Below are 266,859 nucleotides of genomic sequence, written 5' to 3' on the forward strand. Positions count from 1 at the left end.
ATGTCAGGTACCCATTAGAGCTGGATGGACTAAGAGGGGCCCTAAAGATCATGTGATAAAAAATCCTAGTATTCATTGGGGTTTGAACCTGGGACCCCCCCCCCCCAGTTTGGAAGCCAAGCGCTTAACTACTCAGCCACCGCCACTCCACTGGGCTGTTTTACAATAAAAAAAAAGAGTGTGATTTTCTACTTTAACAAGTACTAAAACTGATTGCTTGTTTATTTGCTACATACAGATTCGAATGTTTGCTTTAGAAATGAAGAGCATTACATCCCAGCCAAAAAATATTTATAGGATGGAAACGACCAGGCTGCCGTTGGAGAAGGACTGCTACCTCATAATAAATATAATAATAACAATAATAATAATAATGTTATTTGTTGCTTAAGGTTTTCAAGACAAACCAATGTAAACAAAGCAAACGTGGCTAAGAAAGAGCCTGTCTGCTATTATTTGGCTGGTTTTCTGGTCTTGATGTCCTGTGACATGCCTGATCTGCTCTGCCTCTGGACACGCCCCCAGCCACGCCCACTGACGTGGCTAGAGGATGAGTGCTCCTTCACAAGAGGAACAACTCATCGAGATGAGCGAGCGAACAGAAATACACACACACAGGGTGGAGAGGGGGGCAGTAGGCTACAGCAGCTAGAGATGTTAGTGGCGCCGAAAGAGAGAGAGAGGGTGTGAGGGAGGGAGAGATTCAGAGAGAGACGGAGATGAGAGAAGGAAAGAGAGAGGTGGAAAGAGAGAGCGAGAGAGGGAGAGGCAGAAAAAATAGAGAGAAAGACAGAGAGAAAGACAGAGAGAAAGAGAGAGACATAGAGGAAGACCGAGAAAGAGAGAGAAAGAGAGAGAAAGAGAGAGAGAGAAAGAGAGAGAGAGAGAGAGCGACAGTAAGAAAGTGAGGGAGGGAGGAGACAGCATTATGGAGTGAGAGGGTAGAGACAGAGTAGAGAGACGGAGACAGCATTATGGAGTGGGAGGGTTGAGACAGAGAAGAGAGACGGAGACAGCATTATGGAGTGAGAGGGTAGAGACAGAGAAGAGAGACGGAGACAGCATTATGGAGTGGGAGGGTAGAGACAGAGAAGAGAGACGGAGACAGCATTATGAAGTGGGAGGGTAGAGACAGAGAAGAGAGACGGAGACAGCATTATGAAGTGAGAGGGTAGAGACAGAGAAGAGAGGCGGAGACAGCATTATGGAATGGGAGGGTAGAGACAGAGAAGAGAGACGGAGACAGCATTATGGAGTGGAAGGGTAGAGACAGAGAAGAGAGATGAAGGCAGCATTATGGAGTGAGAGAGTAGAGACAGAGAGATGAATAGTAAGAATGTTTACAACGCTAGAAAATTATAAACATTATTGAATAGATTGTCTCCCCTGCGTGGACGGTATACGTTATTCCCTCTACTTACATCTCCAACCTATGACCTTTAAGCAACACACTGAACACAACCATACATAAGCATGCTTACACATACACACAACACTTACACACATATATATATGTTACACTCCCACATAAACAGCCTATGTTCGCCATCCAACGTGCTGCTTTATTGAACTATGGAAGTGTTACGGATTGAACAAGAAGGAGAAAGCCCCGAAGCTAAACCAGCTGATCTCTGAAGGAAACTTAAACGTGGTCTTTTGTGGCTAAATTTAGCTCACGGCCTTTTTATGAAATGTTTAAAGAAAAACGCAATAGAAAAAAAGAATACTTTTAAAAAACAAAGCTTATCTAAGGGAAGAAACCGCTAAGTACTAGATCTACCATTTATCTGAAAATTACGGGTTTTATCTCCCTTTCCGCTACATAAAACAAATCTAATTAACTATTACTGAATGATTAAATAATGGGTTAAATTTTTAATTGATTCGTCTATTGTTATCGACTATGAATAATTAATGCCAAATTTCAACTTGCTCTGAGAATGGGAAGTGGGAGTAAAACATGATGAAGCTTTTTACCAGACAGACAGACAGACAGACAGAGTGAGTTGATATAAGCTTTCTAACAGTACCTCTAATCGCACAGATATTTTATTGTTAGTCTAGATATATTATAAACTAATTGATAAAATTATAAACTTAAAAAAAAAAGAATGAGAAGTGGGAGAAAAAACGTAATAATAAACATAATAATAAACATAATAATAAACATATTTAAAAACATAATAATAAACATAATAATAAACATAATAAAAAACATAATAATAAACATAATAACAAACATAATAATAAACGTAATAATATATTTAATATAATTATTACTTTTATATAGCGCTACTTTCATGCTTATAGCATGCTCAGAGCGCTATGGTCCAATCTCACATGTGGCCCAGTGGGGGGAGGGGGTATCTGGGAGGTTTCCCTTGCTGCCTTTAGGCGATCAGTAAACACCAATCTGCTCGAGTCGGGTTTCGAACCTCGATCCCCCTTCATAGGTAGCCAAGCCAGGATTAAATAGTGAAAATCTGACATCATAATATTTTAGACCATTCAAAGTTCTGATTCAATGGCTACTTTTTCTTTTCTGAAAGCGAAAAATCTATTTTTATAAATCACTTATGCAAGCAGTTTTTTCATAAAAATACACCACTTTTACAGCTATTCACTACTGATAGTAATAAACACAGAAGGCTCTTTAGAATAGGGCACCTAGGAATATATGATGTCTGTAACACATTTATACAAATGGTTAATTTTTTTTTTAATTTGTATTGCTTAATTTAGTAAGTTTTGTCATATTAACTAATACATTTACACAAAAAATGTATTTTTTTAAAACATAAAAATCTATTTAGCATGCATATAAGTTGAACATAATTCAAAACAACAATTAATAAGTAGTTTTTCATATTATCGCGTGAACTGCACTGGTGCACATAGGTATACCGGTATAGCACTTAACAAAAAGGAAAAGTTTTAAAATTATTTTTTTTAACGGAAATGTTTATTTCTTGAGGATTTGAGTAATAGATTGAACCTATACAAAACAATAAGATGAATTAGATATTCATTATAAGACATCAGTTAGGCCAGGTTCACATCTAACTTCACATTCACTTTCACCTATCCTTTGGTCTGCTGGACCACTGAAGCACCACACAAGATCTGTCAATCTTGTTTCTCCATTCTTCACTGTCATTTCATTCTGATATTCTTTCTGAAAATAGTGAAACCTGCCATTTTACCTGCCTGGGTGGACCACTTCGGGGGGCCGATTTTGAGTTTGTGTTTCCACACAAACTGTCTTTGTAACCTTGTTTATTTTTAGTCTAGTTCTATTATTAATTTCAATACATGTCTGATCAAAACTAATTGATTAAATTACATTTAATATTTATTACTCTGACGATAGTGTGAACTAATTGGAGTAATTGAATTCTGGTATTAAAAGTAAGTTACTCTAAGATCTACTCCATGAAAGCGATCGCTAAATTCACGGTTATCTTTCTTATCTCGGATTTTTAGGACAATTCTAACTACTAGATCTACATGAAGCTCAACTTGTGAAAAAGAAAATTATATGATTTGCTTAGATGACAGCCAGTAGATGTCTTTGAAAGACCATAACCAAGTGATTATCTAGGTCTTTCTCTCCTAATTAAAGGTATTATCTTATCTTATATAATACAGACGTTACTTCAAAAAAAGAAGATGATTACGTCCTACGCGTCATGCATTCAATCATGCATATTAACCAATGACTTAAATTCTGCCAAGTCACAGGTTTTCCTGGCTAGCTCAGGCAAGCCATTCCATGCTCTAATAGCACTAGGGAAGAAGGAGTATTTGTCCAAATTTGTCCTAGCGTATGGGATGAGGAATGTGCCTTTATTTTTGTGTCTTTCTGAGTATTTTATTAAATTTTATTAATTATCGTTGATTTGACCCCATTAAATTAATTTTTGGTTTTATAAACGTGTATTTGTGTTATATAAAAAGGGCATGCATTCTCTTAATCTTATATACCAAAAGTAACGTTTTCTGATTACAAACAAAAATCTTAGTGAAACTTAATCATAACAGGGTAGAATGGACAAATGTGAAAAATGAACAATTGCCTAAGAACGTGGAAAATAATTACGGAGAAAAAGTTAGAGTGGGATAGAGATACAGAACAAGCTCATTAAAGATTACTAGTTGACCCCCGGCGTAGCATACGCCGCTATTTTGCAGGGCCGGCCTTAGGGCACTACAACCTATGCGACCGCAGTGGGCCCGGCACTTCCATAGGCCTTACGCCAATCCTAGGTGTAAATTATTAAATTAAACCATTTTAAAACTTATAACAGATTTTCCGAGGCCTCCTGATTTGCCAGAAGCTCCTGAAAAACTATTGAAATTACAAAATATACCAAAAGGTTCTGGAAATTATTAAAATCTTTTGAAAACTCATAAAAATCTCCTAAAATATAGACAAAATTGTCATTTTCCGGTGAAATTCAATTTGGAAAACGCCAATCCTATGCGCGATAAAAGAAACGGTTTTATGCAATACTTGTAATAGTGAAATTTAGTGAAAGAAGCTTCTCGCGCCTCAAACTAATGAAGAATTACTTGAGGTCAACAATTCTCGAAGATAGATTGAAACATTTGGTAATTCTTGTTACTGAGCGTGATCTATGTAGGAAACAGAATTTTTATGATATACTGTATGACTTCACCATTCGCAAGGCTCGTAAAGTAACTCTGTACGTAGTAAACAATGAATAAACTGCAAAGACGAATTTATTTTCTAATACAATCTTTTAATTTTCACTTATTATCCGTATCTCTACCAAAACTGAGCCCCGAAAAATCTGTTTCGCATAGGGCCTCACAATGGTTAAGTCCGGCCCTGCTATTTAGTGACGAGTGGATACTACTTGTTCTCCCCCCCCCCCCCACCCTTTTTTTTTCGGCCGCTAAAGTTACAAAGAATAACTCTAGTCCGACTTGCAGAAATAAAAGAGTGATCTTTCCATGACTTCTTGGTGGTGTCAGGAATATTTGAGCTAAGAAGAGAATTATATAGATAGATTACGTTTGAATTCGGGACCATCGTGACTCCAGTCTAAAGCGCAGACGACTCGGCCAGGCAGACCCCCCCTCCTGTGTAGGATCTCAGTGGCGTAGCTATGGTGGGGGATGGGGGCGAATTTTTTTTCTTTTACATTAAATATTAAATATTACGCCATTATTTCATGTCATGACGTCAAATGTCAAAATGCGGGGACCACTAAATAGGTCAAGCTTACCGGGCACCAAATTATGACAAATCCCTGACTACGCCACTGTAGGACCTACTTAAAATAATGTAGATATACAAAGTAAAGTTCCCCTTTCATACCATGCAGATGAAGAAATTGGTCTGCTGTTTCTGTAGCCCAAGGTTAACGAGAATGTCATATGGCCAGCACAACGACCAACCGCCTTTACTTTTGCCCCAACTAATGACATATACCCATCAGAGCTGGATGGACTCAGAGGCACTCTAATGAAATAAAAAATTCCAGTCTTCACCAGAATTCTAACCCCGGACTCTCCGATTCGGAAGCCAAGCGCTTTACCACTCAGCCACCGAGCCTCCTAATGTAGATAGTAGATATATTATGTACATACTTCATACACATGCATACATAAAATGTGTACTGATACTGTATACTTGACAATACAATCAAGTATTACTTTTTAACTAGAAGTAAAAAAAAAAGTTAGCCAATCATTATCCTGAGGTGTGGGAAAGAAGGGAAGGAATCAGTACTTCCGCCCGATTACATTAATGACCGTTATCAACCGTTAGAGTGACTTCCCTTTGTCTCGTTGCGCGGGAAAATATCCAAATCCCATAATTGATTATAAAATCATCACTCTTAAAGGTCGTATTCTTATGTGAGGTTGTAAGAACGTATGGTGCCATCGGTGTACGTTGTTTGGCGAGATTTAGACTTTTTTGGTTTATTTAATATACGGTTTTACATTATTGTTTGGTTTCTCCAAACAGTGAACCAGCTTTCTTCTGTCACTCCGAGTGGGAATTCAGCCCCGTTTAGGTAATGCTATACCCAACAATTACCTGGAAAGTCACGGCCGATGTGGATTAAGATGACTGTCCCCGATACAGGAAAGACTTGCAGCTCTGGGACTCTTGGCAGAGACTCCTTTTCACCAGGCGTCACCAGAGCTAGTGCGGTTGTGTGTGTCTGTGAGTGTGAGTGTGTGTCCAAGTGTATATGATCGTATGTGGATGTGTATTTTCAAGTGTAGCTAGAAATAACGGGCGTACACCCCGCCCCCCTCTCTCTCCCTCCTTCTCTCCCCCCCCCCCCACTTACGCACGCACTCTTTGCAACATCGCAGAGATAAACATTATATTTTAAGCCGATTACAGGATTAAAAGTTTTGATCCCTGGCGGCACACAGGGGATCTTGAACGAAGAGCAGTCGCGACTGGAGCTTAAGGTTGTTTTTTTTTTTAACGGTTACAATAAAAAAAAAAAACGGTCAGGTCTGAATATGAATAATCTCCGATCGTGGGACAACGGACTGACAAGAACAGGCAATGCATGAATGTGAAGTGCGTGTGTGAGTGTGTGTGTGTGTATGTGTAGGGATATGTGAGTGTGTCTATGTGTCAGGGGATATTTTATTTTTCCCAATCTATACATGATAGCATTTCGACTAGGGCCAGGTCTTAAGGTATCAATGAGTCGACACACTAAGTCAATTGACAATGTCAACTCTCATGACAGTTTCTAAGTCATCTTTCAGAGTCAACTCTCAAGTCAACGTCTCTTAAAAAGCTCTGTTTTGGTAGCTTAATCTGTAACGCTGAACAACCGGCATCATCGATGTTTAATTTATTTAATTTATTAAACTCTTGAATCAATAATTTTGGAAATTCCCGAACCCGAAAAGTCTTTTTTCAAGAATGCCATAGTTCTTTCGAAACCATGTTGGCTCTAGATCTAAGTCTAGTTCTCAAGACAAATTTACATTTATTTATTTTTTACTTTGGAAAATTATAACGGTCTAACTAGAGTTTTCCCCATGTGGCCATCAAGCTAGTAATTCTTTTCTTCATATGAGTTACTGATAAATTTCTAGAAAAATCGTTTGAGTAGTTTTTGAGACCTGCGGTACACTCCCAGGTTCCTAGAGTTTCCATAAAGTTCTGACTTGAATAGGGGTATTGTAATTAATAAATGAATTTGGGTATAAAGGTGATTTAATCTTTTCATTTTTTTTCCACATCTAAAAAAAAAAAATCGTGGTTGCACAATTTCTCGTCTAGATGCCGGCGTTCTCTTCGACTCAGATATTCAGATCTAACTTTAATGTTTAGTTTCGCTCATCTCCCTTTCGTTTCCGACATGAGTTACGTCCCTTACGATTTCTTACATTGATATATTGACATAGACATAGGCCAAAAGTGCAGATCTTTAGACGATCATGATGTCATTCTCTCTCTCTCTCTCTCTCTCTCTCTGTGTCTCCCTCTTTCGATCTCAGACTCATGAAATTTCTCCCTCAGTCTATCCCATCCCAGCTAAATTGCAGCCCTGACTGACAGTGTGTGATCTCCCCTAGTTTCAAGTCTTCATCGTCAATCACTATGGTTGAAACCCCAGGCCGGATTCTCTCTTCGACCCAATCAATGACTTGCTTTTCGAGTCAGACATTATTTTTTTTTAACATAAACACATACACACACACTGATTTGCTTTATAGTTGTTTTTTTTTATGGTTTCTATGGTTACGGCTATAGTATTTGGTCTTGAATCGAGACCAATCGATACAGAAGGCATGAACACTGACCTGCAGCGTCACAACCTGTGGGCAGTTTAGACCAATAGGTCGTTACCACGTCACATGTCTGTACGACCTATAGCTTGTCTGGACCAGTTGGAAAGAGGGAAAAACGGGGTATCTGGATGATCGCTTTTTAAATGTATTATTTTTTTTAAAAGGGAACGACCTGAATTCGAAATTGTGGGCCAAAGCCTTCTCAGACTTCTCAAGCCAACTCTGCTAGCGAAGAGACTATGAACATGGAAAATTGTTTCCATTTCATGTTTGTGTTCACTAAGCCTGGGGCGGCAGCCTATTATAAAGGGGGCTGATTCAGCTCATACCACCACTTCAGTCAAGTACTATTTCTTTCCCTTGTTTGAGATACCCAACAAAGTACTTTATTACCAACAGTTAATTAACTACTTGGTTAATTTTTTTAAAATGTTACTTGGGTTGTCAAGTAACAGAAATAATTGTGCAATTTTTCAGATTGGGTGTCTGAGAAAAAGAGTGTACAAAATTTTGGCCAGACAGACAGACAGAGTGAGTCTATATAAGCTTTGTAATAAAAGTTATAATCAGTTTTGTTTTAAAAGAAGCCTCTTTATAATTATTTCACATTCTACAATAAGAATTGAATGCACCTACATCGGTTTAGTTGTACTGGCTATTTGAAGCTTCAAATTTAACGACCGAGTATCAACGCTATATCATCAACAACACTCACTCATGTTTGATTGGTTCTAACAACAGGGCATGCTTACTAGAGAGACGCGCTTTAAAACCATATTTTATCGTCGCGCTGGTCGCCTGTATTGCCAGATTTTTCGCGTTAGCGCGTGCAAGCTCTTGGAAGCTGATGCGCGACTTAATTAAATGTCTCGATACGAGGTATTGTCTTCAGGCAAGAGCCCGAGTGAGCAGTTCATCTGACGGCATACTATCTTGCGTGAGGGTCTCTGTGTGTGGGGGTTCTAGGGGGTCCTCACCTGTGCTGATATGACATTAATAGCCAGATTTGATTCTGGATTAGGGCATCCTGGCACGATACAACCCTTCCGATCGTTTGCCGGGTTTGTTTTTTTTTTTTTTTTTGTTAACTGTCTCATTTCAAGCTCACCTATTCCACCTTTTCGTCATAGGCGTTATCTTGTTGCTGAAGGCAGACGATTTTAGGGTTTAAGAGAGAAAGATACCTCCATAGTTGGTAGGATTCGCTTTAAGATCCATTTAAGTAGGCCAAGCTGAAATACTATCAATATAAATAGAATTAAGGGTGCCGCTGACAAATTAACCCCTCTCCACTCTCTGGTTACTCCCCTTTGTTACCAGCGCCCCTGTTAATTTTCTCCAAAAAATTACAGCTTCTGTGGCAAAATAATGGGCGCCACGCGCCGTCACGGCACCTGCTAAAATTTAATTTTCAAATTTCTGATCGCCCGGCTCCAGCGGTCCATTGTTTGCGGGCGCCGCGTCACACCCTCCCACCAAATCACCCTTTGTTTTAGGTCCGTATACTATGACTGTTAAATAGTCAAAGCCATCGAGGAAGGTGTGTATCCCGGCTTATACGGGATTAACTCTTTCTCTCCTAACTGACGATACCAACGTTGATTCCACCAGAATGTGGTAAATAATTACGGAGAGAAAGAGTTAATTCAGCTGTCTTTTGTTTTCTCTTTATATCTCGACGTGAAGTTTTCCCGAGTTTTTAATATCTCGTGCAGCAGCGTTCCGCACCAGAGACGAGGAAGTCATGGGAGTGAACGGAGGGGGGTTGTTTGGAATCGTATGGAAAAACAGAGGGAGTGAGGGGGAGAAAGAGTGTCTAGATATGGTTCAGTGATTCCATCTACCCGCTCCGGTTAACATAACACTTTAATACCTAAGCCTTTTGTTGGACTAATGTTGCATTTGTTTCTTAATCCGTGACAAAGAGCGGAGACTAGTTGAGATGAATGGGCCACAAATCACGTCAGCCGATTACGCAGTTGTATTTAAACTGCGATTTACGGTGCTATGAAATGGGTGAATGGGAATTTCCGAACACGCGAACCAAAAATAAAAAAAGTTTATTTTAAGTGCTTTCGTTTTTGTTATATATTGAATTTTATTTAAATTGAATATTAAAAGGAAAGAAAGAATATTAAAAGGACAAAAGTCACGTATGCGCAGTATAAAATTAGTCTTTCTCTTTCTCTCTCTCTCTCTCTCTTTCTATTCATCCAAGTAGCGCTACAGCTTATGAAAGAGAGAGAGAGAGAAATAGAGAGAGAGAGAGAGTTAGAAAGAGAGAGAGAGAGAGAAATAGAGAGAGAGAGAGAGAGTTAGAAAGAGAGAGAGAGCTAGTGAGAGAGAGCTAGAGAGAGGGAGAGAGAGAGAGAAACTAATTGAATACGGCCTATACATAAATTGATTTCTTTGATTTTAATATTCAATTTAAATAAATGTGGTTTCAGACCCGGATCCAATAGGTCCACGCTAATATGTATACTGGAAAAATGCTATGAATACAATATACCGACCCATCAACTCTATACACAATATAAAATGGCTTATGACAGTATCTAAAGGAAATATCTCTATTTCTATATGACGCAATACAGGATTTTGGGATACCTAACAAACTGACAAGACTTGTACATATGACATTAAACAGCTCAAAAAGGCAAAGTCATAACACAAGGAGTACACTCACAGGACTTTAGGGTTAAACGAGGATTAAGACAAGGAGACTCACTTTCGTGCATTTTCTTCCAGTGGCGTAGCTAGGGTGGGTAGAAGAGAGATAATTTGAAATTCCGTCCGGCACCCCACTTGATGGGGGGCCCTTAAATGAGTGTGTTTTACATTAAAAATGAAATATTACGCAAAAATGCATGGGCCCCCAAAGAGGTCGAGCCCCCCCCCCCCCCACCCCTGGGTCCCCAAAACAATGAAAGATTCCTAGCTACGCCCCTGTTCTCTTCTATTTGATACTGGAGAGAGTTAATAGATGTGTACACCTAAACACAACGGGAACCATTGCCAACTTTAGGAGAGAAACCAGAAAAAAGTCCGCAACCAACAGGGACGCTATACACCCAACCTCTACAATGCAAAGTGGCAATATGTACACTATAGACAGGACTTTATAAGAGACTAACTCTGTAATTACAGCATTTTAGTTTGGATACGTATTTTTTTTTATTTTTTTTTGTAGATATTTTTTGTTTGTTTTGATACATCAAAACAATTTAGGCCATGCCTAGCCCGTTTTGTGTATTGCAGTTACGAGTGCAGTTTCCCAATCTGTAGGTATTAATTCTTCTTACCGAATTCTTGATATTAGTCTGTGTATCTGGGAATGCAAGGTCTTCTCCTCCATAATTTATTAGTTCTGATGTAATTTGATCCTCCTCTGGTGCGTTGTTGTTCTTCCGTGGGTTTAATTCTTTCTGAAAGTTGGTCTCTATAACTCATATCTCTACATTAAATATTTAACTCTCTTTCTCTCTGTCTCTCTTTAGCCCTTATTCTCTGTCTACTCTCTCTGATGCCCCTCTCTTACTCTGTTAACTCTCTCTTACTTTTCAAACCTTTAAAAGTTTTTTTACAAGGGAAAATGGTCGTCGAGTCTTCTCTCTAAGCGTCTCTCTCTCTTCCTTCCTTCCTAGCGTCCCTTCACATGTCGTATTTCTTGTCTAGTTCTATCTACTCTTTTTGTCTCGAGATTAACTCTTTCTCTCCGTAATTATTTACCACGTTCTGGTGGAATCAACGCTGGTATCGTCAGTTAGGAGAGAAAGAGTTAATACACTAAATTACTCTATGATATGTATTTAGAGTAATTTTGTGTACTTTTTTCTGTATCCTTTACTCTCTCTCTCTCTCTCTCTCTCACTCTCTCCATCCCTTAATTTCTCTCGTTCTAAGGTAAGATAATAAAAGGTGAAGAAAACAATTAAAATAACACACGATGGGAGAATGTAAGAGACTGAAATGTAAGAGAAGGTTAATAAAAGTAAGATAGAGATGTTACTCTCTGGCAGACGTCACGTGACTGGTCACAAACTGTACATCGTTTGTTTGCCATTTCTTTCTCCTCTCTCTGCTTCTCCCTCTCTCTCATTTTCTCTGTTCTTCTTATTTCTTTCCTTTTCACTCTCTCCTGCTCTCTCGCCTCCTCTCCCTACTCTCTTTCCGCCTCTTTCTCTCTCCTTCTTTCTCTCTCCTTTTCTGCACTATGCTCTTTTCGTCTCTCTCTCTCTCTCTCCTTCTCTCTCTCTCTCTCCTTCTCTCCCCTACTCTCTTTCCGCCTCTCTCTCTCTCCTTCTCTCCCCTACTCTCTTTCCGCCTCTCTCTCTCCTTCTCTCTCTCTCTCTCCTTCTCTCCCCTACTCTCTTTCCGCCTCTCTCTCTCTACTTCTCTTCATTATATATTATATTTGTGTACGAGTTATTTTCATCAAAACTAATTAAGTTTGCGGAGTACCTGTTTTCCACAATTGCTAGTCAACTCAGAAACAATAGAATTGTGTTTTTTTTTCCCTTCATAATAATACTAACAAACAATGTACATACACACACACACACAACAGACCATACTACACAACGGGCAAAATGAAACGACACACTGATTAGAGTTAATTATCCCGTTAGTTTTTGGACAATTGATCAGAAACGCAAAGACTCGCACAAACTATTTCTCACAATAATTTGGCTCATTCCATCTGAACAGATGTACTGGTGGTTCTGGTTCTTTGGAGGCAAAACAAAAACAAGGACAGACAACTCGGCAGCAAGGTTGAATAATGGTCTAGGTGAAAGGGCAGGTAACTTGGTTGAAACTTGGCGTAAGGTTACGGGACTTTGGAGGAGCAGACTTTAAAAAAAAAAAAATTCATGTGGAAAGAGTGATGTCGAAATGTTTCGAGGAGTGTGGGTGCGTGTAGGAGAGAGAAAGAGAGAGAGAGAGAGAGGCAGAGAGAGAGAGAGAGAGAGAGAGAGGCAGGGGACGAAATCGACTGGTGTAAGTCATCGGGGATTTCTGTTTTTATGAGATTTAATTGCAGCCCTGAGATCATCACGTCCCCGAGCGTAATTACACGCTCTACAGTCTTCCCTTCTGTCTCACTCTGTCTATCTCTGTCTCACTCTGTCTATCCATGGATCACTTTTTCTAGCGTATACACTCTAAGACCGACCCCCCCCCCCCAACTCCAACATCGTCAACTTTCTAGGTTGTTGATTCCTTTTTTTTTTAAACCGCAACATATGTCAAAGGGTGGTAATCGCGAATCGTACTCTTTTACTATATAATGAAACAAATCGATTGTCTGCCCTTTCTTTTTGAAATTAGGTACTCGTGCTTCAAAAAGAAAAACGTACACAAGTCAAATATTTAAAGATAATATGTGCTAGAATCGAGTAGAGTTTAATTCTGTGTGCAGAGTCACAAAGTCAACCCTCTCTATTCATTAATACTGGCACTGGAAAATTATTCACATTTATTATCCCCATTTTTAAAACAAGCATTCAAACTATAATTATTTATTTATATTACAATCGCATAGGGACAATACATCCGAAATCAGGACTTTTCGATATCAACTTGCAATAGCAAGTCTAAGCGTACTAGAAAGCATTAATAACTTAGATTTTATCTAGACCTCTAAGGCATGATCGCAAGTTAACACCTGGAAACGGGTGTCAGTCCAATCAACATATGGAGGCCCCTCTATTAATTTATTCACAAAAGCGGTCATTGTAATAAAGTTACTTTGAACCTTTCAGCCTGTATACAATGGCGCAGTCACATGACTAATACACAACGCGATAATGACTGAGTGATGTACAGGAACAATCCTTGCGTTGATTATATTATCTTACCTTATATAATACAGACGTTACTTCAAAAAAGAAGATGATTACTTCCTACGCGTCATGCATTCAGTCATGCATGTTAACCAATGACCTAAATTCTGCCAAGTCACTGCCAAGTCACTGGTTTTCCAGGCTAGCTCAGGCAATCCATTCCATGCTCTAATAGCACTAGGGAAGAAGGAGTATTTGTACAAATTTGTCCTAGCATATGGTACGAGGAATGTGCCTTTATCTTTGTGACTTTCAGAGTATTTTATTAAATTTTGTTTTTGTATTTGAAGATTATGGTTCAGTGTTTTATGTATAATTGCTACTTTACTTTTAAGTCTTCTGTCATGGAGGCTTTCTAAATTTAGTGATTTTACTAAAGGTGTTACTCTAGTCAAATGTTAATATTCGATAGTTATGAATCTCACTGCTCTATTTTGTGTCTGTTCCAGTTTCTTAATGTTTTCATGAGTTGAGGGGTCCCAAACAGAGGATGCATATTCTATTATTGGCCTAACCAAGGTTAACTAACATTTTTGTTTTATGTTCTTATTTGATTTATAGAAATTTCTTTTAATAAACCCTAATGCTTTATTTGATTTTTTTATAGTTTCATCAATATGGGGTACCATGACAGTTTTTCATTTATTACAACACCTAGGTATTTTGCGTTTTTAGTCTGTGTTACTGGTTTACCATGAATAAGATGAGTGGAATTAATTAGTTTTAGTTTGTTTTTTTTACTCTTAATAACTGACATTTGATTTGGTAATAACTGACATTTGATTTGGTAATAACTGACATTTGATTTGGTAATAACTGTCATTTGATTTGATTTGGTAATAACTGACATTTGATTTGGTAATAACTGACATTTGATTTGGTAATTAACATTTTCTTAATTACCATTTTTTTATAAATGATTTTTTTTCTTCTATAAAATAGAATTTTAAATGTTTTAATCCTAGACTCCCTATAGCACTAAAAAGGCGAAAATAAAAGTTTAAGACTAAAAAGGCGAAAATAATACAAAGTAAACAAAATAGAAAAGATAAAGATAGGCTTACATTAAAATGCAATAAAAATGTGAAAACGATCTTGGCTAGATCTCACTACACATTAAGCTATAAATGTTCGTAGTGAAAACACTACAAATTCTGGGGCCAAATGTGTCTTTGTTTGTGTATTTTATTTACAAAGCTTATATCAACTTACTCTGTCTGTCTGTCAGTCTGGTAAAAAGTTTGAACATGTTTTTCTCCCATTTCCCATTCTCGGATCAAGTTGAAAATGTGTACAATTATTCATTGAACCTGACAAGACAAGAATCAATAAAGACAAATAAGCTATTTGTTAATTAATAGTTGGCTATTTATTTAGTAATTTAATATCAAATAAGGGGAATAAATGCTACTTAATGAGATATGTGGATGGATATATGGATTTAATCCCCTTATTACGTTCCGACACGTTAGCATTCCCATTCTCGGATCAAATAGAAATTTTGCATAATTATTCAAATGGTCAATGACAATACAAGAATCAATAAAAAAAATGATAATAACCATTAGAGTTAATCATTTAGTACATACAGGTATGTAATGCTTTTTATAGCGGAAATAGAGCTAATTTTCAGATAAATGGAAGTAGTTAGCGTTTTTTTTTCCTTAGACAAGCTTAATTTTAGAAAAGTATTATTTTTTCTATTGCTTGTTAACTGTTGTTTTTGTTTAGCGCAATCTCACTGTTTTTAGCCTTGTCACTGCGCTATTACTTGTCTGGACAAGTTGGGAAAGGGGGAGGGGGATGGAGAGTGAAGAGCTATCTGAGAGAAGGTTGCCGTGATCGCTTTTTAAATGCATTTTATAACAAAAAATGTGTACGACTTACATTCGAACTTGAGGCCCAAGTCTCTTCAAGCCAACACACTAACCACTGTGCCACTTTAGTGCTTATTTATCGTAGCTATCGATTGCTAGTTTCACATTTTTGGCGACGACGCAATTCTCTATACAAAGGTATATAAAGGAGACCAATTAAACTTACACCGCTACGCTTGTCGAGTAAAATTTCTTTCCCTTGCTCGATACTAAACAAAATAATTAATTACCAAATAAATAATAGACCGTTACGGGGGCACACACTAGAATATTTAATTTGAATGTGATTCATAACCTCCCACCACTTCTAGGTGTATTTAATTCGCTAAATAGAAAACTAAGTTTGTACCCAAGAAACATTCCTGACACGTTCTATCAAGATTGGTCAAGCGGTTTTGATTTCTATTCGTCACATACATACATACATACTTACGCCTTACTTTCTACTTTATATAATAGATAAATCAATCCATATATAGACTATACATCGATTAATTATAGACTATAGGTTTATTAATTATAGACCATAGGTTTATTAATTATAGACTATAGATCTATCAATGATAGACTACTAGCCGGATATTACCCGCGGCCTGCGGGCCTTAGTTTGTGTATAAGTAATCTAGTTGATTGGATTTAGATCTTTGTCAAACTTAGCTAATGTTCCTTTCAAGTCTTTCTCTTTCTCCACGAAAATAAAAGAAGTTTTGCGAAAATGGGATTACCCTGTTTAGCTGATATCATAAATATAAATTACTATGGCAACATAGACTAGAGATTTATCAATTATAGACTATAGATCTATCAACTACTATTAGAGAATAATTCAGCGTTATCCCAATTTATACCAGAAGAACATAAAAAAGGGATATAATGGTGAAATATATAGTAATGTAATGGTCGTTATTGCAGGGAATCGTTTCGTTTCTTTAGTTTAAAACTAGAATCAGTAAATTGAGCCGGAAGCACCCTTTTCCTTACATATCTTTTGCATTTTTGAGTTTTCATTTTACACTGAACTGACATTATTAAAGGGAAACTCCGATTGTTTTGACAATTTTTGATATAATATGTGTTTTGATTTACAGATAATGAATATATGATTCTTTTTTTTATTATTTGCAATAATAACTTAGTAATTGGTGTTTTTCTGACGTAATTTTCCTGCGCATCCAAAACAGTCAGACTTTCATCGGGTTTCTATGTGACGTCACACTAGCCTACTAATTTGATATATTGACTTTTGTATAACGGGAGACCATACAACAAAGTTAACATTCTAGCAAAAGAAATATATTCTTCGTCTATGCCAGCGGTTCTCAACCTTTATGCTCGTCGACCCCTTTTTACAATCCCCCACTTAGCCGCGACCTCCCCTCCCCCGCACACACACAGCAATAGAAGAATAGACAATAACAATCCATTTTTTCAATGGTCTTTGGCGACCCCTGGCAAGTTGTCAATCGACCCCCAAGGGGGTCGCGACCCACAGGTTGAGAACCCCTGGTCTATGCAGTTAGATCTAGGATCTTGTAAGCAAAGAAAAAATGCGTATTAAAAGTAGATTTACATGCTTGACTAGCCACGGCAGTCTGTATTTTCTCGCCAGACTACTCAACACACAACAAACACTATCGCTTGGTTGTCTTGTCATGACCGACTACACGTAGTCTCGACTAGCCTTACACTGACCAGTTTGTTCGAATCAGTCAGACACACGATCTATTTACTTCTTGGGAAAAGGAGAGGCTTAGATGAAAATGTTACTCTTTTTCTCGAGTTGGTTATCCTAATGCTTTTAGATCTACCTATACATGTATTTATAACTATACCATAGCTCTGGAATAGGCCGTCACTAAGCCCAAGAGCCTGTAAGAATGAAGCGATACGATTGGTTAAATCAAGTTTCCTTTTCAGTATTGTTGAGGGAAGTGACGTATGCCTAACCTAAAAACAAAATCTCGAAGCACCCCGTTTTTTTTTTGTTTTTTTTGAGATGTCAAGAATTTTCAGTCTAATTTATTAAATATAAATGTTTCTAAGCATTTAAATAAAAAATGGTAAAATGTTTACTATTACAACTTTTTACGCAGAATTCAAATATGTCAATAACTCAAATTTGAAAAACCATCGGAGTTTCCCTTTAAGCTGTGAATTTTAGTGTACCTGATAGAGAAAACAATTATGCACAAAAATACGAGTAGTTTGGATCAAACCTAATAGAGGCTATAAAAAGAAAAGACCTGAAACAAGCGTGTGAAACTACACATTTACAATAAAAATTATAGGTTTGTGGTTTTATCATAGACATAAATTAATATAGACTGGAAAAAGGAAGTAACTTCATGTAACTTGAAAACATGTACATCTATTGTATTCGGATTTCCGAATTATGAAAAATTGCATGATCTCCATGCTGAGAGATTTAAAAAAAAAAACACTAGTGAAAATATTGTAATACTTATATAGGTTATGGCTGAAATAGATATGAATACATTAACTTTTATACTGCTCATAAATGCTGTATAATAAAGTACACAAAATTCAAGTCACAAATTTTCGTTTCATAAAACTCTTTAATCTGCAGTCTATATTTATTTATGTCTATGGGTTTTATATTAAATAACTTCCTTAACTTCTATAATAGAGAAATTACTTTTTGTAATTTCTTTTACTAAAAATTTGAGCTATTCGCGTCTGACATATATATCATTTTTGCGTTCAGCAGCATGGCCCATTGAGTACTATTTGCCATCGCTTTCTTGACATTCTCAAAACGGAATGAAATTTTGACATTTATTCGGGTTCGAATCCTGGTGTAGACTGGGATTTTAAATTTCGGGATCTTTAGGGCGCCTCTGAGTCTACCCAACTTTAATGGGGTACCTGACACTAGTTGGGGAAAATTAAAGGCCTTTGGTCGTTGTGCTGGTCACATGACACTGTTGTTAATCGTGGACCTTCATCAGCAAAGGGCTACTTTACTTACTACATGTATAGAATATATAAGGCTTTAAAGAGATTCATTTTTATCTACACCTGTTATTATTATCTGAAACATGTAGATCTAAATGCTGTGTCATGTAGGGTACGAATGACATTACAAAACTCGAATCCAAGCTTTTTACCACACAATACCAAACATCAATTCATACGCGGAACAAAACACTGAGCCACAGACGTCTCGTGTTTAGCATCCCCACAGAGACGTCTTTACGAGCTTGGGGCCATCGTCGTCTAAGCTAGCCGGGGGCCCCATTGCAATACCTGTTACCCCATCCGTTAGTTATTATTCTACCCAAATGTTAAAACTTTTTTTCTTTCACACACCCCTCCCCCCTCCCCCCAGCTTCATTCAAACTTCTCAACTCTTCAGCGACCCTACGGGGAAAAAAAAACAACAGTTTTCAAGAGGTCTTTTAAGTTCTTACTGTGATCAGTGCCGGTCCTAACTCGTTCTGGTGCCTCGTAATTGCAGCCCCTCAACACTTGCTGCTTGGCGAGGACCCCAAAAAATTCTAATTATGTTTTTTTTTTCTCTTTTAATTCTATTATGATATTGTGTGTATGTGCGCGCGTGGGTATATGCGCCCTGTTTGTTGTTTTAATTGCCTTCTCAAGCACCCTTAAGCCCCGACTCGTGCAAATTGATTTGTTATTCTAACTTTTGTGTCATATGGGGAGGTATTCAGAATAGGTATTTAAGAGAAAATTGAAACAAGAATTTCGGGAAATGGAAAGAGGGTAAGGGGCGGGGAGAAGGCAAAAAAGGAGGTTCAGATTAGCGTGAAGTTTGACCTTTGACCTATCTTGTAGATAGGTTTTTAAAAAAGAAGCACAAAGAAGGCTTGTAAGTAGATATATAAGGAGGTGTGTTAGTCAGGAAATTTCTTTCTAAATAAACTTCTTCTCCGCCTCTCTTTTTCTCTCTCTGTCTATCTTTCTCCCTCTTTCTCTCTCTGTTTCTTTATTGTTGTCTGTTTCTCTCTCTCTCTCTTCCTTTCTCTCTCTGTCTCACTATATCTCTCTAAATCTCTATACGTCTCTCTGTTTCTTTCTATCTCTCTATCTCTATTTGTCTCTCTCTCTCTCTGTATGTCTCTCTCTTTATCTGTCTTACTCACCGTCTCTCTCTTCTCTTTCTCTCTCATTCTCTTTCCTGTCTCTCTGCATTTCTCTCTATTTCTATGTCTCTCTGTCTCTCTTTCTTTATTTCGCTCTGTAGTCTCTCTCTCTCTCTATCTATATCTGTCTTTATGTAATTCTTTTTTCTCTCTTTGTATATCTTTCATTCTATCTTTCTCTCTGTCTCTCTCAGTACTTCTCCCAGTCTCTCTGTTTCTCGAGCAATAAATCTTATCACTTACACTTAAAAACTACTACTAAGTAAAGTACGTGTACTAAATAAATGTGGCTTGTCCAGTGCACCAGCAGATTTTAGGTCACTACAGAACCAGCTTGTCCAGTGCAGCAGCAGACTTAGATCACTACAGAACCAGCTTTTCCAGTGCACCAGCAGATTTTAGGTCACTACAGAACCAGCTTGTCCAGTGTACCAGCAGATTTAAGGTCACTACAGAACCAGTTTGTCCAGTGCACCAGCAGATTTTAGGTCACTACAGAACCAGTTTGTCCAGTGCACCAGCAGATTTAAGGTCACTACAGAACCAGCTTTTCCAGTGCACCAGCAGATTTTAGGTCACTACAGAACCAGCTTGTCCAGTGCACCAGCAGATTTTAGGTCACTACAGAACCAGTTTGTCCAGTGCACCAGCAGATTTTAGGTCACTACAGAACCAGTTTGTCCAGTGCACCAGCAGATTTAAGGTCACTACAGAACCAGCTTTTCCAGTGCACCAGCAGATTTTAGGTCACTACAGAACCAGCTTGTCCAGTGCACCAGCAGATTTTAGGTCACTACAGAACCAGCTTGTCCAGTGCACCAGCAGATTTTAGGTCACTACAGAACCAGCTTGCCCAGTGCACCAGCAAACTTTAGGTCACCAGGATACTTGATCACTACAGAACCATCTTGCTCAGAGTTCCATCAGACCTGCGGTCACTACAAAACCAGCTTGCCCACTAAATGCCAAGTGCACCAGTAGAGTTGATGTCACTACAAAACCAGCTTGCCCACTAAATGCCAAGTTGTCAGTTGTCAAGTAGGCTTTCGTAGCAAAATATCTTTCAGGGCCTCAGAAGATAGCACACTGTAAAGTCTGTCTCTCATTATAAGGTCAATTATACCGTCTACTGTCATTGGGGTTTGTGATGTTTTAAGCCAGTTGTCAAATGTCCTTTTCAAATGGACATAAAAATCTTTCATGTCGTCCGTCTTTGGGGAAAGTTCATGCCACAGTGTTCGGCAGGCTTCTTCTGTGAGTTGGGCTTGTTTTAGGAGCTCCCCCTTAACAAAATCATAGTCAGTGTTATGTATCAGTTTTGTTTGTATCATAAACAATTTTAGTTTTTCATTTAACTTGTGAGTGAGGACAAGTGGCCATCTTGTCTTGGGTATGTCGTTAGCAGTAGCAGTCGTTTCAAACAGTTCTAAGTAGAATAACAAGTCCTCGTTGTCTGTCATGCATTTTAGGTTTTTGTCTAACTGTTTACTCTGTTGGGGGTTGTCGTTAACTGTCATGTCTTTCTTATCCATTTCATATTGTCTTGCTAGTTGTTTGTCCTCCATCTCTCTTATATGTCTTCTCTCCTCCGCTTCCCTTGTCAGTCTATCTATGTCAATTTTCTGTTGGGCCTCAATAAATTTCTTTAATGTTTTGCCCTTAAACCCCAACATCTGAGCCTGGGCTACTATCTCCTCAAATGGACGAGGTATAAACTCTGACATTTTCCTACAGCAGTGTCCTTTATTACAATATTACCTCACAAAATGATATACATACAAAAACAATTAAAGCTAAATTAAAATAATACTAATACCTCTGCTCCTACTTATGTTGTTCAACTGGTACTCCAACAGGTTAAAGACAATAGTCCAAGGTTATCCAATAATGTGATTTCTCTTAGTCTATTTCAGGTAGATAATCCAACAGGTAATCCCAACATGGCTTTATACCTACGCGCGGTACCGGTACTTGGAATGTATCACATAAGTTAAATTCATATAAGTATTATATCCAGCAGTAGCTTCTTCAGTATAATCCTAATAGAATGTACCACAAAAGTTAAATTCATATAAGTAGATAATCCAACAGGTAATCCCAACATGGCTTTACACCTACGCGCGGTACCGGTACTTGGAATGTATCACAAAAGTTAAATTCATATAAGTATTATATCCAGCAGTAGCTTCTTCAGTATAATCCAAATAGAATGTACCACAAAAGTTAAATTCATACAAGTATGAGATCCAGCAGCAGCTTCTTCAGTATAATCCAAGGAATGAGCGTATTGGTAATCCAATTATTAGGAACGAAATTGGCCATGCATATACACTTATGTTTAGACGTACGAGGGGGTGCTACTATTACTTGCTAATAGTGAACACATTCGGCATGTTAAATCATTATTATTAGATAGTAACAGCCTAAAATACAGACGACGAGTTTCCGCTCCTTATGGACTTGAACTCTTTCATTAGTACACACTTGGAGATATGCGTTGTCTGGGTGCAGCAGATACTTCAGGTTACTGTACTCAGAGATATATGCTGTCTGGATACAGCAGATACTTCAGGTTACTGTACTCAGAGATATGCGTTGCCTGGGTGCAGTAGATACTTCAGGTTGCAGTACTGAGAGATATATGCTGTCTGGATACAGCAGATACTTCACTGGAGATTGATGCAGCCATCGCATGTAGTTGTTTTGGACGGGCCCCCAAAATGTCAATGTCTTCTTCCACTATACATATGTATGTGTCATGCTAAATGTACCCAAGTCCTGGATAATACCATAATGACACGTACAATGACAAAATAAGATTCAGAATGCCACTTTACTGACATATAACATGTTTAATTACATTATTTTCACTATAATACAGAAAAATAGTTAGAGCATTGGCGGATCCAGGGGGGGGGCGGTAGGGGCGATCGCCCCCCCCACTCGGCCGACCCCCCCCCAGGGGGGGGCGGACGTACTTTGGTATAGGATTCACACAATTTGTATACGAATTTATTACTTATGTGAAAAATATATACTAATTATTTATATTTCAACCTATTTTTAGATTATTTCGCCCCCCCCCCTAGTATGTTGGCCGATTTGGTGGGGTCGGGAGGGGGCGATGGTATCAATTCCGCCCCCCCCCCTTAACTTTCGAGTGGGGGGGGCGGTCCAATTTATTGGTAGAAATCACAGCCTGCTAACAAAATCAATTAAATATCTATATCCTTGTAACTTTTTATTGATATTTTAACCGATCTTTATATTATGTCGTTCCCTGTTTGCCGATTGGTGGGGGGAGGGGACGAATACCTCTTCTGCCCTTCCCACCTAAACCCTTTGAGTGTGGGGGGGGCGGTCCGTTTTTATTGAGAAATCATAGTTTGTGAACAAAATTTGTTGAATTAATATATAAATTTTATATTATGTCGCTCCCTTTGTGGTATTTTGGCCGATTCGATGGGGTGAGGGGGGGGGCGATTGCATGTACTGCCCTCCCCACTCTAGCCCTCTGAGTGCTGGGGGGGGCGGTCCTATTTTTGTGGAGAATCATAGTTTGTGAATAAAATTAGTTGAATATCTATATAATATAAACTACGTATTGATATGTGACCCATTGTAAATATGTCGTACCACACTCTAATCTCAAATTGTATCATTAGTAAATTTAAATGAAAAAGGGTTGTACCAGGTGGGAGGGGCGATTCATGCAATCGCATTTCCCCCATCGGACAAATCAATACTTTTTCTTTTTGTAATATAGTTAAGAAATTACAAAATTAAAAAAATCTGTCACTAATATAATTTATATATACTATAAATTAAATTCTTATATCGAGTCGCCCCATACCTATTCTTTAATGCCAAATGCAATGTTTAGCAGAAATTATTAAAGGAGCGAGGATTAATCGTTTTCACTCTACCGCCATTCCCATTTCCAGACAGAGTTTTTGTAATTTCACAGGAAGTTATCATAAGTATTTTAAGAAAGACTTTGCATTGGAAAAGTTAGAATTCAAATGAAATTTTTCAGTATAAGAGTCATGATTGAGATGAGTTCTAAACTCAAATAACATTTTCATAGTCGCCTTTTCCCAACCTTTACTCAATCTGATTTTTTTCTAGCTAAATAAATTTGGGACTATAACTCACAATTTATGCTAGAGTTTTCTTGAATACTATTTTTCGAATAAGTTTTTTTTCGGCGGCGATCCTCAAAGCAAAAATCTAAATACGTGGGGTATCCTATCTTTTCAAGAAACAAATCGGTTTTATTTGCAATGTGTTATGGGTCTATAAATTCAAATTAGAACACAACATTATTCGAAAGGTCGTTTTTTAATAGTATGAATAATGAGCTTCAGGTCAGGAGAATGCGTTTCTGCAGTGAAGAATGCAAGAAAACGCTTTTGGCGTCGGGGCTTCGCCCCGAACTTCATTTATGGGTAATGAGTTGTAGATGTCAGGAGAATGCGTTTCTGCAATGAAGAATGCAAGAAAACGCTTTTGGCGTCGGGGCTTCGCCCCGAACTCCATTGATGAATAATGAGCTGTACTTGTCAGGAGAATGCGTTTCTGCAGTGAAAAAAGCAAGAAAACGCTTTTGGCGTCGGGGCTTCGCCCCGAACTACATTGTGAAGAATGAGCTGTACTTGTCAGGAGAATGCGTATCTGCAGTCAAAAAAGCAAGAAACCCTTATGGCGTCGGGGCTTCGCCCCGAACTCCATTGATTAATAATGAGCTGTACTTGTCAGGAGAATGCGTATCTGCAGTCAAAAAAGCAAGAAAACGCTTTTGGCGTCGGGGCTTCGCCCCGAACTACATTGTGAAGAATGAGCTGTACTTGTCAGGAGAATGCGTATCTGCAGTCAAAAAAGCAAGAAAACGCTTATGGCGTCGGGGCTTCGCCCCGAACTCCATTGATGAATAATGAGCTGTACTTGTTAGGAGAATGCGTTTCTGCAGTGAAAAAAGCAAGAAAACGCTTATGGCGTCGGGGCGTTCACCAGAGAACCTTATAGCGCTGCCCCAGTTGTTTTGTTTTTCGCCGAAGGTTGAGAAATGCTCCTTTTTTTATTCTCATATTTATATATATATACATATATATATGTGTGTGCGTGTGTGTGTGCGTGTGTGTGTATGTGTGTGCGCGCGCGCGCGATGTATGCACGTTTATGCGTAGGGTTAGGGTTTACTGGGCGTTAGGGTTAGGGTTTGGAAAAAAATCGCCCCCCCCACTCCAAAGTTCTGGATCCGCTAGTGAGTTAGAGTCTACACTTAGACTATATATATCCAAAAAGTCCAACTGTCCTGGACTAGGAACAAAAACACACTGCCTTATCATGAGTTACATTGTTCAACAAAACATCTCACCAAATAAAAACAACCCAAAACAATAACAGTTTTGAAATCAACCACCTGAATTGCCCCCCTTCTCCTCTACAGTAAACAAGAGACACAGGCTGACCAGAACTCAGTCCTGACACAAGTGCACCAGTAGAGTTGATGTCACTACAAAACCAGCTTGCCCACTAAATGCCAAGTGCACCAGTAGAGATGATGTCACTACAAAACCAGCTTGCCCACTAAATGCCAAGTGCACCAGTAGAGTTGATGTCACTACAAAACCAGCTTGCCCACTAAATGCCAAGTGCACCAGTAGAGAGGATGTCACTACAAAACCAGCTTGCCCACTAAATGCCAAGTGCACCAGTAGAGTTGATGTCACTACAAAACCAGCTTGCCCACTAAATGCCAAGTGCACCAGTAGAGATGATGTCACTACAAAACCAGCTTGCCCACTAAATGCCAAGTGCACCAGTAGAGATGATGTCACTACAGAAAGCTTGAAAAACTTCTTGAGTTCTAGAAAATTCCATTGACTCTGTTGCCGGTGTGGCCGTTATATGGAACAGGAAATCGAGGGATAAAGTGCTTGACTGTAGATCTGCTGGTTCGAGTCCTCATATTACACTCAGGAAATCAAATGTAAAAGTATCACAAACCATGTTTTTTTTAAATAATAATGCTACTTTCCTTAAGAAGAGAGAGAGAGAGAGAGATAGAGAGAGAGAGAGAAAGGGAGAGAAAAAGAGAGAGAGAGAGAGAGAGCAGTGAGAACATAATATCTCATAGATGTTCCTGTTGAACTGTCGGCAAAACACTGAACTGGGACTTGGAGTGTCTCGCCGCAGAGGCTGCCTTAGCTGTGTGCGGGGCCCAAGGCGAGTGTCATATCTGGGCTGAAGGTGACAAAAGATTTCTTTTATCTTGGGCCCCCTTAAGGCGTTGGCCTGCGGCGGCTGCCCCACTCACTCCCTAATTCCTGCAACCCTTAGACAAAGAGCCTTCACAACCACTCTCCGCAACACACATAAGGGCGGTTTGTGGCAAAAAGAAAGTGAGTGATCTAGAGAGAAAGACAGAAAAAGAGGGAGAGAAACAGAAAGACAAAAAAAAACGGAAAGAGAAAGAGAGAAAGAAAGAGAAAGAAAAGAGAGAATGAAATAAGCAAAGAGTGAGAGAAAGAAAAAGGGAGAAACAGAAAGATGAAATGAAGAAAGATAGAGAAAAAGAGAGAGAAAATAAAAATCAGAAAAACAGGCATAAAAAGAAACAGTGGGTTAGATATAAAGAGAGACAGAGAAACAGAAAGACAAAGAGAGTGTTAGAGAAACAGTCAGAGAAAGAGACAAAAAAACAGTGAAAGAGAAAAACGGGGGAAAGAAACATTGAGAAAGACGTGTAGAACGGGCCAGTTAAAAAAGTGACAAGAAAGTTGTTTACGGAACAAAAGAGTGAAAATGAAGCGAGGGAAATGGGCACGGATAAATGTGATGGAGTGCGGCGTGTCTAGGGCGCCCCGGGTCGCCCCAAGAGGAGCCCTAAGCTGTCACCAAATTGAAACGAATGGAGGATCGCGCGCGGGAACAAGGGGAAGACAACCGTCGATCGTCTGCTGAGAACAAGGGGAGGATAACTAGCCCGAGTTAGCTGCCCGAGTGAGCAAACATGCCGGCCGAACAAAACAAGGGCGCATGAGGGGTGGTGTTAGGAAGTAGTTTGCAGCGGCGGATACACAAATAGGGCTCTGAGGGGAAGTCCGGATAAAAAAAAAAAAAGACACGAGAGTATTGTAAATTAAATCGAATAGGGGACCGTCATGATAATTAAAAGACCTCAAAAAACATTATTAGCAGACGATGTTCTGATCAATATTAGGCTGACAATATGTTAATCCGAAAATTTGAATTTAAATTATAAATATCATGACTACTTGAGGTGCTAGGCGTGATTGGTAATTAATACTGTATATGTGTTATAGACATAATAAAATAGTAGAACAAATAAAAACAACATGTCCTTATCCTTATATAATGGTTATGATATGCTGAATGAATCAATACAAGCGAGACTATTCGATAGGAAAGGCATGAACCCTGACCTGCAACGTCACAACTTATGGGCAGTGTAGACCAATAGCTCGTTGCCACGTCGTACTGGCATGTGTTACATATGGTACTACTTTTTGTATTGCCTGTTTTTTTTAAATACCTTTAGTATTGCCTAAGGTATTATAACTTTTGTACTGCCTATGGTATTATAACCGTTGTTTTGCCTATGGTATTATAACTTGTGTATTAGCTATGGTATTATAACTTTTGACTTCGTTAAAGAGAAACAAAAATTCATTGTAGTCCCTTTATGAGCGTCCACTGATGAATATTCTGGCGATGAGGCAGCTCTGCAGCAATATCCGCCCTCTAACAGGCAACAAGAATATGCTTAGGAATGTTAAGGACCTTTAAGGTATATGTGATGTCAGTTGTCATATCCCCTCGGCTATTTATATCATTATTATTACTATTATTATTATGTTTTAGCTATGATATTATAACTTACCGATTATATATATATATATATATATATATATATATATATATATAATTTAGAAATTACGTTACCAATAATACCATATCGTATGTATATCCGCTCATGCCTTATATTTGTAAAGAATGTGTGGTTCAAGAAAAATAAATTGACATAAAATTGCTCAACAATGATTTGACTATTTGACTTTTCTAACTTGAAATAAATTTCTTTCAAAACCAAATTTTTCGTTATCCAAGCTACTTATGAAAGTTTGTTGGAAGAGCTAGGTACGTGCTAATATCTATGAGTTAGACACGAAGGACTGACTATGAATAGAGCTAGGTACGGTACTAATATCTATGAGTTAGACACGAAGGACTGACTATGAATAGAGCTAGGTACGGTACTAATATCTATGAGTTAGACACGAAGGACTGACTATGAATAGAGCTAGGTACGGTACTAATATCTATGAGTTAGACACGAAGGACTGACTATGAATCATCTCATTGAAAAGAGATGAATTCCTGGGCATTAGTAAATTTAAGTTTCCCTTTCAGACCTTACGTTCTATTAGGCAGATGATGTAAAAGTCATCTGTTTCTGTGGCCCACGGTTAACGAGGGTGTCGCGTGGCCAGCACAACGACCAACCTTTAATTTTCCCCAACTAATTCCAGGTACCCATTAGAGCTGGGTGGACTCAAGAATGCCCTTAACTCTTTCTCTCCGTAATTATTTACCACATTCTGGTGGAATCAACGTTGGTATCGTTAGCTAGGAGAGAAAGAGTTAATATAAGAGATCCCGAAATTTAAAATCCCAGTCTTCACCAGGATTCGAACCCGGTTCAAAAGCCAAGCGCTTTACCACTCAGCCACCGCAACTCATTCGCTTTGCTATTATCAATGAGCTTATACATCAATGAAGTTTGTTTTTAATCTGAGCACTTCGTGAGTCATTGTCTAACCACGTGATACAAAATCCGTACGCCTGTTTGTTTGAGAGAGTGCGCGCGTGCGTTCTATTGTTGATTCTTTAAAGACGTTCCTTGCAGTGGTAACAAAACAGAAAATGAGCCGAAAATAGGACACGCCTCGTATGCTAATCAGCTCTCGCGGTTCAACAACCAGAAAAGAGAGAGAGAGAGGGAGAGAAATGTCCTCCCAGACTACTAATCTAATACAATATTTTGTAATTAACGCTAGACTGTAGCTTAACTCTCCCTACCAACGCCTCATCAAAAGCGCGCCACCCAAAGAGCCCGGCGACCGTCAAGTGCGTACCCCTCGACTCCAGTGTGGCTAAAAGAAAATAAAAAAAAAAAGAACAAGTGTCTCTAATCATCGAGACGATGATCCCGGCGCGTGCACGCCACGCGACAGCGCCCAGTGTAAATATCCAGACGACGTACGCACCGAATATTGGCGTGCAGCCCTGAAGCACCATTAGCGCCTAGAAAATGGGCGCGTCTCTAAACGGCGATTGAACACATAGCGTTGGCAACGTCATTTCCTTCTTGGAAAGCTATTTTTACACACCACATGACTAACTATTCGTGCTTTTTTTTTCTTCATATATATGTCACTTTATTAAAGGGTTAAAAATAAAGAAATAGATAAACTTGATTACTGAAATGAAAATTTATTTTAAGCTAGTAAAAAAAAAGGGGGGGGGGGATAATAATTTGGACAATGAAACAAAGGGAAGCAACTATGATAACAAGTGACATAAAGAAATGAAGCACGAGTTTACTCCCCTATCGTACCAACATTATATAAAAATCCCTTATCAAATAGATTTTATTTTTTTCCTATCAATTACCAAACAACAAACTTATATATCGTTAATGTTTAGAGAAGGTATTTGACAGTAGCTTTGCTGCCCCTTACAGATCGAGATGGTCAATGTGTTCACGCTAGATACACATTAATAAGGTTTGAGTGTACCGGTTCCTCCAACGAGCGTCTAGTGTTCCTGCATTAGCTGCTTGGTATGACATCGTTTGAGTTTAAATAAATGCAGAGTTGGTCAGCAGACGCTGCGGCCAACGGCAACGCACTTCATGGGTAATACCTCAAGCGACTACGACAGAACATTTTCGCGAAGCTTGTAAGCCTTCCAGGCTTCACGGATTCCTAGGACCGTTTGTGCTGCATCGGTGAATCGTAAACATCTATGCTACGCTGAAGTGAGCTCAGGCATTGGAAGAACAACAACAGCATGATGATTAGAAAAGAAGGGGGGGATGTAATGACACTTTTCAATTTCTACTTTTAGCTTACAGTCTTGAAGTACCTTGTTTTTGCCTTGTTTAGAACCTCTCTCAATGGCAGGCCCGTCCATTCTTTAATGTTGGCAAGGCAAAAAAAAAAAAGGGGAGGAATGGAGAAAGACGGTCGGCAAGTCTTGCCTGGTGCCCCAACGATCCAGCAGACTAAGGAATAGGTGAAGGTAAAGGTAAAGCTTACCGTTTCTTCATGGGTGGAAGATGGACGCTAGAAGTTGGTCAAAGGACACAATTTAAAAAATGAAATAATTTAAGATTTCGATCATAGTAATCTGCATGGATAGATATGTTGGTAATGTGTAGCGCTAATGATGAGAATGTGAGGGGGTTCGATTCGAGCCTTTTTTTTTTTTGTTTCACTGACAAATAAAATATGAGTACTTCGTATACTGTATGTATTGTTTAAACATAAAGTAGCAACTGAGTTTTAAATACATAGATATATATAAAAGGGCCAATATGCATAACATCTATGCTCTTCTTACACAGAGAAGACTTCGCTGGCTTGGTCATGTCACTCGCATGCCAGATGGAAGAATCCCTAAAGACATCCTATACGCTGAGCTTGCAGAGAGAGCCAGACCCAAGGGCCGCCCAAGACTCACCCACAGAGGTGTCTGCAAGAGAGATCTGAGAACCACAACGAAAGTATGTGGGAGGAAATAGCCTGTGACCTAGTATTAGGATAGGTCAAAAGACCAGTGACCTGTACTGTACTGGCAAGTAAGTCCAGTGGTACTTTGTGGTCCCAATTATATTATCTAGGCTAATAACTATAGCCTCTAGATGTACAAAACTACTGAGACAGACAAGTAATACTTCTGAGCTTTCAGTTGCAACACAAAAAAAAGGAGCTTATTTACAAACAAAAGAAAAAGATCATGGAAAATATAAATGGCAATAAAGGCTCACCAAAGAAAATGACATAGAGAAACAAAGCAAAGTAGCAAGACAGTTTCCGGTCAATATAATTAAAGAACCACCATCATAGAGGCACAATGATGTCTTATGCCGAAAAACCAAAAAGATATCATACTTGCATTAACAATGATATGATGTCATTCATGAGACACACTACTGTCTCGTATCTAAACAAAAGATATCTTTAAAAAAACATACAGGAGAGGATAAGAGACTAAGTAGACCTATACCAGTTACATAAACCAACTTAGTACAAACAAATAAATAAAGTCTACTTAGCTCATTATCGAAATACTCTTCCCACAACAGTGGCACACTCCTCTTGAGTAACACAGCAATAGTACAACAACACATGTATTAGTTAAACATTATAGAGATTTAGTTCAAACTACACTGGTCAGTTGAAAGACTCAAGAGAGTGGCAATTGTAAACAGTTAACAGGGACTTATTAAATCAAGTAATAAAGGGGACTAACTCTAATAAAAAAATAAAGGTAGCCACCCTTATTGTCCCTCTTGTCACATAGCCCATGACCGAAAAGCATGGAGACACACTGTTCGTGCTGGTACGAACTTCGCCCAGTGCCAAAGAAACGAAGCTGCATCAGTCAAGAGAAAGAAGAAGAAAGCTGCCCTGTCAGCTAGCCCTAGTACGGATGCATATAAATGCATTATCTGTGTCGAACAGAATTGGCTTGATCAGTCACTCCAGATTCTGCCCCGTGTCAAGACAAAACCAAAGCCAGTGACTCACCTGGGTGCATCCATTGTCTTCCGAGACAGAAGGAGCCATCCGTTGTTTTCCGAGACAGAAGGAGCCATACAGTGTCTTCTGAGACAGAAGGAGCCATCCGTTGTCTTCTGAGACAGAAGGAGCCATACAGTGTCTTCCGAGACAGAAGGAGCCATACAGTGTCTTCCGAGACAGAAGGAGCCATCCAGTGTCTTCCGAGACAGAAGGAGCCATCCGTTGTCTTCTGAGACAGAAGGAGCCATACAGTGTCTTCTGAGACAGAAGGAGCCATACAGTGTCTTCCGAGACAGAAGGAGCCATACAGTGTCTTCCGAGACAGAAGGAGCCATCCAGTGTCTTCCGAGACAGAAGGAGCAATCCGTTGTCTTCCGAGACAGAAGGAGCCATCCGTTGTCTTCCGAAACAGAAGGAGCCATCCGTTGTTTTCCTAGACAGAAGGAGCCATCCAGTGTCTTCCGAGACAGAAGGAGCCATCCGTTGTCTTCTGAGACAGAAGGAGCCATACAGTGTCTTCTGAGACAGAAGGAGCCATCCGTTGTCTTCTGAGACAGAAAGAGCCATACAGTGTCTTCCGAGACAGAAGGAGCCATCCGTTGTCTTCCGAGACAGAAGGAGCCATCCAGTGTCTTCCGAGACAGAAGGAGCCATCCGTTGTCTTCTGAGACAGAAAGAGCCATACAGTGTCTTCCGAGACAGAAGGAGCCATCCGTTGTCTTCCGAGACAGAAGGAGCCATCCAGTGTCTTCCTAGACAGAAGGAGCCATATCAAACCCTGTGTAAGTAACGAATAATGCCCTCTGTTTAGAAAAGACTTAGTTTAGCTGACACACCAACACACCTACAGTCACAGAGACACACTGACACACCAACAATCTCAGACACACACACCCCGCACTTATACACACTCAGACACACACCCAGACAAAAGTACACATACACACTAACACATACACACACACACACACTCACAGATGCACACGTTTGCACAAGACACACTTATTTGCATACGACACACACATTTGCACACGACACACTTATTAGCACACGACACACATTTGCACACGACACATACACAGACACACGCTTTTTGAGGCTCTATGCACTGGCTCGTCACTCTTCTGTCTCCATCTTCACTTCTTCCCCCCCCCCCTCCTTTCCCCAATTCTATCTCTCTCACTTTCTAGTCATCTCTCTCTCAGACACGCACACAGACACCGTCACACTCGCGCCCCAACTACTTCTCCCCGCTCCTCGGCTCCCTGGATCTTTTCTTCTCCTTCTCTCGTTACCATTTGGCTTCGAACGCCACAGATTACCCGGGGAGGAAAAAAAAAGAAGGGGGGGGGGAGAGAGAGAGGCTCATTAGACGCTGAAAATTGAGGAAAATTACAGAAAATTACCTCGATCTCCCGTGGCACGGGCGGGAAAGCCAAAAGGATGTCCTTGCCAGCAATTATAATCAAGCTTTTATTTCGACCTGATTGCTCGGCTAAGCCCGCTCAGATGCTTCGTAATTTATAAGCGAGAAAAACTTGAGGCAGACCCGGGCACTGCATGCAAGACCGTCCTATTCGACATTAAATGGCTTTTTGATAATATTGTTGCTTCTCCATCCCCCCCCTTCTTTCTCCCCCTCCCCCCTCCCACTTTCCTTCTCTCTCTCTCTCTCTTTCCCTATTTTAAAATTTTGTCTAAAGTTCGTAGACTTTACACAAGTTATCGATTGGACCCTGACTGGGATAAATAAATTCATTAAAGGGGAGAAAAGAAAAAGTCGAAACTTGTTAGAGCCGACGTCACGTGATATATGTTAACCAACAGAAATCGATTGATTAAATTTAAGTTACACAAATACGCATTGTTAGATCGGCGATCTATAAGGTCTATATTTAATAACCGCTTAAAGGAAATATTTGAAATTTTGAATTGAAGGTTTAAACTAGTTTATAGCTAATTTCTTTTGTGGAGAATTTTTATGAATTATACATTTTCCTTGCTAGATCGAGTCGTAATTTTTGCGTTACTTAATTGCGACATTAGGTTATTGTAATTGTATGTATTGTATACCTTTGTGTATTTAAAACATTATGCTATCATTTCTAGCTTTTTGCTATCATTGTAACTGTATCCATCATTATAACTTTGTGTTTTATTTATAATATATGCATATTTGTAACTCTATGGTATTTGGTAACTTTAATGGCATTTTCGCAACTTTATGCTATTTTTTCTAACTTCCTGTTGTTATTGTAACGAAATGTTAGTTATTTTTACAGAGCTTATATCAACTCTTTCTGTCTGTCTGGTAAAAAGTTTGAACACGTTATTTCTCCAAAACACAATCTCAGATTAATCTGCAAATTTGTACAATTATTTCTTTTGACTGACAACACAATAATCAATAGTAAAAAATTAGACAACTAGTTTATTAACCATTGGTATTTAATTATTTTGATTGGTATCTTGAACAAGGGAAAGAAATCTTACTTGATGTGGTGGTATAATTTGAATTATTCCCTTTGCGAACATAAAGTGAACTTTTTTATGCCTTTAAAAAAAAAGATCGTGTAAAGTTATAAACATTCACCAAGATATCCCCTTCTTCCCTCCCCCTATCACAAGTGGTCCAGACAAGTGATAGGATCATAGCGCATTGAGAAATGCTAATAGCTAAACAAAAACAATTGGTAAAAATATTTCTAATCGCACAGATTTATTAAGTCTGGTCGATGGTACATATAATTACGACTGATCCAAACTAATTGATACAACTACACTTAATATAAGCTTTGTTTTTGTTTGTTTTTTAGTTTCCTATATTTTTAAAACTCATAATTATTACAGTTTCTGCTACTTTCACTATTATTATTATTATTATTATTATTATTATCGAATCTATCCATGTTTTTTTTTTAGTTTTATCTATATGTTTAAATTTTTAACGATGTTCTAGTTTTATCCATATGTTTTAGTTTGAATCCATATGTTTTAGTGTGAGTTTGAATCCATGTAATCTAGTTTTTATTCATATATGGTAGTAGTTAACCAATATCCCCAATATCCATTTCGGAACCTTCAATCATATTTGATAATCTAGGTTCTTGATTGTTCCATGGTTTAGTCGTCTGTAGCCTTGACCTTAAGCTGAAGTAAACTTAAACTTAATGCCAAGATAATGTACAGTAGCGGCTCATGGAGACGCGGTGGCTGAGTGTTAAAGCGCTTGTCTCCCAAACCGGAGGTCCAGGGTTCAAATCCTGGTGAAGACTTGGATTTTTAATTTAGGGATCTTTAGTCCACCCAGCTATAATGGGTACCTGACATTAGGTTGGCGGTTTGGTCGTTGTGCTGGCCACGTGACACACCCGTTAACCGTGGGCCATAGAAACAGGTGGCCTTTACATCATCTGCCCCATAGATCACAAGGTCTGAAAGTGGAACACAACACACAAGCGGCTCATGGTGGAGATAATGTTGATTTCTACTTCTAGCTTTGTTTGTTTGTATTTAACGTCAGTGTTATAAAACCAGCAAAAAAAAAAATCAGCACTATGAAGCCAATTACTTTCACTCCCATTGAGGCCAGGTAGCTATTTAAAACGATTTAACTCCAAACCTGAAACACGAAAAAAGTCCTAATCAACCATTAACCTACCTTTGAACCGCCTTAGGAAAACACGAAAGCTTTACCCACACGTTCTAAAGCAGTGATTCTCAAAGTGGTCTATATTGACCCCCAGGAGTCTACGAAGACTTCCAAGGGGTCTACGAGTAAAAAAAAGTTTGGGAACCACTGTTCTAAAGTGTTGTTTGTTTTGCAAAATGTTTGATATTTCGGATGATCCTTCACAGTTGAAGATAATCTACTTCCTATTCTAAACCTTCCTCTGGAAGACAGGGAATAGCAGCGGGCAGAGTATGAACCCGGGACCATCGAGATGACCGAACGACGGGTCAGCACGCATACCGCACGACCATCAGCCATCCTTGTTAGATGCTTCTTTGCAATGTCAGGAGTTAGGCGATGTCGAGGCGTGGTCGAGAGGCTAAGTACGCTTTAACTTGGCTTGGCTTGGCTATGAGGCTCGACACCCCACTCGAGCAGAGTTGTGATATTACTGATCGCCTAAAGGCAGCACGGAAAACCTTCTCCCAGATACCCCCCCTACCCCCCACTGGTCCACAAATGAGATTGGACCATAGCGCTCTGAGCATGCTATAAACATGAAAGAAGCACTATATAAAAAAAAAAGCTATAATGACAATCAAAAGTGTAAACATGCGTTCGATTGTCTCTCTTGAGTCTACTTGTCATATCATTATTTATAACGCTAAATATATCGTCGTCACTTCATCGCATACACACTTTCATATCCTGTATAATTATAATAGGCGCGTGCATGTCGCTTGCAGCCCGCGTGCCGCTTCTTCAGCTAACAACAAAAAATATCGCTATTTTCTTATACAATTTCAGGTTTCCCTGTCGAGTCAAGTGAAACAGTTTAATGTGCTCCTCTTTAGGGATACGCAGGAAGACGCCAAGTCACGCGCGGCGAGCTCATACCCTGGCATTGAGCACCTCCCCAAGGTTTAATTACCGACCACACCGCTGACGCCCTTCTAGCAAGGTGATCTTGTCACCTGGAAGTGACACGAGCAGACGTCATGGTTAGCAGACGACAATGTCTTACAAGCGCGGGGGTCCTATAATTGACTTTTAAAAAAAAAAGGGAGATTCTACCAAATCTGGCCATCCAATAACAAGTACAAAACAATTAAAAGAGCAATTACATTTCAGCAATTTTAGGCAAAAAAAAAATCGTTTTTGTGTAAATTTAAAGAATTTTTTTTTTTTAGATTTTTATTTATATTTTGGTGAATTTCTTTCAAGCGTCATAGAGTGCATGGGAAAAAAAAAAGAATAGTTATTATGCAAACTGTGCAAAATCTGTTTTATTTTAGTCTTTGATCAACTCTGTCTGGGTGAAATCTTGTACACGATATGTGAAATACATACCACTGTTGAATAAAGTTCAAACTTTACACAATTATTCTTTGTCGATGACAACACATGAATATAAAAAAATAATCAATTTATCAGACAATTAGTTGTAATTATTTAATATTGTTTAATATATAAACGTTAGGGCCTACTAAGCCTTTGTTAGAGAATTAGGTCGTTCGTTAAAATTTTTGAATTAGCAATAGACTGTAAGAGCTTTTGTTTTTATAAGTACTTGGATAGCTCAGTGGCTAACAAGTCGGCTCGAGCTCAAATTCAGACTCCATCAAATTTATTTTTGATTTTCAAAAGACAGACACCCCACCCCCACCCCACTACTCCACAAAAGGGATTTGACCATATGGTATTGAGCATGCTATAAGCATGAAAGTTGTTCTTAAAGAAAAACAGTGAATAAAAATATTTCCAGACGCACACACTTATTATTGTTAGCCTAGACCTAGATCTATTAGGCGTGAAAGTACACGTGTCTCAGCTCAGGAAGAAAAACGCACAATCCGAAAAACGGCCAGCTCCTCTACCGCCGAAGCAAAAGCCACCTTAACCTGCGCTATCTGTGGACGGGAGTGTCTCTCCAAAATAGGGCTCCACAGCCACATGAGGAAGTGTGCTCTGAGATGAACCATAGTCGTTCTACGACTGAAGGAGGCCAATGAGACCTATTAAAAATTAATTACGTAATTAATGCCATTTCATTCAATATAAGCGAGTTTTAAGAAAAAAAGGTATTTTATATTTTTTTTTCCCTTTTGCTTTAAACCTTTGTTCTACCGTGCTTTATATTTGGTTTGGTTTGTTTCAACAATGTTGTTTGTAGGTTCAGTACAAACCTAAATAAACAGTAGGACGTGGGTGTAACAGAAACATCGAACATTTGACCCAGTGGTTCTCAATTTTTTACTCGTGACGCTTCCCCTTCTCAGACGTAGAAAAATTGCGTTCGCCCGAGACCATTGGTTATAGAAGGTCTGAACACTGACCTGCAACGTCACATCCTGTAGGCAGGTTAGACCAATAGTTCGTTGCCACGTCGTACATACCTGTGATGTCCGTGTTTTTAGATCTGTATTTGTTATTTCCACATTTTTAGCGGCCCCCGAAAGGGGAAAAGACGCTATTAGTTTTGTTTGCAATGTCTGTCCGTCGGTCCCGTTTAGATCTCGTAAACTAGAAAAGATAGTGAAAATCCGACATCATATTTTAGACCATTCAACGTTCTACTTTTTTCTTTTCTGAAACCCAAAAACTAATTTTACAACTATTTACTATTAATAGTAACAAACACGGGAGGGTCTTTAGTAAAGAGAGATGACAATTTACCATATTATTAACACATTTATGCTAACGGTTTTCAATTTTTTTTCAAAAATTTTTTTTTTCAAACATTTTTTTTTACTTTTGTATTGCTAAGTTACATAAGTTCTGTTATACTAACTACTACATTTACGTTTAAAAAATTTACTTTTTTTTTTAAGAGAAAAAATCTATTTAGTATGCATATAAGTTGGACTTAATTTAAAACAACAATTAATAAGTAGTTTTTAATAATTATCTCGTCAATTGTAAATTATCAAATAAGACTATAGTACACTGAACTAAAGGAATTTTTTTTTTACGGAAATGTTGTTTTTTTTCTTGAGGAATAAGAGATTGTCCCTTTACAAAATAATTAGAGCAATTATACATTCATTATAAGACATTAGAAAGCCAGGTTCACATCTAACTTCACATTCACTTTCACCTATCCCTTGGTCTGTGGACCGCTGGGGCACCACACAAGATCCGTCAACTTTCTTTCTCCATTCTTTTCTGTCATTTGTCTTTGATAGAATTTCATTCTGATGTTCTTTCTGAAAATATTGAAACCTGCCTTTTTACCTGCCTGGGTGGACCACTTCGGGGGCCGATTTTGAGTTTGTGTCTCCACACAAACTGTCTTTGTAACCTTATTTACTTTATTCTATTGATACTTGACGATCGTTTCATAATTTGTTTGATAATTATGTAAAATGAGTAATCTCTATTTACATAACGATACCAATATAATTGTATATCGGCTATAATACAAATATGATTTTTATAACACAGTTAACGAGGGTTTCGTGTGGCCAGTCAAACTACCAATGAACGGAAATAAATCAAATTCTATGTAGCAATCATTAAGGAAATAATTGTGAATCTAGTGGTAAGACTAAGACTAAGACTGCTTTATTGACCCTTATGGAAATTTGTTGTGATTACAAGGACTCTTTTCTCATATAAGTTTATCTAAGAATAATCATACATTTTATGGTTATATAAGATATAACCATTTCTTCTTATCTTATAAAATATAGAAAATACAACATATCAGTTATCATCTAGGCACTGGCGGATCCAGGGGGGGGGGGGCGGTAGGGGCGATCGCCCCCCCCCCCACGCGGCCGACCGCCCCCCCCCCGAAGGGGGGGGGCGGACGAACTTTAGTATAGGATTCACACCATTTGTATACGAATTTATTACTTATGTTAAAAATATATACTAATTATTTATATTTCAACCTATTTTTAGATTATTTCCCCCCCCCCCTCTAGTATGTTGGCCGATTTGGTGGGGTCGGGAGGGGGCGATGGTATCAATCCCGCCCCCCCCCCACTACACTTTCGAGTGGGGGGGCGGTCCAATTTATTGGTAGAAATCACAGTCTGCTAACAAAATCAATTAAATATCTATATCCTTGTAACTTGTTATTGATATTTTAACCGATCTTTATATTATGTCGTTCCCTGTTTGCCGATTGGTGGGGGGGGGGGGGCGAATACCTCTTCTGCCCTTCCCACCTAAACCTTTTGAGTGGGGGGGGGCGGTCCGTTTTTATGGAGAAATCATAGTTTGTGAACAAAATTAGTTGAATTAATATATATATTTTATATAATGTCGCTCCCTTTTTGGTACTTTGGCCGATTCGGTGGGGTGAGGGGTGGCGATTGCATGTACTGCCCTCCCCACTCTAGCCCTCTGAGTGCTGGGGGGGGGCGGGCCTATTTTTGTGGAGAATCATAGTTTGTGAATAAAATTAGTTGAATATCTATATAATATAAACTACGTATTGATATGTGACCCATTGTAAATATGTCGTACCACACTCTAATCTCAAATTGTATCATTAGTAAATTTAAATGAAAAAGGGTTGTACCAGGTGGGAGGGGCGATACATGCAATCGCATTTCCCCCATCGGACAAATCAATACTTTTTCTTTTTGTATTATAGTTAAGAAATTACAAAATTTAAAAAATCTGTCACTAATATAATTTATATATACTATAAATTAAATTCTTATATCGAGTCGCCCCACCCCTATTCTTTAATGCTAAAGGCAATCTTTAGCAGAAATTAGTAAAGGAGCGAGGATTAATCGTTTTCACTCTACCGCCATTCCCATTTCCAGACAGAGTTTTTGTAATTTCACATGAAGTTATCATAAGTATTTTAAGAAAGACTTTGCATTGGAAAAGTTAGAATTCAAACGAAATTTTTCAGTATAAGAGTATGATTGAGATGAGTTCTAAACTCAAACAACGTTTTCATAGTCGCCTTTTCCCAACCTTTACTCAATCTGATATTTTTCTAGCTAAATAAATTTGGGACTATACTCACAATTTATACTAGAGTATTCTTGAATACTATTTATCGAATAAGTTTTTTTTCGGCGGCGATCCTCAAAGCAAAAATCTAAATACGTGGGGTATCCTATCTTTTCAAGGAACAAATCGGTTTTATTTGCAATGTATTATGGGCCTATAAATTCAAATTAGAATATTTTTCAAGTACAACATTATTCGAAAGGTCGTTTTTTAATAGTATGAATAATGAGATTCAGGTCAGGAGAATGCGTTTCTGCAGTGAAGAATGCAAGAAAACGCTTTTGGCGTCGGGGCTTCGCCCCGAACTCCATTTATGAGTAATGAGTTGTAAATGTCAGGAGAATGCGTTTCTGCAGAGAAGAATGCAAGAAAACGCTTTTGGCGTCGGGGCTTCGCCCCGAACTTCATTTATGGGTAATGAGTTGTAGATGTCAGGAGAATGCGTTTCTGCATTGAAAAAAGCAAGAAAACGCTTTTGGCGTCGGGGCTTCGCCCCGAACTTCATTTATGGGTAATGAGTTGTAGATGTCAGGAGAATGCGTTTCTGCATTGAAAAAAGCAAGAAAACGCTTTTGGCGTCGGGGCTTCGCCCCGAACTACATTGTGAATAATGAGCTGTACTTGTCAGGAGAATGCGTATCTGCTGTCAAAAAAAGCAAGAAAACGCTTTTGGCGTCGGGGCTTCGCCCCGAACTCCATTGATGAATAATGAGCTGTACTTGTCAGGAGAATGCGTTTCTGCATTGAAAAAAGCAAGAAAACGCTTTAGGCGTCGGGGCTTCGCCCCGAACTACATTGTGAAGAATGAACTGTACTTGTCAGGAGAATGCGTATCTGCTGTCAAAAAAGCAAGAAAACGCTTATGGCATCGGGGCTTCGCCCCGAACTCCATTGATGAATAATGAGCTGTACTTGTCAAGAGAATGCGTTTCTGCAGTGAAAAAAAGTAAGAAAACGCTTATGGCGTCGGGGCTTCGCCCCGAACTTCACCATAGAACTTTATAGCGCTGCCCCAGTTGTTTTGTTTTTCGCCGAAGGTTGAGAAATGCTGCTTTTTTTATTCTCATATATATATATATATATATATATATATATATATATACATATATATGTGTGTGTGTGTGTGCGTGCGTGTGTGTGTGTGTGCGTGCGCGCGCGCGCTGTATGCACGTTTATGCGTAGAGTTAGGGTTTACTGGGCGTTAGGGTTAGGGTTTGGAAAAAAATCGCCCCCCCCCCCTCCAAAGTTCTGGATCCGCTAGTGCATCTAGGAAATAATCATGAATCCAGCGCTATTTAGAATATAATCATGAATTTGGTAATTATTTATTAAATAATCATGTATCTAAAGTTTATTTTGGTTATTCAAAATGTAATCATAAATCTATGGGTTATTTTGAATGTAATCATGAATTTAGTGATTACTTAAGAAATAATCATGAATCTAGACCTAGAGGTTATTTGGTTATTTGAAATGTAATCATGAATGTAGTGGGAACGTACAGGGCCTAAGACTTGTCTAGGTACGAGCGCAGGTTTAGCCTGACAGCAGACAAACCCGTTCATTAAAAGAATCATGGATCGATCAGTCTTGGATCACTAAGGGCTGCAATTTGTTCACTCGCTTCCATGCTGGTAGGCCATTGTCTTCTGGGAGATCAAAGAAAAATTATGTTGGGATTGTCGTTCTTTGCTTTTCGAAGTGGGGGAAGAGAACTAGTCAAGGAGCGGAGCATATGGCTTCACGACTCTTAATTATGTACCCACCCGGAACCAGCAAGTGGGAGGGCGGGGACTTTGGATTCACTTTACCTTTAAGAAGAACATTTTCTTTTTTGTGTCCGCAACAATGTTTTGAGCGTAATTTACTAGGCTACACGTAGTGTGTACTAAGTAACCCCGTTAGTATAATTTTACTCCGTCAAATGAGTGCATCATCAAAGTGACATTGGACATGCCATATCCTTCGTACATATCTGTATTATTCTATATCTGTATACATGTAGGCAGAGGCGGCCTTAAGGGTGGCTAATAAGGCAATCGCCCCAGGTCCCGTGCGTGGTGTTTTTTTTTTTTTTTTGGGGGGGGGGGGGGGGAGGGGGGATAAAGAGGATCATTTGTCACCGTAAGGCTATCAAACCATTATTCATGGCTCTGATATGACACTTACCCAAGTCCCCGCGCACAGATAAGGCCGCCTCTAATATAAGTAAACATCGTAATCAAATTTTAAAACTTTAAAGCGGCGGCCTAAAAAGGGGACTAATTTAGCTTATGCTACCAATTCAGTCAAGTGCAATGTCTTTCCCTTGTTCGAGATAGCAAACAAAATAATTAAATACTAATAGTTAATTAACTAATTTTTTTTATTTGATTCTTGAGTTGTCAGGAAAAAGTTATAGTTGTGCGAAATTTCACCTTGATCCAAGACTGAGTGTTGGAGAAATAACATTTACAAACTTTTTACCAAATAGACTGAGTTAATGTAAGTTTTGAGAATACCCGATGAAAGCTTGTTCAAAATAGCCAAACTAAATTTTAAAATGATTATATTTTGAAAAATTATAACGATCAAACTAGAGTTTTCACTGTGTGGCCAATTAGCTATAGATAGATATATATAGGAGGCGCGATTACTTAGCGGTAAAGCGCTTGGCTTCGGAACCAGGGGTCCCGGGTTCGAATCCTGGTGAAGACTGGGATTTTTAATTTCGGGATCTTTGGGCGCCTCTGAGTGCATCCCGCTCTAATGGGTACCTGACATTAATTGGGGAAATGTAAAGGCGGTTGGTCGTTGTGCTTGCCATATGACACCCTCGTCAACTGTAGGCCTCTGAAATAGATGACCTTTACATCATCTGCTCTATAGACCCCAAGGTCTGAAAGGGGAACTTTACTTTTACTTTTAGATAGATATACACAAACTGTCAAATTTCTAGGAAAACCGATTAAGCTGTTTTTGAAATACACGTCCAGCGTCCAGGCTTCACCCTTGAAGAGTTTGCAAGCTAATACAAGGAAATGTAAACATTAATAAATTAATTTTTGCTGAATACACGAATTAAATATTATTGAATATTATTTCTAAAAAAAGGTTAAAGGATAAATATATAGCATAGTAAACATCTCTCGCTTGGTGTTATTAAATATGTACTTATAGGAACTTGATATAATACAATTGCGGTTTGGTATTTATAAGACATGCTACATCGTTGAACATGACCTTACATCTGAAGTAACAACTAGGTCAGTTTGAACAAATTACCTTTCTGTGGAAATATTGCTTTTGGTGTCAAAAATGTATTGCTCCTCTTCTGTAAATTTTCTAGGCGAATAAATTTAATTGTGTACATCTGTGTCATTTAAAATTTAAATTTAAGTATTGTTTTTATTAAAATAAAAAAAAAGTACCCCTTTCAGACCTTGAGATCTACAGGGCAGATGATGTCAAGGTCATCTGCTTCTATGACCCACAGTTGGCAAGGATGTCAGGAGGCCAGCACAACTACCAGCCATCTTTACTTTCCCCAGGTAATATCAGGTATCCATTAGAGTTGGGCAGAGACAGGGCGTCATAGAATTCCCGAAATTTGAAAACCCAGCCTTCACCGAGATTTGAACCCGAGACCTTACGGTTCGGAAGCTAAGTGCTTTACAACTTGTTAGTGTATTTATGAACAAATAGTTATTTTTTTTGGCCAGAATAGAGATTTGCAAAAGAGAAATAAAATTCACTGTAGTCTCCCCTTAACACTTTAAAGTACCGTCCTCAGATTGATAATAAGAACTAAATTATTATTATTTACTCCCCCGTTATGATTGGGCTTCAATAGCTTTGTTGTTTGTTATCACAAAATGTGTTTGGTATAGGATTAAAGGGAAATGCATGCTCTTTTTATATAGCACAAAGTCAAGTTTAAAAAAAATAAATTTTAATTTAATTTAATGAGGTCAAATCAACGATCGTATCGTCGATTAGGAGAGAAAGAGTTAAGGGTCATCTAGAAGACTACGGAGCTTATAAAGAAAAAAAAGGGACATAATCAAGATGAACCATTACCTGTACACGAGGCACTGAGTGAAGTACCCTAAAGAAAACCTTACCAATATGGACCCTTACATGAACACGCTGGCCCTGCTCAAGCCCCCCTCCCCCTCTCTCTCTCTCTCTCTCCTAACATCTGTCTCCTTACAACAGTTTCCTGTTTCCATGCTATGCATCCATCTCCCCACCAGTTGTTGTTTTTTTGTCCCCCCCCTCCCATTTTTGTTTTAACGTCTTGCTCACCTCGTGATGAAACTGTCGATACCGTGCAGGGGCTCAGGTGTGCTCTAGCATGGCAGATTGTACGGGGGGGGGGGGACACACTGGAATCTGGGGGGGGGGGGGGGATAACAGATCCGGTAGGAGGAGCCAGGGTGATTAACTTCACCAGAGAAATTACGGATAATTTCTGACTTCTCCAAGTTATTGGAGGATGAGTCGGAGCTGTTGGGGAGAGCAAGTCTATTCAGCGTTTTTGGAGCAACCTGCGAAGTTTTCAAGAAGTCCTTCCTCCGGGTTTCGCTGGTACTTTGAGCATTTTTTGTTGTTTGTAATTGGTCAAATTAATTGCAGCCCTTTGATTTTTTAATTAGGCTTAAAAATTATATTTTATTATTTATTTTTTTACATTGCTAATTAAAAGGAAAATTAAATTAAAAATAAAAATACACACACACACACACACACTGACGTCACTGTATTTAAATAGAAGTATATTTACTATTTTTCTAATAAAAAAAATAATATATTGTAATAACTTAAGGGAGACAACTTTGTTTCACATCACCCCGAATCCAAGAAAGTCCTCACAAACACATAATAATAATACTGTCTGCTTTGAGCACAGCGTCATCACAAACACATAATAATAATACTGTCTGCTTTGAGCACAGCGTCATCACAAACACATAATAATAATACTGTCTGCTTTGAGCACAGCGTCATCACAAACACATAACAATAATACTGTCTGCTTTGAGCACAGCGTCATCACAAACACATAATAAAAATACTGTATACTTTGAGCACAGCGTCATCACAAACACATAATAAAAATACTGTCTGCTTTGAGCACAGCGTCATCACAAACACATAGTAATAATACTGTCTGCTTTGAGCACAGCGTCTTCATAAGTTCTAGACCTGGGCGGCACTTCGTTCTCTTCTTCCTTATGTCAACATCCTCTCCCATCTAGTCCCTGACAGTGCGCCCCCTCTGCACTGGCTTGGATGGCGTTGTGCATGGCAAGGTTATAACAATATTTAAGTTTAACGAAATGAAACAATGAAAAGTGCTTATATATATATATATATATATATCATGCGCGTAGCCAGGGGGGAGGGGGTGGGGCTCACCCCCCCCCCCACACACTCCTGGGGGGGGGGGTCGGAATTTAGTAACTGATTTTTTGCTTTCATTTTATTTTAGGTGAGATTTTAATACTAAACCATCACTTGCCCCAGCGCAGTCAAGGGGGTTGCAAGTTTAAAGACCCCTACCAGGGGGGTTTTGCAGTTAAACCCTCCTCTTCTATAAAATAAAACAAAAAATAATGCAAACGATAATCCGCAAATTCTAAAAGCATAGCTAGTGAAGATGTAGATTTTAAAACCCCCTCCGAAATTTACGATACCCCCCCCCCTCTTCAATATAAAAAAAGCAAAGTACACACTCAAAATTGTATGAAAGTAGCCAAAGGGGTTTTGAGCTTAAACCCCTCTTCATCGGGGTTTGAAACTAAAAAATACCTCTTCAATATAAAAAAAAAAGCAAATTACGCACTCAAAATGCTTTTAGCGTAGCCAAAGAGGGGTCAGAATGTAATATTCATTCTTTCGGAAGACGTTTATTTATTGTGCCCTAGAATAGATTCTTCCTGGAGTTAGTGGAAAAATTGTAGACTCCCCGCCCTTGCCAGCAAGGGGGTTTGGGGGAGGGGGAGCTCCCCAGCGCGGGGCTTGTCTTCGAGTCCGAAGATTAATGAGATATGCAGTAATTCTCGTGGCTACGCAATCCCAGCACAAAGTGTATAGTGAATAGCAAATATTGCACATATGTGTATGCTGATTAGCGAATATTGCACATTGGTGTATAGTAAATAGCGAATATTGCACATTGGTGTATAGTAAATAGTGAATATTGCACATAGGTGTATAGTGAATAGCGAATATTGCACATAGGTGTATAGCGAACAGTGCATTTAATTTTAATAAACTTGTTCTACCTTTCTATTGTACTTTTATGGCAATGAAGCACAAGACATAGACAAGAATGGCTGCCACGATACACCCAAACATCACGGCTATAACAAATCGTAGGAACATCCTAGATTCATAGAGATAGCAATTTGTTACAGCCCTGGCCTGCAAGCTGTCCACTTCTCGGAAATGGTCAGAAGCACCTGCAGCGGCTATATGTTTTTGAAGCTCTAGAATATCGACATATGTTGTCCAGCGGTTCATTAACTGGCTGCAGCCAGCGCTCGAGTTATTCTCCATTGCCTTGACCTTGTCACTTAGCAGACGTAGGCGTTGTTCTAATTCAATGGCATTATTGGGAGGATAGGCATCGATTAATCCTTGCACGCTTTGCGGGTTTAATTTTATATCTATTTTACTGAGCTCTGTATTATTTGAATGTAAATCATTTTTATACTGGTCAATGGAATGTTGGTGATCGCTGAGCAGCCTTTGCTTTAACATTGGGTCTAGTTTTAAAAGACAATTTCCTCGCCCTTGTATCTCTTCAACTTTTGACCAGAAATTATTGAGTTGTTCCCCCTTGGTTGCAGGATCTTTGGTGACATTGTTAAACGGAATGCACCTTTCTCCACACTCATCATATAGATTTTTGAAGTCACCTGTTTGGTTCAAACACCACTCGGTGAAATTGCAGTCAAAAGAGTCTCCGTATGTGAATAGCAACAATCCCACCTCTTTTAAACAGCCCTGTCCAAATGTCCGCTTTATTTCTTCAATCGCTATTTTTTCCTGGCCGGTAAATCTTTGTCCATGTTTGAAGACAACAACTATAACTCCCCTGACGCCATCACGCTCATCTAGATGTGTACACTGCATAACGAACTTTAAAGTGTCAATCAGATTGATGGTTCCGAGATCCTTCCCCGTGTCCCCGATCCCACTGGCGTCAACGACCCGGAAGGGCTTACCGCTGACCTCCCCAAGTTGGCTTGTTGCCTTTTCCTGTGTGTTTCTGAGGAAGACTTCCTTGCCGAGAATGGTGTTTCCGCAGGAGCTTTTGCCGTTCCCAGTTCTACCAACAAGAATGACATTCAAAATGTCTGGCTCCGACATTTTAATTTTCTGAAAGTTAAATAAAACATGAAAAATATCTTTTTGTTAATAAAAAAATTATTGAAAACAAAGCTTATACTAAGCGAAGTTGTATCAATTAGTTTGAATCAGTCATGTAATTAAATTTGTAATTGATCTAGACTAAAAAAGCATTTATAAAAATGCATTTAAAAAAAAAAAAGGGAACGACATGAATTATGGGAAAGGACCAATGGCGAACGCTTTTGAGCCAGTTTTTAGTTTAGAATTTATAGCTCCGCAATGGTTAAACATATTAAAAAAATGAAAACATCTGCGGACTCCTCAGCTATTGGGCAATGAAACTAAATTTGACTCTTTTTTCCATATCAGCTATTAAATTTATAATTCAAGTCAACGTGCGGTAGGGGTCGGACCTAATCAGCGAACGCAATTTTCGCGGGAGTCATAATGAGCGAAAGGCCGTAAAAAATAGCGAAATAGCATGTTAAAATATAGGAAATTATGCTTCAATTAGTTCTATCATCTAACTTCTTCCATGAAGCATTATAACTATTGTCCTCCTTGTGGCATTAGGCCTAATTTTTTTTTTCACTTTCTCGTGCTCCATATCTCCTTTCTCTGCTTGGAACTGATGTCTATATATAGCCTACGAAACTTGCGATCATTTTTTTTCTTAAAAGAAAGAAAGAAACTACAAAATTCTATCTCGCCACCTTCCTATAGGCTAGTCCACGTCGTACTACTCTCTATTTCATAAACTCTCGTTACTGCAACTATTTTTTTTAAAGAACTTATGTTCAGTGCACTTAATCACCATCAACTCGATCTCCCCCCCACACACACACACGCTGATTGACCCAAAGGCAGATCCCAAAGGCGATGGATTGATGATGTATGGAGACAGATCTACAACAGCTTGAGTTTCGGGTATGGAGACGAAAGGCTCAGGAGAGATCTTGTAATTTTATTCATGTATATTATATGGTAACTCTTATATTTATTACTAAATATATAGTTCGCGTTTTTTCCGATCCTGAAATCGAATATTTTCTACTGGAAAACTCTTGGAAATCTCCTGAAATCCTAATCCCAGAATGGTGGGGGAACCCTGTGAAAATGAATTCTGCACTTCTTTTAAACATTTATACACATATTAATATCAATAATTAGTAACAAGAGGTTAACCAGCCAGTTAAAAAAAAGGAGGACGGCAAAACAGAGCCCCCCCCCCCCCGTATAGGCGCTATTAACATTAACTGAAGCGTCATTTCACCCTCACTGGCATAGAGGAAAGTAACTGCCAGCATATGACCTCTGAAAGACTGTTGGAGAGCTGCGAGTCAAACATTTTAGACGAAAAGAAAATGCGGGAAAATATGCTGGTCGCAACTGGGCGTAGTCATGTGAAACACGTACTGCAATCATCCTTAATCTTCGAAATCGAAGACATTGGGTTAATGTTAAAAATATGCCTATTATTTTAATATTTCAGTTTACAAACAATAACGATAGATAAGACAAAAAGAAGAACAGATTAAATCAGTAACTAAATTATTTTTAATGGCTTTTTAAGCTTATAATAGGGGTTTCGCTGAATAGGTTTTCAGTTAAAAAGGTCATTTTGAGCGAACACCCCATAATATTTTTTTTTCAACGGAATGAATAGCCTTAGCTATTCTAGCTAACTATTTCCTCATCTATTTTGAAGCATAATATGCAATTTTTTTTCGGCCGATGTGCATTGATGCTTTAAAATCGCCTTAAGTTCGGACCTATTCTCGTTTATCCGGAAACGTTTTGAGAAAGAAATTTCCATACATGTCAACTATGACCTTCATCTTTGCTTTATTTTATGAGGGAAAACGAAAGTGAATATGTGAGAAATGTAGAAAAATGGAGTCTTTGTAATATCATTTTATTAGTTCTGCAGTTACTTTTGAAATAAATAAGAATGGATAATAATTACGGGGAGGTGTTCGCTTTATATGCCATTTCGCTGATGGGCCTTTCCTATAGAACTTGGGGGTTAGAGCTTTCTCAGGATTCTTAAGCCATCAGGGGTAACCACTCTACTAGCTTAGATTCTTTGAACATGGAAGATAGTAGAGTTATCTATTGTTTCTATTTCATGCTTGTGTTCACTTAGCCTGAGACGGCAGCCTAATATAATGGGGACTAATTCAGCTTATACTATCCCTTCAGTCAAGTACTATTTCATTCCCTTGTTTGAGATACCAAACAAAGTAATTTATACCAATAGTTTAACTAATTAGTTAATTTTTTTTTTTTAGTGATTCTTGTGTTGTCAGGTAAAAGAAATAACAGTGCGAAAGTTCAGCTTAATTCGAGATTGGTGAGGGAGAAATAACGTGTACAAACTTTGTACCAGACAGACAAGCAGACAGAGAGACAGACAGATAGAGTGAGTTAATATAAGCTTTGTTGTAAAAGCTGGCAGAAGAAAAACGCCAGAGAAGAAAAGCAAGGCAAACGACACTAGCTCCAGCTGGAATAACCTGCCCAGTGTGCGGCCGAACATTCCGGGCTTACATAGGTCTCACCAGCCACACGAGGAGGCATAAAACCCCAGTGCAAAGCCCTCAGCCCCCTGGATGACAAAGTGGTCATCATCGAACCACGATGGACGAACTATATATATATATATATATGCTGTAAAAGTCAGGTTTACTTGTGTAAAAAAAAATGGCCACAGTCACCCAAGCTAGATTTTATCTAGTGACTTACGTGCGATCGGTCTATTGTAGTGTAAGGTCCTTTTTTTTTAATTTGTAAGCAATCGAAACACCAAATATTGACTAGTATCTAGCTACTTCATAGCGCGAGATAATGAGATGGTGATATGGTTTAGTGCTGCCCACTGACAGGATGTTATCTAGATAAACATGTCACGTGAGTGTCTCGAGATTTCTGGGAAAACGAAAAAACGAGTATCTTTAAGTACCCGGTATTATCAAGGTCAGGGCCACAGTGCCGGAGTTGCTTGTGCAGCTGCCTTTGGCCTCCTCCTTGATGAGGTGCGTTGTGTGTGTGTGTGTGGGGGGGGGGCTTCCACATGCTTAAACAAATTTAGATCTGCAAAATACAAACAAGATAGAAACTAAAAACTATATACAACCCGAAGCCATTGTACCAGTTAAACAAGCAAAGTACAAAAAAAAAATACTTTTGAAAAAAACAAAGCTTATATTAAGTATATCAATTAGTCTAGATCAGTAATGTCATTAAATTTGTAATAAGCCTCAAACAACAATCTATAAAGGAAACTAATTCAGCTTATACCACCACTACAGTCAAGTACTATTTCTTTCCCTTATTTGAGATACTAATCAAAATAATTAACTACCAATAGTTAATTAATAAATTGGTTTATTTTATTTATATTTTTTTATTCATAAATAAGTGTGCAAAATTTTAGCTTGATGTGAGATTGGGTGTCGGAGAAATAACGTGTACAAACTTTTGGCCAGACAGACACACAGACTGACAGACAGACAGAGTAAGTTGATATAAAATAATAATATAGTATAGTATAAAGCGTCTGGACCTGATGGTATTCCAGCTAGATTACTCAAAGAACTAAGCAATGAGCTAGCCCAGTGTTCAAAATAGGCCTACTCTTTCAGGCATCGCCCAGGGCAGAGTACCAAAGGACTGGAAAGAAGGTAATGTCACCCCCCTATTTAAAAAGGAGAAAAATCTGACCCAGGAAACTACAGACCAGTATCACTTACCAGCATCACATGTAAAATCCTAGAACACATAATATGTAGCAACATCATAAACCACTTAGACAAACATAATGTCCTCACCCCATACCAACATGGCTTTAGGAAATATAGATCGTGTGAAACAGAACTAATAGAATTAATTGATGATTTTTCAAAAGGTTTAGATAATAGTGAACAAATAGATGCTATCTTACTAGATTTTTCTAAGGCTTTTGACAAAGTTCACCACCATAGTTTGCTTAAAAAATTAAAATATTTCGGCATTAATGGTCCACTGCATCAGTGGATTAAAGATTTTCTGATAGGGAGAGAACAAACTGTAATAATAAATGGCTCTAAATCAACACCGATAACAGTAAACTCAAGTGTACCTCAAGGAACTGTCTAAGTTCCACCACTATTCTTAATTTACATAAATGATTTACCAAATTGCATTACCTCAGGAACAAAAGTCAGATTATTTGCAGACGATTGCATAATATATAGAACAATAAAAACAACACAAGACACAGATATTTTACAAAGAGAATTAGATGAATTACAGAAAAGGGAATCAAATTTGAGCATGTCTTTCCACCCAGAAAAAATGTCAGTTGTTAAGAGTAACAAAAAAACTAAAACAAATTAATTCCACTTATCTTATTCATAGCAAACCAGTAACACAGACTAAAAACGCAAATACCTAGGTGTTATAATAAATGAAAAACTGTCATGGAATCCACATATTGATGAAAGTATAAAAAAAATCAAACAAAGCATTAGGATTTATTAAAAGAAATTTCTATAAATCAAATAAGAACATAAAACTAAAATGTTATTTAACCTTGGTTAGGCCAATAATAGAATATGCATCCTCCGTTTGGACCCCTCAACTCAAGATAACATTAAGAAACTGGAACAGACACAAAATAGAGCAGTGAGATTCATAACAAACGAATATTCACACTTAACCAGAGCAACACCTTTAGTAAAATCACTAAATTTAGAAAGCCTTCAAGACAGAAGACTCAAAAGTAAAGTAGCAATTATACATAAAACACTGAACCATAATCTTCAAATACAAAAACAAAATTTAATAAAATACTCTGAAAGACACAAAGATAAAGGCACATTCCTCGTCCCATATGCTAGGACAAATTTGTACAAAAGGTCTTTCTTCCCTAGTGTAACAACACTTGTGCCAGATGTAACAACATGCACGATGTTACGATGTGTTGTTATGCCGGGGATTTTACTTGAATTCAATAGTTGAATAAATGACGATCTAGAATCACAATGAAAGCTTCTTTGATAAAACAAAACTCTGGAACTTTATTTAAATACAACGTAAGTACAGTTATGTACAAATTACAAATCAATGAGCATATTACAAAGGCTTTTCAAACAGAGCTCTTAGAAACGTGACTGACAACAAAGGCCTTATTTTTTCGACTGACTTTACTTTCTTCCTACCGCCAATTCTCTGGCGCTAACTCTTTTCAAAAATGTCTTTGTTTAAATTCAAATCAACCAATAGATTTCAAACATACTAATTACGTCCCTTGGGTAAATCCTGACTTGAACGTCAAGTGTCTAAATTTGAGGATTAAATCCCGAGACTCATGTCGAGGGCTTATATTACTTTCAAAAAGTGAAATGTACAAACAATTCTATAATGTAATCTGTGACACCTAGTGCTATTAGAGCATGGAATTGGTTGCCTGAGCTAGCCAGGAAAACCAGTGACTTGGCAGAATTTAAGTCATTGGTTAATATGCATGACTAAATGCATGACGCTTAGGACGTAATCATCTTCTTTTTTTGAAGTAACGTCTGTATTATATAAGATAAGAAGATAGTAATAAGGCTTGTCTTCGAGTCCGAAGATTAATGAGAAAAGCAGTTATACCCATGGCTTCGCAGCCCCAAATGTGACCTACATATTTTGCCACACCCAGCACAAGCATAACCATTGTCCGCTGGTATTCGATTAAGATTTTATTTTCGCCGTCTACGTCTGTCCTCGGCAGCGGATTTTCTTTTTGTCCCGCGGCCTTTGAGAGCTGTCTCGTTCTGACGCCGCCTGCAACCAGGCGCTCTCTTCTATGTCAGCCAAGGAAAGGTGACGCCTAAGCTGGTCTTTAAAGCATTTCCGTGGGGCACCTCTGTTGCGTCGATCACCTTTTAGCTCACCAAAAAAGACTGCCAAAATAATTGATCTCGGTGTAAATGACAAATCTTATTGGACCTGATTGTACTTTCAGTGAATTATGTGAATAATAATAATAATAATAAGGTTAGTCTTCGAGTCCGAAGATCAGTCAGTCCCAGCTGTGACCTACATATTTTGCCACATCCAGCGTGAAAATGTTAATAGTGAACATATTATGACCGGAAGTGAGATTAAATGAGAGATCGAGAGTTTTAGTCGAGCTAAGTCAGTTGAAGAAGTAATGCAAGTTTAGTTTATTGAAGTAGTCAATACTTGGTTGACAGTAAGTTAGTCGAGAGTTTTTAGATGAAGAAGTGAGTCGAGTGGAGTTAAGTAAGTAGAGTCAGTCAAGTCAGTCAGGATGCGCACTGGACTGTCGTTCAGATTTATCGATGGCCCAGGGCAGTTTAGACCAAAGGCTAGTTTCCAGTGTAGATGATGTTTAAAAGCCTTAAAGCTTCACTAAACCTGACGCTGTCCCTAGGATCTATAGATCTAGTCTATACACTTGCAGTGTAGATGATGTTTAAAAAGCCTTAAAGCTTCACTAAACCTGACGCTGCCGTTAGGATCTATACGTCTAGTCTATACACTTGTTTATTTGTTGTTGTTTTTTTTCATCCAATGCTTTCCGCCCTCGCAAAAACCGTAACATCCTTACTGTGTGCTCTTCCCCCCTCCCCCTGCCTCGAAATTCTGGGACCCCCCATTCCGATTTTTGATGATTGAAAATCCCCCGTCCCTATAATTAGTAGCCCGAGCCAAGAGCCATGGGGAAAGCATCTTTCTCGGACCACTCGTCCCCTCACCCCTTCTCCCAAACCGGGCCATCACAGGCCATTAAAGGCAATCGGAGCTGACGTCTGACCGGAGATGTCGTTTGATCAGGTCTGAATTATGTCCCCTTGTTTTTTTTTCTTCTTTCCAATTCTCTCTCTCCCCCCCCCCCTCCGCCCCCATCCCAGTCTTTCATTCTGAAGTCTCTATCGTGTGACTGTGATGTGCATACTCTGGGAACTAGAGGTGACTCGATTTTGAGGGGAGGGGGGGGGAATGAAGCACTCGTCAATGCAACAGATCGGTTAGGTCGGCGCTTTGCATGCCAGGAATGGATGCTCCACCGAGTCAGGGAGTGAAAATGTCATTATCTGACCGAAAGATCGAGAGGGATGGACTGGCGGTGGGGAGGGGGGGGGGTGTTTTGTTGCGTTTGATTGGGTTTAATCGGTCAGTTTTGATCGAGTTCCTGGTAAGCATAATAACACTCCAGCAGAGGTCTGAAAATAAATGGCTTTCCCGCCATTTCGCTCCCCCTCTCTACCCCCCAATTCTTTTCACAATGGCGCCTACACAAGCCTTCATTCTTTTTAGCACGTGCTAGAGAGATATTTTATTATTATTGTTAAATTATAATTAATTCAAGTGACCTATTAACCATTCTATGACACTGCCAGTGTGGAAATTCGTTAAAAGGAAACAAAATTCATTGTAATCTCCCTTGACAGTGTCTACGGAAAAGTTTTCTGATGATGAGACTGGAGAGCTGCAATACCACCCTCTCTGACCAGTAACGAGAATGAGGGACACGTCTGCCAGGTTAGTTATCACCCCACCCCCACGGTTACTATTATTAATATTATATTATTATTATTATGTTAGAAACGAACGAGTATTCATTCTCTGTCGCTGCCACGATCGAGTTTAGTTAAAGAGAAACAAAATTCATTGTAGTCCCTTTATCAGTTTCTGCCGGAGAATTTTCTGGTGATGTGGCAGGTCTGCAGCAGTACTGCCCTCTGACAGGCAACGAGAATGTTCCTTGGAATGTTAAGGGCCTTGAAGATCTCTGTGAGGTCAATTGTTATTATCCCATTGGTCGATATAACAATGAGGTATACTGTTATTTTGGATAACTTCCATAAACGCTTAAACTCCAAGCCTAGGTTCCCATATTTTCGTTGTTTTTCCAACTCAGTTTTTTTTAATTATAAGATAGTGGTACGGCGTTGTCAATAATGGTAGCGGCTTCTGTTTTTATTTTTATCAATGAGCAGCAGATCAAAATTAAAATCTACCGTTTTGTCGGTCAAAATAGACCTATCCCAGTACAGCAGATGGTCATTAGACTCGAGAACCTCTTGTGGTGAGTATTTGGAGGAGTATCCTTACCGATCAAATTATGTGTCAAAACCAAGTGCTGGTATATTAACTTTGCGACCTAGGTTGACAGATTCTGAAATGGCTGAACATCCTGCCATAATGTGTTCAATCGACTCACCCACATTTCCACATTTTCGGAAATTGTCAACAACATTGAATTTAAGGATATGTTTCTCTTATTTTTTTGTCCTAATAACTCTGTCCTGCATTGATGTAACAAAGCCTTCAGTTTCAGGGTAGAGATGGCCTGCTGTGAGCCATGTTAAGGAAGCAGCCTTGTCAATGTTTTCCCATTGGCGAATCTCATGCCCTACGTCGTCCAAACCGACATTAACATCAGCAACTAGGTTCAGGTCAGCAAGTAGGTTATTATTATTATTATTATTATTACTAAACTTAATTGAATCCTAAATGCTGCTGTTAAAATCATTGGCAAAAAACAAACCCCATTTGGGCAGTTGTTTGAGACAAACATCTATAAAAAAAAAAAGCTAACAAGAGCCTCGAAATAAAGAATCACCCTTTGTGTCAGGATTTTGTGATTTTACCATCACAAAAGAGATACAAGACGCCGATAGCAAAGACAAACAGACACAAACACTCTTTTGTTCCCCTGGCAATCAAATCATTAAACAAGAACAATCTGATATAAACTTTGTCACATGTAAATTATGAGTGAGTCTGGTGAGAATGTACATTTTGGTTTCTCATAGTTATAATGTTTTTTGTTTGGTGTAATGCACAAATTGTAAGACAAATTTCCATACGGACAATAAAGATTATTATTATTATTATTATTATTATTATTATTACTATTGTTATTATCAATTTTTATTCTTTGGCACTTCCAGGGTCGAGCTTCGTGGAATAGAAACAAAATTCATTATAGTTCCCTTTATAGTTCCCACTGAGAAATGTTCTGATGATGTGACTTTGATTTCTACTTTTATAAATATTGATGTTTGCGATGTCTTTATCAAGTTATTTACAGTTCTTTGTGTTTTACAAAGCTTGTATCCACTCAATCTGTTTTGTCTGTCCGGTTCAAATCTCGAACACGCTATTTCTCCCGTTTCTCATTCTCGGATCAAGTTGAAACTTTTGCACAGCCATTCATGGTCCCTAACAGCATATGACTCAATCAACCAAATACAAAAACAAAATTTAATGAAATTCTCTGAAAGACACAAAGATAAAGGCACATTCCTCGTCCCATATGCTAGGACAAATTTGTACAAATGGTCCTTCTTCCCTAGTGCTATTAGAGCATGGTATGGGTTGCCTGAGCTAGCCAGGAAAACCAGTGACTTGGCAGAGTTTAGGTCATTGGTTAATATGCATGACTAAATGCATGACGCGTAGGACGTAATCATCTTCTTTTTTTGAAGTAACGTCTGTAAGATAAGATAAGATAATAATAAACCGATTAAAAAGCTGTTGGTAATAAATTAATTTTATTTTATATAGAAAAGAGGAGGTAAATCTTGCAATATTGAAATATATGTTGCTCTTCTTCTCAATTTTTTTCGCACTACAGAATGTTGGTCAAGCTGTGGTCAAGCTGAGTTGACCATAAAAGGTTCTCAAAATAGGAAGATTATTTTAATTGCCTAAAAAAGCCACTCCTTCCCAGCTTATAAGCAGGATGGTTTAAATCACGCTAATCTCCCTTGTACAGTTCTGCCAAAGCTGTAGTGGCGATTTTCACAATAAACTAAACAATGTCAAGGACGCAATATGGAAATTCTCTGTTGCCAACTAAAAAAAAAAAAAACAAGAATTGAGCTTTACTCTAAACAATGCCGTTAAAAAAACATAGCTTGCCAACACTTCCTTAATTGTATGCCCCGGATACACCAAAAGGCTAGATAGTTAGAGTTTTTATTTCCGCCATGTATCAGTGGCGTAGCTAGGAATTCGCCATTAATTGGGCTACCCGGGGGACTTGACCTCTTTGGGGGCCCCTGCATTTTGCGTAATATTTTATGTTTAATGTAAAAAAAAAATAAACATTCAGAACTTCAGACGCTCCATCAGACATGAAGATTGTGACGTTCAAGTCCTAACCTGCAAAGGACGGCGGCGGTTGGGTTTCGACCTGAGACCATCGACACCACGGAGCATGGTGGCTGAGTGGGACAACGCTAGGCCTCCGAACAGAAGGGTCTCAGGTTGACATCGCAGTGAAGGCTGGGATTTTGAAAGCTGTTTTTTTTTTTTTCGGTCGCCTGTCAAGTCCACCCAGGTGTATTAGGCACCTCACATAAGTTGTGGAAAGTAAAGGCGAATGATCGTTGTGCTGGACACATGACACTCTCGTTAACGGTTGGCTTTTACATCATCTGCCCTTTAGATCGCGATGTCTGAAAGGTGTACGTTGCTACTTTTACCATCAAGACCTCAGTACATACAGCATACCACACTACCAGGCTGCCATCTCAATATTATTTTGAGATAACTTAGTGGGAAGCGTGGTCGAGAGGCTAAGTACGCTTGAACTTGGCTTGGCTACCTATGAAGGGAGCTCGAGGTTCGACACCCGATTCGGGCAGAGTTTACTGAGCGCCTGAGGGCAGCACGGAAAAACCTTCTCCTAGATACCCCCCAATGGTCCACAAATGAGATTGGACTAAAGCGCTCTGAGCATGCTATAAGCATGAAAGTAGCGCTATATAAATGCCATAATTTAATTTTTAATTTATCTTTGTATTGGCTTTAATTAAATCTATCAGCTACAAGAGTCGGTTAACAATATGTTATAGGCCTAAGTACTAAACGCGGGAAAACAAAATGCTTTTATCACATTTGTACCAAAAAATACGTTTAAACAGCATATGCAAATTAATCACCACCTTAAATTTAGTTATAATTTTTTTTTATTAAAAACTTCTGTTAGAGCATCTGGTATACTGGAATAGCACAGATCACACACTTTTGGACTCATTAATTTAAAATTCCAACTCACACACACACACACAAAGCAAACACAGCACAAAACGACATTAAATCGAGGGAGACTGTGGGGGCGGAAATTAAATGCACGCGACGGTAACAGGATTAGTCAGAGGTGGAATAAGATGATTACTGTTTTAATTTCTGCTTCGTGGATCATGATGGGTCGATTCTACAGAAATACGTAGAAACGTCCAAATGTCTGTTCTTGATTTCCATATATCACTCTTGACTCCGTCAGTAATATAACTGTTATTGAATATTTACGTAACTATCTTGGTTGATGATAATTTACATACTTTCGTAGACATTTGGCCACGCAAACCCAATTGCGAGATGTATATTTTCTCACATCTGATACAGATAAAGTTGTCATCTAAAACAGTAAGTGTTGTTAAAACTAAAGCATCTGCAAGAACTGTGGCTAACTTTGCTGCTGTATAACTGGCTTGTTTAATAATATCAGATTCTGACCGGACTCAAGAAGAAACTAAAACTAGTGATTCATCAAGGCACATGAGGCATGATGTGCATTCATTGTCTTTAGCGACAGAAGAAGCCATTTCACGGATGTCAATTTTGTTGTGGTTAAAAAATGTCCTCCTGTAACATGCTCTTAATATATAAATGCAGTTTCTGATCTACGTCAGTGGGTCATTCATTGTTTTACTTACTCACTTACTTAATCCTGTGCACTCCCAGGGGAGCATAGGGCCGCAACCACACCTCTCCACCGAGCTCGGTTCTGAGCAGCTTTCTTCATCTGCTCCCGTGTCATTCCAGCCTACCCTCAGCTTCACTGATGACTGACCTCTTCCAGGTTTGCTTGGGTCTGCCTACTTTCCTCTTTCCTTGTGGGTTCCAGTCAAGTGCCTGAGCAGATTCATTGTTTTACTCTCCACAAACTTCATATACAAACTATACATTTGTGGTACTAAAACTGCATTTTAAATAATTTTAACTTTTTAAAGTAGGAGAGTTAAATAAAATTTACGAATACTCTTTTTTTTTTCCTTCTAAAATATGGCTTGCAGTTAGATATCAGTAGGCCTATGATAATAAACAAGTGTCAAAAAGTAGATTTGTATTAAACCTTTCGAAAATGTGTAGGGGCCTCCATAAACATTCTGCCCAGGGCATCCACGTACTTTAGTCAGGCCCTGAATGAGAGCATTGATCTCATACACAATGGCGTAGCTAGGGGTGGGGGAGGAGGGGGAGAATTTGAAAATCCCCTAGGCCCCCACTTGAAAAAAAAAGGTGGGGGGCAAATTAGTTTTTTTTTATTTTAAATATTAAATATTACGCAAAATGCAGGAGCACAACCAAAAATGATCAAGCCCCCGGAGCCCCAAATGATGGCAAAGTCTTACAACTGATAAGCCATTGGGGCTTCTCAAAGAATATCTACTATCGTTTTCTTACCGTCTGCGGCTCTGTGGTGTTATGGGAAATAACCTTCTCAAAACGGAAGTTAATAAGAAACAATTACAGATTAAAAATGGGATAAATGGGACTTATGGTGCTTAGTCTGTTTATAAATCTAATATAATTTTAAATTTTAATACATATTGGTCTAATAACTTTTTATAGAATTCACTATATCTCTATGACGCATGAGTCTTAGAGTAGAATCAGAAAGTCATTTTACAGTTGTGCAATATCAAACATGTAATGAGCTAGATGTTATCCGATCGTTCGACTAAAACAACAAACCAAAGAAATTATTATCATGGTCTTTTTTTTTGTAGGGGTGGGGATTTGATGGAGGGGGGTGACACCGTGAGCTGACCGCACCGGGTGACGCAGACCCTACTGATGCCACTGAACGAACGAAATGTCTATTGCGCCAGATTGAAAAGAGGTTGAAAAAAGAAGGGATTATGGTACTGTTCAAAGGGAAACAACCGCTAATATTGACCACGGACTACAAAATCTTGTTAACGCTTGAAAATTAAAATCTTACATTTTTTTCCCCACTACAGTTCGTTTCATCAAACTAACTTTATAATACGCAAATTACGTAACGCTTGGACGAATAATTTAACATTTGACCAAGCATAATTATTTCGCTTGTGCGATGTTGGTGATTGTTGGTCAGAAGTCAGAATAGTGCGTGTTTGTCCAACTACACTTGAGCCTGAGGGTCTTAGTAGCTGCAAGAAGCTAAATTTATTTTAGTACTTAAATAATGATTATTTGGTAGAAACAATTTGCAGGGATCTACTATAAATATTTGAATCTAGGTCTAATTTTAAAAGGCCAGGAACAGAATCGTCGCTAAATTTAAAAAAAAAAAAAATAAAGAGAGAATTAGGTAAAATGCGAAGAAAATATGTAGCGGTTCCATTGGTACCGGAAGTAAACAAAGGAGCGAAATGTTGAATAGATTTTCAATAGATTGTAGATAGTAGATTTATATTTTCATCATTCATAGTCATATTCATTGACATAGATTCCCAGTCTAACAATACTCAATACTAATACTAGATCTAGATCTATATAATATATTCTATAGATCTAGAGTATCTAGACTTTATAGATATCGATCTAGTTTGGAATCCATTAATTTTCTAGATGTCTAGATCTAGAATCTAGTCTAGTTAGTAGTAAATAGTTTAAATACTAGGTATAGATCTAGTTACTCTTAAGTTACTAGTAGTGTCTAATTACTAGATCTACTCATCTAGATTCTAGTCTAAGTCTAGTTTAGTAGTAGTAGTAGATTAGATGATAGTGATAGACTAATGATAATGCAGCTGAGATAGATGATGATGATCTAGTTATTCTAGTTTTAAGTTTAGATGATGATCATGATGTCATTGATGATGATCTGATTCTGAATTGCCATTGGTAATATTTAAGTAATAATAATTTAAATTTATTATTATTTATTTTAATTTTTTTTTTTTTTTTTAGAGTTAGAGGCCTCTCTATCTATTCTAAATCTAATCTCTAAGACTAAGTACTATAATCTAATTGTAACTAGTACTTGAGCGCTTTCACCTAAGATGCTTGCACTTCATCATGGGAATACGGTGGCAAGACCACACTACAAACAGCGATGTCCTTGCAAACGTCAGTATGGATAGCATAGACTCAATTATAGAGGGTCTTCTTATGGTTGGACAGTTACGCTGGGCATGGCACATATCCTGTATGGGAGACGAACGAATGCCAAAGGCAGTCTTTTTTTTGTGAGCTAAAAGGTGGTCGACGTAACAAAGGTGCCCCAGGGAAACGCTTTAAAGACCAGCTTAGGTACCAACTTGCCTTAGCTGACATAGAAGAGATCACCTAGTTGCATGCAGCCTCAGAACAAGACAGCTGGATGTCACTCACAAAGGCGGCGGGATACACATTTGAGTCCAAAAAAAGCCATTGCCGAGGACAGGCGCAGACGGCAAAAAGAAAATCTAAGTCGACCACCTATGAACAATGGTTATGCTTGTCCTGGATGTGGCAAAATATGTAGGTCACAGCTTGGGCTGCATAACCACGGGAAATACTCCATTCCTCACTAATCTTCGGACTTAAAGACAAGCCTTATTATTGTTATAGATCTATATACTTATACTAGTATTACTATTATAACTTATACTGACTAGATCTATAGTCTATAGAATAGATCTAGTTACTTTTTAAGACTTTTTTTACTCAATTCTAGAGTCTAAGTTTACTATATCTAAGTTTAAGATTAATTAGATAAAAGTCACTTGACTAGATTTAGTATAAATTATTAGTATAATATACTTATACTAACTTAAATAACTTATTTTTAATAAGAGAAAGGAATGGGTTGCCTAAATCATGAATCAGTCAGGAAAACCAATGCCTTGGCAGAGTTTAAGTAATTGATTAACAATGCATGACTAGATTGACACATGAAATGTGTAGGACATAATTATCTTTTTTTTTTTAAAGTAAAGTCTGTAACATATGAGATATTATCTAGATCTAGACAATAAGACATAGATCTAGGTCATCTAAATTCTAGAAAAAGCCTAATTCTAGAGTCAATTATTGTTACTAAAATATTATTACACTAGAATCTAGACTACATCTATAAATATTAAACAATATAATTACTAGATCTAGATCTATATCATTAAATCAAATTTTTATTAGTTAGATAAATCTAGATCTAGAACTTAATAGTAAATGTTCGTTATTGTGATAATTATTAGTGTTGACTCTTGAAACTATACTACACTAGTTCCTAAGTCTATGGAAGCTTGCCTCCATCAAGCTGTCTGAACAAACAAGATCCAACCAGATGTAAATTATTGATCTAGATGTACATCTCTATTACTGATGGCTCATATGCCAAGGTGCTTGGATTAGAAGCGAGGCTATCGGCCAAGCACACCAGTAAACTCTCCCATGATGTATTCCATCTCTGTATCATATCATCCTTGCAGTAGTCCACCATAAAAATGGTCCTTGGAGGAACTATCTGTGGATAATGACATGTTTTTGGGGCTTTCTTCCATCCCCGCCAGTGCAATGGACTCAGTCCTTGAGCATCCCAACAGGGGCTCTTTCTTGCTTCCCTATTGGCCTAATTGTCTCCCCTGACATATATTTCCACCCAAAATTTAGTGTAAGAATATGCCATTAAATAGTGTAGACCATTAAATCCTATAATGTAGTTATCTAGATATACAAATTATCTGTTGTACTTTCAGTCTTGTCTCTAATCCAATGATAAATTCTAAATACAAATTTTAATAACAAAAATAGGGATTTGTTGTCATTATTTTTTTTTTTTTTTTGTTTCAGATAGCAACTACCAACCCATTTTGTAAAATGGGCACTGGTAGCTCATTCATGCGATCGCATGATGATGAAGATATTCTGGGGTCAGACCTTGAGGGAACTAATGGAGTGTTAAAGCGGATCCCAATAGAAATAAAACCTAGAGGAAAGCTGGGCCTCCGGAGTGTCGGGTCTCTTGGTCGTAGCAAGCCAAAAGGTGGAAGTTTAAGGTGATTTCACATTTTTAAGATATTCTATGCAGGCATGTAATAATCTTCCTGTTTTATGCCTCTAAATGAGTCCATCAGAAAGATGCTGTAGATTAAACTTGATTTGTACTTCAAATGATACATTTTTTTTTTACAAATTTGTTATGTTCTTACATAGTTCTTTATGATTAAAATCACTCCAGATAACTTGTAAACTTATTTTATAATTTATAAATTTTGTAAGAAACATTATCACTTGTACATAAAATTACACTTGTACACTTGCTTAAATTACATTTTTTAAACATGTTGCTTATATATAAACACACAGAAGAAACACAAGTTTCCTTGAGTGTAATATTTTCAAACTGAGTTCAACAAAATAAATATTCCCGCAATGAAAAAAGTAACATAATACATAACTCACTTGTCAGAATCATGAATACTAGAATAGTTCTATTGACAAATATTACTGTTAAATAAAGCAAATTGTATAATATACAATCAATAGACTAATGATCAATCATTACTGAACAACTTCTTAGTAACCAATAACTATATATTACTATATACAATAACCAATGACCCTGATATCTAGCCTTGTTTTGCATTTATAGTCTTCCAAAAAAAATGTTCTAGACATTTCTGGACCTTTTCTTCAAATCATTTACAAGTTTACATAATTTATTTTTCAAGGACTTCTGACTTCTGTCTAAAAACCCTAACACATATATCCGATCATAGCTCTACACTTAAACAATGTTCTAGACATTTCTGAACCTTTTCTTCAAATCATTTACAAGTTTACATAATTTATTTTTCAAGGACTTCTGACTTCTATCTAAAAAACCCTAACACATATTTCCGATCATATCTCTACACTTAAACAATGTGGCCTCTTAACATGGTCAGTTCCCACGTGCTTGGTTAGCTGCAATGTGCAGTCGAGGGTTACTAAAAAAAACTTTAAAAATAACTGGGTTTGACAAGGTAACTTTTAGCTTAAGCGTTCCTTGTAGATATGAAATGTTTTTTTTTGTTTCTTCTTGTAGATCTGCCCTGTCCATGGATTTGGAAAACCCAGAGGTTGAACGAATCAGGAAAGACTTTGAGATGTACAGGCTGAACAAAGACAATGAAATCGCCAACATGCAAAAGAAAGAGAAGAAACTTGAAACTGAGAACAAGAGACTCAGGGCAGAGCTCCTGGCTCTTCAGAAAACCTGCACACGCATGAGGGCAGAGAGGGATGCTGCCCTGGAGGCAGAGCAGGAGGCCTTGGCCAGGGCTTCTGTATTTGAATGTGATAGAGATAAAGTGCAGAGACAATTTAAGGTCATTGTTGTTTACCACAATAATTAGTCTGTTCTTTTGTAAATATTTAATTACACATTTTGACTCATTATCATAGAAAGCAACAGGAACAGTTGTAAAAAAAAAATTTTACATAAATGCATAATAAACCTTTCTTGTTACATATTCATATCTTACCTTTTAATATTGAGGATTTCTAAACTAAACAATGTCAAGGACACTAAAGTGAAATTCAAAGTTGCCAACTAAATAAAAGCTAGAAATGGAAGAACTTTGAAAATTTAATTACATAGTGCTAAAATGTTTATCCAAAATTATCATGTTTTATAACATGTTTTTTTAATGTAGCTTATAAACATTTCTTTATTCTGTACACTGGATATACCAAAGAGCTTGCTATATAAAGTTTTTCCACTACAGATGAAAATCTGTAATTTTTTATTGGCACATTGGAAAAAATTTCTAGTCATATAGTCAACACTTAGAGTCCAGATTTTGTTAAGTGATACATTCACACTTTAAAAAAAAAAAATTAAATCCGTAACTAACAATATCAAAATGATATCCTTCTCCCTCCCTCCCCCGATACCTCATAATTTGTAATATCATTAATCTATACTGTCATATGGCATCCTAGTTGGACTGCATTCATTGCCTGACCTATTGTTAGCAATTACTGTAGATCTACCATAATCCTTGGACATTAAATTGTACATTCTTTTGTTGTGAGCAGTTCGCAAATAATCATGTTTATATTTTAATCCGTGCATTGATTTAAAATGTTTAGCTTTACATTTTATCATTTTTACTTATCGGCTCCGCTCTGTTCCTTATATATTTGTCTTACATTGTTACGTTCACTCCAACATAGGTCCCAGACTTTTGCTCACATGACTGAGATGGTTTTAAAAAAAAACGCTATAAACACACTGTTTGGACTCTCTGTATTTAATTTTATCTTTTTTTTTTCCCCCCAGCTTTTTAGAGAAACCAAAGAAAGCGAGATTCAAAATATTCTACGAGCTAAACAAGAGTTGGAAAACAGGCTGTCCAAACTGGCATATGGGAGCATAGCCCAAGATGATACTGACTCTCAGACTAGGCCAGGCATAGTAGATTTAGGTCTGGTTTTATTTTGTTGGTTGGTTGGATGTATTGCTGTAAAAAACATGAATTTTTGAACTTCAATTTTAAAAATGTGTTTTTGCAAATAGTAAAACAATTATTTAACTCAGTCTAATTTTTTAAAGTTTGAACTGCTCACCCCAATTCATCTGTTAGAAAGGAATTCCTATTGTGCTTAAGCAAAGGGACATAAGGGGGCACAGTGGCTGAACAGTTAAGTGTTTTGCTTCTGAGCCAGGGGTCCTGGGTCCGAATCCTGGTGAAGACTGGGATTTTTAATTTCAGGAACTTAAGGCACCTCTGAGTCAACCCGTTAGTTGGGAATAGTAAAGGCTGTAGGTCATCGTGCTGACCACATGACACCTATGGTTATCCTTTACATCATCTGCTCTATAGACCGCAAGTTCTGAAAGGGAATTTACTTTTTTAAGGGACATAACCATTAAAGGCTCATAATCAATGTAAAAATTTTTAATTCTTGCTTTTACAAAACTGTCTGCGCCAAATTTTGAACAATTGTTTTCTCTCACACCCATTCACAAACCACAAGGTTTGTTTGAAAAGTGCCTCTCTAAATCTAGAAGTTACAATCATCAAGTCTTCTTGTTTTGTTAAGCTAATTTTTTTTTTTTCTGCGCCTTTTTAATTATTGTGTTTTACGACATCTGAAACAATGTTATGTAAATAATAATTATTTTTTTTTATCTTTTTTTTTTTCATATTGGTCATAATGTTTTTTCATATTTGTTGACCTGTGTCCAGGCAATTCTCACCCTGGAGACTGGTGGACTGCCCTTGAGAGTGAACCTTCCCTTGGCTCCACTGTCCAGCTTCACCAGGCATCATATCTGAGAGGGCCAGAGTTTGCCTCCACGACACTGGAGATGGACGGACCCTTCCTGAATGTAAACAAAGGTAGTTGATTTAATCTTGGAGAGTTTTTGGTACAATCAACATTTAACATGAGCTCAAATTCATTATAAAACATGCGTTATTCAAAATAAGATCTGTCAATAATGTTGCTAGATTAAACTAGTATATTTGTTCTGCATGTTTCGGATGTTCCTTTAGTATTAAAGATTATTCCATCCTAGCTCATACCTCCCACAGAATGGCGGTGGGAGTGTTTGAACCTGGGGCCATCAAGATGACAGTCCAGGGCACAAACCACATGGCAGCCATCCACTTACACTATTAAACTTAAAATCTCTTAAATAGAGGCTTTGGTCTTGTACACAAATAAAAGGTTTTTTTTATTGCTACCTCAAATGACTTGTAGCTTTTATGATCATTACAGCACATTACATATCTTAAGGCACGTTGAGTTCTTGCCCATTCCCCATTACATAATAGCACTTTATTGTAGACTTTATGTGTATGCTATTTTCAGAGGATTGGAACCTAACTGGGATGAATGGAAACAGAGTATTTCCTGCCGTCCCCAGCCACCTGATGTTTCAGACATTGAGAGTATATGTGTCAGTGTCTCCAGATATGGTGTCAGAGTATGTCAGGTTTACAGAGGTCAGTTAACTGAGTGATGTGTCAGAGTATGTCAGGTTTACAGGGGTCAGTTAACTGAGTGATGTGTCAGAGTATGTCAGGTTTATAGAGGTCAGTTAACCGAGTGACATATCAATGCCTTTTTTTTTTTTTCCTTTATTTTATCAGCTCCATCATTTCAGTCTTGTTATAGTAAGTAACTTGTATTTAAGCTAACAACTGATTTAATTTTCTACTTCCTTTACTACTACACTAGTTGAGAGATGTCTGGCCTTTTATTTGTTTAGACAGTGTTTTAATTTAAAAAGGGGTGTAGTTATAAGATAAGATAGTTTTTATTGGTCCAATCAAATGGAAATTCAGTTTGACTGCAATTGACAACCTCAGCGTAACTACTGTAGCAATAACATTATAGATGCAAATACGAAGAACATTTACACACGAAACACATACACACTCATAACCATCGCTCTATGAGTTAGACTTCTATGAACTTCTCGATGATGACAGACGATCTTGTAACACTCTGACCGACAGTGGAATGAAGGAGTTTTTAAATCTTTCTGTTTTAGTTCTAATGGAAAGGAGATGACCCCTTCGTTCAGATCTTATTTAATTGTGGTTTAATGGGTGAAGGTTATCTTAAAATATTTTATCATTCTGATGCGTAGACTTTTGAACTTGTTATATTATTATTATTGTTCTATCATTCAGGACTACCAGCCCAAGCTGTGTGAACTGTGTGAGAAAGAATCTAAAGTTCTGACTATAGTCTATCTGGCAGTTGAGAGAAACTTGCCAGACTCAACAATATTTGTGAGTTGAAATATTTAAAACTTTACACTTAATTTTTGTGTTGTTTTGGTTTCCTTTTAAAAAAAAATATTAAGGATTATTCTAATATTGTGTAGCATGAGGAATGTTTGTTTTTGTTGTAGTTTCCTTTTAAAAAAAAATTTATTAAGGTTTACTCTAAGATTGTGTGGCTTTGATGAAGGCCTTTTAGTAATATTTAACTCTTTCTTTCCTAACTGACGATACCAACGTTGATTTGACCCCATTAAATTAAACTAATTTTTGGTTTTATAAACTTTAATTTATGTTTTATAAAAATAGCATGCATTCTTCTATAATTATATACTTAATAGAACATTTTCTGATGACATACAAAAAAGTTATTGAAGTTTAATCATAACACAAATAATAAATAATTCCATCAGAACGTGCAAAATAATTATGGAGAGAAAGAGTTAAGAGTACCCCTTTTTACGGGGGGGGGGGGGGGGGGGATGATGTAAAGATCACCTGTTTCTGTGGGCGATGGTTAAGAGGATGTTACATACTAACCGCATTGCACAACTGCCTTACTTTCAATATGTATATCAGTTATCAGGCGTCCTAAAAATCTTATTCTTCTTCCAAACTGCTTTTTGCTGCTGAGCTGTAGGTAGGCTCTTTTGCAGGGAAAAATGGTGTGCTGTTTTTTTCAGTTGTTCTGCTCTGCCATACACAGTGTTTGTGATGTTGGGCTGTAGTGTTAGTAAGGTCTGCCTATGGTGGATTAAGATGGTGCATTAAAAGAGGAATCATAAAGCTCAGAATCACAGTGTTGACTGGGATTGGAACTCCAAACCCCTCGTTTTAGCAGCCAAGATCCTTACCACTCAACCACCATGCCCCTCTCATTAAATAATAACATCAACTTATTTATCCTATTGTTGTTTTAATTCTTTAAAGATCTGTACCATTTACATGTATAATCATTGGAAACAACAGCATAACTTGAATGTAAGACATTAGACGCCCACATTAATATTTTTTTTCTAAACTTATTTCTATTTATCCTTTGCTATTCTCAGGAAGTCTACATCTGATAACCATGTCTAATCCTTCAATATCCATTTTTCCTCTTTTGTTATCCTTTTTTTTATGCCTGGCACTTTGCCTTGTAGGATAGTTTTTGCACAACTGATAGTCTAGTCCAGGCCAGAGCCCTCCATGGGCTGTAGCGCCACTGGGATGGATAGTCTAGTCAGGTGACCAATCTTAGATTGAAGACTTCATCATCTAATCTGAATGCTTGCATACAATAGCAAGGATGTTAAACACTTAATTTTTTATTATTTTTTTGACACAGAGCCCAGAGCAAGAGCTGAGAGTACGCAGACAACAGATTGACCAAGCTGAGATATTTATAGCATTTTTGGGGAGTTCCCTTCACAAGTGAGTAAAGAAACAATACTGTTTATATTATCTCATTGAAGCCAGATTGGGCAGTTGTTCAATTTGCTTGACATTCCAAGGTTGGGGAAGTAACTTGGAGAGCGAATGATGGTGAACTGTTTTTTTTTTTTGTGTGAGATAAAAAGAGAAACTAGTAGCTGTGACTTATCCGGGTTAAGGTTGTAACAGAAACTCACTTATGTGTTATTCAGAACAACAACGTATAATGGGATAACATTGAGAATGCTCATAGATGTAAGGATGCTTATTGGCTGTGTATTTTCATTGTTAGTCTTTGAAAAATGTGTATAAACTATTCTGAAAATCACTATTCATTTAATCAAAAGTTATAAAAGTTGAGCCTACAAATTTATTATGACCTTCATCCATCTGCCTGTTTAATTCAGGATCATCAGATTAATATTTGGTGTTACAAGTAAACTGAGCTTTGTAGTTGTGGTGATAAAGTTGATGGAATAGGACAGAAAAAATTTACACGTCAAGCACATTGACACTCTAAGTTCTATTAAAAGTGACGCATTGCATCCCAAATTATTCCAAACTATCACACAATTAAAGGAGGTGTCTTGGGCTCAATTAAAGGAGGTGTCTTGGGCTCAATTAAAGGAGGTGTCTTGGGCTCAATTAAAGGAGGTGTCTTGGGCTCCATTAAAGGAGATGTCTTGGGCTCAATTAAAGGAGGTGTCTTGGGCTCAAATCCTGGTGAAGATGGGAATTTTTCATTTTGGGATCTTTAAGGCGCCTCTGAGTCCACCCAGCTCTAATGGGTTGGGAGAAGTAAAGGCTGTTGGGCTGTTGGTTGTCGTTCTGGTCACATGACATCCTCGCTGACCGTAAGCCACAGAAACAGATGAACTCTACATCATCTGCTCTAAAGATTGCAATGTCTGAAAGGGAACTTTACTTTTTATACAATTAAATTAATTTTTCTAATTTCTTTCTAATGTTTATTATTCCCAGAGTTGTCTGACTTATCTCCTTATTTAACTAAACCAACAATTTGGAGCTAGAAAAATTAAACAAGTTTTAATTGATTTTTTTCCCACATAGTTCAGTGTTTTCTTTTGATCTGGGTACTGTCATATATAACTATTCATCCAGGCTTTATTCATATTTAACAATCAAAAGTTTTCATTTCCTTCTCCAGGTATTCTCACTTTGAGATTAAACAAGCCCACCTTGATAACCCTGGAAGCAAGACTGCTATTTTTCTCATGTCAGAAACCGCTGACAGCAAAAGGTTGTACTATGGGGTGGTGCCATATGTAAAAATAACATTTGACATTTTAAAAATTTAAACAGAAAAAAAAATTTAGATATTGCTCATCAAAGCTGATTTTAAAATTTAGAATTGCTTTTTGTATAGCACATTGTTATTGCTGTAGAATGCTCAGTGCATTATAGTCCAATCTCTTTTGGTGTGGGAAATTTCGGAGGTTTAGTGCTGCCAGCACAGCTCAAGTTGGATCTTGATCTTGAGCCCTCTAGATAGACAAACAGTTCATATCCCACGCAAATTTAGCCTCAATGCCACATAGCTCCCTAATTATCCAAAAGAGCAATGAGCGGCTTAGAAAATGTGAGCAAAAGATATAATACACAACAAACAAATAATTAGTTCAAAGCAGATTGGATCTGAATCTGATTGGATACAATCAGATAGTCCTTGAAAAATCGAACCCATTACATTCACTCCATCAATTTTGCTGCCTGTTTGTGTCCAGTGTTATATGTTTGTGTCCAGTGTTACATGTTTCTCTCCCATGTCTCCAGTTCTAGACCTAGTCAAGAAATGAGAGAATTGAAAAGAAAAATCAGGGAGTCCTCCACCTCACATGTCTATGTGGTGCACACCTCCCCTGCACCAGGCAACACAGCTCAGGCTGCCTACAGAGATCTAGAGCGGGTCATCAAACAGGTAAGTCCCCCGAGCCAAACTCTTTTGAGCATAAGTATATCTGTGTAAGTGGCTTTTCGCAAGAAAACTCTATCCACTATCTTGTTTCACTTGGTACCACAGAGTTTAAGTTTTCTGGATCTTTTTAAGTTCCACCAATTAACTGTTTTTTGGCTATGCGTGACTCTGATGTAAGACTAGTGTCCTATTTGTAGTACCCTTGACAGCATAAGTGATATAAAGTTCCTCTTTCAGACTTTGCAATCTATGAGACAGATGATGTAAATGTCATCAGTTTCTGTAGCCCATGGATTATGAGGGTGTCATGTGGCCCGCACAATGACCAACTGACTTTTCCCTAACTATTGTCAGGTACCCATTAGAGCTGGGTGGTCTCAGAGGTGCCCAAAGATCCCAGAGCTTAAAAATTCCAGTTTTCACTGAGATTCGGACCGTGACCCCTCAGTTCATAAGCCAAGCACTTTACCACTCAAACCAAAACTTCACTAAATGCTCTCATAGTGACTAGGGTAGACCAAATGATTTAATTACCAGGTCTTTATTGAAATGTCATGATTGAATCCAATCCAGCTTTTTTTTTAAGTTGAGATTTTGTCTATCAGGAAGTAGGGAATGACAAAGACAATCAAGACATGCTGTTGTCAGGTGACAGTCTTGGAGGAATATGTGTTGATGTCCAGTCTGATTCTGAACAAACAGATTCCCTCAACACAGCTGTGCTGTCGACATGTGAGATGGGTTTTGAGAAGGTAAGTTTCTTCTTGCACAAGCCTTAATATCATAGAACTGTTAAAACAATGCCTCACCTTTGCTCTTTGTAGCTAGCTTTGATGCCAGTAAAATGATTCTAAGATAAACTATGCATGGACATAAACTTTCATGGTAATTGTGTGTTAATTGCAGTATGTCACCCTTGACTGCACACCATGGCTATGAGCTGATCAAAAAAAGGGGTCATTTTTTTAAGTCAATTGAAACATCACAAATAGATCATTTGTCAGACCAGGCGAGACCATTCGTTATAGAAGGCCTCACCATGATGTCGCAACCTGTGGGCTGTGGAAACCAATAGCTCATTGTCATGTTGTACAGGCCTGTGACGTGGCAAAAAACTATTGGTCTAAACTGCCAACAGGTTTGCAGATCAGTGTTCAGGCCTTCTATAAGAAATCTTGGACCAGGTCAGTTGGTAAGATCAAAAACATCTGGAAAGACAGTGAAGTCATACTTTTGTAAACACCAAAGTGGGTTACAGAAAATGTAATTCCTTAGAAAAGTTGAAAACAGCTTAATTGTTTAGAAATGTCTTTTGGGAAGATTATAAAAGGAAAATTTAGGTCAGTCAAGGTGTTGTAGAACCTATTTGATTTATACAAGAAATTTGTGTTTGATGTAAATGTTGTTCATTGCTGGAGTATTTATTTCATTGGACTGAGTTTGAAGATATTAAACTCTATACAAATTTGTATTCAGCACTGCCTTTCTTCAATGTGTTATTAGAAGAGGCTATACTATGATCTTACTTTGTTATCTTACTTTGAAGACTGAAAAACTTAATTGACAGTGTGAACAACACAGCGCTAAATAAAAATTTGTGACACAAATGAGGTTTGATGGGAAGATAGAAAAATATCATTAAAAATGTCTCCTAAGAAGAAAATATATGAAAAACGACTTCTTAGTAAAAAGAAAATACATAGTACTTATGAAGCTATCTGCATACAAACTACTAGAAAAGAAAAACAAAAAATACTTAGACCACTATACCAATGTGCAAATTTGAATTCATCTTTCATATATTGACGTAAGCAGTCCATTTATTACAACAAAAACCAAATCATCCTCTTCTCTTCACTTCTGTTATTGACTTTTGTTGAATAATAACTCCACTATCTTCACTATTTTTTATACCCATCTGTTGGGTACCTTGAAAATGGTTTTAAGTCATGTTGGCTGTGTAGTTTTTATTTTAATAAGATCACATTTGAGAGTTATTTAGTGTTTTAAGTTTTAACTTTATTTTAGACATGAGTCTTACTTCAACTAAAACTGTTGTTTTTTGTTGTTTTTTTTGCACTCTCCCAACAGTATTATGAGCATCTCAACACTCAAGTCTCTGCTGCTGGTCCATTACCTCCCTTGCTTGTGGTTGGAACTCCAGGATCTGGCAAATCACTGCTGATGGCGAAGTGGTGATTATCTTATCCTAGTTTTAAATGGCTTAGTAACAATAGATATAATGAGCAATCATTTTTTTTTTATGGGGTAATTATTAATTTAGATAACCAACTTAAAAACAAATTATTATTGCAACGTTTGATTTAACGGAGGCTGTTTGAAATCAATTCTTGCATTTGATATTTGATTCACATGAGCGTATTTGATTAAGTAATTACATAAAAAAAGGAAAGTACCCCTATCAGACTTTGTGATCTACAAGTAAGATGTTTTAAAAGTCATCTGTTTCTGTGGGTCTTGGTTATCAAGGGTGTCCTGTGGGCAGCACAATATTCAACCGCCTTTTACTTTTTCCCATTTGAGTTAGGTGGACTCTAAAAAAGATTCAAAATCCCAGTCTTCACAGAGTTTCGAACTTGAGACCTACCAGTTCGAAAGCCAAGTGATTTACCACTCAGCTGCCATTTCCCATACACGATATCTGCATGTGATGTCATAATTATGTTATTTGCTGGCTTAATATACAAAATATAATAATATACAGAAAACATTTCAACCCTAATGAGTAGGCCTATATGATGAGGAATAGCATTTTATTTTGGACATTTATAAAGTTATGCACTTTCTTCAGAATCCATTAAAATATCATACATTACAGAATTTATTTTATGGATAATCACATATTGTGAAAGGATTAGCAATACATTGTTTTTCATTTACCATAGAACTTAATGTAAAATTTGAATTAATACCTTTTAAGTGTATAATATTTTTAAAGGTCAATAGCTTGTTTTAGATATAGACCCAAGCTGGCAAATGGAATTTACTAAAGCTTATTCTAGTTTTGGGAAATGAAAATTGATATTTGTGTCTTGTGATTTTTTCATTGTAATTTATAATATAATTACTCATTTAGTTTTCTAAATTGATTCTGGATTAAAAAACTCTTCTTAAAAAAACTTCATGCAGGTTTCTTTTCCGGAATAGTTATAAGAGTTGTTTCCTTTTTTTTTTCTTGTAAATCTAATCGTAAGTTTGCCCTAACACAAGTATTATTTTCTCTATTGCGCTACATTATGTTAAGTATCTTGATACTATCTCATGCATTGTAATCTGTTTCAGGCTCCAGTTACAGGAAGAGAAAAACTCCAGCAGTCTGTTACTTTATCACTTTGTTGGCACTCCATCTTCCATCAGTGCTGATCCGATAGTCATGATCAGAAGACACACAGCACAGGTGAGAGCAGCTTTTGGTACTGTCTACTTTTCAAAGTTGTGTCCTAACTTGCACCATTTGAGAACCTAAACACTTTGAGATTATTGTTTTATCTCCATCCGAGAAAAATTATATCTACTAGTGACCCTCTTTTATCTTTATTCCTTCTTTCCTAGTACCTTTAGAGAATGGAATGGGTTGACTGAATCAGCCAGGAAAACCAACGACTCAGAGTTTAAGTCACTGATGATTAACTTTCATGTCTAGATTGACACATGAAATGTGTCTGTAATCTATAAGATAAATTCCAGTTCTCCATATTAATAGACATGTGAAAACAAATACAACTCTAGTTGCAAGTTGTACAAGTTGTTTCCATACAGGACATGAGCAATAACTTTCTCCACTTTTGTGTCATTGATATTTTCAAATCATTTCTCTCCAACAGTGTTGAGAAATCAAATGAAATATAACAGCGTTATAGAAAAGCTGATGTATTACGTTTTTTTTTTTCTTTAGTTTGGTTTTCAGTAAACTTAATTTTTATTATATGGTCTGATTTTTTACATAATGTATTGAGATATCATAGAGTACAGTAAAGCTTTTTTTTTTATTTTAGAAAATAAAACAAAATGGTTTTAATAACTTTTTTACTTTTACAATTTGTTTTCATCATAACTTGAAAGTACAGGTCCTTAAGTGATATACATATATAAATTTTGTTAAGTTTATTTTTTGTTTTATTATTTGTTTTTGTTTTTCAATGTAGCTAATGCAGCACATGTCTACACCTCCTGCCTTGACCTGTGACCCTGTAAGACTCGTTGAAGAGTTCCCTAGATGGCTGGAGAAAGTATCAGCCAAGAGTCCAGGGGGAGTAATCCTGGTGCTGGACTCTGTGGACAGATTTAAGGTAAGATACACATTTTTATTTAGCACTTGCATGGTGTTTATTTGACAAGGGGGGTAATCACCTCTTTTACCCTGGCATTATTTCCCCTACATTATTTTGAATACCTGTAGTTCACTTCAAGTAGTCCTTGCTAACTAAAAGTTTGTTGATCTCAAATAGTGTTGTACTTTGAAAATTGAGCAATATCTATAACTGATGAAATATTTCCTCCATTTTTAACTCTTTTTCTCCATAATTATTTAACACATTCTGGTGGAATCAACGTTGGTATCGTTAGTTAGGAGAGAAAGAGTTAATATTTGTGAATATTTATTATTTAAATTGTTAAGTGTTTACTGAGCAAGCTACTTCATCTGATAGCTTATATGTTTTATATTGACTCTATATAGTTATGGCCTAGTTAATATAGTTAGCGTTGGCTATCCAAGCCTTCCTAGTAAGATAAGATATATTTACTTTGTATCCAATAGCAAGCTGATGTCCATTTGAAGTGGCTGCTAGACCCTTTGCCTGTGGATGCCAGAGTTATAGTCTCTGTGAATGAGGAGACCTGTCCACAAGCTTGGAGGTTGGATCTCTATGTTCATTTTATTTGTAATCTACTTTTAGATAAAGGGGAGAGGTGAGAGGGATGTTTACACTGGTGGTGTCATCCAGTGGCGTAGCAGCTCAGGTTCTTTTTTGTTAGTTTTGTAGCTGATGAAGGCCTTGTGGCCCAAACGTCCTTAGTTTTTCTTGGTCCGGCAGGGTCACATATATGCATGTTTATTGTATTTTCTATACAGTCATTCACAGCAGTAAATCTTTGTTTTTTATTTCTTAAAAAAGTTCTACATAACAATAGGCCATTCCTCATCATCCATAACTAACTTTCAGTGCAACTGTTGGTAACTAAATCTCCTGTTAGGGAAATGCATCTGCACTTGAAACAGTCTAAATAGAGGTATTAAGAAGACCAATGGGATATACAAGAAAAATGTGAAATGGGTACATTTATTATTATTATTAAAGCTTTTATATAGCGCTACTTTCATGCTTATAGCACGCTTAGAGCGCTTTTGGTCCAATCTCATTTATGGACCAGTGGGGGGGAGGGGGTATCTAGGAGTTGGTGTTCCGTGCTGCCTTTAGGCACTCAGTAAACACAACTCTGCCCAAGTCGGGTGTCGAACCTCGAGCCCCCTTCTAGGTAGCCAAGCCAAGTTCAAGCGCACTTGGCCTCTCGACATTGCTCGATAATCTAGACATTGTGCAGAAGATCAGAAAGTAGGGGACAACCTCTTACTCAAGATCGGAAGAGAAAGATACAAAAAGTCATTGTTTGGCAAATCTGACAAGTTTTCACTTATGTGAATCTGTTGTGTTTAATGTTTTTATGTTCTTTCTATAATTAGAAAAGATGACGTAATCAATGAAATCAATTTTTATAAGTGATCATTTCAGTTCCTCTATTTGTAATTGTTTGGCTATAGCCACTGGGCATGGTTTTTAGGCCAGATAGCATTACTTTGCAATAAATTATGCTTTGCATGATTCTGGCAGTGAATATTTATCTTATCCAACTTAGGATTTAGTTATGACATGGTATAATAGTATCCATCAAGAAATAGTGTATTAGTCAACATCCAACTGTCTTTTAATAATATTTTTGTAATTGCTTTGTGTCAAAGGTCATGGCCGACACTTCATATAGAGCCCTGCACCAGCAAGCATGTAAAAGAGCTACTTCTGGCAGAGTTGTCTTCTCTTAATGCCTCTGTTGACCCCGAAATTGAGAGAAAGATAATTAGTCAGTGCAGGACGCCGTCCATGTGTTGTCCACTTTTTGTGTCTCTGTTGGCCAGACACATTGCCAGGTTGGTCAGGATTGTCATTTTGTTTCTGTTGTTATGTATAGACTTTGAAAAAAAGCTGGAAGTATTGCGTCTTAAGTTTGTCTATATGTTCACAGTAGTCATGGCAATAAGTCTTGTAAAACATGACCCTTAAACTTTGTCTTTTTAACAAAAATTTGTCTTTTAACAAAAATAAAAAGACAGCTAATAGTAGAGGGGGGGGAAAAAGTACAGGTAAAATTATAGATAAGGGGGGGGGGGGCTCATCAGTCTTGGTAGGGCACACACAAGGAGAAGAAAAATTGTAAAAAAATAAAATAAATTATAGCTTTTATATAGCGCAACTTTCATGCTTATAGCATGCTCAGAGCGCTATGGTCCAATCTCATTTGAGGACCAGTGGGGGGAGGGGATATCTGAAGAAGGTTTTCCGTGCTGCCTTTTAGGCACTCAGTAAACAATTCTGTTCGAGTCAGGTGTTGAACCTCGAGCCCCCTTTATAGGTAGCCAAGCCAAGCTCAAGTGTACTTAGCCTCTCGATCATCCCAAACTTTCAATGCTTTTCAGCTAAACCGATACATTGGAAGGTTTTAGGAATCAATCCTAATTAGAAAAAAAAAAAACATGAGCCATTTTCCATTAGGCAGTTTATAGTGCTCAGGACTACATTCTGACAGATCCTGTGATGCTGTGTATTCCAAACTGTATCTTTGACCAGGAGGGGATGATCAGCTTTGGTAAGCACTAGGGTAGCAACAGAGCCGGACACAAGTATGGGGAGGATTTTTTGTGCAGGCCCCTACAATTTTTCATTAACTTTAATAAAGATCCACTCATATCCACTTATATTCAAAAGCATGTTATATATTAGAAAAATGAAATAGAGCTCTTGTAAAATATTTAAAATGCATATTTTAGTTTATACTTTTGAGTTTGTGGAGGGTAAGGCCCTTGGTAGACGGACTGTCGTAAATCCGATGCGTTGACTTATTTTGGGCAGTGACAGCCGTAAAGTATTTGATCATTGTGATGTCCTCAAGCACCTCATATCAAGACTGCACAATCCTATTGATTCTTTGTATTCCTTGTGTCTCTAACAAAAGTTTGTTTTGTTTACAGTTTAGGTACAGCTGATGTTGATGTGGTTGATAAGCATGTCATGACTCTGCTGACCTGTGTCAACAGTTTTGAACTGTACTGCACTCTGCTTGAACTGTGCAGTGAGCATATGACAAGTGAAACTAAGAGATTGTTGTGTCAGGTCAGTGCCAGACAAATAGAGATTGTTGTGTTAGGTCAGTGCCAGACAAATAATTCTGTCAGAGTTTTTTTTTTAAACTCTACATAGCTACCTTAATCTTAGTAAAGTGAAGATAATTAAATTCTGAGTTATTTTAGTGTATAGAATATCTGCAATATTTTGTTGGGAGAGTGACTGAGAATCATATTGGCCTGTTTTGAAAGTTTTCATTTACTGCAACCATCAACTGATGAAGCTGTTAAGATGTGGCCATCACTCTGTCTGCTTTATTCTTCCTAACATTTGTGAATTATCCATAAAATTGTGACTATAAATCATGAATCGCAGGGATTCAAACTCAAATTCTCACAGCCTTAATTTTATCATCTAAAGCACTCAGCGGATAAGCACTCAAGCCTCATGATAAAATAATTAATAACATAAATATTAACTACCGTAACTTTCACCGCACCTAATATCTGGTCACTACTGCCATGTCTTGTCCTTCATTCCGAGACTTGTGCAGGTAATTAAGTTGATTATATAGACTAAGTGCATGCATACCTTGTTGAGTGTATTATGACTGCGAGTTCGGGACATGAACATCACGTTACAAGATTGAACAGGTACTAAACAGGTACACAGACTCAATGACCAGGTTGACTCAAGGTGAACTTCAAACAAACGTTTATTACAGAATGGGCCACAGTCTAGTCTGTCACTATAAAATGATGTTATCCCCTCAAGAGTCTAGCGGTAACTGATTTTCTACAAGTCAATCTTAACCTCTAACCCCAAAGTCTATGTCGTCATTCTAAAATATCCGTTCACTGTCAGTACATTAAAGTGCGCAACCCAACTAACTAAACTAGCTATCTAACACATTTCATTGGTCTTACTCTCTTCTCTTGTTCAAGTAAACTGCACTAGGCTTAGGCTGTAGTAGCTCATCGTTAGTGGCTGTCATGCAAGAGTAGCAGACCATTCATTATTATTAAAGCTTATTATTAAAGCTTTTATAGAGCGCTACTTTCATGCTTATAGCATGCTCAGAGCGCTTTGGTCCAATCTCATTTGTGGACCAGTGGGGTGGATGGGGTATCTAGGAGTTGGTTTTCCGTGCTGCCTTTAGGCGCTCAGTAAACACAACTCTGCCCGAGTTGGGTGTCAAACCTCGAGCCCCCTTCTAGGTAGCCAAGACAAGCCAAGTTCAAACACACTTAGCCTCTCAACCACGCTTCCCATTTACCAAATTGACTTAAGATTTCCAGTTTGAATATAAGGATGTTTCAAAAGTGAGTGTCAAAGTGGGAAGAGGTCAACCAGTCTCACTTTTAGCAAAGCATTTGGAATTTAATGATGAAAGTTAAATGTTTTTTTTCATGATGAACTAAACAATGTCAAGGATGCGAAATTGAACTTCACTGTTGCCAACTAAATAAAAAAAAGAATTGAGTTATAATTTTAAACACTATCTCAAGATGCAGCAGCTCTTTGTATGATGTCTTCCGTGTTTCTGCTAGCTAGAAGCCCATTTGTTTTGAAATAAGTTTGAAGTCTTAGAGTGAAAGTCTTATAAGATTAAACTCCCCTGTAGGACCTTGCGATCTATAGGGATCTAGGCAGATGATGTTAAGGTCATCGGTATCTTTGGCCAGTGGTTAATGAGCAGGATATCATGTGGCCAGCACAACGACCAACCTCTTTTACCTTCCCCAACTTAAGTCAGGTACCCTTTAGAGTTGGCTGGACTCTGGGTCGCCCTAAAAATCCCGAAATTCAAAATCACAGGTCTTCGCCAAGATTCGAATCCAGGACCCAAGGTTCAGAATCCAAGTGCTTAACCACTCAGCCACCATACCAATGGAAAGGGTAATGCTTCCTCAATATTAAAATTAATCACATCAACATCAGCTGTACCTAGAGCTTTGAAAATCTGATTCTGTAGTGCACATAAAAAATTATCTTATATCTTTTAAAAAAAGCCTAGCTTATCAACCCTGCCTTTATTCTGTACACCAGATACACCAAAAAGCTAGCTATTTATAGTTTTTCTGCCATCAATGAAAATCTAATTAGCAAGTAATAGGCCAAAAAAATCTTTTTGAATGGCATTCAGTGGATCCACAGAAAATGTGTATTTCCTCCTATGTGTAAAGAAGACTGTTTTCTACAACACTTAAGCCCCTATGGAAAATATTTCTAGTGTTTAATTAATATTTTAATTTATTACACAGGTACTCCAGTATATCTATGCCAGCAGATGTGGAATGTTGGAAACAGAGTTACTGGCCCTTGTCCCACTTTTGACTTGGCATGACCTAGCCTCACTGTATGAATTTCTGCACTCTCATTTATTTATTAAAAACCAACTTGGACTGCTGACCTTTGGTCATCAGCAGGTAAATGACCAGTGTATCCAAATTACAACCTATTTTGATCCAAATTATAACCTACTTTTATCCAAACTACAACCTACTTATATCCAAACTACAACCTACTTATATCCAAACTACAACCTACTTTAATCCAAACTATAACCTTCTTTTATCCAAACTACAACCTACTTTTATCCAAACTACAACCTACTTTTATCCAAACTACAATGTTATTTTATCCAAACCACAAACTTCTTTTATCCAAACTACAACCTACTTTTATCCAAACTACAACCTACTTTTATCCAAACTACAACCTACTTATATCCAAACTACAATGTTATTTTATCCAAACCACAAACTTCTTTTATCCAAACTACAAACCTACTTATATATAAACTACATCCAACTTATATCAAAACTACAACCTACTTATATACAAAATACAACCTACTTTTATACAAAATACAACCTACTTTTATCCAAACTACAACCTACTTATATCAAAACTACATCCAACCAATAACAAAACTACAACCTACTTATATCCTACAACCAACATATATCCAATGGACAACAATGTAGCCCAAACTACATCCAACATATATCCAACTAACATCCAAGTTCTATGTAACATATGATTGAACTAAAATTTAACTTTCTGCTATTGAAGCAGTGATCAATAAATTAAAACTTGTCTGAAAGATCTCTTTAGCTTGTCTAAAAATTGTAATCAACTAATATTCACAGTTTAAAAAATAAGGAGATTTTAATTAGGTCTTAACAATCTTGATTTTTTTTTGTTTTTTTTTTAAATTTGGTTTGGGGAGGGGGTAAGAGCTAGATTGTATTTCTTGGACTCCTTGATTAGAATTCATTTGAGTGGTACAACTGAATTATAAAAAATGTAACTTTTTATATATATATATATATAATTTTGTGATTATTATAATTTTAGATAAATATTTTCAATCTTTATCTCCATAATTATTTCCAGGTTCTTACTGAATTGTTCATTTTTAACATTCTACCCTGTTATGATTAAACTTAGATAACATTTTTGTTACTTTTGGTATAGAATTATAGGAGAATGCATGCTCTGTTTATATAGCACAAATGAAAGTTTATAAAACCAAACATTAATCTAATTTAATGGTGGGGTCAAATCAATAATGGTATCGTTAATTAGGAGAGAAAGAGTTAAATCTCAAAACATTAAAACTTCTTTGAAAACATTACTGAAAAAAAAAACAACAACAATAAACAAAATTTATGCAGAAAAATGGAACAGAAACTATTTTTGATGACATGGGGTTTGATTTTATTTCCAAATTTACTCCATTTCTCCTTGCAGGCCCAGGATGCTGTGTTTGAATGTTATTTCAAAGATGGCAAGCAGACCCTGTCAGAAGTGAGACTCAAGTTGATACACTACTTTCAACAAACCATTAGGTGCGTTTTTATGCTGTATATTATGTCATTTGTTGATATACAGGGGGGGGGGGGACTTTGTGGTTAGACCAATAAAAACAACAATGTCTAGTGGGGTTTCAGATGTCTGGAATACAACGTCTCTATAATATTACCAGTCTAATAAAATGAAAGGATTTTATTGTTAGTTTAATACACGAAATTCAAAATACAGGATTAGATATACTTAGATAACAGTGGTTCTTTATGCTGTATATTGTGTTTCTAATTTTCATTTAATATTCAGTATTTTTCTGAGACAGGTCATGTGGAAGTGGTTCAGTTTTTTAGCATGTTTTCTATATACTGTCCATGTTAATGAGACATAGAGCAATGTAAGGAGGATGACAGTTCAATAGACCCCTAGCTTTGTGTTTGTAGAGATACCTTGTCTAGTCCAAACATTTTTAGACAGTCTGCCATAGGATGCGCTAGCCTTGGAGCACTGAAAACACAACTCGGTCAAATTACTTTCAAAATTCCTGGTCTACATAAGCATTCAGTCTCAAGCCCCCTTGTTATGTAGCCAAGGCATTTATACCACTAAGCCACATAGTACATTACATTGAGGCTGTTCTCATACTTGGGACATACCTGTGCTTCCATTATAACTGTTGCTGCTGAAAAGCATTTATGTTGCAGAGGCCAAATCAAAATTTTTTTTTCTCTGTGTATTTCTTGGCCCATTGATTAAAAACTTGATTTGAGGCCACTTATGAATGAAACAAAAATCAAAATTGTCAAAGATGTTTACAATAAATAACATCTGTAAATGTATTTGTTCTAAAGGCCTAGCAAAGTCAGCAGTAGAGCTGTAGATGAATTACCTTGGCTTATCAGCCAAACTGGCAGTCATGAGGAATTAGAGAAATGTATTTTAGATCTTGGAGTCTTTCAGCAGATGTGTGCCAGGTAAGAAAAGTTTTTTTTTAATTTGAAGAATCAGAGTTTGACTTAATATTATTTTGGACTTCAGAAGTGTTAACTCTTTAAGTAACATGAAAAGAGAGGGAAGTAGGTGATGTTTAAATCTCCCTATTTTCTCCTCTCTCTTATATATCTCAACAGCTTTTCATTATGTGTTGCTGTCACGTATCATTTGTAAAACATTTTATTTTATTTAATAATAATAATAACTTAGTTCAAAGGTCGTGTTAAGCCTGGAAATCCCTATGACGTAGTGACACGTGTCAATCAAGTCAAGAGAAGCGTTGTCATGTGATAGTAGAATTTAATTTGATTGGAAGCAGGACAGGAAGTAGGAGGGCAGATGCTATGTGCCGTACAAAGGGAGCAAGAGATAATTAATTAATTCCTCAGTCTCGGTTTGATATTCAGAAAGTGTAGTCGCTTAGAATCCAGTCGTAATATTTTGAATGTTTCATTTTAAAAAAAGTAAAGTTCCCCTTTCAGACCTTGTGGTCTATAGGGCAGATGATGTAAAGGTCATCTGTTTCTGTGGCCTAAGGTTAACAAGGGTGTCATGTGGCCAGCACAACGACCAACTGCCTTTACTTTTCCCTAACTAATGTAAGGTACCCATTAGAGCTGGGTGGACTCAGAGGCGCCCGAAGATCCCGAAATTAAAAATCCCAGTCTTCACCAGGATTCGAACCCTGGTCCCCGGTTTGGAAGCCAAGCGCTTTACCGCTCAGCCATCGCGCCTCTCTGTTTCATTTGAGATACAGTCTATTTTTGTAAAATACTGTACATATTGTGTCCCCAAGTTTTAAATTAAAAGTTTCTTTATTTGAATTGAAAGGATCTTATTCATTGAATCTAATAGTCTATAGTTAAATAGATTCATCATATAGAATCCCCGGCAAAGTCACAGAAGTTCATCTAATCAGCTGACGTCTTCAAGAAAGATTTAATATATTGGCACCTCTCAGCAACTTAGATGAATTAGCACTACTTAGCACCTTCAATTTCAATAGGAGCCGAAGCACAATCAAAGCAAAACACTGTGCTATATATTCAACATCAATCTACTTCACATAACGCTGTGACAGTTGCTATGAATGTTATCTGTTTTTCTTACATTTGTCAAAAAAAATCTTCTTTTTCCAATCTCGTGTATTTCAAATTGTGTTTCATTTTGATGTTTCTATGACTGGCAGAGGCAGAAGTTCTGAGCTGCTGGTCTACTGGCAGGCTGTTGACTGGGACAAAGAAAAAATAGCTGAAGCTTACTTCTCAGTGACCAAGAATTTTGAAAACGGTAAGACAATAATTGGCGGGAAAGTTTCAAATTTAAGTCAAACGATGACAAAAGATTTCTTTTAATTCCTATTTGAGACCTCACACTAATGTGTTTGTGTTTATATGATGTTAGATAGCTAGTTTAGTTAGTTGAGTGGCACACTTTAATGTACTGACAGTGAACGGATATTTTAGAATGACGACATAGACTATGGGGTTAGAGGTTAAGATTGACGTTTAGGAATCAGTTACCGCTAGATTCTCAAGGGGATAACATCGTTCTATAGCGACAGACAAGACTGTGGCCTATTCTGTAATAAACGTTTGTTTGAAGTTCACCTTGAGTCAAGTTGGTCATTGAGTCTGTTATACCTGTTATTGTTGTTGCGGATGTTATGTACCGAACTTGCAACCATAATACACTCAACAAGGTATGCATGCATCTAGGATAAATAATCATCTTTAGAAATACTTCAACTACATCTGACTTACACATGCATTCGATACAATGAATAACAATGAAAGAATCTTATAACGGTGGCATTGTGATTAATATTTATACTTGCCAATGAATATTACTTTGAAACATGGCATTATGAAATAATGACATTTTTATGTTTGAGTTTTTGTTCTTATCCTTAAACAAAATATAGGACTATAAGTGACACCGCTGATAGGTCAACCTGCTAATAATAAATTAAGATTTTTTTATCTTCAGTAGGCAGAGTAATGTTGCTAATTATTTGTATTCATATTTTAGATTTTTTTCTGATAATTGAAATCTAATTGGCTTATTGTAAGTTAAATTTGGTTTCTGTTTTATGTGCTTGCATTCTGTATTCCTCAGAGGCATGTCATAAAAATATAAGTCTGTTAAGAGTGGCTGAAACATATGAAACTCTGGGCAGATTTTTCAGGGATTTAGGCCTTTTATCTCAGGTAGGCTATTGTTTAAGTTTAGCTAGCTACAAAAAAAATAATTTTAATTTTTTTTTAGTAATTTTATTTCAAGCTACTTTAAATGAATACTAAATCAATGTCTAAGATGGTGTCATGTGACCAGCTAAAGAACCAATTCCTTTTATTTTCCATATCTAATGTCTGGTACCAATTAGAGTTGAATGGATTGAACACCCTAGGTACCCATTAGTTGGATGGATTGAACACCCTAGGTACCCGTTAGAGTTGGATTTAAAATCCTAATCTTCAATGTGATTCAAATTTGTCCCTCTTGGTTTCAAGGCCAAGTGCTTTACCATTCAACCACCACCTTCCATTTTAAAACAAATGCTAAACTTTTTTGTAGTACTATTTTCTATAATTTTTAATGTAGTTTTTTTAATTGTCTCAAAAAAACAACAATTTATCTTTCAATGAATGCTTTATTCAGCAATTTATCAGATTAAGTGAAACTGTCTAGTTAAACTATTTCAAGACTTTAATTGACTCCTTCTTTGACTACACCTAAACAGGCTCTTCCTGCTCTGCAGCGAGCTTTGGAGATCAGAGAGACTGAACTTGACCCCGACGACCCTTTGGTGGCCAGGTCACTTCATCAGCTGGCTGTGTTGCATGCCCAGTGGGGCAAGTATAGCACAGCTGAGACACTGTATCGGCATGCCTTGGAGATCTGCCAGAACACACTCGGTGCTGACCACCCCATGGTTGCCAAAGAGCTGGATGCGCTGGCTATGTTGTACCAGAAGCAGGATAAGTATGTTCTAGATAGAAATAGAAATGTACATTTAAATTTTATGGGATCATCTGAATTAGAAATCAGAAATAGTGCTCATTCATTATATTTTTACACATACACACACAAAAAGCCCATCCTCTGCAATACTACAGGATTTTGTTGTGATTTTAAATACTTCAAAATAAGCTATATTTACAAAGCAATTTTTATTTGTCATGGTTATTTGTAATGTAGTCTTGCCAGCAGATGCCATGCTTTGCTGGAGATTGGTGTGGACAGTATAGAAGGACTTCATACCATTCGACGGCTTTGCTAAGTCGGTCACCAATCTCAATGGGGTAGACCCCATGCCTAAGGCAATTTTTATTGGCAAGCTGGAAGTGTAATAGAGGTGTCACACACCCCCCACACACACACATACACATACCAAAAGCGCTATTAAGATCAAATCAGATGCCATTTTACTCTCACTGGCATAGAGGAAAGCAGATGGCATCTGAAAGAGACAAGTGTAGAACTCTCACTTAAGTCACTGGACACACATATGAGCCCCCAAGGAAAAGCCCTTACCAAAGACAGGCACAGAAGATGAAAAAGATGTGTAGTCATGGTAAAACTGCACTCATCCTTAATATTCGGAATAAAAGACATTGTCATATACATATGCAAAGGAAAACTGTTCCCTTATTTTACTTTCCATTGCTTCTTGAGAGTAAAATCAACTGCGTATACTTTGTCATGTTAAACTCCTTCATCTTTGGAATCAAAGACATTGCCATATCAATCTGTCGTGAAGGACAGCTTAACTGTCCCCACTTATTGTACTTTAAATGCTTCTTGGGAGTAAAATCATGAGTTCTGCCATTAAGTAAATCTTAATCTATTCCCTCATTTTAATCACTGAACCCTCTATTTAGACATGACCTGGCACATCCCTTAAGAAAAAGAGCTTTTGCCATCAAGAAGAATATAAGAAAATCAAGAGGTCAAATGGTAAGTTTAAAAGCGTGTAAAAAGATGAAAAAAAACAATGTATTGTCTTTGAAGTGGCTATTGCGTTGTTGTATTATTAGTAGTAGTATTACCAGTAGTATTATTTTGAAGTAAAGTGACTTTTGTTTGGATCTGCGCTGTCCAGAAAAAAATTCTTGTCTTAAAGTTTTGACTGTTAATGAAACACAATGATCATTCAGATCAGATAAACAGGGTCAGTCATAACACTTGATAGTAGCAACAAGAATGTATCACATCAGCTGCATGTTTAGATAGGATTTAAATACAAACTCCTCAAATTATTCGTCAATTAGAAATGTATCACATCAGCTACATGTTTAGATAGGATTTTATATGTTAACAGTTAAAGATAAAATACTTACACGAATTACATGCTCACTTAAAATTTCAAAGAAGTGTAATTTTATATTAAACTTTGTTCTAAACTGATTATTCGGAATCAATTAAAAGTGTATGAATTTCATTTAATGGTCATTTAAAATGGTCTTTGTCATACTGAAGTTTTTCTTTTTCATAAAACTTATGGTGTGTATTTTTTCTTTTCTAATTCATGCATTGCAGGGGGATCCTGGGATGGACAATCTCCAAAGGAGAGCTCTTCAACTTGAAGAGTTAGTTTTAGGGCCAGACTCTGTAGACTTGGCTCGCTCCCTAAATGAACTTGGAGTCTTGTACTACTTACAGAATAATACAGAGTAAGTGTCAGGAAATGTCTTCAAAATTTTTATATAAGAATTAGGTTGTTTTTTTTTACAGATTTGCAAATGATTAGTTTTTTTCCATGGCTATATATACATTATTCTATCATACATCTGATTTATATGTTAATAGTAAAGCACCTGGCTTCTCAACTGTGGGATCTTGAATTTAAATCCAATTGAAGACTGAAATTTTGAACTTAAGAAATTAAGGAATTAGTTAATTTACTATTGGTAATTAATTGTTTTGTTTGGTAATTTAGATAACTCCTCCTTCGTTTTCGAAGATGAGCACATTTCTCATGTCTTATGAATTCGAAGATGACTGTAAAGTCCAATCTTTGTTTTAAAAAGCTGGCGCATTTGTGGTATAGTTAGGTTTGGTCAGTTGCAGACAGGCTTGCATCTTCTCTAAGCTTTTTAGTGGCTCGGCGCTCTTTCAGGCTGGCCACTCTTCTTGCTTCATATCTAAAGATTCTCACAGCTTCACACCATGGTATCAAACAAGTGAAAGAAATTATACTTGATGGATGTGGCAGTATACGTTGAATTTAGTCTCCTTTATACTTGGTGACTTAAGAGTTTGAGACTAACAATAGATAGCTATGAAACCTTATATTTCCATTAGCACTTCCCTGGACTGTAATTTTGTTTATTGGAATTCAGGAGGCTTGAGCCCAGAAGTTCAAATTGAAGACATACAACTTTTAAAAAATAAATTAAAAAGCTATCACACATACTCCTTCTTACTCCAAGCTGAAACAATATAACTATAAGCTTTGTCTTTAAAAAAAAGTATTTTTAAAAATAATTTCTTGTTTTATTTTGCAGTTCTGCCGAGTCGTTTTTTAAGAGGTCCCTAGAGATGAGAGAATCCCTGCTTGGTCCTGATCACCTGGATGTGGCCTCCTCTCTCAACAACTTGGCAGCTCTCTATAACGACAGCAAGATGTATGACAAGGCAGAGCCTCTCTATGACAGAGCCTTGATGATAAGGAAGAAGGTAGATTTTTTTGCTTGTCTTTTTATTAGATCTGGGTCTCAGGTTCAAGTCCATGTGAAAACAGGGTTTTTTAGTTAATTTATTTTTAGGATGCCCATGAGTCCACCCAACTTTAATAGGTACCTGACATTAGCTGGGTTAAAGTAAAGCTGGTTCAATGTTTTACTGCCCACATGACACTCTAGTTAACTGTGGACCACAGAAACAGATGACCTTTACATCATCTGCCCCACAGATTGCAAGGTCTGAAAGGGGAACTTTACTTATACTTGAATTCGATTCATATATATCAGTGACACTGAAGTGCAGTTGTAATGCCCTGAAGTTATATACAACTCCAAACTTTTTGAAATGATTTGTTGGTCACTAGGTATTCCATTTGTTTGATATACTTCTATTTTGTGTTCATTAGCTTCTCAGTGTTCAGTTCGTTGTCTTGAAAAAAGAAATTTGAATAACAATGTTTGCTGTAAATTTTGGAAACACTTTTGTTTTAAATTGCTTTGATATAGCACATCCCTACATGCTATATTATAATTAAGAAATAATTGTAATAGTTATCATAGATATAATAATAACAAGGTTGACAGTTTGTGTGAAAACACAAATTCAAAATTGGCCCCAGAAGTGTTCCACCTAGGCTGATAAAAAGGTTGGTTTCAATATTTTCAGAAAGAATAGCAGAATGAAATGATATCAAAGGCAAATGACAGAGAAGAATTGAGAAGGAAGGTTGACAGATCTTGTGTGGGGCCCCAAAGGTCCAACAGACCAAGGGATAGGTGAAAGTGAATGTGAAGTTAGATGTGAACCTGGCCTAACTGATGTCTTATAATGATTATCTCATTGGTCTAATTGTTTTGTAAAGGGTCAATCTCTTATTCAAAGTCTCAAGGGAGAAGAAAACATTTCCGTAAAAAAGAAATCCTTTAGTTAAGAGTTCCATTGCTGCTGAAATGCTTAGCAGTTCACGCGATAATATGAAAAACTACTTATTAATTGTTGTTTTACATTATGTTCCACTTATAAACATACTAAATAGATTTTTTCTCTTTAAAAATAAAAGTAAACTTTTTTTTGTAAATGTAGTAGTTAGTATGACAGAAAAATCTAAAACCGTTTGCATAAATGTGTTAAAAATAGGGTAAATAGTTATCTCCCTTACTAAATAGCCTCCAATGTTTGTTACTTTTAATAGTGAATAGTTGTAAAAATGGTGTATTATTATGGAAAAACTGCTCGCATACTTGATTTTAAAGATTTTTCGCTTTCAGAAAAAAAAAAATAGCCGTTGCATCAGAACTTTGAAAGGTCTAAAATATTATGATGTTGGATTTTCAATATCTTTTCTAGTTTATGAGATCTAAACGGGATGGATGGATGGACAGACATTCCACACAAAACTAATAGCGTCTTTTCCCCTTTCGGGGGTCACTAATAAAATAAATCATACATTATTATCAAAAGCAAATATAGGTCCTAGAATTCAACTGACTATGACTATGATAACATCCAATGCTGATAGAGTTACATTACACAAAAATAACATCCTGCTTATTCTTTGATATTCTTACTGAGAGTGTTTTAATAAAAAAAATACAAGCTACTACTGTAGTTTTTTTATTCCTATATGTGACAGTGGACTGCTAAATCTGTACATATATTTAATTTTTTTTTAGAGATAAAAAAAATGTTTTTACCTCCATTGTTACTAAGCTAGCTCCCTTTAAATGTCAATTTTTTTTTAAGAAATAGTACAGAACATTGTCTGCTGTCTAAGTTATTTAGAAAGTATGGGAGAACTCATGATTTTACTCTAAACTTCTGCTACTTTCAGTGATTCATTGTATACCAAGATCTTAGGGGTAATAAAAACTTATCCATCAACACAAACCAAGTTTAAAAAATAAATTTAACTAAGCTGAACTGACTATTATTGAGTGTATTTGCTGAGCATCTTGTATTAGGATTTTTATAAAATAAGTATTATATTTTAGTGTTCAGGTTACAAATGTCTGTGAAATATCTGGCTATATATTAACTTACGTTCACAGCTTAATTGCTCATACCCAATGAAGCTTCTATATGTAATGTATTTATGTTGTCCCCTTGTCATTATGAGAGATACACAATTAGAGAGAGCCATTGTTTGTCTAATACATGCCTAACGGCTGTCTGTGTTGGCTCTATTGAAGTTGTTGGTGAACGAATGCTGCGAGGTGAGTGGAGGGGCTTATTTTCGTAGCATTTTAATTCACTACTTTTCTCTTAAAAACTTGGTCCCTGGTGCTGCTATTCATTTATGTTTAATGTATGTATGTATATATTAACTTACATGGTAAATTTTTTGTTTATCAGCACCAGAGTCCTGACAGTCCAGGGGTGGCCAGTATCATCAACCACTTGGCCAGATTGTACAAGCTACAGGTAAATGTAGATATTTGTTTTATTAATTCATGTTTTTGTTGAATGGCTAAAGTTGCAATTAGTTTCCAATACTTTATTTTTGGCAAAGATCAAGCTCTATCACTTGTATGTATAGTTTATAGTTGATATGCCTGGCCTTTGTTTCAAGGCATCAAAAGCAGAAGTCTTTGGTAGCTTACTATGTTAGTTTAATGTGTTCTGGTTTCTATCTCCTTGAAATCCAAACATTGTACTTGCAATGTAAGGCAATACTTTTATTAGACTTTAAATTTTTGGTCGTAAATATCAAGCATTTTTATTACAATATTTTATGATCTTATGATTGCTGCTAGTTTACCTTGTAGGCTATCCCCTTATGTATTTACTATTTGTAGCGCAGAAAGATCCATCCATCAAAGTTATACTACTGCCCATGGATGTCCCTGGCCTGCTCTATCACATCTTTCCATTCTGATCTATCCTGGGCTTTATGTCTCGATGCCCAGACTCTTAGCTGTCGTAGATCTGACTCTAAATCATCAAGCCACCGTACTTTTAGTCTGCCTTTTGGGACACATCTTTCTGCAGTGCAGACAGAAGTTTTAAAATATTTGAAGCTGTAGGTGCCTGATTAAAACAAACTTGAACTTGTACATAATTCTATTTGGGCAAAATAGTGTAGGAATTTTTTTTTTGAGAATATTTCTTTTTAAAATGTTTTTTAACTTCATAATTTACCATAACTTATTTTTATTACAAAGTTTATACAACTCTGTCTGTCTGGTACAAAGTTTGTACACATTTGTCTCCCACACCCAGTCTCGGATCAAGCTGAAATTTTGGACAATGATTTCTTTTACCTGACAACACAAGAATCAATTTAAAAATTAACCAATTATTTAATTAACTATTGTTAATTAATTATTTTGTTTGGTACCTCGAACAAGGGAAAGAATTTTTACTTGAATAAAGTGTTGATATAAGCTGAATTAGTCCCCTTTATAGGTCGTCATCTGAGGCTTAATGAACACAAACATGAAATAGAAACAATATATAACTATACAATCTTCCATGTTCATACGCTCTTTGCTAGCAGAGTGGTTACTGAGTTGGCTTGAGACGGCTTCAGCCCACGAGTTCGAATTGCGCTAAACAAAAACAATTTCTTAACTCACAGATTTATTATTATTAGTCTAGATCTATTACAAATTTAATTCCGTGACTAATTGATACACTTAATAGAAGCTTTGTTGTTTTTTTTTAAAGTATTTTTTTGTATTTTGCTTGTTTTGAAAGGGTAAATTTGATAAAGCTGAACCCTTATACAGACAAGCCATAGAAATACGTGAGAAAGCTTTTGGACCTAATCACCCATCTGTGGCCACTGCTCAAGTTAATTTAGCTGTCTTGATCTCACAGCAGGTTAGTCTATGTAGCACCATTGTGTCATTTTCAAAATTTTTGTCAGATAGTAAATCCAGCCTTTTATTAAAAAACAAAACTTAATTACATACATGGCTTCAAAATCACATGTGTTCTTTTTTCTTGTCATCCGTTATCTCGTCTATAACCTATTTCCATTCTAACTTTTTAATGTACTAAGGATATACCCAATTAAACCCAACTTCGACATGTCTTACTAGTCATTACATTGCCAAATGGTTGAAAAGGGCAGCTATATTCTTTGCTAGTTTCTGCCTCAATGGTTCAAGGAAAGAGAGATGGGTCTGTTAGGTTGTTAGCCCCTTCAAAAGACTTCCCTATTGGTAAAAGGTCACTGGCCTTTAGTTCTGAAATAAGGTCCAAACCAGATCTTTAAAGTTCCTGACATAATTGTGAGAATGCCAGCTATGGAATCAGTGAATCCTATTGCAAGTTGACCCTTTAGAACTAATAAGAAAAGCTGTCATTTTTGTTTCCTTTTAATGGCTTTTAGCTTTAGTCTCAAAGTCAACACTTATATTTAATTGCTTAATATTTTCTTGGTAAAGTAAAGTTCCTCTTTCAGATTTTGGGATTGAATGGGGAGATGATGTAAAGGGCATCCATTTCTTAGGCCAATGGTTAACAAAGCACAATGACCAACCGCCTTTTCTTTCCCGAACTGAAGTCAGGTACCCATTAGAGTTGGGTGGACTCAGGGGTGTCCTAAAAATCCCAGGTTTGGAAGCCAAGCGTTTAATCCCTTATGGGTTAGGGCCAAGCGTTTAACCACTCAGCCACTGTGCCCCCACCTCCCAACATTTTTGTTAAGTCAATTACAATACCAAAAAATTGTAAAAGAGTTTAGTTTAAATTTTTTAATTCAATTTTTTTTTTTGACTTTAGTTTCAAAATATCTTAACATTTCTTGTTTCTTTTATTTCCCAGAACCGTTATATAGAAGCTGGTCCTTTATATGAGCAGGCTCTGAAAATTTATGAAGAGACTCTAGGTCCTAACCATCCTCGAGTTGCAGAGACGTTGAGGAACTTAGCAGTCATGAAATATGAAATGGTGAGTGCATGAATGGTGCTAAAATTAAAAGACATCAACTGTTTAAAGCTAGTGGTGTAGCTTGGAACCTGTGGGCCAGTTTCTGGCAAGTTATAATTGCTGCAAGTGGTAGTGACAATAAGCTCTAAGCTCTCAATTGCCTTTACAATGCTTTCAATGGCATGCATCTCACATAGCCTGTGACAACCAGTTCATACTCATGGCCTTCACATGCGCTCAGAGATTGGGCCCAGGGGAACTGTTATCACTGGCAAAAGGGGGCAACGGTGAGTGACTGGCACTTAAACTGTGCTTGCAGATCCCAAACTGTAAATGTAATTTGCCATTCCTTTGAACCCAGCAGCTTCATGGATAGAGGAAAAACTGCTGTGTTCACGACAACATTTCCACCACAGCTAATGCCCAGGCTTTCATCTAATGACTGGAAGATAAATCGTACTAATATGATTGAAAGGGACCAATAAAAGTGGGATACATTGTATGACATATAAAATATGTATTATAATTGGATGTTCATGTTATACAAATCCTAAATTCTATTTTTTTTTGGTAACCTACATATTAAACATAAATAAACAGCAGCAACAGGGTCCAAGTTTTTAAATGAGAGAAGGTAGTTCACTTAGTGTGTTATCGCTAGGCGGTGTTGTCATTGTCATGGTCACTGGTTCGAGCCTTGGTCGGCGCAGTCCCTTATTTTCGCCACATTTATGTTTAATTTGTATGTATCATCATTTGTTTCAGCAGTTTATTATGTATGTATCATCATTTGTTTCAGCAGTTTATTATGTATGTATCATCATTTGTTTCAACAGTTTAATATGTATGTATCATCATTTGTTTCAGCAGTTTAATTTGTATGTATTATCATTTGTTTCTGCAGTTTAATATGTATGTATCATCATTTGTTTCAGCAGTTTAATATATATGTATCATCATTTGTTTCAGCACCTAGCTTCACGTCTATATTTTTTTTGTAACAGGAAGACTTCCAGACAGCTGCTCACTACTACAAGAGAGCCACAGAGATACGAGACCATGGTTTGGCTTATAATGAAAAGACAATGTCAAGGCCAAGCTCTAGTGTTGATACAACATCGACTGTTAAAAATATATAGAACTCTATATAAGAAATTGAGCATTTCTTACATTAACAATATGAATGGACAATTTAAAGTTGTCTATATATTAAATTTAAACATATTTATGTTACTGTATGGTGTCAAGCTCACTTAATAAGAATGATTATCATTGATGAAAGTATTGCATAATTTTCATGTGAGACTCTCCTAGAGTTTCAGAGTATTAGTGCATTAATGAGCTTTAAGTCCAGGGATTCGATGTATAAAGTAGAATATGTCTTAGGCCAGCAGTTAACTATGGTGACATGTGGTCAATTCTCTGTCTGAGCACTTTTATTTTCCTGAATATATAATACCAAGTATAGTTGTGTGAACTTAAGAACATTCTCATCTCCACAAGGATTTAAACTCATGATCCTTCAGTTTAGAAGCTAAGCCTTCCTTTGCTACTCTGCCTGCTAGAAAATATAAGGCTATACAAATTGATACAAGCTAACAGAAAAAGGTAAAATGTAAACAAAATTTAGGAATAAAAAAGTTTTAAAACAATTTCAAAACTCTTCCCCGACATCAGCTCAGAAAATAGAGGCATCCATTTTAGATGTTTTAGAATCATGAAATTATCATCCCCTTGCTTTAAAATGGCACACTCTTATTAAGTGCACATTTGCAGAATGACAATCTCAAAGTGCACACTTCAAGTTTGTATCTATCCATTTAACTCACCCCAAAACATACTTATGTTTTCTGGAAGTTTTCATTGCATTGTAAATAAGATTATTTTTTTGTTTTGTTTCTATGATCTATCTATTCTAGTCAAACTAACCCAATGGTCTTTCATAATTACTGCTGACTTGTTATCTAAGTTTATAAATACCTGTGATCTTTGCCTGTCATCGAGATTGGTTTGCTTTTTTTTTTTTTTCTTTTTTGTTTCCAAAGCCAGGTTTGAATGGTCATTTGAAAGTGACCATTTTGTTAGTCGATTGTTTTTATGTTTTTTTTTTATTTGTAGTAGCTGGCTGTACTTAGCTAAATATTGAAATGGATTTATTTTTAGAATCTCAGGATAAATATTACAATCATCTCGTCATGTTACCCAGAATTCTAAGTTAATCTGTCAGTATTACAAAATGTATGATCTAATATTAGATCAGTATTACAAAATGTTTGTGATGTAATATTAAATAAATTATGGCTTTTATAGAGCACTACTTTCATGCTTATGCTCAGAGCGCTTTGGTCCAATCTCATTTGTGGACCATTGGGGGGGGGGGGGGTGGAGGGGGTATCTAGGAGAAGATTTTCCTGGTTGCCTTTAGGCCCTCAGTAAACACAACTCTGCTAGAGTCGGGTGTCAAACCTCAAGCCCCCTTCATAGGTAGCCAATCCAAGTTCAAGCATACTTGGCCTCTCGACCACGCTTCCCATTAGAAGGAATGTGTTGATAATGTTAATGTGTATTTACTTCAATCAGTATTGTGTTCATCCTTTGTTTAACCTGCGGTGGACAGAAGTGTGAAGAAAAAAAGGTTATTTTACACTTTTGTTTGTTTAATCAATGAAAAACTGTCTTGGAATCCCCATATTGATGAAACTATCAAAAAATCAAACAAAGCATTAGGGTTTATTAAAAGAAATTTCTATAAATCAAATAAGAACATAAAACTAAAATGTTATTTAACTTTGGTTAAGCCAATAATAGAATATGCATCCTCTGTTTGGGACCCCTCTACTCAAGAAAACAATAAGCAGCTGGAACAGACACAAAATAGAGCAGTAAGATTCATAACAAACAAATATCACATTTGACTAGAGTAACACCATTAGTAAAATCACTAATTTAGAAAGCCTTCAGGAAAGAAGACTTAATCTTCAAATACAAAATTTAATAAAATACTCAGAAAGACACAAGGATAAAGGCGCATTCCTCGTTCCATATGCTAGGACAAGTTTGTACAAATACTCCTTCTTCCCTAGTGCTATTAGAGCTAGCCAGGAAAACAAGTGACTTGTCAGAATTTAGGTCATTGGTTAATATGCATGACGCGTAGGACGTAATCATCTTTTTTGAAGTAACGTCTGTATCTTATAAGATAAGAAGATGAAATGTCTGTGAGTTTAAATACTACCATTGTAAAGCTGAATGATAGAAACAGTATAGACCTAGGTCAGTATTGTATTTATTTACTCAAAAGAAGTCTGGATGTACCAACCAAGACTACTTTGACTGAAAGGAAGGACAAAGGAAGCTAGAACTGTAAAGGTCATTGGGGACAAGAGGCTGGTCTCATGAGATAACAGTCAGAGGTGATGACCTTTAAACAAAATGAAATGGTGGTCATTTTGTGATGTCCTTTTTCATAAATGGCACTTCATGATGAACAAACTGATTTTGTTCAAGTTATGTTTACTGTGAATGTAATTTTTTAAATGAACACTTTTATTTGTATGTAGATAACTTTACATGTATGAGAATATTTGACTCATCTATATTTAAAGTGTCATTTTAAAAACAAAAGATTGACTTCTCCGTCCAATACAATAATGTTATTTCACAGTTTAATAAATATTATTTCATGCCTGTTCTGTGTATTTGTATTCTATTTGTATTGTAGAGGTATTGTAATGTCCACATGTTCTTCTCTCTAGTTTATACATCTCAAAAGCTAACCAAAAAGTGAATGAACTTTTGATGTAGGTACTGTGCTAATCATTTTTTTTTTTGTTTTGTTTAACTTGCCCTTAATATCATATGCCTCATAGATCACAAGTTCTGAAAGGGGAAGTTTAACTTTAAAATTTGTTTTTCAACTGTTTTACCTTCATAGAGCTTTTTATAGAGCAAGATTTACATATCTTATACTTGTGAAATACCATTCATTCATCTACCAAGAGATCTCTGGTACCACTGAATGGATTTACATAAAATTGATAGATTTGCAGTCTGAAGGCAGCAAAATCACAAGCCATCTAAAAATTCTTTGTTTTAATTTTTGGTATTGCCACATAATGGTCGCAGTCGAAATATATAAAGCTAAAATACAAATGTTCAAATGCTTAAAATAGACTTCCATATTTTTTAAAGTATAGTTTATTTCTTTTTCCTTAAAATAGGAAATAGCTGATTAGCTGCACGAATGCCTGTTAGATAATTCTAAATCTAGAGATAAAAATCCACGGACAGTGAAAGTGAGAGCCTATTAAAAGTGTGAGCGTGTTTTGTTTAATACAATTCGTGGCTATGGGGCAATTTTATAAGATGCATCTCTAGATGTAAAGTCTTGATGTTTGACTAAAGAATTATTTTTTTTTAATGTCATGTGTAAAGAGTGGATTAAATTGTAAAATTTGGCCTCTTTCGAACCTTTTCACTGGAGGAGAAAGGCTTAAATGAAAGTTCAAGGCTTAAATGAAAGTTCAAGGGTCAAAAGTTTATGTGGGAAAGCGTTATGATGGGCAGGATGCAAAGGTTAGGCTGGCCACATATAGTACCCTGTACATTAAATATTTCTTTACTAAACTGAGACGCCTAAAGCTGTGACCTTTTCTTTAAGCGACGTAGGAAAAAGAATAGGCCTCAAAATAAACCACCAAAAATCTAAAGTACTTAAAGTAAACAATAAACAAATTGGAGACATAGTACTGGATTCTCAGACAATAGACCAAGTAGAAAATTATATATACCTTGGGAGTGTAATCAGTATATCAGGTGGAACAGATGAAGACATTAAATGCCATATAAATCAAGCACGTCAGACATTTACACAGCTAAAACCAACCTGAAAATCTCCTCACATCTCAAACAAGACTAAACTAAGAATCTTTAACTCTAATGTCAAGGCTGTCCTACTGTATGGTTCTGAAACATGGAGAACAACTGAAGCCACAACCAAAAAAATACAGACCTTCATCAACAGATGCCTGAGAAATATCCTAAAAATACACTGGTATGACAAAGTAAAAAACACCAAACTGTGGGAGATGAGTGGACAGAAAAATATAGAAGTGCAGATCTTAGAGAGGAAGTGGAGATGGATTGGTCACACCCTTAGAAAAGATACCAGCAACAGAGCTAGGCAGGCCTTAGAGTGGAACCCCCAGGGAACAAGACGCAGAGGAAGACCAAAAAGAACATGGCAACGCAGTGTACTTGAAGAAGCAGGGAAGAGCTGGGAAACCATCAAAAAGCTAGCAAGAGACCGTGGAGAGTGGCGTGTTTTTGTCGAGGCCCTATGTTCCATGAGGAACTCAAAGGAGTGATGATGATGAAACTGAGACGCCAAAGAAAAGCCAGAGATAGTATGTAAAACTACCTTTTAGTTGATTTTGGGGGGGGGGGGGGAGATAAGTGATACTTGGATTCACAGGCCAAAAATATGTGGGGGGTTGTAAAGTAGGTCATTCCATATGAAGTCAATGACTATGTGCAAAACAAAATTGGAGAGAGGTTCTAGCAAAAAGATATATATATAGCCTAAGAACAAATCAATGGGCATAGTGTGTAATGCTAGTACCAGATAAGTAAAATGTTACTGTTAGATGTTTGCATATTTATGCAAAAATCAAGAGGAGGCTAAATGTGGCTTAGCAGCAATGGCCAAGAACAATTTTAAGTCAGAGAGATCAGGTTACAGAGAAATCCTTTACCAAATAGGCACTTGACCACTTAGTGAGGCTTTGACCTAGAATGGTCAATAAATCGAATGCCCCAAGGATAGCAACAGCATGGAGGCTGAAATGAGGACATCATGGTATAACATGTTACCACACCTTCATGGAGGATCTCATGGTATAACATGTTACCACACCTTCATGGAGGATCTCATGGTATAACATGTTACCACACCTTCATGGTGGATCTCAGGCTATAGACACCAGCTGGGAAGAGGCTGCAAACATTGCTGGAGACCAATTTCTATGGACACCAGCTGGGAAGAGGCTGCAAACATTGCTGGAGACCAATTTCTATGGACACCAGCTGGGAAGAGGCTGCAAACATTGCTGGAGACCAATTTCTATGGACACCAGCTGGGAAGAGGCTGCAAATATTGCTGGAGACCAATTTCTATGGACACCAGCTGGGAAGAGGCTGCAAACATTGCTGGAGACCAATTTCTATGGAGACCACATGCTGCCTAATGCAGCAAATGGGAGAAGATTAAAGTTTTAAGTTGATTGATCACTTTATAAGAAAAAAGTAACTATCTTCTGTTAAACCTAAGTGATATTTTCATTGTTTTGATTTAAGTCAAAATAGTTTCAAAGACGCAATGCTAGTTATCATCTACCAAAAGGGTGTACTATTAAAAATAAAAATAATAATTATAAAGTTTCCATGTGTATGTGCTTACATATAAACATTTTAAAACAAGATTTAAAAGAAGTTCGTGTTGATCGCAAATGTACAACTTAGAGTTTGTGAAATAGTGTTTGATTTTATAAAAATGAATGTACAATTTAAAAAAAGACTTTATGATCTTCTACCCTCTGACCTTTCCAGTGTTTATCCCCTCCTAGACATCATCTCTGATCATGTAGCACTTCATTCAGGTGGTATTATTGTCCTTGACTACAGTATAGAATATTCAAAATACAGTAATACTTCTTAAAAATGGAACTCAACAAAAGATTTTGAAGAAGAGTTGTATCCTGCTCTGATTGAAAGTGATTTGAATAAGATGTTCTATGGGTAACAGGTAGCAGCAGGTCAAGAGATGAGAATAAACTCCACACAACTCCCCCTTTGCAGACACTGCGCCCAACCCTTTGAAACCGTAAACCATATCCTCTTTGAATGCCCCTCCCTAATCCACCTTAGGCAGACCCTACTTCCACTACAGCCCAACATAACCAACACCCTGTACGGAAGTGCTGAACAACTGAAGAAAACAGCACACTTTTTTTCCTTGGCACAGTCTGCAAAAGAGCTCGCAGCTCAGCAGCAATAAAGCTGGCTAGAAGAAGAAGAATAGATAAGAAAATACTAAAGTATAAACTTCTTTAAAATGAAAAACACAAGTCTGTCAGTAAAAACATATTAATTTTTTTATTTAAATATTATAATGATGCAAAACATTTTGCATTTCAAAATTTATATTGGCATTACCTAACAAACAGCAACCATTGTGACTAAAAAACAACATAAGCAACCGAATGTGTAAGAAAAAAAACTAGAGTGTAAACTTAGCCAAGGTAGATAAGTCATCCCAGTTGAACTCATAAGAGCTTGCCATGATAAGTGTTGCAAGTTTTAGTGAACAGTTTTGGCACTATACATCTTAAGTCTCACAACTCTGGTAACTAAGTCTACAACAGCTAAGAAAAAAGATCTTGAGGAAAAACGAATCATGCCATGACTAAGTCATGCCCAAGTGTTACACTCAGTACCTTCACTCTAGTTTTTTTTACACTCTTCGATAAAACTAAAGCTCTTAGGTGAGACGGTTATTGGTCCACTTGAATAATTGCAACAACAATTTATATTGAACAAAATGATGTTAACTCTTAATCAGTTATAAACTGAGTCACATACATTCATTTATTGTTTAGAAACTACCTTCATGCAAGCGAATCATTTCACTAATGCAGATTTATAACTAAATTTATGAAATAAAGAAAAACAAAAATCATTATAAGATTCTAAAAACCAAAATTCAGTCATAAAAAAAAAAAAAAGTGAACAAACTGTAATACTGTCTTGATGACCATGATGTGAAGCATCACCCAACTGCAGAGTCCAGAAGCTGACCAGACAGCTGGCCAGGCCTTCTCTGTTAAGTGAAGCAACAGGGATCAGTGCTGTACTGGGAAAACATCTAGGTTTCTATTGTGACAAAAAGAGAGAATTGATGCTGGTGGCGTGCAGGGTTGCGACTGACAGCACCAGACCTTTTTTTTAAAATATGCAAATGTCTTCTTTTCTACATGCTATAGTAGAGTGATCCCAAGGTGCAGGTAACTAGGTAAGCTTCCTATCAATGTTTTTAGATCATTAATAAACATTTCAGTTAATTGAACAGAACATCTCCCTGAATACAAAGGTCTAAACTCGGAGGCCCTTGCTGGTGTGATCAATAAAAATGCAGGCATTGGGTGCTCCCTTGTTTCGGTGCTGATGACATGAGCTTAAAGTGGATTAATGTATTGGATGCCTCCTGTTTCCATGCTGATGACATGAGCTTAAAGTGGATGAATGTATTGGATGCCTCCTGTTTCCGTGCTGATGACATGAGCTTAAAGTGGATGAATGTATTGGATGCCTCCTGTTTCCGTGCTGATGACATGAGCTTAAAGTGGATGAATGTATTGGATGCCTCCTGTTTCCGTGCTGATGACATGAGCTTAAAGTGGATGAATGTATTGGATGCCTCCTGTTTCCGTGCTGATGACATGAGCTTAAAGTGGATGAATGTATTGGAAGCCCCCAATGTTTGTGCAATAAAAACATGAAAAATATATAAAATACTCAAAGTTCTTTTGTTAGGATCTGAAGGTACTGCTCTAAGAAACAAATATTAAAACGGCTTCCCTGAAGCATACACATTGTATGTAATGCATGACAAATTTCCACTGGAAGAATATCCGATAGAAAAACCTTTCTTTAACTCCACATGTTAGATTTATCATTATTCTAAATTTGAATGATTTTGTTGATCCTGTTTTGCGTAGCCCCAAAGGTTCTAAACCGATTTTAATTCCTGAACATTAAGTGCCATTTAGGGGTCAGATTTTTTTCTTTATTGTTGCTTATAGTGTCTATATAGAGCATTAACAAACTTGGGCGTTAACATTCTTATTTAATTCAATTTCTAGAATGAAATGATTCCATGTTTTTAAAGTACTATTGATTGACCAATGCTGTTTATAATTACTGTAAGTTTCAGCAGTTAAAGATTTGAAGTCGTTCTATCTTTTTACTTATACATTCTGTATTTGTTTGGGATTCATGCAAAAGACACAAAAAATGACTTTTACTGTGTCCTTACAGCGAGTCTCCAGGTCATTTTGGGCTTCAACAAATTATAATTTAAAAATTTTAAGAAATACTAATTTAAAAAAAAAAAATCAAGAAAACTTAATTTTATATAATCAAGAAAACCAAAGATAAAAAAAAAAAAAAAAAAGTTTTAAAACTATTTTTGTTGTCAATGACAAGACATCAAGTAGATAGACTTTTGAGCAGCTGATAGTTCCATCAAGTAACATGAGAAATATTTGCACTACTATTCACGAGTAAAACAATGAATACAAGATCTAGGTGGAGGATTTCAGGAATTCTTGAACAGTTTTCAACTCCCGCTGCAACCACTTTGCATTGAGCTTGATGTTTTCAATACTTTGTTGAACAGTTCTCTCGGCTGCTGGCATGGGATGCTCCTTGAAGAAAGCCTGGGAAAAATCAATCATCAATCAATGACCATTCTTAAGGTTTGACTGGGTGAACAGTTTAAAAACAACATGGTGGAATCAATCTTAACAGCTTAACCCAATAGCTACTAATTCCATTTTTAAAAAGTTTCAACAAAAAAAAAATTAAAATAGCAACAAAAAAAATTTACAAAATATAACAATACTAGTCAGATATTACCTTTGGCCTGCGGGCCTTAGTTTGTGTATTATTAATCTAGTGGCTTGGATTTAGATCTATGTGTCAAACTTGGCTAATGTTCCTTTCAAATATGTGTAGATTGCAAAAATGGGTTTACTTGTTAAGCCAATACATTCATAGAAAAGATAAAATACTGTGCAAAAGGGTTTACCCAATTTTTTTGCATAAATTTATCTATTAAATGATTTAAATTAGGTACTTTTTGTCTGTTTTTAGGGCCTTGCGGTTGTAAGAACATTAAACATACACTACGGTTTCCGCCATGATATAAGGAACATTTATGCCAAGTTTTATCAAGATTGGTCAAATGGTTTCATGCCAGACATACATACATACAGACGCCTTACTTTCTGCTTTATATTATACACGTCTAATAATTTTAAAAAAAAATACTTTCAATTTTTTAGAATAGAAAAAGTTTTTGTTTTCACGGCAATATAAGAACTTTTGTTAAAAAATTTTGTACAAAAAAAAAGAAGATTCTATCTTCTTATAAATTACAGACATTTCCTCAAAAGAGAGGATAATTACATCCTATGAATGTGTACTTATATTTTTTTTTATACTTAGATAAGCTAACTTAATCTTCTCATTCTGATTCAAACACAAACAGCTCTTCTAACATCAAAGTTAAAAACTGCTGGTATTTTCCTAGACCACTAATTGAGCATCGTAAACATTGTATTGGGTTACAGAGCTATCCATATTTGAATTCTGTTTACCTCTATTTCCTGTGCTTTCTCTTCTGTTGCAAATGATTCAGTAGTTGACTGCAGAAAGATTGTTTTGGTTATTAATTAATTTCAACTATATTTAAGATTGAACAAATGATACATTAAAACAAAGTATACAATTAGCAAATGAAAATAAGTGGAAAAAGTTTATTATGATTGAGGGCATATGGAATTTCAGAATTTACATCTGTAAAGTATTAAAACAAGGGGAAGTTAATTGGGACTAAAATATACATCTCTTACCTGCACTAGCCTAGATAAAAGAAATCCACCTTCATAGCGTTCATTCAGTATAGAGAACTTGTTTTTCATAAACTCCCAAGCTAGTTCTCTGCCTACTACAGAACCTGTTGTGCTACCGATGACAAACACTGCATCCTGGGACCTTACTTTTTCCTGAAACATAAATTGTAGCTTTAATATAGCGCTACTGTCATGCTTATCCAACATTCGTTGGGGAAAAAGTAAAGGAGGTTAGTCATTCTGCTGGTCGCATGACACCCTTGTTAACCATAGGCTACAGAAACAGATGACCTTAACATCATCAGCACCATAGATTACAAGGCCTGTGAGGGGAACTTTTTTAAAATTCAAATCCAACTTGTAGAAAAATGTTAAGTTACAATGAAATACAAAATGTGAAGCTTTTGTTTTTTTGGCACAGGAAAATAATGGAACTTACTGACAAAGAGAACTCTAGAACTGTTTCAATGAGTTCCTTGTCCTGAACAGAGCCCATGGCACGGCTGAGTCTGACTTTCTCTTCCTGCATATCTGCTTCATCATACAGCTAGCAAAGACAAAGAAAAATTACCAAAACGTTTTCAACAAAATCTACACATAATTTATTTCTTGAAAAAAAAAAAATAAAGCTTGAATAGTTATAATAAATTGTTTGTTTGTAAGTGTTAGCTTTTAGTTGATTACTGATAAGTGACTTTATAATTTAAAAAAAAAATCCTTTTTGTATAAACATATTGGTTACATCAGTTTGACCAACAGTGTTGTAAATACTAAGCTGCTTTCAGATGTAGCTATGAAAGTGACTTATGAATGGGAAAGTCAAAACAAAACAATTAAGGCTCCTCTACATTAGGGCTAGAGAGAGAGAGAAAAACAACAACTATATTCTACTTTCAGTCAGGGTGTTAAAAGTCATTTATTGTCAACGGCTGGCTGTGTGAATGTGTCTTTTTTAATTTTCTTTAAATTGTATGTGTTGGTCTCGATATTGTTTTTGTTATGGTTATGGCAGTAATGCTGAGGAGGAAACATCTAGTCAAACTAAATTTCCATTAGTTTGGAACAATATAATAATCTTAAAGCAACTGTTTTAAACACATACTCATAACAACAATATGAACATATCAAATTGAAGATAATGAGACCAAGTTGTTATTTATTTATTTGGTTTACTTCTTCTGTGTTATAAATTATCCTAGTTTTAAAAAAAAAATTTGAAGAAGATTCCAACCTTCATAACTTGTTGAAATGTTTCAGCATCACCATTGTGTAGAACTGTAGTGTAAACCTGGAATTCAAAGAGAACATTCCCTTTACACAAGCTTCTTTAAGCTAAGTTTTTAAGGTGCAACAGAACAGGAATGCATAGAATTGTATTGCTTAATCATAGCTCCATGATTTATTCATAAGACAATCTATAATCAATGTGACAATCTATAATCAATGTGACAATCTATAATAAATTGCCAACTTTGCAAAACACAATGCAAGACTTACACATGATCTAAGATCAGCAGGTAGCTTGGCAGTGCCATTAACGTGAGCCTCAAACCTTCTCCTAGCCTCTGCCACAGTTGCTTCATCCCCACAACGCCCCATCCTGGACAAGACGACTTCTCTCAGCAAAGGAACAAGTGTATCTAGAATGAAGAGAGAACCCTTAGATTAGTAATTCAATGGAGGCAAGTACACAGCTTTAAATGATGCCTTCCGAACCTAGGGTCCTGGGTTCGAATCTCAGTGAAGACTGTGATTTTGAATTTCCGGATTTTTGAGGTGCCCTTGAGTCCACCCAATACTGATGGGTACCTGACTTAAGTTGGGGAAAGTAAAAAAGCAGTTAGTTGTGCTGGCCATATGACACCATGTTCGTTAACAGTTGGCCAAAGAAACAGATGACCTTAACATCACCTGACACAAGGTTTGAAAGGGGTACTTTACTTACTGCAAATGGATCCCTGAAAAGTATGAGTGCATTACTTTATTGGCTGGCTATTTAACACTATAGGTTATTTTTAGGATTAGGACACTCCTAACATCTCATTACTTGGAAACAACCTTAATGTCAGACACACATATGGTTTCATAGATTCTAACACTATACTGACCAAAACATTAGTTGGATACATATAGAGATCTTCAGTAAACTAAAAATAAATGTGTCAAAATTTTGATAGGCCAGAATATTTGTAAACATCAGGGGCAAGGTCAAGATAAGCTTGCAGGTTGATTCCTGTAAGTGTAGCTCTGTTTAGTGTGTCACCTTAAAGTAGCTCCACACTCAATTCTCTACATCTATTTGACTATTTGGAATCATTGTAATTGTAGAAACTAGTACTCTTTGTGGACGTATACATTGTGTTTAATTTAATGAAGTCAAACCCTGATTCCAGTCAGGCAATAAATAGTCCAATGCATCGACTCTCATTAATGTCACATTAAGCTTGACTAATGAGATCTAAACAGCATTCTTAATGGGGGAAAAAGGGCTAGAGTAGGTAATCTGTTGAATGCCCCATTGAAACCTGAAGGAAGCATCAGGACATGTATTTCTAATTTAACGATTTGGGCTTAAGTCCTTTAATCAACCAGCTCAAAATGAGTACCTCGCCTCTTTGGGGAAAAGTAAAAGAAGTTGGCAGAGGCAATGACCTAAGCAGTTACAATGTATTATTTTTATTATCTCCAGAAATATCTAGAAATTTATTCAGCAATACATAAAACTATTTTTTTTTTAATAAACACAAGTGGGTTGGAAATAATGTTTCATGCATTTATTTAAACCCTAGACTAGAAATTCTCAAATCAATATGCATAGTCTGTTAATAAGTCCTGAAATATTTTTCTTATAATGCTAAGCTTATGATGTGATGTCATGGTAACAATTGGTAAAAAGAAAAAAAAAGAGATTTCTTAAATTAAACATCATTTCCTACAACTAGGAAAATAACATTTATCAAATAAACTATAAGACTATAGAAAATTCAATATTTTATAGCAAAAGTAGAATATAGAAGACATTTTTCTGAACTGTTCGGGAGCAAAATCTTTATACATTGTACTGGATAGATACTAAACGTGGTAAGCGTGGTCGAGAGGCTAAGTGCGCTTGAACTTGGCTTGGCTACCTAGAAGGGGGCTCACGGTTCGACACCCGACTCTGGCAGAGTTGTGTTTACTGAGCGCCTAAAGGCAGCACGGAAAACCAACTCCTAGATATCCCCTCCCCCCCACTGGTCCACAAATGAGATTGGACCAAAGCGCTCTGAGCATGCTATAAGCATGAAAGTAGCGCTATATAAAAGCTATAAATATAAATATATATATAAACAAGAAAGTAATGTCTATTTCATTTTATTGTTAGCAAAATGATTGAAACAAACAAAAATGTCAATTTTATTTTCTAATTAGCCAAATGAATGAAACAAAAAAAAATGTGTTTACCTTCTCCTGGTTGAGCATCCCAGCCTACAGTTAATGCTATGTTGGTGAAAAGTTTTCTAACAAATTTCTTAAACAGTGGGTAGATGTCTTCAGCATACTAGAGGAAATGAAAAGAACATTAAAGCTACAATTTGCTTGAAAAAAGTTTATCTTTGGAGTTTTTAGGCACAATAATCATCATCATCATCATCATTTGAGAGAGGACCTGAGAGTCTCAATCTTCTCTAACAAATGCACATATTTTACCATACAGTTCCTAATTCGGATCAAGCTAGGTCTGCCTTTTCAACTCTTCAAACAATCTGGTGCTCTAAGGCACTATCTCTACATAACAAATTACGAATCTAAAATACAAACGTTAAGTCTGTCCTTCTATACGGTTCAGAAACTTGGAGAGTCACTGAAACAGATGTGGAAAGGCTCCAGACTTTTGTTAACAGATGCCTACGCCAGATATTGGGTGGCCAGAAAAGATAACTACTATCGATTTGTGGGAGAGAGCTAGACAAAAGCCCATAGCCCAAGACATCACAAAATAAAAATGGAGTTGGATAGGACACACCTTGCAAAAACCAGCTACCAATGTTGCGAGGCAGGCACTTGACTGGAACCCACAAGGAAAGAGGAAAGTGGGCAGACCCAAGCAAACCTGGAAGAGGTCAGTCGTCAGTGAAGCTGAGGGTATTGGAATGACAGATGAAGAAAGCTGCTCAGAACCGAGTTCGGTGGAGAGGTGTGGTTGCGGCCCTATGCTCCCCTGGGAGTACACAGTAAGTAAGTACCATACAGTTCAACAACTTGAGGATTCCCAGATATGTCAAGACAAAATTCAGCAAATCTGGGACAGTTGAAAATAATTTGACGCACGGTTTCCTGTTCCTCACTGCAGAGAGTCAAAGTCTGGCCTGAAGGATGCGAAATATGAATCAACGATCCATCCTACACTGAGCTATCATAGCTTGTTCAGACCTGGAAAACCATAAATATGTGCTTCCAGACTTTGCAGGTTTTTTAAGGATTTGTACCAGCACTCAAACCATTATTTTATTTCCAGCATTTGGATTGTTGCCAGATAAGATGGAAAATCACAGCTGCTTATTAGGTGACGGGTCAAGAAGTAAGGTGTTGCCAGTCACACCTTTTTGACTCGGTACCCACTGTATTGTTGCAGATTGCCAAAGTGTAGGCTTATATCATGTGAAGCCATGATGACAGTGTCAATATTGGAGGGGGGCACAGTCCAGAGCTTTTTAGTACTGTTTTAGTACTAGAGTGATTTAGGGATGTAAAAATTTAAGCATTTTGAAAAAAAACAAGCATTAATTTAATGCTAAAGATTTGTATGTAAAAAAAGGTTCAAAGCTTTATCCATGATATCTTGTAGCATTGACGTGAAACCTTTTCTTGAGTTCAAATAGTTAATAAAAGACGCTCATCTACATGTCAAAGAGTCTCGAGTTATACAAATTTAAATTGACTTTCCCCTTTTTATCAAAGATGCAGACCCAATTAAAGTCAATATAAAATCTGAGCCTAAGGCCGAAAAACAAAAAAACTAGAACATACAGAAAGATAAGGTGAACTAGAAACCTTAATGCCTCATTTCTATACTGGAGTAGGAACTCATTTCACTAAAGCAGTGCTTCCCAAACTTTTTCCTTAATGGAACACTTCACTCATTCTGAGTATTTAATGTAACACTTCGCACATTTTTAAGAGAGAATAATTCACGCTGTGGCCTACTAGTTAATTATTCCAGTAGTTCGAGAAGCACCTATTCAAGCCTCGCAGAGCACTAGGGTTCTGAGAACACGGCTTGGGAAACACTACACTAAAAATAGTTTTATCAGGATTACAGACCTGAAGGATGGTGCTGATGGAAGCGATGTTTGAGGACAAGTTGGACCATACTGTGTAGTCTTTCTCATTCTCAAAGGCTTCAATCACTTTCAGGACATCTACAGCTGAACTCAATCCTGCTCTAGACTGAACACACATTAAATACAAATTACAACATCATGTTTGGTTCTTTCTTCTACCAAGACAAAAACAAATTTTAACCTTTTTTTTTTTGGTACTATTTTCACTATTTTATTTTGTAATATGTAATCTGTTTAAAAAAAAAATTCTAGTCCAACACTTTAACATAAAAAAATTCAGTTAGAGATTTTTACTCAAAACAAGGAGAGAAAAGGTAAGATTATACTCTAAAACATTTCCCCTCGATTGGGTGATGAAAAGTTATCACCTCAGGATTTTTACATGGGACATTATCTGTTGCCTCATTTTCTGCCAGCCCAACGTTAAGTCTGAGCTGCATTAAAGAAGGGTTACAACACACGAAAAGGTACTTTTATCTGAGCAGGGTGTCCAAGCATAGGTTTCCATCAAGTCTTACTCTCTACTGGCCTGTAAAGTGGTCATGCCAGACTCTCCTAATAAAATACTTTGATGTGGGAAGCGTGGTTGAGAGGCCAAGTGCGCTTGAACTTGGCTTGGCTACCTAGAAGGGAGCTCGAGGTTCGACACCCGACTCGGGCAGAGTTGTGTTTACTGAGCGCCTAAAGGCAGCACGGAAAACCAACTCCTAGATACCCCCTCCCCCCCACTGGTCCACAAATGAGATTGGACCAAAGCGCTCTGAGCATGCTATAAGCATGAAAGTAGCGCTATATAAAAGCAATAATAATAATAATAATAACAATAATAAATATACAACCAGAAGCCCAACTTACCAGTGCAAACAGATCAGACTGGAGACCTAGCCTGTCCTTAGGGGGCAAAGACAAATCTTTCACTGCTGGTATTAGTGCTTCCAACATGTCAGAAGGGTACATGACTCTGTACACACCAATAGTACCAGCGTTCAGCTAATAAAAAAAATAATACAAGTTATGAAGTGTAACTAATGAATAATATAGACATACTACAGAAACAAGTTTTCATCCCATGATTACAAAGGCAGGCTCTAATTTGATTATTAAATAAAACTCTTAACAACAAGGAACAATTTGAATAAACAATGAAGCTGTATAGACATTAAAAGCTATACTGTAGATATAATGAATTTTAGCTTAATTAACCATACTCTATAGAAATAGTAAGTCAACACACCAGAGACCAAGTATACTCTTTAAAAATAGTTGCATACAGTAAGCGCCTCTTTTGTGGTCAAAAGTAAGCATAATAGTGGGAAGCGTGGTCGAGAGGCTAAGTACACTCAAACTTGGGCTTGGCCACCTATGAAAGGGGCTCAAGGTTTGACACCCAACTTGGGCAGAGTTGTGTTTACTCAGCACCTAAAGGCAGCACAGAAAACCTTCTACCAGATACTCCCTCCCACCCACTGGTCCACACATGACATTAGACTATAGCGCTCTGAGCATGCTATAAGCATGAAAGTAGCGCTATATAAAAGCTATAATTTAATAATCTAAGTCCTATTAACTTCAAAATGGTTGTGAAATTATCTTCACTTTGAAAAAAATAATGTCAAGGCATGCGCAGGCATTTTTAAGCTAGTCTTTTTTTTCTTTTCTATCGTTTCCTTTGCCTCATAGCCTAAAATACCTATACAAAAGAAAATCTTTTTAGCTTTTTATTCTTTCTGATAGGAAGAATGAAGATGAAACAAGTGGGTTAGGGAAAACATGTTGGTTTTCTATACAAATTGTAGTCAATGTGTAAATATAATAAGATAATATTATGATAGAATAATACAAGCAAGGACGAACCTTCACCCAGTCTCCTTCTGGTACATTGGGAATGACAAACTCCTGGGTTTTATCCTCCAGCAAAGCCAGTACCTGCGGCTTACGGGGTTCTGACTGAGTTGACGTCAGCAGAGGGACCAGCCACTGGTAACTATCATTTGCAGGCGACCCATCAGCCGTAAATTTAGATTGTGAGATGGTCAGTCTTCTGTCTGGACCATCTTGCACTTGACTGACCTAAATATTTAGAATTGAAAGAGATTTTGAGATTTTTATGGTTTTAAATAACTACTGATATTTGGAGAATAGTTTCTTTATAGCTGTGTTGATTTAGAAAAAGAAATATGCCCTACTAAAGAAAATATACTTTTTTTTTTTCCTATAAAATTTTTCAATAAGAAAAATAAATTGTTGGTGCAGAATTTTAAAGATTACATAAATTACTGAATACAGTAGACCATTGATAGTCAGACAGTTATGGGACAAGGGTGATGTTGGGTAATCTATAATGTCAAATTACCAAAGAATTTAGCTGTATAGGTCATGAAAATTGTATTCATGATAAACAATAATAAGAAATTCTCTTCAATAGTATAAATTTAACAATAGAAAAAAAAAATTATTGATCTAAAAATGCAAAAAGTTCCCCTTTCAAATCTTGTGATCTATAGGGCAGATGATGTAAAGGTCATCTGTTTCTCTAGCCAACAGTTAACAGGGGTGTCATGGGGCCAGCATGACGACCGACCGCCTTTACTTTTCCCAACTAATGTCAGGAACCCATTAGAGCTGGGTGGATCCTCAAAGGAGTTCACAAAATGTTCTATTTTCTCCTTATTGTTCATAATGTCATAAACAGTAACTCCCCAATGCATAAACAGTAAGCCCCAATGTCATAAACAGTAACTCCCCAATGCATAAACAGTAAGCCCCAATTTCATAAACAGTAACTCCCCAATGTCATAAACAGTTAGTCCCTAATGTCATAAATCAAAGAAATGGAAGTGGGAGTTTCACCATGGTTATAAATCTTAAAAGTTTCGCATTTTTCAAGAAGAGGAGACTTTTGCTTACTTTGCACACCATCATAGAAGATATTACAAAAACTTAACATAAAAAACATATGGTAGGTAAACTGTCTAACAGTAATCAAAGAAAGACAATCCAGAACATATAGCTACATAACACAGCAAGAAGAAAGAGAGGAGAGACTTGTGCATCAAAACAAGCATTTGTATGTGAAGCATACATTGCCACCAAGTTGATGCTGCGTCAGATTACTATCAGATAAAAGTGTCAGACTATCAAGGGTCAACAGTACTAAAAAATGTCATTTATTTGGACTAATTATGTATTGTTTTATGGGAGCTAGCATGAAGTTGAGCTGTAGTATTAATTATTACAGTCCAGGAATGACTGTATCACTGGTTCCCCTGGTTGTGTCATGCGCACTGAACTATCTTCTTGATGATCCCAGGTTTAGAACCCCAACCACTGCCATTTCACAAGAGGTTTGGGCTAGGATCTTCAAAAGGAAAGAACATCTGAAACATGTCAAACAAAACAAAAAAGAAAGCCGACTAAAAAAAATTAAAAAAAAAAAAGCATGTTGACTAATTACCTTCAAAACAGGAAAGCCCATTTGCTTGGTCCAAGTGGACATGATTTTCCCAACAGGTTTCCCGCTGGCCTCTCCCAACGCGTCCCACAGATCTTCAGTGAAAGTGTTCTTGTACTGATGTCTGGTCAAGTAGACATTCATGCCTTTACGGAAATCCTACAAAATAAAAACACATTTTTTTCGTGTGTTATTCTGAAAAAATATTACAGACTTTACTGCCCTTAAAGTATAAATCTGCATGAAAAAAAAAGGATTTTTTTTGTTTAATATAATTATATGTTTTTTTTTAAGTTTATTTTTACTAATATTAGAAGCTCCAACAATTTATAATAATTATGTTAATATAATAATTAAGTTATATTAAGTTTCAATTAAAGATTTAATTGGTTTGGAATCACAGATATTCTAAAAATGATCAAATTTCACTCTTTATTGTTCTAAGGCTGAAATGAATTAGATAACATCTAGGTACAGCCCAACAATAATACGGCATACATATCTCTTTAAGTGAAGAAGCACTTCAAACGTTCTAGACATCTTTAAGCAAAGAATCAACAGTAAAATAAGAATCAACATTTGTGTATAACAACACAAAACAAAACTAAATAATAATAGTAATGTTATAAATGAGCAAAAGAAAATTACAGGAGAGTGAAAATTGAGTGGATTCTATCTCACCTGGTCACCCAAATATTCATGCAACATTCTAATCACAGATGAGCCTTTGCTGTAGGAGATGGCATCAAAGATTTCATCCACTTCTGATGGATGCCCAACTTCAACCTAAAGAAAACAAACATACTGGATATCAACAAGTACATTTTGTAGAACACTCAGCATAGACCTCACCAAGCGTATCCCATGATCCATTACCATTTCAAGCATTGTTGGAGTGATCGTTAAATGAACTTGTGTGTTACCCGTGCTTGTAATCGTGCTAGTATTTGTAATCGTGTTCGCATTATCGTAGTCTGCAAATCGTGACCAGTCTGTACTGTGTTATTGTGTGTATCAGTCGTGTTTTATTGAAATAAAGCCTTGTTTCTAAGGTTATGAATTGACTTAGTATATTACAATTTATTTCAATAAAACCATTCTTAAATGGACAAGTTTTTGCGTCCCAATAGACTGGATGCTGATCCTAGTTCAACTAATGCTTCAGTTACATGGAAACATTTGATTTCTTGTTTTGACAGATTCGCAACAAAGGTAGGGGCTAGTGAAAGCAAACAGTTTGACCTGCTATGCAACTTTGTGTCTCCATCCTTATATCAGTATATTTCTACCTGTTCTAAATACTCAGAAGCAAAATCTATTCTTGAGAATTTATTTGTGAAGGCCCCTAATGAAACATTGGCCAGACATTTGCTTGCAACTTGCAAACAAGAAGTCGATCAAAGTCTTGATCAATTTGAACACAAGCTGAGAGTGATGGCCAGAGATTGTCAGTTCCGAGCTGTCAGTGCTGACAAAAATGAAGAGGACGCCATTCGCGATGCCTTTGTTAGCGGCATGCGTTCGAGTGTAATTAGACAGAGGCTACTTGAGAAAAGATCCCTTGACTTGAAAATGGCTTTAGATATTGCCAAGACACTCGACATGGCCCAAAAAGAATCCAGTTCGTTCAGTACTCCTTCTCAATTGGTAGAGTCAACTCTTTCGTCATCGGCAATCTCAACTGAAGAAATGGTGGACTCAGAAACAATCGCAACAGTGAGTACTAAATGTTTCTTTTGCGGAGGTAGTCGGCATCTCAGAGCGAAATGCCCTGCCAAAGACTGCATGTGTCATTCGTGCGGGAAAAATGGACATTTTTCGAAGGTTTGCAGGTCTCGCAACACTCCTATAACCAAAACAAAAGTCAAAACATCTCCTAGCCACGAGATTAAAAGACAATCTTGTAAAGATTGTAGCTGCATTAAGGACTCTACACATCTAACATCACTAATTGCTACTTCGTCTGTATCTGGTTTAACTAAATCAACAGTACACATCTCTGTAAATGGTCGTTGATTATAGCCAAACTATAAATAGATTTACTTACCTGGACGCTTACCCCATGCCTAGAGTGGATGAAATGGTGGAGAAAATTTCCAGGTATGAAATCTTTAGCACATTGGATCTGGAGAGTGCTTGTCACCAAATACCTATCCAACAGAGCGAAAAGAAATACACAGCCTTCGAAGCTTGTGGTAAACTCTACCAGTTTTGCAGAATACCCTTTGGGGTCACTAACGGTGTAGCTTGCTTCCAGAAAACCATAGACACTATTATAGAAAAAGAAAAATTGTCTGACACATTTGCCTATGTCGACAATGTAACAATATGTGGTACAGATGTAGACTCCCATAACAAAAATCTGTTGCATTTTCAGAAGGTAGCTCAGGAATACGGAATAACTTTCAACGAAAGTAAAAGTGTATTTGCTACTAAGAAGGTAAAGCTGCTTGGATATGAAATATCCAAAGGACATTTAAAGCCGGACCCTGATAGATTTCAAGCTCTGCGAGATTTGCCTGGCAACGCCAACACAGCAGCAGACACCTTGTCTAGAGGGCACTGTGCAACCATGACGAAACAAAGTAGCCTGAAGACTTACCATGACTACCTGTGTCATCCAGGTGTCACTAGACTTCTACATTATGTCAGGTCAAAGAACTTACCCTTCTCGGTTGAAGAGGTCAGACAGACCATTCAACAATGCAGAACCTGCAATAGAATTAAACCGCAATTCTATAAGGAATTTGCAGGTACGCTCATCAAGGCCACACAGCCGTTTGAAAGAATTAGTGTTGACTTTAAAGGTCCTTTGCCATCAACTACTCTCAACAAGTATTTGTTAACAATGATAGACGAATATTCGCGGTTTCCATTCGCTTTTCCCTGTCCTGATATGACATCTAAGACAGTGATAAAGTGCTTCGACCAGTTATTTTTCCTCTTTGGAACACCCAGTTACATCCACTCTGATCGTGGCACATCATTTATGTCCACAGAAACGACAGAATATCTACATTCTAAGGGCATAGCCACTAGCAGGACAACGCCCTACAATGCAAAAGGAAATGGACAAATAGAAAAGCTGAATAAAACATTGTGGCAGGCTATTTTATTAGCATTGGACTCAGGAAAGTTGGAACTATCACAGTGGGAATCTGTGTTGCCCCAGGCACTTCACTCAATTTGATCATTACTGTGTACTTCTACTAATGAAACTCCACACGAACGGATCTTCAAATTCAACAGAAGATCACCAACGGGAACATCCTTGCCTACTTGGCTACAGAACCCAGGCAAAGTATTACTAAAATCACCTGTAAGATCTTCAAAATTTGACCCATTGGTACAAGAGGTTGAACTTATTAGCTGCAACCCACAGTACGCCCATATACGATTTCCAAACGGCCGGGAGGAGACAGTGTCGCTTAGGCACCTGGCGCCAAAGGAAAGTTCCACGAACGACTATTTCGAACCAGAGAATGGTATTCTGCCTCAAGAGGTCGGTGACTCTTTGGATCTCTCACCAGGGAGTCGCTACGTGCCTGAAACTATCAGTAATTCACAGAGTCCCACCCCAATGATGTACAACCAGCCAGAAGTCATCAGTGACTCACAGGGGAGCCACCCAATGCCAGAGGCCAATATTGACTCGAGTCCCATACAGGACAGTTACGACTTGCAAGGAGAAAAGTCTACGCCAGAGATACCTCCGGATCCTTCCCTTCATACGCATGGTTATAACCTAAGACCCAGAAAGAAATAAAGGAGGGGTGAATGGAGTGATCGTTAAATGAACTTGTGTGTTACCCGTGCTTGTAATCGTGCTAGTATTTGTAATCGTGTTCGCATTATCGTAGTCTGCAAATCGTGACCAGTCTGTACTGTGTTATTGTGTGTATCAGTCGTGTTTTATTGAAATAAAGCCTTGTTTCTAAGGTTATGAATTGACTTAGTATATTACAATTGTAACGTAAGATTTCAGAACCTTTGTATTCTCAGTTTTGATGTTTCAAAGTAGAAACAAGGAAAGAAGAAAGAAAAGAAGACTTATAAGAGTTAAAATCAACACTACATTCAGCTGGTATCAAACCTTGCAAATCTGCTACATCTTCTCATAACCCTGAGCTAAAAGAAGAATAAAGTGATGGCAAAGTATGCAAACATAAGCAAGTTATTTACAAAATGAAAATAATACTTCATTATGAAAGGTTACAAGTCAGCTTTCACATCTAACAATTAAGCATGAAATATTCCTCCCACAATTGGCCAATTAGCTTCTATCTTTCTGACCCCAAGAGTATTAGAAACTTTACAGCTGTCTTCTATATTTACGTCCCTTAGGTTATAAAGCTGAAACTAATGTTAGGAGCAGATAAGTAGATCATTATAGACACAACAAACTAACTGAAGGAAGCCAAATGAGTTTCACCTCTATGGGATGGCTGTTATCCAGAGCATCCATCTCCAAAGCTTGTCCCAGGTCATTGTTGACAAATTGGGTCCATACATCATACTCAGGGAAGCAGTAATCTACACACAAATATTCAATCCAGGATGCAAAGCCTTCATTCAGCCAGAGGTGGGTCCACCATTCCTTTGAGAACAACAAGAAATGCTGCTTTTAGGTTAAATAGAAACACATGCAGTGAACATAGATGTAGAAACTTGTATTATTTTTATCTCATATGAGGTGAAGAACTTTCTGAATTCAGATATGTCAACTCATAATTATTCATTAATTAGAAATAATCTTAAGCCCTTAAAAAAAGAATGAGGTATCAAAATAAGCTAGAATTTTATTCTGTTAAACAATAGCAAAATTTACAAGTTTGTATTAGCTATTATTATAGTAATAACATTAAGAAATAAAACAAATTGATAAATATACCCCCCAAAAAAATACTAAAAAGCTTGATATTTAAAAATAGTATTAAAGCCACTCAAGGCCATTAATGTAGAGACATCCTATTTATCTTTTTGTGTCCTAACATTTTTTGAATATGTCAATTTTAATTCAAAATACTTTTCTACACATTAGAAATTTTGATGTAGATTACTCCATCATCTTTGATTTGCGAGCTGCTTTGTTCTAGCTTGTACACTGTAGTTAAGAAAATTGTAAAGATCTCTAGGCAAGTGAGCTGATGAAACATTGCAAAGTAGTTTTGTCATTCTGAGCTAACCTCAGTAAATAAAGGATGACATTGTAATAATAACAGTGTGGTATAAATTCCAGTGTAATTCTAATGTGCTCCAAAAGCCTGGTGTTCAGTGTTTACTAATCTTGGCTTTCAGAAAAACATAGACATAGACATTTTCTAGCTAGCTTTATGATGCTGAGCATTTTTTTCTCAGCTTTTCTGCACTGCCATACAGTGTCAGTTATGATGGGTGGTAGTAGTATTTAATAGGCTCTCTGAATCATATTGAGGCATTCAAAGATTGACAGTTTCATAAGGGTGGGCGCAGTGTCCAGAGGGTGGGTGTGTCGATATTTTATTTAGAAAATTTTAAGATGTGTGCCCTGTTTTTAGTTGAAAGAGTGCTCTTTGCAGGGGAGAAAATTACTGTCCAGTTGGTTTGGCATGGGCATTTCTTGACAAAAAGCTCAGCCTGTACTTTCTGATGCTCATTGGTTGGGTTACTCTTCTTTGTGGTTGCAGGCTAATATTGAATTGAGAGCTGACATATACAATTTGTTAAGAACCTAGTGATATCCAGAGTTGAAAATATAAGAATAACAAAAAGGCCTCACCATGGTAACCAAGTTGCCAAACCACTGATGGGCCAACTCATGTCCCACCACCAGAGCCACCCATTGCTTGATTCTAGCCGAGGAGTTCTCAGGATCTACCAACAGAGCTGTTTCTCTGTATGTAATTAAACCCCAGTTCTCCATGGCACCTAGAAATGATATTTAGAAGTTCTTAGATTTTTGTACTTATTAAGACTAGAAGTTTGAGCACTAAAATTAATGTGTCTTTGTTACTTGAAAGTGAAACTTTTTTTCTTTTTTCAAACAGAACATTTGTATGGAAAATGTACAGAAAGGCTAAAATGCTTAAATAATGATTAACAGAGCATTTCCAGAAAATGGAAACAAAAAATGGCCGATCCATTGCTCTCTATCTATGACTAGACCATGTTCCTTCTAATGCCTTGATACAGTTTTAAGATGGACGTCACAAAATATTATAAAGTAAAAAAAAAAAAAGGGCTAAAAGTAAAAGGTCTTGGCACATTGAAACTACAATACAGAATAATGTACACAAATGACACTTCTTTACATAGATGCTTAGTACTTACTGGGAACAACTAAGGGGAACAGTTTCTTTTCTTTCCATGAATCTTAAGTTACTTTTTAGGACTTTTAACATCAAAATAATTTATCAGTTAATAGTTGAAATGCAAATACATTAAAAATAGACACTGAAGCTATCTCACCTGCTGAGAAGTCAGCTATGGCTATCAGATCAACTTTGGGTAAAGGATAAGCAATGCCAAAATACTTTTTGTAAAATGGCAAAGTCTTAACAGCTACCTGTAATAATGAAAACATTTGGTTAGCTATGCATCAAATAAGTCCAACTGAGCCCATAATGTACAATTTGAAATGTGTTTAAATTTCAAAGGGGAGTAACAGGCTCACATCCAACGCAAATCTGCCTTGTTCCTGTTTTCCTTTTGGAGTGTAGACCCTGACTAACACATCATCTTCATCCACTGCCTCCAGGTAATCATAGTCCCCAACTACGAAGGCCACTAGGTAAGTGGACATGATGGGAGTAGTGGAGTACTTGTATTCAACCAGCTGATCACCTAGCTCTTGGCTTGAAATCACAGGCTAAAAATCAAAAGGAAATATTTTAATTAGACAATGGTTTCATTTAAACACACAAACTTTAATTTCACAATTTTCATTATTTACAAAATAAATATTATAATGACAATGTCTTCCATTCCATTGATTAAGGATGAGTGCAATGTTTCTAAACACAGACGTTACTTCAAAAAATAAGATGATTACGTCCTATGTGTCATGCATGATAACCAATGACTTAAATTCTGCCAAGTCATTGGTTTTCCTGGCTTGCTCAGGCAATCCATTCCATGCAGTAGGGAAGAAGGAGCATTTGTACAAATTTGTCCTAGCATATGGAACGAGGAATCTGCCTTTTATCTTTGTGTCTTTCTGAGTATTTTATTAGATTTTGTTTTTGTATTTGAAGATTATAGTTCAGTGTTTTATGTATAATTGCTACTTTACTATTGAGTCTTCCATCCTGACAGCTGTCTTAATTAAGTGATTTTACTAAAGGTGTTGCTCTAGTCAAATGTGAATATTCGTTTATGTTGTGGCTACATAAACCCAGTTGTGACCTGCATATTTTCCCGCATCTCATGCAGACAAATAAATGTATAAAATAAAGAAAACATGTCTTTGAAATATTTCTATTAATTTAAAGAGAGGAGTAGAAAAATGTCACATCAAAAAATGTGCGTTGTTGTTTTTTTGTAAATAAGGTACAAACAAACTTTGATTACCATATTCGACAGAGCCACTTTGCCTTCAGGTACTATTAAAGTTATGTCAAAAGTAGCTTTAATGGCTGGTTCATCCCAGCACGGGAAAGCCCTTCTAGCATCTGTTGCCTACAATGGAATGAGAAAAAAAAGTACATCACAGGGAAGACACTCAACAACACAATAAAATAATTGAATCCATGAAACTAAATCACTACAAGCCATTTTCTTAGCTTTGTAAGTCAAATCCTTTGATATTAAATGCAGTGCAATTAAGTAACATTTATTTTGAATAGATTCATGTATATTTGAGTGAAGTCAATGTAACAAGACTTGGCTGTATTTCAAAGTTTAAATTTTTAAGCCTCTGATGTTAATGAAAGAAGTCTAATAATGTAACAGCAAAAAGATGGCCTAGTAGCATACTGAAAGAAAAGTGACTGCTAAGGTTTGAAGACCCCAAGAATCTCACAAATTTGACACAAAATTTTTTTAATGTATCACGTTTAAAATATGAGCTGTAGGGATTTCAGCAAAAATCAAGCTTATAAAGCATTACAGCAAGTTCATACATCAACAAGATAAATCAAATGTGTATCAAAGTAGATGTCTTATTTTCAAACAAATATTAAAACTCTTGTTATAAAATTTATTAAGAAAAAAAATATTTTTTTGGTTGTAAAATACTGAGATATACTAAATACTAAGAAAAGAACAATTCTTGTTAATGCCTTACTTCAAATTGTGTCACAGCTGCATAGAGTTCTTCATTATTCAGCGTGTACTTGCTCCGGTAAAATCCTCTCATTTTATCATTCAGCTCACCAGAAAATTTGAGAGATAGTGTCCCTTTGCCAGCCTAGAGACAAAGTTACATTATTAGTATTATTGCTTTTCTATAGCCATTCTTTCATCAACCTAAAACATACTCAGAGTGCTCTGGTCTCATCTCTCTTTTAGACCATGTGGGGGGAAGGACTCTAGGCTCAGAAAAAATAGCAAGTTAAATCTCAAAATGTTGTCTACATTAGGAATTAAACTTGAGCTCCTTTGTTAAGTAGCCAAGCAATTTATACCCCTCAGCTTCCCTTTCATTAAAACTGTTTTACACTTGTTAGGTTCAATCAAAAGCCAACTCTCCAAAATATATATATATATATATATATATATATATATATATATATATATATATATATATATATATATATATATATATATATATATAAGAGATGGGTGCATAAAGCAGACTGCCTTCAAAATGGATGTCCTAATTTTTAAAAATCTGGACAAAATATTTTTTTTTTACACAGAACTTAGTTCTAATTGATTTATGATTCACTATGAAAAAAACCCAACAACTTTGCAACATCAATCATTGAATACTGTAAATATCCTCAAACTGGATACTGCACTAGACACATGTGTATATCAATATTCTTACAAAAATAAACCAAGAAATATAATGTTTTACTTCATGCCCTTTCATTTTGAATAAGTAAAGCTCAAGTTTCCATGATCAAAGTTTGATAGTACTATTTTACCATGTTGTCATAAAAGCTTACAAACCCCTTCAAAAATAATGAAGACTGTTGGGATTTAACCCAGGACCTCAGAGAGCAAGAGATCTATTTATTGGTCACAGCATACACATTTTCAGAGCTAATAATAAACTCACATGTAAAAAAAAATATTAAAAATTAGCTAACATTGTTTAGGCACATAATAAATTGACTTGTGATAAATACATTTTAACTCTTACTCTCCATGATTATTTTCTACATTCTGGTAGAATTATTTATTTTGCTTGTTTGTATTTCACTACTCTGTAAAGATTAAACTTCAATAACTTTTTTGTATGTAATCGAGAAATGTTATATAAGGTATATAATTATAGAAGAATGCATGCTCTTTCTAAAGAACACAAATTAAGTTTATAAAACAAAAAATTAATTTAAATTAATGGGTCAAATCAACGTTGGAATCGTCGGTTGGAGAGAAAGAGTTAAGTACATATTTACCTTTTATGAACTACCACGCCCTTTAGCAAGCATACTGGTATGGAATACTGAGCAAAATTCTAATACTGTCTTCTACAGAAGAAAACTGAGGTTTTAAGAGTTCTTGAAAAAGGTTGAGAATTACTGCATTGATACAAATGTAAAGCATATGTTTTATGTTCTAAAATGTTTTTTTATAAAGAAGCTAAGGCTTGATTTTTTCATTAAGAAGCTAAGGCTTGATTTTTTTATAAAGAAGCTAAGGCTTGATTTTTTTATAAAGAAGCTAAGGCTTGATTTTTTTATAAAGAAGCTAAGGCTTGATTTTTTTATTAAGAAGCTAAGGCTTGATTTTTTCATTAAGAAGCTAAGGCTTGATTTTTTCATTAAGAAGCTAAGGCTTGATTTTTTCATTAAGAAGCTAAGGCTTGATTTTTTTATAAAGAAGCTAAGGCTTGATTTTTTCATTAAGAAGCTAAGGCTTGATTTTTTTATAAAGAAGCTAAGGCTTGATTTTTTCATTAAGAAGCTAAGGCTTGATTTTTTCATTAAGAAGCTAAGGCTTGATTTTTTCATTAAGAAGCTAAGGCTTGATTTTTTCATTAAGAAGCTAAGGCTTGATTTTTTCATTAAGAAGCTAAGGCTTGATTTTTTCATTAAGAAGCTAAGGCTTGATTTTTTCATTAAGAAGCTAAGGCTTGATTTTTTCATTAAGAAGCTAAGGCTTGATTTTTTTATAAAGAAGCTAAGGCTTGATTTTTTCATTAAGAAGCTAAGGCTTGATTTTTTCATTAAGAAGCTAAGGCTTGATTTTTTCATTAAGAAGCTAAGGCTTGATTTTTTTATAAAGAAGCTAAGGCTTGATTTTTTCATTAAGAAGCTAAGGCTTGATTTTTTCATTAAGAAGCTAAGGCTTGATTTTTTCATTAAGAAGCTAAGGCTTGATTTTTTCATTAAGAAGCTAAGGCTTGATTTTTTCATTAAGAAGCTAAGGCTTGATTTTTTTTATAAAGAAGCTAAGGCTTGATTTTTTCATTAAGAAGCTAAGGCTTGATTTTTTTATTAAGAAGCTAAGGCTTGATTTTTTCATTAAGAAGCTAAGGCTTGATTTTTTCATTAAGAAGCTAAGGCTTGATTTTTTCATTAAGAAGCTAAGGCTTGATTTTTTTTATAAAGAAGCTAAGGCTTGATTTTTTCATTAAGAAGCTAAGGCTTGATTTTTTCATTAAGAAGCTAAGGCTTGATTTTTTCATTAAGAAGCTAAGGCTTGATTTTTTTTATAAAGAAGCTAAGGCTTGATTTTTTTATAAAGAAGCTAAGGCTTGATTTTTTTATAAAGAAGCTAAGGCTTGATTTTTTTATAAAGAAGCTAAGGCTTGATTTTTTCATTAAGAAGCTAAGGCTTGATTTTTTCATTAAGAAGCTAAGGCTTGATTTTTTTATAAAGAAGCTAAGGCTTGATTTTTTTATAAAGAAGCTAAGGCTTGATTTTTTCATTAAGAAGCTAAGGCTTGATTTTTTTATAAAGAAGCTAAGGCTTGATTTTTTCATTAAGAAGCTAAGGCTTGATTTTTTCATTAAGAAGCTAAGGCTTGATTTTTTCATTAAGAAGCTAAGGCTTGATTTTTTCATTAAGAAGCTAAGGCTTGATTTTTTCATTAAGAAGCTAAGGCTTGATTTTTTTTATAAAGAAGCTAAGGCTTGATTTTTTCATTAAGAAGCTAAGGCTTGATTTTTTTATTAAGAAGCTAAGGCTTGATTTTTTCATTAAGAAGCTAAGGCTTGATTTTTTCATTAAGAAGCTAAGGCTTGATTTTTTCATTAAGAAGCTAAGGCTTGATTTTTTTTATAAAGAAGCTAAGGCTTGATTTTTTCATTAAGAAGCTAAGGCTTGATTTTTTCATTAAGAAGCTAAGGCTTGATTTTTTCATTAAGAAGCTAAGGCTTGATTTTTTTTATAAAGAAGCTAAGGCTTGATTTTTTTATAAAGAAGCTAAGGCTTGATTTTTTTATAAAGAAGCTAAGGCTTGATTTTTTTATAAAGAAGCTAAGGCTTGATTTTTTCATTAAGAAGCTAAGGCTTGATTTTTTCATTAAGAAGCTAAGGCTTGATTTTTTTATAAAGAAGCTAAGGCTTGATTTTTTTATAAAGAAGCTAAGGCTTGATTTTTTCATTAAGAAGCTAAGGCTTGATTTTTTTATAAAGAAGCTAAGGCTTGATTTTTTCATTAAGAAGCTAAGGCTTGATTTTTTCATTAAGAAGCTAAGGCTTGATTTTTTCATTAAGAAGCTAAGGCTTGATTTTTTTATAAAGAAGCTAAGGCTTGATTTTTTCATTAAGAAGCTAAGGCTTGATTTTTTCATTAAGAAGCTAAGGCTTGATTTTTTTATAAAGAAGCTAAGGCTTGATTTTTTTATAAAGAAGCTAAGGCTTGATTTTTTCATTAAGAAGCTAAGGCTTGATTTTTTCATTAAGAAGCTAAGGCTTGATTTTTTCATTAAGAAGCTAAGGCTTGATTTTTTTATAAAGAAGCTAAGGCTTGATTTTTTCATTAAGAAGCTAAGGCTTGATTTTTTCATTAAGAAGCTAAGGCTTGATTTTTTTATAAAGAAGCTAAGGCTTGATTTTTTCATTAAGAAGCTAAGGCTTGATTTTTTCATTAAGAAGCTAAGGCTTGATTTTTTTATAAAGAAGCTAAGGCTTGATTTTTTTATTAAGAAGCTAAGGCTTGATTTTTTCATTAAGAAGCTAAGGCTTGATTTTTTCATTAAGAAGCTAAGGCTTGATTTTTTTATAAAGAAGCTAAGGCTTGATTTTTTTATAAAGAAGCTAAGGCTTGATTTTTTTATAAAGAAGCTAAGGCTTGATTTTTTCATTAAGAAGCTAAGGCTTGATTTTTTCATTAAGAAGCTAAGGCTTGATTTTTTTATAAAGAAGCTAAGGCTTGATTTTTTTATAAAGAAGCTAAGGCTTGATTTTTTCATTAAGAAGCTAAGGCTTGATTTTTTTATAAAGAAGCTAAGGCTTGATTTTTTCATTAAGAAGCTAAGGCTTGATTTTTTCATTAAGAAGCTAAGGCTTGATTTTTTCATTAAGAAGCTAAGGCTTGATTTTTTTATAAAGAAGCTAAGGCTTGATTTTTTCATTAAGAAGCTAAGGCTTGATTTTTTCATTAAGAAGCTAAGGCTTGATTTTTTTATAAAGAAGCTAAGGCTTGATTTTTTTATAAAGAAGCTAAGGCTTGATTTTTTCATTAAGAAGCTAAGGCTTGATTTTTTCATTAAGAAGCTAAGGCTTGATTTTTTCATTAAGAAGCTAAGGCTTGATTTTTTTATAAAGAAGCTAAGGCTTGATTTTTTCATTAAGAAGCTAAGGCTTGATTTTTTCATTAAGAAGCTAAGGCTTGATTTTTTTATAAAGAAGCTAAGGCTTGATTTTTTCATTAAGAAGCTAAGGCTTGATTTTTTCATTAAGAAGCTAAGGCTTGATTTTTTTATAAAGAAGCTAAGGCTTGATTTTTTTATAAAGAAGCTAAGGCTTGATTTTTTCATTAAGAAGCTAAGGCTTGATTTTTTCATTAAGAAGCTAAGGCTTGATTTTTTTATAAAGAAGCTAAGGCTTGATTTTTTTATAAAGAAGCTAAGGCTTGATTTTTTCATTAAGAAGCTAAGGCTTCTACTTCAGGGAAATTGACTTGTCCAGACTCAAATCATTCAACAGCAATGAACAAGGAGACTATTGTGTTATACTTTTTACAATTATTTCCCTTATAATCTAGATGAGCATTGGACATTTGTCTTCATCTTACAAAGAAATTCTCTTTTTAAACAAGACGAGGGAGAACAAAGAAAGGGTTGTCCAAAGAAAAGCTGGCTGGACAACATGAAAGAATGGACTGCTGAACGGCTGCAGACTGGAAACAGTGGAGGGATTTCATTATGCGAATTGTCACAGCACTCTTGAGATGAAAGTCAAGGGACAGATAATGCTTATTTACGAAAAGTGTAAGGTCTATTTTGGCAATTTTTCTAGAGACAAATTAGCAGTCAGTACCGTGATATCAGAGGAAAACTTTAGGCCAATCTCTTCATCATCTTTATAATATTCTGTAGTTGCGTTGAGCTTGGTTTCAGAAAAAGCATCTGAAAGAGTACAACGAATATAATTAAAAAGGACTTCTTAAATTAAATATTTAAAACAGTATTTTAATACATACAGCATAAATATTTCACTTCAGTCTTGACCATGAACTCTTAAATGTGTTTTAATGAAGTGTAATGAAGAGTTATAACCAAACTTTTACCTATTCTGATAAGGCAAAGAGAATGTTTAAATCTTGAAGAATACAAAACAATGGATGTAAAACAACACCAGGTATATAGGTATGATGAGTTCACTAGATTTTAAGACATTCTGTCTACTATGAGTATTCTGTGGCCAACAAAAAGACATGCCCTCTGTACTTTCCCCAGCAAATATTTACCCTTTAGGCAGATTTTGGATCTTTAGCAGTCTGCATCATTAAAAAATATCTCCTTTTTCATTGGTTTAACTGGATAGTAGTTTTAATAGGCTTTGTCTGAGGTAGGGATAATTTGTTATACATTAAATACAATATTTTTGACAGTTTCATAAGGGTAGGAACAGCAAGGTAAATGTGTATGGTCTGATCTATTTATAAGGAAATTTCAAATCTGTGTCATGTTCAGAGATGGAAAATTGTAGCTTGCTCTCTAAGGGGGAGGAAGTTGATAATATTGTGACAAAAATTTGCATGCTCATTTCTCTCACTATAACTCCGCCTCAGCATCTTATGGGTCAATGATTGAGCCACTTTTTCAAGTACTTTCAGAGTGCTTTATTGATGATTGAAACTGTGTCTGCTTCTTTCATTTCCGTGTATTTTTATGTGCCCCATGATTCATTGCAATGTGACTATATTAAAATAGGTCATCATATGATGGATTTAAGTTGGTGGATCTTTTCCACTAAGAAAAATGTTACACGTTAATGCAAATTAGAAAAGATTAGCGTTCTGTGAAGACCATTGTGTGTGTGCATTCTGCTGAAAAAAAAAAATCTTTCCTTTCTTCTGGTGAGTTCAAACATTACCTATCTTGGCTGTACTACTTGTAGTAACCTTATAGAAATCTATGAAAGTCTCGATCATAGGCTTTTTTACACAAGAATGACAAAACACTTCATAATAACACAGTACACACACACAAGCTGACCTAGACACCAAGCCAGTTTGACACACCAGTACAGATCAGTTCACAACACATGACAAGAAACATAAATATACAACACTACTATCATTAGTACTTCAACTTTGGCCTGAACATCTGAGCAGCGGCCTTCTTATGGAGCACTAATTTCCATATCATTATAAAGAAGGATCAGGAGGGCGGCAAGACCAGCATTTATAGTTGTCCTTAAAAGCTGATCTTTGGCTCAGTAAATACTTCAGTTCTCCTCACTCTCAATATTCAATACTTTTATTCTTTGTAATATAAAAAAAAATTCTATTCAATTTTTTTATCACAGAATTAAATGAGTACAAAATTTAAATCACCTCGGTAAAAAGCTTCATGGACCACAATCTCGCAAGCATGGAGTTTGACTGTACTCACGTTTGAAACAACCTGTCCAACAATTATTACAGAAGAAAATCAGGATAGAATGTGTTTATAAAATATATTTATTAATCAAATGTTTACAATTATTCAGTAAATATGCTTGAAGGGAACTAAACATTCCTACCGTTTCCTAGTTAATTTCTTTGAAAGATTTAAATTGTTGAGATTTTAAATGTTTGCACTCTTCCATTTTTTTTTATTTTTTTTTGTCAGTGTGATTTTATTTTGTTTTTTTTAAACTAACCTCAACTGCGATGTCAACAGAGCCTTCAAATGTAAAATTCTTCAAGTCTGGTTTTAAGGTCAGTTTATAATTGGAAGGAACAACAGTCTTTGGAAGACGCTCAAATTTCTTTTTGGTAAGAGGCATGTTGAAACGTCTGCAGCTACAACTACTTCTGCTAGCGAAATACAATGGGGTCAATGATGATCCTGAAAAGAACAGTAACATACAACATCAAATTATTAATCAATACAGCATGAGGTCATCTCAAAGGGAATGTGTATATTTAAGCAGGTTTCAAATTAGATTTAGAAAAAGGTGGATACAATACATCCGTCTGTCAAAACTATTCTTACAAATGTGTACCATATATGAAATGAATAGGCAATACTATAAGCATTTATTTAAAAAAAAAACTAACCTGTAGAGTACAATCTGGGTCTACCAAGGCAATGGGCAAACTGTGTAAAATTCCCAAAGAATTTAACACCACAAGTAACAAGCTCACCGGGTAGCCTAGATAATATGTGTTTTGAAAAAACTCTAGTGGGAACACTCCTACCTAACTTGCCAGTTAAAGACAATGGCTGAGCTTGTCCAAAAATTAATAGAAATTTGAGCTTAACCATTCAAAAATCTTAATATGTTGTTCCTGTTTGGTTGTAAAGTATAAAATTATTGGTACAAAAAAAAAAGGATTTGAAAGTTTAGGGTTTAGTATGATGTAGGTTATAGCTTGCTTAGAAATAAGTATAAAAAGGCCTCATTAGGGTTTACTGTGTAGTAAGTTACAGCTGCTTAGAAGTAAGTAGGGTTTACTGTATAGTAAGTTATAGCTTGCTTAGAAGTAAGTAGGGTTTACTGTGTTGTAAGTTGTGGGAAGCGTGGTCGAGATGCCAAGTGCGCTTGAATTTGGCTTGGCTACCTAGAAGGGGGCTCGAGGTTCGACACCCGACTCGGGCAGAGTTGTGTTTACTGAGCGCCTAAAGGCAGCACGGAAAACCAACTCCTAGATACCCCCTCCCCCCACTGGTCCACAAATGAGATTGGACCAAAAGCGCTCTGAGCATGCTATAAGCATGAAAGTAGCGCTATATAAAAGCTATAATAATAAAGATATAGCTTGCTTAGAAGTAAGTAGGGTTTACTGTGTAGTAAGTTATAGCTTGCTTAGAAGTAAGTAGCATTTACTTAAAATTTCATGTGTTGTAAGTTATAGCTTGCTTAGAAGTAAGTAGGGATTACTGTGTAGTAAATTATAGTTTGTTTAGAAGTACAATTATAAAGTATCTTTATAAATGCCTCAACTATAGAATAAAAAAGTTAATGTTTTGTTGTTTTTTATTAAATGTTTGAGCTATTCTTTCAAAATTTAAGATTATTACATCCTAGCGGCAGGTAGGGTTCAAACCTTATAATGTTGAGAAGTGAGCACATTTAGACCAAATACTGTCAATTAATTCACCATATTGTGAGATGTAAATTTTCCATGTTAACTTATAACTTTAATTAAACACTCAGATTAGATTTAAAACATCTAGTTTAGTATATTATGAAAATGAACAAAGCATTGATCAACATCTTATGATAGATTAGTATTCCAGCGATTTAGGTCACTTTTTGAATGAGGCTTGGTTTGATCTGTAAGTGCATACTCAACAGATCATCTTAAAACTGAAACAATGAAGAACAACCTCCTCTTCCCTCAACTAATGTTACATATCCATCAGAGTTGGGTGTACTCATGGATGTCCTAAGAATCATGAAAATCAAAATACAGTGTTCACAAAGATTTCAACCTGAGATCCCTACCACACCACCACCACCATGCACCCAAGGAACAATATTTAAAATCACATTTTGAATGCTATTTCTATTTTTAGTTCAGTTTCATTTAAATAAGTGAATATGAGACAAGATAATGAAGTTATGAGTTACTGTAAGTCAGTACTAAGCCAGGGCCATTGTAACACTCCATTTTTTAAAATCATTAAAATACTTAGATCTAGAAGACAGATGATCTATAATATACTAGTAGTACTAGATCTAGTAGCTTAACTAAATGATCATTGATCTAATCTAGATTTTAGTAACAAGACTCTACTAGACTATAGCTAGTTACTAGTAGTAGAATAAGTAGATCTACTAGTTGAGTAGTAGTAGTAGTACCCTAGTTAGTAGTACTAGTAGCTAAGTAGGCTACATAGTGTAACATAGATCTAGAATCTAGAATCTCAGTGAATCTGTTTTGCTCAACTTGCTGTCTCGACTCTAGACTGACTATTTTATCACTTATCATAAATCATTAGATCTGACATCTGTCATTAATTTGATTATGATCATTTAATTTATCATTGACTCATAAATGATCTGATAATCATAGACTCTACTGTCTGTCTGTACTGACTCAGTGACTGTCTTAGTCAAAGTCAAGTGTCTAGCTCTAGCCCTAGGGCCTAGCCAACTAGCTCATGTCTCAGCACTGTCTCAACTTTCTGGCATCGGTCTGACTCTGACCTGAGTCTGAGTGAGTCTCTGGACAGTCTGAGTCTCTTATTCTTAACTTAAGTCTGGATAAAGATAATTGAATTAAATTATAAAGATGTGATGTATAGAATCTAGAATAATCTAGATCTAGACTATCAATAGATCTATCATCTAGCTCATGTCTCAGCACTGTCTCAACTTTCTGGCATCGGTTCGGTCTGACTCTGAGTCTCAGTCTGAGTGAGTCTCTCAGCCAGTCTCTGGACAGTCTGCTGAGTCTCTTACTCTTAATAATACTCTTATTCTTAACTTAAGTCTGGATAAAGATAATTGAATTAAATTATAAAGATGTGACGTATAGAGTCTAGAATAATCTAGATCTAGACTATCAACAGATCTATCATCTACTGATCTAGATCTATATTTATTGTACCGAAATTTAGTCTTTACTTTAGTTTAGATCTTAGAACTGCAAGACAGTGACAAATGCAGCAGTGACACAGCGTTAACGGTGTCAATAGCGATACTTCCGGGTAAAACAAAAATTAGACCCGGTAAAGATTACTGAACATTAGATATTTAAAAAAAAAAAAAAATAGGTCTATGATTTAGTCATAGACATAGAATTCATATAAAATATGAGTCTAACTGCTCCAACTATCGAGGCATTACTCTTCTGTCAGTAGCAGGAATGATCCTTGCTCGAGTGTTGCTCGACCGACTAACCCTCTCTAGTGACCTTGTACTGATAGTGGACGAGGTCTTATCTGAAGGCCAATGTGGTTTCAAAGCCGGTAGAGGTACATCTGACATGTTATTTGTGCGTCAATTACAAGAAAAATGCAAAGAGCAGAACCTACAGAACCTAAACATATACGCTGCCTTTGTGGACCTCACCAAGGCTTTCGACACGGTCACTCAGTCGCGATAGTTTGTGGAAGATTTTGGCTAGGCTGGGATGTCCACCTAGCTACGTTCCTATCCATTCTCAAGCAGTTTCACGTGGGACAAAAAGACCAGATCAGACACAATGGTGACCTGTCTGATCACTTCCCAATAGAAAATGGCGTTAAGCAGGGCTGTGTACTTGCTCCTACTCTATTCGCTATCTTCTTTGGCGTAATGCTGGGTCAAATGAGGCAGCTATTGCACTAAGGCATCTACATCCGGTTTAGTTCAGACGGAAATGTGTTCAAACTTCGACATATACTATTCTATACAAAAAAACAAAGGAGATGCTCATAACGGAGCTTCTCTATGCCGATGATTGCGCCCTGCTAGCTCTCAATGAACATGATCTCCAGAACGCGGTAAACGAATTTGCACATGGGTAGTATAGTATCAAATGACGCACCACTTTCAAGGGAAGTTGATAACGGTCTGGCCAGGGCCAGTAGCTCTTTTGGACGCCTTCAGACGAGAGTTTGGCGGAGAGTTTAGCTTACAATGAACATGATCTCCAGAACGCGGTAAACGAATTTGCACATGGGTAGTATAGTATCAAAACTCCGCCATGTGACGGTCCCAAGCCCGGCTATGAAAGAGGATTTGGTGTAGGGCTAGCTACCCTGCCCTGTAGAAAAACCACTAGCTACAGAAACAGCAAATCAACAGAAGTCACGGACCTGGGAGAGGATGGACCTCCAGCTTGAAGGTTTATGACGCATGCAAGTGAAAGCCAGAGTATCTGGAAGCTGACAGGCCGAAGATCATCATCTCAACCAGGACCACCACCACCATTGGTACATGGAACGTCCGGACCATGTATGAGACTGGGAAGACAGCGCAAATGGCAGCTGAGATGAAAAGTTACAACCTCACCATCCCAGGAATCAGTGAATCAAGATGGACTGAAAGACTGCAAAAAACAGGAAGATTTCAAAGTCACCCTATTTAACAAGTTCCAGCTCCTAGAAGAGGAGACAGTAGAACAGACGTGGCTGAATGTGAAAGAAACAGTATCCTCCACATGCCAAGAAATCATGGGTCCCAAGTTTCAACACATCTTGAGAAGTGCACAGCTCTGTTTTTATACTTCTTGCACAAATGTTTCAACTTATCTTATATAGTGTACAACTCAGTGGCGTAGCAAGGAACCCGTGGGCTAGGATTCAAATATATCTCGGTGGGCTCCCCTCCCCACAATACGACAAATTGAGTATATGACATAAATCGTGCCTTTGTATTTTTGTAAGTAATAATGTCATTAGGTTTCGTTACGTGCGCAGCGTAGTGTGAATATGAAATGGTGCGAATGCGTGTTGAAAGGGTTAGAGAGAGAAGAGAATCCAAGATGGAATAATGTAAACCAAGTTATTATTGATATATTATTAATGGTCTCTCAAGTTCAAAGGATTCGTCATTTACTATAGGCCTATATATATATATATGAGTATGTTGGTACATAATTAAGAGTTTCGTCAGCACATAACAGGTTTGATTCAGTTATGACTCTATACAAATCTTAAAGAGTCAATGTTTGTACAACTTCTTAAAAGAATCAAGCGACCTTTTTAAAATCAGTTTTCTCACAGGTACAACTTTATTTTCACTTTGGTGTCATCCCAAGTGCCCATGTGGGCTCCAACTGGTCATTAGTCATGGACTCAAGCGCAATGAAGCCCTTTGTGCCATGAAGGTTACGCCACACGCTGTAGGCCCCTAATGGTCGTGGGCCTGGGTTCATTGAACCCTTTGCGCCATGGATGCTACGCCACTGGTACAGCTCTTGTAAGACAAATTTTGACAGTATTCAATTGCTAACATACAGTTGTCTTCCAATAGCGATGTTCGAAGGGACGTAACTGAAAGTATTTAATTGGTAAAGTAATGATAGAGTTATGGGGTTAACGACATATGTGTCGCTTATTAGTAGCAAAAAAAAATAAAAAATGAACAGTTAACAATTGAAATTTTGTAAGAAAACAACGTTCACTATGGTAAAGGGAGACCAGACTAAATTTTACAGTATAGACCAAATGATAATCTAATGTCACCTCCTGTGTTAAAGATATAATGTTGGCGGTTAATTTTTATCGACCGTGTTAGTAATGTATGGAACGGTAATGTCACATAAATAGGCAGGCGTGCAGACGAGCCAACAGGTGTTACCCAAAAGGCCAAGACAAGTGCAGCTTTGGGGTATGAAGATCAATCTAGAAAGAAGCAAACTCTGGCACGCGCAAGGCCCGATTTTTATGATGTAGTTTGCCAGATGGGTATTCCGTTTTGTTAGATTAGTTTATGGGTCCTTAGTGTCCATATGAACATTTATTTCTCTGACCAACGTTTAATGAGCAGACGGGTGTCATGTAACCAACACAAAGACTAGCCACATTTACTAGGGCCGGCCTTAGGCCACTGCAAACTATGCGGCCTCAGTGGGTCCCGCACTTTCATAGGCCCCGCGCTAATTCTACGTGTAAATTATTACATTAAACCATTATAACTTATAAATAAAACAGGGTTTCCGCGACCTCCTGATTTTCCACGCCTACTAGAAATCTCCTGAAATTGCAGGAATGTTTAGAATTTTTTTCAGTCGCATGGTGATGCTTAATTCTGTTTATAGTGGGAATCTGATTAGCGATTTAGGTCAATAGTTAGTGGTTTTGATCAATTCATTTGAGGCAAAAAAATAATTTATGAACTGCACTATACACACACACACACACATTACATTGTTTGCTAATGAACAAAACTGTATGTTAAGCCTGTACCTAACTAAAAACTAAACAAAAAAAAAAAATGAAAACATTAAGAAAGAAAGAAAAATGACATGGTTTCAGAAGACATAAAGAAGCTTCAGAATGTGGGAAAATCAAATTTTCGTATGCTCTTCTAGTTTTCAAGAACTAGATCTATGTATTATATACAAAACCGTACGATAGCCGCTTTACGGCAGGAGTTATCAACCTGTGATTCGCGATCCCTTTTGGGGATCAAATGACCATTTTCGAGGAGTCGCCTAAGCGGAAAATTGATTTTTTTTTTGGGAGGGGGGGGTACTTTTCATCGAAAGGCCTATATATTTTGTGTGTGTGTGTGTCTAACATGTTGTAACAAGTATATTTATACCTACTATAGTCAATATACATTTATATTTTAAATGCCGTCGGTTTGGAAAATCATATATATTATATTATTATTAAATAAATTATGAGAGGATCGTCATCGTCAAGTCTCAATAAAATAAAAAGTGGGAATAAAAAATATACATATAAAAACACGGACATATAGCCAGGGGATACGAATGACACTTTATGTGAATGTATCATCATTGAACGTATACATGCTTTTTATTGGTATTTTGTGTGTATGATTGTTATTCGAAAATATTTGTTGTGGACCACATCTTCCTTGTTGCAGAATACTTTTTCAACAACCGAAATTATTGTCCATCGAATGTGTCGTAGGCCTAACGCCATTTCTATGGAGAAGATCTAATCACGTTGTGAAGAACATTTAACACTAGCTAAATCACATTTATCTAAGCCAATGAACGAAAAAAAGTTTATGGTAGGGGGTTGCCGCCTCGATTGTGAAAAATTGTATTAGAGCTAAAAAGTTGAGAACCGCTGCTTTACGGAGCCTCTCAAATTCTAAATCAAAATCTAAATATATATATAGGCCAGACCAGTGGATCAGACCTAGATATTAACAAGCCGGTACAAAAATTAGTCGTAAATGGCATTATTGCGCATGTGCCATGAAACTAGATTTATATATAAAACTTCCTGTCTCACTTCCCTAATTCTGCACGTGGCTTATGCTAGGGTTATGGTGTAAACGTAACGTGCTCTGATATTAAAAATGCTCGTCTTGTTTGAATCAGCAGCAGGCTATGCTTTATTTAAGGTAAATTCTACTGCAACCTGTATTATTTACATTAAATATAGATCTAGACGTTTATCTAGATTTACCATTAAATAAAAATATCTTTTATTAATTTACTAATCTAGATCAGTAGATCTAAATTAAATTTTTAAATAAACTGTCCGTCACTGTCCAGTGTGAGTGTAGCTGAGTGTTGAGTCACGAGTGTAACTGTGTAAGCTTGTTTTCAAGTCAAGTCGACTCACGTTGTTCTTTAGAAGTGAGATCTAAGTCTCAGTTCTTGTTGTTGATGATTGTCAAAGACTAGAGATCTAGATAAGTACTAGTAGATTCTAGAATATTATTCTAGATCTAATCAGCGTGTAAAATATCTGCGAACTCACTGCAGTGTGTGACTGCAGCGAAGCTAGTGACCAACTAGAGACTAGGACTAGATCTAGTAGCAGTACTCAGTAGAGTGTCACTAGAGTCTAGAAGTAGAGTAGACTAGTCACTAGAGTCTAGAGTCTCTAGAGATAGTCACTTGACTAGTGACCCACTAGTACTAGTCTAACTAGTAGACTAGTGACTAGATTCTAGATCATACTAGATGTATAGTAGATTCTTATACCTGAACACCGACTTACGGGAACTAGGTCAAATTTTTATTTTATTTTTTTATTTGGTGAAGGTTTAACTTACAAAAAAACTGAAAGCAGATTCTTATTCTGCAACTAAAGGACTATAAAAATAGCTGTATTCCTTTGAATTGCCACTCATAGTCAAGATTTTATTTTAAAATAAAGTGGGTCACTTCATGCTCCTATATTGAACGCAGTTTTTGGGCGTTCTCCTCACTTGGACAGTGAGCACCGTCATTGTACACCACTATGTAATTGCTAATAAATTATATCTGGGTTACTTAATTTTTTTAAATTGTATTATAAGAAGTAGATTCACTTTTGCAATAGGCGGACCCTATTCCCAACCAGTTGTGAATAGGCTTCAACCCTATTCCCAACCGGATGGATGGGTCAAATAAGGTCAAAACCCTATTCACAGTCAACAGGGTCAAATTAGGTCAAAACCTTATTCCCAGTCGACTGTGTTTAGGTCAAATCCTATAGTTAAATGTTTGTTTTTTTTTAAGTGATTGATTTAAAAGAAGATAATAGAATAGGTTTGATATTGATAAATCTTTACAATTTATTAAACTTAGATTAATTTTTCCCTAATGTAATTAAAGGAACAATGTATACTTTTTAGGTTATTTTATTATATAATTGTTAGGTCATAGTGTTGTTAAATCTTTGAGCTGAATATTTGTAATAGCTATAAAATAAATAAAATATATTAATTCACTGTTTCTGTTTTCATTTCATTCCTGGTCACATTATCTATAATTATAATATATTTTTTGACTTGGCTTTGACTTTAAGCACTCAATTCAACATATTTTTTATAGGCCTATATACTGCTTCTTGATATGTTTGACATGTGTTTTCAATGTTTTCTCTCCCATCTTCATTATAAAGTTTAGTGCATTGAGGATGGCTATAATAAAAAAGAGGAGGTATCAAAACAAGGCAGAGAAAAAAATATAATTGGGGTGAGGGTGGGTTTAAAGTTTGTTGCAAAGCAATAACATGTGTAGCTGTGAGGAGAAATGTAACCATATGTGTAAACACATAGTAAAATGCTAGGTATATTGTAAAGCTGAGAGTTTTTTCATTTATGTTGATTCTATTCAATGTAGGGTGGGGATATCAAACTTTATTGTTCTCACTAAGGTGAAATAGGGGAGGCAGGTGGGTAGGATATACCTACACAGGATGTTATAATCTAAGGCCAAGTTGTGGCGGAAGTAGTGGATATCTTTGAGAGATAGTACCACAATAAGAATCAATGGATCATGTTCTATACCTATGATCATTGTCCAACCAATCTTAGCACCATTTCAATAAATAAATATTTCTCTCTCATTTGATGTCAGTAATATACTTGTATGATTTCTAGGTTTGAAATATTATAAAATAGAAAACATACACATTACTTTGTTAATTTACATTTTTCTATGTCATTTATGTTGTTTTTTTTATATCAATAAATTATAATGCTTAAAATTTTCTCTTACAGCCCCTCCACCCACCACAAAAAAAAAGACATGTTCAGTTATAGTAACCATCCCACAAGAAAAAAGGGTTGATATCATCATCTGTGGTTAAGCCTAATAATAGTAACATTCTGTAATGATGTAGAGAATTTAAGACACTTAAAAAGTGCATCCCTTAATTCTCCTACATGAATAGCACAACACAATCAACAAAGACTTTTTTTGTTTTTTTGGTCATATGTATGACATAATTTATTAAAGCAAGTAATAGAAGAAATTTTATGTTCGACTATCACTGCTAGAAATATATAACATATAATAATACATAACATTTTCAGTCAGTATATAAGTATACATGTAAACAATGTAATATGCATCAAAAAGAATTGATAAATAAAACTGGTAAAATAATAGAAAAAATATCTACAAAATTACATTTAATTGTTACAGCTAAAAATATATTACACATATACTCAGCTAAACAATATCAAAGTCAATATTTAATATATAAACTTGTGTAAGCAATTTAATATGTGTTTGATAAAAAAAGTGCATTATAACAAATATATGGTGAGTAAATAGCACATTATTGAATGGTAGTATTACTGATACAATAGTACATCTATATATTAAAGGTAGAATTATATTACACTTTTAATGCTCAAGATAGGTCTTATGAAGTGAAAGTTAAATTAACAAATAGACTTAAATGTTAATATGTATTAAAACACTTCTAACATTTTAATTGCAAAATTTACAAATAAATGAATCTACAGAAATATTACTTGATAAACAGAACTCATGAAACCACCTATCACACACCATACAACCAATCCAGTTCATCAACTTCCCATCTATACAATTCTCTTTTGAAACCTCTTCCAGTCCACATTCAGCACATTCATCACCATTACGTTTGTTTTCTAAACATTCAACATGCTTATCAACCAAAACATTCACATCATTTGCACTGGAACATTTAACATTACCTACCACTTCTTTTTCAGTACTGCTAACAATTTTAAGTTTTTTACTAACCGAGCTGTAAGGGAAACCTAGTCTTTTTTTCTTTGTGAAGTGTTGTTTATTATTAGGTCTTCCTTTAGTTTTTACTTTTTTCAACATTACATTACTAAATGTATCAGTTGTAACTTTAGATGAGTCAACAATATCACTACCAGACAGATTGTTTTCACTATTATGAACCACAAAGGGTTGAGCACGATTAATTGGAACAAACTCTTCACCAACACACTCACCATTCAAACTAACATTTGTTTCAGCCAAGGCCTGAGAAGTTGAGGCAATTGGAAGAAACTCTGCATCAACACACCCACCATTCAAACTAATATTTGTTTCAGCTAAGGCCTGAGAAGTTGAGGCAATTGGAAGAAACTCTGCATCAACACACCCACCATTCAAACTAATATTTGTTTCAGCTAAGGCCTCAGACACATTAGTAATAACAAATTCCTTATTGGCCCTGATATGATAAATAAATGTCTTTAACTGTTCAAGCTTTACTAAAAAATGTTGTTCCCCCATACTCCTTCACTGTCAGTGCAGGGGTCTTTCAGTTTTCTCCTGTAGTTTTCCACATCCTTTCCAAGAACACATTTGTTCTGTTTCTGCGAGATGATTTGTCGCAATTCTGACTGCGGTATTTTGGTGCCAACCATCAGATCCACGGTTTCATCAGGCTTTATTCTTCTATTTTCAGGATACACAAGTGCAGTCTGAAAATAATAAATTGTATATATATAGCTATTGGAAATTGATATTGACAGTTGAAAATTCATGAGAGATAATTGTTAGGAGTAAATGTGCTTTTTAATAACTTACCAAATGATCTGTGGGGTGATTCTCATGTGACAATATTGCCTTTGTGATGACAAACTGGTAGCCAGTAACATCTGAATGCCTTATCACAGCACGTATCACTGCACCACAATCATGTTTCCATGACCTACAAAAAAAAATATAATAACAATATTATACATATTTTTTTTTCATCACTCTACTTATTATTTTGATTTGAGAGATGGGAGAAAGGGGGGAGGGGTGTTTCAATAATACAATTGCACTGATATTATAAAACTGGCTACTGTATCTTTAGTATCAACTATTGCATTGTAAATAAAAGTAAATTACCCCTTTCAGACTTTGGGATCTAATAAGGCAGATGTTGTAAAGGGCATCTATTTCTATGGCCGATGGTTAACTAGGGTGGACAGCACTTCACTCAACACTTGGCCACTATACCCCAACTACACATCTTCTGTAATACCACAATATTTTTTCCATTGTTCAGAAATATTGAAATAAATACCTTTGATTCGGCCGGATGCCTTTACTCGATGTTGGTTTTGTGGCTCTCCCTTGTTTGCATACTAATTTTAGCCACTCATACTGTATGGATTCTTTTGCTGGATGTCCATTGATAAGCTAAAAAAATAATAAAATTTAGCACTTATAAATTGTGTGTAGGGAAAATTCATTCTCTTTTTTTAAGTGTAATTAAATTTAACAGCTGTAAACGGAAAAAAATATATAACATTCTAAACTTAACTTCTTTGTGTATAAAGAAATTAATAAAAGTTTCTTTTTAATAAATGGAGAAAGTTTAAAATAAATCTCTCTATATTTATTTCCAACTAGGACTACGTTATTTTCATTCAAAATTACAAGCTACTTTACATGTAATTATTATTTATTATTTTATCTATTATCTTATAATAATACAGAACAGACATTACTTTAAAAAAAGAAACAAAAACGTACTACACTAGTAACACTAACCAGCACAAAATAAAATAAATGAAAAGAAATAAAAAGCTAAGCTTAAATGAAATAAATAAGAATCTAACGATCTATTATAGTAGTATTACAGTCTATATTATACTATATTGAATTGTAAAAGTAAAATCAACAACATACCTTTTTAGAACCACTAGTAACAAACAAAACATGCTGTTCCTCTTCATGCTTCTTGATAAATTCCTTGAATTCAGTAAAATTTGTGAATGATTTTCCTTCCATGTTTTTTTTTAAATAAATGATAGTGAAAGTGACCAGAGGATAATTGATTACTATATAAAATGCCATGGTCACGTTTACGCTGGCCTTTTATATAGCAACACTTCCGGTCAACAGGGGGGATTGGCAGGAAGTCTATACTGGGGATAGACCGGAAGTCAACTGACTGTAAATAGGGTTTGACCTTATTTGACCCATCCATCCGGTTGGGAATAGGGTTGAAGCCTATTCCCAACTGGTTGGGGATAGGCACTTCGTTTGCAATATGTATTTATAGTCTATTTCCTCATATACTCTCTCTCTAACTCTATATATAGAATATATTACTATATATATATATATATCGTTTATTATTTATATACCTATGACCTATGTAATCAATGTGTAGAAACAGACAGAAATAAATCTATAGTCTATATAGATTATATATCTATAAATTAATTATTCTAATTTAATAAACATGATATTTTCAACTAGGCTACATTGGCTACATGAATTTCCTCTGTCTTTCTTTTAATTGCCATCCAAGGACCCTCTTCTTGTTTTCATAAGTTGGATGTTCGTTTTGTGACACATTAACACCCCCCTCCCTCCCATAGATGCTTATAATTCTTTTCATGACTCTCTCCCCCTTCCCTCCACTGCCTGTTGGATAGTTTGTGACACTACAAGCTGAGTGTATACTTCTCCTCACTGCCAGCTCATCTGGAGTGATCACCTGCAGTGGGCATGGTCTCTGGCTTCAAATTAGCAGCCCGCACTTTTTCTTTCATTCATAAATTATATATTATAGACATCTCGATCTAGGTCAAGCTTATTCATTGAAAAAATCATAGATTTATTAATCCCAATAATATTTCTTATTACGATTTTGCTGTGTCCAATGAAGGAGAATGAGCTGAATTCATTATTATTCGTTGTACACCCCCTTATTAAATTTTATTTAGCAGCTAACGGTATAAATGTGATTGACTTGTCTTTCTAAAGATGTTTGGAAGCTTATTTTGATATGCCCATCAGCCTACAATCAAACAGGCTCATAATATAGCCTTCATCCCTTATATGGGTATGAATTGCCGGGGGAGGTTAAAACAACAGCTTTACATACATGGTTACCGAGAATCTAAAAAACTGCCATCTGCTTTGGAAAAACGGAACAAAATTACCGCAACTTATCTAAAATTGGACATGCGCAGTCCTGAAACGTTGATTTTTGCTCCAAACATAAAAACAAATGAATTACAAACAAAAAAAGCGACCCGTTCATTGAAGGAGAATTTGATGGGGTGTCCAAAATATAAGAAGCTACTATAGATGAGATCTAGATTATTCTAGATCATACTAGATGAGATCTAGATTCAGTAGATCTAGTGTTTTTTTTTTACTATTATTCTAAAGATCTACTCACTACTCTAAACTCTAATCTACAACAAGATTTAGACTCTAGAATCTAGATTCTAGATCTACTAGTAGATCTAGTAAATCATTTACTATTACTATAATTTATAATTACTAATTAGTATATATAATCATAATCATATAGTCGTGTATAGTGCTATAGACATAGATCTAGAGTTGAGTATGATTGAGATCTAGAATCTAGCTAATTTAGATTTAGATGTCTTTACTTTTACTAATGAGCCCACCAAAATTTATTTGTTTTTGCCATTTTTGGAGCAGATTTATTTGATTCATCATAGGCTACGTTATTGGATTTCATACAAAATTAAACTGTAACAAAATTAAATAATTAAATAGGGTGTTTATAAACTTTATATTAAATTACAATTTCAAAATTTATTCTGAACAACCAGTTTTGGACATCGAGTCAATGAGACTCAATGTTATATGTTAATTAATGATCTTCTTATTTTGAAAAACATGTTGCTTTGGATTTATTTGTTTGTTTGTGGTTGTTTTTTTTTTTTATAGAGAATTAAATGAATAAATGAGCAAATGTTTAGAGTGAGCTTGATACATTGTCATTGAATGAAGTTAAATAATAAATGCTTAGTTCTAGACTAATCTAGACCTACTTTCTACTAGATAGATCTAGAATGAATCTAGATTATATTTATTGTATTTATAGTAAGAGGATTCAGCTATTTAGATCATCCTAGGCACCTATACTATACTACTAGAGATCATCTCATCATCTGTATTAATATTAGAAATTTATTGAATGAATGAAAAAAAATCTCAAAAATTTAATTAAATTTAATCATGCAAACATAAAAACAAGTCTTAAAGTCAGTGTAGAAGTCACAATCCTAGTGACCTAATTATGGTAGAATAAGTGTGTTCAAATTTTTATTTTTTTGGGTTCGTTTTTATCGAAAATTTATTCATAATTTGAAAACATCTATAGGATTTCTGTTGAATGATCTTTAAATTTAGTTAATAGTAATATAAAATTAAAATCTGAGTTTATTGATGCCAAAACATAGAGACTGTTTGGAATAAATTTTGTTGTTTGGAATCAAAGTGTGAAATAAATTGTTTGGATTAAATGAAGACACATGGCCTCTCTGACCTTAAATATAATAACAAATATAGGTTATGGCCAGTTAGGGGTACTAATATAAGTAGTCATCCTTATTCTCCTTAAACTAAAGAAGATTTTGACTAGCAAAATCTAATTATCTAGATATAATAGATTCCAGATATTATAGAGTTATTACGCCTAGTTACCCCTCCAATAGTAACTATAACTAACTAGAGTAATTTATGCTATCCAAACACCTAAAATTCAAAGTTTGACTTTGACTGCGCATTATTTGACAATGGTTTCACATAGAAAAGAAAATTCTCTCTTGTCAGCTCTTTTTAACATATATCTGTTCTGGAGAAAATCATGATGGAAACTGTAGAACGATTTAGACTTTAGACCTACTCCTAGCTTGACAATGATAGGGAGGCCTATATAACTTTCCTTCTTAGCACATTTATTGGGGATTCCATTGAATCTATCAATTTTGAAAAATAGTAGCTTGGTTAGTAAGTTTGTCTTTACAACACATTAATCATTCATCTTTTTGCTACTCAAATATTTCAGCTGCTGGATGAGTCTAAACTTGCAAATATTGATAACATTTATCAAGATTTTGAGACCCCCGGCAAAGCCTCTAAGATGTAAGATCAAAGAATAACTAAATTTTAAGTTTAACCTTCTTCTACATTTATGTTTAAGCACAATATAGCTATACAAGGTTCATGTTTTTTTTAATATTTTTAAAATTAATTACGTCTGTGCAATTGTAAAAATTTGGATTCATAGTAAATATTAAAACAACATTACTTTCTTCTAACTAGTTAAGTAAAAAGTACCTCTGCCTTTGATTAATTTCAGTTTAAAACTCAAGCATTTTGAGAAGTTTCAGAACATAAATGAGGCTGTAGCAGGTACTTGAACATTTAAAAATATTATTTCAATCAGCATAATTATATGCATTTTAATCTTACTTCCTTTTACTGTTAAGTCTGTTCTAGAAGTTAAAGGCTTCTAATAATATTTTTTACCTTCTTTTACATATAGCAAATCTAACAGTGGAGAATGAAAAAGTCAGCAAAAATTTGAAACACATTCTTAAGAAACATATTCTGAAAGATGCTGAGTCTGAACTTGCAGTTGCTGATGCAAAGCTTGGAAAGCTTCTGAAGGTTGCTAACCTATTTTTTTTTTTACAAGAAAAATATTGTAGGGTTAAAGTCATACAAGAAATATTTTGTAAGTGACTAATCTCTATGCTAATGCTGGAAACTTAAAGATAGCTACTGATGTTAAATGATAGTATCTTAACATTCGTCACTACCTCTGAAGCACACATTTATCTTTATCTGTAGCTAGAATAATAAGTGAATCTATTATCCTGTTTAAACAAAATATGTCCTTTACAGAAAAAATTTGACTTGAATTGTGTGACAAATTCAGCCATTCAAGAACTCATGAGAAACATTCGATCCCAACTTGATAGCTTCATTTCTCCAATAATGGAGTCAAGTCACTTGGCACAGATGTCTCTTGGTTTAGCACACAGGTATGGGGAAGGATGCATTTTTTATGCTCTACTTATTAATAATTTAATATTCTATGTTTGTTGAGATAAAAAATGATAAGGCTATAGTTGCTTTCAATTTTTTTTTATTACAGTTTAGGAAGATATCGTCTTAAGTTTAGCCCAGACAAAGTTGATACTATGATTGTTCAAGCAGTTTGTAAGTTATAGTTATGTATTAGTTTAAAATATTTGGTTGATTGTGAGAAATTATGTTATGCAGATAACTTTTTTTTTTGTCTTTGAAAAACTTGTTACTTATATTTTTTTATTTTTTTTTCTCGTCGTCAGCTCTACTTGATGATGTGGATAAAGAATTAAACAATTACATTATGAGACTCAGAGAGTGGTATGGATGGCATTTCCCTGAGTTAACTAAAATAATTACAGACAATTTGGTTTATGCTCGAGTTGTCAAAGAAATGGGTAAATAGTTTTTTGTTTTTTTTAATAAATATAACATTAAAGTTGGAGACTGTTAATCTAATAAAAAAAAAATATAAAAACTTGATTTAATACTATAATTTACAGGTGACCGCACACATGCATCCAAAATGGACTTTTCTGAGATACTTCCTGAAAATCTAGAAACAGAGTTAAAATGGGCGGCAGAAATATCCATGGGTACAGAAATCTCAGAAGAAGATATATTTAACATAAAAAGTCTGTGCGAACAGGTTTGTCTTTATAATAGGAAGAACAATTTAGATATTGTAAAATTTTTTAAAATGATATTGATTTGTAATGTAATATAATGGCTCTCAATGATTAATTTATTTAAAAGTAGTGGACCTATATTTGTTGCTGAGGACAACTTATTATATGAGAGATGCCTTGATTAGATATGAAAGCATTTTCTAAATGTATTTCTTGAAACTACCTCTTGAGGTTTCTTTTTGTCTCAGGTGATTGAAATGTCTAAAACAAGAGATGAACTCTACAGCTACTTGAAAGAAAGGATGTCTATGGTGGCCCCTAACTTGACTATTCTGGTTGGAGAGCTTGTTGGGGCTAGATTAATAGCTCATGCTGGTAATTACATTTTCATTGGTTTACTTTGTAATTTCACTAACTCGGGATTAATTTGTATTTATTTCTATACACTATTGGTGGGGATCTAGATTAGAAATCATCTGTTGATGATGGAAACATATTCTCTCACTGAGCTTTTAGCTTTGAAGATTAATTTATTCGTCACTACCTCTGAAACAGATGATTTAGGGAAGAAATGTTCATCTTTAGTTGTTTGGGTCAAATCTTTGTTTTGTCTTTTTTTTTTTTTCCTCATTGAAAACGTTTAAACAAATTTACTCACCTTTAAATAATGTATTGATAATTTATGATATAACATAAGTTGAATTGCTGTAAAGATAAATGTTATTTAAGAAGACATTGTAATATTGGCTGCAGTTGGTATCAACTTCATCTGTTTCTATGCCTGATTGTTAATGGCATTATGACCAGTAACATTATCTTAAGAATCCTCATGCTCAAAATCTCAAGTCTTCACCAGGATTTGTACTTGAGACTCCTGTATACAGAAGTCAATAGCTTTATTATGAACCATTCTATTGTAACAGTTAGAAATATTTTGTTCTCTTTCAAAGTTATGCATGAAGTTTTATTTTTGATAGTAAAATCCTAGATAATTTGCAATTATAAAATCAATAATGTATGTGGACATTCTATACATCTGCTAATGATGGAAATCTATTCATTTCACTGAACATTGTTATGAGGAATTCTCAATTCGTCACTACCTCTGAAGCAGATGTGCTTTGTCCATTTCTTTATTTTGTGTTTGGAATGTTTATATCTATTTATATGATGTGTACATTTAATTGACTTAATACTATCTTACAGGGTCTTTATTAAATTTGGCCAAACATCCAGCGTCCACTGTTCAAATTCTCGGAGCAGAAAAAGCTCTATTTCGAGCTTTAAAGACAAAGCATGACACTCCTAAGTACGGTCTTATTTACCATGCTTCCATTGTGGGAAGTGCACAGCCTAAAAATAAAGGAAAGGTAAGACAACCTTGTTTGAAATCCCCTAAAAAAATTTTCACATTAGATTTATCACTAATAACAAAAAACAAATGTTAAACTCAACATGTTTATTATTCATTCCTTGTAGTTGTCAAGAATGTTATCTGCCAAAGCCTCACTTGCTATTCGTGTTGATGCTCTGAGTGAAACTAGTGACAGTACCCTTGGTCTAGAACAGCGTGCCAAAATAGAAAGCAGAGTCAGGAGCTTAGATGAAAAAGCTGTAAGTTATTTAATGTCATTTAAAGTCAGCTTTTTCATTTTCATGTGTTTTCATGTGTTGTAAAATATTCTACTGTTGTTTTTCAGGCTCGTAGGATAAGTGGTACAGGGAAATTTCAAATTAAGCAAGAAAAATATACTAATGTTAGGTGAGTTGTGTGATTCTAAAAAAATATATTTAAGAGGCAGTTTAAGTGAATTAGTAATAGTGGCTTGACTTGTTGTCTCCCAGTGGAGCTAAGGCTGCAACAGTAGTTGGTCATCAGATTTGTTTTGGGTGATTCCTCTCGGTTGGGTCCATGTCCATCCTACAGTCTTTGTGTCTTGGTCTACTGGTCTCCTCTGTTTGCATCCAGTCTTTCAATTTTGCTGTGGGTTCCAGCAGACCTGCCTACCGTTACGCAAAATGCGTATTCGTTATGCAAAATCTCCCAAAAATGACCGCCAGTACGCAAATACGCATTTAACCCGTCGCGTTACGCATTTCGTATGCTTTTTTTTTCTCCTCTCTAGACTAGCTTACAAGCGGTCACGGAGGTCACGCTAAGCCCACGTGTGGGGAGAGGGGCGAAACAGAAAAGGTGGGGTGAACACAATGTGCCCAGATCTATACGTTGATTGGTACTTAATAGCAATTAGATGTCTAGAAACGAAGAACGTGTGAGTGAGGGAGTGGCGGGCTGGTACCAGGTTGGTACCGTCAGTTAGCTGATACACCAACGTGACTTTTTTTTTTTGTAAGTTCATGAGTAGAAATTAATTATGTTGGTGCATTCCTGATTCTCGTATTCATTTGTATAGAAAAAAAATCGAAGAGCTATCGATTCAAAACACATTGAGTGACATTGTAGATATCTAGTCTAGATCTGGATTCTAGATCTAGAATCTAGATAACTTGTTATACAGGAATAGATCTAGCTTGAGTCTAGCTAGTCATTACGTTATGATTCTCTACATTACCCTACAAACTAGTTATAGATCTAGATCTAGTATGATTTAGAATTTAGATTGACTAGATCTAGATCGATAACATCTACTACCATCTAGTCTAGATCTAGACTAGATTCTTAGTCTTAGTATAGAATAGATCAAGTATGAAGGTAGGCCTACGAAAGTTTGGATCTAGCGGATCCACGGCATCGGTAACACTTTTGAGCCCAGATCTAGAGTAGATTATATTCATTATATAGACATAGATCCAGATCTAGTCTAGATATCATCTCTATTGATCTAGATTTAGATTGTAGATATAATCATGAATCATGACATCTAATATTATATATTATAATATATATATATATATATATATATATGACAAAATAAAGGATCACGTAAGTGTTACGCATTCTGGTGCCAAAATACGCATTTTGACCGTAAGTGTTACGCATTTGGACTTTTTTTGGTAGGCAGGTCCAGACATGCCTACAGTCCCGCATTATGCGGAACCGTCCCGCAAAATCATAAAAAAAGCTCACATGTTCCGCCGTTCCGCATTCACGATTTTTTGTTCCGTCAAGTCTGAATTCCGACACAAAAAAAAAAAAATCGCCGTTTTTTCATTATTTATTAATAGTGCGAAATGAAAATACTGAATGCAAACTAAAATATATATAGGTCTGTGTTTATTGTTTACATTTTATCTCTCGGACCCGGCGAGTCCTAAATTTACGAAGATATGGTTGAGCTAGATCTACTGATCTAGTAGTCTAGGTCTAGAGAAGTCTAGATACTAGTCTAGATCTAATCTTAGAATCTAGTAAGTGCTAATAAGCCAAATTTTCCATTTAAATCCCTTTCTTTTCCCGACAATGGCTCTACTACTAGTACTAGATCTAGTCTAGTATACCGACTAGATGACTAGATCTATTTTTAGTCTATTCTAACTAGATATAGATTAGATATAGTATAGATCTAGATCTGAGTAACACAACTGAACTGGTTTCTAAGTAAAATCTAAGAAAAAGATTTTTAACAAAATACGTTATTAAAGATCTAGATCTAGACGGTAGATTCTAAATGTAATTAATTAACTTAGACATAGTATGGCTAAGGCCTAAATAAGGCTATAGACAGAGTGACTCAGTATAGAGGTCTAGATCTACTAATTAAAATAATTACATTTTTAATTTATTTACATAGTGACTTTTTTTAGAAGTAGGACTAGCACTTAGACTAGAATCTAGATAACTATATGTCAATACTAAATCTAGATCTATCTAGAAATAGACTTAGAAGGGGATAGATCTCCAGATTCTATATCATTTATATGTATCATTATTGCACATTATGTAATAAATTTAGTTCTCAATAAGTCTATAGATCTAGACATAAATATTTAGATCTATAACTATAATATAATTATTATAATCTGTGTTCTTAGACTTAGGACTTAGAGGACTTATTAGATGTAGATCTAGACAAGTAACCTAGTAGACTCTTAAATTACGTATATACATTTTAGATCTAGAACTAGAGACAGCATCTAGATTGACAAGAGTAGAGCCCTAGAAAAGGATAGATAATCAAGTAGATCTAGAATAATCTAGATCTAGTCATTAGATTTAGATCTAGTAGAAACAAATAAAAATAGATAGTAACATTTGAGTCTAGACTCTAGGTCATTAGAATACATTTACATCTAATTTATAAGAAGCAAACTAGTATTGTTATTAAAGTAATATAATTGAAGTTTTATTTATATTGCATACAGTATGGCTGACAAACGTAAACGCGCATATGTTCCACATTGGGGCCCAAAATTCCACATTTTCAACCTGAGTGTTCCACATTCTGGGTCTTGGGGGTAGGCATGTCTGCAGGTCTGGTTCCAGTCCAAATCAGTAATAGTATGGAATCTAAATCATCCTCAACTATGAATGCAATGTAAATTTGAGCCCCTGATGAGTTTGTGTAAAAGCACATACTCCTTTTTTATTTAGTTTGGTTTTTGTTGGGTAGGCATCTTGTTTGTTGGTTTGGGCAGTAGTATATTTTCTTCTATATTTTCATATAATTTATTCTGTAGAATCATCTAAATAATCTTGAGTTAACAAATTCAGCTGTGTGTCAAAGTCTCAGTATTTAAACTTGACTATCCAATGCATACTATTTGTAGATTTATTACAACCATGGTAGAAGTATTTTCTTTATAGATTAAAACATCACTGTATTTAATCCCACCATTTTCTCTTTCAGTGATGTGAAGGTTTTTAATCCCGCTGTAGATTCCACAATTCCAAGTGCTGCCAAGAGAAAAGCAGAGGATTTAGACACCAAATCTCCTGTCAGCAAAAAAATCAAATTAGAAGCTGTTGAAACTGAGGAAATAAAGCAAGAAGAAGAAGAAGAGTCACCCAAGAAAAAGAAGAAGAAGAAGAGGCATTCTGAAGCAGCAGAAAGTGAGGCACCAGAATCACAGGGTAAGACTTTTAGCCTTGGTGTTATTTATAATGATGCTTTTCAGAATGGTTATTACTGTCAATTATGACTCATTATTGTCACTCATTGATAGTATTTTTCTTATTTATTTCTGTTGTACTTAATGATATGCTATTTGGGTATTTGAAACTTAACTGTGCACAAATTCTTGTGTTTGATGTGTGGCCAGGAGATGATGGTGTCTTATTGTTGTCTCTTGGTTGCCTGCACTTGTTTCCAATACCTTACATGAACTCCAGAGCCATAGTGCTGAAATCAGCTCTCTTTGTTGATATTCAGTCTCCAGCTTATGGGACATTTATGTATAATTAACAGACCTGCCTACCGTTACGCAAAATGCATATTCATTACGCAAAATCTCCCAAAAATGACCGCCAGTACGCAAATACGACTTTAACCCGTCGCGTTACGCATTTCGCATCCTTTTTTTTTTCCCTCTTTAAGCTAGCTTACAAGCGGTCACTGAGGTCACGCTAAGCCGTCCTATTGGGGACAAAAATAATTAGTAAAGGTGGGGTGAAGCCATAGATCTATCTGGCAAAGAGAGCTCGCTGCGCTGCGTGTGACGTTTTGGTACCATAGGTCAACTATTGAATGGTTCTTGATAGCTTACTAGTGGTCTTGAAGGTCACTCTAAGCCGTCTAATTAGGAAAACAAAAAGAGGGGGTGAAAACACCATCTGGCGAAGAGAGCGCACTACGCTGTGCGTGACATTTTGGTACCATAAGTCAACTAATGATTGGTTCTTGATGGCCCATCCCAAACAATTAAAAGTCAATGAAGATTATAATAGCCTTCAATTGTTTTTCCGGTTCATTTGAATCGAGAATGTCTAAGCGCGCAGCTTTTGAAAACATTGCTCCTTCTAATACAAAAAGACGTATACAATTTTTCAGAAAGGAATATACTGTTGAGTTTCCTTTTATAAAAGCGGGACGAACATGTGAGTCAAATGCTTATTGTGAATTATGTAATTGTGAGTTTTCCATAAAGCATAGTGGGAAATTCGACGTAAATAGACACATTGCTACCCAAAGACATGTTGATTTGTCAAATTGTGCGAAAGAGTCAAAGTCTATAAGTAGTTTTTTTGCCAGTAAATCTGATTCCAAAATCGACAATGAGGTTATTAGATCTGAAGTAATGCTAGTAGATCTAGCAGTAGAAATGAACATACCATTGGCATGTCTCGACAAACTGACGAAAGCTTTTAAACTTATGTTTAAAGATAGCGACGTGGCACAGAAATTTCAATGCGGAAGATCTAAAGGAACTGCCATTGTAAAGGAGATAGCTGCAAAAAATACAACAAGTCTTGCAGCAAGAATGCGGATGTTTCCTTTTACAATTTCCACAGATGGAAGCAATGATTTTGGAAGCAATAAACTTTTTCCAATAGTTATTCGAGTGCTAAATCCAGAATCTTCTGTTATAGAGTCTGAACTTCTCTCAGTGCCAGCATGTGAGACATCTGCAACAGGTGAGACAATATTTACCCTTATCGACAATGAGTTTAAAACTCACTCAGTACCATGGAAACATTGTATTTCTCTTGGTGCAGACAATGCTCCAGTAATGTCTGGAAAAGAGAAAGGAGTATATGGATATATTTTGAAAAGAAATCCTAATACTTTTTTTTCTGGCTGTGTCTGTCATTTGATACACATTGCAGCAGAAAAGGGTGCATCAAGCTTTCCATTCAGTGTTGACCAACTTTTGATCAATGTTTTTTATTATTTTAAAAGAAGCTGTGTCAGACAAAGCAACTTTAAACAAATTCAGAATTTGCATGAAATTACAAACTCAAAGCTTTTGAAGCATGTCAGTACCAGGTGGCTGAGTATTAAGAGGTGTTTACCAAGACTTCTAGAAAATTGGGAGCCTTTACTAGATTTTTTAAAATGTCAAGAAAAACATGCAAAATCAGTTTGTGAAAAGCAAAAGGCAGATAGCTTAAGAAAAATTTTCTCTTCACCTACCAACCGGCTGATTTGTCATTTTCTGGTTGATGCTCTTCAACCATTTGATGTCATCAACACTGAATTGCAAAGTGCTTCTCCAATGGTTCATGTTCTAAGAAGAAGGCTTGAAAAACTGATCAAATCCTTGCTCATTCGTTTTGTCAAACCATCTGCCATGGTGAACAAAGATGTACTGGAGGTGAATATTGATGTAGCAACAAACATTAAAGACTCCTCAGAAATTCACTTAGGTCAGTCAGCAAGTGACTTTATCAAGAGAAAAGAAGAGGTTCACCTTAGACAGGAACGTCTGCAAGAATTTTTTGAAGCAGTGAAACAGTTTTATGTAACTTCTGTTAAATATCTCACAAATAAGCTTCCACTTCAACATGAGCTATTAAAACATGCTGAAATTGTAGATACATCCTTACATGATGTAGCTGATGGGAAAACTTCAGCCATTGATTACTTTGCAGAAAAATTTCCTTCCATAGTGCCAAATAATGCAACAGTAGCTGACATCAAACTGGAGTATGCAACCTACTTAATAACTGATATAACAAGCTGTGTAAGAGATAGACAAGATTCAGCATGGTCAGCAATAGCAGAATTAAAAGAACATAATGAGAAAATATTTAAACTTCTGCCACAAATGATGATGTCAGTTCTGACTATTCCTCATTCATCTGCTCACTGTGAACGCATTTTCTCAATTGTGAGAAAAAATAAGACTGATGCCAGAAGTAGCCTCAGTAATGACACTTTGGAAGCATTGCTTATAGCCAAATCAAGGCCAGAAAATGCATTGGATAGAAAATATACTGATGTTGAGTTGAGAGATTTGAAAACAGTCTATATGAAATCTCTCCAAAAAGATAATTAGAGACTAATCAAATATAATTGTAAATAATTAATATAGATCTGGATGTGAAAATTGTATATAAAGGTAAGCATTTTTTTTTTAAATATTAATTTTAATATCATTTCGGTTTATATTGTTTAAAGAAAAAAGTCGTTCGCGCGTGTGTTCCACATTGAGGTCCCAAAATCCACATTTTGAACCTCAGTGTTACACATTTTGACTTTTTTAGGTAGGCAGGTCTGAATTAAGTAGAATACTAGAAATGTATTTCCATTGTAATGTGCTCTGATATAATGTGTGAAATAAAATAGTTTCTAGACTTTGCATTTCCCCTTTCATTCTTTTGCTCATATAAGAGTTTCCCTATTATCTTGTTGATGTACCATTTGGACGATATGTTAAAAAAAGCATTAATGTATAAACTCATTTGAAAAGAACAAATTTGTATATTTATGGAATGAAATAAAATATGATTAAACTTTGGTTTTCTGTGTTAGAGACTTATGTAAATTATCCTAACTCAGAATCCCTAATATTAGTAAAATATTTAAAACTAGACATCCATCCAGCCCATGAAAGGCCCTGGCTTGCTTTAGCTTATCTCTCCATTCTGATCTATCCTGTGTCTCCATGCCCAGACTTTGAGTTGTTGTAGATCTGCTACTTACTACATCATCATTAAACCTAGCTCTTTTACTAATACATGATCGTTTACGCTTTTTTTTTTTTAAACAACAGAGCTTGATACAATTATGAATACAATCATCTTTGTAGCTATAGACAATCATTGTATTAGTGTTAAATATTTGCGATTACTGTCTAAATAGTGTGTTTTGGTGGCCAAAGGAAAAAGCTTGGCTCTTCAGCCATAGACCTTTAGTGGGAATCCAACAAATAGTTATTTATGACTATCCTGATTTTATTGGTGTGATAATGGTATTTGAAACTTAACTGTGCACAAAATGTTGTGTTTGATGTGTGGCCAGGAGATGATGGTGTCTTATTGTTGTCTCTTGGTTGCCTGCACTTGTTTCCAGTACCTGACAGGAACTCCAGAGCCATAGTGCTGAAATCAGCTCTCTTTGTTGATATTCAGTCTCCAGCTTATGGGACATTTATAGTTCATCTAATTAGAAACTAAAAACTAAAACTTTATGATGCATTTAGTCTTGATTACATCATAATGTTTTACCACAATAACATCGTTTTAAAATGTCATATTTTTAGTTTAAATTTTTTTTGTTTTTATGTATGATCAGTTCCATTATTATTATTAAATATGATTAAAGGGGCTAATACTAGTCTAATGGTTCTTTAAGACCTTTAAAGTGTGGAAACTTTACCTCCAACTTTTAGGGGAGTTTTCAATTCAAATAATTCATGAATGAATTATAAACCTTCATAATCTTCTAAAATTGTCTTTGTCTACACAAATGGGTCTATTTTAATATAATTGTAATTGTTACATTAATAGAAAATGTTAAAGAATATTTTTTTTTTTTCAAACTGTAGATGCTGATGAACCAACAGAACAAAAACAGAAGAAAAAAAAGAAAAAGAAGGTAAAAGAATCAGCTGAGGATGACTAACTTTTGAGTCTAACCATTCACACTGTGTTCATTAAAGCTAATTTAAAACAATAGCTTTTAACTTTTGTTTTAAAATAAACTAGCAGTCCTCTTCACTTCAGTTGTATTTGTTACTGCCAAGACAAATATATGGAAAAATATTTTCCTGATTATGTAATTATTTTCTTGTTTATGTAAATAACAAAATTGTTTTTCATTAGATCATGTTATCCTTTTTTTTTTTTGTAAGCAGAATTCATTCTTTATGATGTGGATATTGATCTAATAAAAATATGTACAATATTTCTCTTTAGATTTTGACTTATATTTCTTTAAAAACGTTCTGAGTGAAGTGCTTTCAAGCCATCTCCTCAAATAGTTTGTGAATAGTAATTTTTTTTACATGAATTTTTTTGTGTTCAACTCCTGGTATCACTAGAAAACTAGTGCTCTACTAGTGTAGATAGTCCAGTGCCATAGTGCTGAAATCAGCTCTCTTTGTTGATATTCAGTCTCCAGCTCATGGGACATTTATAGTTCATCTAATTAGAAACTAAAAACTAAACTTAAGTAAGGCAAATAAGATTCTGAAGAGATAAATCAATGTAGATTGTCTGCTTGGAGATTTGGACATTTCTAGGCTATGATCATGTCTACTGACAAAGATTGACTGTTAATGAAAATATTAAACAAACAATAGAGCTAATGAATAGCTATGAGAATAACTCAAAATGGTAGTCACAAAATTAATAATTACAATAGCTTAACAAGAGTGACATGCCTCAGATGTAACAATGTTTGAGAAGGCACACCACCATTTCAATTTCAAGCTTGATGGAACCACATCAATTGGATGACAAGCTTTTTCAGTACAAGTGAAGAAATGGCCCATTGTTGGAACCTGTATGGGACTTAAAGCAATGATTCCTCTAATTATGTCTAAAATATATATATAGTCTCTAATTTTAATAAATTAAAATATTGTATTGAATAAAGAAAAAAAAATCTATACCTTAACTGGAACAAAACATACAGAATTAAAGGAACAACTTGTTTAAAGCAAAATACTTTTATTACATTCAGAACAGGACCAAGAGTATTGTTTTAGAGTTGAGAGCATAAATACACATTCATAAGCACTATGACTAGTAATACAAAAATACAGGTTATCATCAGTTCATACAAAAATCTCAAGACAATTAGGATTGCCAAAATTAAAAAAAAATAATTCTTAATTCACTGTTACAAGCAAGACCAGAACTTGACAGGAAAATATTTTGAAAAAGAAAAACATGAAAATTTGTCCCATGAGTGTAAAGCGGGTTCTCAACCTGTGGGTTGCGACCCCTTTTGGGGGTCAATTGACGATTTGCCAGGGGTCGCCTAAGACAATCGAAAATATGGATTGTTTTTGTCTAATCTTCTTTTGCTGTGTGTTGGGGGAGGTGGAGGTCGCGGCAGAGTGGGGGATTTTAAAAAGGGGTCGCCGAGCTTAAAAGGTTGAGAACCGCTGGTGTAAAGGAATGTAAGAAATAAAACAGTAGAGTACTTCATGTCATGACAGCCAACTTGAGATAAACATGACACAAAAAACAAAGTTTCCGATCTAGTTTTCGCTTTTAAGGTTTTCAAATGAATGTTTTAATAATTTCTGGAGTTGACACTGGATATCATTACTTTACATTACTTGAAAAAAATCAAAACTAAAATGTTTCTGTATAATTCTTTTAATGTATTGTGTAAGTTAAAACTCAGCACATACAAGTGTGAAAGTAATTCTCTGTGCAAAAAGGAGTCCTTTTTTTTTTCTTTAATGTTACATCTTTTTTTTTATGCCTGCAGTTCAGAACTTGATATCGTAAAAAAGTATCAAATATCAAGAGAACAATACAAAAAAATATTGTATTGCTTTTAGTATGGAGACATTCTCGTTAGATTTATAAACCTGTACACACAAAAAAAAAAATGCCAATAATATCAAATCTAGAGGTCATAATAAATGTACAGCTCAAATTAGATGAATGCAATAGCATTTTACAATAAAAATAGAATCCAGTACAGAAATCAACAGCACTGTATAAACTTTTAACATTGTACCTTTAATATCAGGAAATAAAACCATTTATACTAGGCAATCATTGACTCATGATTATTACAAATCTTTTGAACCCCTTTAAAAAAAAATCCATCAACAATTGATAAAATGGCATTTTATTTTAGATTTGACAATTTAATTTTCATATGGCAAAAAAAAATCCATCAACAATTGATAAAATGGCATTTTATTTTAGATTTGACAATTTAATTTTCATATGGCAAGATAATTAGCGCAAGTTTGTGACTAGAATGAATAAAAATTAAAAAACTTCAAACTCTGGTGTACAGTAATGAAGCCAGGGGAAGCAGGCAAAAGATGTGTCCAATGCAAGTCCCATCGCTCATTTAATACCTATTTTCTACATTTCTAAAAATAGGTTCAATGCTTTTGATTGAATTAAAAGGGCTACAGTAAATAATTATATCTAATTAATAAAAAAAAAAAAAAAGAAATTCTTTTAAAAGAAGAAATCATAATGAAATACTACACAGAATCTCAATTAAACAAGGCCTAACATTACTTAAGATTGCATACACTTGTGGCATATTTTTTTTACAAACATTTCAAGGTCATTGAAATTGTTTCAGTCTCATACTTACTAATTTGACAAACATTCCACGGGCAAGATCAATATACACTTGAGTATAGTTTCAAAAAGAAAAAAAAACGATAATATTCTCCTAAAAAGCACAGACTTCAAAAAACAACTTTAATTACAAATCTCATTGACAGTAACAAAGATTATACAATCCAATACATTTTCAAAAACTTCTCAGGAAGATGCAAAAATTTTGTGTAAGTAGCTTTTTTATCTTCTGATTTTTTTAGGGAACAAAGTAATATTTTCTTTAATTTATTTTAGGTATTTAATTTTTTTTACCCGGGGGCAATCAAGAAATAGAAACATTAGAACATGTTTTATTTTGTTTTGTTTATTGAAATCTTGACAACATTTAATATAACTCTGTGACCTCTAACTTTAACTTTGTATAAACAGGCTTTACAAACAAATAGTTTTATATCTACAGTGACAAATATTGAATACAGAGATTATTGTAGTGTGAGTTAAGACTTAGTGATGGCAATTTTTTTTTTCAAACGTAACATCAACAATGAAACAAATGACAGACTAGGAAAGTAACGTTCCTTTTAACTCTTCAAGACCGTAATGACGCTGACAGCGACCAGTCTACCGGCCATGCTAACATAATGACGCTTCCAGCGTCCAATCACTATTTCCCTATTTACTTCTTTTTCTTTTCTATTCCACGTTTTTAATCCCTTAAATGATTTAAGGAAACGCTAGAGCGGCCATTTTGAAAGTTTTTTCCTTCTGATACTTTGTTGATCTAAGCTGTTTTTATTGTTCTAAATATTTTTTTTTTGTAAGTGACTAGTGAATTTTTCGTTTTTTTTTGCATCAGACATCATGGCTGACAGGCCTTCTTGCCGTTTTACTGCTGATCAGGCTCTAAATATCTTTTTAGATTTGAGATTCTAGAGCTAGAAAGTTATAATGAAAGCGATTTTCAGACTCAAATCGAGTCTGATAGTGAATTATTCATCCCTAGATCTAGTAAAATTAGTAAACAAAAGGGGGCGTCGCCCCAGCCAGGCCCTAGTAGATCTAGAAAGAAACCTCACTAAAAGTGTAAATATTGATCAAGTTTGACAAAGTTATGTTTTTTTTTAAATAGATAATTGGATAGAGTTTAATATTTCATACAATAATAATGATTGAGAACTGTTGGAATATTCTTTTTTTACTTGGGAAAGTCAGTTTTTAAAGATCAAATTAAAAAAAAATTTTTTTTTTCATCTCTGAAATTACCTAATTTTTTTTTTCCAGTGACTATCTATAACATTGAAAGATAAATTATCTTGTAGTACATTCAATTTCCAACAAAATTTTGTATAACATGTCTATGTTTTAACAAACAGAAAAAACAGTATGACGTTTACAAAAAGGCATCTGTGATAACAATTGTGGGGAAAAAAAATAATTCCGGTAGAATGAGAAAAAAATTACAGTTTTTAAGAGTTAAGACCTAGAACTGATCCTTTAATGAAGAGCTGACACATCTGGTCCCTGTTTCTGTGGATGACTTTGAGATTAAGAACTATGATCAATTATTTTCAATGAGCTCAATTTGATAAATGTCAGATACCTTCCACCTGGTTTAGGCAGTCATTCAAAGCCTTTGCTGGGGTGTGGCCACTGCACATGTTACAGTTACTGGGAGCCACAGGTGAGAGTTGGATGAGCCAAGTTATCCTCAGTGAAGGATATGACTGCCTGATCACTAGAGGTGCTACTCCTCCATGACACTCCAGACAAGCTGAACTATTTCCTTTTGACCTACCTCAGAAAAATTTTGAATGATAGAGTGGTAAGACAAAAAACCTGACCCAGAGGTCCTCAAAAAAGTGGGCCTCCATTCCATAGCATCTACACCAGGGGTTCTCAACCTGTGGGTCGCCTGAGACCATCGAAAATATGGACTGTTATTGTCTATTCTTATATGTGTGTGTGGGGTGTCGCGGAAGAGTTGGGGGGGGGGGTCGTAAAAAGGGGTCGCTGAGCATAAAAGGTTGAGAACAGCTGATCTACACAATATTGATGCAGTCACAATTGCGATGGGCAGGTCATAACTGCAGAATAGACAACTCTTGTATCCCTAAAAGGCTCCTTTCTGACTAGATGACGGATGGAAAGGAAGCCCCAAGTTGGTCAAAGAAAACACTTTTTGGACACCCAAAGCCTCCCTAAAAACCTTCAGCATGGACCCTCCCACCTGGGAGATTAAAGCATATGTCAGAGCATCATGGCATCGCAACTGTGAAAACTTGTGAAAAAATTGCTTAGGACAGAAAAAGAGCAGGAATGATCATGGAATAGTTTGCCTAGTGTGCAGATAATTATTTCGGGTCGACTTAAGTTTCACAAGCCACATGAGAATGCACAAAAATGCAGTGCAAAGCCTGGATGACAAAATTATCATCATATTACGATGGACAAACTATATATATATATATATATATAATGTACATATTAGAGTTAGGTAGACTGGAACATTTAACATTTAAAAATATGTAGTTTAAAAATAAAAATACAGTGTTCCATTTCTACTCCGAAATTGAAAAAAACAAGTTCAATGTTGATGTAAAATATGTTCCACTGTAATTTTGATGCATTTTTCGACTAGGTAATACTCTTCTTGCCATTCATCTCATTCATAATCATTCTAGCTGTAGGACGCATTTGCTCTAGTGAGAATCCATATCAAAATTTTCAAATCATGTCATTAGGTTTTTACAAAAATATTCAATGAACATGTAAATAATAGTATTTTAAAAGGAGCATGTACAGAATTTGAAAAGTTTTTAAGGAAATGGGAAAGGGTTATGTATACGATTATGGGCATATTGTAAAAATTATGGAACTAAGCCAAGCATCCCTTCTTCCTGAATTTCACTTAACAAGGGTGTGTCGAGTACCGAATACCTGTGATAAGTCGGGGAAAATCGCAGTACTATTATAATAATAGTTTTATGTACTAAAAATAAGTAGATAACATAAGATGTTGAAATTTATGATACTGAATTTTAAACAAAATTGACTTTTGTGTACAGCTGTTTTTACCATGACAAAAAAAAAAATGAATGAAGGTTAGAGAAAAGTTGGGGAATATTATGGACTAAATCTTGTCATTGGAGTGGATTTAATTAAGATAGACTTAAATTGACTTTATATGCGCTTTGAGCCATTTTAAGTCTTTAAAGTTCACTTACTATACCTTTTACAAAACTTTTTTTAAAACTATTTAGTTTTGTTCACGTTTGTAATATTACAATATATATATATATATATATATATATATATATATATATCCAGAAAACATCATCAATAAAAAAAAAGTTATAAACTAGAGTTTAAGGGTGATATTTTGATTACAGCATTAGTATGATCAATTAAATATGACCAATTAAATGCCAACAACAAGTCTCTTACACAAAAAAAGGTTTCAGTTAAATGCAATGACAGTATAAGACATGGAAGATCACAAACACCAATACAAATGCTGATAATGACTTTTAAAAAAAAAAAAAAAAAGGTGCTTAAAAAAAAAAATGGCACCATCAAAAGTCAATGGAATATATGCATAAAGAATTGTTCAAGTAATATCCATCAAATGTAAATATCAAATGCAAATATCTTTGTTCTTATATACATAAATCTAAAAGAAAAAAAAATTAGATGACTAATATATATAATCTTGTAGTGAGTAGTTGAAATCACAGTGGGCTGGAAGGTCTCATTCGCAGCTTAGGGGTAGTAATACTTTAAAAACCTGTGGAGATATGCATAAGGAAACAATGATGTACCAACAGCAAACTTTGAAACATTCTCATTCAGCAGGTCGATTTATATTAAATGATACAAACGTGTTATCATTATCCTATTTTGTACTCTGGAATTTCTTTACAAATATATTTCTAAAAATTTTGTGGCTTTATAGCAGAGATGAAATAAAATGGAAAAGATGTATGGAAAACATGATAAAATGTAAAGTTGACAAACCCCATTTAAATCTAACATTTGTTGTCTATGTCATTGGTGAATCTGGGGGAAATATCAGAGCCAGCAACAACAAAAAGAATGTTAATAGGAAAACTATTGAAAAATAGATATATGTTTTTTGCCTCATGGCTACCCAGAAGAAGATTGCAGACAATAGGTCCACAGACAGCTAGTTTACAGCTACTAGTCATTGAATTGTAAGACAACTTTTGTTAAAGTTAGTAATGTTAAATTGTTATATATAAAATAAAAGTGAATTTATCCAGAATAAGTTTCTCAGTCTATCAGAAATATTAATGCAGTGGTTCTCACAACCTTTTTGTAAGGCACCCGAAGCTCTGAGAATGCTTGCACTCCATAGTGGGAATACGCTGGCATATTGGACAGGTTGCACGGTGTAGGGGCACAACTTATTGGTCAACATCTATGATGGATGGGATCTTGTATAACAAAGGTGAGGAGGACGGTGTAACAGAAAAGTCACCCAGAACCATTATAAAGACCTTCTCAGACACCCCTTTGTCCTAACTGGCATTGAAGAAAACAGATGGCAGCAAATTGCCTATACATTAGACAGCTGGAGAACTCTTGAAAAGGCCACAAATCTTAAAAAAAGCCCTTGCTAAAGTGAGGCACAGAAGGCACAAAGAGAAGTGTTACTAGATCCCTAACATACATTGGCGTTGTCCACATCAGATGTGGCAAAATAAGCAGGTCACAAAAAGGCCTGCATAGTATTATGAAATACTGTAATCTACTGACCAAAACATAAAATGTAAGAATATTTGTTCACACATGATATGTTTATTTACATAACTTAAAAAAATGTTTTGCTATTTAAAAAGATTCTTTAATAATGCATAACTACTTAGACAAAAAAAAAGTTAACATTATTTTAATCAAATCAATTTTTCAATTGTCAGTTTCTTTAAAAAAAAAGACAAGAAAAAATAGGAGGAGTCCATTAATTTAATACAAAATAATACATAGTGGGCATAAAATGTTCAGCACCCCTTTTATGACATAAAAAATAAATTACCACCAAATGGAGACATCTTTAGAATGATCCTTCATATAGATATCCATGCTGTCTGGGGGCTTGCCAATGTCTACAACCACCTTGGTATACAGCGGTGCTTGGATCATGTCTACCACAGTGTAGTTCATTCCCAGCGGGTCATTCAAACCATCCTGGGGCCACCTGGTTCTCCAGCCCAAAAACATTTCATATCTGTCCATCAAAAGATTCAAAACATTTAAAACTACATCACAGTCCTGGCTCAAATTAAATGAAAATTAAATGTTATAATCACACACACAAAAATTGTAAGACTACATATGTTTTCTTTTGATATTACACATTTTCTTCGGTCTGCCAAAGCTGCATCAAAGGTCAAGGTCATCTCTGTTCACTACTACCTCTCTTACCAACTCTAATTTTCTCTCTCTATATACATTTTAACTAATTGATTATTTATTACTTAAAAAGGGTAGTATTGACATTGAACACAAATCACTGTATAAATCATATAATATTAACTTGACTGACAAAAATTAACAATGTAAGCAAAGCAAACCGATTGAATAAAAACAATTAATGGCCACGCTATCTTGACTCGTTTTCCCAGTTAGAGTCTTCCAAACATTTTCTAGATCAATACATCATTCTTGACCCTCAGTTAGAATTTTCTCTTTTTGTGACCTGCATGTTTATTTACATAAATCTCTCTTCAAGGACTTCCAAAAATTTTGGTCTGAACCAAATGCGAAAAAAAAAAAAATAAAAAAAAATGACCCCATATTTTGATTATGGCCCTACACGTACACAGCTTGACCTGTACTCTGGTCAGTTCCTACAAGCTCTGTCTCTGTAATCTGGTCAGTTCCTACAAGCTCTGTCTCTGTAATCTGGTCAGTTCCTACAAGCTCAGTCTCTGTAATCTGGTCAGTTCCTACAAGCTCTGTCTCTGTACTCTGGTCAGTTCCTACAAGCTCTGTCTCTGTAATCTGGTCAGTTCCTACAAGCTCTGTCTCTGTAATCTGGTCAGTTCCTATAAGCTCTGTCTCTGTAATCTGGTCAGTTCCTACAAACTCTGTCTCTGTAATCTGGTCAGTTCCTACAAACTCTGTCTCTGTAATCTGGTCAGTTCCCACAGCGCAAATGTTTTACTTTTAGGCATATTTTTTAATAACTTGAAAGAAAATACACAGGGAATAACATTAACCCTTTAAGTGCTGACCTGTTTTACAATGAGTGCATATAAAATGGAATTACAATTCTGATGTTTAGAGGCTAAACTTCCATACGCGTTTTAAGGGTTAAGTAATAATATTCAATGTTTAAGTCATTGGTTAATATGCATGACTAAATGCATGACACATAGGACGTAATCATCTTCTTTTTTGAAGTAACGTCTGTATTATATAAGATAAGATAAGATAATGTTACAAATATAAAACAATCATCTAGCATCTTTTGAAGTAACATTTAGTAGTCATTGATGCTTTTGTTTGTGTTACTTCTGTAAAAACATAATTCAATGATACTGTTACGATTCTCTATAAACCCTTGACAAAACAAATTGGCTAATTCAAGAACCTAACAACTTGGAGAGAACAATCAAATACTTTACAAATGGGCAGAAGTCAATGTCTGAATATAACAGCTATACACAACTTGTAAACAATGAATATCGTTCTTTCCTTAACGTTCTTATTCCTCTCTGAGTCTGACTGACTGGGCCAACCTTTTTAAAAAAACAACACATATTATCATAATCAGATAACCAAAACACCGTTGACCTACATGGAGAAAGTTTACATCAGTCCTTTTTTAAGTACACAGGCCTGTGTCGCATGTGTCGATTGATTACCCATATGGCTACACTGACAAGCCTCACAGTTCAGTTACAACAATACATTCACTAAAGTAGACTTAACATAAAGCTTAAAACTTAGGAACAGAATGAACTTTGATAAAAGTTTGTCTCCACTATTTATTGATTCCCAAACTCAGAAATCAAAAGTGCTTCAATTTTCTGGTGCTGGAAATCAATTTTATCTCTTTAGTTAATTTATTCTTCTTTTAAAAAACTGGAAGCCGTGTGACATAAATTAATGACAGTAGACAAACAGGCTATCACAATGAAAAAAAAGGGCAACTAAAAATTGAATTGAAATGTCTTACCCATGTTCAGATCTCATTTCTTTAGTATGACGTACCATCTTGAACCTGCCTATGTGAGGTGGAGGCCTAGTTAGTAATAATCCTGATTCTTGAATTCTGTAAGGCAAAACATTGCTTAAATGAGGAATTTGTATGCATCAAGAAATTATGTTTTTGAAGATAAAGCAATTAAAAAAAATGCACTTAAAGCTAAAGCTGCTGTTGTTTGTCTTGTTACTAATACAAAACACCTACTTTACAAACTGGTACTTTCTACTAACATATTTGTGGAATCATTGCAGTACTATACTAATAAAGCAAACATTAAATACAGACCTCCAACATTTGAGGTACACATTAACATTTGTAACAATTTTTCTTTTCAAAAACACAAGATTTATGATGTAGTTCCATTACTCAGATGTTAACAAGGAAGCCATGTGGCCCTGCACAAATGACCCACAACCTTTACCCTAAAGTGTAGATTTGTCATAACCTACAGCAGATCGAATCCCAAAACCTCAACCTGTGGGATGGGTGTTTGAGAGGCATGAAGCGCTTCGTAGCCTATCAAGGGGGGGGGGGGGAGGTTCAAGATCGAAAGGCAGCAAGGAAACTTTCTCCCTAATACCCATAACTCTAACAGCCACTGCATTTTTCTTTTGGTAATCCAACAAACAGAGTTACTGTTTCTTTATCTGCTTCCAAATAATAACTGCCAAGAACCTTTTTTTTAAATTAAAAAAAAATGTATTTATTATTATTTATTTAAGATGAGTTTAGTTTGTACTTTAAATTTTTCTGTGTGTTTTCTTTAGAAATAAAATAATGGAACTGGTAAGAAGAGTTTTGCGCATTGATTTAAGGAAAAGGGAGTTAGCCTGGCAATGGTGTACGGGGAAAACGGTGAAAAGAGCTCATTTGCAATAATGAAATAAGATTATTCCGTAGTTTTGACTCTGAGTGGCAATGCATTATTCCATCTGGTCACTTAGCCACTAGTTTGATAACTATTCATTTTCATTATACATTTCGGCACTCAATGTAAATCATTATTACTATTTCAAGTTAAGTTAATAAATCAATACTACAAACCTTGCCGAAAAGTCGTCATCTTCATTTCCCCAACCCCAGTAGGAGTTAGAGTAACCATTAATTTTTCTGAAGTTATGTTTGTTCATGGCTATTACTCCTCCGGCATAATTATAGTACATGACACTGAAAGAAGAAACAAACAAAAAATGTGGTAAAGAATATTATTTACATCTGGTTGTTTTGCATAACAACTTTCCTATGTCACAAATTATGTTTTACCGTAGGGTACTGACCTATTCCAAAACGGCCCACCCCCCAAAAGGTAAAGAAATCTTACTGGTATCTCATTTCATCAATAGCAGCAGCTAGATGTCTGGCATAATCATCACACAAGTAAAGGTTTCTGTCGTCCTCTGGTAGTAGATCTACATCTTGGAAAACCATGCAATCAAACTCTCCAAAACGCAAAGCCTCCCTGAAACCCACATTCATCAGTTTGCCTCTGTTGAATTTGTCCTTCCCATCCTAAAGTATAAAAAAAAATATTTAAAAAAATCAAGAAATATTCTCTCAAAAGCCAATAGGTCCTTACAGAATGTGTAAAGCGATTTACATGTTGGGCAAAGATTTGAACTCTTTTTGTCTTTTGGTATAGCAGTTACCCACATGTACCATCCAGTTATCGAAGAATTAAAAGAAGCCGAATCACAGTTTAAAGCAAAAATGTAAACAACTTTAGTTGACTTTATAAACCTACAAAATTCCCCCCCCCCTTTTTAGCTTCCAGAAATCTACTGAAAACCCAGCTTGCAGAAATCTACTGAAAACCCAGCTTGCAGAAATCTACTGAAAACCCAGCTTCCAGAAATCTTCAGTGAAATGTTTCAACACATTGAAATCCATTTTCACTCTCTGAAAGAACTCACCTCTCAAACTAACAAATAAAAAAAATAAAAAATTTATTGACATTTTGGAAAAATAATTAGTCCTAATAAACTGGTTCTTATTGCCCTAAATTAGCAATTAGCCGTGACCTTATTCTGAACATTTCTAGACAACGGAAAATCACACATTAATTATGTTATTAATAATACACCAATCAGATATTGAGGTCAAGTTAAATAAGTCGCTGCCGTTTTTATAATTTGTGTATGTGTTCAAAGGAATTTAAAAAAAATTAAAGTAATAAATTATACATTGAATTATATCTTAGTGTTTATTAACTCATCAATCCCAGCATATGTTAGTATTTGTGTCATCGAATAAGTATAAAAAAGTAAAATAAGAACTGTATAATAATTATATAGTGGTCACAAATAAATATTATATACTAGTAAACATTTAATTAATAATAAACACACACAAAAGCAGTTTTCTTCTGTTGATTGAGCATATGTTTTTACCCGTAATTAATATTTGATAAAAAATTACAATTTTTCGTAGAAATTGTTCATGTAGAACAAAAGACTTATGATAAAACCTATGAAAAGTACAGTTTTATAAACAGGCATAGCAGTTTCAGCTATGTAATTAAAGAGAGAGGTACCTGCTCTATGACAAATATTCTATAGTCAATCTTTTGAATTTGTAGCATTGGATGTAAACGATTCAGGAGCACGAGCAGGTGGTGGTAGCGATCTCGATATGGGATGATTATTGCTACCCGTTGCCACGAACGGCAGTCTGAAGGTTTCCATGCCCCACCTGATCTGACTTCAGGGTTGGCTGCCCTTATACTTTCCTCGGTGGGTTTGACGAAAATGTCAACGTTAGCATCACCTGAGAATAGATCAATGCCTTGTAATATCAATGGTGCTGCTAGAGTGGAAAAAAGATACTAAAGGATGCAAATAGTAAAGTAAAAAAAGAACTGTATAATAATTATATAGTGGTCACAAATAAATATTATATACTAGTAAACATTTAATTAATAATAAACACACACAAAAGCAGTTTGTCTGAGCTAGCCAGGAAAACCAGTGACTTGGCTGAATTTAAGTCATTGGTTAATATGCATGACTAAATGCATGACCCGTAGGACGTAATCATCTTCTTTTTTGAAGTAACATCTGTATTATATAAGATAAGATAAGAGATAAAAAAATTATTGGGAAAAAATATTCACTAGAGCTAGAAAAAGAAATTTCCTTAAAATCTTTTGTTGCGTGTTGTGTTCACCATGTCAGTTTATGAAATCAATAGTTTTAGGAGAAGCTTGTTGATCAATTCACATGTTTAGCTGCTCAACTCTCACTTGACCTGCAAACTAGTTGAGCAAGGTAACTCGAGCACAAAACTTGCGGACCCTTTTCCTTCAGTATCGGAGTTAATAACAGTTGTAGCAATAGTTGAACCCCCTGCTGTCATGTCTCCTCTCCTCAAGTCCTATGACTGCAAATGAATTTGATTATATAAATCAAGACACTAACCTGTCTAAAACCACACTTGGGGGCAGAGATTAAATACAGACCCAAACTTATGTGGGGACTGTTAGGTGCTTTCGCGCTGTGTCTTATGCAAATAAAGTCAAACGGCCGCAACACCCAAATAAAGAAAGGCCAACAATATAAGTTAGTCGACACTGATAGCGAATGCTGACTAGAAGTTTAATTTTAATTAATAACAGCAAAGGGAACCGTCAAATGTCATCAAGCTAAATCTCTACTTCAGTTACTAAAGCTGACCTTTACTCTATGGCTGCCAAAAGTCTTCTGTTTACTTCCTAACTCCTAGTCTTGTTTTTAATTCATTGCGTTATTGTCTGTAAGTAAAAAAAATTCCTTTTTAGGAAACAAATAACGTTTCGCGCCCAATTCCTAATCGTGCCATAACATGGTTTTAAATTCTGTTTTAAAACTTGTTCAGGTATTTCAATTTGAAAAGAACTACACACAATAATTAATACCAAGATTTTACATACAGCAAGTTCAACACCAAGGATTTGATCCAATATAAAATAACTACTAATAAATATATATACCAATACAAAATCTTACCCAATTTGTTGAAATCTAATGTGCAACGTCCTTCCACAGAATGGTCTAATTTGGACATTTCGATAAGTGTATTAGGCATTGTTTCTATGCAGTGACTTTTATAGTTGAAGATAGCGAAAATAACCAAAGAAAAGTATGTAAGAATGAAAACATGTTTGACATATCTGCGTAGCTTTGCTATGCCTGACTTAGAAATAAGTTTTAATCTCATTTTTTTAGTTTTAATTGTGTTGTGTAATGCATACTGAGAAAACCAGTCAAATTTGTGATGCAACCAAATTTTAAGTTGATCTGCTACATTTTCATTCTGAAACAAAACAAGAAAAGGATAAAAAATACTTTTTAGTAAAAAAAAAAACAACAAAATAGCTTATACATGAAGTGTAATTGTATCAATTAGTTTGGATCAGTCATGTAATTAAAATGGTTTTAGAATTAGACTAACAACAATATCTTATCATCTTATATAATACAGACGTTACTTCAAAAACAAAAAATAATTACGTCCTACACGTCATGCATCTAATCATGCATGTTAACCAATGACTTAAATCAGCCAAGCCACTGGTTTTCCTGACTGGCTCAGGCAACCCATTCCATGCTCTAATAGCACTAGGGAAGAAGGAGCATTTGTACAGAATTGTCCTAGCATATGGAACAAGGAATGTGCCTTTATCTTTGTATCTTTCTTGGTATTTTATTGGATTTTGTTTTTGTATTTGAAGATTATGGTTCAGTGTTTTATGTATAATTGCTACCTTACTTTTGAGTCTTCTCTCCAGAAGGCTTTCTAAATTTAGTGATTTTACTAAAGGTGTTACTCTGGTCAAATGTGAATATTCGTTAGTTATGAATCTCACTGCTCTACTTTGTGTCTGCTCCAGTTTCTTAAAATTTTCTTGAGTTGAGGAATCTTAAACAGTTTTATGTTCTTATTTGATTTATAGAAATTTCTTTTAATAAACCCTAATGCTTGTTTGATTTTTTGTTAGTTTTATGGGTCCATTACAGTTTTTCATTTATTATAACACCTAAGTATTTTGCATTTTTAGTGTGTTACTGGTTTACCATGAATTGGATATGTCGAATAAATTTGTTTTTTTTTTGTTACTTTTAATAACTGACATTTTTCTGGGTGGAAAGACATGCTCCAATTTTATTCCCATTTCTGTAATTCATCTAATTCTCTTTGTAAAATTTCTGTATCTTGTGTTGTTTTTATTGTTCTATATAGTATGCAATCATCTGCAAATAATATAACTTTTGTTCCTGAACTAATGCAATTTGGTAAATCATTATGTAAATTAAAAATAGTAGTGGACCTAAGACTACTTGAGGTACACCTGAGGTTACTGTTATTGGTGTTGATTTAGAGCCATTTATTATTACAGTTTGTTCTCTCCCTATCAGAAAATCTTTAATCCACTGATGCAATGGACCATCAATGCCAAAGTATTTCAATTTTTTTAAGCAAACTATGGTGGTGAACTTTGTCAAAAGCTTTGGAAAACTCTAGTAAGATATCATCAATTTGCTCACTGTAATCTAAACCTTTTGAAAAATCATCAATTAGTCCTATTAGTTGTGTTTCACATGATCTATATTTCCTAAAGCCATGTGGTAAGGAGAAAGGACATTATGTTTGTCTAAGTGGTTTATGTTGTTGCTACATATAATGTGTTCTAGGATTTTACATGTGATGCTGGTTAGTGATACTGGTCTGTAGTTTCCTGGGTCAGATTTTTCTCCTTTTTAAATTGGGGGTTGACGTTAGCTTCTTTCCAGTCCCTTAGATACTCTGCTCTGGTTAAAGAGATGCCTAAAAAAGTATTTTGGACACTGGTGCTCTAGCTCATTGCTTTGAGTAATCTAGCTGGAATACCATCAGGTCCAGATGCTATATTCGGTTTAATGTTCGCTAATAGTTTTTGGGTCTCCTTTTCTTGTACTTCTATATCTCCTATGTTGTCTACTTAGTTCAAATTAAGTAATATGTCTGTGTCTCCTGGGGCTGAGAATGCTGATGTAAAGTATTTATTTAGGATGTTAGCTTTAGTTTCATTATCATTATGTAATAGTAATACTAATAGGTAACTAAATGTGTCTGATGTGTAGACAAATAAAGCCCATGAGCATGCATAGTATTAGTACTTTAGGCATAAAATAAAATTGGTAGTGCAGGACCGGTCCTACAGGTTGCGGGGCTCTATGCGAAACGGATTGCACGGGGCCTAATTTGGGTTGTGATAAGGATAATAAGTGAAAATTCAGATTTTGTATTAGAAAAAAATTAACTTTATGAGCCATCTACAGTAGATGGTAGTTTTCCAACAAAAAGCTGATAAACATTCAGATCTGTCTTTTAGATTTACTATCAACTAGCAAAATATCACTTTTGTTTGTTTTTTTTCTAAGAGCTCGAGATAGATTTAGATTTGTATGACAGTGACTATTGAAGTAAATTAAGCATTTGAAATTATTTTTTTGGTTAAAATTTGGCTTATTATTACATTTTTATTAAATGAAAGCTGACAATGCCGGTTTTTTTTAATCGCGAGTAGGATTGGCGTTTTCCATACTGAATGACTTTTTTCTTATATGTTATAATTTCAGGAGAATTCCAGGAACCCATTAATATGTTAAAATGGTTTCATTTAATAATTTACACCTAGAATTCGCATCGCTTCGGGCCTATGAAAGTGCGAGCCCACTGCGGCCGAATTGGTTGCAGTGGCATAAGACCGGCCCTGTGGTAGTGGTATTAGTTGACATGACTAGATACCTGGAATCAACTTTCTATTTAATATTAAAAACATATATATATGAGTGTTTCTCCAGTACTGGTGACAAATACTGAAATAGGTGTATTTAAATTGGTTCACTAAAAAGTCTATAACTCAAAAACTTCTTATTTGAATGTCACAATTATCTTTTCATTGCACTTACTCACTTAGAAATGGTTTATGTATAAATAATAATAAAATATCACTAATTGTAAAGTAATTGAAGTTTTAAAGTGTCTGAAGTCACTGAAGTGTGACTCAGTGTCCACTCTGTACACAGTACAGGGAAGTGAACTTTGATGTAGTCGTAGAATACTAGTTACTTACTTACTAGAGACTAAGTAAGAGACGTAGTAACCGTAGTACTAGTCACTAGACTTAGACTGACTAGTAAGTAAGTAAGTAGTAGGATGTACGACGTATCGACGAAGATAAGATTTTAAAGTTTCTAGAATAATAAATAATATATAGAATAATATACTATCATATATAGATCTAATTCTAATAGATTATCATTATACTCAGTCTCAGTGACTCAGTCAGTATAAATTATAGATCTATCTTAGACTTAGATATAGAGTCTACTATCTAGATTTAAAATATTACACTAGATCTACTGATCTAGATTTCAAGAATAGCCGAATAGGTGAATAAGATCTAAATTTCGTTCTATCTTTATCTCTTACTTTACCTAACTCTCTGACATTGTTGATGATTGTTTAAAAATTGTTATGATTTTATCCTGAGTCCACTGTTACGGAGGTAAAAAAGTTTACATTTTGTCTATCCTCACTTATACTGAAATACATAATAGACCTATTCTTAGTAGTACACTTACTGTGAGGTTGTATTAATCTTCGATCTGCGCTTAGCCCTAGAAAAGCAATTATTATTAGATCTAGATTTAGTTATCTAGATCTAATGTCAAAATATCTAAGAAACTAATATTTTACTCACTTATTTATTTGATCTAGAATAATATAGATTTAAATATTATTATAAAATAGAACAGGTAGATTTAGAATTTAGATCAAACTGTTGGGTGCGACGTCGGGTTAGGGAAGATGCGCAAAGCCGATCAATTTATTTTTTAAGGGACAAAAAAGGATTTTCGTTGTAGATATAAATTAATGTGAAAATATTAACCTAATAAAAGTAGATCTATCAATGTTTCCAAAAATTAAAATATTTTAATTAAGAGAACGGTCGAATTTCTTGCGGTTTTTAGATTTTTCCTTCTTTATAACTTTATAATATATTATTTATTATATATAATTTGACATACCAGGTATGACAAAGTAGAAAACACCAAACTGTGGGAGATGAGTGGACAGAAAATATAGAAGTGCAGATCTTAGAGAGGAAGTGGAGATGGATTGGTCACACCCTTAGAAAAGATAACAGCAACAGAGCTAGGCAGGCCATAGAGTGGAACCCCCAGGGAACAAGACGCAGAGGAAGACCAAAAAGAACATGGCGACGCAGTGTACTTGAAGAAGCAGAGAAGACCGGGAAGAGCTGGGACACCATCAAAAAGCTAGCAAGAGACCGTGGAGAGTGGCGTGTTTATGTCGAGGCCCTATGTTCCATGAGGAACTCAAAGGAATGATGATGATATATAATTTGACACGTGTTTTGAGCCTTCACACACCCTTTTACTTTTAATTTGAGCTAGATCTATGAAAAAAGGGGGAGGTGGGAACCAAAATGTTTTTCACCCAAAGGAAATCAAAATAATTCTAAATGAATTTCATTTTGTACTTTGTTTCGATCGTGTCAGAATCTATCTAGATCTAGTTCAGTGTTGAAACTTTTAAAAACTCTATTGCAGAAGAACGCTTACAATAAATAAAATCAAAACTCAACTGTAGAAGAACGCTTACAAGTGCCTAGTTTGAAAGGTATGATTCGAAGTCTGTACGATTTTTGTTAGAATCTAAAGATAGATTAGATCTAGATTGTAAGATGTAATCTAGATATATGAAAGATCTAGGTAGTCTAGATCTAGTTTAGCTTAATTAGATATAGTAGTACAAGAAAATGGAATTCAAAAACTATTAGCCAACACCAAACCAAATTGTCCAAATAAAGTAAAGCGTCTGGACCTGAATTATAATAGTAATTTATTAATACTATCACTTACCAGCATCACATGTAAAATCCTAGAACACATATGTAGCAACATCATAAACCACTTAGACAAACATAATGTCCTCACACCATACCAACATGGCTTTAGGAAATATAGATCATGTGAAACACAACTAATTTTTCCAAAGCTTTTGACAAAGTTCACCACCATAGTTTGCTTAAAAAATTGAAATACTTTGGCATTGATGGTCCATTGCATCAGTGGATTAAAGATTTTCTGATAGGGAGAGAACAAACTGTAATAATAAATGGCTCTTAATCAACACCAATAACAGTAACCTCAGGTGTACCTCAAGGAACAGTCTTAGTCTTAGGTCCACTACTATTTTTACAAAGAGAATTAGATGAATTACAGAAATGGGAATAAAATTGTAGCATGTCTTTCCACCCAGAAAAATGTCTGTTATTAAAAGTAACAAGAAAACTAAAACAAATTAATTCCACTACTAATCTTATTCATGGTAAACCAGTAACACAGATTGATGGAATACCCATATTGATGAAACTATCAAAAGATCAAACAAAGCATTAGGGTTTTTTAAAAGAAATTTCTATAAATCAAATAAGAACATAAGACTAAAATGTTATTTAACCTTGGTTAGGCCAATAATAGAATATGCATCCTCTGTTTGGGACCCCTCAACTCAAGAAAACATTAAGAAACTAGAACAGACACAAAATAGAGCAGTAAGATTCATAACAAACGAATATTCACATTTGTCTAGAGTAACACCTTTAGTAAAATCACTAAATTTAGAAAGCCTTCAGGATAGAAGACTCAAAAGTAAAGTAGCAATTATACAAGAACACTGAACCATAATCTTCAAATACAAAAACAAAATCCAATAAAATACTCAGAAAGACACAAAGATAAAGGCACATTCCTTGTTCCATATGCTAGGACAAATCTGTACAAATGCTCCTTCTTCCCTAGTGCTATTAGAGCATGGAATGGGTTGTCTGAGCTAGCCAGGAAAACTAGTGACTTGGCAGAATTAAAGTCATTGGTTAATATGCATGACTGAATGCATGACGCGTAGGACGTAATTATCTTCTTTTTTTTGAAGTAACGTTTGTATTAGATAAGATAAGATAACACATGCTAGTCACACCCACTAAGACTATCAAATATGGATTTTATAAAATATAACCCACACATGACAAGATCAATAATAAGGTCAACAGTAACATCTAATAGAGGTGCCATGTATTGCAATAAAATGGACCAAGCACAACATCAGTATAATAGTTCTACTATACTAATTCTGCCTATATCCTTTGAAAAAAGACGCTTGGGTACTAACTAGGCTGTTATCTGTATGCTGATTTGCAATGGATTATAATATATATGCTTTACATCTAATTTAAATTTGTTTGTTTGTTTGTTTTTTGACAGATTAAAAACATCAAAGTTCAGTTGATTTTTGAATAGAGCTTGATAAAATTTCTGAAAAATGACAACGACAGCAGCCTTTGCAAATCCCACTCAGTTGTTACCTCTAGGTAAAGAGATAGTCAATGCTAGCTAACACTAAATCCAAGACTATATATTTTTTTTATGCCAGCTATAATATATATATTGTATTGGATTTTTAATTTGAGAGTAAAATCTATATCCCTAGATTTGGATATAGCCTATATAATTAATAACTTTTAATGTGTCCAAAGTTCTTTGTGTAGAAATTTAAACGGAAAAATATGTCAATTCTGTCATAATTCATGATTTAGATCTATATCTATACACTTTAGGTTATACTACAAACTAACCTTGTATTGGGAGCTAGGAATCATCCCCAGGGATTTAAAAGATGCAATCATTGTTACAATTTATAAAAACAAGGATGACCGCTCTGATTGTAACAGTTACAGAGGTATCTCACTGCTAAGCATTGTTGGAAATGTTGGTTTAAGCAAGAGTGCTATTACAACAGCTGCAGATCTTGTCAGAACAAGTTTATCCTAAGTTGTGGTCTGTGAATAGCAGATTTTTATATCTAGTCGTTTATCAATTTGACCAAGGCTTTTGATCTTGTCAGCAAAAATGGACTAGAGAAAATTGGCTGTCCAAGTAAGCTGCGGAAACTAATGTTAGCTTTCGTGACAACATACGGACATACAGTTTTACAAGTTTTAAAATATTTTACAAAACCTTTTTTTTTTTTTTCATTATTTTACTGCACTTTATCAGTATTTTTTGTTATTGGTTGCTGCCAATATTATTGTTGTTAAAACAAATCAGTTTCATTATTAAATAGGAAAAAAAGAAAAAGAAACTGTCACTGATAGATATTGAAAAAAATAGAATCGACTCAACACTCTGACTAATGAATATATAAATGCTTTATGTATTTTCTTTCTTTTCCATTCCAGAGCTTGTGGACAAATGTATTGGTTCCAGAATACATATCATTATGAAAAATGATAAAGAGATAGTTGGAATTTTATTAGGGTTTGATGACTTTGTCAGTATCCTTTGAAATAATGAAATTTATTCTTTATTAAATTGTGTCTGGGTTGAAAAACATTTTTAGAACTATCAATTTTATCTGCCAGTATATATTTAAATATTTATAATTAACCTTTTTTTCCTCATTAAGGTATAAAGCTTTTAAGACTTTGTGAATTAGCCTAAACCTGTTTTAAGTGCAAGCATATTGTAAAAATGACATTAATAATTCTAGTTTTATTTATGATGCCAACTTTGAGTTTGAGGGAATTCATTCCAAACCCCCAGTCTTGAGACAACAATTCTGAACTTATTATTTGTGTTCATTTAGTTTTGTGTATATAATTTGTAGTTTTCATTTTTTAAAATAAAGTACTATTTAAGGAATTGATATTTTCTCATTATAATTAGATGAATTTTTCTAACTTAATAAATAGACATGGTTCTAGAGGATGTCACAGAATTGTAAGTATTACAAAATTAGTCTGGTTATAAATAAGTAAATCTTTTAGGAATTATACATAAATACAGCATATATATTTATTCTAATGAAAATGGCATTGACTTTTTTTCTTCTAAATTTTAAATAAACTTTAATTTTTAAAAAGGAAAAAAAGCAACAATAAAAAAAAACAACCTGAAAAAGTCATTTGATTTAGTTAGATCTTTAAATTTTAACTGATTTTTAATATATATACAATCTTAGCTAGATAAGTTAAATTATCATTATCCAAAAAAAAAAAAGATCAGATTTTGCAATTTTACAAAAAATGTGAAAGAATTTGCATAATAAATTAAGTGTATTGATGAGAGAAAATGTGTAAACCTTTTACTTACACTTCAATAATTTAACTATAGCAATAATATGGATGCAAACACTGAGTAGCAAAAGAAAATTATTTGAAAAGTTCAGACAATCCAAATAGTTTCAATTTCTACTGAAAAATGAAACTTTTCAGCAATTGAGTCATGCTAACTTTATGTAACAAATTTCCTCTTTCATCAAATCAATACAGTGTATTGAAATTTAACTGTCTTTTTTTTTTTTTTTTTTGAAAGATGCAACCTTAAATCTTCATTCTATGGTTTGTTTACTAAACCTACTAGAATAAAATAGTGGGAGGATGATTCTTTGAAAAGAAATGGGTTTTAAAAATGTCTTCATTTTTCTGCCTGTCTCGTAATTATGATATATTTATCTACCAGTGAAAGCACACCAGAAGGAAGGCGAGTGACCAAGCTGGACAAGTTATTACTTAATGGAAACAATATCACAATGGTGAGATGAGTTATGTTTAATCTTAGTTATTCAAAAAAATTAAAAACGACTCTTATATGGCCAACTAAGCGAAGGAAATCGCTCGCGAGGTGGTCAAAGAAAGCGCTTCAGGGACACCCTCAAAGCTTCTCTGAAGGCGTTCAGCATAGACTCAGCCACCTGGGAGACAGAGGCACATCACAGTGCATCATGGCGTCGCGCTGTGAAACTGGTGCACAGGTTGCTAAGGAAAAGAGAACCACGCTGGCAGAAGAAAAACGCCAGAGAAGAAAAGCAAAGCCCATGACACTAGCCCCAGCTGGAATAACCTGCCCAGTGTGCAGCCGAACATCCCGGGGTCACATAGGTCTCACCAGCCACATGAGGAGGCATAAAACCCCAGTGCAAAGTGGTCATCATTGAACCACGATAGACAAACTATATAATCTTAGTTATTGAAAAAAATAATAGGCTTCTGTTCTGAGATGCTGACCAAAGCTTTATGAAAATCATTATTTTCTTTGGGCTCTGATGCTACTTAAGCATCATGGAGTTTTTTTTTTTTTATGTGATTTCTACTTCAAGTTGTATGTGAACTAATGTTTTGATGTAAATGCAGAAATGATTTCACCATAAAAGCAGAGTGATTAAATTTATATTTTTCAAGATCTATTTTTGTACTAAATTATTTCTTTGATTTTTTTATGTTCCTTTTTATACATGGAGTAGAAGTCAATTGTCTGCATTACTTGAAATTTGTAAAGCTGGAATGTCTGGCTTTGTAAGTCAATCAGTTCCAGTTGCAGATCTGTCGGAGCACTTGACACATCAGCAGCAAACGGATTTCATTTTTTAAATTCTGAAAATCCACAAATCTTTCACTGAAATTATCCATCAAGAGCCTCAGAAGTTGGATCATTCTTTCTTTAGGGAAAGACATATTTAGCTGCTTATCATTTTGTAGAGTGGTACAGGTTGGAAAGTGGACAAGATGCACCCTTTCCGCCTGTTGAATGAAGAGTTGCAATTTTGTTTGGAAAGCACATATGTCTGCATACACATGCGAAATCAATTTGTCATTCCCTTGTAGTTTGGTGTTAAGTTCATTTAGATGTGATGTGATGTCACATAAATTAGAGGGGTCGTTCAGTTGTGGCACTTGTTTTGATTTATGGGTCATAAATATTTCAATTTCGTGTCTCAAATCAAAAAAAACATTTTAATACCTTTCCTCGGCTTAACCAGCGCACTTCACTGAAATAGAACGTCTTCATATTCGGACTCTATTTCTGTCAGAAAATCTTTGAAAGTTCTGTGATTCAACGCCTGTGATTTGATGAAATTTACAGTGTTGAGCACAATCATCATCACATGGTCCAGATTCAAAACCTTTCCACAGAGATTTTGTTGGTGAATGATGCAGTGAAGCCGCAGGGGTTCAGTTCCATTTGACTCAACAACTTTTTAAATAACTCTTGCTGCCGCTCCGCTGTGACATCCAACCATATTTCTAGCGCCATCAGTAGTCACTCCAACTAATTTATTCCAAGGAAGAGCAAGGTCCTCTATGATGGTTGACACTTCTTTGAACAGGTCTTCTCCAGCTGTAGTCCCATGCATGCTTCTCATAGCTGCTAACTCCTCTGTTATATCGAAATTGCTGTTTGTACCACGAATAAATTGCAAGAGTTGCGCGGTATCAGTTATGTCAGTGGACTCGTCAGCAGCAATAGAAAACATTTCGAATTCTGATGCTCTGTCTTTTAATTGTGAATGGAGATTTACCCCCATATCTTCCACTCGCCTTGTAATTGTCATGCGAGAAAGGCTGAGAGCTTCTACTGCATTCTTCTTTTCAGGACATATTTCTTCCATCACTGCTAGCAAACACTTGTTTACATATTCGCCATCGGAAAAAGGCTTCTTTGCTCTACTTAAGATGTGAGCAACTCTGTAGCTGGCCCTTATCGACGACTCATTTTCTTGTCTCTTTTTGTTAAATATTCTTGTCAATCCCCCAATCTCTAGTCGTAACTTGACAATCTTGTCTTTGCGGCTCAAACCAAGAATGCCACCATATGTGTTTATGTGTTTGGCTTCATAATGCCTTTTAATGTTATGTTCTTTAAAAACAGCCACACTTTCTTTACAAATCAAACATGTTGGCTTACTATCATATTCCACAAAAAAGTAAAGTTCTGTCCACTTTTCTTGAAAGTTTCTACATTCAGAGTCCACTTTTCGTTTCTTAGGCTCTCCCATTTCATTAAATCACAAACGTTAAACAATACGACACCAATCACTTTGACATCAAAAGAACACGACCCAATGATGCTCTGTGTTGCACACACAAGGTGTCAAGGACACGGCTAGCTCCAGACAGTATCGGAATTTTCCAAAAATTAAAAATAGCTGTCCAGTTTTATCGCCATTGAAAAAAAAAAACAAACACTTGTGTTCTTACTATACAAAAAATATTTATAATGAATATTAGAATACCAAATCTAAAGATGGAATTCATCAAAGAATGAGTGAGAATCCTAACTGAAAGGGAATATCCTTTAAACATTCTAATTTTTTAATTAAAAAAAAAAGTTTTTAATTTTTTTTGTTAACATTTATTTAATTTTAATTTTTTTTTACATTTTGTTCCAATGCATTGGCGGGCCGGATAGAAGCACGTTGTGGGCCGGATCTGGCCCGTGGGCCGTAGTTTGGGCATTGCTGCCATAGTGTATAAGCCCCAATGTGGAAAATTATTATTTTTCAAGCTTTTTTTTTATTCTAAAGGTATTAAAGGTATATATTTTTGGGAACTAGACATATTGTTCTATTTTTTAAAGTTGTTTGTTTATTTATTAGTATTAGATCTTAAATTTGATTATTTTTTCAACATATTTATTTTTTAGGATTTTTTTAATTGGTTAACCTTCTTTGCTTAGGGCCTGGGTAAGGTTTTTTCTAACCGAAAATAGGAGTTGTTGAATTAATTTTTTAAAATTTGTATAAGGGAATTAACTTCTACAGTAAATTGAGATATAGTTGTAAGTGCAGAGCTCTTCCCCTTGAGTAAGCTGTGTTTTTTTTTTTAAAGGATTTTTATTAGCTTGCTTTAAATTTCTTTTTCATTGTAGGCCTTCACATGAATTGTTACACTACTTTCATGCAGGTAGATTGTTACAGATATTTTGTATTTTTTTTTCTTTCCAGCTTGTTCCTGGTGGTGAAGGCCCAGAAGTAAACTGATCTTTTCTTTGGTTGACAAGAAATGTTTTTGTTGAGAATGGATGGCTTCATTGTTTGGGAATATTTTGTGTGATTTTAAACTGTAAATATGTGTATTGTTTTGTATGATTGGTTACATTTGAATGGTCATTTTTTGGTTTACAATTTTTTTATATCAGAAAAATAAAACTTTCTCCATGCTGACAGATCTACTCTTTGTATTTTTTTTTTGTTGTTGTTTCCAAGGAATGAATTGCTACTTTCAAGTTTGATTGAGATGGGCTTGGTTAGGTTTAAGGAACTAACTACAGGAAGGTTTGAGTTGAGGCCACCATTTTATAAGATTAATCTGCCTAAGACGCTCTGTTTGTAAGAGGTAGGATAGGTTGAGATAGCAAGTTTGTAAAATTAACAACATACAAGGGGTGACATGCAGGCAGGTGATAGTAAATTTATTGTATGATCATTCGAACTAGGGCAGTGTAAACTAGCTTTAAGCTATCTGTGGAAGTTATTATTTTGCATCAAAAATTATCAGTCATTGCACTACAACAGTACCCCTAGTTATTGAGATTGACAAATGTACTCATATATTGAAACCATACGTCTTTAAACATTCTTAAGTGCGGATTTTTTTTCTTCTTTTTTACTGCTTTTTAAACATAAAAAAAATCTTCATTCATCACTTTTATGACAAGCCCGACTTTCCAAACCCCTCTAACTCAGCATTTCTTATTCCATACACTAGGATATATTCTTGCTAGTGCTCCTGTTTCCTAAGTACCATTAGAACATGGAATGGGCTGCCTGAATAAGACAGGAAAACTAATGATTGAAATGCATGACTAGTTTGACACATAGATACGGTAGGATGTATGTAATTCTGTTTTAAAGGAAACATCTGCAATATTTTATAAGACAAAACATCATTCTAGTATTCTGATTTATATAATATTAAACAGCAAACACTGAGAGGAATTGTCAAGAACAGAGTCGGATGGTGAAGTACTGATGTGGTTCTATGCTTCTTCACCAATTCATCAGTCTGTTGGACCTTTGGGGAACACACAAAAGTTGTCAACAGTTTTTCTCCATTCCTCTCTTGTCTTTCGCGTTGGATAGAACCTCTTTCAATTGCAGGCCTGTCCATTCTTTTATGTTGTCTTGCCTTATCTTTCTCTGTCTTTTTTTTCCTTGTACTGTTCCCTGTAGGAAGGTCTTTGCAAGTCCAAAATTCCTCACAATGTGGCCATAGAGTCAAAAAAGATTTTAAGTCAAGTTTATGAGGTTAAAACAGCTCAAGCTTATATGAATACAAATCATAGAAAAAAAACACATAAATTTAATAGCATTAATGATTTCATTTTATTTATATTATTCTTAAAGTAAGAATGTAGATCAATAATTTAAAATGTGTTTCACTATGTACAAAACAAAATATTTAAAACTGCAGCATCACTTATTGAGAATCTTTATAATAAAGACAATTAAAAATGGAAGTGGTGCATGTAAAGTGATCTAAAATCAAGTGACTAAAGTACATTTCAGATCTTTTTGAAACGCTGTAAAAATTGTACAAATGTATAGTATATTAAATTTAGCTGCTAATGTGAAAAATGCACGTTATGACCTAATCAACAATTTTTATTGACGTCATGGTTGGTGGCATTTGACCAGCTAAAGGTTTGAACATTGTCAATGGGTGAGACTTGGGGACTACCCCTGAACTATATACTCGCTGTGGTTTGTCCTCTTTTCCAGTCTTCTTTGGATATCGCACAGCAGTTGCTTTACCAATGGTTTGCTACAGAGAAATGCAAAAAAAAAAATAAAGTTATTATTAATAAGTTGAAAGAAGCAAAACCCTAGGCTGTTAAACTGAACATAAGTTCATCATTGGTCAATATAACAGGTGAACTTTATGCCATCTGGTGGGTGACCAATAGGTAATAAAACAATATTTACTACATAGCAAACACAAAGACTGATCATCTTTAATAATAGACTTGAAAGATGTCTCAGTTTTCTACAAGTATCATCATAACAAGTGCCCAGATACCAATTCTCAGCTCAAAATGGGACCTTTAAAAAAATACCTCATAACAATGCCTGTAAGACAGCCAGCCTTGAAAGTGCATGAAACCAGGTGTTCAGGAACCAGGGCAAAAGAAAAACAAAATGTTAAGAGAAAACTGCAGTGCTACTTCATCAGGCGTCGGACTTACTGGTAGAATGGAATTAGAGGGGAAAATTTTTTTTACCTATAAATAAGAAATTTGGTCAGAGAGACCATGATTTGAACTTGGGTGCTCCAGTTCAGGAACAAAGCATTTAACCACTCAGTCACTTGTATTTCTATTTATAATGTACAGTTCCCCTTTCAGAACTTGTGATTTATGGGGTAAGTGATGTAAAGGTCATCTGTTTGTGGCTGTTAACGAGGGTGTCGTGGCCAGCACAACGACAAACCGCCTTTACTTTCCCCAACTAGTGCCAGTACCAATTAGAAATGGGTGGACTCAGAGGTGTACTAAAGATCTGTCTACACCAGTATTCAAATACAAGACCCTTTGGTTTGAAAGCCAAGTGCTTTACCACTCAACCACCACGCCTCCATATTTATATTGTGAGCACTGCTAATGTCAATTTGAAGAAATTTATATTCAAGTAGTTTGGCAAAATGTTTTTTACCTTTGTGATGGGGTCATGTCGCTCCACTACCACTGATGCCATAGGCGGAGCTAGAGTTGCTCCCTGACTGGTTGGTCTAGGCATGGATGCTGCAGTTAATAACTTCACCTTTGGACCTGAAGTCTGTGCCTGAGGATATCCCATTAGATTTTAAAATTTAAGCATTATGTAAGTCTGAATTATACTCTCAGGATAAACTCTGTCAAAGAGAAGTTATCAGTCTGGTCACCGATTGGGCTTTGATCTCTTGATATTATCATTTTATTGATCCCAAATGATGAATCTATTATGCTGACTTGGAGGCCCAGTGGCTGAGCGGTAAAAGTGCTTTGCTTCTGAACCGGGGTCTGGGGTTCAAATCCTGGTGAAGACTGGATTTTTTAAATTCAGGATCTTCAGGCTCTTTAATGTGTACCTGACATTAGTTTGGGAAAAGTAAAGGCAGTTGGTCATTGTGCTGGCCACATGACACCCTCCCTAACCATGGGCCACAGAAACAGATGACCTTTACATCATCTGCCCTATAGATTGCAAGGTCTGAAAAGGGAAATTTTTTTTTATTATGCTGACTTAATATGGATCCCAATTTAATTTCATACCACATGCAAACATTTTTTTATTGCGAAAACAAAATGTTCACTTTTGTTTTAGAAGGTGAAGGTGAGAGCCCATTTAATTACACGTTTCAGTTGGCATCTTGCAGACAGACTGTATGCAGGAATTAGGAAGCCAACATGGGAATGAGCAGTAATCAAAAAGTGATCTAGTTGTCCAAAGGTCAAGTGAAAAATAAATTAATATATGCTTTAACTTTTCAATGTTCACAAAGAGGTTGTGTGGTCAGCACCCAAAGCTAGGAACAGATACAAATAAACATAGGGACTTGGATCTGCAATGCAGAATAAAATCTTAGCTTTGAATTAGGATTAAAACTCAATACTTTTGATATCTGCACCCACATGCTTTGCCAATCAGTCAAAACAAAGGGCTTATTTAAAAAAAAAAGCAAAGAAAAAGTATTGTCAGGTACCCATTACAGTTGGATAGCCTCAAGGGCACCCTAAAAATCTTGAAATTCAAAACCCAGTCTTCACCAGGATTTGAACTCAAGACACTCAGTTTGGAAGCCAAATGATTTACCACTTAGCCATCATGTCCTCAGGTTTATTCAAGACAAGGCTCAAACTTGAAAAAAAGTGAAATTTGAATGAGCATGAGATTCATTTTGCTTTGTCAGAGTTTACTAAATGGAAGATGCAGCAGAAATATTTAATCAATTTAAAGATATATATTTTTGAATGTATTAAACTAGTTCGGACTCAGTTAAATGTTTGAGAGAGAGAGAGAGAGTGAGAGAAAAAATCATGTTTGCTTAGAACTGATCAATCAAACCTTTTGTTCATAGCTTGATGCAAAAACTGGAAGAGACTGAGCTTGTCTACTAGCGAGATCTGGCCCATTACTCAGGTCAACAGGAAGAGATTTTAGGGAGCCATCATGCTTGTATGATTGCAGGAAGTCCTGGTTTTGATTGGCATTGGCATTTACGTTGTGAGACATGTTGATGTTTCCTACAGATGAAACAAACACAAGTCTAGAAAATAAAGTCTTAAAACATCATTTTGTATATTTATTATTATTAAAAAAGATTTATTATTAGCTCTTACTTGTCACTTTGTTTTGACATGGGGAACAGTGGAATGGGGAGGGAACCAAACTTTACTTGACCCAACTTCAAAGGAAGTTACAATAAGTTCAGAAACCAACTTTTTTTGTGAAATTTTTTTTTTAAACATTTCTGACTAAAACCACCATAAAATATATAAGGTCTCAAAAGATGAATCCAATTATCCTAAAAGCATTTTTTAAAAAAAGAAAAGGGGAACAACCTGAATTTGAATTCCCCAAGCTGACATTCTAACTCTGCTAGTGAGGTGTGTATGAAGATTGTATAGTTATCTATTATTTGTTTCAAACTTACTTCTAAAGCAATAACCAAGAAAGGGGACTTTTTAATTCAGCTTATACCACCACCTCAGTCCAGTACCATTTTTTTCCCATGTTTGAAATACCAAACAAAATAATTAATTACCAATAGTTAATTTACTAATTGGTTAATTTTTTTTGTACTGATCCTTGTGTTGTCAGGTAAAAGAAATAATTGTGCAAAATTTCAGTTGATCCAAGATTGGGTGTCTGAGAAATAACTTTTATATGAGACAAAGTAAGTTGATATAAGCTTGGTAAAAAAAAAGTCAGGATGAATGAACATTATCCACATTCTTTTATAAAAAAAAAATTCAAGGAAAATGGTTAAACTCTTGCTCGAATTCCAAGCATTGTAAGAGGATTTGCTCCATTATTGGCTGCATTCACAGCTAACACACTGAGAGAGGTGAAGTCTCTTTGTAAAACAAAGGTGAAAAGGGCAAGCATCCGGTAACAACAGTCTTAACAGTGGTTAGAACTATGACAAGTGTTTTGTTTTACTTGTGTTTTTAAATGGGAAAAATTATGCATTTCTATCTCCTAACAAATACCTTTGTCTAAGAAGACAGAGGTGGTATCCTGTAGTTTTGCAGTATTTCTGATAAGGTACTCTGCTGTCTCATGTTCCCAAACTCTGAATTTTAAATACACTTCAATAAACCTGCTTAGAATTTGACAAGCTCTTGAGTACATGGGTGATTTTAGTTTGTAAATGATTTATTAGTCTCTCATGTTCCTTCAAAAATAACTATTTTTACATTCTAGATGAAAGATTCTACAGAATAGCAGGAATGGACATGGGTGGGGTTTCTTCTTCTTCTTGCCAGCTTTTTGCTGCTGAGCTGTAAGCTCTTTTGCAGACTGTGCCAAGGAAAAATAGCATGCTGTTCTCATCAGTTATTCAGCAAGTGTGGAATTTAAACTCAAGACCATCCTGACGACAGTTCAAAGGGTATACAATAAGTCCAGGCAGTTTACTTTCACAATGCTTAGAAGCTTCAAAGAAAATTTTATAGCATTTCCTATGGGATTCTTTCATAGCCAAGGGCAAGGAGGCTATTGTCACAGTTTTATGCCTAGAAACAGATATTTAATTAACATGGTGTCATGTGGCCAGCACAATGACCTACATACTTTACTTTTCATTATATTAAGTCAGGTATCCATTAGAGTTGGGTGGACTCAGGGGCGCCCCATCCCAAAATTCAAAATCTTAGTCTTCACCGAGGTTCGAACACGGAAACCCAGGTTCAGAAGTCAAGCGGTTAATCACTCAGCCACTGCACTCCAAGGCAGAAGATGATGTGCTCAAAATGACCAGCCAGCCACAGATGTCTGACAACAGATGGATAATAATATTAACTGACTTTTTTTAAAGCTGAAGAACATTTGGTCTTTTCGTTTTAATTCTCAGAAGTTCTTGATTATTTCAAAAGTCTTTTGATTCTCAAACAGGTGAATCTTTGACCACAAAATGTGTAACATTTACTTCATTGCTTTCAGGTCCTGATGTATATACATCTATGTACTTATTTGTATACACATTTTACCTTTGGCGCAAGTGTCCTCTGTACCAAATGCAGACATAGCTTCCATGTTGAGTGCACAGACTCCACGCATAAAGGCCTTTTTCACCTGTTGGCTGTACTGCTCTTGTTCACATTGCAGTGTTTGTATTTTGTCTTCTAGACAGGAAATATGCTGATTCAGCTGGAATGAAAAAACAAAATACAACCTAAAAATAGTGGTGATGTAATCTGTTACTAACTCCACCAGCTCTTAATGACCTCTCTGCCTGTCTTAAGTCAGGATAAAGGAGAAGGGCCAGGCATAAGGCTAGCGAATTCACCCTGGAAACTAAATAGCTGCAGAAAGCCAGCAAAAGTATACTGAAAACTTTGTCCTGAGAGCAGAAGGCTCTTCCTCCTGAAGAATCATGAAGCAAAGTGGGGAAAGTCAAAAGGAAGCCACTAAGCTGGATATCCTTCTAGTGAACAGGAAACTAATACATATGACACATGGACACAACTTTTAATATTGATAGTTTTGTCAGTCAAACTACCTTAGTACCTTTATACCTTAGTAAATGTATACAAGTGATTTATGTTTGATGTAAATTTTTTACCTACATGATGGACAAAAGTTTGGGCAGATTCTAGTAGAATGCTAGAATCTAGTGTCACATTGGGAAGATTTCTATTGCCTTTGCTATGGGGTATATAAAGCAAAGAAGAAATTGATTTAATCAGTATTCAGTTATTTCAATAAATTACACTGAATCATTGTATTTGAAGAAGCTGTTATGCTTGTTTATATTATGTCCTAGTTAAATTCAGTTTTATATTGCCTAATTTCAAGTATCACCTTTTTTGAAAGTTATATTGCATTAAGAAAGGAATAAATAAGTCCTGCATTGTGACATCTTTATTAAATTTGAAAAGCTACATAGACAAATAAAATCAGGGCTGTGATCTACATAGGCCTGGCTTTGAACACTGCCTACTGCCCTCCCCTGCCATCCTGCAAGAAGTTTGGGCTAAGACATAATGATCTTCATTTCATCCAAAACTTACAAGTCAAGACAAGTGAGGACCACAATTTTGAATACGGTGAATAGGAAGTATTACAGCATATCACTTACACATTTAATTTTCTCTTCGTAGTCGCCAACTATTCCAGAGCAAATGTTTTGAGCTTTGGACTCACATATTTTCTCTGTTCTCTCCTTCCATCTCTGCTGTATGGTCCCAAACCAACATTTCAAAACTTTTCGAGTGAGTTGATTGTCATGAAAATTGGTTGCAATTTTTTCTGTAAAATGCTAAATAAGGAGAGAAAATAAGACAAAATCATAATTAAAAAACAAAAACATTTACAAGCATGCTTCCAAAAATCTGGGAGACTGACAAATATACAGTAAAAACATAATACAAATACATTTTTGTTTCTTTCTTGTTTTTCATCTCATCTCTGCGTGTGGACCCGTCTGGGGCATAGGTCACCAACCAGCTCTTTCCAGGTGCCTGGTTCTGGGCGAGTCTCTCCAACTGTCCCCACGTCATGCCCATCTGCTTCCTACTGCCATATATTCCTCTTTTTTTTTTACTTAACCAAATCTCAGTCGGCTGATGTTTCTATTAATTTGTCTAATTGTGAAATTGAACAAATACATTACACTGAAGTTGTTTAACCTTACTTTTATATCTAGTAGTGAGGTAATGCCAAATGAATGTAGTCAAAACTTTCAAAATGTCCTTTAAATCCTGTAGTGTATAAAACATTTACTTGTGTACTAAGTTTCAAGCATAAAGTTATCTCAAACCCCCTGCGGGTTGGTGGAGGCACAGTGGCTGAGTGGTAAAGCAATTGGCTTCCAAACTGAGGGATCCCAAGTTTGAAACCTGGTGAAGACTAAGATTTTTAATTTTTAGATCTCTAGGGCACCTCTGAGCCCACCCAGCTTTAATGGGTACCTTGGGTAAAAGTAAAGGCGGTTAGCCATTGTGATGGCCACATGAAACCCTCATTAACCATCAGCTACAGAAACAGATAACCTTTACATTATCTACCCTATTGTGGCTAAGAGTTTACCTGGATATCATACAGATTAAGCCTCCTACAAAATAAAGAAAGAAAGGTGCACATTAGGAAAGGAGTAAACTCAGAGGCTTTTCTAAAGAGCCAAATACTAATTTCAGTCTTTAATAAGATTCAGTATTAGACCTCTGTATATGGGAATAGTGGAACAATAAAAACATTTGTTTCTATAAATTAAGCCATTTTCATGAAACCATTTTGATCAAACTTCAGAAAAATCTGGCCAAAAGTAAATTCATCTAATTTCAGCATATTTACCTCCCTCTTTTTATCTAAAGCCTTTTCTTTGCATGAATAGAATGCTTTGGCTAGGTGCAGCTTCTCTTTCTCCTTGGCCAGAGCACCCGTGAGGTTCTCTATCACTGTATCTTTCCTGGCCAGGCTCTTCTCCATAGTGCACAGCATCTCTGAGATTCTGTTCACTTCCTTTTGAAGACGTTCTTTCTCTGAGCATAGGCTGAAGTGAAAATTACAGGAATTTTTTTTAGAAATTCAATTTGTCCATTATCTTATTAGAATTATGAAAGTTTTTTTTTTATAGAATGGTCATTGTAGTAATGGGGTGAATGGTGGCCTTAAGTGGTAAAAGTGCTTGCCTTTTATACCAAAAGGTTTTGAGTTTGAATCTAGGCGATTTTAGGAAGCCCCCAAATCCACCCAACCTTGTACCTGGCATACTTTTGGGAGGTGAAGGCAGTTTGTCATTGTGCTGGCCATGTGACAATCTCATTAACTAAATCCACCCAACCTGGTAACTGGCATACTTTGGGGAAGTGAAGGCAGTTGGTCATTGTGCAGACCATGTGACAATCTCATTAACCTTTGACCTTAGGAACAGGTGAACTTCACATCATCCTCCCTCTATAGATTGTAAGGTCTGAAAAGGGGGGGGGGATTTTTTTTTTGTTGTAATAATCACTACTAATTTTTATTTAGTAAAAAGGAAAAACTAATTAAAATGATTAGTTAGAATGGTCAAATTTTCATTCAAATATTATGGCAATTCAATCTTTAATTACACTGATCAAGGCACTAAGTGCAGTATAAATGATCAGAAATTATTATATAGCCAGGTATGAGATATCTATCAGTGGAGTTCATGGTGGCACATGTTGAGATATCAAAAGCACTTTAAGTGCAACAGAAAAATTTTACATATTCATACAAAAAAAAAATTCAGTTATTAATAATGATATAGGTCATTTCTTATGGTAGCTTAGCACATTTCCCACTGTTCCTCTTGTGGTAGCTTAGCACATTTCCCACTGTTCCCTATTTATTTCTTTAAAATTTTGATTTATTTTGATGCATTTTTAAAATTTCACCAGCAGCAATGTATGCAAGTGAGACCTGGACCCTGACTAAGACATCAGAAAATTTACTTAATACTAAAAATGAAAAATTCTTAGGAAAATCTATGGTGCCATACAGGATGAAAGAGGGTGGAGGACACACACTAACCATAAGATATATCACTTATATGAAGACTCAATAGTGACCAAAAAAAAAGAACAGACTACGTTGGGCAGGTTACCTTGAAAGAATGTCAGATAACAGAGGAGCGATACAAACAAAAACCAAAAGGCAGGCGACCCAAAGGCAGACCCCGAATGCGATGGATTGATGATGTAGAAGCAAATCTGCATCAGCTTAGGGTTAGGGCGGGGAGACAAAAGGCCCAGGAAAGATCTGAATGGAAGGATGTGTTGATGCAGGCCAGAGCCCTCCATGGGCTGTAGCGCCACTGGGATGGATGGATGGATTAAAATTTCACTAATAAATATTACTTTTCTTTTACTTAAAAAAAAAATTAATTATAAAAGTTAACAAAAAGTAGCATATTTACTCTTGTTTTTCTTTCTGATAGAGCATACAGGCTGAAGCGGACGCAGTATTGATAGAACAACAGAGTTCTTCCTGTTAGAGAAATAAAATAGTTGTCATTGAATAAATTCAACAATTTATGAGATGCAATAGCTGAATGAAAGGTTCTGTTTTTTTCACTTTCAAAATTCCCATTAGAAATATAAAAATCTCTAGAACTTTGTTTCCCAAAGGTTTTCCTTACAAGAACACTTCGCACATTCTGAGTATTTAGCAGAGCACTTTGCTTATTTTTTTGAGAGATTAGTTCATGTGGTGGGCTACTAGTTAATTATTCAATTAGTTCATGGAACCCCTGTTCAGGCCTCATGGAACAGTTTGGGAAACACTGCTCTAGGGAATGGGACTTTGTCCACTTCTTTAGCCTAATTGTTTAACAGGCCAGCAGAACAACTAGGTACACTTATTTACACATTGAACATAACAATTTAAGCAAAGCTATCAGGGCCGTTCTTTATTCAAATATGGTGCACCAACTTTAAAACAACAAACATATATATTTCACTCAACTACATGGAGAATGACTTTGCCGAGCAACATAATTGCTATATTCTGCATATGTTGAATTGTGAGCAGGACATTGGTTTGGGATGCCATTGGTGGCCAGCCACTGGACTGATAGGGTGGTGTTTCATGTTTCAGTTTCCTGTGTGACGTGCTGCTTGATGGAGATGTGAATTGTGAGATGACTGGGGGACATGGCTACCATGTCTGATATGGAACTAGGAATATAGAATAGATTCTTAACTCTTTCTCTCCGTAATTATTTATCACATTCTGGTGGAATCAACGTTGGTATCATCAGTTAGGAGAGAAAGAGTTAATTTTTTATAAGAGATGAGACTTGGAAAGCAGAGGGAAGACAACTCAATGGTTTGAGAAGGCAGAACAAATAAAATCCACTCATGGTTTCAGCTGAAACTGTACTTGACATTTACAGTCAGACTCTTCAACCTTATATGGAGGCTACAAGGGTTAACAATAACTTCTTACATAAAATGTCCCTGATTACAAGCAATGGATGTGCTACTGTTGACACTTAATTGTTTTACTTGTTTCTGGTGTTCCTTCAGAATTGAATATTATTATATCCTTGCCCTTATTTCCTGCAGGACTTTTCTGCAGAGCCTGCAAAATTTTCTAGCCATTAAAACTATTATTTTATTCTTCCTACCTCACAGCTTCTGTCTACCAAAGTAACGTTGAAGGAGAGGCAAAAGGCTTGTGCCATTTATCATATGTAGTAATGTAACATTCCCCTTTCAGACCTTGTGGTCTATAGGGCAGATGATGTAAAGGTCATCTGTTTCTGTGGCCTACGGTTTACGAGGCTGTAATGTGGCCAGCACAACGACCAACCGCCTTTACTTTTCCCCAACTAATTTCAGGTACCCATTTAGAGTGGGGGGACTCAGAGGCGCCCAAAGATCCCGAAATGAAAATCCCAGTCTTCACTGGGATTCAAACCTGGGACCTTCGGTTCGGGAGTCAAGTGCTTTACCGCTCAGTCACCGCTCCTCCATTTATCATATGAGTTTGAGTTTTTTGGCACACTTTAGGCCATGTCGTGCCCCTAATCCCTAAAAGGTCACTCTCCCATCATACCACAAGAGATAAATTTTATTTAGTTAAATTATTAAAAACAAGGTCTATTCACACTGTTATAAATATCATATGTTCACAATTTCACAAATCAAATCTTCGTAGACAACCCCTCCATTTATCATATAAGCAACATAGAGTCAGCAGGTTTGCATAGCCAAGTGAAACACTGAACTCATCCTTATTCTTCAGAATCAAAGACATTGCCAAAATTAATATAGAATCAGATTTTTATAATAATCCCATAATAAGAGGCGGTGGCTGGAACAATAAACAGCTTAACACTATTACAAAGAATTGTTCTTATTATATTTACCAATATGTCACACTTTAACTTTCCCAGCCAACCGTCTAACTTGCCAGACATTTGTTGCACAGCTGGGTCCGAGATTGTGCATTTAGTTGTAGTAGCTGTTTTAGCTTTCACTAAAGAAAATGAAACAAGAAAAAGAGTACAAGGTTTAGGTATTAAAATACATTAAAGATATTATTCACATGGTCCTTTAAGCAAATGTGATGTTGACCAACTAAAGACATTGCTAAATATGGGGAAAAAAAAGAGTTTAATAAAAAAAAAAGCTAAATAGCCTAAGTTCAAAATAAATAACATTATATGACTTTTTTTTTCTTTATATTCCGCATAAAGCAAAAGCTCATAGCCCAAGACATCACAAAACGAAAATGGAGCTGGATAGGACACACCCTGCAAAAACCAGCCACCAATGTTGCAAGGCAGGCACTTGACCGGAACCCACAAGGAAAGAGGAAAGTGGGCAGACCCAAGCAAACCTGGAAGAGGTCAGTCATCAGTGAAGCTGAGGGTACTGGAATGACATGAGAGCAGATGAAGAAAGCTGCTCAGGGCCGAGTTCGGTGTAGAGGTGCGGTTGCGGCCCTATGCTCCCCTGGGAGTACACAGGGTTAAGTCAAGTAAGTCAAGTCCTGCATAAAGATTATTATTATGTGCTTGCCAACCAACAGTTAAAGTTTCTGTACAGCTAGACCAATTACTCTTTATGAAACACTCAATAAAATGTTTATAAAAATATAGTAGAATATATGTAGTGACTTGCGGTAATATATTAATTATATAGTATTGGTTTTGCTTATTCATTGTGGTTTAACATATTTTTTTTTTTTAAATCTATACTATATTTTCATAATTTATAAATGTGTATAAAATGTAGAGAGTCAGTGAAACAGATGTAAGGGCTGGTAACCCAAAATTTAATAGGTCAAGTATTGATGTGTAACATAAGTAATAGTAATACTTATAACTAGGTTAATAATTAGAAGTTTAGAATTCATTGAAGCTGACGTTCAAGTATAATATAAATTCAATAAATAAACTTATCACCTTTTTTCCCTTTGTTGAAATTCATGTCATCGTCCTCACACTGTGAGCCTAGTTCCTCATCATTGGACAAGAGAGTGGGATAGACTGAGTTGGTATTCATATTGTTGGACTCTACACCTACAAATAAATACAACAACACTTATTTTGAAACGCAAATTAAAGAAAAAAACAAACTTTTGAAAGGTTTTACTGTCAAATCGATACTAATAAAGATTATGGTAGAGAGCTATCAATTGACTTTTCATCTGGACATAAAACTAATTAACATAACTCCAATTTAACAATTCAAGTAGATGTCACAAAATCTGTAGTTGTGTGTTGCGATGTGAAATACTGCACTCTTGCTTAATCTTCATCTCAAAGACAAGGCAAATTTCTAAAGTCTTATAATAAGTGCTCTTCCTTTCCTGGTGCCATTAGAGTATGGAGTGGGTTGCCTGAGTCAGCCATGAAAATCAATTTTCTTAGCAGAGTTTAAGTATCTAATTGTAGGATGTAATTAACACATGGATACATACAGGACATAATTATCTTCTTTTTCTATTAAGTATCAAATAAGGAAATCCCTTTTTTTTTAAAATAAAAAATTAGGAAGCATCCACAATAAAAAATAATTGGTTTAATTTAAGTCAGGATTTTAATTTTCTTATTCTGAAACTAACTTCATGTCATCAATTTTTCCTTTATTGTTATTATTGAATAAACAAAGAATATATACAGATTTTATTTGTATTTCAAACAGCAACTTAATTACCATCATTCCCATACAATGGTGTTTGTCTGGCACTGGAACTTTGCGATCGGCTAATGACTATGGGCTGAAAAACTTTAGTTTGTTCAGGCATGTCAAAGGCTCTTGATGCTAAGTCAGCGCCAGGAAGTCCCACAGCATACTTTAACAGCTCAGCATATTCATTCTTTATAAACAGGAAAGAAGATAAAAATTGTAAGCTTTATGATGAAATAGACAAAAAGTTCTCAGCATATGATCAGTGATTAAACATGTAAAACTTACAACCATTGGGACAGCATTAAAGTGTATGGCTATAAGGAAGAATAAGAGTAAAGTACAAAATTTTATGATGGCTTTAGATTTTATTATGGCACCCTTGTTGCAAACCACAGATAATTAATTTTAAAAAATGAATACCCTTAGAAACAACGACTTCTATAATATATATATATATATATATATATATATATATATATATATATATATATATTTATATATATATAGAGAGAGAGATGATAGATAAATAGATAGATATAGATATAAAGCCCATGAAAACAAAAAAAAAGCACAAAAAATCATAGATAAGAGGAGTAGGGAGTAAGTATGTGTATGAACTGTCACGATGATGGCCCTGAGTTTAAACTCTGTCCATATCCACTGCTGTAATGTAGGAGGTTTGGGTTAAGATGTAAAAATGTTTCATTTCTAAAATACTATCAGAAATATATAAAACATTCAAACAAAACATTGAGAGAAGAGATATGAAGCTTGCATAATAAAATAAAATCCAAACCATAGAGGCTCACACAAAGGGGAAAAAGAAGTACATAAAAAAAAATATGATTAAAAAAAAATTATGATATTCAAATAATATAGTAATTTAAACATTCATATTTTATTTTTCAGAATTTTGGATCATTAAAAAACTAGAAAAAAAAAGGCCAGTCTGGGTATCAAAATCACAACCCTGACATTATAAGCATGATCCTCTAATCAACTGAGCTAATTTGCCACACAACAAATGATGAGAACTAGATCTATAAATAACAACTAAATGATTTGAAAATTAAAATGGCTGATAAGTGTTTCTTTGAACACAATATTTAAAAATGTTTATTAATTCATTAATTAATGAAGTGATCTTTCTGAAATTCAAAAAAAATGTTTTATCATGCAACAAGAATTTATGAGGAAAACTACAGCTCAATAGGACAATGAAAAGTTTTCAAAATAATTATTAAAATTTTTCTTTTTGTTTTAGTTTTGATACGACAAAAATGTGAATTAATAGTAAAACTAATGTAAAGTTCCCAATTCAGATTTTGCAAACTAAAGGGCAGATGATGTAAGGTCATCAGTTTCTATGGTGGAGAGTTAATGAGGGTGTCATGTGGCCAACACAATGACCAACTGCATTTACTCAGGGACACCCTAATATTCCCAAAATACAAAACCCCATTCTTTAGTGAGATTTGAACCCAAGGCCCCTTAGTTTTGAAGCCAAGCACTTTATAACTAGGCCACCAAGCTCCATTTTTCAGGGTAGGAACTGAGCAAATGATTTCATTGAAAAACAAAACACACACAAAATGAATACCTGCAAGAATGATGACACTGAGCTGCCTGGTGACTCTGGAGGTAAATGGGGAGGACTATTTCTGCTGCTGTGATTTCCAGACTTGTTAAAATTCTCTTGACTCATTTTTCAAAAAAGACTCTGAAAAATATAAAACAGACACATAACATTATTCATTTCTGCTAGATCTTATCTTATCTTATATAATACAGACGTTACTTCAAAAAAGAAGATGATTACGTCCTATGTCCTATATTAAATCTTTTTTTTTTTCATACTTAATACTATAGGGCAGATGATATTAAGGTCATCTTTTACTTAAGCTAATATATTAATGAGCAGGGTGTCATGGCCAGCACAATGACCAACTGCCTTTACTTTCCCAACTAAAGTGACTTACCCATTAGAGTTGGGTGGACTTAGAGGGTGCCCTAAAATCACAAAATTCCAATCTTTACAGAGACCCCTGGTGCTTAACTACCCACCATGCCCCCCTTAATACTTTATACTTAAAAAAAAACAAAAAACATTTAGACATAACCATAGATTACAACCAGTAACATTTTAATAAAAATGTTATTCAATAAAAATAATTACAAATTAACTTCTTATAAGGCGACAAGAGATAACGAAACAAAAAAAAAAGAATCAAAGAAAATGTAAGTCTTGTGCATAAGTTCAGTCATCCATATTCCAGAGTTTGTTTTACATGTTTCAGATGTTCCTTCAGAACTGAAAATTATTACATCCTAGCCGAAACTCTCTTGCAAGATGGTGGAGGATGGTGGCAGGCTAGGTTTTAACCCAGGACCTTCAAGACAATTCATACAACCAGACAACAATATCTCACTTTCATACTATCCTGTTTATGTCATGAGAAATATTTGAATAATAGCAAAAGGTATGACAAATCTGTAAGAGTAAGTTAGAAAAAGATTCAATACAGCAGGAAAGAACATTTTACATCTCAAGAGATGACCTATTCAATTTGCAATGTCTCATGTGGCTAAAGAGGCTGAATCTTTGATACACATCCACTTGACATATAATATACCATATCTTGCACCAGCTGGGCAATGCCTCTCATCATCAACATGGCGCTTGAGGGGAAACAGTCATTATAGAAAATGATTAGGCCTATTGGGAAGCAAAACAGTATCCCCTTTGGTTTCTTACAGAGAAGAAATATAGGGACATTTTCCTAGTGTGCTATGAGTTTGGCCTTGCTTCTAATTGAGATAGGGTTAGGGAGATATGAACCATCAGTAATAGGGATGTAAAAAATAAATAATATAAATCAAGCAATGATGAAAAGCCAAAATGGATGCTAAACTACCACCTTCACAAAGTTGTTTTTTTTTCATAATACCCCAATATCCTTAAAGCTGATGTACATATCCATGATATAATTACATCCCCAGCTCACAAAATTACAAGATTTATTAGTGAATACAAAACTCCACACCAACAATATAAATGAACAAGGCACATATGAGCAATGTAACTGTCAGACCTGCAAACACATGCTTGTCACATCTTTCATTACTTGCCCTAATATGACCCACAAGATCAATGGCTATTTCAACTGTAACAGCAAGATAGATAGATATAGATAGATATATAAAGATATAGATAGATATATAAAGATACAGATAGATAGATATATCAGTTCATTTTAATAAAACTCAACATAGAGGGTACCAATGATCTAGCCTTATCACTGCTATACAACAATGCAATGAAAAAAAAAACCCACCTCATCTACAAATTGAGAACAAACTTATTTACATTATTTACCACAAATCTGCATGGGATCAACAACCAAAATTTTTTATTAAAATGAGATGGATATAAACATTCCAACCCCTTCCCCCATCATGTGGCTAAATAGTCCAAATCGTTGATTAATAAGCCCTTTACATATAATATACCATATCATACACCACCCAGGCAATGCTTCTCTGCATCAAGGTGGTGCTCTAGTGGAAACAGTCATTAAAAGAAATAATTAAAACAATAGGGAAACAAAACAGGTGCCCCCCCCCCCCAGCCAAAAATGATATCAGACAGATTATTTAAATAAAAGCTTATTTTGTGTTGATTGTTTGTATTGTTTGATTTTTTGCAGCTGATGAAGGCCTTGTGACCCAAGCATCTAATGTTTTTAATTTGGACCAGCAAGATTTCCTATATGAAGTTATATGAAGAAGCATGTAGCATTGCCAGTAAGCAAGGAGAGTTGTATGTAGGCAAGTGTAGTCTTTACTAAATGAGGAATGCTACTATGGTTTTTTTTGTTTTTTTTTTAAATCATTTTTGAATATATATGAGTACCCTGTAAATTTTTATAAAACTTCATATAATCTATATGATGGGTCTTCTTAGAAAAGTTATCTGTAAGTTTGATTTTTACTTTGCATATAGAATCTAGATCTACTTTCATATAGGTCTGGGCAGGTATATAATAGGTTATCAAAAGCATAAGCCTAAAATGGCCTAAATCTAATTAGGCTAATATTAAGTCCTGAAAATGTTTAAAAAGAAGCCTAAAATAGCTCTAGTATTCATAATACACAACTTAAAATATACTTGACAAAAAATGGATAAAAATAGAATTTTAGAAACAAATTATTAGTCTTATTATAAATTTTATTTTAAACTCTCTAAATCAGTAAACTTAATAATGAATTAATTAGATCTAGATTCTAGGTGATAAAATTAAAAATTAAATCTAATCAAATCTAAATCTAGACGTAATCTATATAAACTATATTAAATAGACTCTAGATTTGGATATAATTTTGATACTAAGCATATGTAGAACTATATCTAGATAGCAACTTGTTAGAACTTGTCAGTCAACAACTGATTTACCACAGTGGCCACAGTCACACTCAGGTATCGACTATTATCGTCAGTACCAGACCAGTCCGTTATTTAACTTATTATCATACATATTTATGCCAGTCGGTAGGCTACATCAAAATATCGACAACACTAAAATGCATTTTAAAAATAGTTCTTAATTGATAGCTGTTACGAATTTTAAAAAATATCAACGAAGAGATCTATAAATTTCGGCAAAGAAATAGATCTAGATCTAAAAGATACGTACGAAAACTAGACTGGTATCACCTCCTCCATTTGTAAACAAAAATATGCCAAGTCAAAGTTCTAATCTCTCATTTGATTGGTTATATTTTTGATTTCGCTATATATACCTACCTTTTTTTGCTGAAGATCTGCCTAAGGTCTCTGATCTACATACATAGAGAAACTTTTCTTCTCTTTCCAGGGTCTCAAATGAGTAAGTTCTCCTATTAAACGTCTTAACACTTTGCAATTTTGTTTACTAAATAATCATAAGGGTAAATTTATTGTCATTGTCTTATTTAAAAACAAAGCGAAACCAAACATGCACATTGAGTAAGGACCATTGATAATTTCTAAAGCTTGTTTATAGCCTACATTAATAAAAAAAAATTACTTGAAATAAATAATTTTATTATAATGTTTCAAATTACGTTGAAAAAAATCAATTGATCGCTTAATTTAAAACATGATATGCTTATAAATAGGCCTACATTGTAGTATTTTTTAAAACTCCTTAGATGATTGGAGGCCCTTGGCAAAGTGAATCTGGTGGCCTCATATGAAGTAGAAGAAAAAAAAAACAGCGAAAAATAAAAATTATGCAATTTATCAAAAATCTAGTGTACTCCTATAATAGCATTGAGGGCAAGTTTCACTATCACCTCGCAAAAAGCGATCTACATTTAACAAGGTCTTGTTAGAAAATAAAAGGATGTCTCCTACTTAAGATATTTTAATTTTTAAACATGTAATTTTACTTACATTCAGATAAATTACATTGAAAATAAAACTTTTTTTTTCGCCGCCCCCTCTCCTCTCATTGCCTTCATTTTTTTCGGGGGGTGGGGGTATTCCCCCCCCCCCCCCCGCGGAAAAAAAATGTGTGTGTGTGTGTACTTAATTAATCTTTATTACATTCTGACCCTTTCGGAAGACGTTTATTGTGCGCTAGAATAGGTTCTTCCTGGAATTAGTGGAAAACTTGTAGACTCCCCCGCCCTTGCTAGCAAGGGGGTCCGATCCCCCAGAGCGGGGGTATTGAAAGCCAACAAAATGCATATTCTGAGGTATCTACAGTGCATTATCTTGCTATTAAAAAGTTTTATTTCAAAATCCTAATGTGCTTTTCTTACTGACATAGACCTCACTCGCGCCGTTCGGCGCATTTTCCGGCAAGCTGTTTCCGCAACTCTTATTATGCGTAATCCATTTTTTTGGAGAACATGTCCCGCAAAATTTCATGTGACGCTCTGTCACAACCTTACTAAGGTTTCGACTTCCAGTTCGGCATATGATTTCTTTGATTTAGACCCGATCTCTATAACTGACTCCTAAAATCTGTCTTAGCCATCTTTGTTGAGCCACATTTAGTGTTTTTCAATTTCGGCAGATAACTATTCACACTTTATTAATTCTGGACTGTCGTTCGGATTTATCGACGGTCGAGGGTTCAAACCCTGCCCGCTGCCATCCCCCGTCGTCCTGCGGGAGGTTTGGACTAGGAAGTAAACTATCTTCAACTCTGAAGGAACATCCGAAACATGTAAAACATTTTACAAAAGCCCAGCCACTGGTAAAAATTTGTAACCTCTCTCGACTACGCTCTTGGAATTACATGCCTGTATTTCACTTTAGATTTTTATTTCTAAAAGGAAAGTTTTATCGTCAAAATCATCTGTTGAGGGGTTTTAAACTAAAAAATCTCAGAAGTTTTTTTTTTTTTAAATTCAAAACCCCATTTAGGGTCATAGAATGTGGTCATTGTAGTTTGCTTTAAAATAATATTGAAGAGAGAGGTTTTCAACTCAAAACGCTCTGTAGTGGAATTTTAAACTTAAATTAGGGGTTCTAAATAAAAAAAAAAAGCCATCTGGAGGAGGGGGATTTTAACTCAAAACCCCTATTAACTTAGCTACGCTCAAAGAATATTAGTGTGTATCCAGGCAAGCACAGTTACTCTCGTGACGATTGATATTTAAATATTAAAAAAAAAAAAACAACAACTCTGGGAGTAGTCTGCTCGCATGGCCTTGACCTTACATAAAACACGTCGAAGCAAAGTGAACCAGACGACACAGATATTTATTATTACTTTTCCTATACGACTATACAAAAAAAAAACAATGTAATCCCTCGTGTACAACGTGTATCTATATATTTCTACCAACCAAAATATAAATTACCTTTTGAAACAGCAACATCATAAAATGAAGAATGCCGAAACTGAACGCCTGAGACTGCCGGAAGTCGGAGAGTATAGCTTTGTACCTGCTGCTGTAGTCATCGGTAGATGCCTTGATCAACGCGTCGCACACGTCTTCTGGCAGAAGAGGCTCCGGCAGTCGGGCGAGATAGCTCTTCATGGCGTCGACAACGTCGTGGACGGACAGATTCTTCATGAGCGATACTTTGGAGATACCTAGCTGGGACTGTCAGGAGGAAGACGGTAGCAGTTTAATGCACTATCCAAAATGAGATCTATACCACCAGTACAGTTTTCTATGACGTTTGTGAACTATAGTTAACCAAGAGAATACAGACTTTGAAAATACTTTACTTTCTCCCAAACCTCATCTTTGTTAACCCTGTCTTATTATCTAACTCTGAATCAGACAAATCATTAAAAGACAGACCAAAGGCTGATATTGACTATACCTCGCATACGATAAACATTACAGTAAAAAAAATGCATGAAAAAGCCGGGGTCGGACTTAAGCCACTGCAATCTATGCGGCCGCAGTGGGCCCCGCACTTTCATAGGCCCCGCATTCATTCTGGGTGTAAATTATTATATTAAACTATTATAACTGGAAATCTCCTGAAATTACAAAATATACATTGGACTCTCGTTCGGACTTATCGATGGCCCAGAGTTCAAACCCTGCCCGCTCCCATCCGCAGCGTCCCGTGGGAGGTTTGAACTAGGAAGTAAATTATCAACTCTGAAGGAACATCCGAAACGTGGAAAACATTTTTTTTACTGAAATTATTAAAATCCCCAACAAAACTCATAAACAATCTCCTGAAAAATAGACAAAAGGGTCATTTTGGGGTGTCATTCAAATATCGAAAATTAAAAAAAAAAAGAAGGCTTTGTCAGCTTTCATTTAGCAAAAGTGTAATAATAAGGCGAATTTTAACTTAAGCCGGAAGTTAAAATACTTTCTTTACTTAAATAGTTTACTTAGTAAAGAAAAAAAAAAAAAGCAAAGACGATTTTATTTTCTAATACAAAATCTAAATTTTCTCTGATTATCATTATCCCTACCCAGACAATCCGTTTCGCATAGTGCCCCGCAATTGTAAGGGCTGGCTCAGTGAATAAGTGTTGTTGTTTTTTTCGAAGCAAATCTTGGATACTAATGATTTAATTAAAATAAAACAGAATAAAAATAACAAGATAATATGCAGAGTTTGTCTGACAGATGCTACTAACCCAGGGGTTCTCAACCTGTGGGTCGATTGGCGATTTGCCAGGGGTCGCCTAAGACCATCGAAAATAAGGATTGTTATTGTCTATTCTTCTATTGCTGTATGTGTGTGTGTGTGTGTGCGGGGGTCGCGGAAGAGTGGGGGATTATTAAAAGGGGTGGCCGAGCATAAAAGGTTGAGAACCGCTGTAATAACTAACCTATAATACATTAGAGATTATTAAGGCCTCTATACAAGGCTGTAAAAAATTGCACCAGCCGACTGATTAGAGTCGTCTGTGCGGGGTATTGGGAATAGTTTTCAACTAGCAATAACCACGTCTCGGTAAAACCTCATCGACTATGGTATCGCCACTGCGCAAAGCCAATAATAGTTCACGCCGGCGAGAACGTGGCCAAAAGAACCTTGGTTTTTCTTTATGGTTTTCAACGTAGTCAATACAAAATGATGGTTTATATTTTTATTAAATATGTTTTTTTCCTCGTATCTTAAGGTAAACCAAAATAGAGTGCGCAAGTAAAAGAAACCTCTTTTATTGTAGAAAAGAAAGTGTATTTTCTTAGTACACTTTTTATATATAAAAGATTTACCATATTTGTAAAAAGGTAAATATTATCTCAGGGGAGATCATTTTAGGGAAATGGTCAAGGGAGGTAATACTTTTAAAACCATAACCAATTTATCTACTGTGTAATTACTTCACCTGGGGGGGGGGGGGGAGGCGAGGGGAGAATGTATACTTTGTTTATCTTGGTATACTATAGCGAAAAAATCTGTTTATTATACATTTTTAAACAAATTTTTAGACGAAAAGCAATAGTAGTTTTTGTACATTATATATCTGTGGGTATTCGGTATTGTTTATATCTGCTAACAAAACTTATATTATGTGAACTGTAACAGTTTAAATGTGGCTTATCATTTACTGCATGTAAATGTGTGTTTGTGTTTCACATCAATTTCTTTAATACACATTTTGGCTTGTTTATGTCTGTTTATTAACATTCACACTTTTATTTTCAATTTTTTTTTTGAAGATATTACACTAATTTACAAACAAAAACAAAATGAAATAATGTCATGAGGAGTGCTAGAAACAGATTTTCGTCTTACCCGCGAGAGAGGGAAGGGGTGGAGGAAAGAGCATATACAAGGAGTGAAATTTGCCCACAAGAAAGGGGGTGGGATAGGTGTCATAGGTAATGACCAGTCCCAAGGAGATGATCGCCAGACGTATGACGCCAACGACCAGAGCTCGGTGTTGGGAGCTTAAAGGCACTACGCCTAACAGCAGAGTTTCTTGCCAAGCCTTGCTACCAAAGGGAGTTCATCTCAGGTTTTGTCTTCTTTAATTTGACTTTACCTGCGTCAAGAGAAGATGTGTCACCCGAATCACCCCTAACCCAATTTATCAATCTATATATTTAAAGAGTATCACAGCTTTTCGGATATTAAACTAATGTCAATTCTTTTTTTCAAAATGTCTTTTGGAAAGAAATCGAAGAATGTCATCCAATGCACTTAGCAGGACTCACATATAATTAAAGGGAAGGGGATAGCATCTCATTACCATTCAGGAATCTGACTTATTATATATTCATGAAATAAGAAAATACCTTATTAAAAAAAATTCACTGGACGGTGTTAGAATTCACACTATACATACAATATTATAGTAGAGTGGAATAAAAATTGTTATAAAAGCTACGTGCTTATTAAATTATCGTCAAATTATATCTCGCGCAAAAACGTCCCTTGCGCCAAAACGGCTCGCGCCAAAACGGCTGCGCCAAAACGTCAGGTACCGAACTGATTTTACTACGTAAAGAAGATAATTAAAAGTGTACTTTAAACTAGAACGCAAATGAACTCAATGTAGATCTACATCTACACTCTATAATCGGCCAAAAATATTATACTCTCAATTAACAGCCATTTAAAAAAAAAGTGACAATGTTTTAAAATTGACTTTCTAATTACTAGATCTAATTACAGGACTCGAAGCAAATATTACAAACAACCCGCGAAAATTCAAGACCAGGAAAGAGTCGGCGCCTATGGAAAAAACCAGTGGGAATCCCTCGCGAGCCGTTTTTTTTTTATCTTTCTTTCTAAAGTTTCCAAAATAACTTCTTATTATACGAATATCGTCCCCCCCCCCCCCATGCATGTTCAACCATGTTATATATACTATAGATTGAGTGATTGGAACATGTTTGCATTGTGCGATTGGAACATGTTGAGGTAACATTTTTTGGATTGAGTGGTGGAACATGTCTGAACAGTGAGGTTGGAATATGTTTGGGTTGTGTGCAAGGAACCATAGAAGGAACTTACAATAAATTACTAATAAAACAAAAACAGTACATATAAAAAATTATACAAACAATATTTATGTCAATAAATCATTTTTATTATCTGTTTTCTTTCTTTCCTTTTTTAAAAATCTTTTTAATTCACAAAATCTCAACATTACGTTCAGAAATAAATATTGTGGAATCAAACATGCCGTAAACGTCAAGCAGCACAATCACCAGTCACCATGGCAACGGACCACAACAAGAGCTGAATTAATACAACATAAAAAATGTGTAACATAGTTACAGTTCTATACTGGAAATACCACCACCAAGCGAAAGTGATAATACCAGTTTTCATAAAATGTATTCGTAGCTCATAAAAAGAGCTATAAACGGAACAAATAATAAACTCAGTACTATAAATACAACATGACTATATGTTTAGTCGTAGACATGTATTTGCATATCCAACAACCAAATTAGGTAAACCCATCCCATGTTAGCAACAGAATAAGCTAAATCTGACCAGGTTAGCGACTAAAATCGGTTCAATACATACAAAGTTGGCTTAATACAAGTTAAACCATGTTCAAATAAGAGACAGACATTTTTACACTATTTCTAAAATCCTAAGGTAACAGCAAAATATATTAAAACCTTTGCCACAGGAAGAACGATAAGTTATAGATCTGGTTTAAACGTACCGAATAACGCTTTATTATTTAAATTAACCGAAACCAAAAAATCGTCGCCAACTATGAAATTTTTATCAAATGATTGAGTAAAAATTAAATTGAAAGCCGAGGAAGTCTGGTAAAACAAGAAAGAGCCCTAGTTCTGTATCTAATAACGTTCATTCAAGACTATGGCTGTTTTGTGTTACATGTTTCGGATGTTCCTTTAGATTTTTAAATTTATTATATCTTAGTCCAGACCTCCGGCAGGACGGACGGAGTTGGCAGTGGGGAAAGGGTTCCAATCCGGGACCATCGGGACGACAGCACAAAGCGCATATTGCACCATTAGGCAGCCACCCTGGTTCACATCAAATCGAAGTCATACCGATAAGTTTGAATATCATTTTTTTCCCAATCACTTTTAGTGTTAACCCTTGAAGTTCGGAGCTGTTTTACAATGAGTGCATATAAGATGGAATAACAATTCTGATGTCTGGAAGCTAAACTGCCAAACGCGTCTTGAGGGTTAAATCAGTTCACACACATTTATTTTTTTAAAACTATTACTAACAAAATTAGATACATTATAGAGTGTGTCCGAAATATGTAGCCATTTCAATAGATAATAAACACAAAAAAAAAAGGGAACCAAAAAAAAAACGTATCTAACGTGAAGAAACGTAAATATTACTGCCATAGCTCTTAATACTGCAGGGTTTATCTCCTTTCTTTCTACATCAAAGAAAATCAACCAATTAATTAAGTACCACTTATTGATATATAATGTCATCGACTATGAATACTTGTGCATAACTTCCAACCTGATCCGAGAATGGAAAGTAAGAGAAACAAGAAGTACAAACTTTGCACCAGACAGGTAGATAGAGTGAGTAAACATAAGCTTTGTAAGCGAAATCTATATAAATATGTAACTATTGTCTTGATTTGTCTTAAGGAATAAATAAATATATAACGACATAGAATAATATAGAACAATACATCGCTTATGTCCCTTTTTTTATCACTACAAAATCGAATATTTTTTCCAGCCTGACTTTTATCTGACTTTCAGCTGAGCGATGGTTGAATGTTAATATCGCATAAAAAAAATCCGCCTATGTTATCGATCATACATAAATGCACAGGCAGTTGTAAGCCTTTCACCCACCCTCGTTGCTGGATGGTCAAATGTTTAACACGTGGACATCTCAGTTCATTAACACACACACACACACACACGTGCAACAAACACACACATGCAACACACATACATGAACCGCAATCAGTTGGGCAAAACATGAAATATAAAACAGAATAAATATAATCAGCCCAGATGAAGCTAATTAATAACTAAAATATCACACATAAGTCTTGTTTTGAAAACCCTAGTTTGGATTCCATAGCGATAGGAAGATAATTTTAAAACTCCAGCGTTTGATTAACTTACCGAAAAGAGAGAAAAAATACCTTTGCAAAAGTCATTACCATTTAAGAAACACTATAATTATCCAGTCAGGGGCGTAGTGGCAAAGGGCTTGACCTCCGAACCGAGGGATCTAGGTTATCGAATCTCGGGGAAGATTTTTAAATTTTCGATTTTTTTTAGGACGCCTCTGGGTGAACGTCACATTAAATTGGGGAAAAGACCGTGCTGGTCGTGGAAACAGATGACCTTTACATCATCTGCCCTATAGCTCATAAGGTCTGATAATACATAATAGTATGATAAAGGTAGTATACTTAATACATATTCGTTGGAAGTGATCTTATTGTATATTGCAGGTGTAGCGATGTGGTCTGCTTACAAATAGAGTCGTTATAACGATGTATCATGTTTGGTTGTATGGTGATCAGAAATAATAATAATAATAACATGGAAGCTACCGTAAATAACAATATAACCTGTTATGTCAACCGAGTTTGAGATTGAGTTTTGAGTTTAGGCACATCGGCACAATTTAGGCCATGTCGTGCGCGTAATCCTTTAAGGATCACTCTCCCTTTACATAACAAGGGCTAAATTCTATACAGTTAAATCATTTAAAAGCAAGGTCTATTCACAGTTACAATAGTAAAGGTAGTAATAACTGACTTCGAAGACGCATTCGAGGCTCTAAATATCTCTAATAAGATTCTCGTTGACTGTCAGAGGGCAGTACTGCTGCAGATCTGCCAGGTCATCAGAAAATGTATGAGTGGACTACAGTGAATTTTGTTTCCCCTTTAACGAAGATCGACCCTGGCATTGCCAGAGCATGAAAACTAAGAAATAATAATACTTTTTCTTCAAGTCCAAGCTGCTTGATGTGGAGGCGCGGTGGCTGAGCGGTAAAGCACTTGGCTTCCGAACCGGGAACCGGGGTTCGAACCCTGATGAAGACTGGGATTTTTAATTTCGGGATCTTTGGGCGCCTCTGAGTCCACCCAGCTCTAATGGGTACCTGACATTAGTTAGGGAAAAGTAAAGGCGGTTGGTCGTTGTGCTGGCAACATGACACCCTTGTTGACCGTAGGCCATAGAAACAGATGACCTTTACATCGTCTGCCCTATAGACCCCAAGGTCTGAAAGGGGGAACTTTCTTTACAAGCAGCTTGATAAATAAATAGCAGGTAATAGAAACACAAAAAGATTAGAAATTCAAACAACTAACAGCCTCTGACGCAGGACCACATCGGAGGGAAATTGAATTGTAGATTTTGCATACATAGAAAATATTATTTTTTGTTTTGGAATGACCAACGATTTTGTAGATTACTTTGTGCATTGGAAGTTAAACAATGTATTTATGAGCATATATTTTTGTACGTGAAAAACTGTGACCTAGTGATAGACGCTGCCCTAAGTTGAAATGGAGGAGATCAAGAATTGTGGAGGATCAGTTTTAACCCTTTCAGGAACGAAGACGAAAGCGATACGGGAGAGAAACAAAAACTGTGTGCCCTTTGAAAAATGTTTTTTCTTTTTCTAAATGAGACGATTGAAAAGAGAAACAAACTATGCTCAGGGATCTAGTACACAGTGCGGTCACAAATACGTACGTTATAAAGGGTAAAGATAACGGAAGGACATGTGAAGTACGATACGGGCTGAAGGGGGCATGAGGCAGGACAATCAGAGTAGTTGTGGACACCAGAAGGTCTGTCTCAGTTCAAAGAAAGGGGGAAATACTTCAAGTTTGGTTGAAATTTAAAAAAAAAGCAACGCCTTTGATGTGGATGTTGTGATGCCAGGAATGTTGATGATGTGGATATTTTGAGTTAAGAATCTCACGGATGTTGTTTGTACACGTGTATACTGTAATGTTGATACGGTGATATTGTGGGTGTTGTGGATGTCGAGGATGTAAAAACCAAGGATGTTGAGGAGATTGTGGATGTATTGTATACTGTGAATGATGGGTATACCGGTACTGTGGATGTTTTTTTATACCACAGATGTTGTTTATATTGTGGGTGTTGAGGATGCTGTGAACTTTTGAGGATGTTGTGGATGTCGGTGTCACGGGTTCGAAACCCGAATTAAACTATGTAATTTTTTTATATTATTCTTAAAAATTATTTTATTTTATATTTTATGCTTAATAATGACGGTATAGTCTTTAAAAAATATTTTAAAACATGTTTTTTTTTTTAAGAGGCAAGATATCTCACAGAATATATTGGAAGATGTTTACCGTGATTTAAATTATTCAGCGTATGCAACTATATACATGTATGTGTGCGTGTGTGTGTGTGTGTGTGTGTATGTGTGTAATGTATAGTTAGTATTAGAGTTACTTTCCATGGGCAAACATTTTTTTTTCAAAAATAGTTTCATATGTAAAAAAACAACAACATTTTTATAAGAAAAGCAAAAATGGTAATACTGGAATGTCATTTAGACACAATAAACAACTGGCTCATTAAAAAAACATTCAACTGATAATTATAACGAAACAATAAATTACAAGTAAATAAAAACATGCAAACAAGTTCATGGCCAATATATTAAAAAAACAACAACTGTTCTCTCCCTTTTTTTTTTTTCTAATTTTACCTTCTTAGTAAAACACTTTGGATTGAACACTTTTGAGTGTACTGTGATTAAGAAAGAAAGTAAACAAGACATCACTGGAAGTGTGGCTCACTTTTAAAAATACCGGCACATAAAATTAGGTACCGGTTGCATTCACAGTTAAACGTTCTGTCTGGGCCGCTTGGTTCTTCCTGCCGTACCGTACAACGTAATTCAGATTCGGTGCTAATTTAAACTTTTGGCTGGTCCTGTTGTAAAGAAGATCTAGACTGACGAGCTCGGGCAGCATCAGAATTCTGCAGTCTGTCTTGTTGACGGTGAAACTGCTGTGCCATTTCGTTTTTTTTACGTGGAAACTCCGCCGGGCGTAGCAGCTCTGGTTGACGCGGTGGAGTAGAGACTTGAAGTGGGCCAGCTCTTTGAAGAAGTCGTCCCCTTGGGACTGAAGCTTGTCCCAGAACTTTCTGAAGAAGTGGGAATAGAGCTCGTAGTCCAGGTGGCTCATCTTCCGGTGATTGGCAAGATCAGCGTCCGTGAAGTTCCGCTTGGGTTTTTTGTAGTTGACGTTGTGGGTGATGTACAGGATGTCCTTTATGCTCCAACAGAGCGCGTGCTTTAGAAGGAGCAGCGACTCATCGAAATACTCCAGGATCATCACCAGGGTAAAGTCTTTATCCATAGCCTCAATATATTCTTTAAGTTGGTTTGGGTTTTTATAATGCTGTCTGTTTAAACCCAGATCTTCAGACTGCTTATTCCTTATATAGGAAAACAAAGCAGTGCTTCTGTCATACAAGTATGGGTTTTTGAGGAAAGTTGATATAGGATTTTCTGATTCTGGAATTTGGTAACCCCTTTTGGCGAAATACTTTTCCACGCGATAGTACTCAAAGGTGGATACGAATTGCTGAAAGGGTTCCCTCAGTATGGTGATATATGTTGTGTTTTTAGGCATGATGAGGCGGAAGGCTGTTCTGTTGTAAATGGCGTGGTTGAACAGGATGTTGTATTCCTGCCCTGCCGGAAGCGGAATAATGAAGTCTCTCGTCAACACCTCGCCTGCTCGGGAGATGTAGTTATAACCATACGAATGCAGCTTGGTGTTGGGCAGTGCGAAGTTCAGGTCGTTGGCCATGCCGTACCTCATGAGGATGTTGGCGATGGTGGTGCTGCCGGCCTTGTGGGTCTTCACGAAGGCCACGTTGCGCGCGGGCTTGCACTCCTTGGGCTGCGTCAAGCCGACGCCGATGTATCCGATGTGACCCATCACATTCCTGGGGCTGAGATCCTGTATCCTGATGGCACCAGAAAGGTCCAGGACGATCGTATGACTCAACATCAAAGACAAGAATACAGCGAGTACCACCAAGACGATACTGAGGATTATATATATATATATATATATCAACAATTAGAAATGAATTAGAATCGCATAAAAAATGAATTAGTATCGAGATCTAAACAAACAGTATCTATCATATCTTCATGAAAAAGTATCGCAAAACAGAACATTGGCTTATGCGTAGCGCAACTTCGAGCTAGCTATTCGATCATGTTCTAGCCCAGATTACTTTTGTGGACACTAGTTTGGGAAAGGTTTGAAGACAACCTGATTAACAAATGTTTAAACAGAGATAGACAACATAATAATAAACATGATAGTAGATCAGCTATAAGTAGAAGACTCTTGACTGTTGATCTAATATTTTGGAAGAAAGAGATTTATCTTTAAGATTTTGTCACATGTGTGTGTATAGTGTCACGCTTGACAACACATGATCAGCTGACCAGCAAGAAGTCACATGTCCTATTATTCAGGTCATATTATGCATATTTTTCTAGAGAACAATTGATTTCCTTAAATTAGATATAGGGTCGAAAAATGGAATCATGGGAAGGTACGCTCTATCAGTGCCGAAAACTAACGAGAAAGATATAGACTACTATATAAATGTGAAACTATGTATCACGATAGGTTAGACCGTTAGACAGTCGCTAGTCATAGTCACGTTAGTTTGGTCATTATTTCAAGTAGCCATTGTTACAAGTATTTACTATTGGATTATGATTCTTCACCTTCACCTATCCCTTAGCCTGTTAGACCCTAGGGGCAACACACAAGAACTGTTGACCGTCTTTCTCCATCTTTTGCCGTCCATTCAAATATGTTTGCTTCCCATCGCTTTCTCTGTCTGCCTCTTCTTCTTTTTCCTGCTACTGTTCCCTGAAAGAAGGTATTTGCGAGCCCTGAGAATCTTGTGATGTGGCTATAGAGTTTTAGCTTTCGTTGTTTTTTTTTTTTTACGGTAGTTAGTAGGTCATCATCGGGTCCAATTGCTGTTCTAATCCTGTCTCTAATCTCTTCGTTTGTGATGCGTTTTTTGTATGTGATACCTAACATATTTCTTTAGCATCTATTATTATTATTATGTTAGAAATGAACGAGTAGTCATTCTCTGGCGCTGCCAGGGTCGAGTTTCGCTAAAGAGAAACAAAATTCATCGTAGTCCCTTTAACAGTTTCCACTGAGGAATTTTCTGGTGATGTGGCAGGTCTGCAGCAGTACCGCCCTCTGACAGGCAACGAAGATGTTCCTAGGAATGTTAAGGGCCTTGAAGGTGTCTGTGAGGTCAGTTGTTATTATCCCCTCGGTTGATATAACAATGGGGTATATTGTTATTTTGGACAATTTCCATAGACGCTTAATCTCCAAGCCTAGGTTCCCATATTTTCTTTGTTTTTCTATCTCAGTTTTTCGTAAATTATGAGACAGTGGTACGGCGATATCGATAATGATAGCGGTTTTTTCTTTTTTATCGATGAACAGCAGATCCGGGCGATTGAAATCTACCGTTTTGTCGGTCAGAATAGGCCTATCCCAGTACAGCAGATATTCAGTAGACTCGAGAACCTCTTGCGGAGAGTATTTATAATAAGGGGGAGTGTCCTTATCGATCAATTTGTACGTCAAAGCCAGGTGTTGGTGTATTAACTTTGCAACTTGGTTATGGCGACCTAGGTAGGCTGATTCTGATAGGGCTGGACATCCTGCCATAATGTGTTCAATCGACTCGCCCACATTTCCACATTTTCGGCATTTGTCGACAACATTGAGTTTCAGGATATGCTTCTCGTAATTTTTTGTCCTGATTACTCTGTCCTGTATTGCTGTAACAAAGCCTTCTGTTTCAGGGTAGAGATGACCTGCTTTGAGCCATGTTAAGGAAGCAGCCTTGTCGATGTTGTCCCCATGTAATGAAGCCGGAAATTTTCCGTGGAGTGTTTTTTCTTCCCATTGGCGAATCTCATGCCCTACGTCGTCCAAACCGATATTGACATCAGCATTGTGTAGGTTCAGAGGGGTTGCATCGGAGTCGTATTTCCGTAGGAAGGAAACTAATTTGTTGCTGGAGGCGAGCAGTTTTGATCGTATTTTTAAAACTTGCATCTTGCACAATTTGAAGATATTCTGCAATCCACGACCCCCATCCTTCCTGGGCAGGTATAACCTTATGGTGGAGGATTTGGGGTGTAGGCATCGAAACTTGGTTAGTAATTTTCTAGTGAGTCTGTCAATGTCATGTAGGTCGGTGTCAGTCCATTTGATCACACCGAACGTGTAAAGGAGCACAGGGACGGCCCAGCTGTTAATTGCAGTGATGAGATTACTGCCAGACAATTTGGTGTTGAGGATTTTATTAACTCTTTGCCTATATTTGCCAAGAAAGTCCTCTTTTAATTTCTTATGGTTTATCTTGGCATTCTGGTTTATTCCAAGATATTTATAAAGAGAGGCAGAGTTCAATTCCTCGATGCCTTCAAATGCAATGTTGGTGTTCGTTGCCTTGCCCTTTTTAATGCTTATAATGCCACACTTATCCAGGCCAAAAGACATACAGATATCGTCACTAAAGCATTTTACCGTTTTGATTAAGGTGTGTAATTTTTGCTCGGTTTCTGCATATAGCTTTAGATCATCCATGTATAATAAGTGGGACACACATTTTTTACATTTAGTGTCAACCCTAAAACCGTTTGTAGAGTCTTGGAGTAATGTAGATAGAGGATTAATCGCTAGGCAGAACCAGAGTGGAGATAGTGAGTCACCCTGGTATATACCTCTTCTGATGTGCACAGAACCTAGTTTATCACGATTTAGGTGCAGGTTTATCTTCCAATTATTCATACAGACTTTTAATAGTTGTTTTATTCTTGGGTTGATTCTATGGATGTCCAGGGTTTTTAATAGCCAATCATGCGGAACTGAATCGAAAGCTTTTTTGTAGTCGATGTAACACATGTGTAAATTTCTCTTTCTTCTATTAGCTTGATGCAATATAATACCATCTATAGTTAGCTGTACTTTACAGCCCATCGACTCTTCAATGCAACCTTGTTGTTCATCTGCTAGTAGCTTATGGGCAGAACAAAATTTATACATTTTACTTTTTAAAAGTGAAGTTAATAGTTTATACACCACTGACAGACAAGTGATAGGGCGATAGTTTGATGGTTGGTTCGGATCCCCTTTTTTGGGGAGGAGAGATGTTCTCCCTTCAGTGAGTTCCAACAGCATTGAAGACGGTTCTGATATTAGCTCGTTAAAACTTGATGTTAGTGGTGCATGTACGGCTGTAAGTTTTTTCAGCCAAAAGTTGTGTATATTGTCCGGTCCAGGAGCAGTCCAGTTGTGGGTTTTTGAAATAGCTGCGGAGACTTCCTCAGCTGTGAAATCCTCATCAGGCATTTCTGGTATTAGGTTGTTTTTAGTTTGGATTTCCTCAATCCAGTCAGCCTGCACATTGTAATGTAGCGGGTCGGACCAGAGCGCCGCCCAGTAGTCGGTAAAGGAGCCGTGTTTAGTGCTATCAATGGTTTGAATTTTGTCAGCACCATTATCAGCTAGTTTATTATTATTATTATTATTATTATTATTATTATGTCAGAAACGAAGAGTAGTCATTTTCTGGCGCTGCCAGGGTCGAGTTTCGTTAAAGAGAAACAAAATTCATTGTGGTCCCTTTAACAGTTTCCACTGAGGAATTTTCTGGTGATGTGGCAGGTCTGCAGCAGTACCGCCCTCTGACAGGCAACGAAGATGTTCCTAGGAATGTTAAGGGCCTTGAAAGTATCTGTGAGGTCAGCTGTTACTATCCCCTAGGTTGATATAACAATGGGGTATATTGTATTGGAGTAGTGTAGATAGCGGATTATTATTATTATGTAATGGATTATAGATCATATGTATCTCTAAAAAGGTCCCTTTTAGACCTTGCGATCTATAGGTCATCCGTTTTTGTGTGTCCAAAAGTTAACGAGGGTGTCATGTAGCCAGCACAACGACCAACCGCCTTTACTTTCCCCAACTGAAGTCAGGTACCCATTAGAGTTGGGTGGACTTAAAAATTCCGAAATTCAAAATCACCGTCTTCACCGAGATTCGGCCCCAGGACCCCAGGTTCGGAAGCCAAGCGCTTAACCCTTCAGCCACCATATATCTACTGTTTTATATTTCAACTACATTATTTTATATCAGCCAAGTAAACATTGTGATTTATATTTTGTATTATTTATTTTGTTGACACGAATTTGATGACATTAAACTCTAGAAAACTATATTCTGAATTCTGTCTTTCTTCAGTAATCCATAGTAACCAGTTGTAAAAGAATCTGCGTTATGGTATATGATTGTGGAGACCATACACACCTCTCCAAAGACAATCGTGACAGTATATCGTCTAAAGTTCAAACCAACACAACAAGAAATCAAACAGTGCATACAAAGCCCATGTCTGTCATTTAATGCACTCGAGTTTTACTTTTTAATACTCCCAAGTTTTTTCCACGTTTACCAATCAATAAATATCCCCCGTACAGTATTGCAGTTTGTTTTTTTTAAAACCATAAGTTTGTCCCTGTGTTGATCCCATAACATTCTTGTTAAATGCTGCAAACGAAAATTAACCTGCTCGTGTTGACCCTTGGCTTCCAAAACTGAAGGGTCCACCCAACTCCAAAGTGTGGGCAGTGGCGTAGATGGGGGATTTGGAAGCCCGGGGGGGGGGCTTTACCTCATTAGTGGCGTCTGCATTTTGACGATTGACATCATGACATGAAATAGTGGCGTAATATTTCATGTAAAAACACATTTCGGACACACATTGGTCCCCCCCCCCAATCAAATTGGGTCCGGGGCGATTTTCAAATTTGGACCCCTCTCCCAAAATCTAGCTACGCCACTGCGTTTGGGCCGATCTAACACTGGTTGGGTAAAGGCTTTGGTCTTTGTATTGGCCACTTACGACACCATCGTTAACCATCCGCCATAAAAAAAAAACCCCATAACAACAGATGAGCTGTTATCTATAACATCACACACATTTTTAAAGAAATGAAATAAAGCGTTTATACTTACCATAATGTTTTCCTTTTGCGCAGTAATCTCATAGTTCCACCGATAGAGGGAAGGCATGGATTGATCACGTTGTACACTCGGAACCAAGCATAGCTTTCTTTCTCTGATGGGAGAAAGGTTAGTTCATTGTTATTTCACTTTTAATAATTAAAGCAACGATCTTCGAGATCAGAGGTTCTCAAACTTTTTCTTTACCCGGGGACCCCTTTATAAAGTGAAGGCTTGCCCATGTGAAGAAGGTCTACATGAATACATATTATATAAGTAACAAACGTAAAAACAAACAAAAAAAAAAGAACAGACCTTTGCAGATATCGGTATCGTGTGCATTTAGAGCTTACAACTTTTGTTTAAAATAAAATTTAATGTTTTGAATGAGGTTGATGAGATTTGAATGATTGTATTCATGCCTGGCTTATCGAGTTTTTTTCTTCGTGATGAGGTTCATTACGGTGTACCAAACAAGAAGACGGGAAAACAATGTCCCACAATGCAGACTATAAATTTGGAATATATATTTTTAAACCAGAATTTCTGGTATTCTTAATAAAAAATTAATTTAATCTCCTCGATTGTGGATATTTCAATAAGCTACTCATAGACCTATATATCTATATATATATATATTATATCTAGACTGGACAAGGAGATCTTTGAACACTACAAAAAATGAGATTTAAAAAAAAAAAGTTGAAACAAGGCATTGTAGTAGTTATAAGGAGTAACTTTTTTTTTTCAACCCTAACCTATATAAAATATAATTTAATTTTTAGATCTAGATCTAGTAATTGAACATAAAAAAAAAGAGTATGCTACTCACGTCTCATAATTATTATTTTGGAATTTTTAAATACAAAATCTAGAAAGATCTAGGTAATTAATCTATTTAAATGTATTAAAATCAACAGACATGAATTATTTCGATCTAGGATTTTGGAAACATTATCTCAATGGAAACGACCAGAAAATGGCTTTGTTTCATATATTAGCGTGAATATATAGTTCTGTGATTAATAGCCCACTCTAAAGAAAATCCGAGAAATGATTTTGCATTAGTTCTAAACTTTGAAAACTAAAGATCATTACTTTTCTAAGACAGAAAAGATTGATTTTCCTAGATTTGGGGGCGACTTTACTTACAGCTTGAAAAAGAGTTACGTACATAAAAATCTATATATATATATATAGAGGTCTGTGAATCGATCAATCGCGGATAAGAATTTGCTTCCGATTTCCAGTCTAGATATAATATATATATAGGTCTATGAAGCTAGTTTTGTATTATGGATTCATCTGTGATTCGGATCTGAGTTTGTCCACGCGCCAAAGGTTCATTACCCAATCGGAAAAACCCAAGTGAAGAATGTTCTCACATCTTTGTTTTAGGTCGTCATAAAATAGTAGGTAATAGAAATATGAAACAGTTGTGTGGGGCGACTTGATTCAAATTATCTGACCGGATAAACAGGCTTTTAGCGTAAAAGTTATTTTAATTGTATACAACTTTCATCTTTCTGCGGACCTCATTCGGTCGTCTCGCGGACCCCTAGGGGGTTCGCGTGTCACAGTTTGAGAAACGCTGTTCTAGTGGACTATATGAAACATACGACGTTACAGAACATATGGAAAACCTAGTTTTCAAAACAAGGCTAGGAAATGTCGAAGCATTTCTGAGCCTCAAAGTAAACACATTTGAGTTGTTGGTTTAGAAAAATTTGTGCAATACAATACACGTTGGCATGGCACCTCGGACTCTGCAACACCCCCATAGCAGCAACATTGAACACAACTGTTCAGGTTATCAGATACAACATTTACAAAATCGGACCATTAATGTTAACTGACCCCAAGTGATGGTTACTTAGTCGCGACCCACCCATATTAGAAACAAGTTCAATGACTAATTAGGATTATCTGCATATAAAACAAATATTTGAAATGTTTTGTTATTAGTGATTGTACAGGATGCCATAGCTTTCATAGCTAACTCTGCCAAAAAGGTCTGGAAGAAGAAAATCTGAGTGATATACAATATTTCCAGTGGCTGGATACCTTGTAAGGAAATAGCCTATAAACAAAATTACTTTTATAAAACTGTCACTGATCCAGCTAAATGTTCTGTTGCCGCTATTATGGAATGTGAAGTACACTGGAGGCATTATGATCATAAGATCATTGCCAAGTGACAAGAACGCTATCATTCTAACATAGTCTAGAAAAGTCTAAGACAAAGACTAAAAGTGTAAATATTTTGACTTTTGTACAAAATGTCATATATAACTTTATGTTTTGTTAACTTTAGGATAGCTGCCTCTCATGTATGTTATGTGGTTGAATGATATAATTTTAGTCTTTCCTGAGTATATTTCTTGATATTTAGGAAAATACGCATTAGCCCCTCAAAATACGCATTTCCAGGTCTGGGAATACGCATTTCCATTTTGGCGTGTAGGCATCTCTGCAGCTATGTAACTAAGGCGACGTCGTTTCGTCATTCAAAAGGACTGTAAAATTGGTTACACAGGGATAACTAATTATCTTTTACCACAAGAAAACAAACGGATTTGTTCGTAATTCACTCCCCCCCCCCCCCACTTAATCTTGTTCTGTTGCCAAATTTAGGGTTAGAGGCTAGGGTTAGGGGCTTAGGTTGCGGCAACTTGCGGCTATAGTTTTACTATACTATTGCAAAGCTGCCTGCTTGTGTGGTATGCGCTCTGTACTGTGTCTCGATGATCCCGCGTTCAAAACCCTCCCAGCTGTCCTTTAGTTAGGTAAAGCTTTGAGAGAGAGAGAGAGAGAGAGAGAGAGGGAGGGAGGGAAAGAGAGAGAGAGGGAGAGAGAGACTCCGAGAGAGATAGAGAGAGTTGGCGACACTTAACGACGAAGAAAACAATACATTCTTAAACAACCAGGACACAACTAGGACACAACTAGGACACAACCAGGACACAACTAGGACACAACTAGGATACAACTCTGACACACTACTTCTAGAAGTTGAATAAGTCAATCATTTCTTATAACGATGGCCTCTGTTATAATTAACCCGACCCCATACGTTATTGGTTATACAATTACACTACAACACAAATGTTATAACATATAAACGCCTTAGCCAAAGCAAACTTAATACAAACAATATTTACTTCAAACAAGTTTGTTTAGCGAAAGTGGTAGACAAAATCGACTTTAACCCTCTCCACTACCAGCTCCCCCCTCGAAAAAGAAGTCTATTCACATACGAATGCCAACGCCTGTTACTTGAATACACAAGCTACTTATAATTAATACGGTTAATTTCTTTTTCTTTCAACTCGAGAACACGTTAAATTCAGTTGTCCCAGACGTAGCGCGACTGTATAAAAACGTCATTCGAATGCAATTAAAATGTCACATAAAAAACAAATGGTAATGACTTCATTTCTGTAATGTATCCTGACATTACCTCCCTTCTCACGCAAAAAAAAAAAAAAAAGAGTTAACGGACGTTACGTTGGTGTGTGTAACAATCGGGAGAGGTCAAATGCCAAAATGTTCACAGGCGAATTTGTAAACAAACTTGATCTAAAACTAGTAAAACTAGCGAAAAGTTTCAAATATTGAAAATTATAATATATTCATAGCTATCTTTCCCACATGCATAACAAAACTCTACTCTTTAACGTAGCCATGTCTACTGTAAAAGTGAATGCTCGAACGTGGAAGCTATTAAACAAACATAGATCTGTTATAGGTGTCGTAAAAAAAAACAATGTAATGTTACGAATAAATTGAAACTATGAATGATATTGTAAATGTCGTAAAGTCAACAAAGTAATATTCTAGCTGTCAGATCATCTATCTATATCTATCTATTTCTCTTCATGGCTCAACAATTCCTGACATCACCAAGAAGTCATGGAAATATCACTCTTTTATTTCTGCAAGTTGGACTAGAGTTACCCCACGTAACTTTAGCAGCGAAAAAAAAAAGAGGGGGGGGGGAGAACAAGTAGTATGCACCAGTAAAATAAAAGCGGGGCCCAGCTCGGGTAGGGATACGAATAATAAATGAAAATTAAGAGCTTGTCGTATATTTTGCAATTTCAGGAGATTTCCAGGAGCTTCTGATAAAACAGGAGGCCGGAAAATCTGTTATAAGTTATAAAATGGTTTAATTTAATAATTTGCACCCAGGATTAACGTGGGGCCTTTGAAAGTGTTGAAAGTGCGGGGCCCACTGCGGTCGCATAGGTTGCAGTGGCCTAAGGCCGGCCCTGCAAAATAGCGTCGTATGCTACGCCGCAGGTCGTTAACGACATTATTTATTTTCGATAACGGCCTTGATCGTTTTTTTTCGCTAACGACAATCACATTCCTTGTAAAATTTGATCGCGACAAACGTAAGATCCGGTAACGTCCAAGCGGAGGTAAATCTTATTGAATAGTTTGATAGATTGAATGAACTCCCTTTCTTCACTTACAGCTATTGAAATAACGCACTACTATCCGACTCAGAAAACAACAACAACAAATTCAAGGGCTCAGAGAGAACTAATAGCACATAACTATAAGAGCAGCGATAGTATGTCGTAGAACATTCCAAATGTGTATATTCTTACGAATATGAACATAGCATGATAAAGTTCATAGCATTCACATTTAACCGACCGCAGTGAACGCAATTACTCGAGACACGTGAGGACTTAATGAAAAAAAAGAAAAAAAAAAGGTTCAGGCTGCAGAAACATCCTTCCCTGCTCCAACCACCGTCTAAACAGTGGATCTCAAATTTTCGAACAGATGGACACATTTAGTAAGGCTGGTTTGAAGCGAGAATCAAACTACGTGTATAGCTATAAAACTTTAATAAGAGACCCGCGCAAGCTAGAGCATAAAAATAAAGCTTCGGAATCCTCCCAATTAAACTGTGAACTGTCTAAAAACGCTCACCCTTCCTCCTCCAATTAAAAAAAAAGCAAATGAAAAACACTAAAATTCAAAAGTATCAGTTAATCTACACTTTTTTTTACAAAGTTTATATCAACTCCGTCATATAGATGTAATAAAACGGAACCTCAAATCAGTGAACATCAATACTGACAATTGGGAAGACATAGCTCTAGACCGCACCAGATGGAGAGAGACAGTGACCAAGAAAGCTATGGACAGTGAAAGGACATGGGCCTCAGCTCAGGAAGAAAAACGTACAATACGAAAAATGGCCAGCTCCTCTACCACCGAAACAAAAACCACCTTAACCTGCGATATTTGTGGACGGGAGTGTCTCTCTAAAATAGGGCTTCAGAGCCACACGAGGAAGTGTGCGAGATGAACCATAGCCGTTCTACGACTGAAGGAGGCCAACACACAATAATATCAACTCACTCTGTCTGTCTGGTACAAAGCTTATATCAACTCACTCTGTCTGGTACAAAGCTTATATCAACTCACTCTGTCTGTCTGGTACAAAGCTTATATCAAATCCATCTGTCCGTCTGGTACAAAGCTTATATCAACTCACTCTGTCTGTCTGGTACAAAGCTTATATCAACTCACTCTGTCTGTCTGGTACAAAGCTTACATCAACTCACTCTGTCTGTCTGGTACAAAGCTTATATCAACTCACTGTCTGTCTGGTAAATAGTTTACACGTTCTCTGATCAAGTTGAAACTTTCAGCAATTCTTTATTGAACCTAGCAAAACATGAATCAATTTAAAAAAAAAATAACCAGCTAGTCAATCAATTATTGGTAATTTATCATTTTGTTTAAAATCAAACAATGAAAATAACTTCTACATTATTGAGAGATATTGTGGTACGTGCTTATTTCTTATAACTTTTTTATTTTTTAAATTTTGCTTGTTTTCTTTTTATAAATTCAATAAATTGGTGTTAGTCGCAACAAACGTTTTTTTTTTTCATCAATAAATGCATTGCACTAAAGATCTTAGTCCAAAATAGACAACGTGATTTCTACATTAGAACTAATCCGTACGTGCTGATTCGCATGACCAAAAAATTATTCACATTAAAGTGTGACACTGAAAAAACAAAAGACTTGGGGTCCCCTTAGCAACAAAATAACGTGAGAATCGTTTCACTAATTCATGAGATTAAAGCAATGACTTGTGGATTACGTCCACACTTAGCCAAATATCTGCCCAGACAGATGCTTATGGTGGTTCGTGTGACGTAATACCAGCCTAAACCAGTTGTTACGAAAAGGTTGGGGGTTAGGGGGGGGGGGAGGGAGGGAGCTGTAAACGTTTGTACAGGAGGGACGCAGGTCATATCCTGAATGTTGACACACAGTGAAAGGGGGGGGGGGGGGCGAAGAGGGCATTATAAACTTCTACTGTCAGTTTATCACAGACGTTATTTTGTTTTTGTTTTTAAAAAATTCTCTTTTTTTTCAAGTTTTCTTTTTATGTTTTGTTTTTTTATGTTTTGTTTTTTTATGTTTTGTTTTTTTATGTTTTGTTTTTTATGTTTTGTTTTTTTATGTTTTGTTTTTTATGTTTTGTTTTTTTATGTTTTGTTTTTTATGTTTTGTTTTTTTATGTTTTGTTTTTTATGTTTTGTTTTTTATGTTTTGTTTTTTTATGTTTTGTTTTTTATGTTTTGTTTTTTTATGTTTTGTTTTTTTATGTTTTGTTTTTTTATGTTTTGTTTTTTTATGTTTTGTTTTTTATGTTTTGTTTTTTTATGTTTTGTTTTTTATGTTTTGTTTTTTTATGTTTTGTTTTTTATGTTTTGTTTTTTTATGTTTTGTTTTTTATGTTTTGTTTTTCATGTTCTTTTTTTTTTTACAGTTCTTATATCAACTCACTTTGTCTGTCTGTCTGTCTGGTAAAACTTTAGTACACGTTATTTATCCGAAAATTAATCTCTGTTCAAGCTGCAATTTTTGCACAATTATTTCTTTTAACTAACACCACAAGAATCAATGAAAAAAACAACAACAATTAGTTAATTAACTATTGGTAATTACATATTTTATTTGGTATCTCGAACAAGGGAAAGAAATTGTATTTTGACTGAATTGGTGGTATACTTTTATAGGTTGCCTCTTTAAAGAAAATTTGAAACAAATAATCTTCATAAGCAGAGTGGTTAGTATGTCGGCTTGAGCCATGAGTTCGAATTCAGGTGGTTCCACCACAATTTTTTTTTTTAAATAAATGCTTTTAAAAAGCGATTACTGTAAAATTAACCCAGATATCCTTCTTTCTTCCTTCACCCCCAACTGGTCCAGAAAAGTGATAGCGTATTGAGAAAACTAAAAGAATGAAATAGCGCTAAACATAAACATTTCAGAAAGAAACAAAGTGACTGAGTGAAACAGAAAGAGAGAAAGTGACTGAGTGAAACAGAAAGAAATAAAGTGACTGAGTGAAACAGAAAGAGAGAAAGTGACTGAGTGAAACAGAAAGAAATAAAGTGACTGAGTAAAACAGAGAGTAAAGAGAGTCAAAGAAAGATTTATATTTATAAACCAGGATTAGAGGAGGCGGTGGCTCATGTCGGTGACAAGGTCAACTTGTCATGCTGTCATAAAGACCAACATATACACAGCTTAGGTATAACAGATTAGCACTCAACATACTATCAACAGCAGGTTGGTGTCTAAAGAATGATTTAAGTCATCTGTCTTACTCGTAGAAACCCACACACGCACACACACTAAAATACTAAGTTACACCCAGCCCCACACCAGAGGTTACTTCGTACTTGTTCTACTAAAAGGTGTTGAATTTATAAAAAAAAACCGCCTGCATGTGTATGCACGTACATTCAAACTATTTTCAAGAAGCAAAAAAAATAAATATATCAGTAAATGTAAGGGAGACAATATAACGCGATTAGATACCGAAATCTATGTATCTATCTATCTCAGAGCTCTGTAATGTCGTTATAAGTCTATCTATCTCAGAGTTCTGTTATGTCGTTCAATTATTACTGTCATTACGGACGTCATAGCTAGGTCAACCAGCTTCACGAGCTATGCAAAAATATGCAAAACACCAAAATTATGGGGGCCAGGGGCACTGTGTGGGTAGAAGAAAACAGCAAGCATAGGCCAAAAGTGACTATTACCATAACGACGTTTTCGTTGCCAACTCTCTCTTTCCACTCACCTTCACCCTCTCTCTTCCTTCATATTTCTGTGCTCTGCGAGCTGGAACTCTTGCTTGACAAAGGTAGAAAAAAATCATTGATTGCTTTTAGAAATTAAATATTGATGAGCTTGTTGAGCGTAACCGAGTTACCACTTGGCGAGATATCGAAAGAGATAGCAACTGGCGGCGAAATATCGAAAGAGAGAGCACTTTGAAGAACTCTTGTAAGAGATAGCACTTTACGAAATCTCGAAAGATATAACTTTCGCGCAGATCTCGTGAGAGATAAAACTCGAATAAATCTTGTAAGAGAGGACATTTGAAGAAATCTCGTAAGATAATACAAAAAAGAAATATCACAAGATAATATTTGAGGAAATCTCTTAAGAGAAAAAAAAAAGAAATATCGTAAGAGAATATTTGAAGAAATCTCGCAAGAGAATATTTAAAGAAATCTCGCAAGAGAATATTAGAAGAAATCTCGCAAGAGAATATTTGAAGAAATCTCTCAAGAGAATATTTGAAGAAATCTCGCAAGAGAATATTTGAAGAAATCTCGCAAGAGAATATTTAAAGAAATCTCGCAAGAGAATATTAGAAGAAATCTCGCAAGAGAATATTTAAAGAAATCTCGCAAGAGAATATTAGAAGAAATCTCGCAAGAGAATATTTAAAGAAATCTCGCAAGAGAATATTTGAAGAAATCTCGCAAGAGAATATTTGAAGAAATCTCGCAAGAGAATATTTAAAGAAATCTCGCAAGAGAATATTAGAAGAAATCTCGCAAGAGAATATTTGAAGAAATCTCGCAAGAGAATATTTGAAGAAATCTCGCAAGAGAATATTTGAAGAAATCTCGCAAGAGAATATTTAAAGAAATCTCGCAAGAGAATATTAGAAGAAATCTCGCAAGAGAATGTTTAAAGAAATCTCGCAAGAGAATATTAGAAGAAATCTCGCAAGAGAATATTTGAAGAAATCTCGCAAGAGAATATTTGAAGAAATCTCGTAAGAGAATATTTGAGGAAATCTGATAAGCTAAAGCTCGAAGAAATCTCGTAAGAGAGAACGCTTGAAGAAATGCCGTAAGAGATTCAAGAAAGGGCGTCTTCCAGGCACTTAAATCTAATATCTGTTCACCTTAAACCACATTTTCAAAACGCCCCTGGATTCTTCTTGCTGTCAGGCGGAGCTAAGATACCGTATAATTTATGAGGCTGTTTTCATGAACCAGACTCCCCACCACCGCAGACACGTAAATAACATTATTGCACGCCCCACCGCCCAGCTTACAGGACTCCCTTAGGTTGATTGACATGCAAGCCATGTTGGGGTCTATCAATAAGTAAGTAGATAATGAATGCCTTGTCCGAGTCTGAATTGTCGGCTGCAGTATGGAACTCACCAGTTGGTGTTTTTTTTTTCGCGTGTGGCAGCGGCATTCCATGTTGTTGTTTTTTTACCATACAGACTAGGAAGTCGCTCTTCTCATTTAGATTCACACATTTATAAATTACTAGCCGGATATGACCCGCGGCCTGCGGGTCTTAGTTTTGGTATTACTGATTTACTGGTTTGAATTTAGATCTATGTCAAACATGGAGAAAGTTCCCTTCACAATTTTTTTATTATTTTGCAACAAAATCAAAAGTTGAGTTGGGTTTACCCGATTTGTTTAAAAGTGTCGTTTTTTAATTGAGATACAATTAGGTACCTTTTGTGTATTTTTAGGGCCCTCCGGTAGTGGTAGGGACATGATCTAAGGACAATTTATGACAAGTTTTATCAAGATTGGTCTAACGGATTCGATTTCTATGCTGAATATACCAGGCCTTCTATAACAAATGGCCTGACTCCGACTAGACAGCGCCGCCTATCCTAATACGCTGCACATAGCAAAACATTGGTAGATATAGGTACGTGGAATCAAGGAAATCTACAACGAGATATATAAAACAGCAACAAGCAGGGCCGGCCTTAGGTGATTGGAAGCCCTAGGCGAAGTGAATAGGGTGGCCCCCAAATGAAATAGAAAAGCAAAAAATTAAGACCGAAAAATAAGCAATCAATTAAAACGTTCCTGGATTTATATCTAAATCAACAAGTTCAATTCATTGAGCGTCGATAGAACGAATGGGCTTTATGAAAGATTCATCCACGCCAGGCTAGAAATAACGTTTCGCCATTTCACCAAAAGGAAGAAGCAATGGTCGTCAAACATTTGTCTAACAAGTAGAGCTAGACATTCGTGAAGAAGATATGATAAGCCTTGAATCATTTTATAGACTTAGAACTAGGCTAGTAGATATAGAGCCGTTGAGTTCTGATGTGGAAGCAGATCTGCAACAGCTTGGGGTTAGGGCGTGGAGACGAAAGGCCCAGGAGAGATCTGAACGGAAGGATATGTTGAAGCAGGCCATAGCCCTCCATTAGCTGTAGCGCCACTGGGATGGATGGATGGATAGATAGAGTTCTGCTATTTTTGAGATATGATTTACGTTTTGCATTTTTATTCTCTAAACTTTTTTTTCTTTGAGTCCTGTGCGAGACCCCCCCCCCCCACTAATCAGAGGCTTAACGCGGCTGCCTAGTTTGCCTATGCCTGGCAACAAGTAACCCGATTAAAGCATGTTCGAAATAGCAACATCTTTGAAAAAGATGATTACATTTTGAAAACTTATAACGGTCTAACCACAGTTTTTACTGTGTGGACTATTAGCAATTTCCTTCCAACAAAGATATCTAGGCCTATAAATTGTCGAATTTCTAGGAAAATTGTTAAGAGCCGTTTTCGAGATTCACGTCCGCGCATGTTTCACACATGAAGAGCTTGCAAGCTAATAAGAGGCAATGTAAATGAACAACTTGGTATGTAGGTACCATATGGAGAAATAATCAATCGTGAAGTTGTCTTGCTTAGGTATATTTAGAGTTGGCAGATGTTTCCTGTTGATATGTATTACACGAGTTATGTCCCTTTGCTTAGAGTAGTAATGCCCCTTGTTTAAAGTGGTTTATCCTTTCCCAAGATTGCCATGTTGTAAACCAGTGGTTTTCAAACTGCGGTCTGCGAGACAACCGTAGGGAGTCATCAGAGAGCTGAGAATTGTATATAATTAAAATAACTTCTTTGCAGAAAGTCAATTAATCCGATTGGACAACCTGAATGTTAATCAGCTCGTCCTTCACTACTGTTTTCTGTCAATCAAGAACTACTCTATGACGATACAAACCAAAAAGACTTCAAAACATTCTTCACTTGGATATTCCCGACTGAGTATTAATTAAACCCTTTTAGTGTGGAAAAACTCAAATACAAATCTCAGATGAGTATTTACTAATACCAGAGGCCGCTTATTGAAAAAACATCCGCAAACGATTTACTTAAGTCCATGTTTGAACAATAAGACCGCAATGTCTAGTTACAAAAAAAACAGGTTCTAATTGAACGCCCTGCATTATGGATTATTGTACGGAAGTAGTTGGTAGCTTTCCCGTTTTCTTAGTTAATAGAACATACATTTAGTGCCGTTATAAATCTCATCGCAATTAAAAGAAACTGCCTAGAAGTTTATGTTTGTGGAGATTTACCGTTGCTACTTACAAACATTGAGCGAGACATAAATACACTCATTAACCTCATTAATGTTTTAACTTTTATTTTAAAAGAAAAGTTGTAATTCTAATAAACACTTTCTCAATACAATGTTGTTGTTTTTTTTGGTTTTTTTTTTTTACAAATGTCATGTATACGGTGTGCATTTATGTAGCTTTTTCACTTAGGGGTCCGTGGGCTAGTTTTGACTATATAAAGGGGTCACTGGGTCGAAAACGTTTGAGAACCTCGTTGTTGACACTTTACAAGCCAAGTGTTGGTTCTTGTTCCAATCTAGCCTTTATTAGCATTTCAGGTCGCTTTGTACAATTCAAGTCAGGACTTCGTGGAACCTGCACCCAGGAACCTGGACATCTGATCTCAAAATCGAATCTAACGATTTGTTTCTACAAATTAAACAGTTGATGTATATCGCTAAGAAGAGTATTACTAGCTCGTTGGCCACATTGGGAAAACTCTAGTTTGAACGTTATAATTTTTTTTAAAGTAAAAAATAAATATATGTTGTAAATTTGGCTAGAGACTAAATCTAGGTCTAGATCCAACATCGGTTTTGAAAGAGCTATCGCGTTCTTGAAAGGTCTATCGCGTTCGGGTATTGACTCAAGAGTGTAATTTAAAAAAAATAATGTTCAGGAAAATTGTGCGCATCGTCTTCTTAGTGTAGATTTAAAGGCTTACCATTCCAATGATTCAATAAAAAATAAAATTAAAAAGTTCACCATATGCGATAACTGAGTGAATTAAAAGTTGCTTCAAGTTGATTGAAATAATATCTAAGCTTTACTAACATTTTTTATGTAAATAGCAACACTAATGAATCTAGATTCTAAATCTAGAAGTATATCTAGATTTAGAATATATTTCAAGAGTTATAACTCCCAGGTCTAGGTCTAGAGTCTAGTGTTATATCTAAATGTCCATATAAATATTTATAAATTATATAGTTAAACTGTGCATTGCCCGCTGGCCCATTTGCTAACGAGGTACGTTCACGCAGCTGACGGTGTCAAAATCACGGGTTCGAACGAAATGTTTTTAATTTAATTATATTTAATATTTAATTATTTTTTTAAGTTGTATAATGGAGCCTTATGGGGGTATTGTCTTTAAAAAAATGTATTTTTAATGTTTTTCTTATTCCAACTAACTTTCTTAACGTAGGCTAGGTCTATGATGTTTTACTGTGCGGGACAGACCAGTAGCTGTGCTAAGCCATTAATATTTTTGGCATGACATCAGTCTGGCAGTGACCCGCGTGTCGAAACCGCCATTAGTCCGTGACGAGTGACAGTGGGCGTGCCGGGTCATGCGGCGAACGTCAATTTGTTTGGTCTTGTGACATCACAGTATCGCCAGACATTTTGGTCGCAGTGATATATTGGCAATTGTGACACAGTTAAAAATTTGAGAACCTCTAAGCATTATTTTCCTTTAATTAAGCTAGTTGTTGCCAGGAAGAAAGAAAAAAAATCAGCCAAATCTACACTGAATGCACAGAGAATGCATAAACGCTGAATACACAGTGAATGCATAAACACTGAATGCACAGTGAATGCATAAACACTGAATGCACAGTGAATGCATAAACACTGAATGCAAAGTGAATGTATAAACGCTGAATACACAGTGAATGCATAAACACTGAATGCACAGTGAATGCATAAACACTGAATGCACAGTGAATGCATAAACACTGAATGCACAGTGAATGTATAAACGCTGAATGCACAGTGAATGTATAAACGCTGAATGCACAGTGAATGTATAGACACTGAATACACAGTGAATGCATAAACACTGAATGCACCTGTGAATGCATAAACACTGAATACACAGTGAATGCATAAACACTGAATGCACAGTGAATGTATAAACGCTGAATGCACATTGAATGTATAAACGCTGAATGCACATTGAATGTATAAACACTGAATGCACAGTGAATGTATAAACACTGAATGCACAGTGAATGTATAAAAGCTGAATGCACAGTGAATGCATAAACACTGAATGCACAGTGAATGTATAAAAGCTGAATGCACAGTGAATGCATAAACGCTGAATGCACAGTGAATGCATAAACACTGAATGCACAGTGAATGTATATAAAGGATTAAATACTTGCTTTCTCTTTATGACTATTTGTTGCTGGACCACAGTGGCGTAGCTAGGATAGGGAGGGGGCCAAATTAAAAAATCTCCCCCCCCCCGCGGGGCCCCCAAATGAGTGTCCGAAATCTGTTTTTACATTAAATATTACGCTATTTTCCCATGTCATGATGTCGAATGTCAAAATGCAGAGGCCCCTAAAGAGGTCAAGCACCCCCTCCCCCGACTCGAAATCCCTAGCTACGCCACTGCTGGACCATTTTAAGTGTTCCATTCTACCAGTGATGAAAAGAATTATTTTGACCTCAAAACTTAACAGAAAACGTTGCGTGGAAATTATTGATGAGCAAGTCCAGCAGAGAGGTCAGCCAAGTACAATCAGCCTGGCCCAAGTCATGATAAATGAGGAGGGCCTTGCGTCCAGCTAGCGACCCCCAACCCCTGTTGATGTGGGGGGGGGGGGGAGAGTTATAGCTCTATACAGTTAGCCTAACTAGTGGGCGTATTCTTGTACTTGACAAAGATACTTTAATTAATGCCAGAAAAATTCTTTTACAAACAAAATAAACTTGGCTTTGATCAACAGATAGTGACAGTTTTTAATTTAAGTGTAGAGATATATTAAAATACGAGGAAAATGACAATACATATAAAGCGAATGATTTGAAAATTCGATCTCAATTCACTTAAAACTTACAGCTTTTCACCACACTCGAGTGGTTCTGTTTATTGTTTCCCCTATCTCAGCCTTTCATCCCCCTTTACATGTAACTCATCAGTGTCCATCCTGCTCAAAATTTTATCAGACACTAGGGACTAGATACACACAGAGTGGCGTCACCAGGTTTGTGCGAGGGACACTACAGACCGTCACTCTTACTGGAATATGGGGAGGGGAGAGTTGGTTATATGTGTGTGTGTGTGTGAGGGTGACACCCCGAGCATTCCACACCAGGTGACACCGAGCCTTGTGACGCCACTGCACACACATGCACTCCCTCAATCCCAGGAGATTCTAATGCAAAAGAAAGCCAACCAAAGAAAGCATACAACTATTGTTGTAGCCTCTTGACAAGGGACTATGGAGATCTATTGTTGTAGCCTCTTGACAAGGGACTATGGAGATCTATTGTTGGCGGCTCTTGACAATGGACTATGGAAATCTATTGTTGTAGCCTCTTGACAAGGGACTAAGGATATCTATTGTAGGCGGCTCTTGACAAGGGACAATGGAACTCTATTGTTGGCGGCTCTTGACAAGGGACTATGGAGATCCGTTGTTGGCGGCCCATATCCCAGTAAGGGTAAAGGTATATAATATCCTATTCTGCACACTTAGTTCACAGCAAATGTTGTAGCCTAAGACATCTTAAGGGGCGGACTGGCCATATGGGCGTTTGGGTAAATACCAGTGGGCTGGTACCCAAATGGGCCGGTAGGGGCTACCGAAAGGGTTACTCTGACTCGTATACAATTGTTTAAATATTTTATAGCCAAACATTCTCTTATAAAAGTGACCATTTGAGCGGCTGTTTAAAAACAATCGTTTACAGACTCAACAGTGTATTAGGCCTAAATAATGTAATAGCCTACATCAGTCGACAGTGCTTCTCGTAGACATCAGCTATTTTAGGGCCTACCCACTTAGCGATGACATAGCAACACAAGGCCTACATATTTCTTATGAAGATATTGAGTCCACTGTATGCATGCGAACAGTTATCGATACATTATCAAACTTAACATAACGATTTTGAGGACAGGTAGACCTTAGATCTGGATGTCCATATATGATATACACTTTGTGGGCCGGATGGTATACAAATGCTAGGGCCGATTTTGACACCCAGTCCGCCTCTTGACATCAATACAAATGAGTTCAAACAACTATATCCCGGGAAAAGAAATGCACTTTGTCAATGCTCTAGCACCGATGCTGAGTTTGAACTAATGTAACAGATTAAGTGCAGTTGAAAATGTTTTAACACCAGAAACACTTACCTGGTGTAGAACGCAAGGTATTTACCAAAGTGACCTAATTAGTGCAGATCATTTTGGGCGAGTTTTAAATGTGACACACAAATGAAGACGTCGGATTAAGTGATGAGGCGAAGACGTCAAGTTAGGGCTGCAGACGTCAATATCTACATCTAACACATTTGGAGTTTTTATGAGAGTGACGCTAGGTTTATAACCTGAATGCGAGTATATACAGAAATAGAGAGAGAGAGAAAGAGAGAGAGAGAGATAGAGAGAGCGGGAGAAAGGGGGAGTGAGAGAGGCCGAGAGCAAGGAAGTGTTTGTGGGAACGAGAGATGAGAAAGGAGGGATAGAAAGAGAGAGGGAGATGTGAGAGAGAAAGAGAGAGCTATAGCGAGAGGGAGAAAGAGTGATAGATTAAGAGAGGGTGATGAAACAAAAAGAATGAGAGGGAGAGAGAAACATAGAGAGGAAACGCGAGCGACAGGCAGCGGGAGAACGAGAGAAAGACAGGATAAGGGAGAGGGGAGAGAGAAAAAGAGAGAGGCAGAGAAAGAGAATATTTCTACTAATATCAAATTTTGTACTTACTCTAGACGTACGTATATAAAAAGAACGGCAAGAAATTCAGCACTCTTATATATGTCAGTCGCAGTAGCCAACTCAGAACTCACAACTACTACACTCGTCTCCAACTTTCTAATCTCAAAGTATAATTAGAACGACTCGGAATGTTTACACAAGTGACAACTCAAAAGAATTACCGTAACGGACATAAAATTTGAATTACACACTGTTAATAATAATAAAAAGAAAAAAAAACTTTCTGTCATAAGAGAATACTTCAGGAATACTTCAGCTGTTAATGTTGTTGCTTCACAAAAGTGTGACGTCACTAAATGGGAGTGTAGTTACCTCTTTTTCTTCTTAAGTTTCGCGATTTGAAAAATCGTCTAGTCTAGGACAACGGTGTCCACCTTTTTTTTTTACAAAACTTATATATCAACCCTCTGTCTGTCTGGTAAAAAGACTGAACATGTATTTTTTAGCCCACTTCCCATTCTCGGATCAAGTTAAAACTTTGCACAATTATTCTTTTCTTTGTACTAGACGTGAATCTATCCAAAAAATTAAACAATTAATTACGTGATTATTGAGGATTATTTCGTTTGGTTTCGAATTATGGGGAATAAATGCTACTTAAAGAGAGATGTGATTGTATATATATACGGATTTATTCCCCTTAATACGTTTTGTTACTTTTTCCTCTCATTCCCATTCTCAAGTTGAAATTTTGCATAAATATTCATAGTAGACGACAATACAGAAAGGGAGATAAACCCTACCATCTCGAGATAAAAGGCTGTAATTAGCGCTCTTTCCCTTCCGTTATGCTGTGTATTTTCGAAAGTATTCTTTTTTGTTTTCCCTGTTTCTTTGTTGTTGTTTTTTTTTTGGTAAGGGGGAGGGCGAATATATTCCCGACGTCTGTGTTACGGTCAGCATCACCGCAAAGAAAACAATTCAGTCAGGGAATAACAATTGGGAAGCAGATTCTTTGAGTTTGTTATTCCATGTGGGCAGACCTTTAAGGGACCGGATAGTACAGCGGTTCTTAACCTTTTAAGCTCGGCGACCCCTTTTTACAACCCCCCACTCTGCCGCGACCCCCCCCCCTCGCACACACCCATACAGCAATAGAAGAATAGACAAAAACAATCCATATTTTCAACGGTATTAGGCGACCCCTGGCAAATCGTCAATCGACCCCCAAGGGGGTCGCGACCCACAGGTTGAGAACCCCTGGGATAGTACCACGTAACGGGGCGGATATGACCCGCAGGCCATAGTTTGGGCACCACTAATCTAGGATCTAAGTTTTTGTTACTGCTGGTCAAAGTTCGATACCCGTACTTGAACATGTCAACACACAAGGCGACAGAGTTTCGAAACGGTAAGAATTACGCCAAGAACGTGGTAGGTTGCCCTGTTTGAGAATCCTTGGGAGACAGAGGTGATAAATTATGTCCTACTTACTTCAAAACGTGAGGCGATGTTAACATATATATCCACACACGTGAACTTAACGTACAGGTTGACACACACACACACACACACACATACACCTTTATAACACAAAATGTACACACAGGGGGAGGGGGGGATTCTTAAACTAGAATTAGGAGATACCTGGGAGCAGATATTCTTGATATGAATAGCATTATAATAGCATTATATAATATGACAACACAAAAGATAATGAGACATCACATATGAGAAATCAAATCTGAAACGTTACATATGAGTCATTACATCTGAGACATGACATATAAGACACAACATATGAGACAATATATATGAGACATCACACATAAGGCATCTCACACGAGACACAACACATGAGACATTAAAGATCTGATGATTGAAGCGTAAAGAAAGAAAAAAAAAACAACATCTATACTTATCTTATAATTACAACAAGATTACAAAGACAGTTTGTGTGGAAACACAAACTCAAAATCGGCCCCCGAAGTGGTCCACCCAGGCAGGCTTCAATATTTTCAGAAAGAACATCCAAATGAAATTATATCAAAGACAAATGAGAGATAAGAATGGAGAAAGAAGGTTGACATATCTTGTGTAGTGCCCCAACGGTACAGCTGATCAAAGGATGGGTGCAAGTGAATGCAAAGTTAGATGTGAACCTGGTCTAACTAGTTCCCCTTTTAGACCTTGTGGTCTATAGGGCAGATTATGTAAAGTTCATCTGTTTTTGTGGCCTACGGTTAACGAGGGTGTCATGTAGCCAGCACAACGACCAACCGCCTTTACTTTTCCCCAACTAATATCAGGTACCCATTGGAGCTGGGTGGACTCAGAGGCGCCTAAGGATTCCGAAGTAGAAAATCCCAGTCTTCACCAGGAATCGAACCCGGGACCCCGGGTCGGAAGCCAAGCGCTTTACCACTCAGCTACCGCGCCTCTCCTGGCCTAACTGAAGTCTTATAATTGATGTAATTTTTTGAAAAGGCTCAATCTCTTATTCGAATGCTCAAAATAAAATAAAATTTCCGCAATAAAAAAAAAGTTCACGAAAATGACGTTTACAAGATTACTATTCTTTAGGTCTAACTTATAATGCATACTAATTAGCTTTTTCTCTTTAAAAAACTGCTTGCATAACTGATTTTAAAAATTAGATTTTCGCTTTCAGAAAAAAAAGTAGCCGTTGCATCAGAACTTTGAATGGTCTAAAATATTGTGATGTCGGATTTTCAATATCTTTTCTAGTTTACGAGATCTAAACGGGACGGACGGACAGACATTTCGCACAAAACTAATAGCGTCTTTCCCCTTTCGGGGGCCGCTAAAAACAGCACACACAAAAAAAAGTCTTTTTCTGTAAATCAGGACAAATCCAAATGAAGTATATATTTCTTTCCAACCATATCTCCGCAAAGAATAAGTTGTTAGCCAGGAAAACCATAGAAACTTTACTTATAAAAAAAAATAAAAAGATCTAGAATCTAGATAAACTCAAATACTCTACTAATCCATCCCATAATCAATCGGACCGTTGGCGCACCATACAAGAACTGTCAACCGTCTTTCCCAATTCCTCTCTGTCCTTTGATGATGTCTGTCTATCTTCTTCTTCTTCCTCCTGGTACTGTTCCCTGAAGGAAGGTCTTTGCGAGCCTTGAGGACTTTGTAATGTGACCATAGTTTGAGTTTACGTTTTATTTTTTACAGTGGTTAGCAGGTCGTCGTGGGGGTCCAATTGCTGCATTATTTCTGTTTCTAATCTCTTCATTCGTGATGTGGTCTATGTAAGTGACACCTAAGATCTTTCTGTAGCACCTTAATTCCATTGATAGGGTCCTCTTCTCGAGATCCGCAGTCAGCGTCGAAGATTCGCATGCATATAAAAATGTGGCCGTGTCCAGGCAGAACATCAGTCTAACTTTAGGGCTATGCCTTTGTCTGTCCAGATTAATTTGAGTCTTGCAAGTGCTGCTGTAGACAATGCAATTCTGGCCAGTAGTTCGGGTTTGGTTCCCTCATCTGAGACAAAAGCTCTAAGATATAAGCTACTGGTACTTGTCAGCTTTTCACCACCAATACTGATGTCCCTTATAAAGCCCTGTTGGCTATTAGTCATAATTTGTGCTTTTCAGCATTGATTTGCATGCCATATGCTGCGGAAGTCTTGTCTATTCGCATCACTAAGTCAGCTAGTTCTTCTATTCCTTCCAGACCACCGATGTCGTCCACGAAGCGCTAGTAATATGTCTTCCTCCAATGCTTACAGAATCTTCGCAACCATCGAGTGCATCTTCCATTAACATTTCAAGGAAGATGAAAAGAGTTGGTGAGAGTAGGCAGCCTTGCCTCACTCCAACTGCCCCCCCAATGTTGCTGTTGAGGTACACCGCACTAGCGGCACAAGGTTTTCGGTAACTTTTATTATGTTTTGATTTATATTGTATTGTGCCCCGGACTGCCCCGTGCCATACTCTGTCGATAGCTTGCTTAAAGTCAACTCAGATATAAGACGTAATAAACTTGTCATTTTGTTTAAAGCAATGTCAACCTAAAGATAAGGTTTTCTTATAACTAGCAGCCTGACTGGGAAGTGATATTTTCAATCATTGCACCTGCTTTAGATCTGCATATTGAGCTGTTTGGAGAACTCTCCAGTCTTCGATGACATTTGTGTTTGTTTTTGGTTCTTAGCCTTTACGACACACGAGCGCCCCCTACATTATTTGACAGGAGAGGGAAGTGGGAGCCTCTAGCATGCTGGTTAAAACTAAGTCAGGGTTTACTATGCAGGGGAGGTAAAAATATAGAACAAAGTGAAATGTTAGAACTGTGTGAACTATAGTGCTGTCATACAAATATGCATAGAGCTAAACACCAGTTCTGTAGATTATCTTTGTCCTTTAAGAATGGCTACTATGTTGTTGTGCTCACATCTCCAATGGCATTGAAAAATATGAAAATCATACCAAAAGTAAATATTATGAGTAATATGAGAGTATCATTAAGCTGCGCTGGATTTGCATTTAGGCAACTCAAGCAGATACGGAATTATGAGAAGGCAGTTGGGGGCACATCTTATCTTATCTTATCTTATATAATACAGACGTTACTTCAAAAAAGAAGATGGTTACGTCCTACGCGTCATGCATTTAGTCATGCATATTAACCAATGACTTAAATTCTGCCAAGTCACTGGTTTTCCTGGCTAGCTCAGGCAACCCATTCCATGCTCTAATAGCACTAGGGAAGAAGGAGTATTTGTACAAATTTGTCCTAGACATCCCCAGGGCCCCCACTATAAAAAAATAACAATTAAAAAAAAACGAATTTAACGGCAACGGGTTAGAAACTTTACCTTTTGTGCTTGTATGATCCCCTCTCTCATTTTAACAGACAAGACCTTAAATTCTACGCTTGGAAGCACTGCCCTGGTTAAAAAGTGTCGTTTGGAGCGCACTAGCAATATACATATATAAATCCAGTTCCGCATTTACAGCAGGGTCCTACCCTCCACAAGCTCAAAAATATACATAAAAAAAATGAAATATGCATATTTAATATTTTTTACAAAGAAGGAAAATTGGGATTAAATTTGCAAGTACTCTATTTCCACCAAAATATGACTTGCCCTTAGCCATATGTAGTATAGGGGTTTATTTCTAAACTTTCGAAAAAGTGTAGGGGCTTCCACATAATCCTGCCACGGGCCCTCCTATTACCTAACTCCAGCCCTGAACATAAGCAAACGCTTAGGGCCCCAAATGGTTACAGGGAAGGGGGTCCGTATCTTTTAATAACTTAGGGCCTTTGTAAAGTCTAGATCCGCACTGTAAAAGCTTATAGTTTTCGCTTGTCCCTGTCATGTCGATGTATGTGAGATCAGAATGTAATAGCGACATACAGCTTGACTTTATTTGCACTTTAAAACGGCTACAAACGATACCTCGTATTATCGTACCACTTCTCCGTATGCTAATGTAAGATGATCGGAGCTCTTTGTTACTGTAGCCTTGACATCCTTGGGCAGGGAGGAAAAGAGGTTGTTGTTGTTTTTATTGCCTTAAGACCCAGCTCGAGCCCAATTCTGAAGTTAATATTTATAATCTTATTTGGTATTTGAACTGGAGACACTCGGCAGACAAGCGTTCTATAAATGTCATTCTCACAGTCAAATGTTGTAACGGCAGACGACCCAGTGATTTCAAACAGTAAAGACGTGTTTTTGGATGGTGGCTATGGAGTGAGGATGATGAAATTACAATAGGTTCTAGCGTAATGCAAACATGAAACGGCAGACGACCCAGTGATTTCAAATAGTAAAGTCGTGTTTTTGGTTGGTGGCTATGGAGTGAGGATGATGAAATTACAATAGGTTTTAGCGTAATGCAAACGTGAAACGGCAGACGACCCAGAGATTTGAAACAGTAAAGACGTGTTGTTGAAATTTTGTATAACAAACCATTCTATATTATTACCATTAGATTAATTTAATTTCATCTCAAGTTTAATTTGTCTATGTTGTAATAAAAGTTATATTTAGTTTTGTTTCAAAAGAAGATTTTTTTCCAGAATATTTCAAGTTTTACAATTTTAAAAATGTAATACGCATACATCGGTTCAGTTGTACTAGCAATCTGGTGTAACAAGTCAACGACCGAACAACAACAATGCTAATGATGCAACTTTAAAACAACATTGCTTTTCACCTAAAATAAACGCAACTTTTCAATTCAACAAGATGAAACAAAAATTTAAAAAATTATCTTAAGCGCGCTTTCCCCAAAACTAATAAAAAGTATAGCTAGTCTAATAATACTCTATAATACAAATGAAAAAAGACATTTATTAAAAAGCTATATCTATCTCATTATTTTGGAGTCTGGTAACATAATTCTTCCATGTGGGTATCTATACATATAAGCGAATATCAGATTATAGCCAAACAGTTTCCACTCATATAGAATAAGTATTAATTAAGCTGATATTATGCATAGAAATATTTCAAACCAATAAACAATAAATATTGTGTGATGGGGGACAGCACCCACAAAGTCAGATAACGAGAAATTTAAAATTCAAGTGCAAACAATCAAATTCAAGTTTTGTTAATTTGCATAAGTTCTCTACCTTGTTTGGTCATTGTACGGTTCTGTGTTCGAAGTAGAGGCTGTAGACACATAAAGAAATACGAAAAGTATTTTAAAATGTCAACATTTGGAACTCTACAAATCAGAGATAACGCTGACCCTTATTTTAATAAAGAACTTTTATTACACTCTGTCCGTCTGTCTGGGAGGATTCTTTTACAGTTTTCTTTTCTCACTTCCCATTCTCAGATCAAGTTGAAGCTTTGCACAATTATTCATTATCGATGACAACACGTGAATGAATAAAAAAAAATAACCAATTAGTTAATTGATAAATGATTATTAATTAATTTTGCTTTATATAGAAAAGGGGGAATACATTTTACAGTAGAGAGAAATTGCGGTAATTAAGCGGTTATGTCCCTTATATTATAAGTTTTTTTTTTTTTTTTAAAGGAATGAGTGTAAGAGAATATCTCTATGAACTTTCCAATGAGAAGTGGAGGGGTTATGGTTATTGTTTACGTACAAATAGTTGTAGAAATGTTTGCCTATTTTTTTAATGCTCCCCCTTAGAAACGCATTGATTTCAACTACTCAAGGGAGGTAAAAATGCTGGGCTGCGTCTCCGTCTCGTAATTTCCACCCTTACCTACTAACTTAACGGTTATGGTTAGGTTTAGGTTAAGTCTATATCATTGACAATAACTCCATGCCGTTCCATTAAAGCTGCTCGTTATTCTGAGTCCTGGTTAGCAGACCTCTCCCAAACAACTGTCATAATTAGCAAGCTATTTAGAGAGATAAAATCGATTCTCGACGCAGTCCTGGAGAGTGCAGTCCCTTATTCAGTAACATTTAATTCACGTCACTCAGAAAGAGAGAAAGGCAGAAATGATACGTTTACACTGGAGAGTAGGTCACACAAGAAAATAGATTGTAAGTTCCTTGTTTAGCTTTTGGCATTAGATACGGTATTTATTGGTGTCTTTGATGTACCCCTTCGGCCTAGACATCTCATAAATCTGAGCGTCTTCGCGCAACAACTAGTGATCCCCCCCTCCCCCCGTCTTCCAACCAAACACGCATATCTCCCCCATTACATGAAATCAATGTGGGCGACATTGAACTTCCAGGAGCTTTGTTTTTTAAAAAGGTTACAATGCCATTTGACGGTTTGATGTCAAAATAACAGGTTTTGAAAATAACAGCGTGGTTGTGAAAATAACAGCGTGGTTGTGAAAATAGCAGTTTGGTTGTGAAAATAAATATTTCGTCGTGAAAATAGCAGCTTTCTTATCAAAATAAAGGTTGCATGATACAAATAATAATTTTGAACATTAATTCAGAGGTATAGAGTAATAGATCTACGTATTAATTCAAAACCAACTGCAGGAGGGCAGGGCATGGCAAGCTTTGAAGTATGAACTCGGGAATATCATGGCGACGACACAGTTATCCTATACTAGACAGGTTCAGGGTAAGACTAGACCAGTGGTTCCCAAATTTTTCCTCAACGGAACACTTTGCACATTTTTTGTATTTAGCGGAACACTTTGCTTATTTGTTATAGAGAGATTAATTCACGCAGTGGCCTACTATTCCATTGTTTCGTGGAACACCTTTTCAGACTTCGCGGAACACCAGGGTCTTTCGGAACACAGTTTGGGAAACACTGGGCTAGACACTACCGCAAATTTCAATACATTTGCCTTCTTTGTCCTACAATGTAGACCTAAAGTAGATGAGATCTGCAGGGAATATTCTGAGAGCTTCTAGAGTTAGCTGTACAATCTAGATCTACATTTAATGAAAAGCTAAGCCTTGGAAAAGGCAGAGACTGTGTTCTTATTTTTCTAAACAGTTCACCTTCACCTATCCCTTAGTCTGTTGGACCGTTGGGGCAACACATAAGATTTGTCGAACGTCTTTCTCCATTCCACTCTGTCTTTTGCCTCGGATAGAACCTCTTTCAATGGCAGGCAAGTCCATTCTTTTATGTTGTCTTCCCCTCGCTTTCTCTGCCTATTCTTCTTTTTCCTGGTACTGTTTCCTGAATGAAGGTCTTTGCGAGTCCCGAAAACCTTGTAATATGGCCATAGAGTTTTAGTTTGCATATTTTGATTTACAAAAGTTAGCAGGTCATCGTGGGGTCCAATGTCTGTAGTAACCATGTCCTTAACCTCTTCGTTTGTGATGCGGTCTTTCTGAACGGTTAAAGATCTATAACCAGGACTCGCTAACAGATTTAGGTTAAGTTCTGTAAAGAGCTATTAAATGGCCCCTGATGGCTGAGAGGTAAGCAACCTAGATCAAAATGAAAGAATCAACTTCAACAATTTTATGTTGCTCGTAGCTGTAAACTTTATCATTAAAGATTCATTATTCATTTAAAGATAATCTTCACCCACTAAACCACTATTACATAAGATCTGAACGAAGTGGTCGTCTCCTTTCCATTAGAACTAAAACAGAAAGATTTAAAAACTCCTTCATTCCACTGTCGGTCAGAGTGTTACAAGATCGTCTGTCGTCATCGAGAAGTTCATAGAAGTCTAATTCATAAAGCGCTGGTTATGAGTGTGAATGTGTTTCGTGTGTGAATGTTGTTCGTATTTGCATCTATATTCTATAATTTTATTGTTACACTGAGGTTGTCAATTGTTGTCAAACTGAATTTCCATTTGATTGAATCAATAAAAATTATCTTATCTTATCTTAATAGTTTCCCTTTTGTTTACAAGACGTAAAGCGCACGTGTCACAATAAAAAATTACTTTTTCTTTTTCTCTACACCGCACACACCAAAAAGTAAGATTATTTGTACCCGCCATACTGCCCATAATATTCAATAAAGTGGGATTTTGAATTTCTGGATTTTTAGGTCGCTCCTGAGTCCAACCAACTCTAGAGGGTATACTTGACATTAGTAACAATGGACCTAATTCACCAATCGTAAACAAACAACTTTTAGCCACGTGATAATATTGATAAAACAATGAAAATTACGTATCACGTGACAGCCTTTATGGAGTGCGTAATTTGTATAGAAGATATAGAGAACCACGTGGCAAAATGTTGTTTGTTTACGATTGGTGAATGAGGTCCATTGGTTGGGGAAGGTAAATGCAATTTGGTCGTTGTGCTGGCCACATGTCAACTTGGTTAACCGTCGGTCATAGAAACGAATGACTTTAACATCATCTGCTATAAAAATTGCATGATCTGAAAGGTGAACTTATACAGTTTTTTTTTTTTAGATCGAGATTCTATTAAGAACTTTTAGAATCTAGTATCGACGTCTAGACCAGAAGGCCTGAGAAGGACAATAGACGTGTCTGCAGTGTGTACCGCGTCATGTTATCTACTGTGACTCAAGAGTCACAGTATATATTCTGCATATTTATCCAGATAAACGGATCATGCCATAAAGAGGCTTACTTACTTTAAGTAGATGCCAACAGTCAATCGATACCCTGGCAGCATTGAACAACACAAACTTTCTAAGAGCTGTTTGAATCTCTAGTGCGTCATTAGTTGAGCGCCCATCTACTTCCCGTGTAAACAAAAACAAAAATCTGTTCACTGAATGTGCTACCAAGTGCTCGGCGCACTCTTCATGCGCACCTGATTGACCAAAAGTGCAAGATTATAAGTCCTTTTGCCAGAGCTTTATATATAAAGTTTATATCTTATCTTATCTTATATGATACTAGAATACATTTCGCCTAAAGGAGAGGGGGGGGCTGTTGAAATGTGGGCAGGTCTATTGAAAGGGCAAAAGAATAAGAATAGGGGTACGGCTAAAGTACTATGTACTATTACCACCAGGACCGGCCTTAGGTAATTGGATACCCTATGCGAAGTGAACAGGGTGGTCCCAAATGTAATAGAAAAACAAAAAAATGAAGACCGAATAATGAGCAATAATTATAAACCGTCCTGTATCTACGTCTAAATCAGTGGCGTCACTAGCTAGGGTGTCACCCGGTGAGGTCAGCTCAGGGTGTCACCCCCCTATTGACGCCACTGGTCTAAATCACCAAATAAGTTACATTTATATAGCGTCGATAGCATGGATGTACTTCATGAGATTCATGATCACCAGACTAGAAATTATGTTTTCATATTTCACCAAAGGCCTTCTAACAAATAGATCTAAACATTCGCGAATAAACCTGGAATTATAGTATAAGACTTATAGCGAGGCTAGTTAACATAGAGCCCAGAGATTTCTGCTATGTTTGAGACTTAATCTATGTTTCACAATCGGAGGCCTTTGCCGGCTGCCAAGTTTGCCTATTATTTTTATTATTATTATTATTATAGCTTTTATATAGCGCTACTTTCATGCTTATAGCATGCTCAGAGCGCTTTGGTGCTATCTTTTTTGTGGACCAGTGTGTGTGTGTGTGGGGGGGGAGGGGGTATCTAGGAGTTAGTTTTCCGTGCTACCTTTAGGCGCTCAGCAAACACAACTCTGCCCGAGTCGGGTGTCGAACCTCGAGCCCCCTTCTAGGTAGTCAAGCCAAGCCTAGTTCAAGCGCACTTGGCCTCTCAACCACGCTTCCCACAACGATGCCTAAGGCGGGCCCTGTTACCACTTAGCCACCGCGCATCCTCTTTGAAAACATAAGAGGCATCAAAATAAGAGCTAAACATAAAGATAGGTATAATGATCTAATGGATCTTAGGCACAATGATCCAAGGAAATGTGATGATGATGATCTAATAAAACAATACAATATACAATAAAGATTATCTGTCTTTTAACTTACGAGTTAGGGTCTCGACCATCTGGAAACATTCAATTTCTAAAATCATATCCTCTGCTTCCAAAAAGATCGGTGAAGTCCATTCGGGACTGGAAAACCGAACTGAAGTCTTTGTGATATAAGCCTCACCCTTTCTCTAGAAGTTACCCAAGCGTATCGGAAAGTCACGACCCCCGCACGCCTCCCCCATGCAGACGCGCAATGTTTACGTTATAACGACCCCTCCCTCCACTTCCCTTTGGTTCGATACCCAACGGATAAGGTTTACTTAAAAAAAAAAAAGATTTTTTTTCACCTATTTTTAACCTTCGTCACACGAAGAAAGCAAAGCGTTTAAAAGGGTCTAGATCTACGGCCGAGCTTAAGGCTGAGAATGGGCTCAATGTACGACAGAGTTAGAGCTTTTGTGTGTGTGTTTGTGCGTATAAAGATTAGATACAATGGTAGCATACAGGTAGCGCGTATAGCATAAGTAAGGTAGCGGGGACCTGATGTTACACAAGTATTCTCCCCTGTTTCACGGACCGTAAATTGGACAAGTTGCAAGGGTTTATAATTATTAAACCGCATCAAAGTTAATACCCGCATTGAGAATCAACGTGGGTCTTTGTTTGCTTTTTTTTTTTTATATTCAAAAACCCTTCAACCAGAAAAATTTTATTTCATTGTATGCTATGAGATATTTACTTATTTCCCCTTAATATTTATAAATATATACCACGGAAAGAATTAGACAGACAACTTCTGTTTCGAGATATTTTTATATAAAGTACCAAAAGTTAAAAGTAGAAAACTTTAAGATATGAACTTGATTTTGTTAGCAGAGTTTATGATACTTCTAAAATAAAATTAGAACTAGAATACAAGTAGATCATATATACAGAATGATTATACAATGTAGGATAGAAAATGTAAAATAAAAATAAAATAAAATGAACATTAATTAAGTAAATGAAAATTGCAATGTATACTATAAATACTATATTTAACTCTATCTCTTCATAATTATTTTTACATGTTCAGACTCATTCATACTCTCCCGCCTTGACTACTGCAACGCCGTGCTAGCGGGTATACCCGATGACAAAATACTAAAATAGCCGGCTGCAACGTTTTCCGAACAATGCCGCACGTGTAGTGAAACAAGACGTCATTCTGCTATTACGCTCCTGCGCACGCTCCATTGGCTTCATGTGAAAGCGAGAATCGACTTTGTTATCAGTGTATATACAACAAAGAAATGCCCTTATACCTTAGCCAACTGATCACTCCAGATGTCCCCCAGAGAGCCCTGCGCTCAATGGACTCAACGCTTTTAGTGGTGCCACGTTTCTCCCTCAAAAGCTGCGGTCTGCGGGCTTTTTCAGTGCACGGACCAAAGGTTTGGAACTCACTCCACATTGATCTCAGACAGACAACATGCTACACTACTTTCAAGAAGAACATTAAGACCTGCCTGTTTAAAACTTGTTAAGATTAGTTTGTCATTTTAGCTCTCGTGTTTGTGTTTGTAATGTTATTACAGCGCCTTGAGCCTACATTGTGTTTGTTAACAGCGCTTTATAAATAAAATTATTATTATTATTATTAATTATTCATTTTCCCCATTTTGTATTTCTTTCGGCTGTTTGGGTTAAACTTCAATAACATTTTTTCTTTTAATCAGAAAATGTTATAATTGGTATAGATAAATGCAAGTCCTTTTTATATAACACCAATTAAAGTTTATGAACCAAGAAAAAGTTAACTTAATGGGGTCAAATCAACGATGGTATCGTTAATCCGGAGAGAAAGAGTTAAACAGAAATTAAATTAGAAAAAAAAAAAAGACAACTCTGCATCAAATGTGGCTGAACATGCAGGCGGCAAGTGGGTTCACCAAGTCGCGTGACATACTGCATTCATCTTTAATCTTTGAAATCGAAGCTGATACCTGACTCCAATAGTGGAAGAAACATCCTCAACGGAGCGATTGTATGTCAATGGGGAGAAACTAAGACCATAGACTTAATATTATATCTAGACTGGAAACCGAAAACAAATTCTTATCCGCGATTGATCGATTCACAGACCTATATATATATAGAGATTTTTATGTACGTAACTCTTTTTCAAGCTCTAAGGCATAGACATAGCCTATATATTTATTTATGTCTATGCTCTAAGAGATCAATCTTTTCTGTCTTAGAAAAGTAATGCTATTCAGTTTTCGAAGTTTAGAAATAATGCAAAATCATTTCTCGGATTTTCTTTAGAATGGGCTATTAATCACAGAACTATATATTCACGCAAATATATGAAACAAAGCCATTTCCTGTTCGTTTCCATTGAGATAATATTTCAAAAATCCTAGATCGAAATAATTCATGTCTGTTGATTTTAATCATCTTATGTACATTTAAATAGATTGATTACCTAGATCTTTCTAGATTATGTATCTAAAAATTGCAAAATAATAATTATTAGACGAGAGTACTCTTATTTTTTTATGTTCAATTACTAGATCCAGATCTAAAAAATAAATTATATGTTACATAGGTTAGGGTTGAAAAAAACAAAACAATTACAACTTTACTTTTTATAACCACTTTACAAAACAACGCCTTGTTTCAACTTAAAAAAAAAAATTCACGACATTTTTGTAGTGTTACAAAATCTCCATGTCCAGTCTAGAGATAGTATATATACGTCTATGACTAGGACATTCTAACGTAAGAACGACGGGTAGAATAAAAAGTCGCATTGGCTTAAACTTATTGATATGCCTCCACCTCAATCCAACGTGTGCAGACACATATCACTTAACTAGCCAAAGATAAAACGACCTCACTTAATGAAATAATTAAAATTTTCTAATTCCTCTGGTTAGCATGCATTTTCGTGGGTAGAGCCTTGAACCTAGACACGGAACTCGAAAAAGGTTCTAACCATTTTCATTTAAATTCGACAGATTATGTATATCTTATTTAAAAAAAACAACAACTAATTAGCCACACCGTGAATACTATGGTTTGACGGTAATAGTTTTTCAATTAAAATTAAATTAAATTTGATCTAACACCCTTCATTGGGAATTCCCGCAAGTAATAACTAAATATACGTTTGTAGAGATTTTGCACACCGGCCTATGTAGAAATCAAAACACAATAACAATACGCTATCTCTAACTAGATCTTGTCTTCTTGTTTAGACTGCAGTGGCGTAACTAAGGGGGGGGATGGGGGGGAGAATTTTTAAATCCCCCCGGGCCCCCACCTAGGGGGGGCCCCCAAATGGGTGTCCAAAATTTATTTGTAAATACATAAATTAATATATTTGATTGACAAATAATGTCAACGGGTGTCTTTTTTATCAATATTTATGGATTAAATTTATCACAAAGATCTAGGCCTATCAGTACGTTGACTTTGTTGACATTTTAAAAATATTTTTTGCCACAAATTTAAAAAAAAAAATAAAAAAAATTTGTCTTCCATTTTAAACTTTGTTGCCACGAATAAAACTGCATGATATACAGCGAATTCCAGGTATCTTGTTACCTTTACTAATAATAAATCTAAATGGCGAGTATTATATGGCTACACTAATTAACCTTGAAGCAAAATTTACAGAATCGAGTATAACAGATCTAAAAGTTATTCTTAATAATGCTAAAATTGTCCATTATTCGGGTGTGGCGTCTATAATTTCAGAATTAAACTTCACACTCGAGTTATTACCCCTTTATTCATCTTTCGCACAAAACATAAACAAAAAATAATGACGTAATGTCTTATCTTATCTTATATAATACAGACGTTACTTCAAAAAAGAAGATGATTACGTCCTACGCGTCATGCATTTAGTCATGCATATAAACCAATGACTTAAATTCTGCCAAGTCACTGGTTTTCCTGGCTAGCTCAGGCAACCCATTCCATGCTCTAATAGCACTAGGGATAAGGAGTATTTGTACAAATTTGTCCTAGCATATGGGACAAGGAATGTGCCTTTATCTTTATCTATGTCATATAATATTAATACATCCTTCCTTTTGAAGTTATTATCACACCCTTCCTTTTAAAGTTCTTAACAGGGATATCTACTAACAGGGCCGGCCCTAGCATTTGCGGGCCCTATTCGAAACGGATCGCGCGGGGCCTAGTCTGGGTAGGGATAAGCATAATGTCAAAATTATTTTTTTAAATTAAAAAATAGGTCTACTTTTGTCTTTGCAATAAATTTTTATCAAATGAAAGCTCGCAATGCCACTTTTCTATTTATTGGCACCCAAAATGTCAATTTCGTCTATTCTTCAGGAGATTTGAATAAATTCAAAAAAAGTTCAAAGGCCCTGAAAAATCAGGAGGTCGCGAAAACCCTGTTATTTTATATACGTTATACTTCTTTAATTTAATAATGTACACTTGGAATTAGCGCGGGGCCTATGGCACAAGTTCTCTAGACGTTGGTCTATAACTGTCTGTTTCGTTTGTTTCAACAGTTTGCAGTTCATTGTCTTCATCGGTATCATAGTACCCAGAGATGTCTTCATCGAAACTCTTATTCAAAAAGCGTTGATTTCTTCTTATGTTTTTCCATCGTTTGTCTTTATGATGTAAGATCTGGGTGCTGAATGTTTTTTTTATGACAACTGCTTTCTGCCATGTTTGACCTAGACGAACTCTCCGACAGAATAATCTTTAGGTAGTCTTGCTTTTGCATCGTATTTCACTTTGCTTTCATATGTCGTTTGTTGAGTAATGTCTCTGCATTTTCAGCTACCGATGGTTTCAATAGTTTGGGATCAGTTGGAATGATTCCCTGAGTCTTCTACTCGTCAGCAGTTGTGATGGTGAATACGGCAGTCCACTTATCGGAGTATTTCTATACTCGAGCATAACGAGATATGGATCTTTCCCACTTTTATATACTCTGAATTTTTTTGCTTGCGCACAAAACATAAACAACCAACAATGACGTAATACCATATAATATTAGCACAGAATCTTCTTCATGCAGTGGAAAATTAAGAATTTTTTGCTATCTTGAAGTCTGGTCAAAGCTCCTGCGCCCAATTAATATAGTTTGGAAGAAACTACAAAAGTCTGGACTGCATATACGGGAAGCTGCTAAAGAAATTAGTACCCTTTCATGCTTTCTGCAAAATGATGAGAAACTGACAAAAACCCAATCCATCGAAAAAGCAAAAGAAGGTAGTGACTACTATGGATTCCCTGTAATCAAAACAACCAGAAGAAAGAAAAGACTTGATGGGAAGTTGAGTTCTAAAGTAGGACTTTCAATAGAACTGCAATTCAAACGTGTTGCGACAGAAGTGCTTGACAGATTTCATATGGAGATGAAGGGCAGATTCCAAAGGCTGGAAAGAAAATGGATACCTTTGGGTTTCTTCTTGAACCAAGACACCTGTTAGAAGACACGCTTGTGACAAACTGTGCTAATTTTCCTGTTTGTAGGATGAAATAAATGGAAAATCGCTTTTTCAATGATGTCATTGATGCACCAGCACTTTTCATCAAGAAACAGTAATACAATCACCAATAGACATATTGAGGAAACAGGCTTCATATGGTAATTACGTGTGCTCAAACTTTGCAACCTCCTCCGAATACCGCTAACTCAGGCCACTTCCATTACGTCATGTGAGAGACAATTCTCAAAGCTCAAGCTCATCAAAAACAATCTCAGGAGCACAATGACGCAAGAAAGGCTTATCATGGCTTTAATGTCAGTGAAGTCACAAATACTAGAAAGTATCGATGTAGTTGATGTTTTAGATGTCTTTGCTGCACAGAATGCACGACGTGAAGCGATATCAATTTAGATTTGTCACTTGTGCATTATTTAACTAATAAACAACGGTATTATTCATTAAGAGAGTCTTGATGATTACTTTTTGTTAAGTTTATTGATATACTGAACCAATTTGATTTGGGGCTTATATATTTTTGCGTACATTATATCATGTCATATGTCGAATGTCAAAATGCAAGGGGCCCCCAAAGATGTCAATCCCCCCGGGCCCCCAAATCCCTAGTTACGCCCCTGTTTAGACTACAGTATTTTACTATTTTGAAAGTCTGGATCTATATCTCCTAACTAGAATTTTCTTTACAGATGGGCGTAAGCTGGATTTTTTTTTCCTCAAAGGAAGGGGGGTTTTAAAATGTTCATTCTTTTATCACGACGACTTTAGTTGTTAAGAGCGAATTAATTACAGTTAACAGTTCAACGCCGTTTGTACATGATTAATATTCAAATATGGATTAATAACTACAATGTAAGAGCGAATTAATTGCTCTTACAAAAGTTATCAGCTTCATAAAAAAGGAATTAAATTAAAAAAAAAACGAATTTTTTTTTTAACTTGTTGAAACAGTTCAACGCCGTTTGTACATGATTAATATTCAAATATGGATTAATAACTACAATGTAAATACATATTCTTTTTTATCAACTCATCGCATCTCCCTGGCTCCCTACTGTTTGAGAAACTCTGGTTTAACCCATCTCCCCCATAACTCGTTGAGTCTTATCCCACTCGTCAGACCTAATTCATCCCACATTACGACATGTCTCTTAGCATTCCGAAAGAGCGATGCCACGAAAACATCGTCCCGCGGACCGAATGAGTTAATTGCACCGGCTGGGTAGTAGTTTGGCAGACCTTGAGCGTAGAAACGCCGGATTGCCTCAAGGCATAAGTGTCACTCTGAATGAGTCTGCCCGCAGTGATGACATATTTCATGATCTATTTCGGCACTAACCAAACAGCTTAAGCTAGGCGCCACTCATTGTGGGGGGTAGGGAGGGAGTGAATAACCTCTAGCGTAGCCTCTTCACTGACAGGACTCTACAGGAGTGAGCATTCAATTCATTAGTGAATGAATCTTTTGTTCTACGTCCACGAGACACAAGCCTCCCTAGCTGTAGCAAGCCCCCCTAGCAGTAGCAAGCCTCCCTAGCTGTAGCAAAACAAAACCATCACTAATTGTTTAATTGATTGGCTAATTTTTGTATTCATTCAAAATTACGAATTTTAAAAAGTGCAGTTCGGGTTTAATAGAGATCTTATCTTATCTTATAAAATACAGACGTTACTTCAAAAAAGAAGATGATTAAGTCCTACTAGTCATGCATGTTAACCAATGTCTTAAATTCTGCCAAGTCATTGGTTTTCCTGGCTGACTCAGGCAACCCATTCCATGATCTAAGTAAGTCTTTATTCTACTATAGCGTCCACAGTGCGCTCGATCCAATTTGTTGATCTTCATAATAAATTTAACCTCAGTTATCTGCTCTTTATTTGAATTATGTTAACAAGAATAAATACTAAAAGAGAGAATAACAAGAGAAAACAAAATATACAGAAATGTAATGTGTGGCTGTTATGGTGTGTGTGTGTTTCTATGGCGACGATGGGAAGAGGTTAGCGATTGGTTGTGAATGATGCAAGGTGGCGTTGTCGTCACTTGGTCTGAGTTAGGAGAGACACCTCCAGAACGTGAGACTGAAAGGTTGTGTTCTTGTAGTGAGTTAGATTTTGTTAAGAAATATTATTACTAAAGCCTAATTACAATCATCTTCTTACCTTTTGTCAGGGCAGCGCTGTCGGGGTGGAAGGTGTCAGCCCTGTTGAAGTTGGCTCTCATAGTCAGACGACGGACCCTCTAGCTTTGACTGCATAGCCCTCATCCGGAAGTACGCTGTGAAGAGAAGACGGAATGAGTGCATGACTTAGACATGCGCAGTGACACATGCTGGTAATATTTGTGTGGAGTGATCCAAGGGTTCTAAAACAAATTACATAAAATAAGGGGATTCCCGGGGACTGTTGAGCCACTGGGGGGGGGGGGGCGTGCCGCACCGTGTGACACCCACCAGGGGTGACACATAAGTTTGAAATAGGCACTTTTCCAAAATGCAAATTATAAAAATAAAATTTTCGAATGTCTCTCACGGTTTAGTATCATGTCCCAAACTTTCTTAATTTAATTCTATTTGACTTATAATCTTTCTGTTATGAGACAAATAATACGCTGCAGACTGTAGACGCCACGAGAAAGAGTTTCTAAAGCTCAGAAATGTAGAAAAAAAAGCTTTGCGACCGGGGCTCCACCCCGGACAACTCTGACTGACATTAAGGCGCTCGCACAAACATCTTATCTGACCATAAAGATGCATAAAGATGCAAGCTCTTTCCACAGAAATCAGTCTAATGGATGTTTGCGAGGCCCCTCTTCTAAATTTTTTTACAATAACAACTCATACAATTAATTAGCTCATTATATCAGCTTTTATTATACAACATGCATAGGAAACAACTCAAACGCAACAGGAGTAAGAGGGTTAATTAAAGTTACGTCAATCGTAAGATACACTAAAAATGTTAACCCTTTAAGTCCTTCATCTTTAAAAACCCGTGATTAAAGAGCCATGACTATTAGTGACATGTTAAATGTAAAATGCGGGGCCCCTGCCAGGCGCGGGGCCCAATTTGGAGCAATCGGAAAAAAATCGGTCGAAGGCCGGCACTGCGTCTATTTATTTATTTAACTCTTTGCTGAATAAATACGGAAAGAGGAAATATAAAAAGAGAATCGGACTAAAGCAAGCGAAAAAAAAATAAATAGGTTTAAAAAAAAGCTCAAAGCAGACAGAAAGAAAAAAGAAATAATAGAAAATATAAACTAAAAAAAACCAAAGCAACAAAGAAATATAATATTAGAACCATAGATATAAATAAATATAGACTGGCCGAAGGAAGTAACTTCATGTAACTTGAAAACATGTATATCTATTGTAGTCGGATTTCCGAAATAGGTAAGGTTGCATGATCTTCATTCTTATAGATTAAACAAAACTATTGTAATACTTATATAGGTAATGGCTGAAATAGATATGAAATACTTAACTTTTATACTGCTCATAAATCCTGAATAATAAAGTACACACAATTGCGAGTCACACATTTTCGTTTCATAAAACTCTTTAATCGGCCAGTCTATAATTATTTAGGTCTATGATTAGAACATGTTTTAATAGCCAGTATACAAAAAATAATGATAACTATAATCGAATTGATAGAGCGCTGTAAACAATCATAATGTATACAACACAAATATTAGGAGGTCATAAAAACAAGGATATGTAAACAATGTTTTTATACCCGCGTTAGCGTCATCCACCACATCCTCCCTCCCCCCCCCCCAGCGCCCCTCCTCGGTACAAAGTCGCCCTCTTCCTCTTGGCAAATGGGAAATACCGGACCTCCGGATGGTAATAGCTTGACGGCCCCAATCGTCTCTACGGTATTTGCACAAACCATTATCATATGACTCACAAAACACCAACAAATGCCAGAAGGCGACCATCGGTCAGCCTAAGAGACGGACAACAGAAGGTCCCTTATGAGTTTGCGATGGAAAACTGTCAAGGGTCCCAGGGGCTTTATTCAACCTATTGGCTCATATTACTAGGGCATTTATGGCGAAGTTGAATAAAAGTAAATATGTAAGTAAAAACAAGAAAATAATTTAAAAAAAATACTTTTAAAAACAAAGCTTATATTAGTCGTAACCAGTCTAATAGTGGAGAGCTTATGAACGTGGACAATTGTATAGTTATTGTTTCTATAGTCTCGTCCTACTTTTCAGGTTTGGGTTCACTAAGACTCAGACGATGATCTATAAAGGGGACTAATTCAGCTTATACCACCACTTCAGTCAATTACAATTTCTTTCCCTTGTTCGACATAATTTATAAAATCATTTATTACTAATAGTTAATAAACCCATTTTTTTTAAAATTGATTCTTGTGTTGTCAGGTAAAAGAAATACTTTTGCAAAATTTAAGCTTCATTCGAGATTAGGTGTGGGGGAAATAACGTGTACAAACTTTTAACAGACAGACAGACAGAGTGAGTTGATATAAGAATTGTTATAATGTAATGCATTCTTAAACACTGTTTAAACAATCTAAACACCCAAACTCTCTAATTGTATGTAATCATGAGTTAACTAAACTCCTAAATTTTCTACATTTAATTGATAGGAATGGGAAACTATAGAGTTAACTAAATTTCTGAGTTTATTCAAATATGTGACGAGTTTATTTTTAACTTCTAATTTTATGTTTGCGCCAATTGGACGAGTTTTAAAAATAGTTACGCAATACTGTCATAAAAAGTTAGATATTTATTTTCTGTTAGGTCATGTCAAACCTGCTATAAGGATGATTACATATTTTAAAGCGTCATATGACATTGCTATTAAAGGAATTATTGATTTAAACGTACGTAAGTGCATATAATCTATAAATGAGAATCATGCATAAAAATAATAAACCAAGCAGTGTTAAACCAATTTTTCTTAACCCTCATAGTGCTGAGCTGTTTTACTATGAGTGCATACAAAATGGAATTACAATTCTGATGTTTAGAGGCTAGTCTACCACACGCGTTTAAAGGGTTAATTAGTAGTAGCACAAGCGCAGATATTTTTAATAAAAGAGAAATAAATTATCCAGCATTTTGGCGAGTTTAACTCTTTCTCTCCTAACTGACGATACCAGCGTTGATTCCACCAGAATGTGGTAAATAATTACGGAGAGAAAGAGTTAACATATTAATCATCTAGGTTCTAGATCTACTTATGTTTCAAAAGAGAGAAAGGTCGTTTGGTATTGGCACTGGACTGACGATCGTGGTCCCAGGCTCATACCCTGCCCGCTGCCATCCCCAATCGTCCTGCGGAAGGCTTGGGCTAGGATGAAATTCTTCAAATCTGAAGGAACATCCAAAATATGTAAAACATTTTTTTTTTTACAAACAAACAAACATTTTTACAAGCAGCTGCCCCCGAGCAGAATATAAGGAGAGAGGCTGGTCCATTCTTTCGTGTAAGACTAAACCCACACACGGATTCAGACATAGAGACAGATTATGATACTCCAGTGGCCAGTATGTCCATTTTTGTCCATTTCCATTCAGACCTTGCGATCTATAGGGCAAACGATGTTAAAGATCATCTGTTTCTGTGGCCTACGGTTAACGAGGGCGTCATGTGGCCAGCACAACGACCATCCGCCTTTACTTTTCCCCAACTAATGTCAGGTACCCATTAGAGCTGTGTGGACTCAGAGGCGCCCAAAGATGCCGAAGTTAAAAATCCCGGGACCCACGATTCGGAAGCCAAGCGCTCTGCCTCTCAGCCACCGCTCCTCTGTATTCACTGTATACCCCCCCTATTTTATGCTGACTTAGCACACAAACCTATATCAAGGTATAAAAGATGTACTCCAGATGTACCTAATGTGACTCACAAGAACACGACACTAGCTAAAAAAAAAAATCAGCTTTGGCAGCACAGCCCAGGGCCTCGTGTGTATTCAATGTAATATGATAATTATAACAATGATCATTATTACTGTACACCGCAGCTCCACGCTCGTGTAGCATGCTCAGTGTCAGAGGCGTCGATAGGGTAGGTGTCACACAGTGCTGTTGGCTAATGGTGTCACTTTGCTTGACAATAACCTTTTACCAAAATATTTTTATATTAAAAGCAATCATTATTATTGAAATAATGTCAACTCCTATCAAACATGTTACGATTTTTTTCCACTTAAGAATACATTCCTATTGTGTGTCACCCGGTGCGGGCGGTAACCCCGCAGCTACCACCGCCACCGTGACGCCACTGTTCAATGCGATCATCTCCAAGATGTCTGTAAACATTAGGGTATCTAGACGAAGAATCCTAGTCGCCATAAGGATTCGTTCGAAGTCGAGGCCATCTCCCCCCCTCCCCCACACGTATCTAAAATTGCTGTCGTTGGTCCCATATTCTATTTAGTTTATTTTTAATTTCGTAGCCACCACAGACACATGAATTATATCTCGATTGCTTGTTTATATCATTATTACAATGAAGCATTATAATCTATGCATAATGAGACCTTGATTAAAAACAAGCATGTATATCATACGTACGTTTTCAATTAATTACTAGATATATGTCCTGTATGCGTCAGTCTGGGTGAATATACCTATTACTAGGTGATTGAGCTATATTTAGTGGTCAGTGGTAATATTTTGGATAGAGATCTAGATAAAGTTTAGTACAAACGTTATCTTGAAAGAGCTGTGAGTTATCTCCTCTTGATAGTCAACGCTACTATTTTTAGCACATTACGGTATGCATCTTTAAGAGCTTACTCTCGTAGAGGCTTGCTACAGTTACTTATTATATGACCCTTGCCCTCTAGCATGGGGAATGAGTGGGCAGACGATTGAAGATATGGAAAGGGAGGGGTGGTGGAGGTTGGGATACAGACGATTAACGAAAACTGAGAGAAGGTATGTGCAGAAGCTGTTGAGTGGTCAGTCAGAAGCTAGAAGTAGTGTTACTTAGTACATTCAAGTGACTAGAAAGTGGTGTATATAGGTCGAGTAGGCTCTTGGAATTTTAAACATGGTCACTTGATGTAAACAAATCTTTAAAGGTGGACATAGACTCAACCAGATAGCTTGGATGTTCTCATTTTTTAAAACTAAAAAGCTTATATCAAGTCTGTCTGTCTGGTAAAAAGTTTGAACACGTTATTTCTCCCACAAACATTCTCGGACCAAATTGAAACTACGCACAATTGTTCATTGACATGGACAAGACATGAATCTATATTTAGAAAAAAAAAAGCAATTAGTCAAATAATTACTGGTCATTATTTTATTTGATACCAACAAGGGAATTAAATTCTTCAGTATTCTCGAATCAAGTTGAAACTTAATAATTATATATTGTACCTAATTGCAAAATGAAATCCCACTTGTTCGCTTGAGACGTGACAAAATATGTTGGTCACACATGGGTCTATGTAGCCACGACTGATATACATCTTCTTTGATCTCTGTACTCGAAGACATTTTCAGATAAAAACTAAATTCAACTAATACATAATTCAACATTTTTTTCTTTATGTATTTTAGTCTGTATTGATGCACAGGGTTGAAAACGTTCAGCTTCCTGAGTATTTTTTACAATTTGATTTTAGTTTTTTAGAGAGATGGGAGACATTTTTTTGGCAAAGCTTATATTGCTACATTATACTATATTATATCAACTCACTCTGTCTCTTAAAATTTTTTTACACCTTATTTCTCCCACTTCCCATTTTAGATCAAGCTGAAATTATGCACAATTATACATAGTCGATGGCAAAAAAAAAACAGGGTTACAAAGACAGTTTGTGTGGAAACTCAAAATCGGGCACCGAAGTGATCTGCCCAGGCAGGAAAAAAATGGCAGGTTTCAATATTTTCAGAAGAATATCATAATGAAATTCTATCAAAGGCAAATGACAGAGAAAAATGGAGAAACAAGGTTGACAGATCATGTGTGGTGCCCCAAAGTTTCAGCAGACCAAAGGAATAGGTGAAAGTGAATGTGAAGTTAGATGTGAACCTGGCCTAACTGATGTTTTATAATGAGTATCTAATTGATCTAATTGTTTTGTAAAGGGTCAATCTCTTATTCAAAGCCTCAAGAAAAAAATATTTCCGTAAAAAAAATAAATCAATATAAAATTCCTTTAGTTTTGTGTTTCACGGTGATGTGTGTGATAGTAAGTGTATGTGTTTTGAGTGTCTGGTAGTGCAGTGTGTGTGCCTGTGTATGAAATGACCAGTGGACCTTGAGTGTACATGGTTGAGTGAACAGCAGTGTGACAGGACTGTGTGTAAAAGGAAGTCAGTTTAAAGAACAAGTGGCTGGAGTAAAGAACATAAATAGAGACTAATAAAATCATTGTGTTTATTGAAGCTCATGTTGTTTTAGAGTGACTATTGCACTCTGCAGTTCACGTGATAATATGAAAAACTACTTATTAATTGTTGTTTTAAATTATGTCCTACTTATTTGCATAGTAAATTGTTTTTTCTCTTAAAAAAAAATATTATTATTTTTTTGTAAATGTAGTATTTCTATGACAGAACTTACATAACTTAGCAATAGAATTGTAAAAAAAATATTTTTTGCCCAAAAATTTAAAACCATTTGCATAAATGTGTTAACAAATGGTATATATAAATCTCCCTTACTAAAAAGCCTCCAATGTTTGTTACTATTAATAGTGAATAGTTGTAAAAATGGTGTATTTTTATGAAAAACAAAACTCCTTGCATAATTGATTTAAAAAATTAAGATTTTTCGCTTTCAGAAAAGAAAAAAAAATAGCCGTTGCATCAGAACTTTGAAATGATCTAAAATATCATGATGTCCGATTTTCATTTTCTCTTCTAGTTTCTGAGATCTAAACGGGACGGACGAACGGACGGACGGACAGACAAGCCACACAAAACTAATATCGTCTTTTTTATATCAAAGGGCCGCTAAAAATTAACCAATTAGTTAATCAATTAGTGATAATTAATTAATTCTGAAGAACGAAGAAGTTTTTTTTTAATAGAAAAAGAAAGTTGAACCTTGAAATATTGCGAGATATGACAAAGATTTTGAGTATTTTAAAAAATATTTTCTTTGTATGTTTCTAAAGTTAGATTGAAACTCAAAGATTAGAACTGACATAGAACAACATCGGGCCAAAATAAATAAGAGAAGATGTAACCCTGACCTGTATTGAACAAAAATATTCAGAGACCATAAAAAAACAATGACACCCGCATAGGCTCCATCGAACTCCTCCTCCCCCTTCCATTACTCCCAGAGAAAGAAAAAAAACTTAAATAAGTTCAAAGTGAGAACTACATTTGTCTTCAGAAGCGTAGCTAGGGTGGGAGGAACACGGGGAGAATTTGACCCCCTCCGGATCCCCACTTGAGAAGGGCGCCCAAATGAGTGCTTTTTACATTAAATATTACGCCAAATGCAAAAATGAAGCTCCCCCCCCCCCCCAAAAAAAAAAAAAGGACAAGCCCCCTCCCCGGTCCCCCAAATGATGACGAATTCCTAGCTACGCCACTGCTAGTCTTGAATCTTCTATTAATTTCCGTTCTTTGTTTGTATTGATTCTTTTTTTTTTCCTTTCTTCTTTTTATTTTTAGTTACAAATAGCTTCCTATAGTCCAGGCCTAGACATAGAAATATATTTATAGGTCTGTGCTTCCTAATTATAGTTACTTCCGTTTTTTAGTCAGCTATGGCGATTAAACGAGGCCGTGTGCAGCCCGTCACGCACCTGCTTTCCTATATTTTGTTGGTGCACAAATAAACTCCCTACGATTTGTGCACAAAGCTTGTAGGGTCTTAAAAAACCATAGACACTTATTTGATGTCTATGTAAAAGACACCAATTTTATTATTTTAGTTTTTTATGGTCTATTATTCATTTTATTAAAGAAGACTGTAACTGTCGGTGCTCATCTTATCTTATCTTATCTTATCTTATATAATACAGACGTTACTTCAAAAAAAGAAGATGATTACGTCCTACGCGTCATGCATTCAGTCATGCATATTAACCAATGACTTAAATTCTGCCAAGTCACTGGTTTTCCTTTGCTAGCTCAGGCAACCCATTCCATGCTCTAATAACACTAGGGAAAAAGGAGTATTTGTACAAATTTGTCCCAGCAGATGGGATGAGGATTAGTGGCCAATGCGTGTTGAATGAAAAGAAAGAGAAGCCGAAAAATGGAGTGACATGAAGGGTTCAAATCTCGTTGAAGACTGAGATTTTTAATTTCTGAACTTCAAGGTCGCCTGCGTGTCCACCCAAGTCTAGGTACGTGACATTAGTTAGTAAGGGAATTTTAGGGCGCCTCTGAGTCCACCCATCTCTAATGGGTATCTGACTTTAGGCAGGGAAGGTAAACGCGTTTGGTCCTTGTACTAGCCACAAGACACCCTCGTTAACCGTCGGCCATAGAAACAACATCTGCCCTATAGATCGCAAGGTCTGAAAGAGGTACTTTTTTTAAAATTATAACAAGATGAAAGTACAAATAGGACTACGAGATTAAGGTTCTGTATTGCTGTACTGCTTTAGTCAAACAAGAAGTTGCAAAGGGAAAAGATCGACTCTCGAGACGTAAAATGCCACAGACTGCTGTACTACTAGAGAGACTTCTTGCTTAAATTGGACGATCTGTTGTAAATAAGATTACGTCAGCTGTTATGGTCAAGGAATACGGCGGGGGGGGGGAGAGATTAAGAGAGCTTACGAGAGCCTGGAGCTGTGTATCCGGCATCAGACCAGCACTTAATAAGCGCCTCCACGCCGACGTCTTAAGTTGGTTAACTGTCTGTGTAGAAACAGAAAAAAGGGGGATGGGGGAGGGGAGAGAAGAAAGAGGTTGGCAGACGACGGCGACACAACTTTCAAAGAATTTTTTTTTTCTCGTCGCAGACGTAAAGTATCAGACGTTCTGACTCTGTCGCCAGATGGGCAGCTATGTCAGGTCCGCTTTCAAGGCCCGTTTCGACAGCAAATACATAAAAATAGTCAAGAATGACCGCTAGTGATGCAGCCAGTCGTCTGCTCTGACACTACGTTGGTAATGTCAAGGCTGGCCCCCTTGTTCCCAGGCTTGAGAAGAATTAAGGAAAAAACCCAGTGTTATATTGCAAAACATACAACTTCTAAATGATAAACTGTCGGGTGTATTGTGGTGTACATTAGTAAGTATCATCATCATTATCATCACGTAACTGTAGGTTTGTGTAGAATATATTCTCTAATCAACTAAGTTCTTTTGCAATTTATTTTCATAATACCCCAGGCCAGTTTTTTTTTTTTGGCTTTGATCTTAGCTAGATCAAAGGTATTTTTAATATAACATGATTTAAAAAAAAAGCACAGGTAACATTTTTAAAAAGTTTTAAAAAATCGATTACTTCTTTAGGAAGCTAATGATGGTCTATAATGTCTCTTTCTATTTATTTCTTGTAATGATTCAATATTGAAAGGAGTCTTTCCAGCGAGATTGCACAGTCAAGTTCTTCTACTCCAGCTAGCTACTCTTTAAAAAAAAAAATCAAAAGTCGATAGTAACTCTAAAAGGCAGATCTGAATATTTATTAGCTTTTTATTGGAAAACTAGGCCTACTATTGTAGACGGTTCGTAGAGTTAATTTGACTGTGATTTTATACTCAGTAAAGTATGAATGAAATGCAAAGACAATGTTATTTTTTAACAAAAATCTTCACTTATTTTTCACTTATTCTCCTTATCCCTACCCAGACTAGCCCCCGCGCAATCCGTTTCGCATAGGGCGCCGCAATTGCTAGGACCGGCTTTGCTTGCAACCTCTCTTAGCCATGTCACTGACAGTAACCTCGACATCCAACAACATCCGGCGTAAGGTTACAAAACTTACAATACTGGTTTAAATTTAAGAAAATAATCTCTAGACCAGAAGCTTTCAGTCCCACAAAAACTGATGACGCAAAAGTTTAACGAAAGTGACAATATCGTAACAGAACATGTTGTTTTGTTCTTTTACTGATTCAATTAGAACATTCACGAGTTAATAAAAAAATACACATACAAACACACACGCATATAAGCGGCTATACACACCACAGTGACACACCGCACATAAATACACGCATGTGCATTAGAACCAACTAAGAAACCGCTAAGTCTTACCAGCGTTAGGGAAACCATCGCCCCCACAGTTACTCCAATTCAGTGTGTAGAGCCACTCTACTCGTAGTGCCCTGATATTTGCTTAGTTCGACTTTAGTATCAGATCTAAGCCAAGGTCGGGACTTCTCACTTCTGACAACTACCAGTTGTAAGTGGTCACTGAATTACCCCCCCCCCCCCACACACACACACACTTTTTTTTGTCCATAAAAAATGTCTTACTTTTGGAATGTGTCCCCGTGTCTTAGATTTTAAATACTTTTGTCTACAGTGGACTCTTGATAATTCGACGGTTACTGGACCAGAGGAGTGTCGGATTACCAAAAACGTCGGATTTCCAAAGATTACATTTTTTAAACGTATATGTCAATAAAATTCAAAGTATGATGGTATAAGGTATTTTCCAAGATGTTCAAGGGTATAAATAAAAGATGTTTAGAGACAAATTTATAGAAAAAAAGACATACAAAACGTTTGATTTCAGCGTTCACATATTGTACTAAATGACAATTTAACTTCAGAATAAAATATTTTGATATCCGAGCCCAAACCTCCTTCATGACGGCTAGGGGATGAAGGCGGGCGGGGTTCGAACCTCTTTTTATTTTGTTACGATTTTTCTTTAGGTTATCTTACATTGACCCACATTCTCCTTATCGCTTGCTAAACTTTTTCTATGCTACTGTATTTTATTGCTGAAAAATATAAACAGGATCTTAAGCCTAGATATATAAACGAAGAGGAGATTACAGGGTTTAAGATTTATTTGGGAAATCCCCCAATAGTTGCACTTAGGGGTAAATGTAAGGGAACTTCCCCGTGGCATCAAAGAAGAAGACTCCAGAAAAGATGGGTCAGGAAACTTTAACTGCTTTGTTTTTTAACATCCTTTCGAATTTTGACCGGCAACACTTTAAACTCAAAAATATACACTTTTTTGAAACTAAAATATGAATATAAAATATTTTTAAAAAGTAAAGAAAATGAGATTAAATTTTAAAGTACTCTTTTTTTTTCTTTTAAAATATGGCACATATATATGCTTTAAGATATAAGAATCATTATTCATAAATAAACCTTTAATGAAGCTTTCGAAAAGCGTAGGGGTCTCCACAAAATCCTGTCTCAGGGCCTCTATATACTTAGATCCGGCCCTGGTTCTGCTATTCAAAGCATAATATGTTCCTTTCGAAAAGGGAGAGCAATATCTCGCTTCATCTTCTTACAAGACATTCTCACGTGCATTCATTAAAAGCGTGTTACCGAGATACTCTCTTACCCAAACTGTTTTATATACAGGAAGTTGTCATGCATGCATTTTTTTTTAAAATAAGTCTCTAACGTAGCACGCATGTTAATTACAGACGCGAAATGTATTCTTGTAAAAATTATAATGCGCGGCAATATTTTTGAATGTAAGGCTTGAATTACTTTCGAGTAAGCATATTAATACAAGTCAAGCCTTAGATACTCATATACAATGTGATTTGCTTAGGGGAGAGATTGAGAGAGGAGGGGGGGACATAGCCTGAGCTAATAAACGTGAGAAAAAGAGAGATAGGGAGGGTGAGAAATAGCTAGAGACCTAGTTTGAACTAATTGAATCACCAGCCAAACTTTTATTTTTATTTCTAAAGTTTGTTCGTGAGCTACAGACTCTTAGGTCCTTGGAACAATCCTTTAATTAAGCAGGCTTTAACGATCAGCTGGTGTCTGAATCCTGGATCCGGTATTGAACTGAAGCTCGCGTGGATCGATAATTAATAGATACTGACATCAATGGGCGTTGAAAACGAGACAAATGGACATTGCGATACATCCCCTACTTCTTGTTTCGCACCAGTTACCTCAACAAAATACGCTTATGCTCGCTTTGAAGCTTGCCTCGTTTTGGAAACAATGTTGAAAATATTCATGCTGTTTCCTGTGCGTCCGGGATTGGAGTTCTCTGTCTGCATCTCTCGTTCTCAGGGGCGTCGGCGTTGTTTCTGACTTTGTGATGTGAGGCGAGTAGCTACCTTGCTCCAATAGTACATATGATACTGGGCGCCTCTGAGTCCATCCAGCTCTAATGGGTACCTGACACTAGTTTGGGAAATGTAAAGGCAGTTTGGTCGTTGTACTGGTCACATGACACCCTCGTTAACCGTGGGTCACAGAATCAGAGGACCTTTTCACCTGCTTTATAGATCGCAACGTCTGAAAGGGAAACTTACATAAGTTTATATACCATTGGGAAGACATAGCCCTTGACCGCATTACGTGGAGAGAGATGGTGACCAAGAAAGCTATGGGCATTGAAAAAAAAACATGGGCTTCAGCTGTAGAAGAAAAGCGTGCCATACGAAAAAAGACTGGCTCCTCTACCACCAAAGCGATAGCCAGCTTAACCTGCAATATATGTGGACGGGAGTGTCTCTCCAAAACAGGGCTCCACAGCCACATGAAAAAGTGATCCATATGCACCATAGTCGTCCTACGACTGAAGGAGGCCAACAACATGAGATAATAAACAGAAAGTCCACAAGGAAGAGATTTTTTTCCCTCTCGGTCAGATCCTACAGAACTGCAGTTGATGTTAGGTCTAGGCAGAGCGATAGCTATATACTATGAAGAACATTAATTTAAAAAAAAAAGCGTTATTCAGTATTAGTTACCAATGAAATTGCCTTAACCAGAGGGGGCCTTTAGGGGTAAACAACCGATTTAAAGAAAAAAATGTAATTTATTTGACCAGCTATCACGATGCCCAAATCGACACCCAAATCGGCTGACATGTTTGGAATGTGTGTACAATCAGACTTAGAATCTCGATTAAAGACGCGTTACACATTTTTGATGTTACCTATTTAAGCTTTTCGTTATTAAAAAAAATGGTAATTTCACTTTATTTGGTTTAAGTCACTTACTGAACAAAATCTTCCGAAGAGTGCTTCAACTTATAAATCTGAAAACGAATTTGGTACTGATATTGGAATTTCATGAATTTTCCTTAATACCAAAATGCATATGAATGATTAATTTTGGACCATCATTGTCATGTTAACATTTGACAATGTGCCCGTACTTATGTCAGTTACCGATGCGAGCAAGCATTTTCATCCACGAAAATGGTCCAAAACAAACTGAGGTCACGAAATAAACTCTTAATATTACAGATTTTGTTTAAGCAAACTTTAAAGTCTTGCTAAAGCTTGTTATATAATTTTGACTGTATGAAATTGTGTTTATTTAAAACTGCTAGCAGTGTTTATAAATTATATTTAGTCTATACATTTTAGATATAAAAATGTGCAAATGCAAACTAAAGATGTTAACAATGACAGACTTAGTAGAAAAAAATTATTTTTGTTTTGTTTGTTTGTTTGTTTGTTTTCTTGCTTAATCCAAATATGTACAAATGGCCATTATTTAAAGAAGTGAAACTTGTAAAATTTGAAGTGACGCATCTGAATCATAAAAAAAAAAAAAAATGGCGCACGGAAGCAAAAGGATGGCTACCCCTCGCTTAGGGCTTGGGATGTGTCTTCGAGGTCAGTTGACAGTATCCCTTCGGTTGATATAACAACAGGATCTATTGTTTCTATGGCTTCCATAGTCGCTTCATCTCTAAGCTAAGATTTGTTACTATTTCTTTGTTTTTCAGTTTCAGTTTTCCGTATATTGTGAGTGGTACGCGATGTGAATGGTGGTTGCGGATTTTTCTTTTTTTTTTGTTGAAAAATAGTAAATCTGGGCTATTGAAATCCACCATCTTGTCAGTCAAAATCCAAGTATAATAAGTAATCGGTTGACTCGAGGACCTCCTGTGGGAAGTAGGCCTATTTGTAGTAGGGAGGCGTATCTCTCTTAATCAGATTATGTGTCAAACTCAGGTGTCGATGTATTATTTCGCTATTATTATTATAATTTTAATTATTATTATTTTTATTGATGTTATTATCATTATTATTATTATAAAAGGTACAACGAAACCACATTTTCCCATTTAAAAAATAAAATAACCGGCTGCGTGTCCCCCCCCCCCCCGCCCCAAGTTGCCCCCTTCACCCCTTGTGAGGACGTCGCGCCCCCAGCGTCACCCCACCCCATTTTGAGAAATTTGTCCTACACATTAATTTGCTAAGACGTCCTCGTTGAGAGGGGAGAACATCAGTGGTGTTGATACATTATGCACGCGCTTAAACCTCGGAGACCAGTTATCTATGAGTTCTACTACAACCCGCGAGGCTTACTATTGAAAAAGAGGGCGGGGTGTGGAGGAGACTTCTCCAATGTTACACATGTAGGAGTTTTGAAAACTGTTGAGTATTTTGTTTTTACTTACTGTACTCAAATTGGTTGACAAAATATGAATATTAAGGATAACTCGCATGGGGTCAATCCTTGAAATTAAAAGCTGTGCCCCCTCCCTAAAAGCGCTATAAAGATCAACAAGCCCCTACCTGGCATTGGGGAAAGCAGCCGGCAGCAGGTGGGCTCTGAAAGAGACGGTCGGAGAACTCTCACGAAGGTCGCGGGATACACATTTTGAGAATCAAAACCTTTGCCGAGAACAGGCAAAGATGACGAAGAGAAGACTTAAACAGACCTCCGGAGAACACAATGGCAAAATATGTAGGTCGCAACTGGGTTAGCGTAGTC

The 266,859-nt window shown here is 36.0% G+C and overlaps 8 protein-coding genes, 1 long non-coding RNA gene and 2 other non-coding genes across 17 annotated transcripts; 4 read left to right on the forward strand and 7 right to left on the reverse strand.

Moving 5' to 3' along the window:
• Positions 1 to 45,557: 45,557 nt before the first annotated feature.
• Positions 45,558 to 50,375, reverse strand: LOC106062614 (uncharacterized). Its single transcript, XM_013220911.2, has 2 exons — positions 50,218 to 50,375; positions 45,558 to 47,499 (listed from the first exon to the last, which is right to left on the reverse strand). Exon 2 carries the CDS (start codon positions 47,488 to 47,490, stop codon positions 46,405 to 46,407), a length of 1,086 nt encoding a protein of 361 aa, XP_013076365.2. The 5' UTR covers positions 47,491 to 47,499; positions 50,218 to 50,375; the 3' UTR covers positions 45,558 to 46,404.
• Positions 50,376 to 61,240: 10,865 nt separating this feature from the next.
• Positions 61,241 to 97,814, forward strand: LOC106062615 (nephrocystin-3-like). The gene is made up of 30 exons (XM_056014642.1): positions 61,241 to 61,377; positions 63,307 to 63,512; positions 64,544 to 64,826; positions 65,783 to 65,927; positions 66,693 to 66,845; positions 67,321 to 67,454; positions 68,148 to 68,249; positions 69,571 to 69,656; positions 70,825 to 70,917; positions 71,451 to 71,595; positions 72,198 to 72,344; positions 73,684 to 73,787; positions 74,896 to 75,010; positions 75,759 to 75,902; positions 76,373 to 76,470; positions 77,573 to 77,758; positions 78,857 to 78,998; positions 81,215 to 81,379; positions 82,710 to 82,807; positions 83,615 to 83,737; positions 84,946 to 85,046; positions 85,875 to 85,966; positions 86,500 to 86,741; positions 87,641 to 87,716; positions 88,299 to 88,432; positions 89,267 to 89,438; positions 91,797 to 91,865; positions 93,141 to 93,266; positions 94,215 to 94,340; positions 95,324 to 97,814. The coding sequence occupies exons 2-30, from the start codon at positions 63,334 to 63,336 to the stop codon at positions 95,456 to 95,458; spliced, it is 3,915 nt and encodes a 1,304-aa protein (XP_055870617.1). The 5' UTR covers positions 61,241 to 61,377; positions 63,307 to 63,333; the 3' UTR covers positions 95,459 to 97,814.
• Positions 97,815 to 101,452: 3,638 nt separating this feature from the next.
• LOC106070834 (puromycin-sensitive aminopeptidase-like) lies at positions 101,453 to 132,815 on the reverse strand. 4 transcript variants are annotated; one of them, XM_056013910.1, is made up of 22 exons: positions 132,698 to 132,815; positions 129,194 to 129,381; positions 128,886 to 128,955; positions 127,364 to 127,452; positions 122,049 to 122,171; positions 121,334 to 121,441; positions 120,438 to 120,632; positions 120,233 to 120,329; positions 119,544 to 119,692; positions 118,218 to 118,382; positions 114,467 to 114,571; positions 113,789 to 113,944; positions 112,189 to 112,404; positions 111,190 to 111,324; positions 110,315 to 110,440; positions 108,455 to 108,551; positions 106,508 to 106,650; positions 106,242 to 106,298; positions 105,450 to 105,557; positions 105,011 to 105,163; positions 104,756 to 104,803; positions 101,453 to 103,813 (listed from the first exon to the last, which is right to left on the reverse strand). In XM_056013910.1, the coding sequence occupies exons 2-22, from the start codon at positions 129,317 to 129,319 to the stop codon at positions 103,679 to 103,681; spliced, it is 2,601 nt and encodes an 866-aa protein (XP_055869885.1). In that variant the 5' UTR covers positions 129,320 to 129,381; positions 132,698 to 132,815; the 3' UTR covers positions 101,453 to 103,678. The 4 variants fall into 4 exon arrangements, with proteins under 4 accessions (XP_055869885.1, XP_055869883.1, XP_055869884.1 ...); XM_056013908.1 differs by lacking the exon at positions 132,698 to 132,815 and adding an exon at positions 132,093 to 132,203; XM_056013909.1 differs by lacking the exon at positions 132,698 to 132,815 and adding an exon at positions 132,110 to 132,188.
• Positions 132,816 to 136,359: 3,544 nt separating this feature from the next.
• On the forward strand, positions 136,360 to 156,085 carry LOC106076945 (nucleolar protein 58-like). The gene is made up of 14 exons (XM_056014013.1): positions 136,360 to 136,516; positions 144,679 to 144,755; positions 144,973 to 145,025; positions 145,159 to 145,283; positions 145,521 to 145,660; positions 145,774 to 145,838; positions 145,970 to 146,104; positions 146,210 to 146,355; positions 146,584 to 146,710; positions 147,542 to 147,705; positions 147,815 to 147,949; positions 148,036 to 148,097; positions 151,144 to 151,367; positions 155,723 to 156,085. The coding sequence occupies exons 1-14, from the start codon at positions 136,472 to 136,474 to the stop codon at positions 155,797 to 155,799; spliced, it is 1,575 nt and encodes a 524-aa protein (XP_055869988.1). The 5' UTR covers positions 136,360 to 136,471; the 3' UTR covers positions 155,800 to 156,085.
• LOC129923377 (uncharacterized) lies at positions 140,138 to 141,307 on the reverse strand. Its single transcript, XR_008775341.1, has 3 exons — positions 140,917 to 141,307; positions 140,430 to 140,553; positions 140,138 to 140,323 (listed from the first exon to the last, which is right to left on the reverse strand). It is a non-coding gene; the product is annotated as an uncharacterized LOC129923377 (long non-coding RNA).
• On the forward strand, positions 146,805 to 146,897 carry LOC129923530 (small nucleolar RNA SNORD70). The gene has a single exon (XR_008775498.1). It is a non-coding gene; the product is annotated as a small nucleolar RNA SNORD70 (small nucleolar RNA).
• A 5,662-nt stretch (positions 156,086 to 161,747) lies between the features above and the next one.
• On the reverse strand, positions 161,748 to 173,158 carry LOC106061690 (beta-1,4-galactosyltransferase 3-like). Its single transcript, XM_056014532.1, has 8 exons — positions 173,130 to 173,158; positions 169,656 to 169,962; positions 168,206 to 168,438; positions 166,997 to 167,184; positions 166,720 to 166,842; positions 165,646 to 165,741; positions 163,498 to 163,689; positions 161,748 to 162,228 (listed from the first exon to the last, which is right to left on the reverse strand). The coding sequence occupies exons 2-8, from the start codon at positions 169,864 to 169,866 to the stop codon at positions 162,204 to 162,206; spliced, it is 1,068 nt and encodes a 355-aa protein (XP_055870507.1). The 5' UTR covers positions 169,867 to 169,962; positions 173,130 to 173,158; the 3' UTR covers positions 161,748 to 162,203.
• Positions 173,159 to 174,253: 1,095 nt separating this feature from the next.
• Positions 174,254 to 181,724, forward strand: LOC106057905 (U6 snRNA-associated Sm-like protein LSm5). Its single transcript, XM_056014533.1, has 6 exons — positions 174,254 to 174,339; positions 175,986 to 176,092; positions 176,960 to 177,055; positions 177,473 to 177,500; positions 178,242 to 178,314; positions 181,504 to 181,724. Exons 2-6 carry the CDS (start codon positions 176,044 to 176,046, stop codon positions 181,537 to 181,539), a joined length of 282 nt encoding a protein of 93 aa, XP_055870508.1. The 5' UTR covers positions 174,254 to 174,339; positions 175,986 to 176,043; the 3' UTR covers positions 181,540 to 181,724.
• A 1,385-nt stretch (positions 181,725 to 183,109) lies between these two features.
• Positions 183,110 to 200,158, reverse strand: LOC106078073 (centrosomal protein POC5-like). 4 transcript variants are annotated; one of them, XM_056013820.1, is made up of 12 exons: positions 200,063 to 200,158; positions 196,969 to 197,088; positions 195,393 to 195,555; positions 194,639 to 194,755; positions 193,598 to 193,707; positions 191,642 to 191,712; positions 190,054 to 190,252; positions 188,840 to 189,019; positions 187,749 to 187,908; positions 185,602 to 185,780; positions 184,210 to 184,338; positions 183,110 to 183,322 (listed from the first exon to the last, which is right to left on the reverse strand). In XM_056013820.1, exons 2-12 carry the CDS (start codon positions 197,071 to 197,073, stop codon positions 183,149 to 183,151), a joined length of 1,587 nt encoding a protein of 528 aa, XP_055869795.1. In that variant the 5' UTR covers positions 197,074 to 197,088; positions 200,063 to 200,158; the 3' UTR covers positions 183,110 to 183,148. The 4 variants fall into 4 exon arrangements, with proteins under 4 accessions (XP_055869795.1, XP_055869796.1, XP_055869797.1 ...); XM_056013821.1 differs by lacking the exon at positions 200,063 to 200,158 and adding an exon at positions 199,756 to 199,774; XM_056013822.1 differs by lacking the exon at positions 200,063 to 200,158 and adding an exon at positions 199,282 to 199,300.
• A 3,539-nt stretch (positions 200,159 to 203,697) lies between these two features.
• Positions 203,698 to 203,837, reverse strand: LOC129923522 (U4 spliceosomal RNA). Its single transcript, XR_008775490.1, has one exon. It is a non-coding gene; the product is annotated as a U4 spliceosomal RNA (small nuclear RNA).
• A 6,618-nt stretch (positions 203,838 to 210,455) lies between these two features.
• On the reverse strand, positions 210,456 to 243,459 carry LOC106050535 (galactose-3-O-sulfotransferase 4-like). The gene is made up of 4 exons (XM_056013824.1): positions 243,274 to 243,459; positions 239,869 to 239,908; positions 216,881 to 216,983; positions 210,456 to 211,841 (listed from the first exon to the last, which is right to left on the reverse strand). Exons 2-4 carry the CDS (start codon positions 239,879 to 239,881, stop codon positions 210,602 to 210,604), a joined length of 1,356 nt encoding a protein of 451 aa, XP_055869799.1. The 5' UTR covers positions 239,882 to 239,908; positions 243,274 to 243,459; the 3' UTR covers positions 210,456 to 210,601.
• Between the last annotated feature and the right edge of the window lie 23,400 nt (positions 243,460 to 266,859).

The sequence above is a fragment of the Biomphalaria glabrata genome, chromosome 16 (genome assembly GCF_947242115.1).
Source record: "Biomphalaria glabrata chromosome 16, xgBioGlab47.1, whole genome shotgun sequence".
NCBI lineage: Eukaryota > Metazoa > Mollusca > Gastropoda > Planorbidae > Biomphalaria > Biomphalaria glabrata.

What these genes read in the sequence shown, in the direction of transcription:
- LOC106070834 (XM_056013907.1), bottom strand. Translation starts at nt 129,801, where the DNA reads ATGGTTAAGCTCAAATTTCTATTAATTTTTGGACAAGCTCAGCCATTG. An exon ending in CCATGAAGCTTTTTACCGAG is followed by an intron (nt 127,453 to 128,885) that starts GTGATTTAAATT and finishes GTACTCTTTCAG; the next exon opens with ATGCTTTTTCTGAAACCAAG. An exon ending in CAGCTGTGACACAATTTGAA is followed by an intron (nt 121,442 to 122,048) that starts GTAAGGCATTAA and finishes ATTCCATTGTAG; the next exon opens with GCAACAGATGCTAGAAGGGC.
- LOC106062615 (XM_056014642.1), top strand. Translation starts at nt 63,334, where the DNA reads ATGGGCACTGGTAGCTCATTCATGCGATCGCATGATGATGAAGATATT. An exon ending in TGCCAGACTCAACAATATTT is followed by an intron (nt 68,250 to 69,570) that starts GTGAGTTGAAAT and finishes TTTTTGACACAG; the next exon opens with AGCCCAGAGCAAGAGCTGAG. An exon ending in TCAGAAGACACACAGCACAG is followed by an intron (nt 75,011 to 75,758) that starts GTGAGAGCAGCT and finishes TTTTCAATGTAG; the next exon opens with CTAATGCAGCACATGTCTAC.
- LOC106078073 (XM_056013820.1), bottom strand. Translation starts at nt 197,073, where the DNA reads ATGAGTCAAGAGAATTTTAACAAGTCTGGAAATCACAGCAGCAGAAAT. An exon ending in TTTCAACAAAGGGAAAAAAG is followed by an intron (nt 193,708 to 194,638) that starts GTGATAAGTTTA and finishes CATTTTCTTTAG; the next exon opens with TGAAAGCTAAAACAGCTACT. An exon ending in TATCAGAAAGAAAAACAAGA is followed by an intron (nt 190,253 to 191,641) that starts GTAAATATGCTA and finishes TTTTCACTTCAG; the next exon opens with CCTATGCTCAGAGAAAGAAC.
- LOC106062614 (XM_013220911.2), bottom strand. Translation starts at nt 47,490, where the DNA reads ATGTCGGAGCCAGACATTTTGAATGTCATTCTTGTTGGTAGAACTGGG.
- LOC106057905 (XM_056014533.1), top strand. Translation starts at nt 176,044, where the DNA reads ATGACAACGACAGCAGCCTTTGCAAATCCCACTCAGTTGTTACCTCTA. An exon ending in CTAGAGGATGTCACAGAATT is followed by an intron (nt 177,501 to 178,241) that starts GTAAGTATTACA and finishes TTTATCTACCAG; the next exon opens with TGAAAGCACACCAGAAGGAA. An exon ending in ATGGAAACAATATCACAATG is followed by an intron (nt 178,315 to 181,503) that starts GTGAGATGAGTT and finishes TTTTCTTTCCAG; the next exon opens with CTTGTTCCTGGTGGTGAAGG.
- LOC106076945 (XM_056014013.1), top strand. Translation starts at nt 136,472, where the DNA reads ATGCTCGTCTTGTTTGAATCAGCAGCAGGCTATGCTTTATTTAAG. An exon ending in CATAAATGAGGCTGTAGCAG is followed by an intron (nt 145,026 to 145,158) that starts GTACTTGAACAT and finishes TTTTACATATAG; the next exon opens with CAAATCTAACAGTGGAGAAT. An exon ending in GGAGCTTAGATGAAAAAGCT is followed by an intron (nt 147,950 to 148,035) that starts GTAAGTTATTTA and finishes GTTGTTTTTCAG; the next exon opens with GCTCGTAGGATAAGTGGTAC.
- LOC106050535 (XM_056013824.1), bottom strand. An exon ending in CGCAAAAGGAAAACATTATG is followed by an intron (nt 211,842 to 216,880) that starts GTAAGTATAAAC and finishes TATAATCCTCAG; the next exon opens with TATCGTCTTGGTGGTACTCG.
- LOC106061690 (XM_056014532.1), bottom strand. Translation starts at nt 169,866, where the DNA reads ATGAGATTAAAACTTATTTCTAAGTCAGGCATAGCAAAGCTACGCAGA. An exon ending in GAATATTTGTCATAGAGCAG is followed by an intron (nt 167,185 to 168,205) that starts GTACCTCTCTCT and finishes TTTATACTTTAG; the next exon opens with GATGGGAAGGACAAATTCAA. An exon ending in AAAGATGTCTCCATTTGGTG is followed by an intron (nt 162,229 to 163,497) that starts GTAATTTATTTT and finishes ATATCTCCACAG; the next exon opens with GTTTTTAAAGTATTACTACC.